The sequence below is a fragment of the Lepidochelys olivacea genome (assembly GCF_965140295.1).
Source record: "Lepidochelys olivacea isolate rLepOli2 genome assembly, chromosome: 1".
Taxonomy (NCBI): domain Eukaryota; kingdom Metazoa; phylum Chordata; order Testudines; family Cheloniidae; genus Lepidochelys; species Lepidochelys olivacea.
In genome coordinates this window covers 348,418,831-348,689,942 of record NC_140411.1, presented here as the reverse complement: position 1 = coordinate 348,689,942, position 271,112 = coordinate 348,418,831, and the positions used below count along the sequence as shown (strand labels likewise).

General features: G+C 46.0%; 5 protein-coding genes and 1 long non-coding RNA gene across 14 annotated transcripts; 4 read left to right on the top strand and 2 right to left on the bottom strand.

The window, feature by feature from the left end:
* Window positions 1–17,573: 17,573 nt before the first annotated feature.
* On the bottom strand, window positions 17,574–65,695 carry FBH1 (F-box DNA helicase 1). Of its 6 annotated transcripts, none has more exons than XM_084617858.1 (21): window positions 65,616–65,695; window positions 62,935–63,099; window positions 60,122–60,657; window positions 58,829–58,959; window positions 55,149–55,284; window positions 54,636–54,826; window positions 52,007–52,120; window positions 50,046–50,140; window positions 48,423–48,591; window positions 46,565–46,793; window positions 42,783–42,870; window positions 42,261–42,347; window positions 41,408–41,544; window positions 41,057–41,156; window positions 39,589–39,710; window positions 30,580–30,655; window positions 25,096–25,293; window positions 24,163–24,288; window positions 23,294–23,400; window positions 21,795–21,926; window positions 17,575–20,206 (listed from the first exon to the last, which is right to left on the bottom strand). In XM_084617858.1, coding segments are annotated over exons 1-21 (3,111 nt in total). In that variant the 5' UTR covers window positions 65,617–65,695; the 3' UTR covers window positions 17,575–20,035. The 6 variants fall into 6 exon arrangements, with proteins under 6 accessions (XP_084473985.1, XP_084473984.1, XP_084473982.1 ...); XM_084617856.1 differs by lacking the exon at window positions 65,616–65,695 and adding an exon at window positions 64,123–64,391; XM_084617857.1 differs by lacking the exon at window positions 65,616–65,695 and adding an exon at window positions 64,135–64,391.
* A 1,343-nt stretch (window positions 65,696–67,038) lies between these two features.
* ANKRD16 (ankyrin repeat domain 16) lies at window positions 67,039–88,589 on the top strand. 3 transcript variants are annotated; one of them, XM_084625619.1, is made up of 8 exons: window positions 67,039–67,298; window positions 67,873–68,227; window positions 73,482–73,702; window positions 78,537–78,579; window positions 79,836–79,944; window positions 82,414–82,575; window positions 86,179–86,257; window positions 88,392–88,589. In XM_084625619.1, the coding sequence occupies exons 2-8, from the start codon at window positions 67,890–67,892 to the stop codon at window positions 88,550–88,552; spliced, it is 1,113 nt and encodes a 370-aa protein (XP_084481745.1). In that variant the 5' UTR covers window positions 67,039–67,298; window positions 67,873–67,889; the 3' UTR covers window positions 88,553–88,589. The 3 variants fall into 3 exon arrangements, with proteins under 3 accessions (XP_084481745.1, XP_084481743.1, XP_084481744.1); XM_084625617.1 differs by having other exon boundaries at window positions 67,039–67,309; XM_084625618.1 differs by lacking the exon at window positions 67,039–67,298 and adding an exon at window positions 67,330–67,522.
* A 30,776-nt stretch (window positions 88,590–119,365) lies between these two features.
* Window positions 119,366–152,058, top strand: GDI2 (GDP dissociation inhibitor 2). The gene is made up of 11 exons (XM_084651863.1): window positions 119,366–119,528; window positions 136,536–136,643; window positions 137,820–137,919; window positions 140,647–140,781; window positions 144,669–144,867; window positions 145,352–145,483; window positions 147,062–147,161; window positions 148,644–148,815; window positions 150,369–150,513; window positions 150,936–150,990; window positions 151,078–152,058. Exons 1-11 carry the CDS (start codon window positions 119,484–119,486, stop codon window positions 151,231–151,233), a joined length of 1,347 nt encoding a protein of 448 aa, XP_084507989.1. The 5' UTR covers window positions 119,366–119,483; the 3' UTR covers window positions 151,234–152,058.
* Window positions 152,059–155,186: 3,128 nt separating this feature from the next.
* On the bottom strand, window positions 155,187–231,985 carry TASOR2 (transcription activation suppressor family member 2). The gene is made up of 24 exons (XM_084617227.1): window positions 231,424–231,985; window positions 214,458–214,603; window positions 209,521–209,616; window positions 208,640–208,712; window positions 205,981–206,072; window positions 203,437–203,574; window positions 203,168–203,292; window positions 203,040–203,059; window positions 202,837–202,936; window positions 200,937–201,037; window positions 199,233–199,336; window positions 196,920–196,992; window positions 196,728–196,802; window positions 190,171–190,959; window positions 188,906–189,142; window positions 186,165–187,077; window positions 183,235–183,769; window positions 174,205–178,464; window positions 171,175–171,300; window positions 169,468–169,621; window positions 167,895–168,000; window positions 163,364–163,545; window positions 161,739–161,853; window positions 155,187–155,997 (listed from the first exon to the last, which is right to left on the bottom strand). Exons 1-24 carry the CDS (start codon window positions 231,452–231,454, stop codon window positions 155,994–155,996), a joined length of 8,595 nt encoding a protein of 2,864 aa, XP_084473353.1. The 5' UTR covers window positions 231,455–231,985; the 3' UTR covers window positions 155,187–155,993.
* On the top strand, window positions 212,773–222,339 carry LOC311514646. Its single transcript, XR_014709904.1, has 3 exons — window positions 212,773–212,909; window positions 215,290–215,379; window positions 221,927–222,339. It is a non-coding gene; the product is annotated as an uncharacterized lncRNA (long non-coding RNA).
* A 19,386-nt stretch (window positions 231,986–251,371) lies between the features above and the next one.
* Window positions 251,372–266,719, top strand: ASB13 (ankyrin repeat and SOCS box containing 13). Of its 2 annotated transcripts, none has more exons than XR_014711129.1 (7): window positions 251,372–251,542; window positions 253,625–253,812; window positions 254,340–254,490; window positions 255,727–255,861; window positions 258,750–258,941; window positions 261,226–261,404; window positions 265,344–266,719. XR_014711129.1 is itself a non-coding variant. In XM_084624905.1 (7 exons), exons 1-6 carry the CDS (start codon window positions 251,500–251,502, stop codon window positions 261,351–261,353), a joined length of 837 nt encoding a protein of 278 aa, XP_084481031.1. In that variant the 5' UTR covers window positions 251,372–251,499; the 3' UTR covers window positions 261,354–261,363; window positions 265,344–266,719. The 2 variants fall into 2 exon arrangements, 1 of the variants encoding a protein (XP_084481031.1); XM_084624905.1 differs by having other exon boundaries at window positions 261,226–261,363.
* The last annotated feature ends 4,393 nt before the right edge of the window (window positions 266,720–271,112 follow it).

Below are 271,112 nucleotides of genomic sequence, written 5' to 3'. Positions count from 1 at the left end.
AGAAATTATTAATCCAGCTCAACGAGTATCTAAGGAAGACAGTCTCCAGGAACAGCTAAAAGCAAGAGAGTTCCAATACACCAGCCTATATCTGCACCGCTGTAACTTCCTCCCCATCCACCCTCATCACATTGGCTCTGTCTGTGTCAGAGACATTTGCACCAGCGTAACCATATCAATGTAGTTACACTAGCACAAGCCCCTGATGTGCTGCACCAGTGTAAAGCAGGATTTAGACCAACACATTACTGTGGTAAGCTCTACGGCACAGCGTGTAGCTTGTCTTCACTAGGGGTTTGCATTGGTGTAACTCCAGCTGTACCTATGCCAGCCCTCATTGATTTCTCGAGAGCAGTGTTTCCCAAACTTGGGATGCCGCTTGCCAGGGAAAGCCCCTGCCGGGCCAGGCCAGTGTGTTTACCTGCCGCATCCGCAGGTTTGGCCAATCGTGGCTCCCACTGGAAATGTAGAGTGGGAGTCAGGACTCGGGCTCCATGTCATCAGAGAGCAGCTGCAGGCGAAGCTCTTGTCTACAGGAGCCTCTGTGCCCCTGTTTACGTCTTCATGTTGAATAAAGAGGCCCTGAAAGGTTTGGGGTTTTTTTTCCCCCCCTTGCTTCTTTCTTTAAACTTACAGATGCCTATGGTGGTGTTTTCTGATTTTGCTGGATGGGGGGGGTCTCAGGGTACAGCTCTGCCAACTGAAGAGTTTTTAACATAGACAACTTTTCTCCCAAATCTTACTCAAACATTGCATTGCAGTCAAGTAGAACTACAGAACAACACTAAGAACGTTAAACACTCTGAATAACGATCCCCTCCCCTCTCAATAGCTCAGTTTTCACTCTTGGTTCTTGTGCTGTCACCATTTCACTAGAGCTCCACTAGTCTTCCAGCCTAGACAGGACTTGAATGCATTGAGTCGGTGGGTCTTGAACGTCACTGCACTGCAACCCACTTCTAACAGCAAAAATTACTACCTGACCAGCCTGAGGCAGCGGACCTCAGGCTTCAGCTTCAGCCCCAGGCCCCAGCAAGTCTAACGCTGGCCTTGGCAACCCCATTAAAATGGGGTCACGACCCACAGTTTGAGAACCGCTGTCCTACGTAAACGGCAATTTTTCGGTGGGACGAGGAGAAATGAACAAAAGAAAATTTTCAGCCTCTTTTATACACCACAAAGTAGCAAAATAAGCACAATTTCTGGGTTTTTTTTTTTAAACCCTTTATCCAGTAGCTGAGGTGGGAATGACTTGAGAACTAAGAGCTTTGAACTGAAGAGATTCCAAAGTGGGTTGGGAAGGGACGGACTCTGTAATTCTGAGAGGATTTTGCTGTATGAATATTTTTGAGCTTCGATACAGTACCAAGGCCAAAAATGCCTTACGAATACAATAACACAGATTATTATTATCAATTTGTATTGCTGTAGTACCTAGGAGCTCCAGTCATGGACCAGGGTCCCATTGTGCAAGGTGCCATACGAACACACAAAGGTACCGGCCACAAGCCATGTCTGTCCCATAGGACTGTTTTAGGCACAGTTATTAATCACCAGCGCTAGGGGGTTAGAGCGCATTGCCTATAAACCACAGCAAGGCTGCCATTTTGGCTTAGCTTTAAGATCGAATTAATTATTCTAACCAGAGATGGGTTCACAGTTTTGGTTGGGGCCCATCTGTAACTGAAGACACGGAAAGAGACACACGGGGGGGGTATGTCTACACTGCATTTGGGAGTGAGCCCCACCCAGCCTGGGTTCACGGATGGCTCATGCTAGTGTGTGGACATTTGCTTTGACATTGCAGCTCAAGCTGAAGCTCGGACTCTCAATTCCCATCCCTCCCCACCCCGGCTTGAGAACCTGAGCTCCAGACCAAGGGACAACACCCACACAGCTCTTTTTAGCATGCTAGCGCAAGTCCCATTAGCACCAGCCTTTGAACCCGGGCTGGGAGGTTCACTCCAAGCTGCACTGTAGACATGCCCTAAGAGGTTTGAGCCTACAATGTGCCAAGAGCCTCACGAAGAGCTGTAGGTACTCAGCACCTCGCAGGACAGAGCCCCTGGTGGGATCGGAACCTAAACCAGCTAGACCAGGCGTGGGCAAGCTTTTTAGCCCGAGGGCCACATCGGCGTTGTGAAACTCTATGGAGGGCCGGGTAGCAAAGGCTGTGCCTCCCCAAACAGCCTGGCCCCCACCCCCTAACTGCCCCCTCCCATTTCCCGCCCCCTGACTGCCCCCCTCAGAACCCCCGACCCATCCAACCCCTCTGCTCCATGTCCCCTGACCGCCCCCTCCTGGGATCCCCTGCCCCTAACCACCTCCCCCCGGGACCCCACCCCCTATCAAACCCTCCCTGCTCCCTGTCCCCTGACTGCCCCGCCCCCTATCCACACCCCCACCCCCTGACAGGCCCCCCCTGGGATTCCCATGCCTATCCAACCCCCCCTGTTCCCCATCCCCTGACTGTCCCCCCCCAGAACTTCCTCCCCATCCAACTGCTCCCTGGGACCTCCTGCCCCTTATCCAACCCCCCCTGCTCCCTGCCCCCTTACCATGCCGCTCAGAGTGGCCGGAGCTCGCAGCCACACGGCCCAGCCCGAGCCAGCCATGCCGCCCAGAGTGCTGGCGGCCCAGCGAGCTGAGGCTGCAGGGGAAGGGGGACAGCAGGGGTGGGGCTGGGGGCTAGCCTCCCCCAGCCAGGAGCTCAAGGGCCGGGCAGGACGGTCCTGCAGGCCGGATGTGGCTCACGGGCTGTAGTTTGCCCAACTCTGAGCTAGACACATGCAATTACTTACCGTCTTTCTTTTGATTCGCCACAACATGCCTCACCTAAAGCACTATGGTCTTCCTATATTAACATGCACACACATGACTATACAAGACAGTAAAAAATAGGAAAGCCTGCCAGAAGCAATCCCTACATGACAAACTCACCGAGCAGACACCCTGCGTCTCATGCTGGCCCTTACAGTATGGAGGTGTGTGGAAAAGGTTAACTCCAAGGTTGAGAAGTCTATTGGCTATTTCAAACCAAGGGTTACGTCCAAACTGAGCAACAGATGTTGGCAGCTGCAGCAGTATGGCACAGAGGGAGAGAGACATTTTCCACCTAGGCAGGTCCCAGGCTGTCTAGAGCTTGTTACACGTAATGCCTTGTTAATCCATTTTTATGGCATTAACCCTGTGAATCCTGATGGTCTAAGAGTTCTCAAATTAAAAGCCTTTAGCTCTTTCCTGGTAGCCTGAGCTACTTAAAAGAAAAAAAATAGAAGCCACCCCCTGGTTTAGTAACAATTCTTGGAGTGATAACTGCATGAAATGCTGAAATCACATTAAAAGTTAAGGAAAAGGGAGAAGTTGGGTTTAGTGATTAATAATAGGATAGAATAAATTCTATTGTTCCTGGGAACGGCCTGCAGTCGTGTCAAAATGAGCTTTTGCACGCGTTTCAATTGCTCAAGTTACTGGAGATCTAACATCGCGCCACAGAGACAGCGCCTGCCCTGTCTGTTTATCCGTTTCAAAGGGCTGGTTTATTTTGTGGGGTTACAAGCCCCCCCCCCCCCCCCCCCACACACACTATGAGTTCCGAGGCAACAAAACTGCACAGGAATGCGAGTGGCTGGGGGTGAAACGCTAAGTCCTCTGCTGACACCTAAGCTGATCCCTTGAGAAAGTTGGTGACATTTTCACCCAGCCAGGTTTCCAGCTGCAGCTAGCCTTTCCTTGGTAGCCCAACCTGATGCAAGTCCCGCTACACAACAGAAACTGTCTCGGCCAGTATAAATAAAACACATCCCTTTACTCCAGCAGGCTTTCCTAGTCCTCTGAACATTATTAGCTTCCTGTGTGCTGATGGCAACGTCCTCCTAAGCATTTATTTGGATTGCTTTCAGGGGCTTGGGGGGATGACAGGGGAGAATGCTAGCAGTTTAAGGATTCAGTTCTGTGAGGTTATCCATGGTGCAATGGCTGCTTCTCTTGTTGGCTGCTAGCGTGCTACATGCCTCCTTCACAAGCTTCCAGGGCAGGGAAAGCATATTACCCTGGGTGAACTGCTGGGTAAAGTGATTCTGGTGAAAAACAGACTTAATGACAGAGGCTATTGGTATGGCAAACAGAGCATGATTCACTCTGATGGGCAACAGGGTGCGTCACAGCAAGTGCCAATGCCGAAAAACAAGACCTTTCCTTTCACGCAAACACTCCATGCTGCCAAACTAATTACTCTTTGCCCCGTATGGCACCCGAGGGGATCCACATCAGAACTATCTCGGTTTTAATCTCGAATGCATCACCCCTCCCATAGATAAAGCTTTGTGCAATCCTCCAGCTTGTTAAACCACAAGAAGCCTTTTCTCAGAAGATGCCCCCAGCCTCGCTTCCCTGCCAGCCTTCTAGCACCTTGCCAGACTTCAAGCAAAGTCACCTCGTCTTGCAGTTAACTCTGTTGTCGCTCCAAAAGGAGTTAGAAGGGCCCGAAAGGGTCATCTCATCTACCCCCTGCCAAGATTCAGGGTTTTCCTCATTACTGCTGCCACTGTGGCTCATCTGAGAGTACTTGACGAACTACATACCTACCAGCATAGGCATGTGCAGCACGTTTCATTAGGGTGTACACCCAGGGAATTTTTTTTTTAAAGGCGAACATTTATTGAATAGCCAATCATAAAGGACATTATTTTTATTCATCAAACAAACTTGAACTTGAATGAATTTAGTTCATGGCCCCTGGCTTTTATTTTAGCATCAGCAAGGCGAGTTGTTTCGATAATCTCTTGTAAAGCTTGTAAAATGATGGAGTAGTTTTGTTTTACAGCAGCCACTGCTTCTGCTCTGCATGCCAATCTTGTGTTTGACAGGGACTTCAAAGTCTTCAACTAGGATCTACTTCTTGTGAAATCTTCTCCATTACTGCATGTCGCACAGGACTCCCCTCCATGAAGGCATAAAGAGTCTGAATAACATGAAAAAAATCAAAGACAGTTCTGTTTTGTTTACTTGCAGTGCATGCATCTTCTAGGATGGGGTTCAAACAACGTGCATAGCAGTGTACATAGAGTATTTCACTGTTTCTTTCTCTACATTTCATTTGAACTCATGGAGTACATCCAAACATAGTAGATGCACCATCAAAACAGACAGACATCAGTGATGACCCGTCAATTTTAAGAATGCCAAGGACGTCATTTAACTGGTCAAAAATAGACTGAGCATCAACTGTTAATAGTCTCTGAACAGACACAAAATGTTCAACTGGACTATGTTTTTCATTGTCAAAATACCGCACTGCAATGGACGTCTGCTCATGGTGTCCACAGTCAGGAGCGTCGTCAGCAATTATTGAGACCATTTTTCCATTTAGTGAAGACACAATCTTTTGTTGCACAACGTTGTGCAAGGCTACAATTCAATCATTTGGGATGCGATTACTCAGATAGGTAGCGATTAGAGGAGATTGTTGCACGTGCTTTGCCATTTCGGGATCATATTTTTGGAGCATATTGACAAGATTTAGAAATAAACCTTTCTCAAAACTGTCAGCTTTTTCATTGTGACCCCTGAATGGTCTCCCACCTTTCGCCAAACACAGAACAATGTCAATCAGTCGCTCCATTACACTTCGGTTATGGCACCGTTCTTCTTCTTGTTTAGACAGATAAGCCTGCTTGGCCTCATCCAATGAAGGTTTCCCTTCATTAAAACTTGACCATGAAGAACAGCTCAACACATGAGATTTTGACAGTTGGTGGTTTTTAAAACATTCGTTAGCCCTGTGCCAGTTTCTGAATCCCTTATCAATAAATGCTGGATCAGTGTGACCTTTGTTTGCTGCATCATTAGAGGAGACGAAACGGCAGTAAAAGCAAAATGCTGTGTCCTTTGATGGGCTATATTCTAATCACCTAGACTTTTCATACCAATCGGACGGAAAACTTCTTTGTTTATTCCCTATTTTACGTCTAGGAAACATACTCAATCTAGGCCGATAAAGACCTCTAGGTAACCGAGACTGGGGTTCTAATCTATTTTTTGGAATATCACAGACCGGGTCATCAGATGGAATGTTTGATGGCTTTGAATAGGAACTACTGACTTGAACTAAGAGACGAAGTCTGTTTCTGTTGGTCATTACTCAGTTTATTGCATGCACTGGAACTGGTGGCGGCATTATCTTCATGTAAGTTCTTAACCGAGGAGTCTGAGGTATTTGTTATAATTCAGTTTGCTCCTTTTCTTATATTAACAACGAACCGATCCATATTTTAAAATTAAAAGGGGGTATCGTACGATTGAATTGAAACGTAAAGCCACGGGCTTGTTATGCTATTTCAGTAGAGTACACACGACAAAGATTACAAACACTGTAGACACTGCGCTGGGCACGCCTGATGCGGCCACTTATAGAGGTCAAAGAATCTTCTAGAATAGTAGTCGGAGCAGGAGGGGAGGACCAATGGGAATGCGGCGCTGCAGTAGTGGGGACGCATGCTGCGAGGGAACGTGGGCTTTCTATACACTTCTACATCATCTATATTACGCAATTCGGCGCTTATTGCATAATACAACATAATACAACTGCAAAACGAAGCATTTCTGATGGTATCTTCTAGACTGAGCACTGAGTCCCATTGGGAAGATAGAAAGATTAACCTAAATAATCTATACAGAAGCCCGTGGACCCCCACAACATTGGGTCCCTAATCCATGAACTATTGGAAATCATTTACAAAACTTTTCTTAAACATGACATTAATAAATTGTCTCCCACTATAGAATTAGAATTTATCATCCCTATTCCATGATGAGATATAATGTATCTTAATTACAACTATCTTCAGATATGTTTTTTCCTCAAAATCCAATTTAAATTTAAAAAATCCAATATTTTTGATTTGTTTTTTAAGTCATATGATTTTTATCCACCCTAACAGCTGGGCATGGTGAGGACGGCGGGGTGGGGCGGAAGGATTGGTCCCCAGCTGGAGTGAGGCAGGGACCAGGGGCAAGAGCACAGCGGGGTATGGGGGGGATTGGTCACCAGCTGGAGTGAGGTAGGGGCCAAGGGCAAGAGGAGCACAGTGGGGCATGGGGGGAGGATTAGTTCCTGCTGCCTGGAGCAAGGCAGGGGCCAGGGGCAAAAGCACAGTGGGGCGGGAGCTAGGGTTGGTCCCTGGAGCGAGGGGGGGGCTGTGGGTAAACTGCAAGTGCAGCAGTGCTGGGGAGGGGGTAAACAGGATACCTCCCACTCCTGCCCACATAGAGTGGGTACCTACCTTCTCCCTGGTTCTAGCCATTCTCTTTGTCTCTCTTTGCACCGAGCTGAGGGTGGGGGTGCACTGAGCACAGGGCTGGGGATGCAGGGTCTGGGAGGGAGTTAGGGTGCAGGAGCAGGCTGGGGGTTGGGGTGCAGGGTCTGGCCAGGAGCAAGAGTGAGGGAGGGGGCTCAGGGTTCAGGCAGGAGGTTGGGGTGTGGAGCGCTCACCTGGGGCAGCTTCCATTTGGTGCAAGGGGTGCAGGTGGATATGTGGGCAGGAGGGCGCAAGAGCTCCCCGTTTGGGTCTCAGGATGGGGGTGGGGATGTGGGGGGGTGCAGGAGTCAGGACATGTTGTGTGGAGGGCTGAGTATGTCTGGAGGTGCAGGAGTCAGGGCAGGGTGTGTGTGTGGGTTGCAGGAGTCAGGCCAGGAGGCTGGGGTGTGGGAGGGGGGTGCAGGAGTCAGGGCTGGGGTTGGGAAGTGCAGGGGTCAGGGCAGAGGGCTGGGGTGTGGGAGGGGATGCAGGAGTCAGGGCAGAGGGCTGGGGTTTGGGAGGGGTGCAGGAGTCAGGGCTGGGTCGCGGGGGGTGCAGGAGTCAGGGCAGAGGGCTGGGGTGTGGGAGGGAGGTGCAGGAGCCAGGGCTGGGTCGTGGGGGTGCAGGGGTCAGGGCTAGGGTTGGGAGGTGCAGGGGTCAGGGCAGAGGGGTGGGTGTGTGGGAGGGGGGTGCAGGGGTCAGGGCTGGGGTCATGGAGGTGCTCCCAGCCCCCTGCCCTGAGTGGTTCACAGCAGGGGGCTGGAGGGGGATACCCCAATTCCACCCACTTTCCCAAGGCCCTGCCCCCGCCTCTTCTTCACGTCCCCCTCTCTCTGCCCGGCACACCGCTGACCGGGGGCAGGGGGAGAGGGAGCGGAGGTGGGGCGAGTCTGCAGCGCACTGTGGGAAGAGGCGGGAGCTTGGCTGCCAGCGGCCGCGGAGCAGCAGGACCGAGCCCGGGGCGCGCAGCCCCACCAAGCTTCTGCCCCCACAGGGGAGAGCGGGGGTGGAGAAGAGAGGCCGGGCCAGGCCCCCCTCCCACCCTGGACTCCCCCACCCCCATCTCCAGCAGTCCGGCGGCCCCCTTTTTTTTTGGTGCTTGGGGTGGCCCTGATTAGGGTGTGCCTGGGCACACCTGGCACACCCCGTGTACACACCTACGTTTGGGGAGCAACTGGCGCACCATGTGGCAAGGCAGAGTGAAGTTTTGGCCAAGGATATCAGTGCAAACCCTTATCTCTTATACAGGGAGAGTCGTGGGACCTTTCATGTCAATTCACAGGGGCTCACAACTCTGTTTTCAGGGAATCAGCCGAAATGACCACAACAGGATATGCAGCAGGGGCTCAGCTGATCTGCGAGAGTCAGGGCTAGGGGCTAACATGTGTAAGCCTGGGTGGCTGGCTGTGTTTACACACGTATGTGGCCTGATTTTTAGAGGTGAGGCCCAGTCACTCACAAGTCCCGCTGAAGCCAATGGGAAGTTCAGTCAGCTCAGGCAGCCCTACTGAAAATTGGGCTATTTATTTAGGCGTGTAAATATGGATTTAAGTGACTAACGTTAGGCTGCCACCTTTGAAAATTTTGGGACCCAGCATCTGCTTAGAGATCTGGCAGGTCCCAGGCCTTAAAATCACCACCTTTCCTCCCGCTAGCTGTAAGCTATTTTACATATTGTTGGCGGCTGTAAGATATGGGTTATAGGCAGGGCTGGCTCCGGACCCCAGCTTTCCAAGCAGGTGTTTGGGGCGGCGTTCAGAATGCGGGGGGGGCAGTCCATGTCCCACGCCGGCAATTCAGCGGCAGCTCCGTCGCTCTTCCCGCTGCGGCAGCTTTTGGGCAGCAGCTCCGCCGGTCTTCCGGGCGCTCTAGAGAATATGGTGGCGGCGGTGGAGAAATGTAAGAGAGTGGGTCTTTGACTGGCATAACTCCCTCGACACCCCAGCACACATTTACACGTGCTGAGAGCATGAAGGCATGAGTCACCCAATGCAAGGAATGAAGAGCATTCTGCAAAAGATAATAAACGTACTAGGACAAGAAGTGTAAGCCCTGGGACGTGTGGCAGCAGATATGAAGACGTTGCAGGCAGAGCGGCACACACGCCAATTTTTCCTGCCCTACAGACAGCTCCTGAAATATTCACTGTCTTTGCAATGCACATTTTGGAACTGGTTCTGCTCAAGTCAGCACACCTCCTGCAGGGAGTTGACAGTGCACAGAACTGGAATTTGATTTCTTCCCCTTCATCTAGATCAGTGGTTTTCAATCTGTGATCCACAGACCCCTTAGGGTCCACAGACTATGTCTAACATTTCCAAAAGGGTCCACACCTCCATTCAAAATTTGTTAGGAGTCCACAAACGAAAAATGGTTAAAACCCCTGATCTAAATACACATCCAGCTACTTCACTATGTTCATTACGTTTCCCCAGGGTAAATGAAGTCACTCACCCCTGATAAAAGAGGGATACCCTAGACACATTAAATTCTGAGTCCCCTAAATCCATAGGGTTAATAATGGATATATTATACAAGGTGCTACCTGAAATCCTATAGACAAATAAGATGCATGACTGTCCCTTATAAAACGGTGCAGTGGTGGGCCGAGCTGGAACATGATTTGTTGTCCACAAATTGCTATAACTACCTCTTTTCTCTTTATCAAAGGTTCCTGCGTAAATTGCTGCTATGTTGCACGCCCACTAACGAGTTAAAAATCAGCTTATTCTTTTATTATTTATTTTGCGGTTGGACCTAGAAGCTCCAGTCACAGACCTGGGACTCACTGTGCGAGGCAAAATACGGATTCAGATCTCACCTTAGAGATCCCACTGGAAGACTATTCAGAGAAAACACTACTTGTTCTCCAGTTTCTCTTAGATGTTAACTTTGCCACTTGCGTTCCATTTGGACAGATTTGTCTCTGCCACTTAAGAATTCTTTTCAGTTTCTGTGGGCCCTCGCGCCAGGATGTTGGGTTTATGAAGCAATACAACAGTGAGGGATTCAATTCATGCCCTTCCTCCCACCCCCCAAAAAAAGAGTTCTTTAAACTAATAAAATGAACAATTGCTCTTCACAGGGAGTTACACAAACCCCCTTTCTTAACTCAAACCTTCACTTAGGGCCCAGAGAAATTGACTGTGCCCAATGACAGGATCGCGTCTAGGTTCGTGGCCAACCACAGCCGACTCCTTGGTCAGGCACGCAGGACTAATGGGTTTTATTTGGCTATCGCCCCCTTCAGGCACAGCACCACCTTCAGCAGTAGTGTTCACCATCAACACCAACGAGCAAGGCACTGAGAGCACGGCACAACCGCCGGCCCACCTCAGGCCCACCTTCCCTCAGGTAGGCTGCAATGCCTCAAGCAGTTTTTGGCCCCAGCCAGGCTCCTCTCACAGGATGAGGTCTGCTCCCCCACTCCACACACTCGCAATCACCTTTACTTGTTACAGATTCCTCCCCTCGCCCCCGCACCCCGGAATGTCTACGTGGCTTCAGCTTAAGCCAAAGAACGAGCCCGCTGGTCATTCCCCTTCTTCTACATCTGCAGCAGTGGGATAGATATTTGAGTATTTATGTACTTTTAACATTCCAGGGGCCAGCTGCTCAGGTGGTGTGAATTGGTGACACTCCATTGTCGTCACAAGGTCATGAAGCTGAGAGTCTGGCCCCTGATTTAAAAAAAAAAAAAATTATTCATTGGTCAGGCTACACTTACGACTTTACATGTGTTGTATCATAATCCCCCTCTTGTCCACACCTAAACCCCAGCAGCATGTGTCTGAAAGTGAATAGTGGGCGAGTAAGCTACCATGTCTGAGGGGTGTGGGTAAATACATACCTCTGGCTGTGGCATGGCCCTGTACCCACGCCAGTGTGCAAGGCAGATAGGAGTAAGGAGCATGTACTAGGTCTCAAGTTTCTTCCAGCCCCATTCCTATAATGCACTGCACCCTTTTCTGCCTGACCCTTACCCAGTCGATAGAGGTCCCTGTCCCCCCGTTGTCATCGGTAGCAGTGTGATGTTCAAATTGCATCAGAACTACTTTCCAGTGCAGTCTTGACTAATCAACACAGGTGAAAATGGATCCTGCTCCACGAGCAGCTGGTTGGCCCACCAAGCACACTCGGGTGCTGATCAGTGTGCGGTAAGAGTACCGACCTCCACAACTTTGCCCAAAGAGAAAGGAACATTCATCTGCACCAGGAAATTTCATGGAGCAGGTGGGCATTCAGTGGACTCCAGCCCACTGCCTGGACCATATCACGTGGTTGAGATTCCTGTACAGCAAGCAGGGCTGGCCTTACCATGAGGGGAACTGAGGCAGCCACCTCAGTGCCAGACTGTGGGGGGGCGCCGCTAGGACCCAGAGTGTAGAAAATTGTGTCTGCTGCTGGTGCATATGCATTCTCCCTGCTCTAGACGCACAGAGACGGGGGAGTGCTGTGCTGGAGGAAGGAGGGCACAAGAGACATAACAGGCAGGCAGGAGAAAAGGTGAGAGGGAATAACAGAAAGCAGCAGGAGCTGCAGGGAGATAGAGGAGGAGGAGCCTCTTATGGACCTCTCTAGCACCCCTGGGAGCCTGGACTGATTAACACCGGCTTCTCAGGGAGCTTCCTGTTTCCTGCTACTTCCCTGAACCCACTTGAGGAGAACAGGCTGTCAACTGACATAGTAGGAGCCAGATAGGCCCTTAAGACGCTGATATCTTCCCTCTCCCAGGTCCTGCTACCAGCCTCCTTATTTGTCCCCTTCAATCAGGGCCAGCTCTAGGTTTTTCCCGCCCGAAGCAAAAAAATTTTTGGTCACCACCCCCCCCCCCAACTTTTTTTTGGCTTTTACACACGTTTGCCCTTTGTTTTGTTTTTGACTGTTTAAAATTTAAAGAAAATGAAAACAGAGAATGTGGAGTTACTGAAATAAAACAATTTCCTACTAGTGTACTCATTTAATTTTAACAAAATCACAATTACAAACAATTTGGGTTCAACTACACACTGTAATGAGAAACACTAGTGTCTTTTGGTGCACCCAGTTTCTCACAAATTAAAAGCATTTATATGAACTGAATGTTTCTGGTTTTCCTACTTGCGTAATCTTTTAATAATTCAGTGAAATCTAAATTTTTTGCAATGGTACTTTCAATTGAAATTAATGCAAGTCCTGACAAAAGATTTTGAGACACGGTGGACCTCAAATAATTTTTTAGTAATTTCAGTTTTGAGAAACTGCGCTCACCAGAAGCCACGGACACTGGGAACGTTAAAAGAATGTGTTTCAGAGTAACAGCCGTGTTAGTCTGTATTCGCAAAAAGAAAAGGAGTACTTGTGGCACCGTAGAAACTAACCAAAAGTGAGCTGTAGCTCACGAAAGCTTAGTCTCTAAGGTGCCACAAGTACTCCTTTCCTTTTTTAAAAGAATGTGTAATGCTATAGCAGTGTTTGGAGTGAGGTGCTCGGGGCTGTACATCTCGCCTGTGGGCCCCCAGCCCGATCTCAGACCCGGCCCCACCCCTGCAGAGGGGACATTAACCAACAGAACGGCTGGGGGGTGAGTCAGCCATGGGGAGGGGGGCGGATCAGGGGCGCCCGTCCAGCACCGAGCCGCCAGGGGCAGCGGGTCCCTTATTGCCCACAGGTCCTGCCCTGATCCCAGGCTCCGCTTGGCTCCTCCGCTGCTTGTGACACGTGCGGCAGGGGCGGGCAGGGCGGGGAGGAGCTGCATCGCCCCGCTCCCCCGGCGGCGGGGGGCCAGGGCAGGGACCACCCCTGGGCCGGGACCCCCATGCTGAGCCCTCCGCCCCACCCCACCCCAGGCTCATTGGTTGACTGAGCGGGGCCGGGGGGAAAAAAGGATGGTGGGAACGCCGCCCCCTGGAAACGTGCTGCCCCACGCACATGCTTGCTTTGCTGGTTCCTAGAGCCGGTCCTGCCTTCAACTGTGTGTTGAGAGCCACTATTGCTGGCACGGAACAGCAGTCATGAGTGAAAGAAGAAAACGCCCCTGTCAGGGTTCCTTCCCCACTCTGAACTCTAGGGTACAGATGTGGGGACCTGCATGAAAAACCCCCTACGCTTATTTTTACCAGCTTAGGTTAAAACTTCCCCAAGGTACGAACTATTTTACCTTTTGTCCCTGGACCTTATTACTGCCACCACCAAGCATTTAACAAATATCACCGGGAAAGAGCCCACTTGGAAACATCTTTCCCCCAAAATCCCCCCAAGCCCTACACCCCCCTTCCTGGGGAAGGCTTGATAAAAATCCTCACCAATTTGCATAGGTGAACACAAACCCAAACCCTTGGATCTTAAGAACAATGAAAAAACAATCAGGTTCTTAAAAGAAGAATTTTAATGAAAGAAAAAGTAAAAGAATCACCTCTGTAAAATCAGGATGGTAAATACCTTACAGGGTAATCAGATTCAAAACATAGAGAATCCCTCTAGGCCACTCCTTAAGTTACAAAAAGACACAAAAACAGGAATATACATTCCATTCAGCACAACTTATTTTATCAGCCATTTAAACAAAAATGAATCTAACGCATATCTAACTAGATTGCTTATTAGCTCTTTACAGGAGTTCTGACCTGCATTCCTGCTCTGGTCCCGGCAAAAGCAACACACAGACAGAGAGAACCCTTTGTCCCATCCTCCCCCCGAGCTTTGAAAGTATCTTGTCTCCTCATTGGTCATTTTGGTCAGGTGCCAGCAAGGTTATCTTAGCTTCTTAACCCTTTACAGGTGAAAGGGTTTTTCCTCTGGCCAGGAGGGATTTAAAGGTGTTTACCCTTCCCTTTATATTTATGACAGCCCCTCTGGGGCAGCATTCAGAAAAACAAAGAAAGCAAAGGAAGCTTTTCTATCTAAGCAGGAAGGAGCTCTCCTGAGATACATAGACACAAATGACAGGTTTCAGAGTAGCAGCCGTGTTAGTTTGTATTCGCAAAAAGAAAAGGAGGATGTGTGGCACCTTAGAGACTAACAAATTTATTTGAGCATAAGCTTTCGTGAGCTACAGCTCACTTCATTGGATGCATGCCGTGGAAAATACAGTGGGGAGATTTATATACATAGAAAACATGAAACAATGGGTGTTACCATACACACTGTAACGAGTGATCACTTAAAGTGAGATATTCCCAGCAGGAGAGCGGGGGGGGGGACCTTTTGAAGTGATAATCAAGGCCATTTCCAGCAGTTGACAAGAATGTCTGAGGAACTGTGGGAGGTGGAATAAACATGGGGAAATAGTTTTACTTTGTGTAATGACACATCCACTCCCAGTCTCTATTCAAGCCTAAGTTAATTGTATCCAGGTTGCAAATTAATTCCAATTCAGCAGTCTCTCGTTGGAGTCTGTTTTTGAAGGGTTTTTTTGTTGAAGAACTGCAACTTTTAGGTCTGTAATCAAGTGACCAAAGAGATTGAAGTCTTCTCCGACTGGTTTTTGAATAATTCTTGACCTCTGATTTGTGTCCATTTATTCTTTTACGTAGAGACTGTCCGGTTTGGCCAATGTACATGGCAGAGGGGCATTGCTGGCACATAACGGCATATATCACATTGGTAGATGTGCAGGTGAACGAGCCTCTGATAGTGTGGCTGATGTGATTAGGCCCTATGATGGTGTCCCCTGAATAGATATGTGGACATAATTGGCAACGGGCTGTGTTGCAAGGATAGGTTCCTGGGTTAGTGGTTCTGTTGTGTGGTGTGTGATTGCTGGTGAGTATTTGCTTCAGGCTAGGGGGCTGTGTGTAAGCAAGGACTGGCCTGTCTCCCAAGATCTGTGAGAGTGATGGGTCGTCCTTCAGGATAGATTGTAGATCCTTGATGATGCGTTGGGGAGGTTTTAGTTGGGGGCTGAAGGTGATGGCTAGTGGCGTTCTGTTATTTTCTTTGTTGGGCCTGTCCTGTAGTAGGTGACTTCTGGGTACTCTTCTAGCTCTGTCAATCTGTTTCTTCACTTCAGCAGGTGGGTATTGTAGTTGTAAGAATGCTTGATAGAGATCTTGTAGGTGTTTGTCTCTGTCTGAGGGGTTGGAGCGAATGCAGTTGTATCGTAGAGCTTGGCTGTAGACAATGGATCGTGTGGTGTGGTCTGGATGAAAGCTGGAGGCATGTAGGTAGGAATAGTGGTCAGTAGATTTCCGACATAGGGTGGTGTTTATGTGACCATCGCTTATTAGCACCATAGTGTCCAGGAAGTGGATCTCCTGTGTGGACTGGACCAGGCTGAGGTTGATGGTGGGATGGAAATTGTTGAAATCATGGTGGAATTCCTCAAGGGCTTCTTTTCCATGGATCCAGATGATGAAGATGTCATCAATATAGCGCAAGTAGAGTAGGGGCATTAGGGGACGAGAGCTGAGGAAGTGTTGTTCTAAGTCAGCCATAAAAATGTTGGCATACTGTGGAGCCATACGGGTACTCATAGCAGTGCCGCTGATTTGAAGGTATACATTGTCCCCAAATGTGAAATAGTTATGGGTGAGGACAAAGTCACAAAGTTCAGCCACCAGGTTTGCCGTGACATTATCGGGGATACTGTTCCTGACGGCTTGTAGTCCATCTTTGTGTGGAATGTTGGTGTAGAGGGCTTCTACATCCATAGTGGCCAGGATGGTGTTATCAGGAAGATCACCGATGGATTGTAGTTTCCTCAGGAAGTCAGTGGTGTCTCGAAGGTAGCTGGGAGTGCTGGTAGCGTAGGGCCTGAGGAGGGAGTCTACATAGCCAGACAATCCTGCTGTCAGGGTGCCAATGCCTGAGATGATGGGGCGCCCAGGATTTCCAGGTTTATGGATCTTGGGTAGTAGATAGAATATCCCAGGTCGGGGTTCCAGGGGTGTGTCTGTGTGGATTTGTTCTTGTGCTTTTTCAGGGAGTTTCTTGAGCAAATGGTGTAGTTTCTTTTGGTAACCCTCAGAGGGATCAGAGGGTAACGTCTTGTAGAAAGTGGTGCTGGAGAACTGCCTAGCAGCCTCTTGTTCATATTCCGACCTATTCATGATGGTGACAGCACCTCCTTTGTCAGCCTTTTTGATTATGATGTCAGAGTTGTTTCTGAGGCTGTGGATGGCATTGTGTTCCGCACAACTGAGTTTATGGGGCAAGTGATGCTGCGTTTCCACAATTTCATCCCATGCATGTCGGTGGAAGCACTCTGTGTAGAAGTCCAGTCTGTTGTTTCGACCTTCAGGAGGAGTCCACCCAGAGTCCTTCTTTTTGTAGTCTTGGTAGGAAGGTCTCGGTGGGTTAGTATGTTGTTCAGAGGTGTGTTGGAAATATTCCTTGAGTTGGAGACGTCGAAAATAGGATTCTAGGTCACCACAGAACTGTATCATGTTCGTGGGGGTGGAGGGGCAGAAGGAGAGGCCCCAAGATAGCCCAGCAGAAGAATCTGTCCTAAGAGTATAGTTGGATAGATTAACAATATTGCTGGGTGGGTTAAGGGAACCACTGTTGTGGCCTCTTGTGGCATGTAGTAGTTTAGATAGTTTAGTGTCCTTTTTCTGTGTCCACATATCTATTCAGGGGATACCATCATAGGGCCTAATCACATCAGCCACACTATCAGAGGCCCGTTCACCTGCACATCTACCAATGTGATATATGCCATCATGTGCCAGCAATGCCCCCTGCCATGTACATTGGCCAAACCGGACAGTCTCTACCTAAAAGAATAAATGGACACAAATCAGACGTCAAGAATTATAACATTCAAAAACCAGTCGGAGAACACTTCAATCTCTTTGGTCACTCGATTACAGACCTAAAAGTGGCAATTCTTCAACAACAAACCTTCAAAAACAGACTCCAACGAGAGACTGCTGAATTGGAATTAATTTGCAACCTGGATACAATTAACTTAGGCTTGAATAAAGACTGGGAGTGGATGTGTCATTACACAAAGTAAAACTATTTTCCCATGTTTATTCCCCCCCTCCACCCCCCACTGTTCCTCAGACGTTCTTGTCAACTGCTGGAAATGGCCCACCTTGATTATCACTACAAAAGGTTATGTTGTTTTTTTCTTTCCTGCTGGTAATAGCTCACCTTACCTGATCACTCTTGTTACAGTCTGTATGGTAACACCCATTGTTTCATGTTCTCTGTGTATATAAAATCTCCCCACTGTATTTTCCACTGAATGCATCCGATGAAGTGAGCTGTAGCTCACGAAAGCTTATGCTCAAATAAATTGGTTAGTCTCTAAGGTGCCACAAGTCCTCCTGTTCTTTTTACGTATACAGACTAACACGGCTGCTACTCTGAAATCTAGTGATGGGTTATCTATGCACCGCAGTCAAGAGTTCCTTTATAAGCTCATCTAGAAATTAACATGCACTTAAATTACTTCAAGATGCCACTGGATGGGGCCTCACAGCTCATCACATAGAAAACTGGGCTGGAAACCAGGTTGGTCAGGCAGGCGTTCCCTTGTTGAAAACGACAGATGTGGTCACATACATGCTAATGACCCTGTGCTTCCCTAGGGCCTTTCACTCTGAAGGGGCCCCTGGTGTTTTACAAATGTAGCTGACCGAGATACCAGCTAGATACAGGGCTGGTCAACACCACTGCTTAAATTGCTGTAACTTACGTCACTCAGGGGTGTGAAAAAGACCCCCCCCCCAGCAACGTAAGTTACATCGTCTTAAAAGCGCTGTCCACTACGTCAGTGGGAGACGCTCTCCTGTGGACCTAACTCGGAAGTGGAGTAATTATGCCAGTGGGAGACCACTCTCCCGTTGGCATAGCACGTCTTCACCAGACGCGCTATAGCTGTGCTGATGTAGCATGGTAGTGTAGACTGGCCCAGAGATCACTTCATCCCTTGCTGGGACAGAGCTGCTGGAAGCAGCAGCTGTTTGATCAATACACAGCACTGTTACACGGCCGTACAGACCTGGGAGCAAGGGATACTTTTTGTAAACTGAAGCTGCAGGGGGAATTTAAAGGTGGCAGGATGTAATCACCCCATTAGAGATCTGCCCTCTTATGAAAGGCAAAGGATTTTTACAGATAATTCCTAAAAGCAACTGGGGGTGGGGAAAGTATGTTGCAAAATGGCAATGACAATGCACCTGTGTGTTGTCCGGTGGTTCCTTGCATGCCCTCCCCTGTTCCACTCCTCTCTACCTCCAGCTGCATCTGAAGAAGTGGGTATTCACCCACGAAAGCTCACGCTCCAGTACGTCTGTTAGTCTATAAGGTGCCACAGGACTCTTTGCCGCTACCTCCAGTCTGTCATTCTAGCACTTAAATGACTTCTCTGCTTCTCTCTGGGATGTCAGAATGGGGGGAAAGCAGTGTGTTGCCATAAGGAACATTGTATTCCAGAAACAAAGGCAAACCTGCTATAATGGTATCAATTGGAACCAGATCAAATGCTCTCAGAGACCGGACATGGAAAAGTTTCAGACAATCTCTGCTCAAGTTAGGACCAGATGAAAACAAGAAGTTAATCTAGAATCATCCACGTTTGTCCTGGTTAGGTGGAGAGCAACTACATGACTTCACGGGGCTCGCATAAGAAATTGCTTTGGCTCACACTGAATTGACCGGAAACTGTGTCCCATGAAATGCATATACCCTGTAAGGTACATGAACAAATAAGACAGGGTGCCCAAGATCAGGCTCCTTCTGAGGTATGTTTCTCCTTTGATCATTGTCATAAATATTCAACAGTCAAGTCAGATGCTTTGGTGCTGTAACAATTGTAGAGTAAAAGCCCAGAAGTAAGTATGTTCCTAGGAGGGATAACCTTGTGTTTTGCTTCCCCAGATACAGGGCTACAACCATCATTAAAGCAATGCATATTGTGGTTTCATCTCTAATGAGATCTTCAGTAAATAAATACAATCAAAAACAGCTTTTTCTCCAATTAAAAAACCCACTGTTTAATACAAAAAGGCTTCTGTTTTTATTACATACTTGATCATAGCACAAGACACTCTGGTTCTCTACGATCACCATCCTGAGGTTTAACTGAAGAGCTGATTTTGTTTTGTTGAAGAGATTGATGCACAGGGAAGAGAGAACCAAGGATGAGAGATAGAGGCAGTGATGGAGAGACTGGGGAACACCCACAGATTACATTACAGACGTTCTTGACGTGATGCATGGGAAGTCAGCTATTCTTCCCCGGAGATGAGATTAGCCCTATGAAAATTAACTCCAAGAATGAGTTCTTTCATTAGTGTAAAAGCATTTTATATCATCTCCTTTAGTTTTGCATGTTCGTCTCAGTTTGACCAATGACCAGAATGCATTGGGATGGGGCTTAAATATTGCAAAAAGGCGAGGCAATCATAAAAGCCAGCCACCTGAATGCACACCACTGGTAGAAACTAGCCACCCTGAGGGGCAACATGTGGGACAAGTGTGCAAATGTTCAGAAAGAAAATCTGTCAAGTCCAAGTGCATCCAGTATTGTACAAGATACGCAGTCCGGGTTTCGTACAGTGAAACGGAACAGACAGGCACTTGGAACACACATCGCCCAAGGAACCCTCTTGTAATAGAGGGATAACCCCAGGCCTTATTCACAGCATCCTCATGAACAGCTCTCGTCCTGTCCTTCTCTTGGTGAGCTCGTCCATGGACCATCTACCTCATTTCTCCAAGGACATCAGAGACGCTATCTACAGACCTCCTCACTTCCAACACTTCAGAGCCAGATCTAGGACATAAAAAACAGCCCCTTCCTGTTTTCAAAACAGGTCATGCAGGACAGCAAGGTGCCTTGGAATTTCTAACACTTCATCGACGACATCCATGGTCAGGACCAGCTCAGGGGAAATGGTTAGCTGTGTCAAGGGTCCGAGACGCTGCTGCGCGCAAGCATGGCACAGGTAGCCACCTTGGTCTTTGGTGCCATTGCTCTGTGGGAAAAGGACCAGTAGGAAATTGTAAAAGGAGAAGGGAAGGATTGGGAAATCCAGAGTTTCTGCCTCCTCTCCCTCAGACATACTGGGCCAATGTATACATTGAACTCAGACACAGGATGAAATAGGAGTTGGGGACATTGCTGTTGATTCAGACCCAGTGTATTTTGTATCTGTCACCTATTTCTCACTAAAGAAACCCCTTATAAAGCAGCCTGCAATAAAATTTATACATGCAATTTCATTATACTGGGGCCTGATCCAGTGGAGTAAGGACTGGAAGGCTCAAGGGTCAGGTATATAACTATGTACTTATATGGCTCCGATCACAGGAGTATCATGCACCTCTCAAACATGGTCAGTGAATGTTTTTCCTTCCTCACCTTCCTGAGGAGGGAAGTCAAATTATCTGTTTTACAGAAGGCGAGCTGAGGCACAGAGAAGTCACAAGCCAGTTCCTCAGCTGGTGTTAAGTTGGCGCTGCTCTATGGACGTCAACATAAGGATCTGTCCCGCAGTGACTTCATGCACTAAGTCTTTGGCAGAGCTGGGAACTGAGCCAAGATCTCTGGAGCACCTTAACTCCAAGGCCATGCTACTGAGATAACAAATGTCTCCTCCAGGTTCAAACCCAGCCCTGTTTGGTAGGGGTCAAGATTATTCTGTTTATCAACCATAGTCTATGTGAAAGGAAGTCATGGGTCCAAGTCTAGAAGGTAGGTGTCTACATCACACACAACGAAAAACACCCCAGAATTACAACTGGCACAAACTGAGCCCATTTTAATTTTAGGGTATGTCGACGCTGCAGTTTAAAACCTGCAGCTGGCCCATGCCAGCTGACTCGGGTTCGCAGGGCTCAGGCTAAGGGGCTGTTTAATTGCAGTGTAGACATTCAGGATCGGGCTGCACAGGTAGATCTCATCTGCTACTTCTATGATCATGGCTAACAGCATGGGCGGCGGGTATTGTAGGCACAGGAAGGTGTTGCCTTCCCAAACAGCCTGATGTCCCCCTGCCCATGTTCCATCCCCGTCCCCATCCTGCTTGCTGTTCCCTGGGGCAGGCAGGCTGTGGGCAGCGGTGCATCCTCAAGGCCGCGCCACGCTGCCCATCCTCCTGGCGCTGGGCCGCACCACCTGCCCAGCACTGGGGCTGGGTCCACTCTGGCTATGCCGCCTGCTCAGAGCTAGGGCAGGCAGCTTGGCCGGGGGGCATCTTCAGAGATGGGGGGGCCAGCTGGCCGGGAGTTGCAATGGGTGGTGCCACCCAGAGAGGCTGGGGCCAAGCTGTCCAGCTCTCCGGGGACGGGGAGCAGGGGCTAGGTTGCCTGGCTCTCCGGTGCTCCAGGGCTGGGGGCACTAGCCTGGGGCAGGGGTCAGCGACCACAGTGGGGGCTGGGCTCCAGTGGGCGCAGAAGGGGTGGGGCTGGGGGGCTAGCCTCCCCAAGCCAGGGGTTCACCCACCACCCATGGCTAAAAGGCTGGTAAGTGACATCTCCAGGGCTATCAACCTGGCACATTTCATTGGCTCCAAGGTCACAAAACACAACTGACAAGTAGAAAGGAGAGGAGAGGAGACTCACGTAAGCGAGGGGCACTTTCTTCATGGTTAGAATCGAGTCGGCAGGCACAGCGTTGTGGCACTGTGACACGGAGCAACGAATGGACCCTTCCTTTAAGGCCTCACTAGTCAACTCTGGCCGCAAGAAATACTCCTGACAAGAGAAAGAACAAGGCTTGCTGTGAACTCAGGGCATTGGAACATGTATATTGGAACATACCCTATAATTCTCTCTTTATACTACTGGCTCTAGACTGTTCTCAGTGGTAGCAGATGACAGAACGAGGAGTAATGGTCTCAAGCTGCAGTGGGGAAGGTTTAGATTGGATATTAGGAAAAACTTTTTCACTAAGAGGGTGGTGAAACACTGGAATGCGTTACCTAGGGAGGTGGTAGAATCTCCTTCCTTAGAGGTTTTTAAGGTCAGGCTTGACAAAGCCCTGGCTGGGATGATTTAACTGGGAATTGGTCCTGCTTCGAGCAGGGGGTTGGACTAGATGACCTTCTGGGGTCCCTTCCAACCCTGATATTCTATGATTCTATGTTGTGAGCAGTGGGGATGATCTGCAACGTTAGGGCTTAAAATAATCCAACCACAGAAAAACACTTCAAAGGAAGGAACTGCACCAAGACTATGAGGGCTGGATGTGCAGGAAAGGGAACACGCACACTTGTGGTAATGGAGAGAGGCAGAATCAATGCTGTATTACAGTCAGATACGAGTCTAAAAGCAATCGTCATTGAACACTGAGGCTGCACTTAAAACCACAAGGTCAGGAAATGGGAAGGGTAAGAACCAAATATCTCCTCAGATACTCTGGACCTAAACTGGTGTCACTCAGAGGAGAATTCAGCCCATTGTTCAGGGAACAATATGAATCTCAGTTTCCCTCCTTACGATTTAAGGACCATCCTTTACTCTGCTCCTATCCCATCACCAGACCTCCTACACCCCTCAAGCACGAGAGACTTTAGCACAGATGTTATGGGGAGCAAGCACTCAAAAAGTTACATGCATCGTTTTCTTGTTAACTTGCCAACGACCCATTGTAACTTCCATAGGCGCCGACTCTGTGGGTGCTCCAGCCCTGGAGCACCTGTGGGGGGAAAATGGTGAGTGCTGAGCACCCACCGGCATCCTCCCTATCAGCTCCCCTACCCCACCCCCAGTGCCTCCTGACTGCCGGTGGACCCCAGAGATCAGCACCTCCCCCTCCATCCCAGTGCATCCCACCCACCGCAATCAGCTGTTTCGCAGCGTGCAGGGAAGCTGGGAGGGAGGGGGGAGGAGCAAGGACGAGGTGCACTCGGGGGAGATGGGGGTGGGTGTGGGAAGAGGTGGGGCAGGAGTGGGGCCTTGGGGAAGGGGTGGAGTGGGGGCAGGGCCTGGGGTAGAGCCAGGGGTCAGGCACCCCCCGGCACTTTGAAAAGTCGGCGCCTATGGTAACATCCCACTCCCCATGCTCACAGATCCAAATTACAGTACCCACTGGTCACTTTGTCATGGCATCTTTAACTTACCCCAGCCAAAGTCAAAAGGTATTCTAGGGACTTTGTCATTAACAGATACTTTTTGGCACGTGTCACTGCAACATACAGCAAGTTCCATTCATCTTCAGAAGACATGTCTAGGCAGAGATTAGAGAGAAGAAGTCAGAAAAAAAATAAGTGCTACAAGATAACTGATTGATAAAACTTTGGAATTTGTTCTGGTATTTCAGCTAGTTCTAATTCACTGCTGAATCAGGATGAAAATTTAAGACAAGAGCTGGATATGTCACAGAAACATGGTTGGTGTCTCTGTTACGAAGGAGATAACGGTTAGGGGGGAGGGATAGCTCAGTGGTTTGAGTATTGGCCTGTTAAACACAAGGTTGTGAGGTCAATCCTTGAGGGGGCCATTTAGGGATCTGGGACAAAAACTGGGGATTAGTCCTGCTTTGAGCAGGGGGTTGGACTAGATGACCTCCTGAGGTCCCTTCCAACCCTGATATTCTATGATTCTATGGTACCCTGCCGTGTGTTTGTTACACAACCACGACAGGACTTGTGTGAGACATCAGAGACAGCAAACAGAACCAAAATTCTCTCCCCTTGGAGCATACACATTCGTTGCTGATCAAAGCAGGAACAACGCGTGTTCCTTGAGCGATGAACCTGCCCTTAAGTGCCATGCCCATCTCCCAGGCACAGACTTACACAAAGGAACTGCATTCCAAGTGAGAAGTCAGTAAATGACAGCAAGCTTGAGAGAGGACATTGCTAGGTACAGCCAGAGACAAACTACCTCCAAAGAGTGCTGACTGATAGGGTAGTGCCAATGGCCCATCCTGTGCATCACCTTTCCCTTTAGGGAAAAGAATGGTTCCAGTCTAAAGGATCGCCCTTACCGGTGATAAAGTGAGGCAGCCTCTGGAGATTATGCCTGGCACAAGGGACTTTCACAAAATCATCTGCAACCAGCACAGTATCAAACTCCAGGCCTTTGGCTTTGTGCACGGTGCCTATCACGTAATCTAGAACCACCAGATTGCAGGGGGGGAAGAGAGAGAGGGAGGGAAGATATCAGCCAATATATCTGTATTGCTGTTTTTATATCTTGTTATTTACTGAACACTATGTACAGATTAATTTACAATGTTCTGCATTTATAGTTTCACTTGCTTTTAAGTGTGAACTGGAAGCCAGACAGGGTGGGGGAAGTAATATCTCTTACTGGACCAACTGCTGTTAGTCTAATAAAATATATTACCTCACTTACCTTGTCTTGCTAATATCCTGGGACCAAGACAGCTACAACAACACTGCAAACTGGAAGCAAAGCAAAGCAGAGAGAGAAAGAAACACCCAGACCAGAGCTCCTGTCCTGCACTAATCCACTAGCCCATTAACCAGGACTGGCCCCCCAAGAAAATGCCCAGTTACCTCGCACCCCAGTACAGACATGAACTTAAACAAGAATGGCTTGTTGTTTTTTGATAGTCCACCATTATTCTGCCAGAAATCACTGCAAACTTAAGCCAGTATCCAGGAGATGTATTGAATGTGAATTTTAATAGGCAGGATAAGATAAGGCATTGGGTCAGACGGCTAGATGCCAGGAAATACTGACTGAATCCTCATTCAGCTCCAGCAAAACCTCACTTATCAGTGCTCCAGTGGAAAAATCATTCTGCTACAACCCCAGGAATGTCCCAGAAGGAGTTGTCTCATTCCTTCCTGGGCGCAAGACCATCTTGGACCAAGTGCACTATTTCTGAGGGGCAGGGGGAAGTGAGGTTGGATGGAAAAAGGAGAACGAAAGGAGGTGCGTTTTGCTTTACCTGCAAATGCTATAGTTGATACATGACTGTTCTTTATCCTCGCCACCAGCTCGGGAATACGGACATTGTATTTCTCCACTATTGCGATCTTCACCTCCAGCTCCCTGTCTTCAGTTTTGGCTGCATAGTTCTTTAAACCCTGGAAGCCATCCTTCTCAACCCACTTCTTGATAAAGTGGTCGTCAATTTGAAGTTTCACTAGCGAGAAGTGCATTGGATAATGTCAATACACAAGAAAGGCACCAATGGTCACATTTTTAACTTCAAATGAAATGGAGCTAGAGAGTAGCGGAGGTAACATGGTCTAGTGGGGTGAGCACTGGACTAGGACTCAGGAGTCTTGGGTTCTATTCCCAGCTCCAACCCTGGCCTGCTAGGTGAGTTTGGGCAAGTCACTTCACCTCTCTGTGCCTCAGCTTCTCCATCTGTAAAATGGGGATGATGATACTGACCTCCTTTGTAAAGCACTTGAGTTGTACCGATGCAAAGCTCTATATAAGAGGTAGGTATGATTAGCAATAGCAAGTGTCCCAAAAAGCCTAAGTTTATTATTTTTCTAAATGGTAAATGCCCTTTTGGAGATACTGGGATACTTTTGGTTTAGCAGAACAGTTTATGGGGTGGATTCTTAAAGAAGTCAAGATATTCTTACAACTATGAAGATGACCAGCGATGGAACAGTGGTCATAGAATATCAGGTTTGGAAGGGACCTCAAGAGGTCATCTAGTCCAACCCCCTGCTCAAAGCAGGACCAATCCCCAATTTTTGTCCCATATCCCTAAATGGCCCCCTCAAGGATTGACCTCACAACCCTGGGTTTAGCAGGCCATTGCTCAAACCACTGAGCTATCTCTCCCCCCCCCGATGAGCTGCAATGGATATGCCATGTTCTCTTTCCTGACAGAAGGGATTTCCTGCTCACGAAGTACAAGTTGGTGGCTGTACTGGAGGAAAATATTCTTGGATTAAAGGGACAAGTAGAGACGCTACTGAAAAATCAGAGAAAATGAGGCATTCCTAGACAGCCAGGTTTGGGAAACAACAGGTTCAAGGGAGCATGACGCTTGCCACCCAGGAATCCGAGAGAGAGGAAGTCAGAGAGGAGGCCTGGGGTTCACAACCATGGGACACAGGAGATCATGGCAGCATTCTACACGGCTGGAGAAAGAGGAGAAAAGAAGGACTGGGATGAATTCCACACAGCTAGTAGCTTTAAATCGATACCAGGTCCTCAACGTAGAAACTTTGAAAAATACCTCTCGAGATCCAGCAGCTCCAAGGAAACAGAGAGATGTACAGGATGCGGATGGCAGCTCAGCCTAACATGTAAGAAAATCAAGCTAACCCTCAAAGAGTTCTCCAACTACCCAAGGAAAACAGACAATCCTTACTGTAGATTCAATACTAAGAAGAATCGAAAGAAAATTCTGCCAGGGACAGGATGACAACAGGATAGTGGGCTGCCTTCTCAAAGCTGAGACACAAGACCCCACTCTAAAACTGGATAAGGTGCTGAAGTCAACAGGCAAGGATCTATTGGAGATAGTCCATATAGGCACTAATGACACTGTGTCGTGGAATATCGTGCAGATAGCAGATGACGTCAGGGAACTTGAAAGCATGCAGAAGAAGAATGTCCACGCAATCTTCTGTGAAATCCTCTCTGTCCCACATGCGAAGGAAGACCAAAGGCAGAAGATTCTGGAAGTGAACCCCTGGCTAGGTAAGCCATGGAGGGTGGAGGGTTTGGGTTTCATGGAACACTAGTACACCTTCTATGGAGAACGGGGGTTGTATAGTATGGATGTATAGTACGGAAGGCCTCCATCTCAGTAGAAGGGGGACCAATTTTCTCTAACCAGCCTGTCCCCAGGTAGTCAGGAGAGGATTAAACTAATAGCAAAAGGGTCAGAAGATCTGAGTGCTCAGCACAAAAATCGAGATGTTGAGAACAAAATTAATCAATGAACCAAAGGGCATGAAACGAAGAAATTCCTGAATTCCCTGCCCACCAATGCTGGGAGGCTGGGTAACAAACAAGAGGAGTTGGAATTGCTCATTTAGAAGCATAAATTTTTATCTAGTTGGTATTCCTGAAACTTGGTGGGATGATTCGCAGGACTGGAATGTTAAAACAATGATTATAACCTACTTAGGAAGGACTGAGTGGGCAAAAGGGAAGAGGAGTGGTCCTCTATGTCAAAAATGGCATTAACTGTTCCCAATTCACTGATTACCTAGAAGAAATTATCTTGAATGCTTACGGATCAATGTCCTAACAGATAAAGCACAAGATGTGGTATTAGTTGGTGTCAGCTACAGACCACCAGATCACTCCAGGAAATAGGATGACCACCTCCTAGCGCACCTGTCTATAAAGAATAGGAAAAAAAGCTGAGTGATCATGGGAGATTTAAATTTGAGTGACATATACTGGAGGTCTCATGCTGCCAGTGCTAAAACATTCTTGGAATTTCTAAACATTATAGATTACAATTTCCTAACTCAAAAAGCACTGCCAACACGAGGGAAATCTTTATTTAGACCTTGTCCTAACACATAAATCACAGAACTAAAAGTTAATGGTAGCATAGGTACAACTGATACGAGTTGATCATATTTATAATGTGCAAACTATTTTGAACCAGAGTAGCAGCCGTGTTAGTCTGTATTCGCAAAAAGAAAAGGAGTACTTGTGGCACCTTAGAGACTAACAAATTTATTTGAGCATAAGCTTTCGTGAGCTACAGCTCACTTGCATCCGATGAAGTGAGCTGTAGCTCACGAAAGCTTATGCTCAAATAAATTTGTTAGTCTCTAAGGTGCCACAAGTACTCCTTTTCTTATTTTGAACCAGATCAGCTGGAAGGAAGAATTCAATCAGAAAAATATGAATGATAATTGGGACTCGTTTAAGAACACCTTATTAGATGCCAAATAAGACACAAGGCTGTGCCATTTAAAAAAAACAACAACCTGGTTTAGAGGGGAAAGCAGTTTATAAAAATAAATAAATAACATAACTTAAAGGAAGAAAGAGAAAGTTGATATTAATGAACATAAATCAGAAGTTAGGAATTGCAGAAAATTGATAAGGGAAGCAAAGGAACATAAGTAATAGTCGATGGCCAGCAGAGTTAAAAAAAACCCGTCTTCTTACTGTCCTTAACTATATTATGAAAAAATAGAACAACAGTCCTGGTCTATTACTAAATGGAAATGATAGAATTATCAATAAGAATGCAGGAAAGGCAGAAGGGTTCAATAAATATTTCTGTTCTGTATTTGGGGATAAAACTGATTAGATAGTTTTATCATATGGTGATAACACTCTTTCCATTCCATTAGTATCTCAGTAGGATGTTAAACAGCAACTATTAAAGTCAGATATTTTAATATCAGCAGGACCAGGCAACATGCATCTGTGAGTTTCAAAAGAGCTGGCTGAGGAGCTCATTAGACTGCTAATCTTCATTTTCAATAAATCTTGGAGCACTGGGGAAGTTCTAGAAGGCTGGTAGAAAGCGAATATTGTGCCAATTTTTAAAAAATGTAAACAGGATGACCCTGGTAATTATAGGCCTGTCAGCCTGACATCTATCCCAAACCAGATATGGAGCAGCTGATTTGGGACTCCATTAATAAAGAATTAAAGGAGGGCAATGTAATTAACGCAACTCAACATGGGTTTATAGAAAACAGATCCTGTCAAAGTAACTTGATATCTTATTTTTATGAGACTACAAGTTTGGTTGATAAAGGTAACAGTGTTGATGTAACACTTTGACTTGACTTTTTGATTAAAAAATTAGAAGGATATAAAATTAACATGACACACATTAAATGGATTAAAAACCGGCTAGCTGATAGGTCTCAAAATGTAATGTTAAATGGGGAATCATCAGTGTTTCCAGAGTGGGTTCCCAGAGGGATCAGTTTTTGGCCCTACGCTTTTAACAATATGCATTTTAATATGGCTAAACGTATTCATCTAGGAACAAAAAATGTCAGCCATAATTACAGGATTGGGAATTCTATCTGGGGAAGCAATGACTCCAAAAAAAGATTTGGGGGTTGTGGTGGATAATCATTGAACATGAGATCCCAGTGTGATGCTGTGTCCAAAAGAGCTAATGCAATCCTGAGATGCATAAACAGGGGAATCTCAACTAGGAGTAGAGAGGTTATTTTATCTCTGAATTTGGCACTGATACAACCGCTGCTGGAATACAGTGTCCAGTTCCAGTGTCCACAATTCTAGAAGGATGCTGATAAATTGGAGAGGGCTCAAAGAAGAGCCATGAGAATGATTAAAGGAATAGAAAATGTGTGTTATATAGAGACAGATTGAGCTCCTTGAGTCTATTTAGCTTAACAAAAAGAAGGGTAAGGGGTGACTTGATTACAGTGTAAGCATCTACATGGGGAACAAATATTTAATAATGGGCTCTTCAATCTAGCAGAGAAAGGTATAACAAGATCCAATGGCTGGAAGTTGATGCTACACAAATTGAGACTGGAAATAAGGCATGAATTTTTAACAATGAGGGTAAATAACCAGTGGAGCAATCTACCAAGGGATATGGTGGATTCTCCAACACTGCCAATTTTTAAAATCAATATTGGATGTTCTTCTACACAAGATCTGCTGTAGGAACTCTTCTGGGGAAGTTCTATGGCTTGCGTTACACAGGAGGTCAGAGTAGCTGATCACGATGGTCCCTTCTGCCCTTGGACTCAATGACTGAATTTATGAATGAATTTAGAGTGGGACAAATCACATTTTTAACTGACAGACAGCCAAGATCCATGCAGTTTAACCCAATCACATAGAGGTTATGTTCTTACTCGAAGGCACTTCTCCTAATGGCTCATATTCTAAAGTCACTCCCATGTTGAAAGCTGCAACTAAGTTTTCATTACAACCCCGGATTTGCTCCCGGGCTCCACCTAACATCAACAAACAGAGCTTCAACACTGTAGCTTAGGTCCAAGGTACAGGTAGTTTGTTGTGCTTTTTTTTTTTTTTTTTAAGTGAATTGGACAATGTTCCTCTAAATGACACCCTAACACTAAATAAAAGGTGTTCACCAGCGTGCAAAATGTCTAATACCTACCTCCATTTTATGTCAAAGAAATGGAAAGGACAGAGATAAAACATAGTTTACTGGACTTTTCTAGATGAGACCAAGAATCTCAGAGGACAGGATCTGGAAGCGTAAGCTGTTCTTATGACGTCAGAGTCCATACTTCCAATGCACCAGTAGAAACACAGAAATAACCATCACCGATAGCCGTTCCCGTCACACAATCAGCAAGGCACAAATCACCCAGAAGATGAACAAACAACATGATCCCCACTCACACTGAAGTGAAAGAGGTTTACATGTACCAACTGGGGCAGTTGGAGATATGGTAGAAGCTAGAAAAGTTAACATCATGGTACATAACTTCTGGGGAAGAAGACAGGAGAACATACTCACATCTCACACGAGCCTCTTCAGGTTGAAGGAGTTTCCAAATATCATGAATTTTGTCTAGTCCAAAATTTTTAGGCCCCTAAACAGATAAAGATTTTCTTAAAATTGACCTAATTGAAGGTTATACTTAAAGTTTACAAATGAGCTAGTTTCCTGCCAAAATGTATCAGATTCACTAGCATGCAAATAGGAAAAACAACTCAAAAGACTCAAAGGTGAAGCTATATTCCTAAAATGCACACTATAGTATGCATGATCAATATGAAGCTAGAAATAAATAATCTAGCCTAAAACTAGTGGATGATCCCAGATGACACATAGCAACCAACCAAAAACACACAGAATGAGCAATGGAAAACAAAATCCCAGCTGGTCATCATGTTTTGTGGCCAGGAATGTATTTTGTGGATTAGTCTGCATTAGAACTGGCTGGGAATTTTTTAATCGAAATGATTTTTCAAGAAAATGCAATTTCAATTAAAAAAAACAAAATAAAAAACTTTCCTTGGGAAAATGTCAATTTTGCAGTAAAATTTTCATTTTCCAACAATTTTCAGTTCAAATAGAAATATTTCTGTTTGTTGAACTGAACCAAAATGTTTCATTTCAAGTCAGTTTGACATTAAATTGCATTTCCCCTATTTTACTCCATGGAAGTTGTAGTTCTGGGTGCTTCATGACTCTATTCTCCCATATAGCCTTGGCTCCATGGCTGGACTTCATCTCCCATGATGCACCACATGCTGTCCCCTCTGAGCTGTGGGATGCATCATGACATCATGAGGGAAGGGAGCAGAAGGAGACTCAGCCGATTGGAAGGCATGGGATGCACTGTCATAGGGTTGGGGGTTCCACGACCACCGCTCCCAAGAGAAGGAGGCGGGTGGTGGTGGTCGGGGACTCTCTCCTCAGGGGGACTGAGTCATCTATCTGCCGCCCTGACTGGGAAAATCGAGATGTCTGCTCCTTGCCAGGAGCTAAGATTCGCGATGTGACAGAGACTGCCGAGACTCATCAAGCCCTCGGATCGCTACTCCTTCCCGCTTCTTCACGTGGGCACCAATGATACTGCCAAGAATGACCTTGAGCGGATCACTGCGGAGTACGTGGCTCTGGAAAGAAGGATAAAGGAGTTTGAGGTGCAAGTGGTGTTCTCGTCTATCCTCCCCGTGGAAGGAAAAGGCCTGGGTAGAGACCGTCGAATCGTGGAAGTCAACGAATGGCTACGCAGGTGGTGTCGGAGAGAAGGCTTTGGATTCTTTGACCATGGGATGGTGTTCCAAGAAGGAGTGCTAGGCAGAGTCGGGCTCCACCTAACGAAGAGAGGGAAGAGCATCTTCGCAAGCAGGCTGGCTAACCTAGTGAGGAGGGCTTTAAACTAGGTTCACCGGGGGAAGAAGACCAAAGCCCTGAGGTAAGTGGGGAAGTGGGATACCAGGAGGAGGCACGAGCAGGAGCGCGTGAGGGGGGAGGGCTCCTGCCTCATACTGAGAAAGAGTGGTGATCAGCAGGTTACCTCAAGTGCCTATATACAAATGCACGAAGCCTGGGAAACAAGCAGGGAGAACTGGAAGTCCTGGCACAGTCAAGGAATTATGATGTGATTGGAATAACAGAGACTTGGTGGGATAACTCACATGACTGGAGTACTGTCATGGATGGATATAAGCTGTTCAGGAAGGACAGGCAGGGCAGAAAAGGTGGGGGAGTTGCACTGTATGTAAGAGAGCAGTATGACTGCTCAGAGCTTAAGTATGAAACTGCAGAAAAACCTGAGAGTCTCTGGATTAAGTTTAGAAGTGTGAGCAACAAGGGTGATGTCGTGGTGGGAGTCTACTATAGACCACACGACCAGGGGGATGAGGTGGACGAGGCTTTCTTCTGGCAACTCTAAGAAGTTACAAGATCGCAGGCCCTGGTTCTCATGGGAGACTTCAATCATCTTGATATCTGCTGGGAGAGCAATACAGCGGTGCACAGGCAATCCAGGAAGTTTTTGGAAAATGTAGGGGACAATTTCGTGGTGCAAGTGCTGGAGGAACCAACTAGGGGCAGAGCTCTTTTTGACCTGCTGCTCACAAACCGGGAAGAATTAGTAGGGGAAGCAAAAGTGGATGGGAACCTGGGAGGCAGTGACCATGAGATGGTCGAGTTCAGGATCCTGACACAAGGAAGAAAGGAAAGCAGCAAAATACAGACCCTGGACTTCAGAAAAGCAGACTTTGACTCCCTCAGGGAACTGATGGGCAAGATCCCCCGGGAGAATTACATGAGGGGGAAAGGAGTCCAGGAGAGCTGGCTGTATTTTAAAGAATCCTTATTGAGGTTACAGGGACAAACCATCCCGATGTGTAAAAAGAATAGTAAATATGGCAGGCAACCAGCTTGGCTTAACAGTGAAATCCTTAAAGAGAAGGAGTACTTGTGGCACCTTAGAGACTAACCAATTTATTTGGGCATAAGCTTTCGTGAGCTACAGCTCACTTCATCGGATGCATAATGTGGAAACTGCAGAAGACATTATATACACAGAGACCATGAAACAATACCTCCTCCCACCCCACTCTCCTGCTGGTAATAGCTTATCTAAAGTGACCACTCTCCTTACAATGTGTATGATAATCAAGGTGGGCCATATCCAACACAAATCCAGGGTTTAACAAGAACATCTGGGAGGGGGGGTAGGAAAAAACAAGGGGAAATAGGCTTGAATAGAGACTGGGAGTGGCTTAGTCATTATGCAAGGTAGCCTAAGTTAATTGTATCCAATTTGCAAATGAATTCCAATTTAGCAGTTTCTCGCTGGAGTCTGGATTTGAAGTTTTTTGTTGTAAAATAGCAACTTTCAAGTCTGTAATCGCGTGACCAGAGAGATTGAAGTGTTCTCCGACTGGTTTATGAATGTTACAATTCTTGACATCTGATTTGTGTCCATTTACTCTTTTACGTAGAGACTGTCCAGTTTGACCAATGTACATGGCAGAGGGGCATTGCTGGCACATGATGGCATATATCACATTGGTGGATGTGCAGGTGAACGAGCCTCTGATAGTGTGGCTGATGTTATCAGGCCCTGTGATGGTGTCCCCTGAATAGATATGTGGGCACAGTTGGCAACGGGCTTTGTTGGAAGAATAGGTTCCTGGGTTAGTGGTTCTGTTGTGTGGTATGTGGTTGCTAGTGAGTATTTGCTTCAGGTTGGGGGGCTGTCTGTAGGCAAGGACTGGCCTGTCTCCCAAGATTTGTGAGTGTGTTGGGTCATCCTTTAGGATAGGTTGTAGATCCTTAATACTGCGTTGGAGGGGTTTTAGTTGGGGGCTGAAGGTGACGGCTAGTGGCGTTCTGTTATTTTCTTTGTTAGGCCTGTCCTGTAGTAGGTGACTTCTGGGAACTCTTCTGGCTCTATCAATCTATCTGTTTCTTCACTTCCGCAGGTGGGTATTGTAGTTGTAAGAATGCTTGATAGAGATCTTGTAGGTGTCTGTCTCTGTCTGAGGGGTTGGAGCAAATGCGATTGTATCGCAGAGCTTGGCTGTAGATGATGGATCGTGTGGTGGGTCAGGGTGAAAGCTGGGAGGCATGTAGGTAGGAATAGCGGTCAGTAGTTTTCCGGTATAGGGTGGTGTTTATGTGACCATCGTTTATTAGTAGTGTCCAGGAAGTAGATCTCTTGTGTGGACTGGACCAGGCTGAGGTTGATGGTGGGATGGAAATTGTTGAAATCATGGTGGAATTCCTCAAGGGCTTCTTTTCCATGGGTCCAGATGATGAAGATGTCATCAATATAGCGCAAGTAGAGTACGGGTGTTAGGGGACGAGAGCTGAGGAAGCGTTGTTCTAAATCAGCCATAAAAATGTTGGCATACTGTGGGGCCATGCGGGTACCCATAGCAGTGCCGCTGATCTGAAGGTATACATTGTCCCCAAATGTGAAGTAGTTATGGGTAAGGACAAAGTCACAAAGTTCAGCTACCAGGTTAGCCGTGACATTATCGGGGATAGTGTTCTTGACGGCTTGTAGTCCATCTTTGTGTGGAATGTTGGTGTAGAGGGCTTCTACATCCATAGTGGCCAGGATGGTGTTATCAGGAAGATCACTGATGGATTGTAGTTTCCTCAGGAAGTCAGTGGTGTCTCGAAGGTAGCTGGGAGTGCTGGTAGCGTAGGGCCTGAGGAGGGAGTCTACATAGCCAGACAATCCTGCTGTCAGGGTGCCAATGCCTGAGATGATGGGGCGCCCAGGATTTCCAGGTTTATGGATCTTGGGTAGTAGATAGAATATCCCAGGTCGGGGTTCCAGGGGTGTGTCTGTGCGGATTTGATCTTGTGCTTTTTCAGGGAGTTTCTTGAGCAAATGCTGTAGTTTCTTTTGGTAACTCTCAGTGGGATCAGAGGGTAATGGCTTGTAGAAAGTGGTGTTGGAGAGCTGCTGAGCAGCCTCTTGTTCATATTCTGACCTGTTCATGATGACAACAGCACCTCCTTTGTCAGCCTTTTTGATTATGATGTCAGAGTTGTTTCTGAGGCTGTGGATGGCATTGTGTTCCGCACGGCTGAGGTTATGGGGCAAGTGATGCTGCTTTTCCACAATTTCAGCCCGTGCACGTCGGCGGAAGCACTCTATGTAGAAGTCCAGTCTGCTGTTTCGACCTTCAGGAGGAGTCCACCTAGAATCCTTCTTTTTGTAGTGTTGGTAGGGAGGTCTCTGTGGATTAGTATGTTGTTCAGAGGTATGTTGGAAATGTTCCTTGAGTCGGAGACGTCGAAAATAGGATTCCAGGTCACCACAGAACTGTATCATGTTTGTGGGGGTGGAGGGGCAGAAGGAGAGGCCCCGAGATAGGACAGCTGCTTCTGCTGGGCTGAGAGTATAGTTGGATAGGTTAACAATATTGCTGGGAGGGTTGAGGGAACCATTGCTGTAGCCCCTTGTGGCATGTAGTAGTTTAGAAAGTTTAGTGTCCTTTTTGTTTTGTAGAGAAGCAAAGTGTGTGTTGTAAATGGCTTGTCTAGTTTTAGTAAAGTCCAGCCACGAGGAAGTTTGTGTGGAAGGAAGGTTTTTTATGAGAGTATCCATTTTTGAGAGCTCATTCTTAATCTTTCCCTGTTTGCTGTAGAGGATGTTGATCAGGTGATTCCGCAGTTTCTTTGAGAGCGTGTGGCACAAGCGGTCAGCATAGTCTGTGTGGTATGTAGATTGTAATGGATTTTTTACCTTCAGTCCTTTTGGTACGATGTCCATCTGTTTGCATTTGGAAAGGAAGATGATGTCTGTCTGTATCTGTACAAGTTTTTTCATGCTAAATACAAAAAAGAAGCTTACAAGAAGCGGAAGACTGGACAAATGACCAGGGATGAGTATAAAAATATTGCTTGGGCTTGCAGGAGTGAAATCAGGAAGGCCAAATCACACCTGGAGTTGCAGCTAGCAAGAGATGTTAAGAGTAACAAGAAGGGTTTCTTCAGGTATGTTAGCAACAAGAAGAAAGTCAAGGAAAGTGTGGGCCCCTTACTGAATGGGGGAGGCAACCTAGTGATAGAGGAAGTGGAAAAAGCTAATGTACTAAATGCTTTTTCTGCCTCTGTCTTCACAAACAAGGTCAGCTCCCAGACTACTGCACTGGGCAGCACAGCATGGGGAGGAGGTGACCAGCCCTCTGTGGAGAAAGAAGTGGTTCGGGGCTATTTAGAAAAGCTGGATGAGCACAAGTCCATGGGGCCGGATGCGCTGCATCCGAGAGTGCTTAAGAAGTTGGCGGATGTGATTGCAGAGCCATTGGCCATTATCTTTGAAAACTCATGGCAATCGGGAGAGGTCCCAGATGACTGGAAAAAGGCTAACGTAGTGCCCATCTTTAAAAAAAGGGAAGAAGTAGGATCCTGGGAACTACAGGCCAGTCAGCCTCACCTCAGTCCTTGGAAAAATCATGGAGCAGGTCCTCAAGGAATCAATTCTGAAGCACTTAGAGGAGAGGAAAGTGATCAGGAACAGTCAGCATGGATTCACCAAGGGCAAGTCATGCCTGACTAATCTAACTGCCTTCTATGACGAGATAACTGGCTCTGTGGATGAAGGGAAAGCAGTGGACGTGTTGTTCCTTGACTTTAGCAAAGCTTTTGACACGGTCTCCCACAGTATTCTTGCCAGCAAGTTAAAGAAGTATGGGCTGGATGAATGGACTATAAGGTGGATAGAAAGCTGGCTAGATTGTCGGGCTCAACGGGTAGTGATCAATGGCTCCATGTCTAGTTGGCAGCCGGTATCAAGTGGAGTGCCCCAGGGGTCGGTCCTGGGGCCGGTTTTGTTCAATATCTTCATAAATGATCTGGAGGATGGGGTGGATTGCACCCTCAGCAAGTTTGCAGATGACACTAAACTGGGAGGAGTGGTAGATAAGCTGGAGGGAAGAGATAGGATACAGAGGGACCTAGACAAATTGGAGGATTGGGCCAAAAGAAATCTGATGAGGTTCAACAAGGACAAGTGCAGAGTCCTGCACTTAGGACGGAAGAATCCAATGCACCGCTACAGACTAGGGACCGAATGGCTAGGCAGCAGTTCTGCAGAAAAGGACCGAGGGGGTTACAGTGGATGAGAAGTTGGATATGAGTCAACAGTGTGCCCTTGTTGCCAAGAAGGCCAATGGCATTTTGGGATGTATATGTAGGGGCATTGCCAGCAGATCGAGGGACGTGATCGTTCCTCTCTATTCGACATTGGTGAGGCCTCATCTGGAGTACTGTGTCCAGTTTTGGGCCCCACACTACAAGAAGGATGTGGAAAAATTGGAAAGAGTCCAGCGGAGGGCAACAAAAATGATTAGGGGACTGGAACACATGACTTATGAGGAGAGGCTGAGGGAACTGGGATTGTTTAGTCTGCTGAAGAGAAGAATGAGGGGGGATTTGATAGCTGCTTTCAACTACCTGAAAGGGGGTTCCAAAGAGGATGGATCTAGACTGTTCTCAGTGGTAGCAGATGACAGAACAAGGAGTAATGGTCTCCAGTTGCAGTGGGGGAGATTTAGGTTGGATATTAGGAAAAAACTTTTTCACTATGAGGGTGGTGAAACACTGGAATGCGTTACCTAGGGAGGTGGTGGAATCTCCTTCCTTAGAAGTTTTTAAGGTCAGGCTTGACAAAGCCCTGGCTGGGATGATTTAGTCGGGGATCGGTCCTGCTTTGAGCAGGGGGTTGGACTAGATGACCTCCCGAGGTCCGTTCCAACCCTGATATTCTATGATTCTATGACAGTCACAGGACCATGGGGCATCATGGGAGATGTAGTCTAGCCAGGGAGCCCAGCTAATAGGGAAGAACGAGGCCATGAGACACTGGAACTACAATTCCCATGAGACAGCGGGGCACTAAAGGGAACTGCAGTTTGATGTTGCAATTTGGTTCAACAAACCAAAATGAAACATTAGTTTTGATAATGATGAAACGTTTCATTTAAAATTCAAAAGTGTCAAAACAAAACATTTCCTCATTTCCAAATCAAGATTATTTTATTTTAGTTGTTTTAGTTTTTCATTTCAGGAAATTTTGGGGCTTTTCAGTCACTTTTCAGCAACTCAGGATGCAAAAATAGTGACACATCAGAATTTCCCACAGCCTGGAGATTCCAATTTTTCTTCAGCTTTAGTTTACAGCTTCATGACTAAAGGGAGGGCAAAATGGTCTAGTGCTTACAGCACAGGATTGAAATTCAAAAGATCAGAGTCCTATTCCTGGTTCTTCCACAGACTTGTTGAGTAACCTGGGCAGGTGACTTAACCTCTTTGTGCCTCCAGTTCCCCACTGGTACAACACGAATAACTCCCCCATTTTGCACAGGGATTGGAGGGCCTTAATTCATAACTCTTTGTAAAACACTTTGAGCACTTCAGAAGGATTGTGCTATTCAAGTGTGAAGTATTATTCTTAAAGTGCATCTGCAAAATTTGAGCATGCAGAAACATGAATAAATGTTTATGCTTGTACTAGAAGTGCACACTCATTTTTTGCAGATGCAATTTGGTATGAATTTGGAAACCATGACTCCCAAAACTTTCTAGTCCTCTTTATCTGCAGACCTGAAAAAAATTCTAGAGAGAGATAAAATGCCAAAAATCAAACACCTTGTCGATACTACTAGCACCTGTTCAGTTGGGTTATGATGATGAACATTTTTTCCAGGTTTTACAAAATGCTCAACAGATGAAAGCCACTAGGCTCCTGTGTCGACAATTTGACTATTAAGAAAGTTAACTGAAACCACAAGAACTAAGTCAAAGCATTTGGTGCTGGCTTAACTCTGCTTTCACGGAAGTCAATCGGAGCTTTACCACGGACATCAATAGCAGCGGAGTTAGGCCAATGCTGAGTGCACTGATATGCACCAATAACTTTTAAAGACCAACGTACACCTAGAGAAGCTTGGGAATTAAGAATTACATTTGATACTACCTCCTTCACAGAAGTATAACTGAAAATTAGGTGTCACTACAGAAGGGAATATTCACTGATTCACCTTAATCCACTATAATACCCTTTTCCCATTAGCGAGTGAGCAGCTGCTCTCACCATGAATTACTTTGCTTCGTGACTTAACAAGATCATATGCTATGTTCAAAAAAGAATTAGATATGTTCATGGAGGATAGGTGCATGAATGGCTCTTACCCAGGATCAGCAGGGACGGTGTCCCTAGCCTCTGTTTGCCAGAAGCTGAGAATGGGCGACAGGGGATGGATCACTTGATGATTCCCTGTTCTGTTCATTCCCTCTGGGGCACCTGGTATTGGCCACTGTCGGAAGACAGGATACTGGGCTAGATGGACCTTTGGTCTGACCCAATATGGCCGTTCTTACGGACTCTTGAGGATCTAGGACACTTACTTCAAGACAAGCGTTTATACTTGTGACTGAAACTGCTTAGAGAGAGGAGGACCCCCAATTAGAGTCATTTCAATGCCCCCTCCCCCAGAAGCTTTCACAGCTTCCACGTACAATATAAGAAATCTGCCCTACCCCAAGCAAGTGTATTTTTGTTGGTCTCTCTCCTCCAGTAATTGTCACTGCGTTCTCAAACACATTCAAATTGCCCCGTGATAAGAAAGCAGTGTTCCCAGTCATGCTGCCTCTGACATCACCTGGGAGATGGAGAAAAGGCCCAGTAAGCCAGTGCATGAAGAAAAGCAAGTATGACTGTGACGGTGGCCCCCATAAGGCTTTATGGAAACATGCTTATGAATATATATGACATCACTGGAATATGTTCTATGCTACATATGCCATGTAACATACCCATCTAAAGGTTATGACCTACTGAATCTATTAATACTATTTGTATGCATGTATCATTTTTGTATTTGAAGTTATGAATATTGGCCGTGTACTGGCTTGATTTCTAAATAACCTTAGTAGAGCATTTGGTCAGTTTCTGGAGAAAGGAATTTGCGAAGTTAAGTACCCAATCAACAAGCACTTAAGGAACAATGCATCTTGGAATGCTCCAATCCACATAAGAAGTATTCCTGGAGACATTCAAGATACCATGTGGGCAATGGCTTCTGCCTGTAAAAACTGTGAATCACGCATGGACATGTGACTTGCCCAGGTGACTCTAGAACTCCATCTTGGAGCTGGACTTTGCATAGGAGAGAGGAGGGGGTTGGGAGACCCCTCCATTTTGTCTTCAGCTGGCTAAGGAGATAGGCTCTCCATCCCCAAGGATCCCTGAAAGAAACTGGAATAAAAGACAGTAACTACAGGGGGTGTGAGTGATTGCTGGACCCGGACTAGAAGGAGATTAGTCTGTAAAAGGAAGCTTACTGGAACTGGTGAGGTTTTGTCTGTATTCAGTTTTATTAGACATAGACTTGCGGGTTTTATTTTATTTTGCTTGGTAATTCACTTTGTTCTGTCTGTTATTACTTGGAACCATTTAAATCCTACTTTCTGTATTTAATAAAATCACTTTTTACTTATTAACCCAGAGTATTTATTAATACTTGGGGGGGGGGCAAACAGCTGTGTATCTCTCTCTATCAGTATTATAGGGGGCGAACAATTTATGAGTTTACCCTGTATAACCTTTATATAGGGTAAAACGGATTTATTTAGGGTTTAGACCCCATTGGGAGTTGGGCATCTGAGTGTTAAAGACAGGCACACTTCTGTAAACTGTTTTCAGTGAAGCCTACAGCTGTTAGGGGACGTGGTTCAGACCTGGGTCTGGGTTTGCAGCAGGCTAGCGGGTCTGGCTCAAACCAGGCAGGGCACTGAAATCCTAAGCTGACAGGGCAGGAAAGCAGGAGCAGAAGTAGTCTTGGCACATTGTGTGGCAGCTTCCAGGGGGTTTCTGTGATCCAAAGTCACAATGACTTTTTTTAAAAAGCATGTATTGTTATTATTTGTATTGCAGTAGTGCCTAGGAGCTCCAGTCCTGGATCGGGACCTGTGCTAGGCGCTGTACAAACACAATTTAATTTCTTACCCTCTTGATTTCCACCCACTAACATCTTATTCCGGATTTTCTTGCAGACATCCAAGATAGTAGATCCAACGTAAGCTATTTCAGGGCCAAATCTGAAACTCTACAAGACGGAGCAAAGGAAGCAGAGATCAGGCAAAAAGGTAAATCCCACACCAATAGTACACGGGAAATTACAGCACCTTATGAAACAAAGATGACCCACTTTGATTAGCAGACATGTTTTCTCGCTGCTAGCTCTTGGAAGAGGCAAGGTCATTCCTCTTTAAATTTTAAACTGAAGTAAGCGTACTACTGAAGAGAACGATGGGTCTTCAGCACTGGAATACACATGCACACACTGCCCAGTCTTACCTGTGTGAGATAGAAGATGTGGGTGTGTGGCACCGCAAAGAGTGCATTGACAGCACCTCGGAAGGTATAGATCTGTTGGTGTGGGTCTCCTACAAAGATTATTCCACAGGTCTGGGACAGCACAATGTCCATGATGGCTGCAGCAAAAAGTGAAGCATGAACGAAACTCAAAAGGGACCTGCTCGCCAAACCAAAACAAACTTCATGTGATTGAGAAAATGGCTCCAGCCCAAACAAGCAACTGGGAAATAAACAAGCCCTTTAACCACATAAGTGACAAGAAATTATTAGAACATATTGATGGTTTTGTGGATAAACTGAACTGGGACATAGGACGCCTGGGTTCAATTCCCTTCTCCACCATGGACTCCCTGTATGACAACCTTAGGCAAAAAATCACAATCTGTGTTTTAGTTCTCCAACTGTAAACCCAGGAGAACAATCCTTCCATTTCCCCGCACTTTGTCTGTCTTGTTTATGGACACCACGAACTCTTCAGAACAAGGATTGTCCCCTTACTACGTGTTTCTACAGAGCCTACCACAACAGAGCCCTAATCTTGGTTGGGGCCTCAAGGCACCACTTATAATAATAATGACGCTGCTGCACAGAAATTGAAGGCACTTGTGAAAAACATAAAACCCCTCTCTCCCTCCTCCTAATGCTCCCCGCCTACCCCCAAACCACCAGGTCCGTATGTGTGGGTTAGTGATCTGAGCACAGGCATAGAAACCAAGTTCCCCTCCTAGCTCAGTTACCAATTCCCTCAGTGTCTTTATTTCCTATCGGTGGCACAGGAATAATGGGGTTAATTAGGTAATTATTTGTTCAGATGGTCTCCTGCCTTACTCACCTGGCGTGCAGTCTTGTGCTTCATCCACAAATATGGCATCATATGTATAAAGCCGCGGCTTCTCAAGTTGCCAAAGCTTCAAATACCCTGGAAGAAGGATCGGACGATCAGGTATTTCAGATGGAAAAGTCACAACTAAGGGCAAGTTACTGTCAGATTAATGAGACACTATCAATCTGAAACCCAGCCAGTTTTTAAAGACTGTTTTAAAAGCAGTTTCTGACCACCGATTTTGTGGGTTTATACATATTATTTATTTGCTCCTGTACGATGCCTTCTCCCTAGCTGCTCGTGGAACACAAAACCACCAAAGGGGAAAATAATTACACAGGTTTTGTGATTCTGACCATACTCCAGGAACTGCTGAAGGCACACAAGAGCTGTTTGCACAAAGCAAACTGGGAAAAGAGTGGTTTCTTCTCCCTCTGATTGCGGTCAGTAAAAGCCATCGCAGGTGCTACTATTTTTGCTGTTTAAACTGAGGATGTCCCTTTTAACGTCTGCATCTTTATGACAACATACCATCCGATGTCATTTTGCAATTCAGTTCTGTATTTCCATTTAGAATTTTCATATTGTCCCATATCCGTCTTGCTTCTTCAACAATGATCTGGAAAGCAACATCAGAAGAATCCAGGTAGATTTTCATGCACAAAACTTCATTTTCTGCTGCCTCAACTACTTCAGCATAACTGAGATGACAAACCTACGGTCTATGTCGTGCCTAATCACATTGTCCCTCCTCTGGTATCCCAATGACTCACCTATCAAGCTTCAGTTTCTCTTATAGCCCTGAAAGATCATAGCCATTCTTCCCCTGGCTTTCATCTCTGACCTCATCTCCTGATATATTTCCCTCCTGTGTGGACCCTCCACATGGCAATAACACTGAGCTCCCCCTGCACGGGGAACTCCCTCCCCAAAACTTATTTGTTAAATCTGTCCACTCCTAACTGAAATCCCTCCTGAAAATCGCATGTCTGCCATGCCACAAAATGAATTTTTTTTTAAATAGCCCAAAACAACAGTTCTATGGAGCAGAAACTCAGGAGATGCATGTGTCAATCAAGAGTAACCATGTGACCATTTTGCTGTAACACTGTTTCTTCCTCACCCCAATCCTCTTGTTTGTCACCCATCATATCTAAAATTTAGGCCCCAATTCTTCAAAACCTTGTGGATGGGAATAGTCCCACTGGCTTCTAAGGATGAATGGGAAGTTCAGACTTCATGCCTATTCATCCCTTGGTCTCTCTGGTAAGTTTGCCCATTAGTCCCAGCTGAACAGGTTGGTTGGTTTCCTTGCTTGTTGTGTGGTATAGGGCAGGAAACGTTGGAATAACTGGGCCCACAAATTTACCCTAATTGTAAGCTCAATTGTAAAAAGTGAGTGAAAGTTCATAGAAGGTCACAATAACCAATTACAAATGTTGATGAGAAAAGGTACAAAAGAGAGAGACACTAAATTAATCCAAACAGAAAGGCCTACTGATATAACTCAAGGACTGTGTTAAGATTGTGCCTGGTAAACAAGAATGGTGTGGGACTGAAAATCAATGGACTACGCTTGGCACGTCAGAAGTTAGGCCTCATGGGTGAGCAAAATGGGAAAGGGTGGGAAAAATGGGCAGATGGACTACTCCACTCATCACCCCTCTTTCAGGACCCTTAATAAAAGATTTTTGGGGGTAGGGACTGGCAAATCAATTAGCGGAATTCCTGCAAGAGGGGGAAGGCCCTCAGGCCTCTGTCCCACTCCACTCCAAGGACATTGTTCTTCACCTGTGGATCCCAAAGGTCACTACATCAATGTGATGTCCAGACCCTTATGTACCAACAGGAACACCTGGTCCTCACTGCTGAACCAGCAGAGATACGCGAGATCCTGCTTTGCCTCTCCTTCCCTTGTATGTTCCTCTCTGCCCCACTATTTTTCCTCTTGTTCTCTCTCTCTTGGCTTTCCACCTGATCTGATCCTGAAATCAATTGTATCGCATGGCACCAACACAATGAGATGAGACAGCCCATCCCTCCAAGCCTGAGAGAGAATGGTAGCCTCTGTGAAATGAATTCCAGTCAGCCAATTCTGAACTGAGGTGGATTTGAAATGGTGATCTAGAACTAGAAGACTCATTATCTCATTTCCAGACCCCATTTCTTGAGGGTTAAAAATAGTGCTTTGCAGGAAACAACTTGAAGAACTTAAGTCCTTGTGAAAATTCATTTTATCAACTGACAGAGTTTTGGCCTCTAGAAATGAATCTCCATTATGATACTTGGATGACTAAATCAAAAATTACATATTTGACGAAATTAACCTGTTAAGTGATCATTACAGGCATTCAAAATATTAAAAAAACAAAAATAAAAACCAAAACCCTGGTTAAAAATAAACCTGTTCTAGACTCTTCCTAAAATGTTAACATGACGTGATTTTAACAACAATGTATGGATGGGTTAAGACACAAAACTCAAATAAAAAATCCCAGCCAAACTGCTAGCTACTGCCAAAGTTTTGTTCAGCCATATAGCTACTTGTTAGACACAGGAAATGAACTGTTTCAGAGTAGCAGCCGTGTTAGTTTGTATCCGCAAAAAGAAAAGGAGTACTTGTGGCACCTTAGAGACTAACCAATTTATTTGAGCATAAGCTTTCGTGAGCTACAGCTCACTTCAATTGGATGCATGTAGTGGAAAATACAGTAGGGGGATTTTATATACACAGAGAACATGAAACAATGGGTGTTACAATACACACTGTAACAAGAGTGATCAGGTAAAGTGAGCTATTACCAGCAAGAGAGAAAAAAAACCCTTTTGTAGTGATAATCAAGGTGGGCCATTTCCAGCCGTTGATAAGAACGTGTGAGGAACAATGGGGGGGGGAAGGGCGGGAAAACTACGGGGAAATAGTTTTACTTTGTGTAATGACACATCCACTCCCAGTCACCTTCAGCCCCCAACTAAAACCTCTCCAGCGCATCATCAAGGATTTACAACCTATCCTGAAGGACGACCCATCACTCTCACAGATCTTGGGAGGCAGGCCGGCCAGTCCTTGCTTACAGACAGGCCCCCAGCCTGAAACAAATCCTCACCAGCAACCACACAACAAAAACACTAACCCAGGAACCTATCCTTGCAACAAAGCCCGTTGCCAATTGTGTCCACATATCTATTCAGGGGACACCATCATAGGGCCTAATCACATCAGCCACACTATCAGAGGCTCGTTCACCTGCACATCTACCAATGTGATATATGCCATCGTGTGCCAGCAATGCCCCTCTGCCATGTACATTGGCCAAACTGGACAGGCTCTACGTAAAAGAATAAATGGACACAAATCAGATGTCAAGAATTATAACATTCAAAAACCAGTCGGAGAACACTTCAATCCCTCTGGTCACTCTATTACAGACCTAAAAGTGGCAATATTACAACAAAAAAACTTCAGAAACAGACTCCAACAAGAGACTGCTGAATTGGAATTAATTTGCAAACTGGACACCATTAAATTAGGCTTGAATAAAGACTGGGAGTGTATGTGTCATTACACAAAGTAGAACTATTTCCCCGTGTTCCCCCCCTGTTCCTCATACGTTCTTGTCAACTGCTGGAAATGGCTCACCTTGATCATCACTACAAAAGTTTTTTTTTCTCTCTTGCTGGTAATAGCTCACCTTACCTGATCACTCTTGTTACAGTGTGTATGGTAACACCCATTGTTTCATGTTCTTTGTGTATATAAAATCCCCCTACTGTATTTTCCACTGCATGCATCCGATGAAGTGAGCTGTAGCCAACGAAAGCTTATGCTCAAATAAATTTGTTAGTCTCTAAGGTGCCACAAGTCCTCCTTTTCTTTTTGAGGAAATGAACTGTATTCTTAAGCCAGAACTGGCCCTCTTAAATCTATCTAGTTATTTTTATACCACTGTCAACACTGTAGTACTGGAATGCCTTCCAAATATTAGCAGAAATACATGGGATCTCAAGTTTCTCTCTCTGTTCCTCATACGTATATTGAGTCTGGTCTAAACCCACTGGAAAAGTGTCCCAATGACTTCAAAAGACATTGGATCAGAGCTACGATGAGTTTCTTGTGTCATCTGCTTCTAGAGGATCACACACGGAGGACATATTCCTTTTCCATAGACCAACCCACGGGAAACAAGAAAAATGCATTTGATTGGTAATTTCCGACTGTTGAATCATAAGGACCACTGTATCACTGGAATCTGCTTCGATGCACATGTTCTACTCCTTCCCCGCTGGACTCTTGCCTCTCCATCAATACTCACTTGCTTCTCTTCTTCACAGACTAGGACCCTCGCTCCGTGCGTATTTTTGCACCATATGGGGGTGTGCTCCACCGATATGAATTCATCTGAAGAAGCAAAAAAACTTCCAAGCGTCTGAGTTACTGTCTTTGCTCTTACGAAGACAGATTGTCCCGCACGGTGTTTGAGGATGAAGCTGATCGTGTAGGGTGACAGGTTGGAAAAATTTAGTTTGCCTTTTTCTTTATAGCTGTGCCACAGACAAAAAAACCCAACATATTATTAGTTTGCAAGAAAACTTATCAGAGAAGTGACGTAGCCTTTCCTTCTATTACTAATACTGAAAGGAGCAAAGAGGAGCTACCTAAGGTATTTATATGGCCCTCCCACACTACCACAGATCTGGGAACCTCACAATTCTTAATGTATCTACCCGCACTACAGCCCTATGACATAGGGAAGTTCTGTTATCCGCATTTTACAGATGGGGAAAACTGAGGCGCACAGAGAAGCTAAGTGACTTGCCCACAGTCACATAGGGAATTTAGCTCATGTCTCCGGAATCCCAGCCCAGCATCACCACCACTGGGCCATCCTATATGAATGAATTCAAAAACTACTGGTTGCAAACTGGTTTAAAGGTGACATGTAAGGGGTTGAAAATTGCATGCCAGCCCTTGTTTGCTTCTTCCTGATATCTAAGAAGTCCTGAAAGGCTATTTCAAAAGAAGGGCTCTTTTTCTTCCACACCTTTTACCTTAAAAATACCAGGGCTGTCAATTCTGGTCTTCCATGTTTTTCTGGAGGTCTTTATGGAGGACCTGGATATGTTGATTTGGCACCCACACAGCCCTTTAGCGAAGGAGTGGAAGATACTGAATTTTTATCAAAAGAGGTTTTCTTTCCAATTGTTTATTGAGGCCTTTGGGTTAAACAGGTTTTAACAAACAGCAAAAAGACTTTAAACAGTCTCAACAAAAGAAAAAATCCTCTCCCCACTCACGCCTTGTCTATATTCCAAGTTGCCCTCGTTTATCTTTAAACCAGTTTAAAACTGATTTAGTTAAACCTGTGCAAAACTGTGTGGGCTAAAGCTAACTCAATGTATGCCAGGTTTAAACAGCATTAAGAGTGTGTCCACACAGGACTTTGCATTGGTTTAACTAAATCAGTTTAAAATAGCGGTGTGATTTTAAACTGGCGCGACTTTTAATATAGACAAGGCATCAAAAGCCAATTCAGGAAAGCACATGTTTAATTTTGAGGATGTGGCCAAAGGGACATAAGGAAGTCTGATTATTGGTTTCTCTAGTGTTTTAATCCTACCAGCAATCCAGTCATTCATAGGCTCATCCAAGAAGAGACAGGAAAGACTATACACAAATTTCTAGCGTAAAAAAAACAAGGAAAAACAAAAAACAAAAAATCTCTCACAGGTCTTCTTTAAATCTCATAAGGGAGCAACGAAAGAGACATTTTTTTTTCCTTTTACCACCACAAAACAATGAAAAAGAAATAAAAAAAGTCATGCCCATAAACAGAAAGGCAATTCAAATAGGATGTTTTGCAAAATTCCCTGCAAGATGCCCACGGCCATTTCTTTTATTCACTCTTTTAAAATACCTTAAAGGTTTCTATGCCAATTAAGTGCCCTTCGAAGTGTGGCACTATCAAGGAGGCAGCAGTGCAAACTTCCCCCACGCACTGCCCTCTACTGATGTAGAAGAACCATCCGACAGCTCCGAGGCTGATGCATCCTTAGTTTCTCTGCTGACCACAGAGGTAAAGCGCTGGCTGGGGCCTACACACTGACATTCTGAACAGCACACTTTGCCCCACCCTGCTCTATGAACAGGAAAATGAGAAGATCGCTACTTACTTTTTGCCGACACTCGCGTACGCTAACGAATGGAAAGTCTTGCACATAACGTTAGGGGGGAAGACACTCTTTCCGTTCTCCACGATGGCCTTGTTAAATGCCACATACAGAAAGCTGAGATGGGGAAACTTCTCTGCATATTTGATCAAAGTCGAGGTCTTTCCCGTACCTGAAGAACAAAAGAAGGAAAGGTGTCCTTGTGTCAGAATCCTACTTGTATTCCCAGCACTTCTCGCCCATCAGACTCTTCATCACCCCTATATCATTAGCCTAGTCTGCACAATGTGGTTGAGATTTTCAAAGTCAACTAAAGCATTTAGCCAACCAACCTCCACTGCAATTAATGGGAGGTGCATGGCTAAGTCCCCTTTGGAAATCTCAACCTGTAGCCACAAGTGTTATGAACAGTTATAAAATCACGCAATACTTTTAAAACACTCCAGCCAACCTAACTGACATGAGAACATTCTGGGAAAATGAATTGCACCAGTTGTCTAGACAGGTGGCAAGCTGAGTTTACTGTCTTGTGTGGGTATGGTGGAACAGATGATACCCCACCAGCCAGTCAGGGGCTAAGGAACTCCTGTGGTCACTATCAGACCAAACTCACATGGCAAGTCAGGCTTGGAGGCAGGTGCTCAAAAGGGAGGACCTCATGCAGTTGAGGCGACACTCAGAAGCAAGTAGAGCCAAGGGCCCCAGACTGGGATCCGGTATCTTGCAAACGCTGCCTGCCTTGGCCCTCAAAGGAAGAAGACGGGCCAATCTGTTTTTCTGTTTTGAAGCCCTGCTCCGAGATTAAGCCCCAGCCTTTACTTGCACTGAAGAGCGGGAACCTCGACTGCCTGTGGGGCCTGACAGATTACTTCCCTCTCCTTTGCTCAAGAAAAAGGGCTATGGAACTATTTTCCTGTTGTTGGGACTGCTTTCTATCCCCCAAAAGGGGATGGATTCGCTAAAAGGCACAGCTGAAGGACTGTCCCCCAGACCCAGATCAGAGGTTCGCAGCTACTTAGAGAACTATGCATGATGCAAGCAAAGTGCCCACTCTCACCCCAAGGGGGCGACCTCAGGACGTAACATTTCACAATGTGTAATGTGTTCATCACTCTCCCCCAGCCCTTTTCTATTATTTCTACCTGTTGCACCATATTATCCTGGTCTGTGTACTCTCCAGGACAGGGGCTGCCTTATTTACCTGTTTCTATAGTGCCTAGCACCAGGGAGCCCTAATCCAAAGCTGCCACTACCGCAATACTGCTACTAAGAGTGAGGTCAAAAATTTATTTCCTTTTAAAATTTACTGCACTTAATTTCTTTTTTGTGTTATTACAAGACACCTTCTTTTACTCCACTTGTATGAGGAGCGAGAGTTGTGTACGAGTATTCTAAAAAGCTGCTTATTTCCTGCCTACATGGTTATATAGGTATTTGATTTCTACACAAAAATCTACCTCTTGATTCATTTTTGTTAGCTGTAAGCAGTGTTTGCCATGTGTACCTCCTCAGCTCCAATAAAGGAAAAAACACATCAGAACTGGAGTTTGCTTAATTGTCTAATAAGCCAATTTCTTTTTTTGGATAAAGCGTCCCTGCAGCTTGTTTCGCAGTCAGCTTTCTTACCTGCAAATGCCATAATTTTCACTACTTGACCAGGCAAGATTGTGTGGTTTAGGATCCTTTGCTGTTCATGGGTTAGTTTTATGTCAAGTTTATTACTAAGAAATAAAATAAGAACAAAACAATTATTTTTCTGTGTTAAAATACACAACCGACGAGGAACTTATAGCAACGACATGCCTGAGCATGGAATTACAACACCCTCCTACTGGAGAGGCTGGACTGGGGAGAGACAAGGGGCAGTCAAGTCAGACAGGAAAAGGCTACAGCCATATAAGGCCAGAGATAACAAGGGCCAGAAGGAGGGTTGTAGCAGTGGGGACCATGTAGAATGGGAAGATATTGGAGAGAAAAAAAGCAACATGACTGCAGATGGGAGAAAGAACGGGCGTGACCTTGCATAAGGTCACTTGGGAGCCTTTAAACCTAAGTCATTCAGGTGCTAAGTCCCATTTCCAGAAATGACTTCAGCTCCTAAATCTCACTGAAAAAATTCAGTGGGACTTAGTCTTCTGAGTCGCGTCTGAAAATAGAACTTGGGCTCTTTCAACATTTGACCTTTAAGTAGTGTGACCAGATGTCCCGATTTTAAAGGGACAGTCCGTTTTTTGGAATTTTTTCTTATATAGGCGCCTATTACCCGCCACTCCCTGTCCCATTTTTTCACAGTTGCTATCTGGTCACCCTACCTTTAACCTCTCTGTGCTTCATCTCAGTTCCCCAGCTGTAGCATGGGGGATCGTTATCCTTTATCTCACAGAGGAGCTGTGAGGTTTAATTAACATTTATAAAGCAATTCAGTATTTCAGTGTTGTTTTTATAAATAAAAATATAATTAATTGTAATAAACCTACAGAGCAAACTACCTTTTTCCAGAAAGTTGGCGTGAGATACCAAGAGAAAATTCCTCCATCTAGGAATATCCTCCTGATTCTGCCAAAGCCCTTTGTTAACAAATGACTATTCTCAGAAAACTCCCTTTCTACTGACTACAACTGTGAAAGAACCATAGTTAAATTAAGATTTCTGGGTGAGGGACTGGAACTAAGGGCTGGGAAACAAAAGGGTCGAATCCCACATGTTCAAAGTATCTAAGGAATTCCCATCACCTCACCTGTGAGGTAGGGCAGTGCCACTATCCCCATTTTACAGATGAGGAACTGAGGAACAGAGAGGCTAAGTGGCTTGCCCAGGGTCACAAAGGATGTTTGTGGCAGAACAGGAATTGAATCTGAATTTCAAAAGGCCCAGGCTAGCGCTCTAACCACTGGACAATCTCTCCTTCAAGTAGCAAGCTTTCAGCAACTTGTATCAATACAGATGACAGGATGGAGTTTGTGTGGACAAGAGATATGCCAGCAAACGTCTGATGGCTGGTTTGCCTCACTGCCTCTCTTGAATAAGCAGGCAATGATAATAAGCATGCATTTATTAAAATTATTTCCTTTGTGGTAGCAACATGGGGGGTTAAGGCCCCATTGTGCTAGGCGCCACACACACAAAACAAACAAGCTTTTCTAAAAGGGACCATCAAGCTTAAATTTGACCAGCCACACTCCCTTCATCCCCCAAAACATCCCCATGGACAGGGAGGGGGCAGGAGTCTTCCCTAGGAACTTGGAGTGATAACAGTCATTTTAGCCAGCAGTAGTCATGTTATAGGCAGATAACTGTGTTTAACAGATGCTTCTTACCAACTGCGGTCATTGTAATGAGTAAAAACCCCTCATTTTAGTAAGAAAATAAAATACGTTGAATTTTTATAGCTTATGGGTCTGATTCTGCTTTCCCTCTGTGGCAGAGTAATGACACTCCAATGAGACAAAGAAGCTACTCGGACGGATGCCAGTGAGAATGAGACTCTGTAAACTAGCCCTTTCTGAGAAGTGTTTGCTCAGTCTCCAGGACTTTACAGGGATCTGTGTATTTGGCCCTCCCATTTAGATTAAATACATGAGCAGTACCTGGGCCAACCGCTTCTTCCACAGTCTGAACTGGGTGTTTCCAGCTTTGTTGTCTTAGTAACAGGGCAAGAGTTCTCCATCAAATACAAGCAGTAGAAAATACTGTAGTGAAACCTAACAGAAAACATAAAGACAGATAACAAATCTAATGTAAGAGGATCTTTAACAATGCTCAACTAAACGTCAGTTACCTCCCTCTGCCCCCACAAAAGACCCGAGAAGCCGTTTATGCTGCCCATAAAGCAATATTTGGAGAGCTCACTAGCTGACTTATCCAATAAGGTGCCAGACTGGACCAAAGGACTTCAAATTCGTTTCTGAGATGAGTAAAACTGCATGTGGAAAGATAACATAGTGCCCCCGGCAATAAAGAGCTGAAGGTGCTGAGGAAAACAGCCAATCAAGATCCTTCCTGTTTCAGTGGACGGATCAGAGATTTCCCATCACTATAGAAGTGTCCTAAGTGGGCAGCATTTGGGATATTAGCGTACCCAAGATTTTCATCAGATGTGTAGACAGCCATTGCTTACACAAATAGAAAAACAAGACAGGCCACAAACATTCAATGAGTCTAAACAGGGATACAACATCATCATTTAAAGTGCTGTTATAGTCTGAAAAGTGACTGTAAAAGTGGCATGGAGGCGCTCCTTATTTACTGCCTCTCATGGACCCAAGAGCAAGTTGGCCCACCTTGTAAAAAGATTATCTTTATAACCATCCACTCCACAAACATAACCGAGGATCGGAGAATCAAGCTGGGTCCTTTCCTTCTCATGCGTCAACACCTGTAATAAATATTTTGCAACTGAAACCTAATCAATCACCCTGTTGCTGATATCGGATTTATAAGAGAATCCAGATCACTCGGAATAATAATCACAGATAGCATTTTACATTATGTCTACACAGTGCTTTGATTAACAAATTAATCCTCGTGAAACCCGCAGAAGTGCATTAGAAAATGCAAAAAGAACAGGAATACTTGTGGCACCTTAGAGACTAACAAATTTATTTGAGTATAAGCTTTCATGAGCTACAGCTCACTTCATCAGATGCATGCAGCGGAAAATACAGTAGGTGGATTTTATATACACAGAGAACATGAAACAATGGGTGTTACAATACACACTGTAACAAGAGTGATCAGGTAAGGTGAGCTATTACCAGCAGGAGAGAAAAAAAACCTTTTGTAGTGATAATCAAGGTGGGCCATTTCCAGCAGTTGACAAGAACGTGTGAGGAACAGTAGGCTGGAGAGGTTTTAGTTGGGGGCATCATCAAGGATCTACAACCTATCCTGAAGGACAACCCATCACTCTCACAGATCTTGGGAGACAGGCCAGTCCTTGCTTACCCACAGCCCCCCAACCTGAAGCAAATACTCTCCAGCAACCACACAACAAAAACACTAACCTAGGAACCTATCCTTGCGACAAAGTCCATTGCCAATTGTGTCCACATATCTATTCAGGGGACACCATCATAGGACCTAATCACATCAGTCACACTATCAGAGGCTCGTTCACCTGCACATCTACCAATGTGATATATTCCATCACGTGCCAGCAATGCCCCTCTGCCATGTACGTTGGTCATACTGGACAGTCTCTACGTAAAAGAATAAATGGACACAAATCAGACGTCAAGAATTATAACATTCAAAAACCAGTCGGAGAACACTTCAATCTCTCTGGTCACTCGATTACAGACCTAAAAGTCACAATATTACAACAAAAAAACCCTTCAAAAGCAGAGTCTAACGAGAGACTGCTGAACTGGAATTAATTTGCAAACTGGACACCATTAAATTAGGCTTGAATAAAGATTGAGAGTGGATGGGTCATGACACAAAGTAAAACTATTTCCCCGTGGTTCCCCTCCCCCCTCCCCCCCCCCCATTGTTCCTCACACGTTCTTGTCAACTGCTGGAAATGGCCCATCTTGATTATCACTACAAAAGGTTTTTTTTCTCTCCTGCTGGTAATAGCTCACCTTACCTGATCACTCTCGCTATAGTGTGTATGGTAACACCCACTGTTTCATGTTCTCTGTGTATATAGAATCGTCCTACTTTTTTTTCCACTGCATGCATCCAATGAAGTGGGCTCTGGCCCACGAAAGCTTATACTCAAATAAATTTGTTAGTCTCTAAGGTGCCACAAGGACTCCTGTTCTTTTTGCGGATACAGACTAACATGGCTGCTACTCTGAAACCTGTCATTAGAAAATGCAGGTAGAGATGTGAAGTGACTTGCCCGAGGCTACACGGTGAGTCAATGATAGCTGATTGAAACTCATAACTTCCCTTAGAAACTCACTACTTCTCATAGCTGGGTTAACTCTGTTGTGCTAACAGGAGTAGAAACAACAACTTGCTTTCACAACTGGGACAAGCAATGAAGACTCCAAATACACATAGGTGGTTGATCTGCTGTGTATGGAAGTATTTGTTGTATACAGTCACTTTTCTGAAAATAACAGCACTTAAAAACCACCCTGAACTATTAATATACTGGACTCTTAGCTGCTGTGAACTAAGTTCAATGGAGCAAGGATGTGCTCACAATAAATAAGCATTCCAGCTGCAGATTTTTATTTTAAGATATGAGAATCTCCCCCTCCTCACCTGTTACTTATATTGATGCCCTTCTCCCTCATTGCATTCAGCAGTGTGGCCATACAGTACAATGTCTCAGTGATGTCCAGAACTGAAAGGGTAGAGCTGGGTCTCCTAAGACACGCCATCAGCTTCTGGATGTCACGAACGCCATCAGAGAAGAGCACAATAGCTGCTATCACAGCCCACACGTTCACAGCCTAGAGAGGGTGATGGCAAAAAGAAGAATGGAGAGAACCAAGAGGACTACAGAGTTTGTCTACTCAGGGCATTGGGGTCGGCGAGAGTGAGAGAGAGGCTGGCATTGTGAAAAGATCCCTGTGAGTATTAATAGCATCAGTAACAAATTTCCTCAGCCAATCCCCTTCCTCCCTGCGACTATTTAACATTTCCTATTTACACTAACAATTTATCACAGGCAAATGCTTTTCTTTAGGAAAACCCTTTATGCCCATTGCTCCAGATATGACCCACAAAGTAAAATGTAAGACCAAAAAACCCATCAAGGAATGTTTAACCTACCCCCGCAGTGCCCGCTAAATCAGGCAGTCTCTGAATGATGCATATCTCTGCCTTGGTAAAGAGATGGTGCTGCTTCAAGCACCTGAGAACTGCATCAGGGTCCATTCTCCGGTCAGCGTTGGAGGCGGCCATATACCTGTGCAGAAAGTGCCCAAAGTCAAGGAATGAAAGTTAGGTCATTTGCCGTACCATTAAGCCTGCCCTCCGGTATGCATGTAGCCAGATGGGCTTGATCCTGCCAGGCGTTGAGCACTCTGGCTCCGATCCAGAAAGGCACCTAAGCATGTGACCAGTTCCTAATCTCACTGACTTCCAGGGATTAAAAGTTAAGTGAAGCACGTGCTTAAGTACTTTGCTGGATGAGGGCCCTGGATTGTAAACTCTTCAAGGCAGGGATCATGTCTTCGTGCATGTGTAAACAGCACGTAGCATACTGTGGGTGCTACAGGAGTATAAATGATAATGCATACGGCAAGGAGATGAGAGGGGACTGCAAGGATCACAGCTATTACTGCTAGTAATGAGGAAGGCCTGTGGAAATCCAGTGTGCACTGGTCAGAGAAAAGATATACTTTTTTTACGCATTGGGTTTTCCAATCTCTCACATCTTAAAAAAAATCGGACTACTTTTGATCCCATTTGCCTCTCCAACTTCCATCTCATCTTCCTTCTCCCTTTCATATCTAACCTTACTGAATACACAGTTTGCAATCACAGTCTGGAGTCTCCTCTACCCTCTCCAATCTGGCTTCAGGCCCAGGTGCTCCACGGAAACCACTTGCCAAAGTCTCTTAAGACCTCTTCCTAGACAAACCTCAAAACCAGTACTTCAGCCTCAGCCTCTCTGCTTGTCAGCTGCTTTGGATACCATTGACCATGCTCTTCATCTTGCAATCATGTCTTCCCTTGACTTCCGTGACTGTCCTCTCCTGGTTCTCTTCCTTCTCCTCCAATTGTTCCTTCAGTGTGTCCTTCAGAGGATTCTCCTCATCTTATCTCCAACTTCCTGTGGATGTTCCACAGCAGTCTGTCTCTCCCTACACTTTATTTCTGGGTAATCTCATCCACAAATGCAAATTCAGACACCATCTCTATACTGATGACTCTCCGATCTACCTCTCCACTCCAGTCCTGCCTCCTTTTGTCCACATTAAAACCGTGGCCTCTCTCTTTGACATCTCCTTGTGGATGTCTAGACATCAGCTAAAGCTCAGCACAGCTAAAACAGAGCTTTTACTCTTCCTACCACTCCCTTCCTGGTACCTCTTTTCTCAATCACTAGGGACAACACAGAGTGGATAAAAATTGATGATTTATTAAAAAACAATTTAAAAAGTCAGATTTATTTATTTAAATTAAACACTGGTTGGTTTGTTTTTTAAATTAAAAAATGTAAAATTAAATTTGAAATTGACAACCTATTTAAGGCCTACATTTATTATAATCTATTAAAATCATTTAAAATAAATACAAAATATAATATTAAGCAGAAAATGTTCACTGCCAAGTGTTAAAGTCAAACCACTGAACTGGTGGAAGTCATCAGCCAAGCACCTGGAACCAGAGTTTGTTGAAATGCTAAACCAGCAGTAGCCTCTTCTACAGGTGCAAAGAGAGAATATTTTCTTCGTATCTGTTTATTCAACTAGTGCAGTTCACTGACTGGTTGATTCAAAGTTAAGAAACCAGTGGGTGTTAAAAAAGCAGGAAAGCTTGTTTTCCTCTTCCAACCTATTAATGAGAAGAGTGTGTGAGAGGATGAGATCTACTAGTTTCAAAATCTTGAAGGACATGGTGACCAGAAACAATCAATTCAATTAGCTAATTACAGTTCATACTTCCTTTGTTGAATAAATCAGTTAGTTTTAAATGCAAAACATGTTTTGATGGACTTTTTTCTTATGTACCCAGAACATTTAAAGGTTAAAAAATTAAATTGCTGTTTTAATTGAATTTGGGTTTCCATCCAGCGAGAGATGCAAATCAAAAGTAAAATATTAATCTAATAAATAAGAGATGCATCATTCACCATTTACTAACACAATAAAAAATTTAAAATTAAGAATGAATATATATTAAGGTAAGCTATGTAATTGTTTAAATAAATGTGTATAAGATATAGTGTATCAAGACTAGCAAAAAAAAGCACCAAATTTAGTGTGAAGGCTATATTTAGTTGCCAATCAACATGTTTTAATGGTTACCATTTGTTAACTAAGTATTGGGCGCTTAATAATTTTAACTCTTAGGATTCTGGACTAGCCCTAAATAGTAACATCCAATTGGTTGGCATGTCTGTCCAGTTGGCTATTTAGTGGTTTAATGATTATCAGCCAAGGAAAATAAAGTACAAATGCAAAACAGGGTTAAAATCGATTTAAAAATCAGTGTGTGCTGCTTGCTGGTTTAAATCATGATGAAAACTGGGGACTTAAATCGTTCTGATTTAAAATCAGCCCTCGCTGGTGCAACACCACCATTGTGCCTATCACCCAGACCTGTCTCTAGATCCTCAGACCCAGGCTGTATTTAATTCTTACAAACTCTTTCGGGATAACATCTCTTACGCACGGCCTTATACATCCACACAGCTCAAATTCTCAGCCAGGCTCTCTTTATCTCACGTCTCAATTACTGCAACATCCTCCCCTCTGGCCTTGACAAATGCCGTCTTGCTCTGCTCACACCCATTCAGAATGGTGCCGCAAAGATCATTTTCTTAGTTAGTTGCTTTGACCACATCGTCCCGCTCTTTGCGGTCCTTCACAGGCTCCCCCTTCTCGATGGCATCAAGCACAAGCAATCAGTCTTCGCTTTCAAGGGCCCTCATGACCTATCCCCCACCCTACGTATCATCTCTCATTTGCTATCTAGATGTGACTTTCACCTCCGATCGGCCTTGTTGCCAGCCTCCATTGCCCACTTGTTAATATTTTCCCATGTTGCTCCTCACACTTGGGAGGATCTCCCAGCAAACACCTGCAAAGCGAACACATTATCTTCCTTAAAACTCTCCTTTGCCACGTTGCATACAAAACACTTGACAATGGTTCGGTCCCTGGTGTGCTGAGGCCACTACCTACCATGCTGAGCTACCCTGTCTCATTGTTTCCTTGGCTTCGCCGTCTGTCTGTATCCATCTGTTATCTCATACTTAGATTGCAAGCTCTTTGGGGCAGGAACTGTCTTTTTGTTCTGCGTTTGTATAGCGCCCAGCACAATGGGGTTCTGGGCCGTGACTAGGGTTCCTATGCACTACTGTAATACACATAATAAATAATAGTAGCCAGAAAATGGAATGATTTGGAAATTTAGAGCATCACCTCTAGGTTATATTTTTATGGCATAAATACTTGAGCGGTTAAGGCATCTGATTAAGGGAAAATGGAAACAGGAGATTTTTGGGTGGAGTGGGGAGAGCGAAGATGGCATTTTTTGCCTAGCCCAGAAGGTCCATTGATCAGTTTTACTTCTCATAACTAATTCCTCCTCTCCCCTGCACACCCCAATCATGTGAAGCAAGATGTGTGAGAGGAAGTTAATCACCTTTCTTGGCAAAGCACAGCATAAAATGGAGGCAAACCTACAGCAACAGACTGGAAACAGGGCAAAGCACTGCGGGGCTGCTTCCCCCATCTGCTGACGTACAGCTGTAAAATCACACGATGAAACAGACTCACCTTATAAACCCCAGCATGCACTGATCCTGCTCTTGGGTTATACCGTAACGATCCAGAATCCATTCAACTGTGAGCAGAGCCTGGGCCTCCTTCATGAGGTACTGACGGTACAGCTTTTTCCACAGGATAAACTAAAATGCAAATCAATGTCCCTATCTGAACAGCACCTTTCAACCCAAAACACTTTATAAATAGGCTTCTTCTGACAAGCACCAAGAAGCAGCATTGCTCCTGGGGGAGACATGTAATTTCAGTATAGCAAAACCCAACAGCTCGATAAAAAACAAGCAAGTGGCTCATGATGGGGCAAAAAGAAGATGGAGAAAAAGGAGGGATGGAGGAGGAAAGAGTGAAAATTCTTGCTCCTTGTAGTCTAAGGACTTGTCTACAAAAGGCTTGTTTCTCTAGAATTTCTCACTATAGGTACCCCTGGCTTAACCACCCAATGCTGGCAAGGTACCATCGGCCATCAGCATTTTTAACACGGTCACTCAGACCTACTTTGAATAGGATTAGAAAACATAGTGCTTCTGACATCCTGTGGCTCTCTGGAGCCTGTCCCCACGAGCCCTCCCACCTACCCCTTTGGGACTGTCTTGGTAGACACTGCTAAGGGCTCATCATCTTTTACGGTCTCCAAATCTAAAACAACTCCCAACAAGTTCATCATTATTTATTATTTGTACTGTGCATAGGAGCCGCAGTCATGGATCAGGGCACCAGTGTGCTTGATGCTATACAAACAAAGAACTAGAAGATGGTCCCCTGTCTCCAAAAACAAACGGCCGACCTGTAAGCGAGGACAGGTGGATGCAGGCAGATGGGGTGGTTCCTAGTAACAGTGAGACAATACTGCTCAGCAAGATAGACAGTGGTCACAGTGCATGAGCTAACAACAGAGAATTTTTTGTAGGGATCACTGCAGAGGGCAGTGGGATGGCCTTGCAGACATTTACAGGCAGCTCCTCCAAAGTAGGTGGAACCCACATAAGAGAAAGCACAAAGGTAATGGTTCAAAAATGTAACTGGTGGCCGATGAAGGTGGGGGAGGAGTGTCACCTCCTAGCAGACACTCGGCACCTCACAGACAAGACTTCACAAAAGAGCAAAGTAAGGGAGGTTATGGTGATTACTGATGGGACAGATAAGTGGAAGAAGTGGATTCAAAGGAAGAAAGAGAGAGGTCACTTAGCTAAGCAGACCAGGGCAAATGTTCCTGGTGCATAAGCAGGAATGTGACATGATATAGGCAGCAAAAGAATCTGAATTAAATCAGTAAGACAACACCCTCACCAATGGATCACTGACAATCTCTCTCCAGCGATGACACACCAAGCTCAGGTTCAGATAGAGATCAGTCACAGGGAGGAAAGAAAAAATAATTCTCAGGACTTCATTGGGCAGCTGGTCAATGTGTCCTTGGGGTTCTTTACCGCATGAAGTCCCTAGAAGCCCAAAATATGAATCAGGAATTGGATCAATTTCTATGACATCAGGGTCTTGTCTGATTTCTGTGTGTCCTGGAGAATACTTGAGGGAACTGTCCATCGTGGGCTTTTTATCAGTCCCACCACATTTACTGTATTCTGTATAATTACTGCCAGCTCCTTCTGAGCAGAGAGGCCGTTTTCTAGAGGCCGCAAGACCCCCGGAAGCTGGTTTAGCATCCCCATCATATCCAAGCAGGGCACAGTAATCCTCCAACCCATCGTCCATGAAGGAGTCCAACGACTCTTCCTTAACTTCATTGCTTTTTGCCACTTTGTTACTGGTAGTTTGCGTCTGAATGACTTTGAAGTAATCAGTGATGCTCCTCTGATGATCCTGTCCTATAGCCAAGACAAGAAGAAAGAACACAAGCAAAATGTGTTTCTCTGTGTGTGTCCAATGCCTGAAAGCCTCTAGGAGACTTTAAAACAAAAGGGCAAAATGCTAACACCTCACTGCTCCCCTCCTCATGATCTTTACACACAAATAAATACATAGAAAGAAAGCTGTAATTTCTACTTCACATTAATTATTTCCTCTGAACGGACAAACACGGTGACAAAGGAAGGAAGCAGAGAGATAGGAGGATAAATAAAACCTCTGAGATCAGCATAAAGCTCTTCCTGCTACAGTTTACTTTTCAGAATCCAGTAAACATGAAAACAAGTTGAAACAACAGTGAAGCCGCAAACTGTTTCAAGCTTAATGTGAAAATCGCAGCTTAAACCCCTAAATCAACATTACTCAAATGCAGCCACCGGAGGATTTTTTTTGCAGCCACAACAGCCTACTAGGCAGAGACTGGGGGGACAAAGCGGCAGTCCCACCCTGCAGCACCCAGCTTTTGCTCCTGGATGTGCTCCCTTGGCGTTTGCTGGCACCGCCAGCAGGGTTCAGTGCCCTGCAGCCTCCTTAGGGGCTCCAGGCAGCGCCTCTGGAGACACATGGCGCTGGTGTGCACAGCACCAGAGGAACCTGGGGCTCCGCCAGCGGCTGATGAGTTCCTGACCTTCCTTCTCAGGGGTGACGGGGATCGGGCTTCAACCCCGGGGCTCCCACTTCAGGCTTCAGCCCGAGGCGGCAGGGCTCCGGCTTGGAAAAATTGTCAGAGCAGCCACCAGCAAGAGTTGGTAGCCACACTCTGAGGCCACCAAAAAACTTGTTGCGAGAACCCTGACCCTAAATGGAACAGGCCTTAAATACTTATTGAAATTTTAAGAAAAGAGATCAACATTTTTTTAAAGTAATAAAGCTAATTTATTACCAGCCACCCATTGATTTGACCGCAAAAAGATTGTAGCACAGAAGTGAAACTGAAAGTCTACGATGAACTCTACTCTCAGCAGCCTGTCTTTTCACTAATACAGCAACCCACACTAGCCAAACCCCTGGAGATGCACTTCACCTAAGCAATCATATTATTGGTTTGGATATTAACGCGTACCTATGCCGACATTAAACATCATTACTGGTCCATACAAGTTTCATGCTCTTCCTAGTCTGCAACTCACAGCCATTATTTTGTGCTTCCTAATGTTTAACCAAGAGGCAGTGCTGGAAAAACAAGTGGGGCCAAGATTTTCAAAAGCAATTAGTGATTTTGAAAGCCCAAGTTGGCATGCCTTAAAGGGCCTGAGCTGAGCACCCAAAAAGTAAAGCATCCAAAAATTACTAATTTTCAAAAATGACTTGGCGGAAGACACGTATTCAGAGTCTACAATGGAAATGAAACATGATCCAGCAGTGAAGGCATAGAACAGAGAATCAGGAGCCCTGAGTTCTAGTCCTGACTCAGCCACAGACTCTCTCTTTGACGCTGAGCAAGTCAATTCACCTCAGTTCCCCCGAGGAAAATTTCCAAAAATGTTTAAGTGACTTAGGAATCTAAGTGTCACTTTCAAACACAACTTAGCCACTACTCAGGCTCCCAAGCACCTAAATAACTTTTGAAAATGAGACTTGGGCGCTTTTGAAAATTGTACCCCATGTATGGAAAATGGGTATCATAATAGTTCCCTGCCTCACAGAGAGGTTGTGAGGATTTGTTAGTTAATGCTGTGAAGTGCACGGAGATCCCTGAATGGAAGGTGCTATAGAACATTAGACAACCAACACTTAGAGAACTAACTAAATGAGAATGCATATTAAATAATGAATATCCAAGAGTATCTCCATAACTGCAGATGCTGCACTGTATCTCAATTAGGGCTGCCATTTGCAGCAAGCAGGCTGGTCTAATGAGGCTGGTGAGTGCAGCTCAGCTTTTCAAAGCAAGAGAAAGGCAGAAGACATTTGGAGTTGGTGTAAACCAAGACTTAACCCAGCCCGGGTGTGGGACTTGCCCTCCTTGGGAGGAGAAGGGACTCATGACTCTAAAGGTAGCTCTCTCCTAAGTTGCTCTCCATTGCTTAGTTAGGCCGCTGCTTAAGTACAGTTATACCAAAGGGTGATTACAGTATGGATCAATCAACTTCTTTCATTGTGGACATTCAATTAGACCTCCTCCACTGCTCTTCCATCAGTAACTGCTCACAGTAATTGGGGTTAAATTCCACTGTTGCACAGAGTCAATATTAACAGTACACTCTCAGCTCTTAACCTGTTTGGAAACACTGTACCTTCTTGTTGTCTCTTGGTCCTGTATGTAGGGTAGAGGCCCCTGTTTAGATCTCCGCTTGCCTGTCTTTGACTGAAAGGCTGTGTCAGGGAAGACGAGCCTTCTCTGCTCTGGCTGAAGGCTTCACAGTCACTGGCTGTAAGGTGCTTTCGTTTAAATGGTCTCACTGTCACCAACACGAAAAGAAAATTGCATGGCTGTTAATTTAATTAAGTTTATGTTTATTTTCAAGTGACAAAGGCTGTGCCTTTGGTAGACTTCGACAATCAGTTCATTAGGGATCAGTTATTTTATAAAAGCCCCATGGGATGATCCCCACATCTTAGCCAATGTACTCTCTTTCAGTAGTTTATGCAGAAATTTATACAGAGCTTTGAAGATATACTGTACAGTAAAATACATCATCATCAAGACACTTTGCAATGTTCAAAGCTATGTGGTAATTATAAAGTTTACACAATAACTTCACTCCTGGTGTCTCATTCATCACTGTACAGGACTTTGGGATATCCTCCGGTATGAAATGGCTACGCCACTGCTATAGCGACAGAAGGAGTTTTGCCAACGCTGTAGTAAATCTGCCCCCTGGATCAACAGAAGAATTCTTCCATTGACTTCGCGGCATCCACATCTGGGCTTAGGTTCACTCCATTTCTCAGGGCTGTGAATTTTCCACACCTCTGAGCAACATACCTAGGTCAACCTAAGTTTACAGTGTAGACCAGGCCTAAGTCTAGGGATCTGGTTACAACAGAAAAAAACCTGTAATGCAGATGAGCCTTCAAGCCTTTTGCACAAGTGGGCTAAAGCTTTGGATATGTCCAGGACATTAGGCCTGTTAAACTTCTATCTAGACTCAAAATTGCAAACTGTTAACTGGGCCCCTCACTCAGATATATTTGCAGTGTAGCTCTTACCCTTACCGTTGGCAGTAAACTAGAAAACCTTGTGAGCAATTTTAAAATGTTGGACTGTAAATAGAAATTCACAAGAACACATCTATTTCGATAACAGTGACTGGCAAGGATAGATGACCTAACTTCCAGTCACAGAATTATGAGTTAAAATCTAAAATGACCATGTGCAATAGTGCTTCCAGCTGCAGTAAAAGCATCCAAGCCACACGGCTCACTTGGCTTCAGTTTTTAGTTCTTTTTTATATCACACAGTAGAGAATGAGATCCCATACCATAAACCATACCCAGCATATCTATGAAGCCAGTAAGTGCTTTTGGTTTACATTAGCATCAAAAGGTCAAGTCATTTTCCTTCACTTCTTCCTCCCCCTCAGAGCTATTACACACCACTAAGAGCTTTAGCAAAGACCCCTGTGGTTTCTGATGCCTTATACAACCAACACTTCGCTGCCCCAAAACATACCAGAAGCAAATATCTAAGGAAGAACAAATTATTTGCTCTTCAAGATCAGATGCTTTTGAAAAATATTCCAATTAAAAAAAATTGTTTCTCTCTTAAAAGGAGAGTGGACAGAGAAGTCAAAGTGGGGAATGCAAATACTTCATTGACAGGAATACTAATTTTAATTATTTTATTATTTTAATCAAATCATAGCATTTTTGCTTTAATGGTTGAAAATCTTAAAAATCCCAATGAACAATGAATAAAGCCCCCCACCTCCTCCCCAGCCATGACCTCAGAAACCCCGGGCATTAATTCTCCAATGCAACACCAAGGCTCTTATAAGCATTATCTATTCTACATGCCTACTGCCCCCAACACCTGTCCCCAAAGCAGACCCCACCACCAGATCCTATCCCTGCCCTCAATGCAGACCCCCCTCAACCCGATCCCAGCCCCCAATGCAGCCCCTCCCATTCCAGGCCCAATCCCAATGCAGACCCCTCCACCTCAATCCCTTGCCCCCCAGTGCATACTCCTCCCATTCCAGCTCCTATCCCTGCCCCCCGCCCGATCCCTGCCCCCCCAGTGCATACTCCTCCCATTCCAGCTCCTATCCCTGTCCCCCAGTGCATACCCCTCCCATTCCAGGCCCTATCCCTGCCCCCCAGTGCAGACCCCTCCCATTCCAGATCCTATCCCTGCCCCCCCGTCCCTGCCCCCCCAGTGCAGACCCCTCCCATTCCAGCTCTGATCCCTGCCCCCCCGATCCCTGCCCCCCAGTGCATACCCCTCCCATTCCAGCTCCTATCCCTGCCCCCCTGATCCCTGCCCCCCCAGTGCAGACCCCTCCCATTCCAGCTCCTATCCCTGCCCCCCCGATCCCTGCCCCCCCAGTGCAGACCCCTCCCATTCCAACTCCTATCCCTGCCCCCCAGTGCAGACCCCTCCCATTCCAGCTCCTATCCCTGCCCCCCCGATCCCTGCCCCCCCAGTGCAGACCCCTCCCATTCCAACTCCTATCCCTGCCCCCCAGTGCAGACCCCTCCCATTCCAGCTCCTATCCCTGCCCCCCCAGTGCAGACCCCTCCCATTCCAGCTCCTATCCCTGCCCCCCCAGTGCAGACCCCTCCCATTCCAGCTCCGATCCCTGCCCCCCAGTGCAGACCCCTCCCATTCCAGGCCCGATCCCTGCCCCCCAGTGCAGACCTGACCCCAGGCCCTAGCCCCACCCCCACTCTAGACCCTCAACCCAGGCCCTAGCCCCGCCCACAATGGGGACCCTTCCAGGCCCGAGCCCCGCCCGAGCCGAACCAGCCTCACTCTGGTCCCGCCGGCGTTCGGAGCCTGCCGGAGCAGCTCGGCTTCCTGAGTCCAAACTCCTGCGCCCGTGACGCCCGGGATCCCGCTCCCCGCCTCCGCCTGACTGACTCCGCCGCGCGCCAATCAGAGAGCGCGCGGTCTCAGCCCCCTCCAATGAGACTCGTCCTGGCTCACGGAGGGGCGGGACGCGGCCAAGGGACGAGCGAAAACGTGCCCGGAGTTTGTTTACTTCTCCCGCTGCCGCCGCCGCCGCCACGTATTCAGTTCAGCCCTTCGCGGGGGCAGTAACCCTAGGGCGGCGGGTGCCCCGCCCGCAGGTCACACGCCGTGATGTCATCGCGACGTCGCGCTGGCGTCACCCGGAGTTGTGATGTCATGCTGACGTCATGGCGACCTCGCGCTGGGGTGACGTCACCCTGCAGCAGAGTGGGGAGCGTCGCAGTGGCAAGGCCCCCCCGGGCTCTACGTCACCGCGGGGCTGACTGGAGGAGGGGCGATCGTGGCCCCAAAACCTCTGTGTAAATTACGCCCCTCAGGCTGGGGGGGCCCGGGTCACACCGCGTGCCAGGGCCCCAACGCCTCTCGAGGGGCTGGCTGCCCCGCATGCGGGGGCAGCCTGGTCAGAAGGGGCCGTGCAGGGCCATGGGCTGACGGTGCGGGCGCCGGGAAGAGATGGCCCCTCTCCCCCGCCAGCGCCGTACCTTGCTGGGGAGCGGTAGGCTTTCAGCGGAAGCGGCCAGCGGTGGCCGTCGGGGGAAGCCCGGTGCCAGACTAGTCCAGCCGGTAATAATAATACCGCGCTCTTGTCCCGCGCCTCCCATCAGCAGATCTCCCAGCACTTTACAGAAGAGGTTGGTATCCCCATTTTACAGATGCGGAAACCGAGGGACAGATTAGTAAAGTGACTTGCCCAACATCACCCGTCTGGCTACCAGCCACGCAGGGACTTGAACTAAGGTCTCCAAAGTCCCCACTCGCTAGGGTGACCATATTTCCCAAAGAGAAAACGGGACACTCTGAGCTGCTCGCCCAGGGGCCTACCCAACCCCCATGCGATGCTCTGGCTGGTCACTGGAACCCTGCGGCCTCCCCCCCTCGGTTGTTGTCTGTCACTGGAACCCTGCAGGGCCCCCCTCAGGAGGCTGTTGCCCGTTGCTGAAACCGTGCCAGCCCCCTCCTCCATATGCTGGAACTCTCTGCACCCACCCACCCCCCGCCTCCTCTTCTGGCAGGGGGCTGGCATCTCTGCTCGCCCACCCCGCACTTCCCGCCGCACTGGATTTGTCCTCTTTTGCCCTTGCCAACTGATCAAGTTGGCAAGAACAAGAGGAGACAAATGCCTCCATTTGAAAAAAAAAAGTCGGGAGGACCAGGACAGGGCTTAAAAAAAGGGACTGTGCTGGCCAAAATGGGACATATGGTCCCCCTACCAGTTGCAGCTCTACCCACTAGCCTAATCTGATCCATTTGCTAAGGCAGATTTAAATCATCCAGCCCTGCGGTAGGGATGCAGGTCTCTTCCCATAGCTCTGTTACAAAGCAGCGATCATAGTGTTCCTAAAATAAAGTGTCAGGGCAAACACTATTTGTCCACAAGAAGAAGACAGCTCGTGTAAGGGGAAGGAGTTCAGTGCAGCACAGCCCAGCAGCAGCAGCAGCTATAGAAGCCGTCAGTGGACTCTGGTGTGCCTGGTGTGAGCCTTTAACCATTTTAATGTGACACATGCAAGTGGCTTGGGTCTTTTTCATTTTGTGTAGCTGATCCCACCAGCTTTTTTAGCTTTGTTAAGATGATAATTTTATGGCTGACTGTTGAAAAGCCTAGTATTAAATAATAACTGCTGTCTTTATGCATATGATCCAAAACTGATTTATTTACTGACTTATTTACTACATCTTCAGTTCAGGTATGCGGGGGGAGCATTTTTATTTATAAAAGCTATTTTTATGACACTGATTGTAAGAATTTCTTATCCACTTAAGTTTCCCTGCCCACTTAGGAACCTCCACTTGCTCACAAACATACACCGTCTCTCTATATTTTCCTGTGGACATTTTAACACAGTGATGTCAGATATCACAGACTTGCCACCTTTGATTCATTTGGTGGGAGACACCTTTGCTTTGGATTTATATTAAGACTGTTTTTATGATAATAGATTTTCCAATTAGCCTTTAAAATCTCATCACTAATTTTATTTTGTAATCTCCCTGTCCCTAACTTACTTGCTTGTTGTTGTTTGTTTTAATGTCTTAGGAGCCACATGTTTCTCTATGGCTGAAGCAGAAAATCAGAAACAACTTCTCAGGCTGATTCAAGAAGGCAGGCTAGACCTTTTCAAAGAGGAGTTGCAGAGAGATGAGGAAATGAGCAAGGAAGTGCGGCGGAAACACTATGGGAAATCTGGGGATACTCTACTGCACTATGCAGCCAGGCACGGTCACCTGAATGTTCTGACCCATTTAGTTGAAGCCTTGGAAATGGACATTGAGATGTTTAATAATGACTACAAAAGGCCCCTCCACGAAGCAGCTTCCATGGGTCATAGGGATTGTGTGTTGTATCTGCTGGATAAAGGTGCAAGGATAGACTGCTTGAAAAAGGCAGACTGGTAAGTCACAGGCTTGTTTCACTGTAGGATCTGGCTAGTGTTATGTGTTTGGGGGATGTGGGGGAGCATTGTCTAATAGTTGGCGCATAGGTCCAGGAATCATAATCTAATCCAGATCTCCCACTGACTCACTGATTGACCCCAGTCAAATTGCTAACCCTTTTTTGGCTTGTTTTTCCACCTTTAAAATCTAGGGTGCCCAGATGAAAGGATGAGTGAATGAGAAATTCATGGGCAGATAATAATACCTTCTTCTGAGTGGTATAGTAAGCCTTAATAAACTGATATTTGGAAAGCACTTAAAATGGCTAGCACAGTGGGGACCTGATAACACAAATAACGATATGGGAATACAAATAATAATATTATCAGATTAAAATTGCTATATAAATGTAAAGTATTACTGCAAGGGAAGGAAGCTGCATTATTCATCAAGGTGGTGGTGGGACAGGATTTCCATCACGTGAGGCAGCAAAGAATTCTCAGTTAATATTTAAAGTTGAAATTAGAGCATGAATAGGAGGCACTGACCTAATTCTTATCATTACAAATCAGTAGTCTGTTTAGTACTCCTGACATTGACATAATAAGCATGAGCAGGGGAAGATACCTGTCTCACATAGCAAATCTAGATATGTTGATACCTTTATATTCCCATGGCACCTTTCATTCCTACAAATTCCAAAAGCAACAATACATACTTGTTTGCCCAGCTTCTGGCCCTGGAATCCAGTTGCATTGGGATTGATGCATACGAATCTGTGGCCTTACATATACTATGCATAGTTTAGCAAAGAGAAGATTAAATCTCTGCCTACTTGAGAATACATTGTGCTTTCTGTCAATGTCAAAGAGTTTTGTCCCGTCTATGCTAGCAGTTGAATTGTTAAATCATTACTAATATCAGGTTAGTGCGGTAAAAAGATAAATGTAAGAAGTAGTATGGGAAAACTTCCTGAAAGTGAGATCTAGTATTCACTTTACTTATTTACCCAATTACTAAACTCTCTGGGCACACAGATACTATTCATGCAACGCATGACAAAATTTGGCAACAGGGAAAAGATTTAAATAGAAATATACATCCACTCACCCCATGCCCCAGTTTAAAACCTGAGGCCTGGTCTACACTTAAAACTTATACTGGGTAGCTGTGTTGGTCATGGGTGTGGAAAAACCACACCCCTAGTGACATAGCTGTGCAAACCAAACAGTCAGTGTAGACGCAGCTATGCCAAAAGAAGAGTGCTTCTGTCAGCATTGTTAATGTTATTTGGGGAGGGGCTGTTCGTACACCAGCAGATTTCCTGGTTTGGTCGGGGTACATTGCGTCTGCAACAGGGGCAATGCCAGCATAGGCTCTGTAGTGTAGATACAACCTGAGAAAAGAGCTTAGACTCTTTATGCTGTGAAAATGGTGGAGGCCTCTTTGTTTGGGACATTGAAAACAAGGCTAGACCAAGTTCTTCAGTTTGTATCGTGAGGAACAATACAGTACTGCCAGGAAGATGGAGCAGGTGATGTCTTTTCCATCTCTAACTTGTGTGGTTCTTTACCTATCACTGGACACCACATGCAGCATGGGGTATGGAAATCAGTGGAGAACTTTCTAGAGTTTACTTTAAGGGATTTGTTTCCCTCCCACCCTTTTGTAATACATTATGATTTATTATGCACCCATTCTTGGCCTGTATTTAGTCAAAAGTTACGTACTTCAATCAAGCCGATGTCCCGTTATCGTCCCTTAAACTGGCATGTAGGCTGACAAAATCAAGCCAGGGAAGGAGCAGTTAAGGGTGACTGTGTGGCAGCAGCCCAGCCAGCCAAGTGGCAGTTTTCTGCTGCAAATTGCGTGCAATCTGCAGTAACCAACCTTCCGTGGAAGGCGCTGGGTAATGCAATGGTCTTGTCAGGACTAAGGCACAGACCGTATATGAGTATGCAGCATGCCCTCTGAGATACCAGACTGCGTGTAGCAGCTGTTTTAAAAAAAAGACACTATGTGTCGCTCCCTCATGGCATCAAAGAGGAGGTGAGATTGTAAAACGAAAGAGAAACATTCTAAGGGCGAAGGGAGAGAGACAGCCTCGGGGGTGTCTCTGCCCTAGATTGAATTGAAGAAATCTCCCAAGAATCAGTAGGCTATAATCCCATCCTGGGAATAAAAGGGAGAGGATTTAGTGGAGTGTTGTTGAGACTTGTCAGTTCTTCATTATGTTAGTGTTTCTATGGGCCAGCTAGACTGAATTTAACACCTCATTGCGTTGAATGTGGTGCTGGCTGGTAGGCTTGGCACCTTTGTTGCTGCTGTTTGTCTAGAGACACGTTTGTGCAGCAGAGGATTAGTTTAGGTTGTAAACTACTTGGAGACAGGGACAGTCTCTTCTGATCTGCTTGGAGTACACGAGAATGCTCAGAAAGTACCCACTGCAAGCACTGCCGGGTTTACAATGGTGCCCCTGGCACCATTGTGGCCAGGCCCATGCTCAGAAGGGGCCCGGGCCTGCTCCGCTTGCACTGCGCCCCGAGACCCCGCTGGCTCCGCCGCCCACCACTTGCTCCCCTCAGCCTGCCCGCTGGCCGGCCGAGGGCTCCTCTCCATCCTTGTCCCCACCCCCCTGCTTCTCTCTGTCCCCTGGCTGGCCTCCAGTGCATCTCTGGCACCGGGCAGTCTCTGCTTCCCACTACCTTTGGGGCCCTGCCTGTCTCCCCAGAGCTGAGCCGCCTAGGACTGGTGCAGAAGCCTGGTCTCAGCCGGTGCGGGGGACGACAGTGGGGGGGAATGGGGGTTTGGCTGGGCCTCTCCAGGCCCTGGCTCAGCTGATCGCTCCACTCGCAAGGGGCTAGAGCGATTCGCTGCCCCGGGACCAGCCCTGGCTGCGTTGCCAGCTCAGCCTGGCAGACAGTCGCCTCCCAGCAGGGCCGGTGAGGCCAGGAGGCAGGGCGTGGGGGAGCGGGTCTCTTAGGGGTCTGGGGAGGTGCTGGGCTGTGAGGGGGCAGGGAAGATGTGTGTGTTGGGGCACTAGGGAACGGGGGTTCTACAGGGGGTGCTGGGTGGTTGTGGGCAGGAGGGCACTGGGCAGGGTGGTGTTGTGCAGGGCGCTGTGCGTTTGTGGAGGGGTCGGGCAGGAGGGGTGCTGGACATAGGGAGTTGGGGAGTGTTGGTTGGGGGGGGCTGTGTGGCGCAGCATGGGCCCGCCCCCTGAGGGGAAGGGGCATGCTGGCAGCACAGGACCAGGTGGGCCACTGTGCATCTGGCAACTGCCGGTTTGTAAACAGTGCCCTCGCACTGGGCTGGGCGGAGTGGGGCCGCTGCTGCCATGCCATGCCCCATTGCCCCTGGCTGGCCTTGCTCTGGGGACTGACCTCCCTGCGCCATGCTCCATTGCCTCCGTGGGGGCCCACAAATATGTTTGGTGCTGGGCCCACAAAAGATTAATCTGGCCCTGACTGCAAGGATGAAAGAAATACTAGGAGACTGTAAATGTAGGTCCTGACCCTGTAATCACTAGGCACGCTTGCATGTGAATAGTGCCATTGAAGTCAATGGGATTACTCACATGTGTAAAGTTAAGCATGTGCATAAGTGACTGCAAGAATCAGATGCGAGTCAGGTGGTGCCCAAATCAGTGTCCTGATACTCAAATGTGGACTGTGGCACTGGGGTGAAGCCTCAGCTGATCAAATGTAGTTTATTGCAGTTAAATTAAAAAGGGGGCAATACCATCAAATCAAATATTATTACACTTGTATGCGCTTATTTTACCTACATATAAAAGGAGGGTCTTGCGGTTAGGATGTCAGACTGGGTGTCAAGCTATGTGGGTTCTGTTCTTGATTCTGCCACTGACTTGCTATGGGCTTCAGCAAGTCACACTGTATCACAGTTACCCCATCTGTAAAATGAGAATGAGAATTCTTTACTTCTCTGCTGGACATAAGTGTGGTTGTTAATGCTTATGAGAGACACTGAGATTCTCAGATGGAGGGGTCACTATATTAAGTACAGGTAGTCATTACTTTTATTATATAGACCAATTGGGGTGGTCCTCAAGGCCTTAGGAAGATGTCTGTGCAATCCACAGTCTTATCAAGTTTTCACACCACAATGTAGTGAGGACAGTCTTTAATGTTAAAAAAAAAATGTATGAAGAATCACACTTGTGCTGATTGCCCCGCATGAGTATCTCACTGTGAGGCTAGTGCATATTGCCTTGGAAGAGGGGTTTGTCCAATTTGTGATTTGTTATCTACAGTCACACCTATCGATGCTGATGAAGGGAATGGGACAGTAGGGGGTAAAAAGTACTGATCTGACCAGCTGCAGCTACAACAGAAAATCTCAAACTGCCTTTGTTTTCTCTCTTATTTTAGTGGGAAACAAGAGCATGTTGGTATGCCAGTGTGCCCATAAAATTGATTGGTTCCTTGTGATGAGAAGATTTTCCAGTGTCAGCCCTTTGGCTCTTTCTCCAGTTATTCTGCTGTAGCAATGTTTCAACTGGTTGAAACTCACTTGGGCCCAAGTGGCACAGCCAGACAGGGTGCTCAGTGAACAAACTAACTGTGAGAAAATGGTGCTCTAGAATCTGTCATGAGTTCATATGCTGCACCTGTCCAGGCATGCTGATGATCAGCCAGACCATCCACATGTAGCATTGGGGATAGAATCTTGGACTTTGATTTCAAAAGCACCTTGATCACTTGAACTAAAGGAGATCTCCCCTAGATTGTAGTGGCTTTAGTAGATCATCTATCCTGTCGTTAGGCCGGCTGCAAGAGGTTAAGATGATAACACCGCGTTCACTAGGTCCATAGTCCTAGTCCACACTGGCTGGCCAAACTGTCATAGAATCACAGGCCAGAAGGAAACACTAGATCAGCCAGTCTGACCTGCTGTATGTCACAGGCCACCAACACCATCCAGCATCCTCAAACTAAACCCAACAACCAAAATATTGCAGCCCACAAGAGACTAGACTGTTTCGTGCCATAGGCAGAGAACAGGAGGGACCTGCTGGAGGTCCCTGCAAATGCCAGGGAAATGATTAAATGAGGTATACCCAGATAATCCTGGCAAGTGACCTGCACCCACACACTGTGCTAGAACCCTCTTTGGCCACAACCAACCTTAAATCTTGGTTCAAACTCAGTTGTTACAGCAGTGGAGTCTGGATCTTAATGGGCTGGCTGTGGAGCAGTTGGTGGTATAATGAGGATGCATTGTGTTTTTATTCTCCCTTCTCTTTTCAAGGACTCCTCTCATGATGGCTTGCACCAGGAAGAACGTGGAGGTGATTAAAGATCTCATTGAGCATGGAGCAAACCCATTGTTAAAGAACAAAGATGGCTGGAATTGCTTCCATATAGCAAGTCGAGAGGGTGATCCACAAATCATCCAGTACTTGCTTACTGTATCTCCAAGCAGCTGGAACACAGAAAGCAAAATAAAGAGAACTCCTCTGCACACGGCAGGTATGGACCCTACTTCTAATGGCCTCAGAAGAGTTTGTGTCATTCAGGGATTAGAAGAGCATAAGGCTATAATTTTTATCACTTGCAGTTGATAAAACGGCAAGTTTTGATCTGTGCCTGTGTGAAGGGTGATAATGTATTCCTTCTAGGGGTATGAATAATCAGTGCTGGATGTTGGAGCTGTTACTAGACTGGGAGCATACCTGGATTAGCATGCAGGCCTGATTCTCCACTGCCTTGCATGTTATATAGTCCTTTTACACCTGTGCAAATTGTATCTTATATTCTAATAACATTAATCATGTGCATGGTAGGGAGTGGGGGCTAGTGATCAGATCCTCATTCCCTCACTCACTGTCCCTTAACAGCTTGGTGCCTCAGTTTAACAATCTGTGAGTGGGAATAATACTTACCAGGCCTCACATGAGTACTTTCAGGATGGATTAACTAAATGCCCCAAAATTTTACTAATGCAGAGTTAAGGTTGCCTGGCTGTGTCTTGTGCCCTTCCAGAACGTTGAGTTCAGCTACGCCCAAACCTCTGAAAATCAAAAAATGAACATTTAAGATTCACGTCACCCCCACAACAAAACCTTAATTCTGCCCCTCTGGAGCTGGCAATATCCCTTGGGAATGGGTCAGTAAGGATGATGCAAAACTTAACAAACAGCGAAGGGAAATGGTGGATTCTCCATCTCTTGGAGTCTTCAAGTCAAGCCTTTCTGGAAGCTGCTAGAATCAAACACAAGGTATTAGGTGCAACAACCAGTAACTGTATCCAATTCTCTGACCTATGTTATATAGGAGATAAGACTAGTTAATAGTCCCTCTGGCCTTAAAATGTATGAGTCTAGAATAAGTAGATATGAGGAAGGATTAGGAGAATGTGCCATTGTTGTGTTGTGTTCCATAGATTTGAATTCCAGCATTTAATGTGTAAGTGCTGGAGCTCCATTCACTGTGTGGGGTGTAAGCGTACAGAATGGTAGAGGGACCAGTTAGAACAGCTCAGCAGAGCTGTGACTGCAATGTGAGAAAAGGCCATGTGTACCTTCCGGTATCAAGCATAGCTTATTTCAGTGCTGAGCTCTGTCGTCTGTGTCCGTAGCAGTGCAGGGGTATTCTTGCCGTGGGGACTGTCAGCAGTGTGGTGGTCTCTGGGGCTTAGTGAGGGGCGCGTGAAGGCCATGTATCAGAAGGAATCCTCAAGGCAAGGGTGAAGGGATGGTAACATTTATCAAGGCTAGAGTGGTTTGTGGGGAGTGGGCTCAATGTTTGAGTGTAGGCCCAGGTGTAGTGTAGGTAGCTCCAGTTTGCGACACCTGATCTAAACCTGAGTTTTGCTTTAGCGAAGAGAAAGTGTTAGACTTTGTTCAACAGTGCTCACGTGCTCTGTTCTCAGAGTGTTCTGCAGAATGCTGGTGTGTACTCTGGGTGTACTGGATCATCACTCAAAGAGGGCAGAGAGAGCTAAGGTTGCTTTGCGGGGGTGGCATCCACCTTCTGTACTTCCCGGATTTCTGAAGTTTATTTGCTTTACTTTAACTCTTGGTTTCCTGGCTTTCAGAGGTTTGAATGCAGCTGAACTAAATATTCCTGAAGCCCATGAGGCACCACTGGGTGTCCATAACTCTGCTCCTTGCCACTCCATGCCCCTGGTAAGCTTGGAGGGGGCATGGGGAGGTGGGAAGATGGTGTGGCTGTCAAAAGTCCACATACCAGCTGCAGGCAGGAGAGCGGGGCAGGAGAATGGAAATGCAGATCTGGGCCTGGTGTATGGGGAATGAGCTCTCATGTCCTTCTGCAGCATAACAGACTCAGGTGTGAAATGGCTCATTCATCTCAGTGAGATGTTGTCAGCTGAATGAGACCACCCCATAGGAGATGAATTCAGCCTGTTACAATAGCTCCTTACCCGAGTCTCAGCAATGTGTTTGAGGCATGCTTTGAGCCCGCCTGTTCTCAGTTCCCAACCACAATCTTAGTGCTGTGTGTAGTGCCATGTAGAGTACACCTGTTCTCAGCTTTGCATGCCAGTTTCTGCATTATGTGCCTGTTCCATGCACCGAACATGCTTGTTCCCAGCTCCCCATCCCAGTCTCAGCACTGTGGGGACTTGTTTTGAATGGAGGACAGAAACAGAGTGTGTGGATGTGGGGAAGTTGGGGAGGGGGTGGAGCTGAAGGCCCCACATCCCCTATTGTATAGCTCTGGCCCCTCCTCCTTTCCTCCCTACACTCCCCTGCACTGCTCTGACCTCCCTTTACCCCTAGAAGTAGCAGTGCTGGGGGAAGGGTGAGCCTCCAGCCCCTTCCCCGCTGCTGGAGGCAGCATGGGAAACGGGATGCTCTGCCCCCTCTAGATCTCAGCTCACATTGGGGGGCAGAGAGAGCGGCTCCGTGCTCCCCTGCCCCCCCCCAAAGTAGCAGGGCCCTGTAGATGCTGGTTCACACATGGGGGTGCCCAGCTCTCCCCGGGGCTGGGGGATTGCTGCTGCCCCAAGCCCCCCTCCCATTTGTGTGAGGTGCATTCCCATTTGGCACCCAGCTGTCACCCTGAGAGATGTGGGTGTGAATGGGAGACATCTCCTACCTACCCCTCCACCACCCTGCTCAGCAAGGACAAGAGTAATGCCTAGATACCCAAATTAGCGATCAGGGCTCTATTACGCTGGGCCCTCAAGACACACGTAACAAAAAGATAGTCACTGCCCCAAAGAGTTTGCAGTCTGAGTATAAGACAAGACAATGGGTGGGTACAACAAAAGACGGGGAATTCATTGTGACTGATCAGTGCTATAAACCATGACCACAACACACCAGCTACATTGTTCGACTGTTGCTATTACAGTGTTGCCAACTTCCACAATTTTATCATGACCCTAGTGATTTTAGGGGTGAAAACACGGCAAAAGGCACCAACTCGTGAATTATTCAAAATGTCCGCCATCTCCTATAATTGTCAGTGGGGCTGAGCTTTGAAGCCAGCAAGACGGCCACTATTTCCCTACAGTCTATCTGCCTGTGGAACGAGGCTACCCTTAATAAAGATGGCTGCCACCTCCCTCTGTTTGCAATGAGAGAGAAGCCGTGTCCACAGGCAGAACGGCCCAGAGGGCTGGATAGAACACAGGGACTGTGAGGCGCAGCAGAGACACTGTGAAGGGTGGGCGAGGAGAACGATGGGTAGCAGGGGGCAGATTTAGGGGTTGCAGATGAATGGGATGCAGGGGAAGGCTGAGAAGGGAGTTGCAGAGAAGTGGTGAGGGGCAGGAGGAAGGCTGCAGGGAGTGCAGAGGAGTGGGAGGAGCAAAGGAGTATGGGGGGCAGAAGGGAGGCTGAGGGGGGTGGAGAGAACAGTGATGGGGCAGGAGATGGAGGGGATTTAGTGGCAGCTCCCCAGCTTGGGGATGATGATGGAGATGGAGAAGGGGAGTCCTGTTCTAGCAGCCAGGGGAAGGCAGCGTTGCCACCTCTCACAAACTGATCATGTCACAGGATTTTGGTGCCTGCAGGAGAGACTGTTGCAGTGACATGAGAAACTCCACCGATCTCATGATTTTCAGGGCTGGGCACGGGGGCAGAGCTCTGTGAAGAGGCCTTGGGGCTAAGGACACAGATGTGCCCTGCCACTGAGCCTTGCGTTCACATATGGCCCTACAGCAGAGATAGAGTCCTAGGGCAGCTGGAGGCTGGGAGAGGGGAAGTCAGGGAAGTAACGCTGCTGGGTCTCAGGTGGAGAAGTCCCAAGCTAGCGGGAGGCAGAGAAGTGCTGTTGCTGTACCTGGACAGAAGACAGTAATAGGAAATGGGATGACAGTTCCCCTGTCCTAGGGATGAGGCAGAAGTCTCCATCTGAGCAGCCAGGGAGAGGCATGCATTTTTGGGAGCGTTAGAGGTTGACTTTTCAGCCCAAAATTGTCACACACGTGGTGGCAAAGGAATTGAGGGGAGTTACAAAGTTAAAAGACAGACTAAAAATCTCATGATTTTTTCAATTTTGTGATTTTTGGGGGTCTGCCCATGATTGTTTGATCTCTTGAGGTTGGCAATGCTGCTGTTAAAGCTCAGACTGTCACTTGTGTGCAACATATGCTGAGAGCTCTTCTTCAGCTGCAGTTCTGTGGTTGGCTGTGGGGACCAGAACATTTACTGTGTTGTCCTCCTTATTCAAAATGAGTAAATAACCTGATATTAGCAGCTGTGAGTTTGGTTTTATTATATGAAGGCGGCCTACAAAGGAAGAAAATAGGGTTCGTTTTCCATTTTGCTGCAGTATCATGGATTAAGAAGGCCAGAGAGGATTTTACATTTGCAATTCAGATCCTTTTGACCCTGGGATTTTCCCCCAGGAGACTTGATGACTGGAGATGTGCTAAGTGCATGTTCTTAGCATCTCTGTTCTCAGCTCCCAATGGTCAGTGTGTTGTACTGTGCTATGCACCAAACATGTCCAGCTGAATTATCAAGGAAGCAAAACCTGAGCAATTGAGAGTGGAAGGGAATATTTTTCAGACTGTTTTAAAACTCTTTGTTCTGTACACTCGCGCGCTCTCTCTCTCTCTCTCTCTTCAGTTCAGGGCAAACAGAGCTTCCACTTCACTTCTCTCTCCTGTTTTGTGTGGAGAGTCCTTGGAGGACATAGAGATGGTTGGATATTCCTGATAAGTCTAGTGTAAAAATAACAAGCAGCAAAAGGTTTCAATTAAAAATCTTTCAGGGCTTCTTTATACATCACAAATAAGCCCAAAGGGGGACAGACCCACTTATTTTTCCTTTGTAGGTGGCAGGAAACATGAAAACATAAATTACCATCCACTTCCTCTCTCTCGCAGCAATGCACGGCTGTTTTGACGTAGTGAAAGCACTTCTTGAGCGGTAAGTAGGCTTCCTGACCCAATTTTTTTGTGAAATTTAACCACCCACACACACCCACTCTTTCTCCCTTCCCTCCTCCCAGCCCATTCCCCCCTTTCATTTACAGCACATGGCCTGCTTGACTAAACAGACACCGAGAACATTGATGCCATTGAGAAATCCCAGCTGCACAATTGTGAGCCTGAGAACCTATCAATTTCCTCTCACTTTTCACAGCTGATTATGGTGATTTCAGATGTATTTACTCCCTGGATTGCCTCAGAATTCACTGTGACATAGAATTACATAACCAGCCTGGGTCCTTACAACAAGGAGAGAACCATCTGGGCCTAGTTTATCCCTGCTGTAATTCCTCTGGGCTTGACTGAGCCCAGCTACTGCATTTGCCTGCACCAGGGAGACCCACTGTGCCACGATACAGGGGTTCACCCTGAGATGAGGGCACCACCTTCTTTCTTGCTTTCTAGCTGTATTTTCTGCCTGAGGCTCCAGAGTCCTGGCATTGGAGAGTCTTCTGGGAAACTGCATTGAATCATTCTGGCCACACTTCCTTCCTAACCAGTGTTGAAGCTGCACTTGGAAGAAGGGAGGCTCTAGCCATCTCCATCCACACCCTCCCCAATATCAGACTTCACACCCCTCCCAGCCCCACTAAACTCTGGTTTACAATTGGCATGGGGTGGATTTGATCCACTGTGTTGTCACTGAGCCAGATTCTCAGTTTTGACTCAGTCTTTACTCAGGTTGAATTCCCATTCGTTCTAATGAGATTTCTGCCTGAGTCCCGTCCTTGGGATTTGGCTCACAATAATAATAATGTATGTAGTGCCGTGTTTGTACACTGTACAATAAGGATGCAATTAATTGCTGTGCCAACCCAGGGCCTGTGCGCCACTTATCTCCCACACAAGTTCTATTCGGAGACTGTAAGTGTGATGTAAGTGGCGTATAGACCTTCTGCCCCTCTTATGCATGGGGGAGAAATTCACCCTGCAGGAATTGAGCCAAGCAAATCACAGCTCTCTGCCCCAAAGAGATCAGGGTCACTCTAAAGGCACATGCCAACACCCAATACGATACAACACAGGACAAAGAGAGAGGGGCATGTGATCATTTTAGCTGGAATGCCTCACGTACATGTCTAAAGCCTTCTGGACAAATACAATGAGACAGTCCAGCTACTATGACCTGCTCCAACAACACAAAGCAGCCCTGAGTGCACCAGTTTCAAGCATGTGTTTTATGATCTTTCCAAGGTGCCCATATGAACCTGACAGCAGGGACAAATGCGGAGTGACTCCCTTTATGGACGCGATACAGAATGGTCACATTGACATAGCCCAGCTACTTCTAGAAAAGCATAAGGTATGGTGTCAAGAGACCCACGCTGCCTTTTCTACAGGTTCCGGTTACAAAACGCCACCCTCCAAAGAGAACGATGTTAGCTCTTGTACTTGAATGGGGCCATATCTGGAGGACTTTACTCAGGCAAACTCCCCCTGAAGCTAATGGAAGGACTGAGTAAAAAGTGAGTGGTGTGGCTGATGGTGGTGATTCCACTGGAGACCAGAATGTGTGCCCATGACTCCCACTGATGAGCTGTTACCAAGTTATCATTGGCTCAGGGGGCTACTCATGAGCAGCAAGAAGGCCTTCACAGTCTGACCCTAATGATCAATACTTAGGCCCAGATTCCCCAAGGTATGTAAGCACCTAAAGACCAGTGATTTCAATGGAAGCTAGGTGCCTAAGTACCTTTGTGAATCTGGGCCTTAGAGCTTTACCTCTTCGGAATCATAGAATATCAGGGTTGGAAGGGACCTCAGGAGGTCATCTAGTCCAACCCCCTGCTCAAAGCAGGGCCAATCCCCAATTTTTGCCCCAGATCCCTAAATGGCCTGTTCAAGGATTGAACTCACAACCCTGGGTTTAGCAGGCTAATGCTCAAACCACTGAGCTATCCACCTGCCCCATAATGATTTGTATAAATACTAGCTAGGTAACAGATCATCACTAACACTCCTGTGACATAGGGATGCAAGTCTCATCCCCATTTTACAGATGGGGAAACTGAGGCACAGGGTGGGTAAAGTGACTTACTTGCCCACAGCTACAGAAGGAGCTGGTGTCAAAGCTGAGATTAAAACCCGGGCATTTCTGGCTCTCTAGCCTATGCTTAAACCATACTTGCAGAGTTTCTTCTGGCAGTAGATTTACAAGGACCAGTAGATTTCCTGCTGTGGTTGTGTTGGAAGTGAACTTTCTCTGTCTATAACAGATGTAGCTCCCAGTATTTTTTCCTAGTGACCTCTGATTTCCTTCTAAAAGGCTCAAAGGGCTGTTGTTAGATCCAGTTGTATATTCAAAATAACAAACACTTCATTACTTATGTACTGTTGTCAACTTGGACTATGAAACCCTCAAAGTATTAAAAAAATCTAATTTATTTCTCACTGTTTGTGAAGTTGGTTTACATTTGCATTTCTCACCGCATGGACAATGGGAAGAGACGGTTCATTTCCTAGACAGTTTCATTTCTGGTCCTCATGCACTAGCTTGGTGTTGCAATGTTTGGATGGCAAATGCTAAACAGGCAGTACTGCCAACTTCAGGTTTTCAAAAATCAAGCATCAGCCCCTCAAAATCACGAAATTGGCTTAAGAATCATCAGATTTTTTTAAAAAAAATTGTCAGAAATTAGGGTTTGTGGCTGAGCCTGGGACCAGCTGACTCTGCCTCCCTAGTGAGCAACAGAGGACTCTCAGTCGAAGCACAGGTGGCTTGCAGCAGAATCACTTGATTAGCCAGACAGCCTAATTGGCTGGAGGAACCAACAGATGTGCTCTTAAGCCCAGCAGCATCGTTCGGCCAATGCTGCTCAGCACGTATGCCTGCAAGCTGTGATCGCTCCTCTGCCAGCCCTGCTCTAGTCCTTGACTCTGACTTCTGGTTCTTGACCGCCACTGCTCGCAACACTAGGCCTAACCACACACGTCCTGGTCCGTGACAGTATTAATGCATTTTACATTCTTTTTATTTGCCTTCTGGTCTTCAAAATTTTCTGTGCTAGCCATCAAAGCTAAAAACATACTTGTGTTTTAAATGAAAGCTGTTCACATGACTCCAGAAGCTGGGGTTTTAAGAAAAATATTAAATATAGGCACAAGACTTACTATAAAATTGTGAGACCTGGCAGCACTTAAAAGGGGAATGTTTGCTTGTCTTAAACTCTTTCAACTGAAATTTAATTAAAAGAAATAATGGAACTGTATGATTATGATTAAGTATAACACACATTATGATAGTGCCTGAAGGCCCTCATGAGAATTGGGGCTGTACAAACACATTTGCAAATCCAAATTTGACCTGATAGCGTCCCTTTACATGTTGGGACTAGATTCCTTTGATTTACTAGATGTTAATATCTAGCATACTGTGAAATGATGACCTTGTTGTAACTAGACTACTGTGTTGCATGCATTTGGAAAGACAATGGTTTTATAAAGGTGTAGCTTCACTGATGTCAATAAAGTTTCTCCTGATTTACACCAGTGGAAAGGAAAGGAGAACTGGGCCCAGAAGCCTTTGCTAATCATTTCCAAAGCTTGGTAAATGAGCTGATGCAAATGTACACACACACAGGTTTTATCCCAGCATTACATAATCCTGCTGGAGTAAGGTGAGTAATTTTTTTGATGGATGAGTAAAATATCATGTGTTTTCATTATTGTCATTGTCATGGCAATGGCCGGACCCATTGTGGGTACACAAGTTGGCGATCATTCGTGGCAATTTGGCACAGCTGTTCATGGGTCCTTATTTCCCACCCGCTAGGTGTGTTATACCGCTGCAGATGCTGTAGGTGCTCGGCCTTTGCACCAGGCAGCAGTCACGGCCCAGGACAAAGCCATCCGGTTCCTTGTCTCTGATCTCGGTGCCGATGTCAATGAGAGAGCAACGTCAATCCAACTCACGGCGCTACATTATGCAGCCAAGGTTTGCCTCCTTTTGATTGCTCCCTGTGCAATGCAGCTGTCAGCTGACATGCCATAAGAGAGATGATGGGATATGTCAGCATAGTCTTTGCCCTGAGTGCCATCTGAAGACTGGCTCAATTAGCACCTTGCAGAATGGTACAACTTCTGCCATGGGCAGCGGGTGAACCCCCCCTTTGGGGAGGCTAGCCCCCTGAGCCCACCCCTTCTACCTGAGTCTGCCCGCCGGAGCCCCAAGCGCCCTCCCTTTCTTTCCTCCTGCCCCCTGTGGCTGGAGGAGCCCCAGCTGGCCTACCTCAGCTGCTACCTCGGCTGCACTGGTTGAAAGTCCTCTTGGTTGCCAGGGGTGCATTTTATAGCTTGGGGGGAGGGTGTGTGACTGTAAATGTGCTTTGGAAAAGATCCCAGCTCTGCCATGGCAAATAACTACACCGTTTGATTTGCAAAAATGTTTCATGGTTTTTTGTTCCTCTCTGAGAATCAGTGTCACTTGCACTGTGCAGCCTAATTTGTTTTGAGGTTTTTGTCCATTTATAAATACATTAAAATCAAATTATGCTTTCAACTCAATTTGCTGCTAAGGCTGTTTTAGCTGAGCCATCTGCTAGCTCACGATTTTTATTGCTGTCGGTGTGTGCGTGCAGTAGTGTACTGGGTGCTGTGAACAGAGGAATATGCAGCTTTTACGGTAAAGGGGAGGGGAGGTAAAAATAAGGGCTATCCACATTCATGCTGCAGAACAAAGCCTAATTAGCGCAGATGAGGAAGAAACAGCCAAATCAGATGCATTATTTAGGGGAAATGGGAGGGTTAAATTTTCCTCTGAAGCATCCAAAATTGGCTACAGCCAGGGAGAAGATCCAGGACTCGATGGATCATTAGTCCATGTCACTGAGGCAATCTCTGGGTTCTTCTAAGATTCTACAAATATCATAGAAATCCTTTGGAAAATGCCAGTGCCCTCGGGGCTAATGCAAATAGATAGCAAATCCAGCTCAGTTGGAAGCTATTAATAAGACAAAGGTCTCTCATCTAAAACACACACTCACTAGTGGCAATCCTAGACTTCTGTAGTAATCAGACCAGATTTCCAGTATGGGAGAAAACACAGTTTCCTAATGAAGCCTAATCCTTTTAACAAATCATCAGCTGCCAGTATTTGTATTGTTAACAGTAAATCAAGGATTCTAGGGCTGACTGGCCAGCAGAGGATAAAAGCAATTGGATTCAGGCCTGGTCTATAGTTCAAATGTAGGTTGACATAGCTATGGCACTAAGGCGTATGAAAGCTCCATAGACCTGAGCACTGTAGCAATGCCTCCCTGAGCCCCAGTGTAAACACAGCTAGGCTGATGAAAGAATGCTACCGTATAGCTAGCTGCCATTGCTCAGGGCTGTAGTGTTCCTGCAGTGATGGAAAAGCCCCTTCTCTCACTGTAGGCTGTCTGTGCTATGGGGCTGTGCTGCTGTAGACCCCGTAGTGTAGACATGGCCTTAGACATTTGATCATAGTGATGGTTGGAGGGGAAAGGCAAGATCAGCTGACACCTTTAATCAGTGGTCCCCAACGTGGTGCCCGTGGGCGCCATGGCATTTATGTGCGCCCGCCTACTGACAAGGGAGCGCTTCCGCCGGACAACCAGCCACCGAAATGCCACCCAGAAGCGGCAACGCCAAGAAGCATCGCCGCTGAAATGCTGCAGCTTCTCGGCGGCATTTCGGTGGTGACGCTTCTCGATGACACGGCTTCTCGGCGGCATTTCGGCGGCTGGTCAGCCGGCGCCCGCCACACTCTTCTGGAAACATATATATGCTATAGCAACAGAAAGGTTGGGGGCCACTGCCTTAAATGGACTAACTAACATGCTAACAAGAAGCGTCTTTAGGCCTTGTCACTAGGGGTCATTCTACATGAGCTCTCCTGCCTTTGCTAGCCTGGGTGGAGCTGTACTGGTGATAAAGCAACAGTGGGAAAATTCTTTAAAATCCTCGAGCAGACACAGACTTTGAGTCCTGGGGCCTTTGAATTCCACTTGTCATGCCAGTTGAACTCTACTGAATAACAGGACTCGTGGCATTCAGAGGCTCCAGGATTCTGGTGTATTTTGCAGGAGGATCTTGCAGGATTCAGCATTGCTGTAAAAGCAAAGCATGGTCCAAGCTGAACTCTCTCAAGCTTGGATCCTAATTCAGCTGCGTATCTGAACTTTGCAGCCTGGGCCTGTCTCTGTTTCAGAGGCTGTGCATCTTAGTGACATACCATCCCTCTGCTCAGAGTGGTGCATTCCCAGAATGGAGCAGAAAGGATGGCCGGAGAGCGCCATTCCCTTCCCTTACGGGGCTGCATGTTTTTCCTCTGCTGGCTTAGTGAAGAAGGGATATGCTGACTCTAAATTCCTTGTGTGGCAGCAACAACTTGGTTCTACTAGACCCCTGGGCTGGCCTGCATGCTTTCTGTTGTTACATACCTGACTGGGGTGGCCAATAAGTGAATTGGTGGGACCCTTGATACAGGAGACAGGGATCCACATCAAAAAACCCACCACCACAGTTAGCAATAATGGGCTTCTTTGTTGGCAGTTTCAGCTGAGCGGGTAAGGATCAAAAATAATCCTTTCACCCCTAGAGGTGATTCCCACTCAGAGTTCAGGTTAACTAGCAGGGTGTGTGGGACAAACTGCCCATACTATATCTGTTCAGTGGATAGGTTGAGGATTTCAGTCTCCAGCATTTGAAAAGGGATCTTTCACTGGTACTCACAGTAAGGTGATGAGCATTCCCAAGTGGGAGCTGAGAGCGCTCAGCACCTGACCGGATTGGGTCCTACACTCTCTCTCTCACTTTCTAAACATGGCTGTGCAATTTAGTGTGGGTTACGGCAGGAGCCTGCTCTACAGGTTTTAAGGACAATAATCTTGATTGACAGAAGCAATTAAATCATAGGGGAACCCGTGCAATTCTGCTTACCGCTGTTACGCCAAAAGAGCTCTAATAGGCATGCGAGGCCATCACAAATGTCACTCACAAGTGCTGGTCGATGGCCAGAGTCTCAGCCCTGCTCTGGTGTCTCGGCACGGCTGTGGCAGCACAAAGGGACAGTGAATATAGTTTATCTACTAGTGGAGAATTCCCTCTGCATAGGGAGAATTGCTGAGCGGCATAGACCGGTCCGAGTAGCTCTGTCTCTGTGCGGGAGATGTTCCTGGGGAAGAGGCGATGTGGCAGGAACACAGGTATGCTTTGGTGATCTCCAGCTGCTGGAGTAGCCCCTTGGGGATATTGGCAGCCAAGTACAGCACTAAGATATGCCAGGGGCTGAGGCAGACCCTGGTTGGCCCCAGGGTCAGGGAGCCGCAGCCCCCACCTCTCTGCTCCTTGACTGGACACAAGAATCTGCACCTTTATCTATAGCTCTCCGAAGGTTTGCCAGTTTGCTTATGGTGCTGCTCATTGGCCATATAGAGAGCTCTTCTAAATATTGCTTTACAGAGGAATTTTTCTATTCCCACTCCTGTAGGTTAGATTAGGCTCACAAATGAAAGATTTAAAGGACTGGTTCTGCTTAACAATCATGCAGCATATGTGTTTGTGCTTAAAACTGCAGGAAGGGCATACAAGTACCGTCCAAATGCTCTTGTCCCTCGGCGCTGATCTGCATGCTAAAGATGGGAAAAGTCGATCTGGTAAGGCCCTTTGGTTGGTTGTTGTTTCTAGAGCATCAGTGCTGCAGAGGGCACTTTAAAAACAGGTAAGAAGACAGGATCCCTGCCCCAGAAAGATCACAGCACAGTGTGTTCAGTGCCTAATCTTCAGCCAGTGCCAGGTGTATGACTTGTAAATGAATAGAAAGTGGAATTTGGATGCAGAGCTTGTCACCATAGTAATTGCATTGAATTGGCAATGTCATCTGTGCACAAAAATAAATGAGTCACCCTTCGGATTATTGTTTCTAAAAATGAAATGGTTCTCAATGCAGCCAAAACTGGCAACTCATGGCTTCTCCAGAGTGATCAGGTTGGTCTCAATACTTGTTTTCAGAATCATCATGAACAGTTCCCTCATCAGCCAGTCAATCAGTCAGTTTCTTTCTCTCTCCCACAGACGCTCTCTCTCCCAGTCTACATATAGATCAGGTGTGTTCAGGCTCTGTTACACTCACCTGCCCCGGTTACAATGCAAGTGGTTCAGGTCACCTGTACAGCTGCATTTTTTCCTCCATGACCTTGAGTCAGCCACTCTTGCTTATTCACTCCTTGACGCCCTACTGTGTTCTGGCTTAGTCTGGCCCTCTATCCCACACTGCCTCAGCTGTTCGTGCTAGTGACAGGGGATTGTGGGTGTCTGTCATGTACTTTGGGGTATCCTCCTGTACAGAGAGCTGTGAGGTGCTGAGTGTCTCTTGCAAGATGCTAAACATCCTCAGCTCCCAGTTGATTTGAGAGCAAGTGGAAGGCTCTCGGCGGTCTGCAGAAGGCCCTTGGCGCCTAGCAGGATTAGACCAAGAAAGAAGGCAGGTGGACTGGCTAACCTAGCTATCAGGACAAAGTGCAGACAGGACTTCCTACCAGTACAACAGCCATGCTAGAACCCACTTACAGCCTGGTCAACATGCTGCAGCCTTGCTACTCTGCATGACTGACACATGGTCAGAGCCGTCCCTTGAGTATGGCGAATCGGGTTGACTGCTCTGGGCCCTGCGCTTTGGGGGGCCCCGCACTTCAGTGTGTGTGTGTTGTGTGGGGGGCACTAGGCTGGCCCGGGGCGGGGGGTGTTGGGGTGCCTGGTTGGCCAGGCCGGCCCGGGGGCGTTAACGGGGGGCCTGGTGCTGGCAGCAGGGGTTGGGTCTACACTCACCAGCAGGAAGTGTGTGTTGTATTTATTTTTCTTGCTCGGCCACTGTTGCACCGGCCGCCAGCTTCCCAGCGCCGCCAGAACACGCCAGCGCCAGGCTGACCCCATCCATTGCCCTTCCACCCTGGACCCCTCCCTTCTCCGGGACCCCCAGCACAGGGGGCCCCCTCACCCCAGCTCAGGTGCCATCCTGTGACTCTCCATCGTCCCCCACCCCCCTACACTGGTGTTTCCTCCCCACACCAGATTTCACCTGTATAACAAATGTTAACGGGGGGCCATGCAGGCTGATTTGTCCTGGGCCTCCACCCCCCACTCCCCAGGGATGTCCCTGCACATGGTACATTGTATGGTTAGGGACCGTGTGCCAGATCTGCAACTGATCCTACCTCTGCATAACTCCACTGAAATCAATGGAGCATCTACCCATCAATGTACACCAGAGCTGATCCTGTGTGTTCCATGGATTCTGTGGATGGAATCAGCCGTTACACAGCTTAGCCACACACACAGTACAGATCTTTTCTTTCCTTACCAAGACTCTCAGGGCCAGATTCTGTAGGTTGCTGGGGCCGGTCTCCTGTGAAAGTGGCACCCATGGATTGAAGGATCTTGGATTGTCATTCTTGCTAGTGATATTGTACAGGATTAGGCGGCTAGTGCTTTATTTGAACGTGGCAGCTCCTTGCTGCGCAAAACAAACCGAAACATTCTTATTTAATTTCCCACTCCTGTTGTCTGCATCCATAATGGACACAGCAGTGCAGTTTCAAGGCCCAGGACTGCAGAATGCAGGGCACTGATTGCATGTGATAATTGAAAAAAGAATTAAAGTCATTACTCATCCGTGGCCAGTTTTTCCTGGATTAATTCCCTTTGCTGGGAGTCTGACATTTGCGTTGCATATGAAATACAAATCCCTGTTTGCGGATTTCATTTCCATGTCAATGTCCTGTCTCCTTACAGCCCTGCACATGGCCTGTGCAGGCCAGCACGCAGCCTGTGTGTGGCTTCTCCTGCAGGCTGGATTGCAGGACTCTCTGGACGACACTGGAACATTTGCACGGCAGCTTGCCAAGAAACCGGACGTCCTACAGCTTTTCAAGGGAATAAATGTTAGTGCATGAAACTGACAGAGGAGAGAATAAAAGTTTGTTTTCAGCATCACTGTTTTGTGTTGTGCCTGATAGAACTATTAACAAAGGCCCAAATCCTGAGGGCCTGACTCAGGCAAACTCCTATTTAAGACAATGGAAGTTGTGCTGAGTAAGGACTGAGTAAAATTGCTCATTGGAAATATATTGGGAATAAAGCTACATAAGAATGTCTCCTATTACATAGATTTTGACCCAAGGGTATAATGGGGTTAATACACTCCATAGGACGGGACTTACAGACGCTTGTCTAGTGCCCCATCATCCTAGGATTTCTACCAGTTCCCGCCCCAGCTATTTGGTTGCTGGGTTGGTTCGCACACACTTAGGCCTGGTCTAGACTAGGAAATTAGGTCAGGATAACTGTCGAAAAATCCGCATCCCTGAGCAAAGCTGTTAAACTGACCTAACCCCTGGTGTAGACAGTGCTCCCACTGACCTAGCTACTGTCTCTCGGGGAGGTGGAGTACCTGCACTGACAGAAGAACCTGTGCCTTTGGTGTTGGTAGCAGCTTCAGGGAAGCGCTACAGCGGCCCCACTGCAGTGTTTTAAGTGTAGACAAGTCCTACATATCTCTTTATCTGTGTCTGTACTGCATCAAGTGCAGGGCAGTTCAAGCCTTAATTGGGGCCTTTGGTCAGCACTGTAATATAAATGTTTAATAAAAATAGTGCTACAATTGGATGGCTGTTCGATGGCCTGTATGAAATGAGCTGGTGGGACCAGGCCAATTTCTGGTGGGACAGCACAAAACCACTGCCATAATTGGCAGCTGTTACAGAGAGGCCAAGGGTGACAGAGAACCAATTACCCTTTCCCCTAAGAAGTGATTCCCCCTCAACCATCTAGCTCAGGGTTGAAGAATATTGGTGGGTAGCATGGGGAAGCTTGCACAGCCTCTGCCCATGCCATATGCTTTCTGTGGAGCAGGGACCTGAGCCGAAACCCACTGAAGTCAACAGAAACATTGAAGACTTCCACTGGCCTCTGCATCAGGCCCAAAGAGAGAAATGTATTATCCAAGACATGCATTCATCGATTCCAAGGCCAGAAGGGACCACTGTGATCATCTGATCTGACCTCCTGTATAACACAGGCCCTACAGCATTTGCAAAATAATTCCTAGAGCAAATGTTTTAGAAAAACATCCAATCCCGATGTAAAAATTGTCAGGAATGGAGAATCCACCACAACCCTTGGAGTCAATCTGACACTTCTCACCATCATTAAAAAATCTTCCTCTTTGAAGTATTCAGGAAATAAGCTGTATGCTTAACACTCTGCTTGTAAGCGTCTGACAGTTTGGGATAGTCATAAATGCTAGAGCTACAGTCACTGTTTGTTTTATATTTTTTGTTTTTAAAGACAGTAAAACGCGCTCATTCTGGAATTAGATTGGAAGCATCACAGCAGATGCTGTTCAATTTCATGGCGAGGGGGTTGTAAATGCACATCCCAGTTTCATGTGTAACCCTTCTGCCAGGAGGAGTTGGTGCCAACAGGGGCCGATTTCAATGTCTAAGGGATTCTCTTAACAGAAAATAGAACCGGCTTGAACCCCACCCAGTAATCTGGGAAAACCAAACACCACCCTTGGGCACCCCTAAGAAGCACTGAGTCTTTGTGCAACAAACTAAAACTTTTATTACAAGGGAAAAAGGACCCCAGTGTTAATTTGGCAAAACAGCACAACCATAGGCAAACACCCACCCCCACAGAGCATTGGGCACTGTCCTTTGCCTCAGCTTCTCACCTTGCAGCGTGAAAGTCCAACACTCAACACACCACTCCCCTGTCCCTCTGAGGTACCTCACAGTTAACAAAGACCCAGGTAGTGGGGAACCTCACTGTCAGTGCAGTTTCTATGTAACCTTTCACTGTTTCCACATGAGCTAACGCTAAGCTCCTAAACTCATATAGGAATTACCAACAAGGACTCTTAATTGAGCCTAATCAGCTCTGTCATTAAATGCTGGAGTGGAACAGGTCAAATGGTATCTAGGTTTCCTTGGGTAGAGTCCACAACAGCATGTATAAATATCTACCACCCCCCCAATCTCCTCTTTGCTAAGTTTTGGCATCCCTACCCCCTACTTAGCAAGTGAGGTTCAGGACATGTTAATCAGGGCATGTTAAGCACAGGTCTGCTGTCCTTTACTAGTACATAAGAATAACAATATTTCTATCACCCCTGTATTTGAATGCTAGAGTGATTTGTGTAGTAAGAGGCCCTGAAACATAAACCCTTGTATCAGAGGCCTGGTCTGAGGCCTAAAGCCTGAACCAAAGTACTTCCAGGCAGTGTTAAGTGAAGCTGGGCTGTGAGCCAGAGGCAGGTCCCACTCACAGAAGTTGGCAAGAAAAGGTTGTTAGAAGCACGTACACACATAAGTGCTAATGAGAGGAACTTGTGCCAAGAAGGCGTCAGAAAACTCCACAGAGATAACAAGGAACAGGCAGGTGCATCTTAAAGACAGGGTCAAAAGGACAACATGATGGATAGATTCGTTTGAACTATGATGAGTAATCTATCCTGCAACTGTATAAAAGTAGGTCCGGGAGCACACATCTTTGTCCAGCCTAGGGGGCAGTGGAATGTCCTGCAACTGACTGAGCTGTATCCATTGCCAGGGAGCACAAATTCGTAGTATGCTCTGTAGAGTCTATAAGGAACTATTCCTGTGTTTCGTTTGACAATAAACCTGGCTCGGGTTCCTTCGTACCTTACTAGAGTCTGTGGTTTTTGGGGGATCTCTCGGGGTCTGCTGTGTTAACGATCTGTGCAGAGCTGGGGCAGCACACAGAGCGAACACGCACGCAGCTGACTGTTATCATCATCGAACAAGAGCAGAGCACCACACCGGTAGCTACCGACAATAATTTGTAACTCAAACCAGCCAAAATTGATCATTTTTGGCAGAGCAGCTCCATCATGCTGCGCACTGAGGCAGAGTAGGCATGTCTATGCAAACATGGCCTGCTCCTGAAGTCACTGAAGTTGTCAGAGGCGATCTCATTCAGGTCCTGCTTACCCATGTAAGGGCATAAAGAGCAGGATTCTGCAACTTGTTTAGAGCAGATGCTAAAAGTCATAACTGTAGCCATATGTGTTTGTTCTGCTTTACTTTCAGCACCAAAGCTCTGCACCTGTTGGAGTTAATCGGGCCACAGTTTGTCCTGCAGTATGTGCCACAGAAAGTGTGTGAGTCGAATTCTGAGCTTGGATGTAGGTGTGGAATTCTCAGACGAGCCATCGCGGTCCCTGTTGGCAGAACTTGGCCCAGAAAGCCTGATTGAACTCCCACTGAAGTCAATGGAAAGTCTCCGATTGTCTTCAATAGAAGTTGTCAGGTCCTAAATTAGCAGCAGCTTCAGTGTGGGATCTCATTCTTCATTAAATCATGGATTACTGATCACACAGTGCCAGCCCAGTAATAATAAATTTGGAATATTTCTTACAGTGAAAAGTGTGCTTATATATATGAGAGAGAGAAGGTGGGTGAGGTAGTATCTTTTACTGGACCAACTTCTGTTGGTGGAAGGTAAGAGCTTTCCAGCTACACAGAAACAAGGAATCCGGTGGCACCTTAAAGACTAACAGATTTATTTGGGCATAAGCTTTACATGGGTAAAAAACCCACTTCTTCAGATGCATGGAGTGAAAATTACAGATTTTCACTCCATGCATCTGACGAAGTGGGTTTTTTACCCACGAAAGCTTATGCCCAAATAAATCTGTTAGTCTTTAGGGTGCCACCGGATTCCTTGATGTTTTTGTGGGTACAGACTAACACGGCTACCCCTCTGATACTAGCTCCACAGAGCTCTTCTTAAGGACTGAGGAAGGAAGCAGAGTGTCTGAGCTAAATATAGGTTGGGACAGATTGTTAAACAGCAGGGGTAACACATATTGGAGGTGGTCACTTGAAATGAAGTGAGCAATTAGGGGTTAGATTGTTATGCATAAAGGGTTTGAAGTGGGCCATTAAGGGTAGCAGGCAGGGTGGTTTGTTACAAATCTTGTTGTAATGAGCCGTAAAAAACAGTGTCCTTGTTAAGGCCAGGGCTTTTAGTGTCTAGCAGATTGACACATGTAAGTTCTCCAGGGTTGCCTTTTGGAGGTATTGTGCGGGTTTCCTTAGAGGACAAGTATCGAAAGATCAGATATGGAGGGATTGTTTGTGAAAAGTGTTTGCCGCAGGTGGTGTGGTGTTTTTGTCTTTTATCATTATATATCCTTACATATATTTCCTTCCTTAGGAATAGAGATGAAATTGACATGTCTGTATTTGTTTTATGACAATAGAACCGTATCATTCCCAAACTTTGTGGACTAGAATCCTTGGATGATGCCACTGCTGTTCTGGAATAGCCTCTGTAAACTAGCTGCTGCAACTGCTACCAAGTCAGTGGAGACAGCACAATGCATTCTGGGTTTCTCTTTTGTAAGCTCCATCAAAATAATGGCTCCTAGGTGTCTTGAGGGTTTTTTTTTTAGCATATTTAAAATTAGGGTTACCAGATAGCAACTGTGAAAAAACAGGACAGGGGGTGGGGGGTAATAGGCATCTATATAAGAAAAAGTCCCCAAAAACGGGACTGTCCCTTTAAAAACGGGACATCTGGTCACCCTATTTAAAATGCAAACACCTGGGATGGGCCCCCAAAGAGAGTAAGGGGAAGTCCCCCTGCCCACATTACCTCCCGTTAATTAATTATACAACCTGCACGCTCTACCATAATCTGCCTGGCAACAGGAGAGAGGCATTATGAAGAAGAAACTTTAAAATCTCTCTTCTGTGAAGGCTTTTGTAATCTAGGTGGCTCTGTAACATTTCAGCCCAATGACATGGCTCTGTATGAGAAGAATGCGTGTGTATGCAAATGGGGAGGTGGGCACCGATTCCGCAACCTTTACTTGGGCTGGGTAGCACTTGACTCCACACAGTCCCATTGATTTCAGCTGGAACGACTCCAGCTGTGTGACTAAGGGTTTACACTTCCGGGGCCAGATGAAATAAGCAATATTTAGGTGCCCAAAAATGCAGGTAGGTGCCTACGGCGGTTTACACTATACTAGATGCCAAGTTGCCTCCTTTGGCACCTAAATACCTGTGTACTGAACCCTGCAAGCTGCTCCATGGGAGTGGAAGGGTCTGCAGAATTGCCAGCTCTCCCGATTTTATCATGAGTCTTGCAGTAGTTGGGGGGCGGGTGGGAATTTAAGCCCTGGCTGCTGGAGTTAAGAAATTACTTGAGAATCTCTGCTTTTATTTAAACCAGGACATTTCTAGCCCTCCTGGCTGCAGAGAAGAGCTTGGATACGTGAAGTAAGTGCATCCTGAAGGCTCAGAAACTGGAAGGCAAAGAGCCCCCCCATCTATGATTTTAAAAGTTTCATGTTTTAGAGCTGATCTTGTGCTTTTGGGGCCTGACTTGTGATTTTTGAACACTTGACATTGGTAATACTGGTTCTGCACCTCTGGAATGGCTTACAGGTTCGGGGTCTAAGGAGTTAAACTCCTTGTATAAAGAAAAGATAGAATCACTTGTCTCAGGCAATATTTATCATTGATCCTTCTTTTGACGCTTTGTATTGATATTTCATTCAATAAAAAGATGCACAAACTAACTTGTCATAATTTGTACAGGGTCCAATATATGCAATAGAAAGCAAGTAACCAAGGTACAGCTGCACACCTGGAAAATTAGACAGGGGAAAACCCACCTGGGATGCTTTAGTATTACTTATATTGCTGTAGTTTGTAGGAGCCCTACTCATGGATCAGGACTCCATTGTGCATGGGAGGGCTGGACAAACCCAGAACAAAAAGATGGTCTCTGCCCCAAAGGGTTTACAATCTAAGGTATATTTTTGTTTTACAACCCAATATGGTCTTGAAAGACCCAAATCCTGGGCCCACAAAGTGGGGACCGTAGACTCAAAAGGAGTTTAAAGGCCAAGAATTTGCAGCTCAGCAGGGATTAAAGGAGTGACAACCCGGTGAAGGGAGATTGATGCTTTGTGAAGAAACCACTGTGTTGGGTTTCTGTCTGTGGATCACTATTTAGGACAATGACAAGCAGACAGGAGCAGGGCCAGTGGGCTGATGTACGGTGTGGTTCTGCTGGCACATGACCACATGGTCGGGCAGGGAACATGGCAGGCTGCATTTTATATTGCATCAATCAGCTGTAGTCGTGACCATGGCTCTGCTTTGCTGCTGCCTTGAGATCAGAGGGGTCAGGATTCCATCTCCCTTCTTCTACAGCTCCTGCGTAGTTCTGCCCCCCGCAAAATTTTCCTCTGGTTTTGCTGGCGGCGTGATCAGGATTTGAGCCACAGTGCATCTTTACATAAAGCCCTGGGCAAGGCTGTTGTGTATAGCATGGCCTGCCATTGTTTGATGGCTCCTTAAAATACATAGAGCTTGAAGGACAAATCTAGAGCATTCACTTGGCTTTATGGGAACCATACACTTATGATAAGCTTTCATACTGTGACAGATTCGTCCCTGTTATTTATAGAGACTCAGCTGCACGCTGAAATCCAGCGTTCCCAGCTCTCGTGATTTTGTCATAAGTCTCATGATAATTATTGTTTCCCTTAAAGCCCCAGCTCCTGGAGTCATGTGGATCTGTGATGATTTCAGCCTTCGGTCTTAAAGAAAAAATAAGTTTCTAGCCCTCATGGCTGTGGAGGAAGCTTCCAAATGTGACCCCGGTGCACCCTAAAGGCTCAAAAAGCAGAAGGCAAATCAAAAGAACCCCACATCTATTATTTTTACATAATCTCATGATTTTAAAGCCAATCGCGGGATTTTTGGTGAGCCTGACTCATGATTTTTGAGCACTTGTGCTTGTCAATCCTGGAAACCCTTTTGCTTTTTGCATGGTCTCATTTATGGTGTTTGGCCAATGGCATGGTGGAAAGGTGGCTTCAGACCCTGGCTCTGCTGCTGACTTCCTGCGAAACCTTGGGCAAATTGCTGTACATCTCTGGGCCTGCTTCCTCCTCTGTAAAACAAGGATAATATTTTCTTACCTCACAGGGTCGTTGTGAGGATAAACTCATGGAAGTGTGAGGTGCCAGAGAGAATCCTGGAAATGCAGGGATTTTCCAGTATTACAGACAGAACTGTATTATTAATCATGTTTATTACACTAGTGCCTAGCCCAATCTGTTCCACCTAGTATTTAGCTGTGACCCTCTGAGTACATTTCCCAGGCCTGAAGAGGAGCTCTTAAAGCTTGTCTCGCTCATCAACAGAAGTTGGTCCAATAAAAGATATTACCTCACCCACCTTGCATCTCTAATGCTCAAGGACACACAGCCAGTCAGTGACAGAACTGGAAACCCAACCCAGGCCTCCTAAGTAACAGTCTGGTGCCCTACCCAGCGGAACATGTGGCCTCTCAGGGCATGTCTACACGTACAGCACTGCAGTGGCGCAGCTGGGCCGAGTCTGGTGAAGACGCTGTATGCGGACAGGAGAGAGCTCTCCCGTCGGCATGATGAAATCACCTCCGTGAGCAGCAGAAGCTGTCGGCGGGAGAAGCTCTCCCACTGACATAGCGCTGTGCACACCGATGCTTATGTCGGTGTAACTTACGTCGCTCAGGGGCTGGTTTTATCACACCCCTGAGCAGCAAAAATTATGCTGACATAAGCTGTAGTGTGCACATAAGAACGGCCAGACTGGGTCAGACCAAAGGTCCATCTAGCCCAGTGTCCTGTCTTCCTTCAGTGGCCAGTGCCACGTGGCCCAAAGGGAATGAACAGAACAGGTAGTCATCAAGTGATGCATCCCCTGTGGCCCATTCCCAGCAAACAGAGGCTAGGGACACCATCCCTGCCCATCCTGGCTAATAGCCGTTAATGGACCTATCCTCCATGAACTTATCTAGTTCTTTTTTGAACCCTGTTATAGTCTCAGAGACATAGCCTCCTAATGGTGGAAATGCATCCTGTAATCTGATTAGAAAGTCTTAAACATTGACAGTAGAAATTGGCTCAGGATATCTAGTCAAGGCCTATCACTGGGTATTTGCAGGCACTTCTCCAGACCCCTTTAACCTTCCCTTAGGTTTTGTCTACACTACGAAATTAGGTCGAATTTATAGAAGTCGGTTTTGTAGAAAGCGTTTTTATACAGTCGATTGTGAGTGTCCCCACACAAATGCTCTAAGTGCATGTAGTCGGCGGAGTGTGTCCACAGGACCGAGGCAACTGTCGACTTCTGGAGCATGGCACTGTGGGTAGCTATCCCACAATTCCCGCAGTCGCCGCCCATTTGAATTCTGGGTAGCAGCACCCAGTGATACCATATGACTTCTATGGGCTATTTTAGACCCAATCTGACTCTCATTAAAGACACTGGGAATCTTTCCATTGACTTTAACATGGGTTGGATCAGGTGCTCACTCAGGAAAACACTTAAGCCCATACATACAGCTAAGCACCTACTTAAATCCCAAGGACAGAAATAAGATTTCAGCACATGCTTAAAATTAAGCATGTACTTAAGAGCATTATTGAACTGGGACCTTAGGTAAAATAAAAATGAAGCCAGGATACTTGGGATTATATCCGTGCTCTTGAAAATCGTGTATTGTGATGTATCATCATTACAGTAGCCCCTAGAGCCCCTGATCAAATTGGGTCCCACTTTGCCAGTTATCTTAATTATGCATCTGATCAGAGAGATGGCACCTCCGTTAGCACCTCACTGGATTTTGGTTTGGGACACACTCAGAGAGAACAGTGGATCACCACCACAGGATCCAGAACTCTGCATCTTCTTGTGACGTCTCTTATCCCACGGGGCCCATCTCATATAACTCGATAGCTATCAACCAGTACTCCTCTTGAGGGTATAATGCTTGCAGATAGATGTAAGCATGTGAAGGGACAAGACAAGGGTTCTCCCCTTGTTGCTGCTACATGTCTTTATTTTCTTGGCTCAAATAAAAGTCAAGATATAGAGAATCTTGGGGCTGTTCAGTCTGGAAATGCTCATCCCCATAAATACTGATCGTCGCTTTGCGGACAATATAGTGTGGGCAGTTATCAAACTGATAATCTCATTGCAGGGTATTCAGGGATGGAACGCTGGAGTCTGCCAAAAGACCTTCCCTGTGAGATCTTCCAGAGAATTTGTTACCTTTTCTGATGGCTGCGCGCATACAGCTTGGAACATATGTCAGAGCAGTGGTTGGGAGACTTGTGGGGAATCTGACACAGGCAAGAAAACAAAGGTTGGAGAATTATACAGTTTGGCTCACATTCATAGGCTGTGAAGCTAGAACAACGGACACCTTCTTTTATTTGCTCTGGGTCCAAATCTGTCACTCTTACTCTGATTAGTAACGTACTACACAAATGGTCCCACTGAAGACAATACCTAGCCCTCGTCTAGGCTTTTCATCTGTCATTCTCAAAGCACTTTCCAAGGGAAGGCAGTATCATTATCCCCATTTTACAGATGGAGAAATGGAGGCAGTGAGGGGACATGATACGCCCAGGGTCACTGTGACAGGATTTGCCATCTTAGAGCGCCCTCTCACAGAAAGACTCAGCCCTGCAGCACTTCCACCTCAGCTTCCTCACAACCATAGGTGCTGAGTTTTTCTTTTCCCCGGGAGGTGCTTCACCCTGCTCTGCCCTGAGGCCCTGCCCCGACTCTGCCCCCTACCCTGGGGCCCCCGCCTGCTTGCTGCTCTCTGCCCTCCCCCAACCCCCTCCTTCAGTCGCCAAACAGCTATTTGGCGACGCCACCAATCAGCTAATCGGAGGTGCTGCCAAACAGTTGTGGCTGGGGGGTGCTGAGCACCCACTATTATTTTTCCGTGGGTGCTCCAGGGTTGGGGGCACCTCTGCTCACAATGATCTTCAGCCTCTTCCTGCAATAGATGGGACTTGGCCCTCTGGCCAAGCCACTTTACAACATTCAGCCCCTTTTAGAGCACAGGGGTCCTGTAGTCCAAGCCCAAAAATAGTCTCACAAGGAAGATCTCCAACCTCACTGGGCTCAACCTTCAGTCCCCTTCTCGCAGCCCGGCTCGCTCACACTCTAACCAGCAGCGCCTGGCCTCCAATCAGCCCAATGATCCGTGTCAGATCTACCCTCCTACCAAGGGTGTCTGGCCAGCCGTAGCAGTCAGCCAGCTCCTCACTCAAGCCCAACTTCTTGCCTCACATCAGAGCTCCTGTCTGCTCTCACCCCAGCTAGTACTTAATAGCCAGGCTTTCTTCCTCAGTCCCCCAGTGCTAGTCCAGTCCACAAGCCTCTGGCTCTTCTTGGGCTCAGTCTTTACATACCACCCCAGCTTCCTCCTGACCCAGGCATCCCCAGCTCTCATGTCCCAACCTCCCAACTCAAACCCAACATCCTGTCCACTCTGCTCCCCAGCCAGTACTTGACTGGGGTTCTTCCCTCCTTGTAACTTCCACACTTTGCACAGGCTAGGCAGGCTAGCCAGGCTAGGCAAACTGAACAGGGCTGACCTGCCCCAGGCCTCCTGGCTTCAAAGTTAGTCACCCAGCAAACCAGTAGCAGAACGCAGGTCTGTCGAATCCCAGTCTGCTGCTCTATTCACTAGGCCACACTGCCTGGAGACAGTTAGGTGCTTCTCGACACAAGTAACAGGATCAGAAACCGGCTGAGAGCAAAGTACTGCTCAGTGCAAATGTGGGTGGCAGAAGTGAGGACTAAATGAACACAGCACAAACATTAACTCTTAAAACACCATTGAAACTGAAGTGACTGGCACCATGGGAAGATATATTTGTAGTCGTATGCACACAGATCACTGACCCCATGTTTTAAAAAAATCCCCAGTCAGGCCTCCCAAAATGATGAGATTGGTTTTACCATCATGAGCTTTCCAACCATAATAATAAATTTGGGGTACTTTTTATCTGCCTTCTGTTTTTTGAGCCTTTAAGGTTCATGTTTTCAAACTTTTCTCAGTAGCCATGAGCACTAGAAAGTTCCTTTAATAAATGCTGAGATTCTCCCATAATCACATGACTCCAGGAATTCAGTCTTTAGGAGACTGTCATATGTTGAGACTCATGATAAAATCGTGAGAGTGATCACCAGGGCAAATGAAAGGTGGGCTGGATAGCTCAGGGCCTTGGTCCTGGGTTAACTAGCCCTTTTGGGTCTGCATTGCCTGTTTGAATCTAACCCACATTAGTGGTCATTAGTAACAGTTACCTTCTCCAGCAGGGCCAGGACCAAAGCAGCTGGAGTGAAGGTTTACCAGGTGATCACCAGACCATAACTTTTTTACTCATTTTATATCTAAAATATAGATTGTGCCTCATTGAAAGGAAGGGACGGAGCTTCCGGCATGAACAGGAACAGAAATGCCATCCTTACATTTTGATTCACGTTCGTTGCAGACTTGTATGTTTATTTTTGTATGTAAGCATTCCTCTCCATGGCTGCAAAGCCAAACCCGGTGGGCCTACTCCTTAGCTCCTTACTCAGTGAAACGCTGCCAGTTTCCACCAGCTAGGGATCTGGTCCCTGGTGTAGTGCATGAGAAAGTGAAATTGACTAAAACAGAAAGTGAAAGTGGTTCCACTATTCAAACTGAGTGAAATACAGGAAGTAAAGAAACAGATGAATGTTGAAAAAGTACATTTATTATTTATATTAAAGAAGCACCCAGTGGCCCCAACTGAAATTAGAGCACCATTGTACTAGCCACCGAACAGACACATAGAAAGAGACAGTCCTGCCTCAAAAGCTTACAGTACAAATAGACAAAGGATGGGAGGGGAAACTGAGGCACAGAGGGCTGGCATGATTTGCCCAGGGTCACCCAGCAGGCTCGTGGCAATGCTGGGAATAGAACCCAGGTGTCCTCAGTCCCAGTCCAGTGCTCTCTCCAAGAGATCACACAATGTTGCTGAATTTTAAAATATCTTTTCACTTTCAATCACCCTGTGGCTTCTTTGTAACACACGCCCACCACTTAAACACACACACATGGGCCATGACTTTCAAAGAGGAGTGCCTGAAATTAAGCACCTGTCTCCATAGTTAGATATCTAAATCATCATCTACAGTACTTAACTCTCCCCACTTACTGTTGTACCTGAGCGCTTCACAATGTTTAATATATTCACCCTCATAACCCCAGTGGGAGGGAGGGCATTGCTGTCAGCCCCATTGTACTATTCGGGAACTGAGACACAAAGGGGGTGTCTTCACTGTACACTGAGCCTGGGCTCTGACTCGGGTTTGAGCCTGAGCCACGCCCTGCCTTCTGTCAGACATAAATCAGTCTGACTCAGGTAAGCAAGGCCTAGGTAGTGGCATGAGTCAGAGCCCAAGTCCTGTCATTTTGCAATGTGAACAAGCCGCAGGCCCAAGTCAGAAGGCCCGTGTAGTGCAGTATGGAGACATTAGCCAAGCTGCGAGACCCAGGGCCAGCAACTGCAAGCCCAGTTTATTATGTAGTGTGGACACTCAAGGGTGAGCTTGGAAACACTAGGTATGTCTGCACTGCAATTAGACACCTGCAGCTGGCCTGTGCCAGCTGCCTCAAGCTCGCAGGGTTTGGGCTTAGGGGCTGTTTCATTGCTGTGTAGACTTCCGGGCTCAGACTGGAGCCCAGGCTCTAGGACCCTGCAATTAAACAGCCCCTTAGCCCGAGCCCCGCGAGCCCGAGTTAGCTGCCACAGGCCAGCTGCAGGTGTCTAATTGCAGTGTAGATCTATCCACTGAGTCCACACGCCCAGGTCCCACAGACCCACGTCCACAATGCAGTGTAGACATACCCAGAGAGACTAGCCCCAGGTCACAGAGAGCAAGACACTGAACCCAGGTCTCCCAAGTCCAAGACTCGTACCCTAACCACTGGGCCACCCTCCCTCTCCACTCATTTTAAAAAAAGCGGTCGGCACCTTCAATCAGACCAAATATTTAGCTATCTCAGTATGGACGTAGGCACCTCATTTTAGGCCTCTGTTTTTGAAAATCATGGCTCGCTCCTTCATGCTGATGTTGCCTTTCTAACCACATCCTGGCTGTCATGCACAGAGCTGAACGGAAGAGCACAGTTTGCTGCTTTTATGTGGGGTTTATTGGATCAGAGGTTCCCTGGAGTAAAACAAATTGAAAAGCAGCTCAAAGGCTATATCAGCACATGCATTTAGGCCCACGCGGAAACAATCCTCAGCATTACAAGAAAGGGACCGAGGGGATGCTCAAGTTTGGGTGGCTTTAACCGTGTCTGAAAGCATGGGTGGGTTTCTTGGCGTTGAGAATTTTTCTGTGTGACCCGTAATCCTTTATTCAGCTTTCAGACGGCTGTGGCCAAGGGGAGGGAAACACTACACTGACCTTTTCTCTTGCATTTGTCCTCGGCTCAGCCTCTCCGTGCCTGCTGGGCAAACGCCCCCACAGTCCTTTCTCCCCAGCTCAGGCACACAGCTGCACGCATTTCTGACCACACTTGCCAGTCAGATGTGCCCGATCCCCGAACTTGTTGAAACCAATAACACATAATCAAATAAGCTGAGCCACATTTTCCGTTGCTTTGTCTTTTGTCTTAGCACTGACAGGCCATGGGAGCCTGCTCTTGACATCAGAATCCCGACATCAGAATCCCAACGGTTATGATGGCATGGTGATGGAGTGTCACGTTTTATTCAGATCAATTTATCTTCATTGTTTCTCTGCTGTCGGCAGAGAAAGCTGCTCCTGGGACTGGAAAGTGCAATTCATTCAGCTGTGACTGCTACAGCCTTCCTGGCTCTCCTGGCCCTTGCATTTATGATCGAACATACAGCTGAGGATCTCAAAGCACTTCACAAATACGCAAGCCTCGATTACCCCCTCCCCTGAGGGTGGAGCCTCCCAGGATGGGGTTTAGGGGTGTGGAATCTCCATCCCCTCAGGATCTCTGCAGGTACTAGGGGATCCACTTGTAGCAAAGACCTTCCATGTGGAGGTCCTGTGCCTCCATACAAGCTCTGGGCTCCCCTGAACCTCCCTCAGCTCCCTGACAGTGTGGCTGCTTGGCATCTTCAAAGCAGTGCATCCAACTCCCCCAAGAGGCAGAACAGGGCTATGGAAAAGTGACTGCAGCCTCAAGTCTCCTGCATCAGCCGCAGGCATTTGCTGGGCTTTGCTCTTGGTCCAACCAGCAGTAACCTCCAGGTGAATGTCCCCTGGGGACTCCTTTTGGACATGTGGTAGCATGCCTCACCGCATAGCATGCTCCTTACTCCTCCCACTCTAATCTTGCACCCCAGGGCCACTGAGCCCCAACTCCATGGAGCGCCTGCAGAGAGGCCTCCACAAGGTCCAAGGAAGTGAGGAGAAAAATACTGGGGAGCCAGTCCACCCCTCTTATTTGGCACCACCAGCCTCTGCCCAAGCTGGGCCCCCTCCATATTCCCAGAAGCAGAGAGGGTCACAGTTCAGAGCACCTGCACCTGTATTCCCCCTCTGTGGTCCAGCCAGGGCACGCACTCTTAGGTTTCGGCTCCCCAGCTGTCACCCCTTTTGGGGAGAGCCCCACATCTCTCCCTTTCTGACTGGGGACTTTCCAGGCTGCACAGTTCCCTGCCTACATGATATTATTCCCAGCAAGCCAGACTGGTGCAGATGCTTACTCTTCGAAAGCTATGAACAACGTAATGCCCACAGCTGCAAGCTGCCACAGAGCCTTTTCTAAGCAAGCACATTTATTCTTAAAGTGAAAGCATTACAGAGAAAACATATTAAAAACAATAAGAAAACCTACCTGGATGATAAGATGCTTACCAGAAATCTCCCCCAACTCCAACAAGGGCTTTGAGAAGATCCAGTCCTTCAAAACCCACAAAGGGTTTTCATGTGGTTACAAGTTCATAACAGCTTTTAGCTCAGAACATGCACCCCAGTGCATAGGTTAGCCTTCTCTTTCTACAACTTAGGTCGTTGATCTCCTGAGACCGTGAACAGGTAATCAGCAGAAAATGGTTCTCTCCTCAGGGCATAGCTTCAAAAGGTTGGGTCTGGAGGTGGGAATTTGCATTTACCTCCCCCCAGGTATTTACTAGGAAACCCTCTTAACTTTGTTTCTCCCAGAAGTTCCTTCTTGTCTGGCGTATCATCCTCTGAAGCTTGTAACACTTCCCAGTGTTTACATAGACCATGTCTCTCCCCTCGAGAAGTTACACACAATCCCACAATAAAGCATAACCTTTGCATTTATAATACAACGGACTCCAAAGCTATTTAAACTTAATTCAATAAGATCTCCGAGAGATATTCCCGAAAACTCATGTTTCGAGAAAGAACAATCAGGCTCTTGGCACAGAATTAATGTAATTCTGGGGCTGAGTAATGAGAGACCCACCACTTCTCTGAGACTACTTAGATTATGACCTTTCTGGGCCAGGGACTGTCTTCTCTATGACTTGTTGGTCGCACCATGAAGCCCTGATAATTGACTGGAGTGCCTTGGGCAGCAGTCCCCATACTTTTGAGGGTCACCCCCCCAGAGCCGGAGCTGGGAGTCGAGACGCAGCTCCGGGGAGAACGTGGACAAGGGTAAGGGGGCCGAGGCTGGGGCTGCAACTGGGGGTGAATCTGGGGCCAGGAGCGGGGCAGCGGCCAAGGGTCGAGGCTGGGGGAGGGGACGGGAGCGGAGCCACAACCCGGCAGCCATGGGGCCAGCAGCCAGGCCTGTGGCCAGGTGTGGCTCTGCTCCTGGCCTCGCCCCCAGCCTCGGTCCTCGGCCAGGAACAGAGCCGTGGCCAACAGCTGAGGCTGGGGGCTGGTGTGCAGCTGGGAGCGGAGCCACTCCGGGGCTCGAGACAGGGCCAGGCGTGGGGCTGAGAGCTGGGGGCGTGGCTGGGGGCGGGACCAGAGCAGAGCTGGGGGTGGGGCAGGGCTGGGTAGCACTCCCTCCCTGCCCCCCATGGGGGCTTTCCTGTGCCCTGCCGCGACCTCCCCCATGGATGTTCCTCCAGGCCCCCCTAGAGGGGCATGCCCCACAGTTTGGGGACCTCTGGCCTAGGCACTAACCTAGTAGAAATCAATAATTGTGATACACTTTTTCTGTTAGTCACCATCTTAGTGCATTCTCTGTTTATCCCCAATGGACTGGAAATGCCATCCTCATCCTAGGAATTGGTGGTGGAAACTCCTCCACACAAAAATACGTTGCCTGACCCAAAAAACTCCCCCTCTTCTATCTCAAGGGCCAAATCTTGGTTTTATTGGCATCAGGGGGATTTTTGCCATCGGCTACAATGGGATCTGCATTTGGCTCCAAACTATTAGACATGTTTTGTACAAAAAAACCCCAACACTGAAAAATATTTTCTAGATGCGTTTGACAAGGTTCAGTGTAAACGGGAGACGAGTGGAGGTGACAACCGAGAAAGTAGACGTGAGTGGGAAGTGAAAGCGGCACTTGAAAAGGGAAGTACAAATAATCTATTATTATAATAGCCGCATTGCTCTGATTAAGACTGAGCTGCTGTGCTGTTTCCATTATAAATCTCTCTTTTCAAGGCTTGGAAACCCAGCTCGTCAGAGTTTGAGCTGAGCTGAAATGTGGCAGGAAAAAAAAAATCTCACTCCAGGAATAAATCTGTCATTTGGTGTGCTGATCTTTCAAGGCGTTATTTAAGGGCAAACAAAGGAAATTAACATTTTTATATCTTTTATATGGTAGGAAGGGCAACTTAGTGGATAAGGTCCTGGATTCAGACACAGTTTTACAGTGTGACCTTGCGCAAGTCATTTACTCTACCTGTGCCTGTGTTCCCCATCTGTAAAATGGGGATAATACTTCTCTATCTCTCAAGGCTGTTGTAAGGATAAAATCCATGGTTGACTGAGAGGCGCTCAGGTACTCCAGGGATGAGGGCCACATGTGCAAACAGAGCCAACCTGCTAGTCCACGTCTTAATACTCAAGAGATGTGTTTGGCATATGTGTTCTACTGCCAATCTATCATAAAAGAGAGTGTTGTCCTGTGGTTTGAGCAGGGGTCTTGGTGTCTGGATTCCTTCATTCGAGTTCTAGCTCTGCCATTGGCTCACATCTAGCTAAGGTACTTATATGACTCCACCACCATAGGATATGATCGCTGTCTTTAATGTATTTATCCTCACAATTCCTCTGGGAACTAAGGAAGTGCTATTATCTGCATTTTACAGATGGGGATCAGAGGCATAAGGAGACAAAGGCCCAGATCCACAGAGCTGCATAATAACTTCTATTGAGTTCCATGGGAGTTAAGTGCCTAACAACTTTTGAGGATCTGGGCCTAAGTGAGCTAGCCAAGATTACATAGGAAAGCTGTGGCAGAGGAGGGATTTGAATCCAGATCTCCTAAGTCTTAGGCTACTGTTCTAAACCAATGAACCATCTACCTCAGTTTTCCCATTTCTAAAATGTGTATAAATGTTATCTACTTCACAGGAGGTTTGTGAAGGGTAATTTAGCAATATGGGAAGGGCTGGGTGGTTATGACTTCCAGGCTGAGACACTTGTTCGAAAGTTTTCTCTGTTCTCATTTTATATGGTAACCATCTGTGGCCACCTAGAAACTTCAAAGTTGTCACTATTCTGCACACATTATGGTCATCGTGAACTTCATGATAGCAGTGGAGAGCTAACGGAGATGCTCCTACTCCATACACAGGACCCTCTCTTGGGATAAATGCCAGCACTATAGGGCAGATGACACAATGGAGCAGTTAGGTTCCACTCCATAGTGGGCATACACACACATTCAGTATACTGTAGTCTGGGATGCAAACAGACCTTTAGTATTGGAGAAAAACTGATTAATCTTTTATGCATGTCACAGGATCCAAAGAGTTAATTTTTTCTTCTTCAGATTAATTCCTCAGACAATAAAAATCTCACAGCAGCGTCACCTGACAATACCTCACTCAACACCTGACTGGATTTAAACATGGCCAGTGAAATGCAAGGATTAACAGACAAAGAGACAGACTGCATGGCAGGGTGATATTTACCTCCTTTGAATACAAGTGACTTTTAAATCATGTGTGTTTTTCCATCCAGTTCTTGCTAGACAAGGTTTATTTGTGGATTGTTGTTATAGGAAACAGGTCTGGATATTGGTGTTTTTAAGAACTATTTCAATATCGTTTGAAGGTTTAAATGTCTCCCCCAATATAAAAGACACTATTCAATTGCTGATCTTCCAGTATAACTGACACTGTTATATAACTGATCCTCCAGTGTAACCAACATCACCATACAGTTGATATCTTGTTCCACTATCCTGAGAATCCCCTCATTGGCTGTTGGGTAAATCATAACAAGGCTGCTGCTGTCCTGTGCTGTCACTTCCCCCGGAAATAAAACTGCTTCATACACCAGCAATTTAACTTCCTCAGGGACCTAGCTTCTTTTTCTGTTCTCCGTCTGCCATGGCTGAAGCCCAGATAGAGAAGTCAGCTGCATTTGTAAGCAGAAAGGAAAAAGGGAACCTAACGTTGCTTCCGCAGAGACAGGAGGGGAAGCTGTTTGATATTCTGAAGTCACCATGGGACATAAGGTTAAACACAATTCAGACACTTATGGAATATTGAAGTGTCCTGACATTCTGTGGGAATCAAGATCTCCGCTCTGGTCTCAGGAACCTTTAAGCATGTGAATGGTCTCACTGACTGCAAGGGAATTGTGCCTGTGCCAAAAATGTGGTATTAGCACTGGGAAAACATGCCAATTACTTTTCTTTTTTATTCAAAATTTCCTTCCAAAATGCTTCAGGCAGCTTTTTGGAAGAAGGGGGCGGGGGGAAAAACAACCACCACCACCAACTCCTCGCCACCCCCGCGCCCCAAACACACACACACTTTCAGTTTCTGAAAGCCACTTTTGGTCAAAGAAAAGTTGGCTTTTGGTTAAAAAACAAAGTTTACGAAACCAGAAACTGAATATTTTTGCGCCCCCCGCCCCCAATTCCGTTTCTTTTTTCATTGAAAAGCCCGAAAAATCCAACCACAATGAAAATTGTCTTTCCAGAAAAGCCATTTTTCATAGCAAAATCGGTTGAACAAAAAATATATTCAACTGGCTCGATCCAGTAAAAGTCTGCTCCTGCTCCCACGCAATTCAATGGGGGAACCTCCACTGACTTCGAAGGGGCAGGAGTGACTTCTGTTTTCTTAAGTGCTGGTTAAGGGACTTCAAACAGAAGGCAGACGGGGCTCCTTGGTTCTGTTCGCAGCTCTGCACAGAACTGCTGTGTGACCTCGACTATAAGTAAGGCCATGATTTAGTCACGGGTATTTTTAGTAAAAGTCACAGACAGGTCACAGGCAATAACCAAAAAATCAGGGCCAGTGACCTGTCCGTGACTTTTACTAAAAATACCCGTAACTAAATCTTACCTGCTGGGGGAGGCGGTGGGGGGGCGGTGCTCCAGGGGACGCTGTGTGTGGGGGGGTGGCCTGGGGCCCTGCTGCCGCTGCTGCTTTGGGGGAGGGGGAGCAGCCTGGGGATCCCACCACTGCTGCTCCGGGGGTGGAAGGGTGGCCTGGGGCTCCACCACCGCTGCTCTTCCGGGCAGGGGGTGGCCCCACTGCCACCACTCCAAGCCGGGGGGGCAGCCCAGGACCCCCCTGCCGCCACTACTCTGGGCGGAGGGCAGCCCGGGGCCCCACTACACCTGCTGCTCCTCCGGGTGGGGGCGGCCTGTGGTGCTGCTTCTTCTCCCAGACTGCTGCTGTGGGGCAGCGCCTGGGACCAGTTGCATGGGGCCGCTGGAGCAGCGGCCGGTGCGGCCGGCCCCAAGGCCGCCCCAGCTGCTCAGGCGGGCAGCCCTGGGGTCAGCTGCACCAGCCGCTGCAGTTGCGGAAGTCACGGAGGCCTGGAAAGTCATGGAGTCCGTGACTTACGTGACGTCCGTGAAAGATTTGCAGCCTTAACTATAAGCATGCAAGTACTCCCATTGACTTAACTGCTATTCACACATGCGTAAAGTTAAGCACGTTTAGGTGCTTTTCTGGATGTTTCAGAGTAACAGCCGTGTTAGTCTGTATTCACAAAAAGAAAAGGAGGACTTGTGGCACCTTAGAGACTAACCAATTTATTTGAGCATAAGCTTTCGTGAGCTACAGCTCACTTCATCGGATGCCTACTGTGGAAAGTGTGCATCCGATGAAGTGAGCTGTAGCTCACGAAAGCTTATGCTCAAATAAATTGGTTAGTCTCTAAGGTGCCACAAGTACTCCTTTTCTTTCTGGATGTTGGCCACCATGAGATCATATACTACTAAGAGTTCCCTTTTTTTTTTAACTTTGTTGCAATGCATTTGTTGGGTGAGTGTAGAAATACATATAAGTAAACTAAAGATGTTGTGATGCCATATCCTTGACACTAATTTGCAAATCACTGTAACCTGCAATGAGTTCCCCCAGCGGTCAGTGTCAACTGATGAGGTTCTGTTCCATTATTTTATAGGTGTGTAAATTCCCATAGGAGAACAGAATATGGAAAACAAACGAAGTTGTTGTTTTTTACATATGGGCTTGCTTCGTTTTGCACTTCGGCCCATACCCAGAAATGCAGATCTTTGAAAACTTGGCTTGGAGAGTGTGCGTTGAACCTTGCGTGTCCTTCTCTGAGACCAGTGTTACTGACTGCGTAGAAATAACCTTGTGAACTGGGTGAGCAGGATTAGCCCCATGTTTGATGTTAATGAAGAATAAAGAGGAATGAGTCTTTCTCTGACTCACACTTCCAGCTGCTATACATTTCCTCATGTTTCCTCCTTAATCTCTTGATTCAGTGTCTCTCACCTGTTACTGAATTTTAACTATTCTTACTCGTTTATCCAAACAATACAAGAGGCAGTACAGCAACATCCGATCATAACAGGCTGATACCTGAACATGCAGGAAAAAAGCCAACAAGGCAATGAGACTGGGCTGGGAGTCTGGATCCAGTTCCCACCTCTGTCACGGTCTTCCCATGTGATGCTGGGTATGTCACTTCATGTCTTTGTGCCTTAATTCCCCATCTGCCAAATGTGGTTAGAAATAACAATGCTTCCTTTCTTCTAGCCCTTTATCTGGGTTGGGTATTTAGATTGTAAATTCTTAGAGGCAGAGACTGTCTTTTGTTAAGGCCTGCTCTACACTAGAAAATTAGGTCAGTTTACCTACATAGGACGGGGCTGTGAAAAATCCACAGCCTGGAACAGCATAGTTAAGCCAACCTAAGGGCTTGTCTACACTACAAAATTAAGTTGACTTTATCTCATTCGACTTCGAGCATCCAAATTAATTGATTCGATTGTGTGTGGCCACTCCATGCTCATTGGATGGTGTGCGTCCTCACTAGCAGTGCCTGCATTGATGCACAAAGCAGTGCATCGTGGGTAGCTATCTCAAAGTGAAGCTTGCCACCGTGTGTTTTGGGAAGTTTGTGCAATGCCTCATGGGACCAAAACATTGTCGCAGGGGAGAATGGGAGCATTGCGTCAGCATCCCATGATGCACTGTGTTCAACGGCAAACAACCCAGTGGTTTTTCTGCTTAAAACTGCTGCGTGTACATAACCCCAGAAGCATGGAGCCTGCTCAGTTGTGCACTCTTGCTGTGAGCATCTCAAACACCTCGCGTCTTCTCCTGCAGTATTTCCAGAGCCGAAGTAGGGCCCGCCGCGAGGAACACAGTGATGTCCTGCAAGCAGCCTGGCTGCAAGCCATTGAAAAAAACAATTCACAGTTGCTGCTGGCAGTCACAGAGCAGCTGCACTCTGTTGAGCGCTGTTTCTGGTCCCGGGAAACAAGCACTGACTGGTGGGACTGCATCGTTTTGCAGGTGTGGGATGACGAGCAGTGGCTGCAGAACCTTTGAATGCGGAAGCCACCTTCCGGGAACGTTGTGCAGTGCTTTCCCCTGCACTGCAGTTCAGCAACGCAAAAAGAAGAGCTGCTCTGACAGCGGAGAAGCGAGTGGCGATCGCTATTTGGAAGCTTGCAATGCCAGACAGTTACCGGTCAGTGGGAAATCAATTTGGAGTAGGTAAATAAACCGCTGGAGCTGCTGTGCTCTGAGTGTGCAGGGCCATTAATCGACTTCCGCTATGAAGGGAAGTGAGTCTGGGAAATGTGCAGGACATAGTGGATGGTTTTGCCGCAATAGGGGTTCCTAATTGCAGTAAGGCAATAGATGGCATGCATATCCCCATCTTGGCACCAGACCACCTTGCCAAAGAGTACATAACCAAAAGGGATACTTTTCAATGGTGTTGCAAGTGCTGGTGGATCACAGGGGGCGTTTCACCGACATCAATGTAGGATGGCTGGGAAAGGTTCATGACACGCGCATCTTTAGGAACTCAGGTCTGTTCAAAAAGCTGCAATACAGGACTTTCTTTCCAAACCACAGAATGAACATTGAGGACATTAAGAGGCCTATCGTTATCCTGGGGGACTCAGCCTACCCCTTGCTCCCATAGCTCATGAAGCCATATACCGACCATCTGGATAGCAGTATGGAACAGTTCAACTATAGGCTCAGCAAGTGCAGAATGGTGGTTGAATGTGCCTTTGGCTGTTTGAAAGGGCGCTGGAGAAGTTTACTAACAAGGTTGGACCTTAGTGAAGAGAACATCCCCATGGTTATAGCAGCCTGCTGTGTGCTCCATAATATCTGTGAAAAAAGGGGGGAAATTTTCCGCAAGGCTGGGCAGTTGAGACAGATCACATGGCAGCCATTTTTGAGCAGCCAGAACCAGGGCAATAAGAAGAGCACAGCCAGGGGTGCTGCTTATCTGTGAGGCTTTGAAAAGCTGTTTCAATATTGAGTCACAGTAATGTGAGCTGCTTGTCTACTTTGTGTTTTCCCAAACCTTCACCTGCCCTGTATCACTGTCCCTGTAAAGCCAAGCCCACTGCTTCTACTCAATAAAGAACATTTATTTCTCAAATCCATTTACTTTATTTAACAAACATAAGTAAAGAGGGAGAACAGAAAAAAAAGGTAACCTTAGGGAAAAGGGGCTGTAAAGTTGGAACAGGAGAAACATTTTCAGCTCTGTAACATAATACCGCACTCCAGACCATCAAAGGTCCATGAATAGGCTCCTTCTGTTCCTTATACCCTCCCCCCAAGTTAAGTGAAAGGGATAATGGACTTCTTACCCATGCCTCAGGGAATGCTTGGGGGAGGGTGATTCTGTGCCAGCGATGCTAGATGTCTGTCCTCCAGGGTTTGCATAGGGATTCTACCCTCCTGCTTCTGTTCCTGCAGTTCAACCAGACGCCTCAACATGTCTGTTTGGTCCCTCATAATCTGAAGCATCTCATCCTGCACTGCATGCTCTTGCTCATTGGAAGCTTTCCTGCTCTCCATGTCCATGTCTAACTTCTTGGACAGTAAAATCCTCCACACTCTCCGCTCTGTGTCAGCTGTCCTGGAGCCGTTCATTCTCTCGGTGAACATGTCCTCCCATATTCTCTTTCTCTTCCTTCTAATCAGCGAAAGTCTGCTTTCAGGTGTTGATGACCCACCGAAGGACACATTTCCCGCTGTCAGTCATGGGAAAAAATAAAGGAGCCATTTTACATGAATAAAATGTTTCCATAGCAAGGCCATTTTCATTAAAAAAAAAAACCCTTATTACACTAGGTGCAGCCATAACATCATCAGAATCCATAACTGTTCACTGTGCCATTTTGTTGCTCCAGCCATAGTGAGTAGGCCCCTCCGGGTCACGGGTGACTACACTTCTAATGAAGTTTATGGCCCATGTCAGAAGCAGAGGTAGCTAGTTGAACAATGGCCCTTCCCCATAGCACCATGGGAAGTTGAATTACACAACACTGCACCTGCACTTCCTCACAGCCGACCCATGAAAATCGAATTAAGCGCTATGCCTCTCGCAGAGGTGGATTACAGAAGTCGACATTAGTGGTGACTTAGGTTGGCGTAAAGGACCCGGTAGCGTAGACACGTACATTAACAGGTTGACTTAAGGCGGCTTCCTTCGACCTAACTTTTTAGTGTAGACCAGGCCTAAGTCCCTGTGTAAACTGTGCTAGGTCAATGGAAGAATTCTTCCATCACCCTAGCTGCCGTCTCTTGGGGAGGTGGATTACCTATGCCAATGGGAGAATCCCTCCCGTTGATGTCAGCAGTGTCTATGCTGAAGCATACAGTAGCACAGCGGAGCCGCTGCAGCATGTTAAGTGCAGAAAAGCCCTAAGAGGTTGGAGGGAGAGAGAGTATAGCCTAGTGGTTAAAGTACGTTGGTGAAAATCAAGTGATCTGGATTCTATTTCCAGCTTGCCTCAGCCTCCCTACGTGACTTTAGGCAAATCACTTAGCACCAATTTTTCTAGAGTTTAGGGTCTAATTGTCAGTTTTGCTGAGCAGCTGCATCTCCCGTTGATTTCTACAGGAGTCGGTGGTATGTGGCAGTTGTGAAAAATCAAGCCTTGTCTCGTATTGGACACCCAAAAGGAGTGGGCACTTTGGAAAATGTGGCCATTAACCTCTCCGCGTCTGAGTTCCCCATTGGTCAAATGGGGATAACAACACTTATTAAATACCAGGGACGTTGTGCAGATAAGAGTCACCATTCAACAAAGCCCTGGCACACATGCTGAGCTTTAACTTTTAATTCAGTGGGTCTTCCGCACATGCTTAAAATTAAGCACATGCCACAGTGCTCAAGGAATCCTAGCAAGTGGCTCACAGAAATAGTCTTTTGGGAACAAAGCTTCTTGTAGATCTGTTGGTTTCCAGGCATGGGTATTTTCCATAAATAGCCTTAGCAGATACTTCAGGTTGTTTCATTAGCATAATAACACTAATAGTGGGGTTTTAAAAAACACTCAGCTTTGGCCTCACTCTGTTCCCGTTGAAGTCAGTAAGGCCCGTTGACTTCGGGGGGAGGAGAGTCAGGCCGAAAGCTGAGCACTTTTGAAAAATCCCACCCGTGGCTCTTGTTTATTGCTTTGCATCCACTCTGAAAAAGGATTCCAAAGTGGTTTGCAAAAGCGGGTAAGTGTCATTATCTCCCATTGAGCAGAATGAGAAATTGAGGCACTTGGGAGGAATTAAACTAATAACACAAAGCCAGCCTGTTGCAGAGCCAGAAGTAGAAGTCAGGTCTCCTGCCATATGCTCCTATACTCTATGCATGGGACTTTGTCATTGCATCTAAAGCTGAAAGGTTCTGGTGCTTTTATATAAAGGTAAAACTGTCCGCAAGCCTCTTTAATGGCGGGGAAAGGCTGGGCTTGCCATGGAGGCTACATGCCTAACCCCTAGGGATGTCGGGGGAGACCACGCATTCCCTTGGATGACTGTGGGTATCAGAGGGACTCTGATCTAATCTCTCAGCTGGAAGAATAGCATCTATGACTTGGGGGACCAGTCAGGCTAGGGGAAGGGTTCTTAGAGGTCTGACAGGGATGTGAAAGACTCTTGCTGGGGAAAAGAATTTGAGGCAGTTGCTAAAAGTGGGAATAAAATGTGTACTGGGATGTGCATAGGGACCATTTCCTGATCAGGGCTACCATGCACATATATATGCACTACGTACCCTTTATCTATGGGCCATACCCTGTTATACCCCATCCGTGACTCATGTGGCTTGGAGGTGTAGGCTCCCCACAACTTGTCTAGGAAGCCTGGAGAGGGGTATCTTGCTTCCATCATGCAACTGAATAGTTATCCCGTGGGTTTCCTGGTCCTCTCATCCAAAACGGCTCCAGGAAAATACAAATCTTACAGGGTGTGCAGTTTATCCTCCTCCTCCTCCTTTTTCTTCTATTGTGGTAACACCTAAAGGCCAATTAGGTTAGGCCCCATTATGCTCAGCGTTGTATAAAATATCGAAAATGACAGTCCCTGCCCCAAAGAGCTGACAATCTCAAAGACAAGGTGGATGAGACAAACAAGGGCGTGAGAAGGAGAGCAGGGACAAAAATAATCGAAGGTGCTCAAGTCTTAGCCAGTCAGGAGCTGTAATGGCCACAGAGAGAGAGGTTTAAACTCATTTAATAAAGCAAGGGGGGAGGGAAATTTACATTGCACTATAGTATTATTAGGTAACAATACACCTAGAGGCTCTAACCAAGATCAGATTCCATCATGCTAGGCACTGTACACACATAGTAAGAGACAGCCCCTGCCCTGAAAAGCTTACCAGCTAAATAGACAAAGGAAGCATTTATTACCCCCCTTTAACAGACAGGGAACTCAGAGTGAATAACTTACTGAGAGTCACACTGTGTGATCGACCCTATATCTTCTGAGGGCCAGTCAAGTGCCTTTCACCACAAGACCTTACTGTTGCATGTCTTATAGCAGAAACCTTCTTTTTATTTTAGTGCCAACCTCAACCAATCATCAGAACATTCTCAGAATGATTCCCTAAGAACATATATCACTTTGAAGTGAAAATCCTCTTTGGCTTATTCTGTGGAGAGATCAGTTAATACATCAAACAAAATCCAGGTCCAATATTCCCATTCATTTTCTTTGGTCCAGAATTTGCTTCTCCACTATCCCCGCCTCAGTGAGACATAAAGCAGTGATGAGCCTTGCTGCCATTTTTCATTCTTCTAGGATATTGATTGTTGAATTTATATGGGCTGCCTTTCTGTTGTATTTTCTAGTGTCCGGGTTTGCCACTGTTTATACTGTAAAGTTAAAAAAACGGGGAGTCTTAAATTACAAAAAAACATAAGACTTTCCTGGATCTGCATGGGATGACTCATGATAGTAGAAAGTATTTCTCTAATTTAAGGTCAGTCTTTAGAGGAAACTGTTGCAACAGCTTCTCACAACTGGCTAACTTTTGCAGAACAAAAAGGAAAGAAGGACTTGTGGACCTTACAGACTAACAAATTTATTTGAGCATAAGCTTTTGTAAGCTACAGCTCACTTCATCGGATGCATTCAGTGGAAAATACAGTGGGGAGATTTATAGATAGAGAGACCATGAAACAATGGATGTTACCATACACACTGTAACGAGAGTGATCACTTAAGGTAGATATTACCAGCAGGAGAGCGGGGGGGGGGGGGTGCTGGGTGCTGTCAGGGTGCCAATGCCTGAGATGATGGGGCGTCCAGGATTTCCAGGTTTATGGATCTTGGGTAGCAAAGAATACCCCAGGTCGGGGTTCCAGGGGCGTGTCTGTGCGGATTTGTTCTTGTGCTTTTTCAGGGAGTTTCTTGAGCAAATGGTGTAGTTTCTTTTGATAACTCTCAGTGGGATCAGAGGGTAATGGCTTGTAGAAAGTGGTGCTGGAGAGCTGGCGAGCAGCCTCTTGTTCATATTCTGACCTATTCACGATGACAACAGCACCTCCTTTGTCAGCCTTTTTGATTATGATGTCAGAGTTGTTTCTGAGGCTGTGGATGGCATTGTGTTCCGCACGGCGGAGGTTATGGGGCAAGTGATGCTGCTTTTCCACAATTTCAGCCCGTGCCCGTCGGCAGAACTATAAGCACAATAAACTAACTTTTGCATCATCAATTTTGCAACAGCTAAACCTCTGCTACCTCTGTTTATGCTGCACAGCACAGCCACTCATAACTGCATTGTGACCGTGGGATTGAACCCAGATCCTCTTGCACCAAAGGTTTGAGCCGCTAAAGGAATACCTTTAGCAGGTATTAGTAGTAGAGGGTCTATAACACACACTTAAGTAGATGACTCCATCCAGCAGTGACTAGTGGTGTACACGTACACGACATACTTTCTTTTGAGGACTCCAACATGCTTTACGAACACTAATTAATAAGTTAAGCCCCACAGTACTCCTGTGCGGGAGGTAAGTGTCACTGTTTTCAACCAGGACTTTGTCTACTCTTTTGATCTGAGTATTTTGTATTTCAGAGCTCCCTGTATCTCTGCCATGCCTGATAAATAGTAACCATTATACAGATTAGTATACTGAGGCACCATTGGTAAGACTAACATTTTCTAAAATTGTTAACTGGAGACACCCTGTTTTTTAGCAGTAATGAAAACCCAAAGCTTGTGTTATTGTCATTTGGAGTTGTGAGTGGTCAGCACCCATGACTATCTGGCCCAAGGTGCCTCACTGGACACAGAAACAGAGGCACCAACATTTTGAAAAATTGGGGCTAAGTAACTCCCCCAGAGTCACCCAGAAAACAGGTAATACAAACAGGGGTCTGGATTCCCAGTCGTGTGCTCTAAACAGTTCTACTCAGTATTAATCACACAGGAAATAAATGTTTGTGCTGTTGACCATGCCAGGAGCTGGAAGCAAGATTTATGATAAGGGAAGTTCTCGGCCAGAGATTTTCATGCCGTGATACAGGCTAGACTTTCTGAGGTGCTGATCTCTTCAACTAAGCACAAGGGGTTGGTTTTTTTGCCTTCTCATACTATAACTTAACACAAGGATAGGCAAATTTGCAAAACTAACTCTCTGACTATTCACCATATGGTTATACTTTTGCCATGTCCTCAGCAGAAATACCCTGACATTGGTCCACCTGCAGCTGCTTCCTGTAGAAAAAAACCCCACTCCACGCAGCACATCTATGTATGCAGAAAACAGACAAAAAAACAAAACCCTGAGCAGATGGGTTCAGACCCAGCAAAACCATGCCGGCTGATAGGAACACAGTCAGATATCAGTCAAGTCTTGCAGTTACCAGTGATGTAAAAATGTGTGAATGGCTAGATAGACTGGTTTGATCTAGATCTGGGCCCTGAATCAGCAAAGGACTTAAGCATGCATTTAATTTTAAGTGCATGCGAAAGTCATATCCAGTTCAATGGAACTTAAGCACATGCTTAAAGTTAAGTATGTGCGAGTGTTTTGTTGATTTGGACCGTAGTTCTGTCTGTCTATCCAACTGTAGAACAAGTGCGAGTAAAACAAAGATGTCAATCACATTGTAATTACTTAACAAATCATAAATAATATCTAGCTAAATAGATCTGTCCGTGTAGCTGTCCGTTTGTGAAATAGAAAATGTGTCTGTCTTTTTAGATCTGTGTGCCTGTCCATCTCAACAAGAGGGATTGTCCCATCTTTTTCTCTTAGAATAGCTGATGGTTGGGGGTATCTCTGAAGCTACAGAAAATATTTTGCAGTATGCACTTAATCTATAATCTGCAGAACTGGTTGACATTTTTTTCTGGTCCAAAATTTCTGAAAATTTCAACCGCTGGTCAAAAACACATATGTTTTTGCAAAAAAATTTCTTTGCAATTTTGAAAAATGTTGACCAACTCTAAGTATCAGCCTTTACGCTACAGCCAACGCCGACCATACGCACAAACAAGTGCCTGCATGGGGAGCTGCAGTCAAGAATTGTCTATTATTCCACTTTAATTTCACCAGGTGATGAGTGTTCCTATACTGTACACTCGAAATATACACGTTTTGAGTCCTGATTTCATATTGATTTTAAAAGTCTCAGGATTTAGCTTCCATCATCTCCTTTCGACTTTCAAATACCCAGCCTGTGTTCTTTCAAATACCCAACCCCAGAGGTTGCCCAGTAAAAATTATATAAAGAAAAAATTAAAATGAAATTCTCTGAATTGACTCTTGCACTTTCATTTCCCATTTTTTAAATTTAATTGTATGTGTTTGAGACTTTTTTAAAATGGCTCTTTTCACCATCTTTAGTCTTGATAAAAGAAGCCTGAGGGAAGACCGGATAACAGTCTTCAAATATGTTAAGGGCTGTTATAAAGAGGACTGTGATCGATTGTTCTCCATGTCCACTGAAGGTAGGACCAGAGGTAATGGGCTTAATCTGCAACAAGGGAGATTTAGATTAAATATTAAATAAAACTTTTGAACTATAAGGATAGGTAAGATCTGGAATAGGCTACCAAGGGAGACTGGGGAATCTCCATCACCTGAGGTTTTTAAGAACCGGTTGGACAAACAGGTCAGGGAAGGTCTGAGTTTGCTTGGTTAGGCTTTGTCTACACTATCGCTTTTGTCGGTCAAACTTTTGTCAGTCAGGGGTGTGAAAAAGCCCGCCCCTGTGACCAAGGTAAGTTTCACCAGCAAAAGTGCTGGTGTGGACAGCTACGTCGGCAGGAGAGGCTTTCCTGCCGGCAAAGAGCGGCCACATGGGAGCCCGGCCAGCGGCACGGCTGTAGCGGCGCAGCTGCAAGGTCGGCAGAGAGAGCCCCAGCGCAGGGGGCTGGACCGGACGGCTGCTTGCGGGTTGCGGTCCCTCCCAGCCCGCCGCCCCAGGCTCTGGCAATGCCAGCCCCTCCGTGGGCCGCGAGCTCCGCGCCCCAGCCGGTATTTCACCCCCATGGAGGGCGTTTGCCGGGCAGGAGATTGCTGCCGCGGGGCCTCGGGAGGGCGACACGCCGTGCAGTGCGTATGCATCGCCAGGCCTCGCTGAAAATGCATTGTGCCCCCCCACCCCCACCCCCACCCCCACCCCCACCATGCCCCCGGTGAGCGCGGCTCTGCCAGGCGGCGGCTCAGCCAGTGCAACCGCCTCCTTGCACCAGCGGCGCCCAGGGCGGCTCGCGCGGCAGCACTCGCGGCGCCCCGGGCTCAGCGCAGCCCCCGCCGCCCTCCGCGCAGGCGCGGCCCCCGCCCCCCGCCCCAGCACCACGGTGGCATTCCCGTTGGCAAGGCCGGCGTCCCGCCCCTTAGCGACGGGCGGGGGCGGAGCCGCCCGACTGACAGCCGAGCGGCCCAACGGGGGGGAGCCGATCGGGCGCGATTGACAGGGGCTGGTGCTCGGCCCCGCCCCCTCGGTTCGTTGCGGCGGCCCCGCCCACCCCCCTGGCGCGGTCTCTTCACGGCGGCGGCGGCGGCGGCGTCTCCATTTTGCCCTGCTTCTGTCGCCGCGGCCTGCAGCGCCCGACCCGCCCGCGCCCGCGCCCCGGACCCGCCCGCGACCCCGCCGCCATGAACGAGGAGTACGACGTGATCGTGCTGGGCACCGGCCTCACGGTGAGGAGGGGGCGCCCGGCCGGGCCTCGTCCCCGCTTCCCCCGGGGCGGGCAGGGCCGGGCTCCCGCCCCGTCTCCTCTCACCTCCGCAGCCCCGCCCCGCCCCTCACCCCGTTTCCCCCTGCCCCCCCCCCCCCGCCGCCCGCCCTCCCTCCCCCTCACCGCTGTCCCCGCCCCTTGCTTCTCCCGTCTCTGCCTCTCCCCCTGCCTCTTGCCCCCCCCCAGCCCTGCCCCTCGGCCCCCCCCCACAGCCCTGCCCCTCGGCCCCCGCCCCCCCCCCACAGCCCTGCCCTGCCCCCACTCCTGCGCCCGTTCTCCCACCCCAGGCGTCTCCTCCTGCCCCCTGGCTCCCGACCCTGCTCCCCCACTTTGCCCCCTTCCTGTCGCCTCTCTCATCTCCCCCCCCCCCCCGGTCTCCGAGGCCGGCTGGGTCCCAACGGGGCCTGAGCCGCTCGCTGTTCTCCCGGCTCCGCTTGCGGAAGAGGAGCCCGGCCCGGCCTGTTGGTGCGGGGGGGGGGGGGGATCTCCCGTGTGACTGCGGGGCTAGGGATCGGTAGGGGTGTCTCCCTTCCTTGAGGCGGCTGGAATATTTAGCTGTAAAATCCTGTTTCCTGAAGCTGCCTCTAGGAGGCCTCAGGAAATGCAGTTCTTAGAAAAACAATAAAAACCCCAGTAGGGCTTTTATTGCCTGGTTTGCTGGTGGGTTCTCCTCTTTCCCCCCCCCCACCCCGAAAAAATGCACGCGCTGGGGTTTAAGCCGTTTCAACTGGGACTCCGATCTTCGTGGGTGAGAGCTGGAAAGGCACAAGCCTAGCTTTAGGGTGGAGGCAGGCCGTCTTTCTCCCCCTCCCTTCCTCAATGCAGCGTTCATGCTCTGTCAATCCCTGACTGCAGTAGGAGGGGGTGGGGAAAAGAACAAGCAATTGCGTGACTGAGTTGTAAACAGGCAGCCAGTCCCTTCAAGGGATTTTCTTCTGCCTGCAAATTGTCCCTCTTTTCTCCACTGCTGAAATTTGACTATTAGTAATACTTCTGGTGGTCCAGATGCAACATCCTTTAGTGGTCATCTTATGAACACAAATCTTAAAAAGATCACATTGATCGTAACCTGTTTAAGAGCTACAGGTCCTCAACAGTTTTATTTGAATGGGTATACTTGAGTAAATGGCTGTATTGTTATAAAGTGCTTGCAGTGAAACTTAAAGATAGCTTGTGGTAAAAGGTAGGATTTGACTATTGTTTCTTTGTACTGTAGTGCCTAGGAGCTCCAGTCACGATAGGCATTGGATTTAATTGTGGAAGTTCTTCTAAAAGACTTTCCTCTTCAAAAGAATACTATGAGGAGATAAAATTGAGGTTTTTTTGTAAGGATAGTGGGGAAGTGAATGCATGGGAACAAGAGGAGGAATGGGATAGCTAAGGGATTGGAATCAATAAACATAAACTGCAACTTTGAGAGGGAAATAGGTTACCAGCCAAAAGTAGGGGATAAACGTCAAACCTGGAATCTCATTCAAACTTGACTACAGGATTTCTGCCCCCGCAAATAAATGAGGTGACACACAAGAAGCTTTCAGAGTAACAGCCGTGTTAGTCTGTATTCGCAAAAAGAAAAGGAGGACTTGTGGCACCTTAGAGACTAACCAATTTATATGAGCATAAGCTTTCGTGAGCTACAGCTCACTTCATTGAATACATACTGTGGAAAGTGTAGAAGATCTTTTTATACACACAAAGCATGAAAAAGATCTTTTTATACATGCAAGAAGCTTGAAATTGTTATGCTGTGGTCAATGTGGCAGCATTATCTCTGATAACAGATGCTTTGAGTCCAGTGACGACTATGGGTAGAGGCTTAGGGCCTGTCTACCCTGGCAATTTACAGCACTGCAACTTTCTTGCTCAGGGGTGTGAAAAAATACTCCCCTGTGTGCAGCAAGTTTGTGCTGTAAAGCGCCAGTGTAGACAGTGCACAAGCACTGGGAGCCACACTCCTTGTGGAGGTGGGTTTTTTTTAGAGCTCTGCCATGACCACACCTGCCAGGTTAAAGCACTGCTACGGCAGGCTAGCCCTTAGAGAGTAAAGCTACAGCAGAATGACATGAATAACCTCTTTGCCCTGTTGATCCCCAAACCCCTGTTGAAACTTCACATGTCGGCTGGCCACACCCCCTTAGCCTCAAGGAGTCTTCATCTGAGAGAAGCTGGATAGGGTTCCCTTCAGAGGTCCAGGTAGGAAGATGAGTAAGGCATGTTTTCTAAACTTTCTTGAGGGGGGTGCTTTATGGGATGGTTGTGAAGCTCTGTAAGAGTCTCTGGGGGTTCACATTTGGTATGTGTTTTGAGGGGGAATGGAGAGATGTCAAGCTCCTAGAGATGAGGAACCTTAATATATTATACATGGAAATACCCTTAACCTGCTTGTCAGAAGTAAACTGTAGAATAACTTGTATCCCTAGGCACTAGTGAAGAGTGTCAGCATTCAAATGTCTGACTGTACAGTACAGTGTTGCTATGCTGCACCTGTCCTTCGAATTACCATCATATCAGCACAACTTTTGGTGGACATGCCAAATGTTGCTGAACTCTCAACACAGTGATGTCAAGAACTTTGGAATTCCAGTCTATATAAAACACAATATATGAAATCTTCTTCCTTGCGTTAATCCCATCAAATGGGATCTGTGTAATGAGTCCTCCCTCCAAAGTACTCTGTTCAATGTCATATCCTCCATCACGCTACATGCTAGCATGTCTTCCTTTATTACATCCCACCACCTCTTTTTTCTTTTTACTAATTTAAAATAAAAAATTGTTCTAAAAGCACCTGTTGCTTCCCCCTTTTTGTCACTCCCATCAAATGTGAAATAAAATCAATAAGTTGTCAGTGTTAAAATCTCCCAAGCCTTTGTACTGGGGCATAAAAACATGCATTGTCTATTGATCATTCTAGATCCATAGGTTCACTGTTATATAAATGTTGTGGAGAATTAGTAACCTACTGTATTGTCAAATAGTTAGTTTTGATACTTACTCAATTGAGGTCTCATGTCAAATGGGGGAAAACTTGCAGTACAAATTTAAATAAGCCCCTCTCATGAATATCCAAAGGCATCACATCACGAACAACTGAAACATTTAGAAACAGATTAGATCTGCTAGTGAATTAAAACAAGCTAATTCTAGAGTTTGCTTTCCCAAGGAGCCTGGTGGATGTGGTAGCCTACAAAAAGTAAACCAACCCTTATACACTTTTGTAAGTCAAATTGGTAGTTCTTTTATTGTTACTTTGTACCTTTAGTGGGAGATGGATCAATTGCAATGCTAATTAGTCATGGTATCAATTGTTAAAGAGGTGTTGGGATGTTTGTGCAACTTTAAATTACTAGGAAACTTGGTTTTCCTAGAGTTAAAAGTACAGCTGAACACGTGAACTCCTCATTCATGACAGGTTTCACAATCTTTTGTCTGTAGGAATTCAAACTTTGATGCTACTTGTGACCTATCAAATTAAACCTGTATGAGGATGGTGGGGGAGCAATTTTGATCCATCTTAAGAGATGGTGCCTGTCTGCTTACATGTCTACCAAAAGGACAGTTTGTATTTTCAGAGCTGACTGCTGCAAACTATGATTGCAGTACAACACCAAAGCTAACACAGGCCCTGCAGTTTTCTTACTATGTCCTAGAAATCCTGGGGGTGAATGGCATTTCAAAGTTGCATTTCAGTAGACTCCTAATGAAGTCTTAACCTTCATTGTAGTTAGAAGTTATGTGCTTAAGGTGCATCTTCAGTTGAACCTATGTCTTGGTTACAGCCTGGTGTTGGCTGGCATCAAAGGGACAGATAGCAGTGTCATTCATTCCATGAAATGATTCGGTGATAAATCTTCAGTGTGTGAGAGCATTGGTTGAAGTAGAAGAGAGACTAAAGAATGAGTTTTTGCTGGCCAGGGATCACTGTCAAAAATATTTCCATAGCATGCTTGGTTGAAAAGGCCTAGATAGGCTTACTCTAAACACTGCAAAGAAACATGTGTCAGTAATACCTTTCAAGTATCTGGAAAATATTATTTTAAACAAAATCTCTTGTTACTAATGTGTTTTTCTCATTTTCTTAGTTTAATCAGAAATGAAACTGATTAAAGTAATGGCTTGAGCTCACGTAAGAAAGTGACATGTACTTGTGGCTGGAGGAGTCTGGTTTGACTGCCTGTCAAATCAGTATACATTCAAACAAAGCAATAGTCATAACAGTATCTCTGTAGGAGTCTTCACTTTGTCAAATAGTAATACACTGAATTAGATTTTGTCACCTTGGCAAAAATTATAGAACTAAACTGTATCCACAGATTAAATTGCTATACAAACACATCAGTAGATACTGGTCCTATACAAAACAATTGAGGTAATTCAACTTTTCAGCCTGTCAGCTGATATGCAACTTGGGGTTGATTTGCGCTCCATAGGTAACAACTTTGGTTTAGATTCCTTGTCCAACCTAAATCTACCTCTGGGGGAATGTAATTTCCAAAATGGATGGCACGCTGTTTTGTGCACATCATCTCTTCTGGTAGCTGATTATGGAGATGGGATATCCCATTAATCGGAGCTTTAAAATTAGCTGACTAAATTCTCTTCTACCTTGATACCCATTGGTTGGAATATATTAATGATGGTGCTGTGAGTCTCCTAGAGATTTTTTTTGTGGGGGGGGGGGGAGAGTGGGGGAGCTTTGAATAACATACACTGTATGTAAACTTAAAGATGAGGAGTATTTCCTCTAGTAAGTAAGGATCTCCACCTACTGACATACTACCTGTCAGGTTCTTCTTCGAGTGATTGCTCATGTACATGCTAATAGCCGTATGCACATATGGGCCACATGCACGATCGCTGGAAGCTTTTCCTTGTGGTACCCATCGGGTCAGCAGTGGCGACCCCTAGAGTGGCACCCTCATGGCGAAGTATATATGACCTGCTGCCCGTTCAGTCCCTTCTTAGCGCCCTTGTTGGAACAGCTTAGTGCTTGCTTGCAAGTTACTTAGCCTAGTGGTTTCCTTTGTCTTCAGTGTAGATAGTTATTCAAGTTGTTAATAGTTGTAGTTATTGTTCTCCCAGGGGGTTCCCCCCCTTAGTTCTACTCTTCCCCAGTGTTGGGGAATGCCTTGGCCGCAGGGGTTTAAACCGTGCAAGAGGTGTGGGAGGCCTATGCCCACAAGTGATCCGCATGCTGATTGTCTCAAGTGTCTCTGCAGGGGCCATCAAACAGATAAGTGCCCTATTTGCAGGGGCTTTAAACCCAGATCAAAGAAAGAGCAGGACTACCTAGGTCCGAAATTCCTTTTGATGGAGTCTGCCCTTCAGCCGCAGATGGAACCAGCGCTGGTCTCCTCTGTACAACATGCGCCGGTCTTGGTACGGGATGTCCCGGCACCGAGGAAGGACCCGGCAAGGAGCCCCTGGCACGCAAGGCCAGTGCCTTGTGTCCACACCGATACCAGTCTCCGGTGCCACATAAGAAAAATAAGCTGGACAGAGGTCGTTCCCCTGTCAGGAAGCCGAAGGGCAATCACAGTGGGGCGCATCCTCCAGTTGGACACCCCTGGCAAGGCCCTCAAGAGCCAATATCATCTTCCTCGGCCCTGGCTGCAGAGCCCTTGAGTCCGGTGGGAACGGAGTCTCCTACCTGTAGGGAATTGGAGGAAGAGCTCAACCTCCCCTCCACTCCAGACACCTCATTGATATGATGTCGCAGTACCCGGCTCCGTACGTGCGAGATCCGGGCCTGCAGTCTCAGCTACCAGCTTAGGTACCGACTGTAGCACCTTGCCTGGCACCGAGGGGCGCCGCTATACCACCAACAACTTCAGCACCAATGATGTGGGGTTCTGATGGCTACGGCACCATTGGGGACAGCAATGCCAGCACCGATGACAGCATCACCACTAATCCAGCACCGTGCTAAACCCATGATGCTACGGCGCTGGTCTCCGTCCACGCACTACCGTTCTCCGGCACCGTTGGGCTCTGCTCTACCGTGGTCGGCGTCGGAGGCCGAATGTTCATGGTCCCGATGCAGTCATTACCGATCTTGGTCCCGACATTGGTCCCGGCACCAATGGCTGGCGGACCAAGCAGCACCCATAACCACTTGGCCACCCCAGTGGCAGGACCCAGTACAATGGCCCTTTTGGACCCCCGGGCCTACCATCAGGCATAAGGCCAAGGGTGTAGACCTGTGTTGGTGGTATCGGGACCCTGTGCCACTCCATCAGCGTCATTGATGGCAGTCCGTTCCCCTAGGGCACCGGAGGACCCTACACAGGATGTGACTGTTGATCAGCCGCAGTCGGCCACAGCTCCCGCTCCACCGACAGTAGCGGCCACTCAGCTGGTCGTTGTCAGGCCTCCTGAGTTACCATGTCCAGCCTCTAGACAACTGGAGGGGCAGGTTCCGGGAATGTCTTCCTCCTCTTTGCCTGATGAGGCTTTGGCGGGCACATCCACCGCTTTGTCACCAATGAATGTCAAGGGCCACCAGGACCTACTTAGGAGGGTGGCAATTAACCTTAACCTCCAGGCGGAGGAAGTTGCCGAGGATTTAGACCCCACAATAGATATCCTCGCCCTGGAGGGTTCCTCCAGGGTTGCATTGCCCCTCATAAAGTCTTTACAGACCACCACCAATGTGCTTTGGCAGACTCCAGCTTCTATACCACCGACGGCTAAGGGTGTGGAGAGACGCTACTTTGTGCCACAAAAGGGCTGTAAGCACCTTTTCGCACACCCCCAACCGGGTATGTTGGTTGTAGACCATAAGGAAATCATAAGGAGTGGCAGGGTCAACTGGGTTCCGCTCCTAAGTCATGTGACGCAAAGAAGCTGGACCTCTTCGGCCATAAAGTCTGTTCAACTGGGGGTCTCCAGCTTCTAATAGCCAATCAACAGGCAGTGCTAGGCTGATATGCCTTTAATTCCTGGTCAGCATTGGCCAAGTTTCAGGAGTTTATCCCAACTGATTCACTTAGGGAGTTCGGAGTCCTCCTGTAGGAAGGCTGGGTGGTCTCTAGAACTGCTCTTCAAGCAGCCCTTGATGTGACGGATTCAGCAGCTAGAACTGTGGCCACTGCCATCACTGAGACATAGTGCATGGCTCCAGGTCTCTGGTATCTCTCCCGAGGTCCAAAATACAATACAGGACCTTCCCTTTGACCGTGAGGGCCTGTTTGCCCAAAATACGGACTAATGTTTACACAGCCTCAAGGACTGATGGGCTACGCTGAGATCTCTTGGGCTGCACACCCCTGCACCTCAGAGAAGACCTTTCAGGCCTCAGACCCCATCTCGCTTCTACCAAGGACCCCCTAGCTGGGACCCACCTAGAAGGAGGGGCAGAAACAATAGGAGGCACCCACAGTCCTCTTCGGGCCAAGGCCAGGGTTGGACTAAACAGCCCCCTGGCCCTAAGCCTAAGTTTTGAAGTTACGCACGAGTACGGTGCACCAGTTGCCTTACCGGACCCTTCCCGTCCCTTTATGAACTGACTGCAGCTTCTACTGAGCTTGGGCTCAGATCATGTCAGGGTTCTCAGCACAGTAGGGGCAGGATATTCTATCCAATTCTGCTCCCTACCACCTTCTTTCCCTCCCCGCCCCTCTTCAGGGACCCTTCTCATGAGCAACTTCTTTTACAGGAGGTTCAGTCGTTCCTAGCGCTAGGGGCAATAGAGGAAGTCCCTCAGGAATTCAGGGGCAAGGGGTTCTACTCCCGTTCTTTCCTTATCGCCGGGGGGGGGGGCCCTTTGGCCTATCCTGGACCTGCGAGACCTCAATTCATACATAAAAAGTGACGTTTTGCATGGTCTCTCTGGCCACCATCATTCCCTCAATGGAACTGGGAGACTGGTATGCTGCCCTCAACTTGAAGGAAGCGTATTGCCATATTTCAATTATCCCTTCCCACAGGCGTTTTCTCAGGTTCGTAGTCGGTGGCCATCACTACCAGTTCAGGGTGCTTCCGTTCAGCCTTTCTGCGGCCCCTCAGGTATTCACCAAGTGTATGGCAGTAGTGGCAGCGTTCCTCCGCAGGTGCCAGGTCCAGGTTTTCCCATACCTGGACGACTGGCTTCAAGGCAGAATCTCAAACAAGGGTAGCGCAGCATGTATCCCTGGTCAGGGACACGTTCCTCAGGCTGGGCCTTATATTGAATGAATCCAAGTCTATCCTGACCCCCACTCAAAGGATAGAGTTCATTGGAGTCCTCCTGGACTCTACGGTCGCGAGGGTGTTCCTCCCAGACCTACGTTCAAAACAATCTCGGACATTATTCATACCCTCCTTTGTTTTCCAACTGCCACAGCCAGAAATTGTATGGGGCTTCTGGGACATGGCGGCCTGCACATACGTGGTGCAACACGCCAGGCTCCGCCTTCGACCTCTACAAGCGTGTCTAGTACAGGTGCACAAGCAGGGCAGGGATCCACTGGACTCAATAGTGACCCTCCCTCCACGAATACTCAGCTCCTCCACTGGTGGCTCTAACCTCAGATGGTCTGTGTGGGAGTACCTTTCGCAAAGCCCCAACTGACTATTGTCCTGGTTACAGACGCTTCGGCACTTGGTTGGGGAGCTCATCTGGGCAGTGTCAGAACCCAAGGACTCTGGTCCCAGGCAGAGCTGTCGCTGCACATCAGTGTCCAAGAGTTGAGAGCAGTTCTCCTGGCATGCCAGACCTTCCAGAGTGGTCTCTGAGATAGATGCGTATCAGTACTCACAGACATTGCAGCAGTGTGTTATATAAACAAACAGGGTGGTGCTCGCTCCTCTTCCCTCTGTCGGGAAACCCTTGCCCTGTGGGATTTTTGCATCATGCACTCCATACACCTGCAGGCGTCCTTAGCTTCCTGGGGTGCAGAATGAGCTGGCAGACCGCCTCAGCCGCTTGTTCCAGGGACACGAGTGGTCCCTCAGATTGGATACCGCCCACTCAATTTTCCAGAAGTGGGGCTTTCCCCACACCGATCTGTTTGTCACACGGGGCAACAGGAAGTGCCAGAGGTTCTGCTCCTTCCTGAACTGCAGCCCGGGCGCTGTTGTGGACGCCTTTCACCTATCTTGGGCAGGGCACCTGATGTATGCATTCCCACCGTTTCCCCCTTATACACAGAGTGCTCCTTAAGGTTTGCCAGGACAGGGCCTCGTTGATCCTGATAGCACCAGTGTGTCCCCACCAGTACCTGATTCACTTAGGGCAGGTCACTTGGTGTCCTTGCTTGTGAAAAGCTGTTACTAGGAAGCTTAACTTAAGCCCCAGTGCCTCTGAGCTATCTTTTTCTGTCCCTGTGTTGATATGGGTTCATATCTTTCCTTACCTGTTACTGTATCAGACTATGCTGAATCACAAACTGGACTCTTGGATGCATCCTTAAGGATGCATCCAAAAGGGAATCTGCTTTCAGCTACCTGACAGCTAGTGAAAGGCCCTCAACCTGTTTTGAAGCCGTGCCCTGGACAAACAGTCTATGCCCTCAAGGAGCTTGTAGTCTAAAAGGACCTATCACTGACTGACTGCATATGCTACAATGGCACATTGTTCACCGTATTGCTGAACCTTTCAGTGATCACATCAATAGCACTGCCCATCCTTAATTTCGTAAGACCACGGCCGGCTGCAGCACCCCAACCTGGAGTCCCTCCACCTCACAGCGTGGAAACTCCATGGTTGAACCCTTTGGAACTTCAGTGCTCAAAGTCGGTCAGGGAAGTCCTGTTGGGATGCAGAGATTCCACGTACCTGGCCAAGTGGAAGCGTTTCTCCGTTTGGTCTCGACAAAGAGGATCTGAACCACAATCGGCCCCAGTTCCCCTTGTCCTAGACTACCTCTTGGACCTCAGTGCCAAGGGTTGGTGATATCCTCCCTAAGGGTACACCTAGCGGCCATTTCAGCCTTCCACCCGGAAACGCTGCAGGGATCAGCATTCAGTAACCCTGTGGTGGGCAGGTTACTTAAGGGCCTTGACAGACTTTACCCACCTGTAAGTTGGCCTGTTCCCCCCGGGACATAAACCTGGTCCTAGCCCCTCTCCCCCGATTTGAGCCTATGGCTACCTGCCCTCTCTCCTATCTGTCCTGGAAGGTGGCCTTTCTTGTAGCTATAACATCTGCGAGGAGGGTGTCCGAGCTCAGAGCCCTGACCTTTGAATCCCTGTACACAGTGTTTTATAAAGACGAGGTGCAGCTACGCCCCCACCCTCCATTTTTTCCCAAAGTGGTCTCCCAGTTTCATGTGAACCAGGATATATTCTTGCCTGTGTCCTTCCCTAAACCCCACGTCACCAGCAGGGAGTGCATGTTTCACACCTTAGATGTTAGGTGGGCCTTAGCCTTTTACATACAAAGCCGTTCCGTAAATTACCACAGCTTTTTATTGCAATTGCAGAAAGGATGGGGGGGGTTCCTATCATCACAGAGAATGTCATCATGGATCACGTCCCGCATCAGGATGTGCTATGACCCGGCTAAAATTCTAGCTCCACCTATTACAGTGCATTCCACCAGAGTGCGAATGACGTCCGCAGCTTTCCTGGCGCGGGTCCCTATCCTGGACATCTGCAAGGCAGCAACGTGGTCTTCAGTCCACACCTTCACTTCCCATTACCCAGCAGGCGAGAGATGCTGCTGCTTTTGGTTTGGCAGTCCTCCAGTTGACAGTCAGGTGAACTCCAACCCCTCCTCTGGGGTAACCGCTTGGAAGTCACCTATTGGAATGCACATGAGCAATCGCTTGAAGAAGAAAAAAGTTACACACCTCTTGTAACTGTTGTTCTTTGAGATGTGTTGCTCGCGTCCATTCCAAATCCCGCCCACCTCCCCACTGTCGGAGTCTTCCGGCAAGAAGGAACTGAACGGGAGGTGGGTCGGCAGGGTCATATATATGTTGCCATGAGGGCCCCATTCTAGAGGTCTCCACTGCCGACCCGATGGGTACTGCTAGGGAAAAGCTTCCGGCGATCGTGCATGGAGCGTGCGCACACCTCTATTGGAATGGACATGAGCAACAGATCTGGAAGAACAACAGTTACGAGAGGTGAGTAACTGTTTTATCACCTGGGCTTCCAACTTGTTAGGTTAGAACACTTATGCCTCAACGTGTGCTTAGAGGGCCTTAAAATCAATACTTAATCTTCTAAACTAGAGGCTGTGTCACAAGATCACTTGAATACAGAATCTTTTCAGCCAATTGTGTCATTGTGGGGGAGTTTCTAGGATTCTGGCAGTTTGTGGCTGTTTCTGAATTTGTCATACTTGGCATTGAGCTCTAGGAGAAAATCCATACAAACTGAGACTTTTTTTTTCTCGAAGGTTTTCTGTTTGAGAGTGAGACTTCTGCCATATTGGCACCAGCAGAGAGAAGCAAATCCTGTTCATGTAAACAGGGCAGGTCACTTGGTGTCCTTGCTTGTGAAAAGCTGTTACTAGGAAGCTTAACTTAAGCCCCAGTGCCTCTGAGCTATCTTTTTCTGTCCCTGTGTTGATATGGGTTCATATCTTTCCTTACCTGTTACTGTATCAGACTATGCTGAATCACAAACTGGACTCTTGGATGCATCCTTAAGGATGCATCCAAAAGGGAATCTGCTTTCAGCTACCTGACAGCTAGTGAAAGGCCCTCAACCTGTTTTGAAGCCGTGCCCTGGACAAACAGTCTATGCCCTCAAGGAGCTTGTAGTCTAAAAGGACCTATCACTGACTGACTGCATATGCTACAATGGCACATTGCTGCATGAGTATGGTTAACACGAACTTTCACTTTTCTGATAGTTTGAAAAATCTCTGGGTGTTCATCATGATTTATATGCAAAATGAGCGTGCTAAGCCTCTTATTACTACTTCATTCTTTTCTTACACTTTAAGATTCCCTGGGTTATCTGGGTCCCTTTCCCTTGTAGAAGCTTTGATGCATTTTCAGCAATATTTTGTGTTCCAACAGCCACTCTAACTTATTTTAAAAACTACTTGTGGCAGGCTGAAGGGCCTGATTTGGTTCCACCAATAAAATGGGTGGAGGTCCACAAACTGCTACTGAAAGGGAAGTTTGGCATTAAAAACTATCACTTTCTCCACCTCTTCCTCCCTCCCCAGAGGCTGTTCTTATTCTGTTCTCTGACTAACTTCCCCATCCCAATTTAACATATGGGCATAAAGTTTCAGCAGTGGGGTCCCAGGTGTGAACTGCTGCACCTGGGGCCTGGATGTGACCTCAAAAGCCTGATGAGCCAACAAGTTTGGCTTTGGACAGTCTATATCTGCAACTATCTTATCAGATTTCAGAGTAGCAGTCGTGTTAGTCTGTATTCGCAAAAAGAAAAGGAGGACTTGTGGCACCTTAGAGACTAACAAATTTATTTGAACATAAGCTTTCGTGAGCTACAGCTCACTTCATCGGATGCAACAGACTCCATCAGAGAAAAAGATGACATATCAGCCTGATACAGGACATGACATAAGGCTTGATACAGTTTGTTGCTGCCTCTTTCACATTCTCCATCTGACATAGGCTTGTGGTATTTGGGTACAAACTGCTTAAGTTGAACTCCAGTGCTGTGTGCTAGAACCTGCTTTTGGAGTTCAGTAGCAGGCCATTAGTTGGATGGATTTTAATCTATTACAAATGGATCTTAGATAAAATTGTACTAGTTCTTAAGTCCTGAACTATAAGAAGAACTGAAGGAATGAGGCAACTAGAACACTTCCTATGACTTTTACCAAGCTCCAAATTCATCTTTTGCTGCTTCCTCTTAAGATTGTCCTGATGGAAGTAGCATACACCTGTGAACAGAGAGAGATGAGGCAAAAGATACCCAAAATGTCTATTTGTGTCACTACTGGGGAGAGGAAGTCCGCTGACATCCGGCTTCAGGAATTTAGTTATTGAAGGCATTAGAGTAACTCAGATATGTTAAGTTGACTTTTTCCTTTTGTTTTGCAATCCTAGTCAGCTTTCTCATGGCTGAACTCAGGCATAGAAGTTATCAGTGCTGTACCACCATCTGCCAGACCTGACAAGCCAGTGTTTTGGCAGATTTTAATTTTTCAAATAAGTCACTGGAGGCACTTGGCTGTTGAAGAGCAGCTGTAAAGACAAGCCATTCAGTTAATGAGGACCTGTCAAGCCAAATCCACAAAACTACAAATGAAGACTTTGCAGGTTAATTTAGTGAACTGAGTCCAGGGTTTCAAATTAGCCAGAGCAGTAATTGCACGTGGTAAAAATCCTGTTGTTCGCTGTCAGAATACAGCTTAGTGGCACCCTCTCTCAGGTAGGGATCGCTCTAATCTTTGCCAGCTCTGCTTCTCGATCAGTGTGACTTTTTTCTTTCTGGATTGAGCAGTAGGTAGGCTAACCCTCGTTCAGGACAAAGGCAATCTAGACATGTAGTTATGCATTCCATTTGGGCGGTATGTAACCAACAAGCAATAACCTCACTTTACTCGAAAGAGATTCACGTCTTCCTGAATTCTGGCAATGGTAAGGAATGTTGCTGCTGCTGCAGTGTTCCTGCTCTTGGAGCTCTGATGTTAGCCACATTTGCGGATAGCGCGACATATGAATTGAGCAGACCTTGATCTTACTATAAAGAGAGGCCACAGGCTTGGTTCGGTGACGAAGGCACTCAGCTGGGTTTACTGTTGACAAAGCACGGTACTAGTGCCCTGGCTCCATGGTTACAGATGCAGAAACATGTATGGCCACAACAATGGGACCAGCTCAGTGAGCGTACCAAGATGCTGCCCCCTTGGCTGGCCAGAGATGCCCCTTCTATGACTTCTCCTTTTTATACACTAATACAAACAAATTACTTTTACTCCAGATATTGCTAGTTACCACCTTCTCCTTGTACCTGCTAGTTTGAACAGAACATCCTTATCCCGTATCCTGTCATCCCATCCCTATTTTATAAGGCATTGGTGTGTTCCTGTACCATCTCTTAAGAATGTTTATGTAGGTACTTGAGAACTCTGGGTGTTCTTGTACCTTCCTCTCCTGTCAGGAATATGCTTACTTGGTTAGCCAAAAATTAGTGCATTTTGCCAAGGCTGGGGGGGGGGGGGGGAACCCAACCCTGCCCCAAACCAACCAACACAAGCACCACTTAACTTGAACTTGAGACTCTGTATGGGTGGGAGTCAGGTTAGAGGCAACACTCCAGTTACAGCTTGAGCTAAAAATGCAGTGAAGACAAGCCCTTAATGTATTCTTGTTAAACATATCAGTGTTCTGTCTAAAAGGTTTAAGAGCAAACAAGTGTTGACTGTAGCAGAATATTCTAGTTCTGTAACTTATTTTTTTGAGATCCATACATTAAAATGTAGACCCACAAGGGCAGATGTTTGGACTGTTAACCCATATTGGTTAACAGGTTCACTTAGCATTGTGGTAGACCAGACTCTGTGGGGAAAAAAGAGAGAGCAGTGGACAATGCTGAGAATAGCAAACTAACCACAACATGTGGTGAATGTTGGTGAAAGAGCATGGCTAGATATGATGGCTTTTCGCCAACAGCTGCATGCTGCAGATTTTCAGGAAGTTGGTAGAAGAAGCATTAGTTTCACTAAAGAAGTAAACTAAACCCTTGGCCATTCTAGAGGGCAACTTTTGACATCTGAATGTCTTAAGGATGGATGTTAGCATATCCAGCTCCAGGTCAGATAGGGTGGCAGAGGAACGCTAACAGCTGGTAGCTATTAGGCATGGCCAAAAGACTTACCATCACTATTGATGCCTTTGACAGTGGATGTAGAAGTCAAGGACTGAATGTAGAGAACTACCACCTCACTCTGCAAGCTGTCCTGGGATAAGAGGGAAGGTCCTCTCATGGATTGGTAACTGGTTAAAAGATAGGAAACAAAGGGTAGGAATAAATGGTCAGTCTTCACAACGGAGAGAGGTAAATAGTGGTGTCCCCCAGGGATCTGTACTGGGCCCAGTCCTATTTAACATATTCATAAATTAACTGGAAAAATGGGTAAATGGTGAGGTGGCAAAATTTGCAGATGGTACAAAACTAGATAGTTAAGACGCAGCAAGGCTGCAAAGAGCTACAAAAGGATCTCTTAAAACTGGGTGACTGGGAAACGGATGAAATTCAATGTTGATAAATGCAAAGTAGTGCATGTTGGAAAACATAATCCCAACTATACATATAAAATAATGGGGTCTAAATTAGCTCTTACCACTCAAGAATGAGATCTTGGAGTCATTGTGGATAGTTTTTTGAAAACATCCACTCAATGTGCAGTGGCAGTCAAAAAAGCAAAACAATGTTGGGCCTCATTAAGAAAGGGATAGATAATAAGACACAAAGTATCCTATTGCCTCTGCATAAATCCATGGTACGCCCACATCTTGAATACTTCATGCAAATGTCGTCGCCCATCTCAAAGATATATTGGAATTAGAAAAGGTATGGAAAAGGGCAACAAAAATGATTAGGGGTGTGGAACAGCTTCCATATGAGGAGAGTTTAAGAAGACTGGGACTTTTCAGCTTGGAAAAGAATCCAGTTTCATTTATGTGCTCGGGCTATCACTTCAGCTGTTTCTCTACAGGGCCAATGTAAATGTGTTCTAACTTCAAACATGTGAATGGGGAAAAAGGGCCACAACTGGGTCAGTGTTAAATGACTAGTGGATTCCTAGGTCTAATGTTCAATAACATCTCTATTCTTAAAGGGCGCCAGCAGCAGCAGTATAAAAATTGTGTCAAGTCAAATTCAGAAGAACCTTGGTGTGTGTTCATATGCTCTTCTGCACATCACTCCACTTGAACAGAAACATGGCAAAATAAACCTTCAGTTTTAACTTTTCCACAGTATGCATCCGATGAAGTGAGCTGTAGTTCACGAAAGCTTATGCTCAAATAAATTGGTTAGTCTCTAAGGTGCCACAAGTACTCCTTTTCTTTTTGCGAATATAGACTAACACGGCTGTTACTCTGAAACCAGTTTTAACTGAAGCTTACTAAGGAAATATCAAGGCCTTGAGTCCTTCAAGGCTTGGCTAGCACTTCTAGTGCTGATATAACAGCAGCTGCATCTCCCCATAAGATGGGCATCTTTAAACTGGTTGTAACCTGTAGCCCCACAACAGGCAGCTTTCCTGTCTTGACACACATGCACTTCCCAAAGCTTAATGTGAGAGCCACCATAGCTTCCGTTTTGAACAAAGCTCAGCAAAACGGTAACACAGCTTGGGTCTTCTACAGTCCATGCCAACACTGATGCCAGGCACTGCTTTCCTTCTAACTTGATGGGGAGAGTGGAGACGACTACTACTTGTTCTACCTTCAGTGGATATGCTAATCTGCAGCAGGGAAAATTTGTGTTAGATATTAGGAAAAGATTTCTAACTATAAGGATAGCTAAACTCTGGAATAGACTTCACTGCAGATTTTTAGGAGCCAGTTTAACATCTGTCAGGGATGGTCTAGTAACATTACTTAATCCTGCCTCAGTGCAGAGAACTGGACGAGATCTATTGAGCGCCCTTTCAGCCCTACATTTCTGTGTATGCTTCTAGTCTGCCAAAAGTTACTTGTGTATAACAGGCTGACGAGCTTCACTCTGAAAAAGAAATGTTCACAACGTGGGGTGATACCTCAGACAGAATATCTAGAACCGCTGTTTTGAAACACTTGACATCAATGGCTTTTATCACAAACAAAACTGCTAAAGACTAGCAGGCTTGTATTGACTTGTTAAATCAACATTGGATTTTGAGTTGCTTGCATCTATTCAATTTTTGCTGCTTATAAGTTGTCTTGCAATTAAAAAGTAGTAAAATAACTACTTCAAGCATATCCTCTTTGTAACAGCGTCTTAAAAAGATGCCTATTCCTCATGTCTGCCTGGTGGTCACATTGTCAAAAACTACAGCTTCCTGGCATGTAGTGGCTATATACTCCAAGGACTCTTTCCCTGCATTTAAAACCTCTTATTTGTACAGGAATGCATCCTTTCTGGCATCATGTCAGTGAATGGAAAGAAGGTCCTTCACATGGATCGCAACTCGTACTATGGAGGTGAAAGTGCGTCCATAACACCACTGGAGGATGTAAGTACCTAGAATAATACACTGTATTGTACTCACTCCTGTACCTACATGATCTTGCTTCTAACTCTTTAAGTATCCTCATCCTGAGTGAAGACTGAATCTTGCCCCTGTTCCTAAAGGGAGGATTAACTGCACATCTTACCAGGAGTGCAGCTAGTACAAGCATGGAAGAGACCAAAAATGTAGCTAACACCTAAAACAAAGAAATGCTGTCTTAGAGCCTTTGGTCCTTATTCCTACACCACTTGGGGAGCTTAACAATAAGGACAGCTCATTCAATGTCATGTGTAATCTTTGTGTTCATGCTCATAGCTAGTATTTTTAAACATGTCTCTAGAAACAAGTTGATCCAAAATAGCTTAGTTTCGACTGTCGTGGATATGACATGGCTGTCTTCTGTATTGCTGTCCTGCTCGCTGAGTGACATGACTGTTGTATTTTTATGCCAATGTGTCAAGGCGTCTAGCACTCAAATAGGATCAAAAGTAAAAGCGCTAATGCATTTTAATCCAAAAGTCACTGATTGGAATAGACTTAATTGCTTACCTCACTTACGCATGATGATTGCAAAGCTCTCTGAACATCCTAGCCTCAAAGCTGCAGTTGCTGCAAATCACTTATTAATATTCTAGTAGGAATCGATCTCAGTAATCTCAACGCATAAATCCTACAATACAAGATGGACAAAACACTAATTCACATGGAAACTTTTGCTTTAAAAATCAGTCTCACAAATATGGATATTTGCTTTTCTGCTCAGTGAGGCAACAGACTTGATCAGTGGAGTGAAATTACTCTTGCAGTATTATACAACTGCAACTTCAGTTCGGCAGGTCACAAACCTGACAAGCTTGTCTCCAGTTTAAGAGCTCTGTATTAGAGGAAAATCAGACACTGAGGAAAGCAGGCCTACCTGATGCTATACCTAAAGTAGCAATAGCTTGACGTGATTTGCACATGTCATCAATTAGTCCAGTTTCCACCAAACTAAATTCTGGCTGGCCACAGGCTTGCAGCGGGAGGGCGGGCTATAGACTAATGCACAAGAAGTTTTGGCATGTTGTGGGAGCATAAGCATGTATTGTGATGACATTATTTGTAACCGTGCAGATTCATTAATGTAATGAATAGTGCATGTTTTCTCCACTGTATAAGAGTATTTATCCTTTTCTAAAGCTTTACAAAAGGTTTAACATACCAGGATCTCCACCAGAATCAATGGGCCGAGGAAGAGACTGGAATGTGGACCTAATTCCAAAATTCCTTATGGCTAATGGTAAGTAACTTAACTTAAATCAAACCAAAGATCCCAAGCTAGTAAACTTTCTATGAATCAGTCACTCTAACAGCTACAATTAAGGACTGGTTTATTGCAGTATCTACTCCAAGGCTTGAAATACTGCTCATCCAAACCAGCCAGATACAAGAGCATGCTCTCATTACTTGTAATACACATCTACCCTCCGATGGCAAGTCACACAGGTGCACAGTTCTAGCTGTCTTTCCAAATGAGATCTTGCACATGAAGATCTGTCTCATAGTAGATGCACTGTAGCGTGCTGGGCTACTCTAAAGGAAGCCTAAAAACACAACTGGAAAATTCTTGTCCTACTGTGTAAGAGAGGAAAGTCTGTAGATGACAAATTAACACCTGTTTTGCACACTAATTAATCAGGGAAAGTTGAGCCATGACTTGTGAGGACTTTATGGAAAAACACACTCTAAAACCCCTGTGCTTACTAAAGCAAGGTTTCTGAATTTTTAGCTAGAGTGGATGCCATTTGGCTGCAGTACTCCTCAAAAAATGTAGGAAGAAACAGTGACTGCAATTGTGTTGGGTGGGAAAATTGAGTTCACTGACACAAGCTGTTAGTCTATGGCTTGCATACTTCTCGACTCCAGTGATCCCTTCCTAACTTTTCCAAAAACTAATTTCTTTATAACCACTGGCAACTTCAGTAGTACTGAGGTTTCCTGCTTCTCAGTGCTTATTGGTGCTGATAAGTGTTCTGGGATGGCTTCCTCTCTTTCATTGGCAGCTGCAGAATTTTTAGGGTGCGGTTGCCTTGTTGACTAGTCAACAACTTGTCCTGTGGTGTGTCCCTGAGAACTTATACTTTCAATCTGACAGTGTATTACTTCTGGTGACTTTGTCACTGAAATGTATGTAAGGGATAAGACACTACTAAGCATAAAACTTGTCTTTGCATAGTGACAATAACTACATAAAACTAGCTGAAGCTTGAATGTAATAGCTCTGGAACAGCTCATTATGTTGAGACTACTTCGTGTGCAGAACTCTAAACTCAACTAACCCACATGAAAACAATTAGGGATGTGACTTTTTCTGTCAGTAGGCTAGGTCAGGGGTCGGCAACCTTTCAGAAATGGTGTGCTGAGTCTTTATTTATTCACTCTAATTTAAGGTTTCGTGTGCCAGTAATACATTTTAACATTTTTGGAAGATATCTTTCTAGAGATCTATAATATTTTCTTTAAATACAACAATAGTTTAGTTTTATATAAGGTTTTTAAAATGTTTAAGAAGCTTCATTTAAAATTAAATTAAAATGCAGATCATATCAGTTTAGTGTGATCCTTGCCCTTGCTTTTCCTTGTTGAGTTTTCCAATGTCTGGCACATGTTTGGATACTTTAAGCTGCACAGGCTTCTGAGTGATCAGTTGTTAACTGGCTCTGAGAGGGACAGATTTCATATGTGAAAATACCTGTTCACACAGGCACGTGGATCCAAATGCTGAAAGCATTGCAAACACAATTTTCTTCAAACTGTTAAATTTCACTGGCAGGGATGTCCAGCAGGTCAGAATAGAGGCCCTGTGATCTCTCTTGGTAGCTTCAAGTGCACTCCGCAGATCTCCAAACTTTGATGCCCACAATTCTGACCTTTTTAACTGAATGAGCTGCATTTCGGAATCTTCAACACCCATCCACTGAAATACAGACAAATCCAAGTCACTTTAATTGAACTTTTCAGGTTTAATTAGAAAAGAAAGCATTGGGCCAAATTGCTGGAAATCTTGAAATCGGTCAGAAAATTCTGATTCCAGTTCTTGCATGTACATTCTAGTCTCAACATCAAACACAGTGCGCTGTTCCATGTGGCACGATAGTGATGTCAAAGCAACAGACCAGGACTTAAAAATATCCCAGTACAATGGTGCTAGAACAATTTTTAAGGGTGGGGGTGCTGAGCTGTGCCCCCTCGTGCCCTTGTCTGCCCCCCTCACTGCCCCAGGCTGGGGCCAGTGGGCCGGGGGCTGGTATGCCAGCCGGCTGGGGTCCAGGATGTGCCACTGAAAATCAGCTTGTGTTCCGCATTCGGCACACGTGCCATAGGCTGCCTACCACTGAGCTAGATAGTAGTATGTTCTTTCCTGCCAGGGATGTATTCATGGGGTCTGAAGCAGGAGGGACAGGGGCAGGGGACCACCCTACAACTGCATACAACAGCTTCTTTGTTTAACTTGTTTGTATACTTGACTAATACTCTGCTCTTATGGACAAGAGCTCCTGTCCCTGCTACTACAGTCTATTCTATGTAACATTATTTACAAAGTTGAAACTTAAGTCTAAATGTTGCTACGTGTAGCAGGCTCCATGATAAATGACAGGGATACTAATACAGTGGGGACAGTGGTTGTAATATTCTTGTATACTTACCAATGCTTTAGTGTGCGTAATTTGTATCCAAGGAAGTTGTTAAACAGCTGTAAGCTGGCTAAAACTAATAGAATGTCAACATTTTCATAAATCTCTATAATTTGTGCAACCTCTACCTTGTGTGTGCTAATCTGTGGGAATGCTATGGCAGAGCAGTGCTCCTAGCATTGCAGGAGCTCATCCTAAACTGCAAAAGCACACTTCAGTCATAATGGGGGCCCTGCAAAAAGACACAGTCATCTGTCCTTCATACACAGAGTAAATGATCACCTGGCTGCAGACTGCAGGCTGACTTTTCTGTTGAAACTTCTTAATTGCAGGTCAGTTGGTAAAGATGCTGCTTTACACAGAAGTCACTCGCTACCTAGACTTCAAAGTGACTGAAGGAAGCTTTGTCTACAGGGGAGGAAAAATCTACAAAGTTCCTTCCACTGAGTCAGAAGCCCTGGCATCCAGTAAGCTGTTATACTTTGCTGTACTATTGCTTGTGTCCTTCTGAGAGGTCATAGCTGTAAGCTTAATTATTTGACATTTCCTGTGACTTGAGTTGTACCAAGGTCATCGTGGGTCTCGGATGAACTGGGACTCGTTCCTGGATGTGTTCATCTGCAACCACACTATAGAAAAGGGTAACAAGATTTGATTAATGTGTCAAGGTAATGATATGCATTAGTAATGGTGTTTATAATGTGATCTGTTCCAGTAGCGCATTCTATGCCTGAGTACAGTAATCATCCTCAGCTGCTCACTTTGCAGCAAGAAATAGATTTCTCATTTGGAAACACCAGATGTGGTCAGTGTGGCTGACAGATTCTCAACCTTCTTTGAATTGCACCCCACCTTAGTACTCTTTTTTTTTTTTGCTTGGAGCTCCTCCCCCTTATAGTAGCTATAAGGATGCTGTCTAGTATGTGGGGTTGCAGTGCCATTCAGATTTGATCCACAGCCCCTCCATGATAGGCAAATGCAGGTGTGTGTAGAAGTGCCTTTCAGCCAGAGGTGGCTGCAGGCAGGTGCAGGACCTAAATTTGAGTTTTGTAACTCATTAACTGTTGAGTTGGCAGTAGGGCCTGTTACCCTCCATCAGGGGCTGCATACCCCCATTCTGCCATAACTGGGGTGGGGGAGGCAAAGCCCCTCTGGGGGGCTGGCACTGCCAGGATCACTGTCCTAGCCCTGCTCCCTGCAGAAAGCACAAGACCTGGCCTCACTGAGCCTATCCCTTGGCACAGCTGGGTAGCTATAGAAGGGGCAGCCCTCAGGGTGCACAAGAGCTGCTGCTGCTCAGCAGGCCTGGCTCACATCCTCTGACAGAGGCAGAAATACATCTGGGGTGAAGTGTGAGGCCAGTGTCAGTAGGGCTAAATGCAGGGGGCGATGCTTTGCACAGAACCCGAGCAAGGTGAGCCTCCTGGGGAACTAGGACCCATGCTCATCTTGTTCTGATCCCTTCTCCCCACCTGATCCTGACTGAAGACTCTCTGGAACAAATTTGAGTGGTGGTGTAATGCACCAAGTCATAATGCCACATATTCAGTCTGGGTCTGCCCCCTATTGGGTCTCTGAGGGATGGTCTCTCTAGAAGGTCTCCTGTAGTACAAGACTAGCAGACCAAACTCTGCCATAGACTTATTACCTTGTAGCTGTAATCTTTCCATCTCCAAGTTTCTTCACAGTGAACAAAGATGCTTGCTTATCTTGTATTGTAGGCAAACTGTTAAAATTCTCCTCCTCGTATGAATGTGTTAAATAACTTTTCACCTGGCAAACCTGAACTTTCTCATTCCTTTACTACAAACTAGGAATCCGCTAGCAACAGTTAAGGCTAATGACTGCACAGTTTTGTCTCCAAGTAGTATGCTGGTGATTATTCACAGTCCAGTGCAGCTTTTTAGGATGGCCTAAGACAAAGTCAGGCACTCCCAACACTGCTCCAAATATTAAAATTGGGGTACTAGATAATACCTAGAGCCTGGAAAATCCAAAGATATCCACAGACCATTTTTGCTGACCACAGCTCCAATGCAGATACAAATTTTGTATCCGCGCAGGGCTCTGCAGCACACTCACCAGAACAGAGTGACGGTCACCCAGCCCTGGGGCTGCAGCTCCACTCTCTGAATCACACTGCAGCAATTGCCTGCTGGGCATTCTGGGAGTTGTAGTCTCTCCAGTTTGTTCAGACGGAGGTGATAAAATACTACTCCCAGAAGGGAGTGTGACCATGCGCTCCTGTGCAGTGAGTCAAGCACACTATGTGTTAGAGCTGCTGCTGCCGCATGGCGGTGTCCAAACCCCTCATTGGGAGGGTGGCGCTGCATGTGAGGGCCCAGGATGTAGGCTCCCCCCCCCCAGTAGCGGAGAAGGAAGCATGAGTGTGCTGTGGGAGGTCTCTAGGGAGAAGTGGGCGGTGGTTGGGAGTTTGGCAAAGCCCTGTGTCACTGTTGTGTGGTGACCTGTGGAGCTGTCAGTAGAGCCCTGCAAATCTGCAATATCTGTAGACAATTTATGTGGATCGGATGTGGATACAAATTTTTGTATCCATGCAGGGCTCTAGTAATACCCTCTCCAGAGGAACAAGACAGCCCAGAATCTTTCACAGGTGCAGAAATACCCTTCCTGACGACAAGCTGGGGGAGGCTCTGAATGTGCCACGGAGGACGCTGCATGTGCGCTCCAGATGCACATATCATGCATGATACAGGGGAGACCTCTTTGTCAGTAGCAGACCTGGCTGTTGGGAAACCAGAGAGAACAGGTCCAGAGGCAAAACTGTATCCCTTAGTGACCCTGTCAAATCAGCCCTTTGTGGCTAGTCTCTTGTTCTGATTAATTGGCCTTCTATAAGTTTTCTGTGGCATTCCCCTGCTTCAAGTTCCTATTTAACTTTTTCAGGTTCACTGACATGTAAAATCCTGAGACTCCAGGAAATTGGTGTATTTGACTTCTTGCTCATAGCAATGCCATCTCTCGGCACTTTGGAGTCTTTAGGTGTGTGTACACTAGAAATGGCATAGCTGGAGCACTTTAGTGTAGACACTACAGCACTGGGAGTGGTCTTGCACTGCTGTAGTACATGCATCTCTCCAAGAGGCAGTAGCTAGGTCCAGGGAAGAACTCTTCTGTTGACCTGACAGAGTGAACACTGGGGCTTAGGTGGCTTAACTTCATCTCTGAGGAGTGTTTTCTCACCCCCAAGCGAGGTAGCTGGGTTGACCTAACTTTGTAATGTAGACCTGCACTCAGACTCTTAAATGACATTAAGCAGGCAAGATGCATAAACTGAGGAAGAGTTATTTAGGTAGCCCTTTTAGTTCCTTTTGTACCCATTGCAAAAAAAGTGACCGTCTAGTAACTTGTAATCATATACAGGGTCCTTGTGCATTTCTGTTGTGGAACATACCTGAATAATATATCATGGGGCAAGACTCTCCCACTTGCTGTCCTATCCATGTAGTTGCTACAGTTGTTTACACGGACCAGCATTACATAGCCAACTCTGGCAAGTATGGGGAACTAAGCCATTAAGTTCCTTAAAGTTGTTGTAAAGAATTCTCAAACGTGAACTGAAAGCAACCAATGAAATGTCTGCCTAAATCTGCAGCTGCTCAGTCTAGTTCAGCATTGCTATCTGTTGACAGTGATTACCTTTTGCTTTTGCTTAGAACAGCAGTGGAATGATCATGTCTGCTTCATGTCTTCAATTTGAGGAAAGCTGGCAATGACATAGGCAGTTGCTAGCCTTTTGGGGAGGAGCCAAATGCTGTGGAAGAGGGTGCCTGGTTCCCAATGAATTGGATAGGGGGGAGAGCTCCTTCTCCCTTAGCTAGAGTGTAATAGAGCTTAACACAGACTTCTGCTAGTCTGAGGCTGATCCAAAAAAGCTCACTGACCATGGTCAGGGTCAGTTCCCTCCCCTCTTCCAGTGACTGGAAGTAGTGGAAGCCAGGCCACATGTAGGTTGTCTCTGAACTCTCTGGGTGTGGCTGTCATTCTACCTGCCTCTGGGTAGTGTCTGGCACATCTTCCAAGCTCTTAATAGTCAGTTACTATGGCAGCTGCCAGTATTAAGCAAACTGGTTTTCCATGCTTAGCTGGATTTTTGGCCTCTGTAGCCTGAATGGTTACTTCATACTCGGGCACAGTTAACTTAGGGGTATCTTAGGGAAAGATTAAAGTGTAAACTTTTGCTGTCTAGGGTTAAACAAAGCCTTTCATCTCTGTTGTAATACTTCATGGTCTTTGCCATGGAACTGGAGGAAAGCTTACTTTGAAAGGACTTTCAAAGTAACTCATTCCTCACTTCTGACCTCTGATCTGACCCATTCTTTTGGTGTTGTAGGTTTAATGGGCTTGTTTGAGAAACGCCGATTCAGGAAATTCTTAGTGTGTGTTGCCAACTTTGATGAAAATGACCCCCGGACTTTTGAAGGTGTTGATCCCAAGAAGACCACCATGAGAGAGGTGTATAAAAAGTTTGACCTGGGCCAAGATGTCATAGACTTCACAGGCCATGCCCTTGCACTCTACAGAACTGATGAGTAAGTGTTTGCTATTCACTGGCTTTTCCCAAAGTAAGCTAGTGGCCAGTGAGTTGGGAGATAATCCTTCAGAGTAATGGACCATGTCCATTAGCCACAAATGTACCTTTCTTGAAGTAAATCTCATGCAGCATCCTTGAGTGCTGCTTGTTGGAATGGAGCCTTTAAACGCTGGGTCTTCAGTACTGATTGGGTTTCTTTCACAAGCAGAAATATCCTCCAGAGGTACTTAGAGCCTAAATGAGTTCTCCAATTGTACACTGAATAAAGTGTTCTCTTCCCTTTCAGCCTGACTGAGAGCTCTTCTGAAGGATAAGCCTTTAAGGGGAAGCAGTGGAGTCGGGGGAAGCATGGGGAGCATATCTTCATGGGGGGGTGAATGTGAATTCTTAAAGCACAACCTAATCCAAGGCCATCTTGGGTCTGAGTAAATCGCAACTCATTTCACCACATGCATTTTACAGTCTTGATTCTCTTTTTGCAGCTACCTAGATCAGCCATGCCAAGAAACAATCAACAGGATTAAACTTTACAGCGAGTCTCTGGCTAGATATGGTAAAAGCCCATATCTTTATCCCCTCTATGGCCTTGGAGAGCTGCCCCAGGGATTTGCAAGGTGAGGACTGGGTTGTGGTGGTGTGAATAACTTGTCTCAAATGCGTCAAGTGTATTTGAGGATTCTGTTAGAATCTAATGCACAGACTCTGCTGAGAACCTTTTAACTATTAAACAGCATTTTCTTTAGCTTCCCTCTTGTCTCTAGGTAAATCCCACTGTGTGGGATGGGCAGCATCAGCGAAGGAGCTGGGAAGGGCAGTGCTTCTGCAGGAGGGCAGGATGGTACTTGAATAAGCAGTGTGGATGGGGGCCAGGTGTTTCTCAGGGGGTGAAGTGTCTAGTGGGTCACATATTAGTTCTCTGGCCCCAGGTTAACTAAACTGACTTGAAAGGGGAAGGTCTTTCAAACTAAACTTTTCTGTAGAGTTGAGCCATGGTCTGTGCTAATTGTTTAGTGTCAGAGGTGAGCTAAAGCAGAGGTTGTTGATATTGGCTTAACTTAGCAGTTAGCAGGGCATCTGAAATACTACAGAAACTGACTAAGCTGCCTTTGGGAGGTGTGGGTCTTGGTTTTTTTTTCTTTTTTAAAAAAAAACAAACTGGAAACTACAGTAAAATGCAGTGACTAGCATTTCTACTTTAAATGTGCCAGTGTTTTATGTGGAATCACACTCCAGCTTCTTCATAACTGAGGCCTGCTGGCTGGTTTTCAGAATTACTAAACCTTTCTCTGACACAGGGAAATCTGTATAAGCCGAGTAGAATTTGTTCAAAGTCCAAATCTTAAAGCTGAAACAGTATCCAGCTTTTTTTAATAGACTTGGCTTTTCCACCACAGAACAGTTGCCTGAATGCTGCAGATCTTGGAGTTATTAGTGGCTTGAAGCCTATTTGAGTTACTTGGCCATCAAGTAACTAATTTACACCAGTCAGCAGATGTAAATAACGGCTTTGACTAGTCCCAAGTATTGGCTGGTGTCTTGATAGTTCACTCCAGCCTCCTCCTTTGGCCTTAAGCTGACAGTCCTTGACTCTTAATCAAAGTAGTAAGTAGTGACTGGACGTGTTGAGTCTCTGCTTTCAGTAATTCCCATGCAATTTCAAAACTTGTTGCTTAAGTTACCACATATTGGCCTCTCCTCTTAATATTTGAAATGAGCAGTTGCTACAATAAGATGCCTGTCTTGGCTAGAACTGCAACTGCTCTTAAAAGTTAATTGTAAAATGGATATTTGGGAGCAAGTATCTAAGTTACTGAACTATATTCTTAGTGGTATCCTAGGCAGTAAAACTATGACCCCAGATTCTTGAGTTACAGGAATAAGACACTTCTGACTCCAAACTGACTCTAAAGGTTCACGGACCATTTAAATGGCCTACTGAGGAATAGTCCAAGTTACCTAGACTTGGGCAGGGCATGTGTTCACTGGGCGAAGTGGGGTGGGGGTGAAGGGGATTTTTCTTCAAACCCTCCTGGCTCTGACTCTTTCCGGAGACCAGGAAACTGTTACCAGAAGCTCAGTCGCCTCCAGTGTATGCAGCTGCCTGCTAAGGCAGAGTAAATGAACAATGTGCTATAAGAAGGCTGTAGCAAACATGAGGCTTCATTATGCTAAAGCGTCCTTACTCTTTGTAGGCTAAGTGCTATTTACGGAGGCACCTACATGCTGAACAAGCCAATTGAAGAGATTGTGATAGAAAATGGCAAAGTCATTGGTGTGAAATCTGAAGGAGAGGTACAGTAATGCTTTGGATTATTTTCTCAGATATTTGCTGTTCAAGACCTCCTCCTCAATCGGCATTAACACAAAAGCAAGTGTAGAGTCTGAGTAACTCAGGCTTGGTTTGGTACATGCACAAACTAGGTTGAGCCATCAGATTGTAAACTCATTGGGATTTTTGATTCAATCTTAAAATTGCTTTTAAGCTCCCAAAACTGTGCCACCAGAGTGATGTGGTAAAAAGACAGTAAGAAAATCTAAACGGGTGAATGGCCTATGTTTCTTGAAGTAGACTTAGAAAATAACTTCAGAGGGATTTTATCCTAAACCTTAACTCTGGATGTATGTCAGGATTGTTGTTTTCCTTGAAAGCTGAGGAGACCGTTCAATCAAAACGAGACACCTTTCCTTGCAGCTGTCAGTGCATCTAACCTAAACATACAATTGACTCTGCCTGTCCTTGACTTGTCCTTAAGATGCATTAGTTGCTTGTATATTTCTGGCACTGAATTTTCTTACTGTTTCACCAGATACACAATTAAATCAGCCTTGCACAACTATCAGAATTTGCCAGCCCAAGCAGAAAATCTACTTGCCCATATCTGATGGAAGCTCTAAATACACTTTACTCATCTGCCAGTTTGCTTGCAGTTTTACAGGGCGAGTTGAATTTCTCACTTGCTAACCAGCTCTATAATACAGATGCCTCTTCATCTTCAAATCATGAAAAAAAGGCACAGTTGTTCATACCAGGATGAATCCAAATAAAACTCTACAAATGATGGATGCTGTATATAGCAAATATCTAACTTGTGCTCACATTCTGTTTCCAAATCTCCAGATGGCCTCACTGACTGGACACATGCATTTATAACCTTAATCCCTCTGATGCTGATGGGGCAATTCTTGTTCAATGTCCCTACATTCTTACTATTGTTACATCCATAAGATTGCACAATATAAATGCAAAGTTACACTTAATAAACGTCTGGATTAAGGAAACCAAACTTTGCAGCATGTATTAACGTCTAACCTTTCAATAGTTCATGCATATAGCTCAAAAGTGTAGAAAAATATAAGTGTCTGCTTGTAAAGTTGCAGATAATGACTTGTATTGATGACGACATGTACAAAACTATGGTCTTGAGCTGATGGTGGAAAATCCAGATCTGCTGAAGGTGGAATACAAACCTATGACACAAGGAAAATAGCTCCTAAATGGAATGTTTCATAATACTGGAGGCTTCATTGCTCTAAGCATTTACTTCTCTGCTGTGAAAATCTGATACTGCACTAAACTGTCAGGCTAATCTACTAGAAACAACCACCTCACGGAACTAAATCTAAAATAGCTTTGTTTTTGTTGCTGGTCAGCAGCAGTGCATCTCATCAATTCTGACTAGAGATGCTAAGAGGCTACTCTGTGCTTGAGAACATCTGGGAAAACTTTTCTTCCAGTTGAGGAATTTAAGTTTGTACTTTGTCCATCCTTGGCAGGTTGCTCGCTGCAAACAACTCATCTGTGATCCCAGTTACGTCCCAGATCGTGTAACAAAAGTTGGCCTAGTGATTCGAGTAATCTGTATGTTAAACCACCCAATCAAGAACACAAATGATGCCAATTCCTGCCAGATCATCATTCCACAGAATCAGGTCAACCGGAAATCAGGTGTGTGGGCAATAGTGGCTGTTAAATGCTTAGCATGTCAGTGCATAAGTGGGTGTTGCTATAGACTGTCTGCACTTAAGTTGGCATGCTCATTAAATCCATACTAAGTGGACTTGCCTCCACTGGGCCAAATGAAAGTCTTAGGCTTCTGTGAAGTAAAGAACTTTATCAATCATCAAGGAAAACATTTAAACAATTCATAATAAAAACCACTTCAGGAAGCCAGCCTCCCAAAGAATATGCTCACCTTCCTTTTTAATGGCTTGCACATGTGCTGCTTCTTGGGGTCCTCAGTGTCTTGGTATAGCTCCCTTCCTGATCCCACACTTGTCAAATATGGTATTTTTTACTGGGGGGAAAAGAATACTAACATGACTGCACATGTTCAGCTTTAATGAAGTGGGTACATTATGCAGTTGAGATCCCTAACTCGTGTTCAGTTCAGCTTACTCTCTAATTTTGCACTGCTTTGCTGTCTGAGGCAATGTGCACTCTCCACGCTTGTTCCGTGTTGTCTCAGCATCATGTGGCAGTAATTCCTGGACTCCTTCTCCCACACACTAGTTTCTAGTCCTTTCCATTGTGGAAGCAGGATTGGTTCCTGAAGAAAACAGCTGTTGGCTGTTTCTGCAGGTAATGGTATCATTTAGGCATGCAAAGCCCATCACTCTCCCCAGCATGCATAAGATGTCGAAGTGCTTTATGGACCCAAGTTTGAGCTGCTTGCTGCCCTCCCATAATCTAGGCAGGGACCTCTGTATCTGAAGCACCAAGTGCCAGTAGAGCTACATGAGAAACTAAAAGGTTTAGGTGAAGTTTGTATTTCAGACTGATTTAGGCCCCAAACCTAGGGGGCCTTTCGTACTCAAATCCCTTGTCTGAATCCAAAGCATCCAAGTGGTTGCAGTCCAATACTGGGCATGGGCATGAGCCAGAATGTGAAACTTGCTGCTTCTAATTCAGCTTGGATCTGGAAACGCTCTTTTATGCCTGACACTTTCTTGAAGGGTTGTGATGTACTGGCTTATAAATAGCTGCCCGGTACTGGAAGTGGTTGGATCTGCCCAGTTTGCAACTCCGTTGATTGGCCTGATGAGAAGGGCCACCTCTTCTCTTACTGCTGTCAGTTACTGTCTGTCTTTACTCAAACAGTGGAGGCAGAGGGCTGAATTCTGTTCCTAGTGCAATCAGCTGATGGGGGTTTGTGTGGCCAGAGATCTCAATACTGGGTGTGTAAACTCCTTGAAATTAGGGGTTTTCATATAAAATCCCACTGTATGCTGAGGCCAAGGGCTTGATGTACGTAGAGGTCTGAATTACATGTAAATCCTTGTCCCAACAAACTAAAACTAGATCTCAGGCAAGGTTCAAATGCAACAAGTTCTAGGAGGAAAAAGAGGGAAACAGAAATGTGAATGCACATCCCCATGGCCCAGTTATGTGTGCAGCTGGAAGGGTGAGTCAGCTCACATCCAAAGTCACTGCCAGCATCTCCCTAGCTCTTCTCAATTGGCATGTGTAGATGAAATCTCATTCCTGTAATGTTTTTCTAGATATCTACGTTTGCATGATCTCTTCTGCACACAACGTGGCAGCGCAAGGGAAGTACATAGCCATTGTTAGCACTACTGTGGAAACAGGAGATCCAGAGAGAGAAATCAAACCTGCCTTAGATCTCTTGGAGCCCATTGAACAGAAGTAAGCTTTCCACCTTGCATCAGCAGTCTAGCGGCTCATATGCATTCGTGATTACTAAACTAGCCCGGGGACTAGTTAACGATTACTTGCCACACACACAGACAGATCTGGGTGTCTTTTGGTTGTATTCTGATCTTGAGAGGTCATGGGGCAGATGAGGGAGGCTGGAAGGCCCGTAGATACATCCACTCCCATGGGAGTGGATGGATCTGTCATTGGAATACCTACTCGGCCTACTCCTTCACCCCCAAGACAACTGCTCCAATGCTCTGTCCTAGCACCAAAACCTCCTCACGTGTGCTTCTTGCCCTAGGGCTTTGGCATTTGATCATATTGCAAATTACCTGGCTCCTGTATTCGTTCACCTTTCATTGAGGCGCTGGGGAACATTTAAGCATTCTGAAAAATGTCTTCTCTCATAGGTTTGTTAGCATCAGTGATCTGTTTGCACCAACTGACTTGGGAACCGAAAGCCAGGTTAGTATGAAATGGCAAACAATCAAACTGGTGTGCCCATGTAAGGGGAGAATCTCCAAACACTAAGCCTGAAAACTTATTTTCCAGATCTTTATTTCTCGTACCTACGATGCTACCACTCACTTTGAGACGACGTGTGATGACATCAAAGATATTTATAAGAGGATGATGGGATCAGAGTTCGATTTTGAAGAGATGAAACGCAAGAAAAATGATATCTATGGGGAGCAGGAGCAGCAGTAATGAAGTAATGTCTAATTAGGAGAAATTAAATCGGCTAATATGAATATAAGGAACTTTAATGAACACTGTATGAAACTCAATATTGTAAGGCCTGCTTTTGTAATCACATCTCTGAGAGACTGAAGAGTACTGCACTGGTAAATGCTCCCCTTTTGGGTATCATGTGTTAATTTCATTCTAGCAGGGCTGCTGTCCAGAATCTGGCTAATTACTGACACTGATTTAACTGTTCACTAACCTTATAAGCAAACAGCAGACTACTGAACTTTTTTTTGCAGACCTAGACTTTGGTGCAAACTGAAATAACTCATTGACCGGTTACCTTTGTGTTTTTAATCATTTGTAAACCCATTTCCCAATTATGTGCTTCTGGTGCATCCGTGAATTTGACAGATGCCATTCAGACCTGATACCAAGAAAACGCTAAACTGAGCACTCCATTATTGTGGACAGCATCCCTAAAGTCTTTCCCATCAATCTTAACTTTGTGGCAAGTTGTATTATGGACAAAGCCCACATCTATTGTAGCAGCAAATGTTGGCATAGTTTTAGGCACAGAACCTAACCCACCCTTAAGCTTCTAAAACTGTTTACATCAGTTGGGACAACTGTGCCTAAGGTTCCTTTGTGTGTCAATCTAATAAAATTGAGAGAACAAATTACAAAGCAGGCATGATGTGAAAGTATTTTCTGTACCCCATGTGGCTTTTTGGATGGACCAAACTGCACTGCAGTATTGATATGACAGAGCCTCTGCTTCTGATGTCTCTTGAAAAGGCTCAAATGATTTCTGTACTGCAAAGTAAAGCCAAATTCTGGAAACCAGTCCTTTGCTCTGGTCTGATTCACTCCACTTAGTACAAATAGCGTCTGCTTAAGATCTTAAAAGATGCGTGCCTGCCAGAGTGAAGCTTCTGTGCCTTGGAATTCAACCATCCAAATACAAGGAAAAACCATGGATTTAAACATCCTTGGCTTGACTTTCAAAGCAGCTGTGCACTTACTTTCAGAGCAGTTGATGACCATGTAAGCTGTAAGCCCATCTCATGGACACTCAGTCTGTCCCCGCTAACCAGCAGTAAGGGCATAGCCCAGATGAATCACTATACAAGGAGTGCACTGCAGCACCTGGGCTAAACACTTGAGCCCTTACTTCTAGCATTACTTGGCCCTATCCTCACTCTCTCAGCAGGAAGTTTGACAGCTTGGTGTGCAGCCAAATTCCTAGACTCTATTCAATCTCATCAGAGCTACTTTCATTTGCCCCTCAAGTGCCACTGTTGCGGTTGAAAATAGCACAGCATCACCTTGGTTCTGGACCTCAAACTCCTGTCTAACTTGATGCCCATTAACAAGTCTAACTGTGGCTGTTTTAAAGATTCATGGGTGTCTCCTTTTTGATGGGGGTACTTCAGACTTTAACCAGATCTGTTAGTACTTCTCATTTCAGTGTTCACACAAAGTAATCCTGCATTTACCAGAACAAGCTTTGCAGGGTACAGCTCAACGTGTTGGACTAAAGCTATGCTGCTACTCAACCTGTATGGGAGGTAGTAAAGCAATTGCTGACCTAGGTTTGGTAAATTGCCTCTGAACCATAACACTCAGTGGATGTGTAAGTTAGGAAGTGATAGCTAGCACCACTGTCTCAGTGAAAAGCCTCCTATCAGCCCTAAATGTGAGCCAACATGCTTGTGGGGGTGACACATGGCATTAGTGACTGGCCAACTGAACAACAGAACCAGAAGTACAAGGATGTTACCTTGCTACCCTACTGTTGCGTGCTAAATTTGAATAAAATACTCAGTTTTACCAGTACCCCTCAAACGCCTCAGCAGTGCTTTTGGAAAAGCAGAAATGATGATGGTTCCTGACACCACCACCACAATAAAACTGTGTTCAGTTGTAAACCAAGGGACCAGGCTGTCTGTTCCATTCCCAATCTGTTTCCAAGTATTCCAGTAATGTGCTAAAAGTGGGCGTTACTCCATTGATGTGGTGGAGGTGAACGAGGAATAGAATGACTTGCCTTGTTCTTTGAAGACAGGGCTTCTCTGAAGATCTATGTATAGTTGGAAGCCTCTGGTACCTAATAGGTAGTAAGAGTTGTGCTTGGTAGAGCAAGAGCCATGTCCAGATGTACACTCGCAGGAAGTGTCTCTAACTTGAACTAATGCACCTTGAGAACTTGCATGACTGGTTAGTTCTTACTATCCCTTTCATAACTCTCCCGTCAGTTAGTGGTTGCTATCTCCAATAGGCTGGTTTTAGTCTCAGTAGACTGATTTCTTTTTGGATGCATCTGCTAATTGCTGTCAGTACTGGCCACGCTCTTCACCTTTCAGCAGCCAGTGTCTCATCTCTTGTCTGATTCAACTACTTTTGGAGCCAGGTCTTACTCTTGGGTGACAATCAAGCTATGGAAGGAGTAAATCTTGCCTTTCCCTAAATTTGGCCACCTATGCAATAGCAGAGGAGCGTGTAAAGGTAAGCTAACAGAACTAACTTGTCTTCCACTCAAAGCTCATGGTGTAGGTGGTGGAAAAGGAATGTTACTGTAGTAAACTCTTTCCTGTGCTGTTGCTATCCATCCATTGAGTTTGCAGCTTCAAACAGTGAACTGTAGTCTGTTTTCAGAGTTGTTAGAACCCTGAACTCCCTGCTCATGCCTAAGAAGCTTGTTTCCTTCATGCTGTCAGCTAGTGGTTTTGGCATGAAACCTATTTCATAAGTGCTGTCTGGCTGCAGGCTCCTCCTTGGAAGCTTTAAGTGAAGAGGCTTATTTCTTAAACTATATCTGGTTAGCGCGCTCCTCTTCCTCCCTCCCCCCCCCCCCCCAAATGGGGAAGGAGTAGGGGATGTCTCTGGAAGCCTACATCAGTAGTATCCGAGTGTAGTGTTTGCTTTCTCTTCTCCCTACCCTACAATACCATGAATATCTTCCTCTTTTAAGGTATGAAGTGGGGTACCTACCTGGCCAACTACTAGAATGATGTAGGCTTTGGATTCTATCTGAACTTAGTCTCCCTTGCTTCTAGCACCCTTTTTAATCATGAAATGTGAGAGGTTCATGGACTTCTGCAAACTCTTTGAGCTGTCCAAAACCATAGCCATGTAGGCAGTCACACCCTGACATGACAAAGGACTAGAGGAGTGAACTTGCATTGAAGATGCTAAATACCCCAGGAAGGGTAGGATCACTCCATTGCCCAGTGTAGGGGGAAAAGTCAAGTCTTGCCTAGAATTATTGCCAAACTTTAAGCACTGCTATTTCCGTACAAGCCCACTGAGGGGTGGGGTGGTGGAGGAATCTTTAACCAACCACCAGCCATGGCTTTTAGCTTGTGGCAACCAGTAATGCCCTATTACTGTTATCTCTTCAGCAGCCCCTTGAAACACAGGCCCTGACTACATGCCAGAGAGGTTACTGCTGGTGTACAGTAACTGAGCTTGAAGATGTGGTTTCCCCCATGCTTGTGGCACTATGTGCAGTAGTGCTCCCTGCAGCTGGGATCGGAGATCTTTAGCCAGTGCCTGCTGGATGCACATGTGCTCTCCCTCACTTGTGCTGTGAGTGGCAGCTCTAGGTAGAGGGCCGGGGGTCCTGTTTTTGTAGACTTAAACTCCCTCTCAAGGAAGTAAAAGCAACAGCACAAGCTGCTTCGTATCCTGCATACCTCTACGACCGCAGAACCTTCCCTATCACCAAGGCCCTTCTAGACCCAGCCAAGGTTCTTTAGCCCACCCCAGCGTTGATCCTGCCGACCTACAAGCCAGCAGATAAACATTACAGCCCTGCTAAGGATGTGGAATTTCTCTTTTCCTGCCCAACTCCCTGTTTGTCAATGCAGTTCACCAGAAGGATTTGTATTCGGGGGTAAGCTACACTAGTTTACAGGGGAGGAAGGTTGAGTGCTTTGGTAAAGTCCTAAACCAACAGCAATGCACGAGACTTTGAATCGTCTTGTTTTATTTGTCAAACATTATACAAAGTCATCTTGTACACGACAGCTTTGTTTTAGTCTGCTTTATTTTAAAAAAATGATTAGTTATAAAACACTTCCCACTAGATACTGTAAGTATCTTACAAATGTCACGTGACTGCTGCAGTTTCCTTTCAAAGTCTATTTTTTTTAGAATACCATAAATATGATTTTTGTTCCAGAAGCCTGACGTTCTGCTATTTACAAGAGTTCCATCTAGTGGAAAACAGAAGTCCCACAAGTCAAATGGAAATGGTACCATCAGAAAACCAGTGAGAACTTAATGTAGTGTTGATTAACCAATTGCAGACTTAGTGAGTTGGAGTAATCTTGAACACGCTGAAAATGTACAAAACTCCTGCTGCTCATAAACCACATGCATGTTGTGGATGTTATTTACATAAACATGCATTTATAAAAAGCACTTCCTAAAATGGACTAACATCTCTCCTAAGCTTCAAGTAAACTGCACTTCCCCTAGTTTCCATATGTAGCTGTACTAACTTCAGAAAACAAATAATTTAAAATACTGTATACATTAAAATAGTTCTCTTCCTATGCAGCTGGAGTAGGGTGCATCTGTTCCTCTAAGACTCATTGGCTATCCTTAAATAATTAACATTCTACTAAAAAAGGGAAATCTACTACCACTGCCTTCTGTGCCTAGAGCTTTAGGCTGTAACAGCAGAACCCGAACAAGTTACCTTTTATCTAAACTATTTTAACAAAAGCTTCATTCTTTGTTACTGGAACCACCGCTGCTGTCCTTGAATTTCATCACCTGTAACACATGAAGTTTCCCAGATTGTTTTTAGTAGCTGTTTAAATGGCACTGGCTACCCATGCTATGCTGTATGACAGGCAGGATGTTCTGTACATTCACAGGGGATTGCCATGCTGTCAAAATAGGGGCCGAGTCACTGGAAGAACATCCAGGCATCTGGTCGAATGACCGACTACCAGCTGGTGTTACCTCCAGCAGAGTCTCACTAGGGGAAACATTTTCAGGAAGTCTGCTCAATTCTCCCCCCTGCCCAAGGCTCCCTCCTTTCCAACAACAGGCTCTGAGCCCATCCCTTCTTCCCCTTGTGAGCGCAGGAGAAAGGAGAGTGCAGCTTGTGTGTCTGCTTGGCCACCGTAGAGCTGGCTTCATCAACCCCCGCTCCCTCCCTCTCCTTCCACTGCTCAGGGGAGGGGGGCGAGGGTGAGCTGGATTGCAGGTCTTCATTCAGTGCAGCACAGCCCCCTCTCACTCAATTCCTGCCAACCTGAAAACATCACAGCCAGCAAAACGAGACCTGGGCTCAGCCGAGGCTGCTGCCTGCTGTCAAGGGAGAGGCTGTTCCTATTCCACACATGCTGTCCCAGCTGAGCTAGAGGGGAGTAGGCTGCTGACCCCCCACTGCATAATTACCATAACAACCCTTCATCCCTGGAAAGTCTGTGCCAGCAGTTCTCAACCCACAGACTGCATATGGCCCAAATAGGGCCCAGCTGTGTGCTAAAAAAAATTCAAAAATTTGCTGCTCTGGTCTGATAAGGGGAGGGCTCCTGCCAGCAGGGGGCTGGTGACTGGTCTATGGGCAGGGGCTTTGGGCTGTGAGGGGGCAGAGGGTGCTGGGAACCAGAGGTTTGCAGGGTGCCAGCTTTTAGGTGGGGCTCTGTGCCTAGGGACTTGGCTGCTGGCCCTCCTCTGGCACTCCTGGCTTGGCGCAGGAGTCCCAGCTGCCTGGCCCCATGTGGTGGGATCCTGGGGTCTAGCTGCCTGGCCCCACACCACAGGGTCCTGGGGTCTGGGTTTGGCTGCTTGCCTCAGTGCAACGGGGTCTGGCTGCCAGCTGCCCGGTCCTGCATGGCATGGTCTCGGTCCCGCTGCCTGGCTCCCCGCAGCGGGGTCTAGCTGCCAGGTGCCTGGCTTCACACTACAGGGCCCCAGTCCAGGTACCTGGCTCCCCACGGCAGGGTTCCAGCTGTCCAGTCCCCCCTCTCAGGGCTCCCCTTCGGGTCCCCTCTGTGGAGGGTTCTCTGGGGGCTGGGCATAGGGGACTGTAGCTATGGTTCTCACTGATAAACAACTTGAGAATCACTGCTCTGTGCACGAGCAACCTGCATGTTAACACAAGGTGGGCTGTAAGGGCTTATCTATGCTGCAGTGTTAGCTTGAGTTGTTGCCCCTAATCTGCCTCCTGTCCACGCCAATCTCTAGCTCATGCTAAACGGTGCTTTATGCGGGAGCTGGTTGGTCTGTCCAAGGGCAGTGGGCCTTAGTTTAAAGCTCGACTGCTGCTCCTGCCGGAGCAAGTAAGACAGCTGCTCTGCAGAAGGAGCAGGCTCAGCAGAGCTACACGAACTCCAGGAGTTCATTTGCTAGCACAGCAGGGAAGCTAAGCCCTGAGGAGTTACGTGCACACCGAAATCCTCAGGAACTGCAGGGTGAAAGCTAACACATGCCTGCCTTTTGGCTGCATGGTCTTTCAGACTTCTTTCATCATTAACCCCTTCTGACAGATAGAAAAGGAGGACTTGGGGCACCTTAGAGACTAACCAATTTATTTGAGCATGAGCTTTCGTGAGCTACAGCTCACTTCATCGGATGCATACCGTGGAAACTGCAGAAGACATTATATACACAGAGACCATGAAACAAAACCTCCTCCCACCCCACTGTCCTGCTGGTAAGAGCTTATCTAAAGTGATCACTCTCCTTACAATGACAGGTTTCAGAGTAGCAGCCGTGTTAGTCTGTATTCGCAAAAAGAAAAGGAGTACTTGTGGCACCTTAGAGACTAACCAGTTTATTTGAGCATAAGCTTATAATCAAGTTGGGCCATTTCCAGCACAAATCCAGGTTTTCTCACCCTCCGCCCCCACACAAACTCACTCTCCTGCTGGTAATAGTCCATCCAAAGTGACCACTCTCCTTACAATGTGTATGATAATCAAGGTGGGCCATTTCCAGCATAAATCCAAGTTTAACCAGAATGTCGGGGGGGGGGGGGAGGAGGGTAGGAAAAACAAGGGGAAATAGGCTACCTTGCATAATGACTTAGCCACTCCCAGTCTCTATTTAAGCCTAAATTAATAGTATCCAATTTGCAAATGAATTCCAATTCAGCAGTTTCTCGCTGGAGTCTGGATTTGAAGTTTTTTTGTTGTAAGATAGCGACCTTCATGTCTGTGATTGCGTGACCAGAGAGATTGAAGTGTTCTCCGACTGGTTTATGAATGTTATAATTCTTGACATCTGATTTGTGTCCATTTATTCTTTTATGTAGAGACTGTCCAGTCTGACCAATGTACATGGCAGAGGGGCATTGCTGGCACATGATGGCATAGATCACATTGGTGGATGTGCAGGTGAACGAGCCTCTGATAGTGTGGCTGATGTTATTAGGCCCTGTGATGGTGTCCCCTGAATAGATATGTGGGCACAGTTGGCAATGGGTTTTGTTGCAAGGATAGGTTCCTGGGTTAGTGGTTGTGTTGTGTGGTATGTGGTTGTTGGTGAGTATTTGCTTCAGGTTGGGGGACTGTCTGTAGGCAAGGACTGGCCTGTCTCCCAAGATTTGTGAGTGTGTTGGGTCATCCTTCAGGATAGGTTGTAGATCCTTAATAATGCGTTGGAGGGGTTTTAGTTGGGGGCTGAAGGGGACGGCTAGTGGCGTTCTGTTATTTTTCTTTGTTAGAGCCAGAAGAGTTCCCAGAAGTCACCTATTACAGGACAGGCCTATCAATCTGTTTCTTCACTTCCGCAGGTGGGTGTTGTAGTTGTAAGAATGCTTGATAGAGATCTTGTAGGTGTTTGTCTCTGTCTGAGGGGTTGGAGCAAATGCGGTTGTATCGCAGAGCTTGGCTGTAGACGATGGATCGTGTGGTGTGGTCAGGGTGAAAGCTGGAGGCATGTGGGTAGGAATAGCGGTCAGTAGGTTTCCGGTATAGGGTGGTGTTTATGTGACCATTGTTTATTAGTACTGTAGTGTCCAGGAAGTGGATCTCTTGTGTGGACTGGACCAGGCTGAGGTTGATGGTGGGATGGAAATTGTTGAAATCATGGTGGAATTCCTCAAGGGCTTCTTTTCCATGGGTCCAGATGATGAAGATGTCATCAATATAGCGCAAGTAGAGTAGGGGCGTTAGGGGACGAGAGCTGAGGAAGCGTTGTTCTAAATCAGCCATAAAAATGTTGGCATACTGTGGGGCCATGCTTGTACCCATAGCAGTGCCGCTGATCTGAAGGTATACATTGTCCCCAAATGTGAAATAGTTATGGGTAAGGACAAAGTCACAAAGTTCAGCCACCAGGTTAGCAGTGACATTATCGGGGACAGTGTTCTTGACGGCTTGTAGTCCATCTTTGTGTGGAATGTTGGTGTAGAGGGCTTCTACATCCATAGTGGCCAGGATGGTGTTTTCAGGAAGATCACCGATGGATTGTAGTTTCCTCAGGAAGTCCATGGTGTCTCGAAGGTAGCTGGGAGTGCTGGTAGCGTAGGGCCTGAGGAGGGAGTCTACATAGCCAGACAATCCTGCTGTCAGGGTGCCAATGCCTGAGATGATGGGGAGCCCAGGATGTCCAGGTTTATGGATCTTGGGTAGTAGATAGAATATCCCAGGTCGGGGTTCCAGGGGTGTGTCTGTGCGGATTTGTTCTTGTGCTTTTTCACGGAGTTTCTTAAGCAAATGCTGGAGTTGCTTTTGGTAACTCTCAGTGGGATCAGAGGGTAATGGCTTGTAGAAAGTGGTGTTGGAGAGCTGCCGAGCAGCCTCTTGTTCATATTCTGACCTATTCATGATGACAACATCACCTCCTTTGTCAGCCTTTTTGATTATGATGTCAGAGTTGTTTCTGAGGCTGTGGATGGCATTGTGTTCTGCACGGCTGAGGTTATGGGGCAAGTGATGCTGCTTTTCCACAATTTAAGCCCGTGCAGAAGTACTCTATGTAGAAGTCCAGTCTGCTGTTTCGACCTTAAGGAGGAGTCCACCTAGAATCCTTCTTTTTGTAATGTTAGCTGTAGCTCACGAAAGCTTATGCTCAAATAAATTGGTTAGTCTCTAAGGTGCCACAAGTCCTCCTTTTCTTTTTACCAGCAGGAGAGTGAGTTTATGTGTGTGGGTTTTTTTGGGTGGGGGGGGTGAGAAAACCTGGATTTGTGCTGGAAATGGCCCACCTTGATTATCATACACATTGTAAAGAGAGTGGTCACTTTGGATGGGCTATTACCAGCAGGAGGGGTGGGAGGAGGTATTGTTTCATATTCTCTGTGTATATATAAAGTCTGCTGCAGTTTCCACAGTATGCATCCGATGAAGTGAGCTGTAGCTCACTAGCTTATACTCAGATAAATTGGTTAGTCTCTAAGGTGCCACAAGTCCTCCTTTTCTTTTTGCGAATACAGACTAACATGGCTGTTACTCTGAAACCCTTCTGACAGCTTTTCTTAAACTGGGGGAGGAGTCGGGGGCAATCAGGTGGACAGCGGCCGCAAGACAATTAGGCAGGGAATGCCCTGGTGGTGGGCCGGGGGGGGAGGGGAGGGAGCTGGAGTGGTGGCAAGGGGAGGAACAGATGCAGGAGCAGGAGAGCAGCGGGGTGCAGAAGAGGTGGGAGGCCAGGTGGCTGGTGTGGCAAAGTGTTGCAGAACAAGGGGCGCAGGCTGGGATTCTCAGGAAGACGACAAGAGCGTAGCAGAAGTGTGTGCGGACACAGCTCCACTGTACCCATTTTACTTGTGCGCCGTCCAAGAGACGGCACGGCCCTTTGACATGCTCAACTGTCTGACGGAGGGAAGTAGTTTGAGAGAAGGAAGGCACAGATACCCGGGCGCTGCTGACCACTGGAAACATGCAGGCTGGGTAGGAGGGGCGCTGCTTCTCTGCCTTGACCTCAACGCTTTAAAAAACTGCAATGGATTTAATAGGGAGCACATGCCAAGGCAGGTACGTGAGCGTGTTCCATGTCCTAAAGAGTTCTATTCCGGAGCGCTAGGATTCCTTTATTCGCGTTCTGGACCCTGCTGTTCCCTTTTTCAGCTGCTGGAAGGCAGCTACCACTCTAGGAATACCTGGCGGGTGTCAATTTAATGTATTGGTGGCTGTGGGTCCCTAGCCCTTGATGCAAAGCACTAGTGCAAAAGACAGCAGCACTCAGGAATCCCAGCTCCTGGGTCTTAGACACAACACACACAGGATTTAGCTACAAAGGTAACTCCCTCTCCCAAAAGCACCAGAGGGAGCCATTGAGTAGTCAAGCTCCTGAAGTGACTGGGAGGAAAAGAACAGTGATAAGCTATAATGTTATATAGCCCCCCTGTGGAACAGGCTAGATCAGCCTCATCTGAGTAATTCTAAACTCCAGGACTCCACTCTCTCCCCACAGAGCACTGATAAATTCCCTCTATTATTGAGAAGTCTGTTACTAGATTTGCTGCTTCTGCATTTCTACAATTCCCAGCATGGGCATTAGTGCACTTTCTGATAGAGGGATTCGCATTCGCATCGTAAGCCCTCGTTTGCTCTTACCAATAGCTGCTTTGAAATGGGACAACCACGTTTTGCACAGTTCCAGTGAAGTTATTTACATCAGTGACTAGGATCCCTTTGCTTTCAAAGACCTCTCTGCTGACACTGGGCTTATCTGCAAATGGAAAAGCAGCAAGAAGAAGAATACCCTTGATGAAATGAAACAGTCCTTTTTGCTTATGGAAACCCTAAAGTAACTGTCAAACTGACACATCTAACCAGCATTTATTCTCTTCCTCGTGTCAGAGTGGAGTGGGTTCATCTCCCTGGGTGAAATGACTGATTCCAATTATTATTTGCTGTTTTGCAAATTTCAGCAGATTAATGGAAAGTGCCTTATAAATATCTATTGAGCAGCCAATAATAAAATGATCAAATATAAAAAAAACAGGAGTGCATTAAATAGCCTTGAAAAATTGGCACAAAAAATTTACTAACGCAGGCAGAAAATTCTCTTGCCCTTTACTGTGGCGAATGATAACGAAACAATCTTTTATTTGCCTGATAAAAAAAATATTACTTGCACTGAGCAACTGGAAGTTTGCAATCCAGTACAATAGTACCGAGGATAGCACTGGAATGGGAGACCCGGATCATATTTCTGCTCTCCTTGTGTGACACTCGTCTGTGCATCAGCTCCCCCAGCTCTAAAGAGCAATTAACACAGTCACTTCACAAGGCTATTCTACGCTTTAATTCCTTAACTGCTTGTAAAGCACTGAGAGATTATCCGAGGGAAGGAACTCTAGAGCATGCAACACCGAGTTATTAGCTATGCCTGTTCCATGGACCCATCTGTTTTCTACCCTCCTAGACTGATGGGTCCATGGAACCACAATGCTCTGTGCTGACAAGTAAACTCTCATCTATGCAAAGCTCACAGAGCACACAGTGAGCCTGCGGGCATGTCGGCAAGGCAGGTAAGCATCTTCACATCAAGCAGCTCCTTTTGAAGAAGGGTGAAGGGAAGCCCAGAGTTCAGGTGCATCCTTCCAGTGAAAAAGCCAGATAGTAACAAAGCTGGGAAGACAACAAGGTGCCTGTGCTTCTAATCCCCTATGCTATAGACACCACCCCTTTATCAGGATCAGAGGACACTGCAGGTGCTTGCCTCACAGCTTTGAGTTAATTAGCATTCAGCTCCCAAAGGAATCTTTTCTTTATTTTCACCAATTATAATTCATGTCAAAATCCGTTTGTCATCAAAAGGGAATGTTTAATAGAATCCATAAGAACGGCCAGACTGGGTCAGACCAAAGGTCCATCTAGCCCAGTGTCCTGTCTTCCAACAGTGGCCAGTGCCAGGTGCCCCCAAGGGAATGAACAGAACAGGGACTCATCAAGTGATCCATCCCCTGTCGCCCATTCCCAGCTTCTGGCAAACAGGCTAGGGACACCAGAACTACGTGCAACCGGATGTCCCTGTTTTGTTACCCTGGCCTCATGCTGCGTTTCACACCCACCTACCGTGTCTGTTTATGTTCTAACGAAGGACAATTTGGGGGCAGACACTGTCTATTTTACGATTGTAAAGCACCCAGCACAATGAAGCCCCAATGCCGACTAGGGCTAAAGGGTGCTACTGTATGACAAATCATTAGTGGTGTCCTGAGCTCAGTTCTCACCTGTGAGATACACAGCAAACCTAGCACTGATGTGCTGAACCTGCAAGTTTAATAAGCACTTCAGATGCTCGGATTTTGTGCATGATTTGGAGTCGCACTGATGGTAATGAAGAACTTCAACAGTATTAGCTTCTTGGCATGATTTCAGTATCCAGTTCTTTTTGTGCACAGTAGAATCCACCCTGTTGGAACAGAAACAAGTTTTACCCCGTGAATCATGGGGCTGGTTTACGTTCAGACAGAACAATCATGGATAATATTTAAAGCCTTTGTTCTACACACTTGTTTCTTTCCCCTTGACTTTCCTCCCTACATGTGTTTGCTTTTTAACCTGTGCCAATGCAATTACATTAGTAATTATCACTACGGCTCACCCCCACCCCGCCACCTTGCAAGAAAGTTTGCCAAGGGAGCTCCCAACGCTGACCACTGCTTAGGTGGTCTCAGGGTGGCTTGTTACCAGCACCAGAACAGGGCTTGAGAAGGGCTGCTTGAGTCTAACTGAAGTAATGGTTCCATCTATGTCGCTAACAGATGTTACGCACTGCAGGAGACTCGTCTGGTAGATTCTGAAGAGCGAGCCGTCGAGGGTACGTCCGCAGTGCAAATAAAATGCTGCAACAGTGAGTCTCCTGCTCCGGCACTCAAAATAGTAGCACAGATGCTCCCACTAGGGCAAGAGCCCAGGCTCTGAAAGCCACCTGGGCCCGAGCAGGAACGTCTACGTGGCTACGGTTAGCACTGGAGCGCAAGCTTGAGTCCGTAAACCCGGACTCGCTGCCCCGGCTTTTGGTTTGGTTTTTTTGCAGTGCAGGTGTCAGAGGCCCAAAGTTTCTGAGACACCAGAGGCCATTCAAAGGGACATACTGTCCGATGACAAATCGCATTTCCTGACTTGCATCCACGCGTTAGGTTGCTGAAGGTGAAGGAATTTTAAAACTATATTTACTTTTCACCAATTTTCCTTTCAGTACTTCTCTCTGCTCGGGCAGTGAAAACAGACTGCTCAGTTTTCACCTTTGATTCTAGTAAGTTTCACTTTCTGTCTCACTTGCTAGCTGGGGAATGTTCAAACAAATGGTTTTCATTTAAAAAAAACATGGAAACAATACTATTAAATGGACATTGTTAGCTTTAAAAAAAAAAATCACTTTTTTTTAAACTTAGGGGTCTTACAAGTAGCACTTAAAATGACTGACTGACAGAGATGTTTTTTCCAGCATATATAACTTTGTCCATTTGACAGTACTTCCTAATAGTTGGTTTCACGGTTTTCCTGGCACGGTCATTGTTCGTGTGAGTCTTTCACACAGCAACCAGCGGGAAAATGTTTCAAAAAACACAAAGCCACAAACATTATTCTGGAAACTTAGTGGCTGATGTAGGACCACAAAATACTTGGAACTATTTTTCTTTGAAAATTGACTAGAGTTCAGGTTGACAATGTCCCTTTAGCTTTCGCAAAGCTCTGCCTTTACAAAGCTTACACTGAGCCTAATCTGATCTGACAGTTTAATAATAGTACAGCCAAACCCACTTTACCTGAAACTGCTTAATGGAAATTTGTAAAATTAATAATTTCCTTTTTAATATCAATTGGAAAACCCACAACCCACTCCAAACAGCCCTCAATAAACCAAATGTTAAAGTCCTTACACAGATACCACTCCCAATGATTTCAATGGGAGTTTTGCACAGTAAGGACTTCAGGATCTGGCCCCATGCCAACAAGTCCAGTACAACATGAGTAGCTTTTTAATTGCCTATACAACACACCTTTGTTTTCAGTGTAGCTGCACAGTTCGTATATGCACTGAATGAGGCAGGTGTCTGGTGGAAAGATAGTATGTGATCATTTAATTAAAGACTATCATGAATATGCACAAACAACCTTAATTCTGGCATTTTCTAACTCCAGAGGGCTTGACTTGGCAAGCATAATCTCTTTCACCACCGTTGTGTGTGTGGTTTCACTGATTGAGGCCTTTTTTCACACTCCCCAAGGTTAACAGATTAAAGAAGCTTTTTTGCTGACCTGGATCAGATGATTTTTTGTAACTTTTACTTGATTTATAGATCGTCTGGATTTCAGATTTTAATTATAACCTTGCTGGAACTGGTCCTTGTCTAACAAAAAATTGCTCAGGTAAACAAAAAGTAACATGAGCAGAACTTAAAACCCTCTAATCAGTCCAATAAGGGACCAAGACAAAGTTTCAGATGCTTAACTAGCCCGATCAGTCCATACTGGACTTTCTGAAGATTGTGATGTCAGGATGTATTACTCATGCAACTGATGAAGGGCTGGAAGCTAAATGAATCTGATGGGGCCTGGTCTACAAGGGGGTGTGATTTCTGGAGCACTCTAACATATTGTGCTCAGACTTCTCCATAGACCCTGCTGGCGTGGTCTTAAAGGTACTTAATGTGCATTAATGTAGTCCTGTTTGAAACACAAATGAGAGATCTTGTAGTTCGTGCCAGCAGAGGCTACATAGGGCAGAATGCTCTAGAAATCACACCTCTGTAGTCCACACTGCAGCACTGTGTGGACAAGCCCTGGGAAACCAGCCAGCCAATGCTGTCATTACTTTAGAATCACAGAATCGCAGGACTGGAAGGGACCTCGAGAGCTCCAGTCCCCTGAATGCAAGGCAGGACTAAGTATTATCTAGACCATCCCTGGCAGGTGTTTGTCTAACCTGCTCTTAAAAATCTCCAATGATGGAGATTCCACAACCTCCCTGGGCAATTTGTTCCAGTGCTTAACCACCCTGACAGTTAGAAAACCGAGGAGTACCAATTCATTAAGGTGAGCTATTCTTTATTCTTTTGTGTAGAGACTGTCCAGTTTGGCCAATGTACCAAGGTTGCCAACAATGCTTCTCTGCCATGTACATGGGCCAAATTGGACAATCTCTACGCAAAAGAATAAACACAAATCAGACGTCAAGAATTATAACATTCAAAAACCAGTTGGAGAACACTTCAACCTCCCCAGTCACTCAATTTCAGATCTAAAAGTTGCAATTCTCCAGCAAAAAAAACTTCAAAAACAGACTCTAACAAGAGACTGCAGAATTGGAATTAATTTGCAAACTGGACACCATTCAATTAGGCTTGAAGAAAGACTGTGTCAGTACGCAAAGTAAAACTATTTCTCCGTGATAATTTTTCCCCCCTACTGTTACTCACACCTTCTTGTCAACAGTTGGAAATGGGCCATCCTGATTATCACTACAAAAGGCTTTTTTTCTCCTGCTGATAATAGCCCACCTTAATTAATTGGTCTCCTTACAGTTGGTATGGCAACACCCATTTTTTCACGTTCTGTGTGTGTGTGTGTGTATATATATATATATATATATCTTCCTACTGTATTTTCCACTGCATGCATCCAATGAAGTGGGTTTGGGCCCACGAAAGCTTATGCTCAAATAAATTTGTTAGTCTCTAAGGTGCCACAAGTCCTCCTCGGTTTTTTTGCTGATACAGACTAACATGGCTACCACTCTGAAATCTGACAGGAAGTTTTTCCTAATGTCCAACCTAAACCTCCCTTGCTGCAATTTAAGCCCATTGCTTCTTGTTCTATTCGCAGAGGTTAACAAGAACCATTTACTTCCCTCCTTCTTGTAACAGTCTTCTCTTCTCCAGACTAAACAAACCCAGTTTTTTCAATCTTCCCTCATATGTCATGTTTTCTAGACCTTTAATCATTTGTGTCGCTCTTCTCTGGACTCTCTCCAATTTCTCCACATCTTTCCTGAAATGTGGTGCCCAGAACCGGACACAATACTCCAGCTGAGGCCTAAGCAGTGCAGTGTAGAGCAGAAGAATTACTTCTCGTGTCTTGCTTACAACACTCTTGCTAATACAGCCCAGAATTATGTTTGCTTTTTTTGCAACAGTGTTACACTGTTGACGCATATTTAGCTTGTGATCCACTATGACCCCCAGATCCCTTTCCACAGTCCTCCTTCCTAGGCAGTCATTGCCCATTTTGTATGTGTGCAACTGATTGTTCCTTCCTTAATGGAGTACTGTTCATTTCTCCTTATTGCATTTCATCTTATTTACTTCAGACCATTTCTCCAGATCATTCTGAATTTTAATCCTATCCTCCAAAGCACTTGCAACCCCTCCCAGCTTGGTATTGTCTGCCAACTTTATAAGTGTACTCTCTGTGCCATTATCTAAATCACTGATGAAAAATACTGAACAGAATTGGACCCAGAACTGATCCCTTGCTGCGGGACCCCACTCATTATGACCTTCCAGCTTGACTGTGAACCACACTCTGGGAATGGTTTTCCAACCAGTTTTGCACCCATCTTATAGTAGCTCCATCTAGGTTGTATTTCCCTAGTTTGTTTATGAAAAGGTCATGTAAGACAGTATCAAAACGCTTACTAAAATCAAGATATACCACATCTACCGCTTCCCCCCATCTACAAGGTTTTGTTACCCTGTGAAAGAAAGCTGGTGGTTTGGCACAATTTGTTCTTGACAGATCCGTGCTGACAGTTACCTAATGTCTTCTTTTAGTTTTTTACTTTCTTTGTAGTGAAGCAGCCATTTCCACTTTCCATGACTATTCAGCTTTTCCAGTGTTTTAACTATTTCCTTCAGCTGACCTGTGGGAATAAAATATTTCAGTATCGAGTCTGAGAATCAGGTGGTGTCAGAAAACCAGATGTCCAGGCATTACTACATATAAAAAGCACATCATCATGTTCTTAAAGAGCAATCTGAAGGCCAAAAAGTCAAAGAGTTTTGTATTATTTTCAGTGAGAGTTCAAGGGGTTATTAGAACAGAGGCATCTTTCATCTCCAACTTGCCAGTGGATCCAGAGAAGTTTGATATTGGCCAAAAGATGTTACCCACTAACTACTGTCCTTTGGCCTATGTAAAATCAATTAGTGGGAATCTCTACCTAGTTTCTAGTGTACAGATGTTCATACCACAAAACACTCCCATTCTCACTGGGATGAACTGACACCACAACTGTCATAAGAACGGCCATACTGGGTCAGACCAAAGGTCCACCTAGCCCAGTATCCTGTCTTCCGACAGTGGCCAGTGCCGAGTGCCCCAGAGGAAATGAACAGAACAGGTCATCATCAAGTGATTCATCTCCTGTCGCCCTTTCCCAGCTTCTGGCAAACAGAGGATAGGGACACCATCCCTGTCCATCCTGGCAAATAGCCATTGATGGACTTATCCTCCATGAACTTATCTAGTTCTTTTTTGAACCCTGTTCTAGTCTTGGCCTTCACAACATCCTCTGGCAAAGAGTTCCACAGGTTGACTGAGCATTGTGTGAAGAAACACTTCCTTTTGTTTTAAGCCCGCTGCCTATTAATTTCATTTGGTGACCCCTAGTTCTTGTATTATGAGAAGGAGTAAATAACGTTTCCTTATTTACTTTCTCCGCAGCAGTCATAATTTTAAAGACCTCTATCATATCCAAGCTGAAAAGTCCCAGTCTTATTAATCTCCCCTCATATGGAAGCTGTTCCATACCCCTAATCATTTTTGTTGCCCTTTTCTGAACCTTTTCCAATTCCAGTATATCTTTTTTGAGATGGGGCGACCACATCTTCACGCAGTATTCAAGAGGTGGGCGTATCATGGATTTATATAGAGGCAACATGATATTTTCTGTTTTATTATCTATCCCTTTCTTAATGCCCATGAAGGGCCATGGACACTGAACTACGCTCTCAGCCCTAGAGATGATCTCGCATTGTTAGGGTTCAGGAAAGCTGGTGATGGTGCCCATTTTGTGGACAGAGGGAAGCCAATCCAATGCCTTTCACAAGCATTATATTCAATACACAGAAAGAAAAAAGTTCTCTCTTCTGGGGGGAAATGCTCCCTCCTGAATGGCTTTGGGAATACTGGCATCTGCTACCAACCAACATCTCTCGAGAGGCTCCTGACAATGCCACAGCCTTCTAGAGCCACGTGTTTCCCTAGATCCATCCTAAACCTGCGCTGTATTTAAGTCACAGTTATTACAGTACTGCAATATCATCCTCTTGCAACAAAGACCAATGATTTTCATGGGTATAAAGAGGGAGGGGGTAATTAGACTCACCTAAAGTTACAGTTTCTAACACTTCATCATCAGAGACCACAAACCCCCCCATGTGAAACAGCTCCTGATAAGTGTGATCAGTTACGTCCTCTGGGCTGTCCACTCCAGCAAAGGTTACATTTGGGCAATGCTTTAATCTCAGCAAGGAAGGGATCTGTTAAAGGCAAAAACATTCTTCATGTACAATATGTACCTTTTAATGGGTCAGACTTCACACACCTAACCAGGAACCTCTCTCATTCTTTCTTCTTCCAGTAGACGGGCGTCCCTGCTGGAGTCCTGAGGATGTTGCCCATTTCCTCCTGTTTTACGCACTCCATCCTCAAGTCTCCACAGCACAGCCCCGCCAAGCTGTAGATGACTCAGTGGGACTCTGCAGGAGCCTCTGAGCCCTCTTTTTATGAATCCAGTGGTGATCGCTGTGAGGCTGTGAGGTACTTCTCTCTCACGCTGAGCCACGGGGCTGAACACATCACACTGCTCCCAGCACACTGGCAGCAATTCAAGGACTATGGGTACGTCTACACTGCATGCTCAGCCCAGGGTCTGACTGGAGCCCGAGACCTCCTTCTGTCCACAGACAAGACACAAAGCCATCTGACTCAGGTCAGCAAGCACTCAGAACCGAGGTCCAAAGAGCCTGCTTAGGGGATGTGTCAGAGCCCAAGTCTTGCTGCGACTCAGGTCCAAGTTGTATTGTCTTGCAGAGCGGACACAGTCCAAGCCACAGATCGGAGTCAGAAAGTCTGCATAGTGCAGTACGGACACGTTAGCTCGGCCATGAGACCCGGGTCCAGCCATTTTAAACCCAGGTTTACAGTGCAGTGTAGCGGCGTAAGCATGGGCTTGAGAACAGTGAGTCCAAAGACCTGGGCTTAGTGTGTAGTGTAGACATGAGACCAGGTAGAGAAATCAAAACTGGGTCACAGGGTACAGTGAACTCTAGTACGTCTTAAAACACGCAAGTTAAAAAAAAGACAAAGCTGGAGCTGGGGACAGAAAGGGGTACTTTGATAAATAGTCTCTGGTCACATCTTAGAATTAGCAACTACTGGGATAGGCTCACAGGTAAAACTGAAGAAATGCAGGATTTACAATTACCACACAGGCTCCAGAGAATTATTCTAAATGACACTCTGCCATAGTGTAATTATAGCATAATTTCAGAAAGTGGCAATTCCTGTGTCTATTCAGTGCCAAGTGAGTTCAATGAAAGCCTCGCCTGGGTTTTATACCTTGTGGACAGCACTTAGACACTGCAGTGATTGGTGCTGCTGGAATGCTGCTGGGGATCTCAACAGGGGCATACGAGCCAGAAATTCCTGCGTTCTAACCCTGGCTCAAACTAGTTTACTGTGCAGACTTGGAAAAGCTAAACCAGACAACCCAGACTGGTGCCTTGCCTGGTTTGTACGGACTTCTGAGGTCGCTAGCTATTTTGTGATCTGAACTGGAGCAACAGCAGTGAAAGAAATGGGCCCTCTGTTCTTGTGGTTTTTACAACTCCTTAGCCATGGACCCTGCGTATGTATTAGGTTAGCTTTAAACTGCGACATCTTTAGGACCTCACCAATAGGTATGCAGATGTGAACACTTAAAGATAAAACTCTGGATAGGTGCAAAATTAGAAACCTGTTTAAAAATGGACTGTCGTATTTAGAAAGGGCATTTCCAGTTTTGACACAAGAAAGATACTTCTGAACCTACTTTATGAATATGCAAAGATATGTCCTCATTTCTAATAATGACAATCAGTCTGTCTGTCTCCAGGTGTTGTGCTTTACAGAAATTCAGAGGTTCAATTTCAGCGTGGCCACCTTTCTTCAATAAGCTCTGAAACACAAATAAATCATCGCAACAAAGTAAGAATGTTTGTATGGCCAACATTTTTACACCTTACCAAAAACAGATAACCAAAAACATTTAATATGATTTCCAGTTGAGTATGAAAGCTATGATTTATCTGCAAATAACCTGGATATTCAGACTCTGGTTATGCTAAAGCCCAACATGAAAAATAAATCTTGTCGTGTTTAGATGGGTTTTTTCCCCAATTCTGCAAACAAATTTATATAAAGTTTGACCTTATATAGTTCAGGCTTGTTTGATGAGAGTACCACTCAGGACTGGAAAGAGTAAGCTATTTTATCAATATGCCTAAGGCAGGGGTTCTGAAACTGGGGGTTGGGACCCCTTCAGGAGGTTGCAAGGTTATTATATGGGTGTCGCGAGCTGTCTGCCTCCACCCCGAACCCCGCTTTGCACTCAGCATTTATAGTGGTGTTAAATATATAAAAAAGTGTTTTTAATTTATAAGGGGGGGGTGTCACACTCAGAGGCTTGCTATGTGAAAGGGGTCACCAGTACAAAAGTCTGAGAACCACTGGCCAAAGGTGTATTTCTGTTATTATTTGGTTTCTAAAATAATCTAATTATCTGAAAATTCAACTTACTCTAAATATCAAACACAAAACTTTAAAAATAAATTGACCACTTACTCAACCACCACACAGGAAAAGAAAGAAGAAAAAAAAATGGCAAGCATTTTGAAATGGACTCTCCCGTGCCAACCAGTTTGCAGTGAGGAGAGATTCAGAATGGCCAGCACCTCTCTCATCTCAACTCATCAGCACAGCAAAGTCTATTTTCGTACTCTAATATACTCTTGGTTAGATAAACATCTCGATCTATGTATTACATGTGCTCTCGGGAAAGTCCGCTGCAGCCAAAATGCAGAGAGTAGATGACCCAGTACTGAGACAGCATGCTAGCTCATTTAATTTTACATTTTTTAAAGTTCCCTTTACAGACAAACTCTACCGCAGAATTAAGTTGCTGAGGTTAAAAAAAAAAAAAAAATGCACCCAGTCAATCAGCTACATAGAAAAGCATGAGTAAGCAGATGGGCTTTCCACCACGCTCTGGAAGTCAGGCTGGAGTTCAGTTAGACTAAGGCTGTGTCTACTAGAGTTGGCCGGAAAACAGATATACCTTCCTGCATAAAATGTTGCATGTTTGAAATTTTTCTTTTGTCCCACACTGGGACAAAAGGCCAAAAATGCAAAAATTTTCACGGGAAGGGTTTTCAGGAAATCTTTTGTTTCGGGAGCACTGTTTGGCTTCCTGTCTGCCTGCTTGCAAGACACTTGTCAACTACACTTTTGAAATTCACAAGAGCCTTCCAACCTGCCTGCAGGAGCTGGAGAGAGTCTCCAAGTGACACAGCCTGGCAGCCCTCCAGGAAAGCTTTTGTCGATTTCACAGGCAGAAAGTGCGCTTGACCAGAGCCTTGCTGCCAGGCAGCTGGGGAGCCCTTATTTTGATCTTCCCAATGGGAAAAAAAGTCTCCTTTTTTCCCCTGCAAAACTGAAATTTTCTTGTGGAAAACTGTGTTTTTCTGCCCCCCCCCCCCTTTTTTTTGTGTGTGTCAGAAAAGGCACAACTGGGAGCACAGAGAAGGCATTGACACACACCATTGTTTTTACCACCCTGTTTTCTAGACCAGTTCAGAGCCGGTATAGACAACAACAGTGGTAAAGATGCCAGTGACTGTCTATACTAGCTCTCCAACGCTGCTACTTCCAATGCAGCTGAAACTGAGAGATTTCCCCAAAAAACTCTAGTATAGATATAGCCTAATTGGGGAAACAAATTCCAGTGTCAAAGACCCCCGCTGAAAACCACCTTTCAGTAGCATGCAGATGTTCAAAACACTCGGGACTCTCGGCTAAACTCGGCTGTCACAATCAGGCACGGTGAGAGAGGCCGGTTTCCCAGGTTAAACAGGAATCAAACCATGTACTGTAAGGTTTTTTTAAAAAGCACCATCATCAATGTCTTGAAGTGTGATCAAAAGCAAACAGAAGACACCAGTACAGTCTATGGAACACTGGCACAAGGTGCTCTCGATGGCTAACTGCCCCAAATAGTTGGCAACCATAATTTACACCACCTGAAATGTGTGTGGGGTCTCCAAGAGTGGCCCCATTTGGATGAACTACGTCACCGGAGCAAGTAGGCAAGACCTAAATCAGAAACAGTCATAGTTGTGCCAAATGCAAATGAAAAAAGGCATTTCAAGCCAGAGAAGCCACCTGGGACTCCGGGACAATCCAGGAGCCAGGACTATTCCTAAACTGTGCAAAACCATGACAAAGGCAGAGCAAAGGCTGCCTCACATTCTTCCCAGTATAAACATTTTTAAAAAATTATGAAGCATACACAAACTGCGGCCATGATACAGGCCTGGCAAATGCAAATCGTAGTCATCTGGCACGTGGTTTTGTGTGGTTTGCCAATTTTCTTTGCTATTATGAGCAGAAAAAAATCTGAGGTGCTGGATTAGCCTTTAATGCCTGCAGTCCACCTCTTTTCTTTGCTCACCAGTGAAAATTAATCAGTGATCGCTGATCCTAGTTCCCTCTGTTTATGCATCACTAAACTACCACACACTTTGGCATAATTTGGTTTGAATTATGGCTCCAGAGAGCCAAGATGAAGTAGCAGAGGGTGTTACTGATCAGGACTGAAATCCCCTAGGACCAACACAGCAGGAAGATACTGCCGGTCAGCATTAAGAAGCATTGGCCAAATCGTGTGAGGAAGCCTGCATAGAGACACCCCCCACCCAGTGCCATACCTGACTCAAGCCACTGGTACCAGTTCAACCTTATAAGCAGCACTAAGTTCACTCACAATTTTAAACAAACTAGGAAGATTTAGAAATTGCCACATTACCTTCATTCTCACAAAGAAAGGGTCATCTTCTGTTTCAACTAGGTAGAACATACACGCATTTTTGCAAGCCTCTTTAACAACACTTTTCAGTCTGTAGTGCAGAGTGTTGCATAAGTCACTAATCATGTTCTCATAGGAGGCTGTTCTTTTGGGGAAATGTGTGCATTTTTTCCTTTTGCCTGCACACTCTTCTGAGGTAGTGCTCTGACCTCTTCCTTTGTTACCCGCATGTATATTGTTCAAGATCACCCTGTTGAACTCAGCATATTCATTTAGAATGACCGAAATATCCCCCCGGGATTCTTTTAGTTTATCATCGTATTTTAACTTGCTGAGATGTAAAGGAATACCATAGTCACGGCCCTGGCTTTTGACTTTTGCCGCATTTCTTTCACTGCTAAATTTATCCTGCCATGGGACAAAGAGAGGTGGTTCAGCAAAATCTGTGTATATATCGTTTCTTGGGTGCCAACTTGAACTACGCTGCCTTGTATCTGAACGCACAACCGTTACCAGAAGGGGGCTCCTACTCCTGCATGGTGAATTTAGACTAGGGGCTTCAGGAGCCTCTCTCAGGGGCAAAGTCTCAGCCATTACCTGGGCAGAAATCTCTTTTGGAAAGATACAATTGGAGGTAGAAAGTCGTGATTTCTGGCTCTTTATTACTTGTTTTAGCTTATAACTGAAACGCAGACATTCCATATCTAAAGTGTTCTGGGTAAGATCATCAATAACCTTCCAGGTCCTAGTCAATGAGCTTATTAAGTCAGATCGTTCCACAAAATGGTCATGTCTCTTTGAAGGCTGTACAGGTCTAGTTTTGTCTTTGTGTTTTTTGGTAACAATAAAGTTTGTATAATCCCTCACGGTGCCCTGATCATCTTTAATATTGACAAAAGGGGGCACATACCTAGCATCTTCCCTAAACCCAACGGGCCAGCCTGACTCAACCACTGAAAATCTTTTGCCTGCTTCCAAGGAGTCCCAGTCATCCCTCTTCCAATTTTCATTCGCTGACCTTATACATGAACAATCATAATTAGTCCTTGTAACGGTTGTTGCGCGGATAGTATCAACGGGGCTTGTGCCACAAGAACCCCTAAATTTAGCTGTGGGGTGTACAGTACCTCCAAAGTCCTCCTGGTCAGAGTCTCCAGAAAAAGACTCATACGATAAACTTTCAAAGGTCAAATGCACACCTCTACCTTTGTTAGGGAATTTTGCACCTTGGTTGGCCAAATGTTTCTCCAAAATATCCTCAGTATCACTAACTTCTAGAGTCTCTCTAGAGTCTGTGTGTGCATATAATGTTGTAGGCATTTGAACAGAGGAAACAGGGATTTCTTCCCTAGTGTCATCTAAGTTGGTTTGATGTAAATCAGCAAACATATTAGATTCTTCCATCATACAATCACTCTGCAGTTCTGTTATTTCACAAACAGAGCTCTGGTCACATGCTTCTGCGAACTGTTCCTCCTCCTCTTCTAAAATAGATGGAGTGCTCGCAGCACGGCTAGTCCTTCCTAGATCAAATTCCTCATGTGATGTGGGTTCTTCTTTGTCATCATTCTCTAGTAAGTCTGCTACTTTGCGGACAGGGATTTTATGGTCTAAAAACATGTCTTTTTTTGCCCATTCTGTGTAACAGGAACCTGAGAAAGCTTCTTCTGCTGTAGAAGACATCTCCATCACATCTATTTGATCAGTGTGGTCAGAATTCATACTTTTGGAAAATACTGGATTCTTCTCACTTTGCTTTAATAAATTAGTGTGCACATCTGTCTCTCGGCTGATGGGGATACTATGCTGCTGAAAAGCAACACCAGTCAACAATTCTGGGTTAGTACAAGTGGGCTTGTCAGCTGGAGAAATCTCTTCCTCACTCCTCAGAAAGTCTGCTATTTTAACTACAGGCGTTTCATGTTCTAGAAATTTGTCTTTCTTTGGTCGTTCAGTATAACAAGAACTTGAGGAGTCATCCGCAGCAGACAAGGGTGTTAGACTGTCAGAGATGGAGCATATTTTCGTAACATCTATTTGATCAGTGTGGTCAGAATTCATATTTTTGCAAAGCACTGGATCATGCTCACTTGGCTCTAATATACTTTTGTGCAGTTCAGTCTCTCTACTAATAGGGCTGCTATGCTGCTGAAAAGGAGTGCCAATCATCAATTCTGGGTCAGTGCGAGTGGACTTGTCAGTTGGACTTGTCTCTTCTTCACTCAAAATAAGACTGTGCGTATACTGATGGTTTACAAAATTAATTTGTTTCAAGTCCAAATGTTCTTTAGCAAAAGATTTTTCGTTATCCACTGATAAGATACAAGCCGATTCTACCAATTTGCAAAGAGAGGTCTCATGTTCTCCATGTGTAATAACCATAGTTACCTGGTTTAATTCATCATTACATGGTGACTTTTTAGTAACAGAACAGACTTCAGTATTCTTAAATTTGTCACAGCTTTTCTTGGCTTCAGAGTCAGCTTCCAAGTGTGTATTTTCAAAGACTAAGCATGGGCTTTCACTTGCTTCTGAAGATTTGTTCAGCAGTTCTGTTGTGTCAGTAGAAGGGCTCTTTTGCTCTCCTTGAGTTGCTGTATTGCTTTGTACTTGATTGGATTCTTTAATACTCAGAGAAGTGTAATCGGCAGAACCAGTTCCGCTGTCTTCCTGAGAAATGCAGCTGTCCTCTACTGAATCACTTTGTGCTGATGACTTGATTTCTTCAGCTGGTTTGACAGTGACCTCTTGGTTCTCAGGAAGTGCATCTGCAGATTGTGTTATTTCATCAGAAGGTACGTCCTGGACAGGACTTGCACCAGGTGATAATGTTAGAGTTAATTCACTATCAAAGGGTTCTTCCAAGTCAACTGGACTGATTGCTTTGCTCTCTTCAGGTATGCAAATTTCTTTAGGAAGTACTACATTGATTGGATCCTGGTCCATATCTTCATGTTCCATATCTGCATCATTAATTTCTTCAGCTGGTTTGACAGTGACCTCTTGGTTCTCTGGAAGTGCATCTTCAGATTGTGTTATTTCATCAGAAGGTACGTCCTGGACAGGACTTGCACCAGGTGATAATGTTAGAGTTAATTCACTATCAAAGGGTTCTTCCAAGTCAACTGGACTGATTGCTTTGCTCTCTTCAGGTATGCAAATTTCTTTAGGAAGTACTACATTGATTGGATCCTGGTCCATATCTTCATGTTCCATATCTGCATCATTAATTTCTTCAGCTGGTTTGACAGTGACCTCTTGGTTCTCAGGAAGTGCATCTTCAGATTGTGTTATTTCATCAGAAGGTACGTCCTGGACAGGACTTGCACCAGGTGATAATGTTAGAGTTAATTCACTATCAAAGGGTTCTTCCAAGTCAACTGGACTGATTGCTTTGCTCTCTTCAGGTATGCAAATTTCTTTAGGAAGTACTACATTGATTGGATCCTGGTCCATATCTTCATGTTCCATATCTGCATCATTAATTTCTTCAGCTGGTTTGACAGTGACCTCTTGGTTCTCTGGAAGTGCATCTTCAGATTGTGTTATTTCATCAGAAGGTACGTCCTGGACAGGACTTGCACCAGGTGATAATGTTAGAGTTAATTCACTATCAAAGGGTTCTTCCAAGTCAACTGGACTGATTGCTTTGCTCTCTTCAGGTATGCAAATTTCTTTAGGAAGTACTACATTGATTGGATCCTGGTCCATATCTTCATGTTCCAGATCAGCATCATTACTTTCAGAAAGTGCTAAATCAATTGGTTCTACATTTATACTTTCATAGTCAAAATCTTCCTCCTCCTCCTCTTCTCCCTGGTTTTCTAATAGATCATACGATTCTCTCCCTTTTCCACATGGGCTATCATGTTTTGTGCTCTTCATATTCACTTCTAACTCTATTGCTTCACAGAGACGTAGTGATCCATCACCACCAGCCTGGCAATTGTCATTGTCCTCTGCAGAGAGAGTGATGTTGTCCAGTGTCTGTCTTTCCTCAGAAATGACAGTATCATCACTAATAATCGCTGGCTGTTTATTTTCCTGCTTCTCTGGAAATTCAGTCTGCGAAAATGCAGAGTCACTCTGTGAAACTTTACTTAAATCAAGGGCTTGATGTGCTTCATCTGAGTCATCAGTGGAAAATTCTTCAGGTCTTATGCTTATATTGCTGGGTTTACCAGAAGGGCTGCAGGTAGAGTTACTGATAGAAATTACAGGGTCCAGCAATTCCTCTCTTTCATTCTTCTCTTCATCAACCTGAAATTTCAAAGTTTGAAATTTAACTACCGAGAAAGACAAATGTAGGAAGAGAAAGATCTCTGCAACTGGAGAATGTATCTTTTTAACTCCTCAAGCTTTCATAAGACAATCTTTTTTAAAAAACCCTAGAGAAATGAATTTCAATTCACATCCCAAATATTTTACTGCCAAATTCTGTACTCAAAATGGACAAGTGAGCCCATTCATGTCCCCTATCCTTCCAATTCCTCCTCAAGATCTTCTTCTTCTGTGATACTTATAGGGTATTGGCAGCTAACAACAGCTAGGGAGATGGCAAGTAGGAATTCCTGATTTGCTATTTTGTTTATTTGTATCTTAATATTTATTTTTTTAAACTGCCTTGAAATCATCTCATAGTGCACAGAGCTAATCAAAAAAAAGAAAAGGAGTACTTGTGGCACCTTAGAGACTAACCAATTTATCTGAAGCAAATACTCACCAACAACCACACAACAGAACCACTAACCCAGGAACCTATCCTTGCAACAAAGCCCGTTGCCAACTGTGCCCACATATCTATTCAGGGGACACCATCACAGGGCCTAATAACATCAGCCACACTATCAGAGGCTCGTTCACCTGCACATCCACCAATGTGATCTATGCCATCATGTGCCAGCAATGCCCCTCTGCCATTTACATTGGTCAAACTGGACAGTCTCTACGTAAAAGAATAAATGGACACAAATCAGATGTCAAGAATTATAACATTCATAAACCAGTCGGAGAACACTTCAATCTCTCTGGTCACGCAATCACAGACATGAAGGTCGCTATCTTACAACAAAAAAACTTCAAATCCAGACTCCAGAGAGAAACTGCTGAATTGGAATTCATTTGCAAATTGGATACTATTAATTTAGGCTTAAATAGAGACTGGGAGTGGCTAAGTCATTATGCAAGGTAGCCTATTTCCCCTTGTTTTTTCCTCCCCCCCCCCATCCAGACGTTCTGGTTAAACTTGGATTTAAACTTGGAGAGTGGTCAGTTTGGATGAGCTACTGCCAGCAGGAGAGTGAGTTTGTGTGTGTGTGTGTTTCGGGGTGGGGGTGAGAAAGCCTGGATTTGTGCTGGAAATGGCCCACCTTGATTACCATGCACATTGTAGGGAGAGTGGTCACTTTGGATGAGCTATTACCAGCAGGAGAGTGAGTTTGTGTGTGTATGGGGGTGAGAGAACCTGGATTTGTGCAGGAAATGGCCCACCTTGATTACCATGCACATTGTAAAGAGAGTGGTCACTTTGGATGGGCTATTACCAGCAGGAGAGTGAGTTTGTGTGTGTGTGGGGGGAGGGGGGGGGGGCGGAGGGTTTGAAAACCTGGATTTGTGCTGGAAATGGCCCAACTTGATGATCACTTTAGATAAGCTATTACCAGCAGGAGAGTGAGTTTGTGTGTGTGTGTGGGGGGGGGGGGTGAGAAAACCTGGATTTGTGCTGGAAATGGCCCACCTTGATTATCATGCACATTGTAGGGAGAGTGGTCACTTTGGATAAGCTATTACCAGCAGGAGAGTGAGTTTGTGTGTGGGGGGGGTGGGCGGAGGGTGAGAAAACCTGGATTTGTGCTGGAAATGGCCCAACTTGATGATCACTTTAGATAAGCTATTACCAGCAGGACAGTGGGGTGGGAGGAGGTATTGTTTCATGGTCTCTGTGTGTATATAATGTCTTCTGCAGTTTCCACGGTATGCATCCGATGAAGTGAGCTGTAGCTCACGAAAGCTTTTGCTCAAATAAATTGGTTAGTTTCTAAGGTGCCACAAGTCCTCCTTTTCTTTTTGCGAAGACAGACTAACACGGCTGCTACTCTGAAACAGAGCTAATCAGACCTCACGCTTTCCAACTTTACTCTCGCTTATTGCGTCTTGTCTTGAATTAGATTGTAAGTTCTTTGGAGCCTGGAACTGCCTCTTACATTTGTACAACACCTAACATAATGGTTTCCCAATGATCCCAATTATGGCCGCTGGGTGCTACTGTAGTACAAGAAATAGTGAAATCAACAGACACTGTTCACACTAATCTGAGGGCTGAATTTGGCTGTAAAAGCTGACTTTTGTCCACATGGGGCTTGTTCACCTGGTGGGCTAGTGGGCTCTCCAGGGGAGTGATTTCTAAAGCACACTAATGTGTGTACATTAATTGGTCTGGGTAGACCCTGCTGGTGCACTTTAATGCAGTACTGTTTCAAACAGCACTATGTTAAAGCACACCAGCAGGGTCTACATGGACCAGTCAATATGCAACATGTTCGTGCTTTAGAAATCACTCCCCTGGAGAGCCTATTACCTTACCATGTAAACAAGCCCAAGTGGACAAAAGTAGTATTATGTAGACTCAGCAGGGTATGTATGGACCAATTACTGTGCAAGACGTTCGTGAGCTGTAGAAATCACACCCCCATAGAACACATTATCCCACCATGTAGACAAGCCCTTGGGTTCCTCTCAAAGTACTTCTAAATTTACAGTACAATACTAAACGTATGTTAAAAACCTTTGGCACATCCTTTAAAATGCAAAACGGGATCCCACTCTATAGTCTTGCAATTTGTTCAAGATGCTCCAGGAGACCCAGTCTAGGGGCTGAGTGCTCTATCCCAAAGCCGAAAAGACTATCAAAAGGTGGCCCAGAAACGGGTTGGGAACAGGGCCCAGAGGGTGGGCTGAAGAGAAGCCCTGGAAGGCATAAGAATCCTTTGGTTTGTTTGGACCTTTGTAGTTTGGACTTTTGCTACCACAGAACAGGTTATGTTTATTAGTGACTTGCCCAGAGGGCTAAGCCACATCTCCAGCACAGACTGGTGTCTGGAAGGCCGAGGATACCAACCCTGGGGAAGGAAACTGAGGCTGGGAGTGCCATGCTCGGCCAGTAGGGGACATTATAGGGCAGCCATACCCCATGACACACACCCTATAGAGAAAAAAAACCCCAAACATAACAAGCTATCCCAACCTCAACAGTTAAACCACCCTCCCCACCCCCACTCCCCAGCCCAAAATACCCCTGCAAACAGACAGCCTTTGTGGTGGGCCATAAAGGCCAACAAATTCTGGCTATTTTGGACTGAGGGTGAGTGAATTCCAAACACAAAGGACCTTCATGAATGGAGAATGTCTGGCCAGAGTACTTATAAACAGAAGGGGACTCCATTTCAAACCCCTTGGCTGAGCAGAATGTGGCTGCATCCCATGGGGAGATAGGGAGCCTCTCAAGTAGGAAAGTCTCAAGCCACTCACCATTTTGTTTCAGCAACGAATGAATGAATGACTGAAACGCTGGTCAGCTTAAAAGAGGCACTGTAAAGCTTTTTATTTTATTTTTTTTGAAAAGGATGATTTATGATCCTGAAATCAGCATCTATAGACTTAAAAGGGTACAAAAACGTCACCAACACCCCTTCTGCCAATCAGTTCCTTCCTCATTTGTCAGCCAGAGCATGAGTTCATCAGGGTCCACAGTGCTTCGTGTGCAATAACAACTTTATTAGGGTCTTAGCAATGAAAATAGGGGCGAACACGCTCCCAGCCTCTGCCTAGGTGTCTGTGATGTCAGGAGACGCTCTAAGAGACACTGAAGCCTGAACGTGGGACTCAACTGTCTGTCAGGTGCTAAGTCCAGCGGATTCCACTTAATCGAATCCTGGCATTAGCAACTTCTGCTTAATGGCAACATATTGCTGGGAACCATGCCCATCCCATGAACATCAATGATAAGGGAGTTTGGATATTGGCAAATATTGGATATTGGATATTTTTTTTTAAAAAAAAAAGGAGCTTAAGAATGGCCCCACTGCAGGCAGGCTTGTGCAGCTGCAGCCAGGGAAGGAAGTTCTGGAACGTGCCTGCCCTGGTCGCCCCTCCCCCCCAAGCAAACCTGCCTGCAGCTGCTGCTTAGCCTGTCACAGCACTTCCTTGTGGGCTGCAACCCGGCAAACCTGCTGGCACGCAGGGACCACACTGGAGGTAAGGGGCCCTGGGCAGGGCTGCAGGCTGGGAGGGGAAACAGTGGGCAGGGCAGTAGTAAGGGGAAGAGTGGAGGGTGCAGCCTGGATACCAGAGTATCTCTCCTTGCACTCTCCAGGCTGCACCCTGCTGGGGGGACTGCACGAAGCGCTGGGAAGGGCTGGGCCCTGAATGCTGAAGAATACAGGAGAGGTAGGGTACAGGCTCCTATCACCCCTGCTCTCCGAGGAAAGCCCCAGCATCCAGCCTGCAGCTCCCCTCCTTGCTGCTGCCCTGCCTGTAAGCAGGTTTGCAGGGCTGCAGCCAGGGAAGGCACATCCCTATGCTTCCTTCCCTGCCTGCTGCTGTACAAACCTGCCTGCCACTTATTAGCAACTGCTGGACAATGGCAACTTTTTGCTGGCAACTGAGGGGTTACTAATCAGTGGCATCTACCCTATGATTAGCTCCCACCTGCAGGGCATGGTCAGAGCCTTCAGGACTCCTCACATTCCTCCCCATTCTGTTACCTTCTTCTCCATCAAGAGAGTCACTGTTGTGGCAACATTCCCCTAACAGGGATGGATACAGCTCCTTCCAGCTCCCATGCACACTGGTAGTTATGAACCCAGCAGAAGGAGCAAGTGTCACTGGAGTGGGAAACAAGGCCCTCTTGTGCCCCCTTTTTACATTACTTAGTATGGGTCTTTGAGGCAGGTGTTTGTTACAAACACTCCCTATGTCTTCCCTGTGTTGTATTTCTTACATAACTGTAGCAACTGAAATCCATGATCTTACCTTATTGAATGCATGGACAATATCTACGCATCCATCAATAATCACCTCTTGTGGTCCATCTTTCAAAGGTGGGCTGCTAGGATCACTGCAGTCATTGTTTGAAAAGGTCTTTATACAACTCGTGGATGATGGTTCATCACAAGAAAGCAATTGCTCAGAGGAATAGGATACTGTGCTATGGACAGTGCTGGAAACTTGATTGACCTCAGACTGAGAATCTGCAGGACATTTTTCCAAGCCGAAAGCTCCTTCACAGTCATCACTTAATTCCAGAGTAGTGCTGGAAGTCTGATTGGCCTCAGATTGAGAGTCTGCAGGGCACTTTTCTAGATTAAAAGCGCCTTCACAGTCATCACTTAATTCAAAAGCATCCAGGCTACTGTTTATGGATACATATTTTTCAGGGTTACTGTGTTCTACCACCTTCCTTGTACTGCTTAGGAATTTGTTTGGTTTGCTATAAAACAGAGCTACCCACATGTGAAGTATAAGCTTCATTTCTTCCACATCATCGGGCATACCAGGGTCCCAGGGCCTGGAGGGAAAAACAAATAAACTTAATTTCTCTAGCTAGTTGTGCAAAACTAATTCACATCAGCTTAATGGATTCAGAAGTCTCAAATGCAGGGAGCTCTTAGCAGAGGTCTAAATTATAAACTAGGCGGTTGTTTTTGTTTTTCCTTGTCTGAAAAAGGGTGAAATTTGTAGCCATAAATCAGTGGCTACAGTTTTGGATTTGCAATTTACTGGATGGGGACACCAGCCAGGAGCAGGGGGGAATCTGCCCAGAGTCTGGTTGGCTGCCGTGCTCCCTGTGGGGAGCCCGGGTGCCAGCCCGGGCCAGGAGCCTGGATAGCAGCCTGGCTTGGAGCGGAGACCTACCAGCAGCCCCCCCTCGGGGAACTGGCTTTCTTGTCAATTTCACAGCCCCATCAGAGCCATGAAATTTACAAGATAGCCAGCAGCCAGTGTAAGGAATGCAGTGTCTACAGGACACTGCCTCGCCCTAAGTACACTGACATAAGCCCAAAGCCTCTCGTAGAGGTGGAGTTATTATTAGGGCTGTCAAGCAATTAAAAAACTTAATCATGATTAATCGCACTGTTCAACAATAATAGAATACCATTTATTTAAATATTTTGGATGTTTTCTACATTTTCAAATATATTGTTTTCAATTATAACACAGAATACAAAGTGTACAGTGCTCACTTTATTTTTTATTACCAATATTTGTGCTGTAAAAAACAAAAGAAATAGTATTTTTCAATTCACCTCATACAAGTACTGTAGTGCAATCTCTTTATCATGGAAGTTGAACTTACAAATGTAGAATTATGTACACAAAAAACTGCATTCAAAAATAAAACAAAATGTAAAACTTTAGAGCCTACAAGTCCACTCAGTCCTACTTCTTGTTCAGCCAGTCATTCACACAAACAAATTTGTTTACATTTGCAGGAGATAATACTGCCCGCTTCTTGTTTACACTGTCACCTGAAAGTGAGAACAGGTGTTCTCATGGCACTGTTGTAGCCGGCGTTGCAAGATATTTACATGCCAGATGCACTAAAGATGTCCCTTCATCTTCAACTACCTTTCCAGAGGACACGCTTCCAGGCTGATGAGGGGTTCTGCTCAATAACGGTCCAAAGCAGTGCAGACAAATGCATGTTCATTTTCATCATCTGAGTCAGATGCCACCAGCAGAAGGTTGATTTTCTTTTTTGATGGTTCAGGTTCTGTAGTTTCTGCGTCCAAGTGTTGCTCTTTTAAGACTTCTGAAAGCATGCCCCACACCTTGTCCCTCTCAGATTTTGGAAGGCACGTCATATTCTTAAACCTTGGGTTCAGTGCTGTAGCTCTCTTTTGAAATCTCACATTGGTACCTTCTTTGCGTTTTGTGAAATCTGCAGTGAAAGTGTTCTTAAAATGAACAACATGTGCTGGGTCATCATCCAAGGCAGAAATACATGTCAGAAAGTGCGTAAAACAGAGCAGGAGACATACTATTCTCCCACAAGGAGTTCTGTCAAAATTTAATTAACACATTTTTTTAACGAGCGTCGTCAGCATGGAAGCATGTCCCCTGGAATGGTAGCCGAAGCATGAAGGGGCATACGAATGTTTAGCATATCTGGCACCTAAATACTTTGCAATGCCAGCTACAAAAGTGCCATGCGAACACCTGTTCTCACTTTCAGGTAACATCGTAAATAAGAAGCGGGCAGCATTATATCCCAAAAATGTGAACAAACTTGTTTGTCTTAGCGATTGGCTGAACAAGAAGTAGGACTGAGTGGACTTGTAGGCTCTAAAGTTTTACATTGTTTTGTTTTTGAGTGCAGTTATGTAGCAAAAAAAAAAATCTACATTTGTAAGTTGCACTTTCTCGATAAAGAGATTGCATTATGGTACGTGTATGAGATGAACTGAAAATACTATTTCTTTTGTTTATCATTTTTACAGTGCAAATATTCATAATAAAAATAATAATATAAAGTGAGCACTGTACAATTTGTATTCTGTGTTGTAATTTAAATCAATATATTTGAAAATATAGAAAAACACCCAAAAACAGTTAATAAATTTCAATTGATATTCTATTGTTTAACAGTGCAATTAAAACTGCGATTAATTGCGATTAATTTTTTAAATCGCGATTAATATTATTGAGTTAATCGCGTGAGTTAACTGCAATTAATCGACAGCCCTAGTTATTATATTGGTGTAGTAGGGCCCTTACATTGGCAGGAGCAAGGCTGTAGCGTAGACACTGACATAGTTAGGTCGACATAAGCTGCCTTTTGTCAACCTACCTCTGTAGCGTAGACCAGGCCAAAGAAACCCCTTTTCAACAGTGCTCCAGAAGTACTGTAGAGAAGATAGGGCAAGAAATATCTATAATTTACCCACCACTGAGCCACTTACCCATGCAGAGCACGAATTACAGTTTTCTCTAAAGAATTGTTGGTGTATTTGCTATCTAAATTGAAGAGGTATTCAGCTTCCCATTGACATGTCACCTTAACAGATCCATCACAGCTCTTCACTGTGTGAGACTTGGAGAAGTCTTCCTTCAACCTGGAAGAAAGGGCACCTCTTCTGCGTTTTACCACCAAGTCGTCAAATGGCTTCTGCGCATGAGTATTGTTCTGCTGATGCCGGAAAGGCAGAACTTTCCCAACTAGAGGACCCGATTTAGCACTTTTAGCTCCATTTCTGAAGGCAGCAGGGCCCTGTGCTCCTTTTGGGAGGGCGTTTTTTTTAGAATGTTCTGATATCTGTGAGGCATAAGAGTGCTCAGAGGCAATAGAAGAATGCTTGTTCACATCTGAAGTATCTAGCACCTCCTTGGAAAGCAATGGCCGGGCTTTGGCAGAGTTAGGGCTTGTGCAGTTCTTCTTGCTGGAAATTACAGGGCTTTTATCTCTTGGGATAGCAGCTAAGTCTTTTCTTAAATCAGATTTTGCAGGAGAAGAAAGTTTCTGATTCTCTGTTTGGCTAGAAGAGGATCCTCCCTTTAGATGTTTATCCACCCTGTGGTATTCATGATCTGAAGCAATTCGCGAAGGCTTCCTTTTCCGAAGAGAGCGTCGCTCTTTTGACAGGTCATAAGGAGAGGCAGCTCTACTATCTTTATGATCAAGTGGAGGAATGCAAGAGCTCAGAGCTAGATCAGCCAACAAATTCAACCCATGTGATTCACAGTTACTTCCTTTCAGAGTCAGGTTGACATCTTGAGCAGTAACACTGTGTGTGTAAGTCTCATTTACGCCACTGACTGTCCCTTGACTTTCTGATGGAACTTCATTTGATGACAGTGACAAAGTCTCTTTCTTTACTGCATAAGAAAAACAAAATCAGATAATAAATACTGAACCACATATTTCTATCATGAGAAATACTTAAAGTAGAGTTCTGCTCTTAAAAGTGACGGTCCAAATGGCATCATGGCATTTATTACTTCTCAATTATTTCCACCTCAAATATACCCAGTTTGCAAGTAAAAAGATGGTAAATTTGCAAATTTAAAATAAAGTTCAAGAAATACAAAAGTTAATTTTGCTATTGTTGTTACAGTAGCATTTTAGGATTCGCTTTGTTGTGCAAGGAGCTGTACAGAGAGAGGCTGAGAGTTTACGGTGTAATAGAATCTTAACTTGAACACACTGCACATACTGAATATATTCAAGTATACATTTAAACAATACAGCCAGTAAGGAAAAATACTACATATATACAGTGTAACTGCTCTTTAACCTTACTTTTACATTTCCTCTCTTTTTTCATTTTAATTTGCAATCTTCATGTTGCATGAACAGTGGTTTGCTTTTAGTTCTCCACATAGTTTCTGAAGTCTTTAAAAAGAGGAAATGAACCCCAGTGATGCATGCTTCCAAGTAGTGCATAATCAGTTCTTCCAAGTGCATAATACAGATACATGCATCTCAAAGACTGTGCACTTTATACAGATCCAGGCACGATTATGGTGCCTCCTGGAAGTCATCGAGTGACACAAAACTCCAGAGCGTCAGGAATATTTATTTATTTATCCAATGTTTAAAATGCACCCACCACCATGTCTCTGGGCATGTGCATATAAAAACAATACAAAAATTATATAACATTACATAAAGTAGACTCATAATAAAAAACAGTACAAAAATATCCCTTCCCACTCTTCATGCAAAGCCCTGAAAAGATACGCTCTGTATAGTGTCCTGAGGGCTAAACTCTGGCTCTGTAGCAAGGCATTTAAGTTGTGTTTTTCTTCTTCCTAAAAATTTTCCCTTTTTTGGCACATGCTGGGACTCTGCTCCCAGTTTCTTTCCCTAAAATATTATACATCTACGTACGTGTGTAACCAAACCAAAACAGGACGTGCCCTCTGAGGGTATAAACAAGACAATGGAGGGGCTTGGTGCTCAACTTTGAGATTCCACCTCACCTCGGCCACAGCCAGTGCACAGATGGGAGACGAGTGCTAATCTAACAAACGCTGAATGAAGTATACACCACAGACAGCACTGCTTATTTTTTATGGTCTGTAGTAAAAGAATAACGATTCATAATTTGAGTCCAGGGAGTGAGATTACTCTCCAAAACCTTCTCTCCAGTTGGCAAAGGGGCCAGAGAGAAAGAAAGACTGGAGACAGAGAGATCTAGAGAAGGATGTTGTAAAACATGCTGAGTTTAAAAAATGTAAGGGCTTTCCTGTTCCATCGTTTATTCTGGCACTTTAATACTAGTTCTCAGTTGTAGACAGAGAGTCTTTGCAAGCCAACATTTGCACATACTGTATAAACAGGCTTTCCACACTGCTTTTGAAACTCTCTCTAGTTTATTCTTTTGAGTTGTGGCAATTTCACTATTTTTAAAAGCACTGGATTTACAGTATAATAAGCTAAAAACCTGGTCAGATGCCAAATATAAATTGGGCTTATAAGACACGTTACACAATTTGCCTTAAAGCAGTTTAAAAGCATGAGCCATTCTCAGATGTGAAAAGAGCAGTTTGAATGATCAGAGAACTGCACATTTTCCAAGCTTACTATCTGAGTGATTAGGAAGTGTCTCAAAGAGGCTGGAACAATTTACAAATCAAATTGGATATTCATGATATCCCTAATATTTTAGATGAAAAGTTACACAAAGAACAACATTCTTACCAGGTTCCAATTGTTGTATGGCTTTAGGCTTACAGCTCCCTTTAGGTATGGTTTTTATGGTCTTACTTTTTGTTTGCTTTGCAACTTGCTCAGAAATCTGATTATTTTTTGCATCTGGTTGCTTAAGTTTCCTTGGTTTCTTGGCAGCCAAGCTAGTATCTTCAGGCGAAGACGTTCCTTTAGTTGTAGGCTCAGATTGTGTTCTGTGTACAAATTCTGCAGATAGTACCTCAGCACCTTGGATGAAAAAAGGTCTTTTTAAAGGGGGGTTAGTTAAAAAAAAAACTTTAAAAAGAAACACTAGTTTCAATAGACATAGGAATGTACGAGTTACTGCTGACAAGTAAGCACTGGTGACAACACAGTCCAGATGACAACTGGTTTAAAATATTTGATTTTAGAAAGAGGGGTATATGACTGAAAGTAACCAGCAAGTGCTTATTAAAATTTAAGCTTCAACACACAAGCTTATATTAGTGCACTATTTCTCAACACTTTCACTGTCCAAGAATCAACACTTGATCAGTGTGAACTCGTTTGACAAGTTACTGTACTCCTCTTGCTTGGCACATCTAGATGTAAAGCCTAGATGTATTTATTTAGCATTCCAAGTGGCTTCTGAGCCCTTGTCTCATATTGCTCAGAACTGTAGCCAGGAGCAGAAGCTTTTGGGTAATTTCCAAATGGAAGGCAGCGCAGTGCAGGATGGAGTTTGGCATGTTGGTTGAACAGGTGCAGCCATACTCATAGCTTCCAATCCACATGGAGGAGAAACCATTGTAGACTCCACAAATTCAGCCTAACCTGAACTAAAGACCAGCTCCTGATGTTGCAGCTACTGATACAAACACACACTTCTAAAATGTCTGGAACGACTGCTGTGTGTGGACATATACGACAACAGCTTTGCATGCCCAAGGCATTTTAGCTGCAAGCTTAACACCATGTTTTTTCACCTAGTGTCATCTGGGTCATAGTGAGAAGGAGAGTCCCCTGTAAGGAAGCCAGAAGGAAAACCATGAAAGGAAGTCTTTCAATCAACTAGCAACAAGTGATGACTCAGCAACTGATCTACCTGCCCGAGATATTGGAAACCTGTTTATTATTATTGTTAACATTCTCACCCAAGGCAGGAATTGAGTGGTGTTCCTTAAGTATATCAACACACAAACAAGGTAAGACAATTGTGATCGAGTTTTAAACTTCAGACATGGATTATATATACGATGAGTTTTTTTGAGCGAGTTGGTTTATATGGTGCTTACCTCTTTTCCTTTTATGTGGAAACTGCAAATTTGCTAATTTAAGTGTGGGTTCATTAGAATTTGTTGTGAGTCCTTGTTTTTTGGGAAAAGGAAAAGAAACATTCATCCTTTTCTTTTTGGTCCCTTTTCTGTTGCTGTCCACCACAGAAAGAATTTTCAAAGGGGCCCATTTCTTCTTTGTGCTGCTCACAATGGCTCTGTTGGATTTCCTCTTATTCTGCTGCATCTTCAGATTACCTGCTGGGTTCATTTCCACCTTGGTATCTTCCTGGAACTGGTTCAATTCTGGAATATTCTTAGGTTTTTCAGTTTCAACTCTGATCTCTGCTGCTATGTCAGGAAGCACAGAGTCCGGTGGCAAAACGAAAGCCAAGTCAGCCTCACAGGTTCTGTAAGAAATGCCGCACAGGGACTGAGGATTGCCCGCCAAACAGTCTAAGGCCACGGACATTTCCAAAGAATAGCTGCCGGGGTCAGAAAGGTAAGACTGCAATTGGGAAAATGACTGTTTCGGGCATTTTTCAGAAGGACAAACACTTTCAGACTTATTTGGTGATGGATCACAAGAAAGGGGCAAATTGTCATTTGTGCCAGAAGCTGCAAGTGAATTTTTAGCAAGTTTTGCAAATTTCTGGAAGTACCGCTTCACCAAAATGCTGGAATGGAGTCCCGCCTCAGGTGGACATGCTGTCGCTTCCTGTATGGCATAGTGAAGGCCAGGCAAAACAGAGGTTACTTTTAAAGAGATCTCGTTGAGTTTGTTTTCACAGTTCAATTCCTGTTTTTTTACTGGGGGGGAAAAAAATAGTACTTCAATAATATAACAATATGATCACGCAAACACACAAACATATCAAAGCTAAAGTAACGTTAAAGGTCTGAAAAACCCACAAAAAGTTATCCCAAAAACAGTCTCCTCACTTTCATGGATGCTTTTAACTCCTGCTAAAGATAAGGAGAGTTCCACATGGATAACAAACATAGACTAGACCCCTCAGAGTCAAGAAAGAAATTCTAAGCTAATTCTCTTTCATTAGCTTGCCCCGTTGTGCAAGTTATTACAGAGGCTTTAGAGAAAAGTGTAACATTACATATCGTACACAGATCAAGTTCAGTTATCTGAATTTCCAAGGAAATCTGAAATGCTGGGATAAACAGTTTTGAATAAATGAATTTTTGGTTCCATACCAATTTAAAATTTGAGATACCTCAAAATTCAGGTAACTGGGGTTGGCGTGTGCTGTTTATCTCCCTGTTTAGATGCTACCTTCAATAGTATTTGCATCTTTACTATGCCGACCGCTGGAGAAAGTAATTGGCTTGGAAACTACTGTTCTACTAAACAAAAGACGTATAGTACGTTGTGCAGAATAGGGAAAAGAGGGTATAAACAGGAGGTGCTAAGGTAATACAAATAAATAATGCCAGAATGCTACTCTCAGCTGGACACATTGCCTTTAATGGGGCCAGGATTTCACCCACTGCGAGTTTTACCATTGACTTCAATGCGGCCAGAATTTTACCACCCATTGTCTTCAACAGACTAGGGACCAAATGGCTAGGCAGCAGTTCTGCGGAAAAGGACCTAGGGGTGACAGTGGACGAGAAGCTGGATACGAGTCAGCAGTGTGCCCTTGTTGCCAAGAAGGCCAATGGCATTTTGGGATGTATAAGTAGGGGCATAGCGAGCAGATCGAGGGACGTGATCGTTCCCCTCTATTCGACATTGGTGAGGCCTCATCTGGAGTACTGTGTCCAGTTTTGGGCCCCACACTACAAGAAGGATGTGGATAAATTGGAGAGAGTCCAGCGAAGGGCAACAAAAATTATTAGGGGACTGGAACACATGAGTTATGAGGAGAGGCTGAGGGAGCTGGGATTGTTTAGCCTGCAGAAGAGAAGAATGAGGGGGGATTTGATAGCTGCTTTCAACTACCTGAAAGGGGGTTCCAAAGAGGATGGCTCTAGACTGTTCTCAATGGTAGCAGATGACAGAACGAGGAGTAATGGTCTCAAGTTGCAGTGGGAGAGGTTTAGATTGGATATTAGGAAAAACTTTTTCACTAAGAGGGTGGTGAAACACTGGAATGCGTTACCTAGGGAGGTGGTAGAATCTCCTTCCTTAGAGGTTTTTAAGGTCAGGCTTGACAAAGCCCTGGCTGGGATGATTTAACTGGGAATTGGTCCTGCTTCGAGCAGGGGGTTGGACTAGATGACCTTCTGGGGTCCCTTCCAACCCTGATATTCTATGATTCTATGAACATTAGGGAAACAGCCGACTTGCTGAAGGTACGGATCTCCATTTGTTAAATGTCCCTGCTGTTTGAGGGAATTCTTTGAAGGTAGAGTCAGATGCTTTTCAACCACCCATTTCATGAATAACCAATGTGAGACATGGCTTGCTGGGTTTCGCCAGATGCCCAATTTGTGCAACCTGCTTCATTATTTAGCCTACTGCAATCTCACAATTGCAACACAAGCCCTGGTGAGCCCAAGACTTGATTGACATATGTCACTCTTAGCAAGGCTCCCAGCAGTGCTGCTCCGCTGCCCGTTGCTTGTTCAAGAATGCAGCAGCTCATTTGTTCACTGGGTTGAGCAACCCCCATCGTATTACACGTATCCTACACTCTTCACATCGGGTGGGCTTCAGAGCCCAGGCTCCAACCTGAGCTGAAACTTCAAAGTGCTGTTTACACAGCTATTTTTAGAGCACCAGCCCTGCGAGCCCAAGTCTGTTGACCAGGGGTGGGAGGCTTGCTGCCAAATGTTGTGCAGATATACCACGGGTGGGCAAACTTTTTGGCCTGAGGGCTGCACTGGATTTCCGAAATTGTACAGAGAGCTGCTTAGGGGAGGCTGTGCTTCCCCAAACAGCCAGGCGTGGCCCGGCCCCCGCCCCCCATCCAACCCCCCCTGCTTCTCACCCCCTCCCCCGGACTCCTGCCCCATCCAACCCGCCCTGTTCCCTGACAGTCCCCCCAGGACTCCTGCCCCATCCACCCCCCCTGCTCCCTGTCCCCTGACTGCCCCCCGCCACTCCATCCAACCCCTCCTCTCATTCCTGACTGCCACCCTGGGACCCCTGCCCCATCCAAGCACCCCTTCTCCCTGTCCCCTGACTGCCCCTGGAACCCCTGCCCCCCGCCGCCCCATCCAACCTCCCCCTCCTTCCAGACTGCCCCCTGGGGACCCCTGTTCCCCGCCCTCTGACCGCCCCGACCCCCATCCACACCCCCGCCCCTGACCACCCTCCCCAAACTCTCCTGCCCCTTTACTGCGCTGCCTGGAGCACCGGTGCTGGGGCACCAGAGCGCCAGGACAGACAGAGCATTGTGCCGGTGGCACAGTGAGCTGAGGCTGAGGGGGAGGGGCTGGGGGCTAGTCTCCCGGACCAGGAGCTCAGGGGCCGGGCAGGAGGGTCCCACGGGCCACAGTTTGCCCACCTCTGAGATATACCCTAAGGTAGGCTCACAACAGACACTTAATTTTCAAAGCTTCAAATCTCCAACAGCATAAGAATGGCCATACTGGGTCAGACCAAAGGTCCATCTAGCCCAGTATCCTGTCTACCGACAGTGGTGAATACCAGGTTCCCCAAAAGGAATGAACAGAACAGGGAATCATCAAGTGATCCATCCTCGGTCACCCATTCCCAGCTTCTGGGAGACTAGAAACACCATCCCTGCCAATCCTGGCTAACAGCCATTGATGGACCTATCCTCCATGAACTTATCTAGTTCTTTTTTGAACTCTGTTATAGTCTTGGCCTTCACGACATCCTCTGGCAAAGAATTCCATGGGTTGACTGTGCATTGGGGGAAGAAATACTTCCTTTTGTTTGTTTTAAACCAGCTGCCTATTAATTTCATTGGGTGACTCCTAGTTCTTGTGTTATGAGAAGGAGTAAGTAACACTTCCTTATTTACTTTCTCCACACCAGTCATGATTTTATAGACCTCAATCATATCCCCCCTTAGTCATCTCTTTTCCAAGCTGAAAATGTCCTAGTCTTATTAATCTCTCCTGATATGGAAACCATTTGATACCCCTAACCATTTTTGTTGCCCTTCTCTGCACCTTTTCCAATTCCAATATATCTTTTTTGACATGGGGCAACCACATCTGCATGCAGTATTCAAGAGGTGGGCGTACCATAGATTTATAGAGAGGCAACATGATATTTTCCATCTTATTATCTCTCCCTTTCTTAATGATTCCCAACATTCTGTTCGCTGTTTTGACTGTGGCTGCCCATAGAGTGGCTGTTTTCAGAGAATTATCCACAATGACTCCAAGATGTCTTTCTTGAAGGGTAACAGCTAATTTAGCCCCCGTCGCTGTATGTGCAGAGTTGGCATGACTATTAATTCTTAGAATTCTAAAGTGAAAAACAGCAACTGAGTAAATTCAGCGCCACCTCTCTTCTCCTCTCCCTTTGCCCTCCCTTTTCCATCTTGCCATCTTCACTAATTACTAAGTACTAATTACTATACATTATCCTCTCCTCTTCCCTCTTTTCCTGGCTTGGAACCAAGAAGTAATGGCAAACTCCTTCCCACATCCACACTGTGCTCAAACCTGCCACTTCATTCTCCACAACACATCAAAGCTCTGTCCTTTCTGTCCCATTCACCTGGGCAGCGCTGGGCTCCAATAATTTCCTGCCTTGACTACAGCAAAATCCTCCCCTCTGGCCTCAGTGACACCCACATCATACCCATTCCAGTCTGTCCAAAATGTGGCCATCAAAATTATCTTCCTTCACAGACTGACCATCTCACCCCGCGTTCTGAATCCCCTCCAGTAGCTTCCCTTTGGAGACACATCAAGTTTAAAATTCTCACATTCATCTTCAAAGCTATCCATAACTCTATCCCAGCCTACATCTTGGATCTTGTCTGCTATCACATTTTCCCCTTCTTGCTCTGCCATTTTCTGTGATTTCCTTCTCTCACATTAGTCTCCTTATGTCTCCTCCCACCCCAAGCATGGAATGCCATTCCCAAAGCAGTGTGCCAAGCTACAGTCATCTTTTCATCCAAATTACGTTTAAAAGCCTATTTCTGCCACAGCTGCCTGAAGGAAGAGAGTTTATAGCTTAGTTCAAATTATGAATACAAGCTAAACTCCCCCCACCTCTGGATTTCCAATTGGATCCTGTCTGCTTTCTAAATCGTGAGCTCTTTAAGGCCTGGTTTGTTTTTATTTGTGTGCTGTACGGCACCGAAGCACATTGTCAGCACAGTAATCACTAAAACAAGAACAGAATAAAATACATGATAGTGTGTGTTGATGTAATGTTTTACTGGCTTGAGTTTAGGATGAATCACCAAAAACAAAGCCAAAAGTTACACAGGTCATTTAAAAGGAGAAGCAAATACAACTTTTCTACCAGCATCACGTATTATATTTCATATGTTTAAAATGAAAAGTTGTTTCAGAAACTATTTTAGAATTGTAACATTTTGAGTGCTACAATTTTTTGTATCCTTCCACCTGTACAGTCTAGTTAGTTGCATTACAGTACATCCTCACAGCAAGAAAAAAGCCTATGGCAGCAAGTCTGAGAGCCTGGGTCACCTGACTTGGGCTCACACTGCAATGCTAAAAATAGCAGCTTAAATGCTTGGCCCTGGGCTGGAGTCTGGGCTCTGGAACCCAGGGACAGGGGAGGGTCTTGCAGCCTGGGATCTAGCCCAAGCATCTACCTGGCTATTTTTAGCCCCGCAGAAGGAGTCCTGAGAGCCAGAGTCTTTTTTTGCTCTGTAGACGTACCCTTCGTTACTATGCGATGAATTCTACAGGTCTCAGGAGGAAAAGAAAAGTTATAATACATGTTTAAACACATGACTTTAAATAGCTTTACTGTTCACTGGGATTACACAGATCTATAGTCCAGTATCTTATGATCCACCAGAGATGATACGGGGTGTGTGTGCGTGTGTCTGTGAGTGATGTGGGGTAATGTGCCCCCCCATTTGCTGCTTGCCTTGTACTGTTCAGAGGTTTGCAATATTAGAAGTATTCCCTGCTGAGGTGAATTAGTGAAAAGTCTGCAGGCAGGGCAGTAAAAAGTGAATAACCATTTTTTCACATGATTAAATAAATAAACTTTACACATTAATACCATCACCCTCTATAAGGCATGGTATAAAATTAATATACAGATATAAAATGTTATGTGACTATAACACTGAAGTTGAAATTGTATTATATTTCGAGATTTGTATGTTTAAATTTGCAACCTTCATTTTCCATTCATTCAATTTTTTTTTACATAAAACAGAGGCAAATCTTAGAGACCACAAACAGCAGTGAACGTAAGTAGTGCTTTACTCAACAAAGCTCCTACACTTAACTTCTAGTTCTTACTGAAAATATCATTCCAAGATTTATAATAGGTAAACCACTGTTTATAATTCCATCAGTATTAGAGTTTTAAAATCTGCTGACCAAGAGGCCTAAAGGGAATCATGTAATCAAAATACAAATGCTGTGTTTTATACCAGTTCAATATTTTCACACACATAATAGATGCAAACAGAACACCCTACCTGTCAAACATACTGATCTAGAGGAAGTGAATAAAAACAACGCTTGGAGACTGATGGGCTCATCTAGGTCAAAACCTGTAAAAAAAAAAAAAAAAAAGAAAATGCAGTTTATTTATAAAAAAGAGAGGGTTCTACAATTTAAAAAAAGGCATACAATGTGAAATATTTATTTAGACCTTAGTAAATTCTTACCTTTGTCACCTGTTAACGCAGAGGATGTAAGTAAAATAAGAAATCCTTGATCTTGTAAATATTTGATGATTGCCTAGAATAAGTGCATATGAAACTATAGTGAGTTTTTTCTTTTCTTTTAAAGCAAATTCATTACTCACTAAAGACACACAGCATAGTCACCAGCACTGCAGGTTTTCTCACCAATGTGTCTCAACAAAATCTTAGCAGCGAAACCTCTAGAGATAAGGCAGCAGTTCAGCCTCTAGACCTCTCGGCCTGTGCTGAGACCATCAACAAGAGTGCCAGCTGGGATGATTTTCTAATGTAACTGTTCTCTAAGAAATAGACCAGCATGATCAACTCACTCATTTCTTATATATGAGGTCAATGAACCACAGTCAGATGGTAAAAAACGTTTCAGTCAGTACCAGCCTGTACCAATTTGAGCTAGTGACCCATAGATGAAATGTTCCATATAGTCTATTATCAATCCCGCAAATTATCCACTCCCCCCTTATTTCTTAATAATTATATACAGATACACACGCAAAACTAAGAAAATTTGTCCAAATAAATCCAAGAGTACGAGCAAAATAAAACTCCAGTATCCTACCAGCATACAATAAACATTTACACCCACATCACCAAACTAAAGTGAAAATAAAATGTTACATGTGTTTGACTTATGAATATCAGCAATATAAAATGGGAAAAGTAAAAAAAACAAAAACACACATTCACAGTGAAAATACAGTAATTTAGAAACATTAAATATTTTCACTATTTAATATTTAAACAAATAAATGTTAAAACATTTTATAGTTGTTTTGAACCAGTACGTGAAAAGAATAAAAGCCAAGTTCATCACAAAGTTATTACAATGCGCATCCAAATAAATAAAACAATGACATTTCTTATCAGTATGAAGGCTGCAAGCAGGAAGGATGAGGAGAGCCAAACGCTAATTAAACATCAGAGTTTAAAATACAGTTCAAAAATTTATCCTGAACAAAATAGGTGCAGTTTGATTTCAAGCAGCACAACTTACCCCAATATCACTTTCATTTTTAGACTGCAAGAAGAGTATGTATGTAGGCACACACAATTGAAAGTGAAACTATGATGCTAGTAATTTTAGTTTCACTTTCAATTAGGTGCCAATGAAGTAAAATTACCAGCAATTAACTAACATAAATAAATGGTAAATAATAATAATATAATAAAAAGCCACAAAACAGAATGGGGCAATGCTTGCTGCCTCCTCCTTGAAACACAGAAGAGGCTTTTCAGCCCAATTTGACTATTTTTTGATACTTTAAATACAACTATGAAATGTTCTTATTTGCACTCAATTCCCAATTCCCATTCACCACCACTGTGAAACCTTGACTTCATAGGCTCCTCTGAGATTCCATTCCACCAGTGCTTAATTTATAATGAAAGAGGTGCCGGGGCTCAAGCAATTTTTTTACATTCAAAACTCACGCAGCAAGCCCAGAGGTGCCAGGGCTCAGCCCTGAGGCAAGCCCTGGCACAAATTAAGCACTGATTCTGCCCATGTCACACAAGATCGAAATCCAGCCATCAACCTCTTCAGCCTTTCTGAACAATGAGAAGCTGTAGAAGGCTGCAGACCTTGGGCCAGTCCTCAGCTGGTATACATCAGCATACCATACCTGAAGTCAACAGAACCTTGCCAGTTTACATCAGGTGAGGGTTTGGCCCCCTAGCTCTGAGTCAGGAGGAGAAATTCTTTTTCAGATCACAGCATAGCGTCCACAATTTCAGAACTCAGGAAGCCTATGAAGCTTCTAGGGGACAGCTGCCAAATATCTGGTTGGATTGGGGCTCCTTATCAGCCATAAAGGAGAACTCTGAGAGTGGGGCACCTGGTATCCTTTGCTCAGTAACTGGTCATTCTGCATGCACTGCAGCAATCAGTCTCCACCAGCTTAACAGATATAATGCACTAAGAGCCCTTTAACTATATGATTTAGTGTGCAATAGTAAAAAAAACCAACCCATCTTGGCAAGACATAAAGGAAGACTCAAAGGCCTTGAAAAATGCATTGTATTCAGTGCTGTGTTTAATTCATGCTCGAAATCAGGTCACAAACTTGTACCCTGTGATCTTCTGTCAACACTCCATAAATTACAGTCCCCCACCTAAAAATATACAACATGCCACTTTTCAAAGTTAAGTAACTCAGATGCCAATTTGCATTATTTAGGAAAAGGCCTGTACACCCCTTTTAATGGCTAAGAATCTTCACATAAAAATTAAATATGACCATTTTCCCCTTGACTACAATCACTTAAAATAATTCTTACCAACTCCTTTTCCTTTAGGTTTTCTAATAATGGATCCATTTTATGTTGGTCTTTATTTGAAATTTCCACTTCATACAAACTGAAGTAAATATCTTGATAACAGACTGGGAAGAAAACAAAGAGCACTTTATATTTAAATAACTGACTTAAATGAACCTCTGACATACAAAACAGAAAAAAAAAAACAAAAATGTTTTTGACCAGCATGATTAGACCAGCATGATTAGTTTTCAGAGAATGAAAATCCTGGGTTTTAAAAGAGTAAATACTGCAGAGATTTTCTAAACAGTTGCATGAATTCACATCACAGGAACAATCTACTGCAATGGTTCCCAAACTTGTTCCGCCACTTATGCAGGGAAAGCCCCTGGCAGGCCGGGCGGTTTGTTTACCTGCTGCATCTGCAGGTTCGGCCGATCGCGACTCCCAGTGGCTGTGGTTTGCTGCTCCAGGCCCATGGGAGCTGCTGGAAGCGGTGTGGGCCGAAGGACGTACTGGCCGCCGCTTCCAGCAGCTCCCATGGGCCTGCAGCAGCGAACCGTGGCCACTGGGAGCCACGATCGGCCGAACCTGCGGACGTGGCAGGTAAACAAACCGGCCCAGCCCGCCCGGGGCTTTCCCTGCACAAGTGGCAGAACAAGTTTGGGAACCACTGATCTACTGCTATCACCAGTTTAAGAGGAAGTTCACAGCTGAAACACTGCAGCAGACAAAAGCAACTTAATGTATTTTCACTGATTTTGCAGAGCTTTGTGGCGTTGTCCAGAGGAATGTACCATGCAATATAAAATACAACAAGTTGTCATAAAATGCTCGTGAATGCTATCCACACCACCTATTTTATATCCTGGATTCTACAGGCGGTGTAGTGGAACACAGACACTGGGCCCTATCTAACAGCTACTGAGGTCAATAGCCGAATTCTCCGTTACAAATTAATGTTTAAATCCATCATTCGGCATGGTAAAAATTGGTTGTAAGAGTCCATAAACCATATCCTAATGGTCAAAATCCCATGCCAAAAGAAATATAAACTGACAGACCCAAACTTGAAAACAGGAATACATTTCTTCTTCATATTTGTTCTCCCTCCACCCACCCCATTGACTAGGGCAGAGGGAGAGAGAAAAGAAGAAATCCCTATGTGAATACTTTATACCACAGTGACAAGGGCAGTATAAAATTACTAACTTAGTAAATCTCTTTTCTCTCCCCTCCCTAAATTTGCTCCGATATGAGAATTTCTCACACTTGACTTCAAATGGTATCTTCCGAGCCTCTCCCAGAGCCCTGTGGATCTTCCCATTTAATTTCTCCCACTCACAGACACTCAAAGTCACAGTAGCTCTCCCTCTAGTAGACAGCTGGATGCTGCTCCCTGCAGACTCTGTTCTTTGGGCTTATCAAAGGTTGCTAGATAGCGCCATGAGGCCTACACATTGGCTGCTGAATGCCTCCTGCTGGCTTAGGAGTGAGTGACTATGGGTTTGATCAGGCAGGATGTAAAGTACCCCGAGATCAATGATAGATGAGGATACCCAACACCGTGCAGATTCAGGCTCCGAGTGTGGATAGGCAACAGCAAAAGTATCTTGCGCTACCCTCTGTCACCTTATAAAAAGGGCTGCTTTAAAAGCAAACAAGCCACATATGAAAAATTATGAAATAAATACTCATTCATACTGTGAGTGATTTCACACATACCTTCATTTTCAGTGTAATTACTTTTTCCAAATGCAGCTTCCGGCAGCTTTTTTTTCAAATCAGACACGCCTATGATATATTTCACTTCCAGTTTGGCTGGCCTATCAAAAGAAGAGCAAAAGTGGTCAAGGTATAGTTCTAACTCAAATGATGAATCTAAGGTTATTATACTATTGAAAAGCGGACAACTTCTCATTCCACTGAGCAGAGCTCTGACATGTGGCTTATTGTTTGCAGCGTTGTAGCTGTACTGGTCCCAGGATTCGAGAGAGACAAGGTGGATGAGGTAGTATCGTTTACTGGACCGACTTCTCTCTCTTTCACCAACAGAAGCTGGTCCAATAAAACAATATTACATCACCCACTTTGTCTCTCTCATACTGATTACAGGCTTCCAGAGAAAGGATTCTGAAGTGGACCTAACAGACTTAATTAGTTTCAGTTGACAAAATAGAATAGTCTTCCCAAAAATTACTTCTTAAAAATAATACCAATTTATGGCTTCTTTGACTAGCTTCACAATGACGCCAAATGGGTAATAGTCACCACAGACCAAAGCAGACATCAGAAAGAATTATCAATCATAGATATAGGTGATGCCACCTAATAGTGAAGTGTCCAATCAGATGTCTCAAAAATAAAAGCATGGTCCCGCATGAGGTAGAAATGGTTAGGATACAAAGCCACGTGGATACCTACTGCAGCAACAGAAAGGTGGCATTGTGTATTCTGTACCAGACTTTGGCCTAGACCAGCATCAAGTGGTCTTTACTTAAACAGTGGCATGTTACTGAAAGTCAGACGGCATATGTTGAAGAAAACAGCTTTTGACCTGAAGAGTTATAACCAGTATCCTTCCTGTCTGACACTACTTGCTAAGAACCTACGTAAAGCAGAAGACAATATATTCTACTCTCTCCCACTTTAAAACTTTTTATAAATATGTTTTTAGCTTCGATGCCAACACACACTCCCTGTGAAATTTTATAAAAACCACAGCAAACCTGGGAGGAAAGCATGATCAGAAGAAAATGAGTGACTAACAAATCCCTAGCACCAAACAGACTACAAACCCTTTAACTTGTTAAATTCTTCACTGTTATCTAATTCTGACTAAATATTTTAAACACTTACTTTAATATCTTATTCACCATTTCCCCAAGCTACAGTTCAGCAGTTTGACTTTATTAGTATAACAACAAAGTCTATTTGCCATAGAAAAAAGAAAAGGAAAAACTGGGAATAATGTATTAGACTCAATACTCAGCACTAGACACCTCATGTAGCACAAGGAAAATATGCCCTTTCTTGGTGCAGCTCACTTTCCTCTCGGTGCCAGCTCATCTGGCAGCATGGGGGTGGGGGAGGGGGCAGCAGAGCCAGGGGAGGGGAAGGGAGAGGCAAGAGCAGCCACTGCTACCTCTGTGCCTGGGAAGGAAGGAGGAGGAGCGGGAGCTCAGAAATGCTAGTGGCTGGCCTCCCCTAACACACCCCCTGTGAAAGTTCAAAGAGATAAGGGTAGCCCATGTAGGGTGACCAGATAGCAAGTGTGAAAAATCAGGACACTTTTTTGGGGTGGGGGTTTATAGTTGCCAAAATAAACAAAGCCCCTAATATTGGGATGATTCCAATAATATCAGGACGTCTGGTCACCCTAAGCCGATGTAAGGGAGTAAGGGGGCTCCTTACCCCACTAAGCAGGGGTGCAGCTGAGCTTATGACTGAGCCTTTAGCTTTTAGATCTGCCTGAAGCTGGAAACTGCCTTTCTAGCTAAGGTGCCAAAGGATACATCTGTGATTCCCAGCATCAGTGTCAATAAAGCCTCAAATTGTGGTTTTTTCCATTTCACTCTGCGGCTACCCAAGCATACAGAAAAAGGGAAAAAATACTTATACTTACAGTTGTGCTGGAATCACAGCACTATATGGGGACCTAAGGGCTATATCACACAATAGGTGCCCCTGGATAGAAAGCTGCCCTCTCCACGGGCAATAATATACTAAAAATAAAATTAGAAAAATAATTGTTATGTGTAAATGAAAACAGTGCCAATAAAGCTACATTTAAATACCACATATCAAACCAACAAGAGGCTCTCTTACCTTTATTTTCAAGTTCAATTCTAGAGAAAAAAGGGCGGGGGAGGGAGGGAGAAAAGAAGAATGCTTAAAAATGGTCAAGGAAAAGCGGCACATGACTGAATGTTGTATAATAATGTAAAGTTGCTTACATTCTTTTATGATTTAATGTTGACATTATTTTAGGTTCAGTGTACTGAAAGGCTATTATTACATAGGGACAGATCTGTCTAGGGCGTTCAACAACAGTGTCACTGGAAAATTCATACACGTAATACTGGAAAGAAAAAAAAAGGAAAAACAGATGAAAGAGAATGACTTCATTCAGCAGTGCCTTAATGCAGTCCTTCATCCCACACCCATCTCACATTCAGTTCAGAAATATTTCTTCAAGCCGTCTGTTTGTTGCTAGCCACTGTACCTGACTCAATTCGAAGGCCCGAAAATGACTAGTCTCCAAGGAAATATTGTTTATATTCACAGAGATGTGGCAGTCATAGCCAGGAGTCGGATTGGTGTAATTTGCCGTGTAATTCTCTGGCACGAACTTGACCTTTCCCTGTGACAAACACATTTGCAAAAAAACAACGCTGGTAAAAATGCTTTAAACAGCAGCAAACCACCCTTGAATTTGAAGATAACTTTGCCATCCCTCCCAGAATCTCAAAGCTCTCTATAAAAGGGGCTGCTCGCACATCCTCCACAACTCCCTAAAAGAGGGAAGGAGACAGATCGATCTCTCCATCGGGGTCCCGCTGAGCAAGGGAAGCCGGTGGCGGGGAGACAGGGAGCCTATGTCCCCCACCGCACACTCCTTGCGGGGAGTGCAGGGGAGAAGACCCAGAACCAGAGCCCTGATGGGAGTCTGGGGCTGTGAGGGGTGAAGAGGGGCTGGGGGGTGGGGGGGGGAGCCTGGCACAAAGCTTGGGTGGGTTGCTGGGAGCCTGGGGAGTGGCAAGGAACGTGGAGATGCCTTTCCCACTCTGCTCTCCCATTTCCGCCCCCGCTTCACTGCTCTGCCCCCACCACCCGCCTCCCTGCTGCCAGGAGGGCTCAGAGAACGCTGGCCAAGCACCACCTGGAGACCCACAGAGAGGGGAGGCAAGAGAGGATGCCTGAAATCCAGCACCACAGCAGCGCCCAGGGGCCAGGAGGACAAACTTGCAGATGAATATGGGACACCGTAACAGGGCTGTGGGATGGATCGGCGTCACGCCAGATACGTAACACTTGGAAGTGCTGTAATTCTGCCTTTGGATAGGAGTATGTGCGCCGCTCCAATCAGCTTCCATGGGAGCCCCATCTTTGCACGCAAAAGCTGAGTTTCTCATTTAAGTCTAGCAGGGTAGTGAATAGGGTGACCAGGTGTCCGGTTTTCGACCAGAACACCCGGTTGAAAAGGGACCCTGGCGGCTCCAGTCAGCACTGCTGACCAGGGCCATTAAAAGTCCGGTCGGCGGTGATGCAGAGCCAAGGCAGGCTAGGCCCTTCCTGTCCTGGGGCACCGCGCTGTGCCCTGGAAGTGGCCAGCAGGTCCAGCTCCTAGGCGGGGGGGGGGGGGGGCACGGGGCTCTGCATGCTGCCCCCACCCTGAGCATTGGCTCCACACTCCCACTGGCTGGGAACCAGCCAATGGGAATTGGCGGGGGCGGTGCTTACGGGCGAGAGCAGCACGCCCCACGGAGCCTCCTGCCCCCCACTCCCCACCTAGGAGCAGGACCTGCTGGCCGCTTCCGGGGTGCAGCACAGTGCCCCAGGACAGGCAGGCAGCCTGGCTTAGTTCCGCTGCACCGCTGACCTGGAGCTGCCCGAGGTAAGCTCGCACCCCAACCCCGAACTCCCTGCCCCAGCCCTGAGCCCCCCCAAAGCCCCCTCCTGCATCCAAAACCCCTCATCCCCGGCCCCATCCCAAAGACTGCACCCCCACCCTGAGCTCCTCCCCAAACCCGGAGCCTCCTCTTGCACCCCAGACCCCTCATCCCTGGGCCCACCCCAGAGCCCGCACCCCCAGCCCAGAGCCCTCACCCCCCTTCACCTCAACCCCCTACCCCAGCCCAGAGCCCCCTCCCACACCCTGAACCCCTCATCCCTGGCCCCGCCTCAGAGCCCTCACCCACTCCTGTATCCCAGCCCCCTGCCTCAACCTGCAGCCTCCTCCCACACTCCGAATCCCTCAGCCCCAGCCTGGAGCCCCCTCCTGCACCGAAACCCCTAATCCCTGGCCGCATCCCAGAGCCCACACCCCCAGCTGGAGCCCTCACCCCCTCCTGCACCCCAACTCCCTGCCTCAACCTGCAGCCCCCTCCCACATTCCAAATCCCTTGGCCCCAAACCCCAGCCTGGAGCCCCCTCCTACACTCCAAATCCCTCATCCCCAGCCCAAGCCCTCACCACCCCCACACCCCAGCTACCTGCCCCAGCCTGGAGCCCGCTCCCACACCCTGAACCCCTCATTTCTGGCCCCACCCCGAAGCCCACACCTGCATTTAGAGCCCTCATCCCCTCCCGCACCTCAACCCCTACCCCAGCCCAGTGAAAGTGAGTGAGGGTGGGGGAAAGCAAGCCACCAAGGGAGGGGGAAATGTAGTGAGTGGGGGCGGGACCTTGGGGAACGGGCAGGGCTACGGTGTTCAATTTTGTGCCAACAGAAAGTTGACAAGCCTAGTAGTAAATAATGCATCGTGGAACAAATACTGAAAGACTTTCTCAGATGAAACTCTCAGAGATATCCACGCTTCTGGAGTAATACCAAGGCACCCTTTGATCTCATACTTCACGGTGCACCGTGCCCCTAATCAATATGTACTAAATACCCCAGATTCCAAAAAAGGTATCAATATAGTATTGATTTTATAGCATATCAATATTAGGACAACACACCAACATTAACATTTTTGTCTTGCCTGCTGCTCTATGGGAACTTTCATTAACCAGTCTGTGGGGGGACAAAAAGATTGAGTTTTACCTTAATTAGTTTAAAAATTACAATACAGCCAGATTTTCCATGATACCAGGGCCTTGGATGAAGGTAGTCTGAGTACTTGGAAACATAAGCCCCTTTAAAAAAAAATAAAATATAAATATATTTAATACTCTTTTTGGAATTCTGGATTATAAATAATGACTAAATAAGAAAACCCCAATGAAAAATATTTTAGCTATTATACTGTATGATTTGTTCTTTGAGTAAAACCTTAATTTTGAGCCCAAGCTACCTGAAAGTGTCCCTTTGTACCCTGAAAAGGGTTCTTAAAGAACTGAAACTGTGACAGCTCAGTGTTGTTCGCTATTGTAGATTGTGGGCCCCGCATTATATTGTTTGTATGATACCCAAGCATATCATGTAAGACCGCACAATTACTTCGCACCCCTCCCGAGACCCTCAAGTCTCACAGGAGATGTGTATGTTATAAGATTTTCCCAGTCAGAAGTGTTTAAATACATTTCAAAGTTAAAACTAGGGCTATGGATTTATTTTAGATATGACTGGCTACAATACATCTCATTCACTGCCAAACTTAGGGACTACTCCTGTGAGTAGTCCTACTGATTTAGTAGGAGTACTTACAGTATGCGTTTGCAGGATCAAGGCCCTCTATGGTGAAACCTGATGAAAGGTCATAAAGAGCTGTGTATGTTGGCCTAGCATTGAGGGGGTTAATACATGCTGAGGTTATCAATTTGGAATTTACATAAGTAGGAGAGCTCAGACCAGATGTAGTACTGTGGTGTTTGCTGAGGGCTTGTTTTTATTCAGCTTTCACCTGGGTTAATTAAAGATGGATAGTCTGTGGTTCAGGCCAGATGACAACCACGCCTTCCGACTCCTTCTCTGTAACCTCTACATGCCCCTCAACTTCCAGATAAAATAACTCTAAACTATTTCATGACACAAGGGAGCTTTATGTGAAAGTCAGCATCTCCTATCCCCTTTCTCTGTGGGGAAAATCCAACAGTGCTTACAACCAAAAATACAGATAGCTACCAGCAACAGTCAAAAACAATAACTTCCAGTTCATTGGCTGCATTTATCCCTTGATTTCCATATACAAAAGGGTGGCAAGGGAAGGGAGTGAGATTATGTGTTTGAATTCATAGAGGCAACAATTTCTTGGCAGCTGCTAGTGTACAAAACATCAGGAAAAAATGAAACCGCAACAGATCTTGAATTACTTTCAAAAGAAGGAGCTATGTACAAAAATATTAGGTCAAGCAGGAGAAAAAACCCTAAGAAATTAAAATATTTCAAACACTTTCTGTTTTAGCATTGCTTTCATGTAGCCCCCTTCCCCAAAAAAACACAAATGCATGTCTAAATTCTCAGAAATGTAGTGTGTGATTCACTGCCACACTACTTCAGTTTTACTCCTGTTTGATTCCACTGATTCCAGAATGTACGATTCCTGAGCAAGGAGGTGTAGTTACAATATTACTTTCAGTGGAACCAAAAACCTATTTCAGCTTCCTGATACCAATAATAAAATAGTTTAAAAGAAAAGATATAATGCTGACAAACATGTCGCCTTAGTTTCAAATCTTAAGTCAACTTCACAGGGTGGTTTTTTTGTTTGTTTGAACTTTAAAATGTAAAATTGATGTAAACCTCTGAATTATGCATTGATCAGCTATATGTTGGGTGTGTAAATCAAGTTACGAATATCAGTGGCCCTAATCATCTAGATTTGCTTGTACTATTTTAATTTATATTGAACAAAATGTGCCAAAGTGTCAGGTTATAACATTTGGGGCATTCAATTAAATATCTAAAACAAAAACGACAAACAAACGTCTGTTTGTTTTTTTAATACGAAAATCCACCCTCAAGAACATTAAATTAAAAGAGTGAAAATCCACAGGGCCTTTTCATCAGCTTCCTGAAATGAATACGACTTTATGTAATTTATTTAAAAGTTCTTGTTGTCATAGTACTCTTCATAATCCAGTGGGATTAAGATGCAGACATAGATGAAGCAATTCTAACCTTCCCCGTCTGTTATTGTCTAAATTGTTTCTAAATTTGGGGCTCAATCCTGCAAACATTTCTCTGAGCCTAGCATTTACTATCATGAGTGGTCCTACTGATTATCAATGGGATTACTCATGATGGTTAACCCTATACCAAGTATCTTTTACAGGATCAGGTCCTTAGACTTTTGGGTCAGGGAACGGGTCTTTTCTATGTTTTGTAAAGTGTGCAGCACTGTATTATTTTGGCACGATATTATTATTAAAAGTAGTAATAACAAGAACTGGCAAAATGCAATGGATCAGCAAGAGGCTCTGGACAAGTATGATGGTCAATGTAGAGGAAGATGTTTTAAATTTTGGCATCTTTGCTAAATTGTGACTCTGACTGAAAAAACTGAGATGGAGAAGAAAGGTGGTAAAGCCATCATCATTTCAATAGCTAACTACATTACAGGAGGAAAACAACACTGATTGCTTGATCCATTGAACAACTGAATCTAATTTTAAAAAAATAAGAAATAACAGATTGTTAATTTTATTTATTTGAAAGATTAAAAAAGTAAGTCATAAAAGTTCATTTGTATGTTCTTTTCAAGAAACTGCTTGCAGTTTATTATAACAAATCAGATTTTTTCCCCTCTGTACTTAAACCTTACCTTTTGCTGGATCACCTAGCGTGGTAAGGGATCGGGTGTTTATACGAAGTCCACTCTGACACACCGCTTTTGCCTTCAAAATAAGTTATAGCCTCATTTATTTATTTTAAAGATAAGATGTTTAGCTATCCTGTCACTATTACAACACTTAGCAAACATACTTTCAGTTAATAAATGTATTTAAGTATTGCCAAAAAGTTAATTATTTTCACATTCACAAAACACTTATGATCTGAATATAATTACGGACAGATCCAATGTTCATTGAAGTCAGTGGAAAGATGGCCCTAAATGTTGAGAGCCATTTATCAGGTCTGGCTATGACATTGAATGAACATTTTATATTCATTCAACACACAGTGCTTTGGAAGTTTTTGGAAAATTCCACCCCCTCAGAAAAGTCTTGGCAGACAGAAGGCTGATGTCTTGCACTTCCTTAATATTCTAGCACTTTACTTCCACAACCTACAGAGTTTCTTCAAAAGGATGCTTGTAAACTGCTGTCTTCTGTCACAGAGGTTCTTTTTCATTATAAATATATCTGAGCTGTTTTGCTCATGTCTGCACTGGACTGTAAATTCACTAGGGGAGGGAAAATGCCTTTCCCTCTGTTTGCACAGTCTGTCAGCACTCAGACAACAACAATAGACTTTTTAAAAAAGATCAGAGTCACTGTCAGATCCTTTTTATCAGATAAATTCTCCTCTGGCTTATTTATACAGCAATGATCACAATGAAGAGGCAGTGCAGATTACAAAGAGAAACTAAACCATTTAAGAATAATTCTGATGGACTTCCTTGGGGAGGAGCCTCATTGAAAATGAAAGTATTCAAAGATGCAGCATCTCAATATCTTATGCTGAACAACTTTTCCACTTTACCTCGCTTTCACTATCAAACAGAAGAAATGCATAGGTCTCATCAAGTTCCTCCTTGGTATAGCCACTCGCTTCCTTTTCCTGGGTAAAAGTTTTGTACTGCAGAAGACACAAAAAGGCTGCTTCTTTTATATATTCCAAGTACTAGACCCACATTAATATTGTGATACAGGGATTATTATGCAATTATATAGCACACTTCATTTAAAGATCTTAAAGTGCTCTACAAACATTAACTAAAGGTAACTAAAATGCTTTTTTCTTCATTTCAAAAAGCATTTAAGGTCTTACGGTCTTGAATACATACATACTTAATATGTATTAATAATTATATTTTATAAATCAAAATATGGTAGTTAATAATTAGTTCCTCCTTTATTTATGTGGCAAGACCCAAGTTCAGGGTCTGTGATTTCCCTACAAATATCAGTGACCTTACTAACTCCCAAAGCAACCTAAGGAAACATCTACCTGCACTGTTTAGATGCTAGTAAGATAAACAACTGCTGGTGCAGGAGAAACACGGATCATGGAATGCCTAAAAAGCCTTTCAACACAAGTATTTATAGAATCATAGACTTTAAAGCCGGAAGGGCCCATCATGATCATCTAGTCTGACCTCCTGTTCTTGCACACTGAAGGCCACAGAACTTTTCCCACCATCCCTTTAATAGACCCATAACCTCTGGCTGAGTTACTGAAGTCATCAAATCATGATTTAAAGACATAAAGTTAAAGAGAATCCACCATTTACACTAGTTTAAACCTGCAAGTGACCCGAGCCCCATGCTGCAGAGGAAGGCAAAAAGCCCCCTCGGTTTCTGCCAATCTGACCTAGGGGAAAATTCCTTCCCAACCCCAAATATGATGATCAGTTAGACGCTGAGCATGTGAGCAAGACCCAGCAGCAGTGTATTTGTATTATTTGTTCATCTGTTCACCATAGTCTGTTAATTGCTTGAGGCCATTTTTATTATTATTAAAAGAATTGCAGCAGTACACTTTTTACCCTCGCAACTTCCATGTGATGTCGGCATATGTTATATCCATTTCACGGAAGGGGAAACCGATGCACAGGGAAGTTGGAATTCTGTATAGCCTAGGAGTTTTGGTTCCAGTCCTCTGCTCTAAACACACTCCCTTTCTAGGGCATAAAATATATTTAAAATGGTGACAGAATTCAAACTGACCTGCTTAAACTAAAACATTTACCGGGTCTAAACAAACCACACACAAAAAGAATTCTTCATTCTTGCCCCTCTTTACAGAAACGATGTGAAGGTTTTGTATCCAGTATTAAAATTTCTTTCATGACTTGCTCCCTGGACATGCAATCATTGACGAATCGTGCAGCAGGCCAGCTGATCTATCCCACTTGTTAGTGCTCGAAGTGTGCACAGGGTTTGAAGGGAAATCCAGGGGATTGTTGAAGTGCCCCTGATGTTCCAGGCTGACAGTGCTTTGAAAGGGTGAAACTATGAGACAGTGGCTTTGACAGACAAGCATGACTGTGCCTACTTCAGCAATTTTCTCCCAATCTCCTGCGGGTGCACTACCATTGATGGTATCAGTAGGAGGAGGAAAGGAACAGTTGTTTTTACCACTGTCTCATCTGTTTACATTTGGAAGGATTTCTTCACTGGCGTATGAGCTAAAACTTCATTTGAAAGCGTAGTTTGACTCCCCCACTAGAAAGCAGGGGAGTGTGTTTGTCAAGGCTTGCGAGAACCTCGGTCCAGATGCACAAAGGGACTTGCTCGGCATTCCATTCTGCCGGCCAAATGCAGTTATGGGGGTTTATAGTTTGATTCTTTTAAAACTTTTTTCCAGGGATTTAGTACTTGTATAACTCCAGCATGGGATGCTTTTAACTGAGCTCCATGCTACAGAAAATGTAACAAGAGCCTAAGTGAGCAGGCAGGGAGCTAATTTTTTCAAATTGCTTTTCTTATCTCATGGAATTGATTTATGAAATCTCCTTAAAAATTGTGGGAGGACAGAAAAGATTTAAGATGAGACTGCAAGTTAGAAAAGCAGTAGGCTGAATATCACACTTTCGTTTTTTGTACTTACGCCCAAGTGTGACTGCAGCATTGAAGACGGTCTGATCGGATTTTAAAACAAACGTAGATGTTTGCTAAACTATTGTTAAATAGCAAATGAACTGATTTCTAGTTTAGGAGTCCATGACTGGGATTCCTGGGCTACAATAATATAAATAATAATATTAATCTAAAAAAATAAACCGTTATTAGGTTGACAAAAGAATTCTGCCGGCGACCTACCTGCGCCTACAGTGGGGGTTAGGTTGATCTAACTATCTCACAGAGGGCATAAGAACATAAGAATGGCCCTACTGGGTCAGTCCAAAGGTCCATCTAGCCCAGTATCCTGTCTTCCGTCAGTGGCCAATGCCAGGTGCCCCAGAATAGAACAGGTAATCATCAAGTGATCCATCCCCTGTCGCTCATTCCCAGCTTCTGGCAAACAGAAATTTTTCACAACCCTGAGCCATGTGGCCAGGTTGACCTAAGATTTAGGTGTAGAGCAGGCCTCTCAGAGCCTTGGATTACCTACATCAATGGAAAACCCCTTCCACAGATATAGGAAATCTCTACACTCTACAGTTTTCAGAGTAACAGCCGTGTTAGTCTGTATTCGCAAAAAGAAAAGGAGTACTTGTGGCACCTTAGAGACTAACCAATTTATTAGAGCATGAGCTTTCGTGAGCTACAGCTCACTTCATCAGATGCAAGTGAGCTGTAGCTCACGAAAGCTTATGCTCTAATAAATTGGTTAGTCTCTAAGGTGCCACAAGTACTCCTTTTCTCTACAGTGTAACTGTGCCACTGTAATGCAGTGTGAAAGAGTCAGAGTGGCCTAAGGCTGATTTGGCAATCGTCCCCATGCAAGTCCAATTGAGGAGATAATTGGCTAAGGACTGGATGTTTAACCAGTTAACAAGGCGAGTCAGCTCCTCAGCTGAGGACCCTTAAAAGAGAGACAGGAAGAGGAAAGAGCAGGGAGGGATACACAGGAAGGAAGGGCCAGTGAAGCCCAGGATCTCAGGGAGGTGAGATCTCTTCCCTCCCCTCTTCCCCTCCACCTCCCACCCCCCTGCCTAAAGGAAATGTAAAAGTTTTATGTTGTTGGAGGGACAAGGACTTGTCTACTGTAAATAAAGCACTGGGTGTTGAACTTGCCACTGGCATACATGAGGATTGCTTGCAGAGAGGAATCCAGGGTGAGGTGAACCCTGCCCTGTGACATGTTGACTACGATTTCAGCTCTATTTTTAGTTAATGACAACAGAAGCGCTGGTTCCTGGGGGCTTGAAGAGTCATTTGCAATCTTCAAAGAATACAGCCTCGAGCACAATACAAATGAAGAAGGTACTGGAAAGCCCTCTTTAAATAAGTATTTTTAAAATGGTTTCACCCCTGCTGTAGAAAGGGCATGATGTGGTTCAGTCTTGTGCATGTGTAACCCACACACCTCCTGGGTGTGGTGTTCTGTCCCATCTAGTGGCACCAAGACCACTTAGAGAGAAAGTTAAATGAGTCTGCTCTACAGCCTTCAGCCGTGTTAGTCTGTATTCGCAAAAAGAAAAGGAGTACTTGTGGCACCTTAGAGACTAACCAATTTATTTGAGCATGAGCTTTCGTGAGCTACAGCTCACTTCATCGGATGCATGCCGTGGAAACTGCAGCAGACTTTATTTATTTATGAGCTATTACCAGCAGGAGAGTGAGTTTGTGTGTGTATGGGGGTGGGGGGGATGTGAGAAAACCTGGATTTGTGCTGGAAATGGCCCACCTTAATTATGCACATTGTAGGGAGAATGGTCACTTTGGATGAGCTATTACCAGCAGGATAGTGAGTTTGTGTGTGCGGTTTTTGGGAGGGGGGTGAGGGGGTGAGAGAACCTGGATTTGTGCAGGAAATGGCCCAACTTTATTATCATGCACATTGTGTAAAGAGTTGTCACTTTGGATGGGCTATTACCAGCAGGAGAGTGAATTTGTGGGGGGGGGGTGGAGGGTGAGAAAACCTGGATTTGTGCTGGAAATGGCCCACCTGATGATCACTTTAGATAAGCTATGATTACCAGCAGGACAGTGGGGTGGGAGGAGGTATTTTTTCATATTCTCTGTGTATAAATAAAGTCTGCTGCAGTTTCCACGGCATGCATCTGATGAAGTGAGCTGTAGCTCACGAAAGCTCATGCTCAAATAAATTGGTTAGTCTCTAAGGTGCCACAAGTACTCCTTTTCTTTTTGCTCTACAGCCTTAGCTAAGAAGTCAGTTGGCTTTTAGCTCATGCGGTAGAAGCTCATGCACTAAGCTCCAGAGATCCCCTGGTTTGATCCCGCCCGCTGACAACTGGGGTCTGTCGGCATTACACATGAATGTTTGCAAGAGGAGTTAAGGGAAGAGCATAGGGAGCTATCCTGGTCACAGGTAGATGGAGGACCTGACATATCCCAGCCAGGGCCACGATAAAAGGAGAGACATCCTGATTTAACTTGGGGCTCAAGTCAGCATGAAGCAGCTCATGCTCCACGCGAAAAGCCCTCGAGCATAAGCATCGCATTAGCATTTCAACCGGGCCTGAGGGCCCCCCATGACTTGAAGAGGAGGCCCTGCAGCTGCAGATTTTGCAGCCTTTATTCCACAGTCAAAGGAAGGAGTGGGGTAGGGAGCAGAAGGGTCAAGAAGAGAAAAGAAAGAAAATGCTCGACTCATTCAGGAATTATAAATTGGGCAAAGGTCACAATGGGACGTATAAATTAACTGAACTCTGGAAACGAAAGAATCAAAACATCTGCCACAAATGGCAGGCAAAAAAAACAATGGAACATAACAGAACCCTGGAAGACACGGAAGAAATTCCCTCCTTTGCAAAACCTTTAACTAAACCCCTCGCCCACGAAACATACCTCCTTTAAAAATACATCATTATTCACCAAAGTCACTCGACTGTACTGAAAGCCAATCCGAGATGTGGAATCCAAATATGAGTTATGCAGCACCGAAACTGCTGACTGGTAAAGGGAACTTGAATCCACTGGCATTTGGTGAAAAGCTGTAAGTAAAACAATAAAGAAGTGAAAATATTCAAGAAGACAGTGTGTGTACACAGATCACCACGAGAGTCTCTTCTGATTTTGGTAGCAGCTGAGCAAAAACAACAACAAAAATTGCTAAACTTATTGTTAATTCAACAAACCCTGACATTAAATTACAATTAAAAATGTAAAATAAAATTGAGGACATAGGGAAGGGAGGTCTCACCTCATTTCCCTGGTGCCTGTAACTCAGTTCTACGTAGGACTTGTATATCAATCTCTCTGTTTGAATTGGGAAGGCTCTTGGTAGCAACTACCCTCAAATTCATGTAACCTACAATACTTTATAGCTGCAGTTTAAACTACTATCAAACAGGAAGAATAAGCGTTCACTGTTCTCCTCTAGCTTCATTAATAACCTCTAACAACTACTGAGTTCAGTCCCCACACTTTTCTCACAGGACCCCTTCTCTCAACCCCCTCTAAAGAGACATGATGCTGAGGAAGCCTTATTTTATTCCGAGCAAGCACACCTTCAAATTCCTTTTCACAGCCCTGTTTTGGTTTGTTTGCAAATGATATAAATGTAATACCAAAGAGAATAACATTTAAATAATAGGGACAAATGAGACCCTACAGCAAATTATGTTTGTGATTCCTAATAATGCCAGATTTGATCATAATATTACAAATATCATTTTAGATCTGTTGTCTCTCTGCTGAGCAGTAGCAGAGGTTGGGACCTTGGGAGTTGGCTTTGTCTTGGAGGAGAAATCAATGATGTGGAGTCAAGGTATTTTCTCTGTGTAACTTGTTTATTTACACTATATACACCAGTCATTGAACAAAGGTCACTAACCACATGCAGGCAATCCCAATCCCTTGTTAAGAAATGTCAGGCCAAACACCAATGCCCATTCCCAGGAAGCCACTCTTCAGCAGTAAGAATAGTTAGAGAGAATGATTAAAGCAGAAAAACTCATGGTTTACCACAGCTCCCTCAAAAGAGCGGTGGTAAACAGCCAGTCAGTCACAAAACTAACACAAATACAGACTAACACGGCTGCTACTCTGAAACCTGACATCAATACAGTGTTCAGACCGCATACTGCTCACATGCTAAGAAAAGGCATTTGCAAACCCCCGTGTAACAGTAGCAACTGGTGATTCATGCCATAACAGATCCCAAACTATATGTAAATATATTTGACTAGGGAAAAACAAACAGTGTGTTACTATAGAGCTATAGTTGCTAAAATCCATTCAGAGAAAACACAAACACTTAAAATACAGGAAATCCTGAATTAAGGTTCTTAGACTTCACAAATCTTTACTACAGGTGAGGGTGCACAAGCCGGAAGCTTCAGTTCACAGGTTTAGTTTTCAGTACAGACAAATTACAAAAGACATTTTTGTAACTTGTGAACTTAAAATAGAACATGAGCCTGAAGTCACTGAAAGACAATAAATATGGAAGCTCACAATGCCATTTAGAGAGTAATTTTTCAGTGGATAGTGGTGCTTTAAGAAAGATACCAGGAGACCTGTAAAGGCAAGGGGTTAGATCTCACGTCAAAAGTATTATCTTCATCATAGCTATGACTAAGTAAGAGATCATTAATCTCTCTCACACCACATTTTTCACTTTTATGATCTCAGGTTTTTTTAAAGTGAGTTTGAAGGTTTTTCTTTTTTGCTTCTTTACAATAAAAAACGTCCCTAGTCCTCAAATCCCATTATCCCTGTCAATTACTCAGATCCAAAAAGATCTAACATAAGGAAAATAATAGGCCAACACTCCCAAACTTGCAAGCTTTTAATTTATTTAACATAGGCAATGTTGCCTATAACCTCAGAGTTATCTGATTTTGCATTTCTGCAGCATATGATTTGCAACAATAAAGGGAGATAAATTCTAGTTTTATATGGGTCAAATGAAACATATGAAGAAAGGCAATTATATCAGTGGAAAAACAGATTTAAATAATTGTTGTAATAAATGCATTTAGAGGACAGACAAGAATGGATATCAAGTTATAATTATGGAAATTAATTATTCGAAAGTGCCTTTTTCTCTTTTAACCTTCCTGTGGAAAAGTTACCTCTTTTTTCCCTGTTCACATTTGCCCTTTATCTATCCTGTATTGTACTAATCACTCTGTTGGGATTATTATTTAAAAAGCAGAAGTAAAAAAGTAAGAAGCAGAACTATTTTTCCTAAACACACAAAGATGAAAAATATAAACAGCTTAAAGAAAAACATCTGAAAGATATTAATCTATTTTCTCTTATTGAACCTAATGATGATTAAACGGAATATATTAGTTTGCTTTTTTCTGACCCCTCTTTTGTTTTTCTTTGTCTATAACTTTCCCGCTCACATCTTGAAGATATTAAAAAGATAACATGGGAGGTCAGACTTGTTCCTGTAAATCAGATGAGGAATTTTATAAAGGTAGAATAAAATTACCTCAACGGTTTCAATTGAAATACACTAGCTTTCTTCCCTTCCTGTCACAAATTTTATGAGAGTGCTGCTGTACGCTTTTACATTCCACCTCAGTGATGGCTGAATTTCATTGGTGAAGGAAGTAATAAAGGCCCGGTTCTTCAAATACGTAAGCTCATAAATCACTTTACTCACACAGGTAGTCCCTGTGATTTGAATGGGGCCAAGGCACAAAAGAAGATTAAACCAGCTAGAGACACAAAGAGTAACAAGAAAACATTCTACAAATACATTACAAGCAAGAGGAAGACCAAGGACAGGGTAGGCCCATTACTCAATGAGAGGGGGGAAACAATAACAGAAAATGTAGAAATGGCAGAAGTGCTAAATTACGTTTTTGTTTCAATTTTCACCAACAAATTTAGTAGCAATTGAACATCTAGCTTAATGAATGCCAGTGAACAGAAGATAGGATCAGAGGCTAAAATATGGAAAGAACAAGTTAAAAATTACTTAGACAAGTTAGATGTTTTCAAACCACCAGGGCCTGATGAAATACATTCTAGAATACTCAAGGAGGTGACTGAGGAGACATCTGAGCCATTAGCGATTATCTTCAAAAAGTCATGGAAGATAGGTGAGATTCCAGAGGATGGGAAAAGGGCAAATATAGTGCCTATCTATAAAAATGGGAATAAAGACAACCTGGGGAATTACAGATCAGTCATCTTAACTTCAGTGCCTGAAAGATAATGGAGCAAATAATTAAGCAATCAATGTGAAGAAACCTAGAAGATAATAATGTGATAAGTAACAGTTAGCACGGATTTGTCAAGAGCAAATCATGTCAGACCAACCTAATAGCTTTCTTTGACAGGGTAACAAGCCTGGGGCGAGGGGAAGTGGTAGATGTGGTATATCTTGAGTTTAGTAAGGGTTTTGATACTGTCTGACAGTTTATGACTGTCTCATAAACTAGGGAAATACAGCCTAGATGGAGCTACTGTAAGATGGGTATGTAACTGGTTGGAAAACCATTCCCAGAGAATAGTTATCAGTGATTCACAGTCAACCTGGAAAGGCATAATGAGTGGGGTCCTGTAGGGATCAGTTCTGGGTCCGGTTCTGTTCAATATCTTCATCAATGATTTAGATCAGAGGTCAGCAACCTTTGGCACCCAGACAGTCAAGATAAAGCCACTGACTAAAGCAGTGGCTAGCACTTCCTTCGGCCCGTGCCGCTTCCCGCAGCTCCCATTGGCCAGGAATGGCGAACTGCAGCCAGTGGGAGCTGCGGGGCTCCATGCCTCTGGACCCTCCAGATAAACAAACTGGCCTGGCCTACCAGTGGCTTTACCCTGACAGGCTGCGTGCCAAAGGTTGCCAACCGCTGATTTAGATAATGGCATAGGAAGTACACTTATAAAGTATGCTGGGAGGGGTTGCAAGCGCTTTGAAGAACAGAATTAAAATTCAAAATGATCTGGTCAAACTGAAGAAATGGTCTGAAGTAAACAGGAAGAAATTCAATTAGGACAAATGCAAAGAACTCCACTTAGGAAAGAACAATCAATTCTACTCACGCAAAACGGGAAATGACTGCCTAAGAGGGAGAACTGAGGAAAGGGATTGGGGGGTCATAGAATAGAATCATAGAATCATAGAATATCAGGGTTGGAAGGGACCCCAGAAGGTCATCTAGTCCAACCCCCTGCTCAAAGCAGGACCACCTCCCAGTCATAGTAGATCACAAGCTAAATATGCGTCAATAGTGTAACACTGTTGCAAAAAAAAAGCAAACATCTTTCTGGGATGTATGAGCAAGAGTATTGTAAGCAAGACATGAGAAGTAATTCTTCTGCTCTACTCCGCGCTGATTAAGCCTCAACCGGAGTATTGTGTCCAGTTCTGGGCACCACATTTGAGGAAAGATGTGGACAAATTGGAGAAAGTCCAGAGGAGAGCAACGCAAATGATTCAAGTTCTAGAGAACATGGCCTATGAGGGAAGATTAAACAAACCCAGTTTTTTCAGTCTGGAGAAGAGAAGACTGAGGGGGGACATGATAACAGTTTTCAAGTCCATAAAAAGTTGTTACAAGGAGGAGGGAGACAAATTGTTCTCCTTAACCTCTGAGGATAGGATAAGAAGCAGTGGGCTTAACTTGCAGCAAGGGCAGTTCAGGTTGGACATTAGGGAAAGCTTCCTAACTGTCAGGGTGGTTAAGCACTGGAATAAATTGCCCAGGGAGATTGTGGAATCTCTGTCACTGGAGATTTTTAAGAGCAGGTTAGACAAACACCTGTCAGGGATAGTCCAGTTAATATTTAGTCCAGCCACAAGTGCGGGGACTGGCCTAGATGACCTCTCGAGGTCCCTTCCAGTCCTACGATTCTTACAAACACATAGGTGAGTAAGATTGGGGTGTTGGAGCGCTTCAGTGAGACTCCACACGCGTCTAAGAGTCTGCTTGCATGGATCCAATTACAGTATTGGGACCTGTGTTTGTCTAATGCCTTGGGATCCTTTGGAATAGAAAGCACTGTTAAAGTGTCAGATACTCATGTATTATTGGCTGAGGGAAGGTAGGCCTTACACTCAACTCAATGGCATTTCTCTGTCTGCCTGTAAAGCAATCACTTTTGAATGCCACATTTGTAGTTATATTTCTCGCTTTTTCTCTAATTCTCATTTAAACACTTCTGATTTACACCTGGTTTCAGGACCAGCGGTAGCCACTTACAGGAAGCTCCTATAATTCTCAGAACCTAATCAACAGAGGTGGTGGGCATGAAAGAGGGGGTTGTTGGCATAAGCCTACGGGACTCAATACTGAAATTCACAGGGGGAAATGCAGCCATTTGTATTTCACCACAAGTCTAGTGAAGATAAGCCCATTGGGGTGAGAAGTCCTGGGGCTCAACTGGGCCCAGAGACCCCATAAAGAGCTTGGGGGGCGGTGGAAGAGAATCTGAGGGGCAACAATCAACTGAGGGGTTAATCTCCAGGAATGTAGCTTACTAAATGGTCTCCCACAATGCTCAACCCCAGACTCCCCTGGGACTCTGTGCTTCCCCGTGTTGGATCTGTGGGGTAGGAGTGTGTGTGCACTCTCTGCTACTCCCGACTGGACTTTCTCTCTGGTGTGTGCGTGTGTGAATCCTGAAAGAGCGGTGGGCAAATGGCAAGAGGAGAAGGGGGCAAGTGGGGGAGGTTTAGCTCTATTCTCTGAGCACCTGCATAGGTCCAGCTCTCTCAAACTAAACAAGGCACAGAAATGCCACAAAGCCATAAAAGTTCTAGCTGCAGAGAACATTTGTGCTCTTCCTTCTGATAGGAAGGTCCCCAGCTCTGCCACAACCTTCCGGAGTGACATTGGCCAAGCAAAAGTCAACCTGGGCCTCAGTTTCCCATCTGTAAAATGGGGCAGAGGCGGGATTGGGACTGTGTGTGAAAGAAGACTGGGAAGATGGCTTCCAATGCCAATGAATTGGGATCTGTTTGGGGCTGGGGACTGGACGTAGGGGTTCATTGGACGAGGTGGGGACGGGGGAAAGAAATTGAGGGAACGAGGTCTGAAAGAGGGTTGGGAAGATAGGTATGTGGGGCTGGGTGGGCAAAAGAAGAAGGGTGTGAGAGGTAGTTGGGGTGTGGGGGGGGGAGATGGGGTCCTTGGGCGGGGGAGGCTATGGTTGCGGGGGGCCTGGAGACTGGGAGTGGGGCACATGGGGGGGCTAAGTGGTTTGGGTGTGGAGGCATGGGGACTAAGGGGGTTGGGGTAGGGTTGAAAGGTGTGGGTGAGGGAAGATAGGATGGATAAGGTAGGGTTGGGGGCACAAGGGGGCTGAGTTTGGGGGAGATGGGAGCCAGGGGGGTTGGGAGTAGGGCCGAGGGGCTCAGGACTGAGAGTGTGGGTGGAGCCTGGGATTTGGGGGTAGGGCTGAGGGGGCAGGGGACATTGAGGGAGGCTGGTTGTGAGAGCACTGAAGGAAGGAGAAGGGTGAGACTGGAGGAGATGAGGCAGCATTGGGGGGCTTCCCCTTCCCCTCAACTGCGGGCCTGGCTCACTCCCCGGAGGCCGCTCCCCCTCCCACTCAAGCCCACCCGAGGGTGGTTACCTCTCTCCAAGTAGCCTGGCCTGTCTGTGGGCAGCAATCCCGGGTGAGCAGCTGACACCGGCGAAGCTAAGCACTGGGAGAGGGGCCAGCGGCGCATGCCCCTAGTGACAGAGACTGGCGGGAGTGGGGCCACTTGCAGGGGGGAGGGTGATCTGGGGAGCAGTTTGGGGAGGAAGGGGGAACATTTTACAGGGGGGCAGGATTCGGGGGCAGTTTTCAGGAGGTGGAGGCAGTTTTCAAAGGGAAGGGATCTGGGGGGCTGGGAGCCATGCCAGCATCACCCCACAACCTACACCAATGGAAGAGGTTTTCCGTTGCTATAGGAACACCCTCTCCCTGAGTGACGGTACCGTTCTTCTGTTGACGTAGCTGCATCTACTGGAGGGCGGGTCAGGTCAGCTCAGTTACAGCCCTCACACCCCTGACCGACGTACCTATGTCAATCTAAATATTAAGCGAAGACCAGAGCGAATAGTGTAAAACCCACTTATATATAACTGCAGCCACACTGAGCGGTTGTACTGCTTTAACTGTACCAGCAAACAAGATTCACCCTGCTAACTGACAGTGATGATGATACAAAAGCAGTCCTCAGACTCCTAGCAATGACAGCAGGAGACTATTGAGCGTGCCCAGCAAGTCCTTCAGTGCCCTACGGTCTGCGCCAACTCCCACTGAAATCAGTGGCCGTCTTTCTACTTCTTTCAAAGGGGGCTGGATTGGGCCCTGCAAGTGGCTACAGCCTGATGTTTTGGCTTTTCTTTGCATAACAGATCTTCTCCGAAGGTTCACCAGAGAGCAACTGGGCCTTGTGTACGGTCATGTCTTCGGTTGGAGAAGGGGCTGATGGTAAGAGGATGGAACTGCAGGCTTTACCCATGTCTGGCCTCGCCGCATTACACGACTGATGACAGCATCTGCCATGAATGACTTTTCCCGGCTAACTTCAGAAATGTAATTGGGTTAATCTGCTAAAAAACATCATGGGCCCCTTCATGGCTTGAAGATTCAATCCCCTCTTTCTTGCCCTACTTCCAAATAAAACCCCACACAATTATTGGGACCCTCCCACCATTCCTCTGCAACATGATCTGTCTTTTAAGTAAAATAAGAGCCAGAGGAATGCTGAACTTCAGCCCAGGGGTGGGCAAGTTTTTTGGCCCGAGGGCCACATCTGGGTATGGAAATTGTATGGTGGCCCATGAACGTTCACGAAATTGGGGGTTGGGGTGCGGGAGGGGGTGAGGGCTCTGGGGTGGGGCCAGAAATGAGGAGCTCAGGGTGCAGGAGGGGGCTCCGGACTGAGGCAGGGAGTTGGGGTACAGAGGGGGTGAGGGCTCCGGCTGGGGCTGAGGGCTCTGGGGTGGGGCTGGGGATGAGGGGTTGTAGGTGCAGGAGGGGGCTCCGGGCTGGGACTGAGGGGTTTGGAGGACGGGAGGGGGATCAGGGCTGGGGCATGGGGTTGGAGTGTGGGAGGGGGATCAGGGGTGCAGGCTCAGGGCGGCGCTTACCTCAAGCAGCTTGCCGAAGCACTGGCATGTCACCCCTCCAGCTCCTACACGGAGGTGCAGCCAGGTGGCTCTGCACACAGCTCTGTCCATAGGCACCGCCCCGCAGCTCCCACTGGCCGCAGTTCCTGGCCAATGGGAGCTGCAGGGGCAGCGCTTGGGGCGGGGGCAAGGGGGACATGCTGCTGCTTCCAGGAGCTGCGCAGAGTGGGGCAAGCCCCTGGCTGGAGCACCAGAGCTGGGCAAGCCCCGGACCCTGCTCCCTGGTGGGAGCTCAAGGGACGGATTAAAACATCTGGATGGCTGTAGTTTGTCCACCCCTGCCTCATCCTTTGTCTCTCATCACCCAGGTTTGCAGAATTATTAACATATTCCGTCAGTAGTACGTTTTTCCTGGTGTCCAAAACTAGCTCCACAGTCTGCCTGGGGGAAAGGCAGCAGCATGCAGCTAATTCTAGCCATTTAGTTACTTTTCCTTTTTGTGGCCAAATGCCACATCCAGTGTGGACTATTTGTGACTTGGAACACACAATTTGGCAGACAGCAGAACTCAAGTGAACAGTGAAGACTCTGATTTCAGACTCCTCTGGCTTGTTTGAGCTGCAGAGTTAGCTCAGGTGATCAGCACCCAGGTTAGCTTAGCCCTGGTGTGAGCAGCCGCCCTGTAATGCCCTACCCGAGTGACTGTGTCCGCACTGGTGCTGCGCTCCCCTAGCCTTCTGGGGGCACATCCCACGGTTCTTTGTGCAACAGTACGCTGAGCTGCTGTTTCCCAGTGAATTGTGGGAGAACACGTCCGTCCCTCTGGGCACACGGGGGGGAATTATGGGATGGCACTGGAGGACTGAGAACTCAAGTGGTTTAACTTGTGTCCATACTGCAAAGTGGGCGGGTTACCTGCCTAAGTGAAAGCAGAATTCAGGCTCTAATCCACCCCCTCTCTGAACAAGCTAGCCCTGGCTGAAAGCACCACTAAACTCAGGTGAGAGGCTTTTATGGGTTGAGAGGGAGGTGGCAACACCCAGGTAAATGCCTCATGTGGCCTAATGAACCACAAAAACCAGAGTGAAACGGATGGCAGATCTTGTCCTTAAACACAAGAATGTTTAAATGATATGCTGCAATCACTACAAGCCTGTTGGTGGATTTACTCTTGAGTCACTATTGCTTTGATAATTGTTTAAGGAATTTTGAATGATAATTTTCATTATTAAAAACCCTACGCTACAAGTTTGCCACTGGGCCTTGTGCGTCCTTCTTATAAGTCTCAGTCCTGCAAATATTACCAGGCATGGTGCTTACTACTGAGAGTAGCACCACTGAATTTGACCACACTGGCTGCATTAGTAAAGTTACTTGTATGTGTTAGTATTTGCAGCATTGAGAACCTTAGACCACATCTAGCTGGTTGTCCTTCTATATTAGCTAAGCTGCAGGTGAACACCACACTGAGCCTAAAGAAAGAGAATATAGGGTCATAAACCTGTACAAGCAGGAGAATGCATTTTAAGGGCCCGATGGACTGAAATCAATGAGAATTTTAAGTGCTTGGCATCTTTCAGGATCAGGTTCAACAAGGTGACCTCACAAGAGCCTGGGAAGCTTTCTGAAATGTGACAGAAACAGAACATTTATAGTTAACTAGAAACAAGGAGTTGTGCTACCTAAGGCATACGCTATTCAGTAAAAACTGGAGAAAATTTTAAAAGTTAGTATGTAGATATGTATCAGAGGAAACAATTACAGAAAATGCAACAAATCTGGAAATTCAGTAAAATTCTCAGGTTCTCTTTAAGGCTAAAGGGGCCCTTTCAACTATATTTAGGCCCAAATTTAGATTCTGCATTGAAAAAAAGTTGCAAAACTTTAAAAAATTGAAAGCTTTTTTAATTTTAATGGAAACAGCCGTTTCCGTTTTAAACATTCTCCTGTTGTGTCTGCACTGTACTGAGAAGCTGAAAGTGAAACATAGAAGAACAGAAACAAAAGTGAAACTGCCTATTTCCCCCACTATCTTAGCTGAGTATCATAAGAGAAAGAAAAGTAATAGCTTAAATGGTGAAAAGGAAATTAGATTTGTAATGCTGATTTAATAATCCCAGGCATTCAGTTATTATACAAGTTGTACTGAGAGTCCCTTGAATTCTGCAGCGTAAAATGAGTAGTCTTACATACTTGATTAAATCTTTTTAACTTTGAGTCTTTAACTATATTCTGTAATCATTCTTTGCTATTTAAGTGCCAATCCTGGAAACACCTATGCAGGTGAGTAACTTTACTCACCCACCTACTCCTCTGGATATCTGTGGGGTTATTCACATGTGTAAAGTTACTCTTAGGCATCAAAGTTTGCAGGACCAGCGCCTCCATTTATAAATATATTAAGTCTGTAAGGCATTGAGACATGTTAATATGAAATATACTTTTTTATCATCTGACTACGACAAACTATTCCTAATTAGTAAGATAATGTAAAATTCATTTAGGTCATTGCTCCAAGAGTAACAATACACATAGAATTAACAGACTGTTCCACGGTTAAGTATTATTATGGGTACTTGGAAACTGGCCACCAGAGGCCAACCCAGGACGTAGTCTACCAATCATTTCATGGATCAAGTGACTATATAAAGCATATAGTGCAGTGTTTCGGAACAAACACATACTGCATTGCAATGAACAGATGCTTAGAAGTTAATTCCTTTGCTGTATGTCAGAATCTTTACCTGTAGAACAAAACACTATAATTACAGGGAAGGCAAATGATTTCAGCCTAGATTCATATCAATATTGACTGTCTACTTCTAAGTACAGTTCTGCACGGTTAGATTCTTGCCAGGGAATCGGCAAATCATAGTATAGGAAAGATAATTAGAATTTTCTTTGACAAATCTCTATATGCAGCTAGGTGGCACCAGAATGTTTCAGAGAGCAAGATGGATAAAGCTGCAAGCATCTCTGATAGTTAGGGGACTTGCCATGCCATATTCAGTCCCCCTTTTTTTTTTTTTACTTAATGTTTTCTTTTATTTAAAAGATCACCACAAAATATCATATTCATAAATTTACTTTCTGGAATGAAGCAGAATGTGTTAAGTGTTCGGAATTCCTTTTTTACATTTAAAAGTCAATTTTATGGAGTAGAAGTGAGTTTATATGGGAGTTTTTTGTTCTTAAAATCTTTTCCACATTGAAGATGCAAATAAGTCGTGGGCTATTATTGGTTTGGAATACACCCACACAAATGCATGTCTTTATCTTAAATTAAGTATTAGTGTTAGACAAATGGTTCTTATCTCAGAAGCAGATTAGGCAGGCAGGATTCATTTCAAGAAATTTGCTTGAATAGTACAGAGTGAGACCCTTACAAGAGCGAGACAGATTTTTGCGAGCAAAACTATTACAACCTTGTTCCTTCCTACAAATTGGACAATCCCACTGTCTCTCTTCTTTTCTCTACTGTTCCCCTTCATCATCTCCTCCATTGTTCCCTGACCTATTCTCTCTCCCTTGGCCATTACCCCTTCCCCCCCTTTCTCTCCATGAGCTCGCCACTATGAGACACTGGCAACAGTTATAGTATTGTATCAGAGGCACAGGTAGCATTGAGAAGGGTTTAAAGTACCACGTGCTTCTAGTGATCCGAGTTGTAGGGCCAGGGGGATAAACATGACATAATAGATCAAGGGTATGCCTAGGAGACAGTCATGCAGCTTGAGGTGAATCCTGGGGATGGGAGTACTTGCAAGGCTGTATGTTCAGATCCCGGAGCAAGGGAGTGCCTGAGTAATCACCTTTGCCCGTGAGATCAGCATTAATAATTTCTGGAAAAAGCCAGGCTAGTTGCAGCCACCTGGATGTTCTGAAGAAAAAGAAGAGGATTCCAACGTCTTTTTGTATTTCACATTTTCCTAGGCCTATGTGGCCTGATCCAACCTCCATTAAAGCAACAGGAGTCTTTCTATTTACCTCAGTGTACCCTGAGTCAGGCCCCTGGGAGGCGAATTTTAAAAGAATATGTAATTATCACATTGGAGTGATTGTGGCATGAAGGCATCTCCTATGCTACGATGGAAAAAAGCCTTAACGAGTCGGACCACTGGTCCAGTATCCCATCTGACGACAGCTGATAGCATTAGCGATTTCCTATAACTGACAATTACAGACTAACCTGTCCATAGGGGAAGTTTCTTTATAACCCCAGGAAGCTATTTTTACCGAGATGTATGAGCACTCATAGTGCCCAAATCGAGGGGAGCTGCAGGTCTTTACCACTTGGGAAGATCAGACAGAAAGGTGTTTCAAGTTAGGCACCCAAAATCAGTAAACATTCCTGGAAAATTTTAGTTTCTTATTCTCAAATACCTCCCTGGGTGGCTTCACTTATTCTTTTGTAGTTGGAATAGGGAGATCATCTCCTTTGATGGTCCAGTAATTGGTTGCCATCCTGTTGTGGATTCACTTAACTGCAAATACTTATCCGATTGAGTATTCCCAAACCTACCACACTTTCACTATGACTTAAAGACCTTTTAGCACTTAGGAAATTAGTGATACTTTTCCTTGCAGCCTACACACCTAGAAGAGTATGCTCACAATCTTCTGATCCTCAAACAACATGCCACATTTCTTATTTCTATCTTTTTTCAGGCCTCGGTTTTCTCTTTTGCTCTGGTTCACCTGATTCACTTTAAATGTTTCCCTGTTCCTTGCTCTCTGTATTGGATGTCTTTGGGCATGATTTAGCTTTCTCCCTTCTGGTTCCTCTACGATCTTCCTCCAACAAAACTGATTCATATCGCTCTCCTGATTTTTCTGAATCACACCAATGTAGATTTAGGTTAGATATTAGGAAAAACTTTCTAAATATAAGGATAGTTAAGCACTGGAACAAGTTGGAGGTTTTTAAGAACAGGTTAGATAAACATCTGTCAGGGATGGTCTAGGTATACTTGGTCCTGTCTCAGGGAAGGCGGATGTACTAGCCCTACATTTCTAAGATTATGGCTCACCAAAATCCACTCACCACTTTTAACAACCTTCAGTTTTCTGTCCCCCAAAGCATGCATGTACAGTGTTAAACAAGTTAGAGTGCAGTAGAACCTCAGAGTTACGAACATCTAGGAAATGGAGGTTGTGCGTAACTCTGAAACGTTCGTAACACTGAACAAAAACATGATGGTGGTTCTTTCAAAAGTTGACAACTGAACATTGACTTAACACAGCTTTGAAACTTTACTATGCAGAAGACAAATGCTGCTTTTAACCATTTTAATTTAAATGAAACAAGCACAGAAACAGGTTCCTTACCTTGTCAAGTATTTTTTGTAACTTCCCCTTTATTTTTTTTAGTAGTTTTATATTTAAACACAGCACTATCCTGTATTTGCTTTTTTTTTTTTTTTTTGGTCTGTGCTGCGGCCTGATTGCGTACTTCCGGTTCCAAATGAGATGTGCGGTTAACCGGTCAGTTCATAACTCCAGTGTTCATAACTCTGAGGTTCTATTGTATTCCCTTTCATTTTTGTGTCTAATCAGTTTCACTTTCTGATTCACCGGTAGAAGCACAATGATGACAAATTTGGGTATCCAGGGAAGCCTGGGGAAGTTTAAATCCACTAGAAGGATATTTTAAAGAAATATTTTGAATAGGTTTTGCATTAAAAAAAAAAAAACAACACAACAAAACCCAAACTTGGATTTTGGGCCTATATTTCCTATTAATGTAAGAGGGGCATTGATACTATGGAAAAAATGCAATATTTATACCTGAATTAAACATAAAACAGCATTTTCTTGTGGTAAGAGCAGAGGATAGGGAGTCAAAAGTCCTGGATTCTAGTCCAGGCTCAGAAACTGACATCTTTTGTGACCTTAGGCAAGTCTTTACACCAGATTTTTCAAACTTGGATGCCTAAAGTTAGGCATTGACATACGGGCGGATACTCAGGCATTCCGAGTACCCAGGCTGCCCTATCAATTTAAATAGGAGCTAGGGTGCTTAGCACCCCCAAAGATCAGTCCACTGATTTAGGCACCCACATTTGAACATGTTGAGTGAGGCTCACAAAGAACCTTAGGTGTCTCAGTCTGCGGTTTAGGCACCTAAGCCCAGTTTTAGGCCTCACTGCGACGCATAAAATTCCTGCCGAACCCCGTAGGCGCCTAAATGCACTTGCTCCCTAAATTTTCAGAATAGCAGTTGCCTCAGTGTCTGGTTTCTGCCTCTGGGCATGTGCACTCCTGCCTCCTTCTGGACACCTATTTCCCTCCTAAGCCCTAGTGATTCACGAACCAGGGGATGAGAGGTCTAGCTCACCTGTGAGGCCCAATCCAGCCTAGGGGCCACCTATTAGAACGGGTCCCGTTTATAATCTGGCAGAGGGAGGTTGCAGTGGAGGTGCCCACCTTATAGCTTTTATCTCAGTGGTTAGAGCACTCACCAGGGATGTGAGAGACCGAGGTTCAGTTCCCCTGAGGGGCGGGTGGAGGAAAGGATTCGCACAGAAATCTCCCACTTCTCAGGACAGTGCTCTAATCACCGAGCTGTGGGATATTCTGGTGTGTGGGCTCCCCGACTCTCTCCTCTTGAAGCTGTTCCACTGTGAGCACCATGGATTAGGCTGACCTAACTATGGAGCTCAGGGTGTGAAATTTTTCACAGGGCTGAGCGATGACGCGGCTGGCTTGATCTAATTTTTAAGCATAGACCAGGCCAAGTGTTTCTCCCACACAGCCCAGCGTCTCCTCCTACTTGACTCAACCGTGAAGATATAATCATGTGCTTAAGTCCTCAGAGGAAATTACGTTGCTATCGTTGAGTCATGCTTACAGCTTCAAGTAGGCAGAAAAACAAAGCTGTGAAGTAGCAGAAAACCCTGCCTAAGTGCAGTGTCCTGACCAAATTGCAGTGGAGGTAATTTATTCCACCGATCACATACAGTGTATATTGGATAAAATATTCTTCACCTTCCCGCCAAATCTGCTGTTAGCTGACCAATCAGTTGCTGTGTTTCAACCCAGATGTGGTATTCCGGTGGTAGCGGAAGTAATCCTTATGTGTTGTGCCTACCTGCAGAAAACCATACCCTTTGGATGTGTGAGGAACTCTGTTTCCTCTTTAATTTTTTTTTTCCAATTGAATATATTAGATGTGCCTGAGCATTGAGAGAAGTCCTAAGGGTAATGGGAATCTCATGCCTAACTGAAGAGCAAAACAGACCAAACATTACATAACATTGCAGGATCAGGGTCAGAGAATGTGGACTCTAAAAAGATACGTCTACCCAGGAGCTGGGCGGTGCATTTCCCAAATTGGGTAGGTGTACAAGGTGTTAGGGCTGTTTGAGCTAGCACACTAAAATAGGGAGTACGGCCACGGTGGCAAGGACTAGCCCCCCGAGTACAAACTCGCTTAACCCCTGTATAACAAATTACACACTCTTTAGGGCCGCAACAGTCGCCTTTGACTGTCCTGTACCTTTACAGCACTAAACAAATAATCTATCGCTAAGCAGAACACGGAAGCGACAAATGATAAATAAAGAACGGATTTTTCAGTCTTCAGTTGTGTGTAAATTGGACCCTTTACCATTTTTTCTGTCAATTTATAAGCACCTCTTATGAAATGCTGGCCGATTTTTACTGCCTCTGCTGATTTTCACTGCACTGGCAATAATAAAAGAATCTGAAGCATTGTGCAAAATTAATAAATAACTCAGGCCTTTGTCCTGCAACATGATCCACACAAGCAGGCCTCTCCAGGCGGAGAATCAGTGCAGGAGGGTCAGCTAATGCACATTGCAGACCCGGGACCTAAATAATAAGGGTCCAATACATAAATAAGCTGACCTCCTAGCTCTCTCCCCAAAACCCACTCACTTATCGCAACCAGGTAATTTTCTTCACACAAAAACCTTCCTGAGGCAGCAAGGCGATACAGAGATTTTGCTGTTCATCTCCAGATGCAGAAACATTTGTTTGGAAATGCTACACATTACAATATTTCACGTACGGTCGCAATTCATCCATGGAAAAAGCGAAGAGACACTGTTTCTTTCTCGCCTGTGTATTTTTCAAGAGATCGCACCGACATGCAGGGTTTGCACAGATTTTTCTGTGGTGTTTATATTTGCCCTTTTCTTGCATTGCATTATCAACAGGTAAACTCTTTCTTTCTTCAGTGACCGGGTTGTTTGCCTGTTTAAATGATAACCCCCCCCCTGGGAGCAGGCTCCATGTCTCCCTTGGCCTGGTTAGTACAGCATCAACGCCCACAGCCCTCGCCTTATATAGATACACACCTATAAAAATCATCTCTTCCCTCGCCCACCACTGGACAAGCCACAACTCTGCACCTGGGGCAGGCTCCTCAATACCCCCACGCACAAGGAAGGCTGAAACCACCACTGCAAGGAGGACGGCGCGTCCCCAGGGCTGAGGCTGCCCGCGACCCGCACAAACTCTCCCCGCAGCAGGAGAATCGCCTCTGGAGGGAAACGCACATCGACGTGCCCACCCGACTGCCCCTCCTGGGCGCCCCCATAAGGGTTAAACATTCAAGCCGAGCTGGGGACGGGGGGGGGGGGGAGACACGGTGTCGTCGGATATTTTTAAAAAAAACCCCACAAAATCGCCCCCCCACCCACACTTTGACCCCCCCCCCCAGTCTGAGCCCCTTTGCAGAGACGTGCCCTGCCCTGCGAAGAGCAAACGCTGCCCAGAAGCCGCCCCCCCCCCCGGAGCCATCAGCCCCCGCTCACCTGCGGCTGCGGCGTCCTGCGGCTCCCCCATGGCGGCGGGCGTCTCCTCTCTGCCCCGCCGCCCCCCACCCGCTCCCTCAGCGGGGCAGCGCCGGACCCCGCCGCCCGTCCCCGCAGCCCCGCATGGCCGCGGCTGGCCTCCGCGTCCTCCCTGGGGGGGGGGGCTTTCCCGGCGCCTCCCCCGCCAGTCACAGACCCAGGGGGGCCTTTGCTGCCCCTGGGGCTCCGATCCAGGGGGGCAGAGAGGACGATGCTGCGGGGGGGCGGGCCGGGCAACCGCTCATTCAACTGCGGGGCAGCGGGGCGTTTGGGATCGTCCCCTCTCTCAAGCTCGCTCTAGGACGGCAACCCGCGGCCGGAGCAAAGGGGGGAGAAATGGCCAGGGATGCCGGGGAGGGTTTTTTTCCGCCCCCTCCTCTCTGGCAAGGCGGCCCGGTCTTCTCTCCCCTCTGCTCCCCTGGCCAGGGAAAGCGACATGGCTAAGCCAAGGGAAACATGTCCGACGCGGGCTCCGCTTTCGCAGGGGAGGCTGCACCCACCATCCGCCAGCCCCAGGAAGTAAAAAGGGAGCTGGGGAGGAAAAGGAGGGAGGAAAAAGGAGAGAAAGAAAGTGAAAACTGAACCGGAAAGCTAACGCGTTGTACTTCCCGCAAGGTCACCGTGCAGTCAACCCAGCAGCGGCGTTTGCAAACCAGCCACTGCCCTGCCAGAGAGGGAGTTGAGTCCCCTGAGTGCCACGAAGCTTTTAGTTTATTCCCGTGGCCATCGCCTATGCTGAGGGATTGTTGCCTCCACCCCCCGCAGGGCTGAGCTGAAAAACAATTGCGCCACAAAAGCTGATCCTCCGAAAGGGGTGTTACCGTGTGAACGGGGGTTTCAATGGCGCACGCTCCGAATACACACTCGAATCCCCACTTCTCCTTCCCACCACGGCTTGGCAGCCTGGAGGGGATTTGGAAGGAAGAGCGAGATCTTGCATGTGTCAGTGAGACGTTTCCGTAAAAGCCTTCCTCCTTAGAGGGGGAGGCTTTAAACATGGGGCATCCAGCTCTGTAAACCCACACAGCCCGTGGCATGGGTGAGCACAGGGAATCTAATCCAGTAAAATTAATCCGAAATCTAGGAGTCCCCTCTCTAAAAGAAAGTCACAGCCTGTCGGCCTGCGCGCCAGGATTAACATTTAAAGAGAACAGGAGAGTTTAAAGGGGAAAGGCAGGAAACATGCCTGTTAAAAAGGTGTATTTTGAAAATCAGTGCTGTAGATTTGGTCAAGGTATAGTAGGGAATCACTTAACTTTACATGTCCCTGTTGAAAACATGCATATATGTAGGCATGGACAGATTAGATTTGTATAAATGTCAGTAAACATGGATTTCAGTGCACGCCCACCAACCAACCAAAATATATTTCCACTGATAATCATTGAAATTACAAATAGGCAAACTAAGAAAACCGCTGTTGGAGAACTTACTAGACTTTTGAATTAGGCTTGTTACAAATAGTCTAGTGAATGGATACCAAAACCAGGTCTGATTTGTTAATTTAAGCATATTTACTTTGTATATTTTGCCCTGTGGTGTTGATACGTTGTGCTTGAACGGTTTATAAAGCTTTATCTTGTTTGAATCTCAGCGTCTCCTGTAGTTAAATAATTGTCCGACCCCCCACAACTTCCTGCAAGTGTGAACATTTAAATAGATAAAAATTTAAAAAAAAATACGTACAAATAAACATTGATATTATCAGTCTAAATCATAAAAAAATAAAAATCAAATTCTGCCAACCCTACATATACTGCTATTAAATGTTAGGATCAAAGGCCCGGATCCTCAAAGGTATATAGATGCCTAACTCCCTTGAAATCAATGGAAGTTACGATCTTTGAAGATCTAGGCCGAATTGAAGACTGAAATCAAGCACACAATGGCTCACAATTATTTTTTCCCCTGGTTCAAAAGAAAATTATTATCAACCCCTCACCCCGGCTTTCAGCTCCCCTTCTTCAAGGAAAGTATATTTAAGTGAAGAACTATAGATAAATAATGTCATTCACCTCTCTCAAACCAAATTCTATCCCAGTAAAACTGCTGAGTGAAAATGAAAAAACAGTAAATAAATAATACGTGTATTTCCCTCAACCACCAAAGAGCTGGCTTGTATCAGTCCACGTTGTAGCCCAGTGGTTACTTTTGTAGCTTGCTTATCTTATAAAAAGTGAGTGGAGTGAAGTAGGACCTGTTACCGATTCTTTTGTGCCTGACCCCTGCTTTCTCCACCCCTTTAAATTTAATTAGCTGATTTCGTTGCTTTTCTGTGCCTGGAATGGGCCTGGCAAAATACACTGGGCCGGGAGGTCTTGCTTTACTGAGCCGTTCATGGTACCTGTGGATGCCTACCTTGTGTTTGCTCCAGTGAATGACTGCAGTTGGGGTAGGGTTCATTATTACTTACTGAAATGCTATCTATCTGGGGAGTACATTTGAAGACTGAGGTAACACAGCCCCTTTACGGTGTTGCAATAGATAGCCTAATCTAGACGGTACTGATATAGGACTTGCTGTACCTGTAATGGACTTCATTATCATTCACCACATTATTATTGCCTGGAATCTTCAAATTCATGGCCTCTTTGTGCTGGGCACCATACAAACATGTAGTAAACACAATCTCATTGATTTGAATTACAGCAGTGTGTAGAGACCCCAGCTGAGAGCAGGGCCCTAATGTGCGTGGCGCTATATACAGTCATAGTAAGAGAGCTAACAAGAATAGACAAGACATACAAAGGGTGGGAGAGGAAACACGGGCATGGACAGATGAAATGACTTGCCTGAGATCACACACAGGTCAATGGCAGAGTCAAAGACGCAAGAGTACAAATAATTCTTTCATCTAAGGATCTCAAAGCAGCTTACAATTAATTAAACCACATGGCCTCTGAGAGGTAGATAAGTGTTATATTATCCCCATATCATTACAGAAAGCAAAACGAAGGCACATAGGGGCTAAGTGACTTGCCTAGGGTCACTTGATGAGTCAGTTGCAGAGTTGGGAGTATGACAGAGGAGTTGTGACTTCTAGTATGTTGCTTTCTCCACTGAACAACACAGCTCAGGCTTGTCAGCCTTTCTAGATCCCATTGCTTTACTAGAAATCTACCCATTGGCATTCATGGCCCTAAATCCACCAAGAAAGATTAATTCTAGAAATCTTTTCACATCCTAGATTGCTTGGGGGTAAAAATAGTTTTCCAGGTTCCATTGTTCTCATTCTAGGGTCAGATGATTTAAAAAAAAACCTTCTCCAGGCCAGAGTGCCAACCTGCCCCTTCAAGGGCATATAAAGTAAAGTCCATGTCTGTGGACCCTGCCACTGGGACACATCAAAAGGGCCAGGAACTTCACTGCTTTTATTATAAAATGTAGAATCATAGACTATCAGGGTTGTAAGGGACCTTAGGAGGTCATCTAGTCCAACCCCCTGCTCAAAGCAGGACCAATCCCTAACTAAATCATCCGAGCCAGGGCTTTGTCAAGCCTGACCTTAAACACCTCTAAGGATGGAGATTCCACCACCTTTAGGTTTAGGTTGGATATTAGGAAAAACTTTTTCACTAGGCGAGTGGTGAAACACTGGAATGCATTACCTAGGGTGGTGGTGGAATCTCCTTCCTTAGAAGTTTTTAAGGTCAGGCTTGACAAAGCCCTGGCTGGGATGATTTAGTTGGGGATTGGTCCTGCTTTGAGTAGGGGGTTGGACTAGATGACCTCCTGAGGTCCCTTCCAACCCTGATATTCTATTCTATGACCTCCCTAGGTAACACATTCCAGTGCTTCACCACCCTCCTAGTGAAAAAGTTTTTCCTAATATCCAACCTAAACCTCCCCCACAGCAACTTGAGACCATTAGAACTTGAGAACGAAATTGCGAGTCCATGTGTTTCTTTCGCAAGCTGTAAAGTACTCAGGCATTACAGCAGGGAGTGTGCTAAAAACACAGGTCGTATTAGAATCAATTGTGGATTTCTAATGCCAGCTTCTGTTCTCAGTGCTCTGTTACAGTTTCTCTCGGTGGGAAGGGCATTAGCAACTCCTCCAGCTTATTGTTTTCTGTAATTTTATGTAGAGATGGCACCCTGATTAGAGCGACTGTAGCTTTTCTATAGGTTTGTTCGTGCCCTTTTGTAGGTGCATTTGTGCGACTTGAAATAACAGAAGTGGCTATCATCTAACTTTGACGAGGTCCTTATTACTGGCAGTACTATATTTTTGGCTTCCCTGAAGCCGTGACTCATCTTGGGTTTTGGCGTTAAGTACAGCGAGCAAACCTAAAATAAAGACTTCGTCATTTGTAGACCTAGTTCCTCTTTTGTTTAGCCAGAAAACCTGAATGACAGAATCAGACACTTTCAGCCATTCTGGAAAAAAAAAAAAGGTTATGTTAAAATGTTCTGAACTGGAGGGGGAAAAGGGGATATCTTGAAATCTGAAACTGACTTTGCTGAAAGGTGACAAGCAAGGATAAAAAAAATCGGGATGGCAATAGTATTGTGGTAGTGTACAGTCATGGACCAGCATCCCATTGCTCTAGGTGCTGTGCAAACACAGAAGAAAAATACAGTCCCTGTCCCAAAGAACTCTCTAATATCAGGCTTGGTCCTTGGACCTAAAAATTAGGTCAAATAGAGCTACGTTAGTTAGTTAGTGTGAAAAATCCACCTCCCTCAATGGCATAGCTACACTGGCCTACCCCCTAGTTTGGAAGCAGCTAGGTCAACGGAAGAATGCTTCCATTGATGGAGATACTGTCGTTCAGGGAGCTGTTGTTCCTCGACTGGCCTGGTCTACACTACAGAGTTAGATCGACCTGTTTGTGCATGTGTCTGTGCTCAAATTTGTCTCTGGCCCATGTAAGCACCCAGTTCCGGTGACTCAGTAAAACCACCTCTCTGAACAACGCTGGGCCCTGGTTGACCTCCTGAGGTCGACGCAGCGCTAATGTAGAGACTGTGTGACTTAGCCGTGCCAACCCTAGCAGTCCTCTGGTGGCTGTCCCACAATGCCGCACGCCCTGCGACAGTGACTGCTCTGATCTCAGTTGTGAACTCCACTGCCCAGGGATCATGGAGACTGGAAGCCACGTCCCCCTCCTTAATACCCCCTACGTATTCTTGAAACGCTTTTTCCAGATTTCCCACATTGGCAAGCAGCGCGGGCAGCTCTCCCTGCTTCCATGCAGCTGCCCAGCTGACCATGCTGGTTTCATGCACTACATGCTATTCCTGGCTGGAGAAGACAGGACGTTTTGGATCTCCTGGGCCTATGAGGAGGCTGCACACGCACAGCTAAGGACCAGCCACAGAAACATGGACGTCCATGAAAAGTTTGCACAGGGGATGCAGGCAATGGGGTAGGACAGGGACCAGCACCAGTGCTGTGTGAAAGTGACCGCACTCTGGAAGGCAGCCACAGGGCCAGGGAGGCCGACAATCAATCATGGATACCTTCGAGGTTCCTGAGACACAGAACTTTGTTGTGAACAGTGAGGCGAGGAAGAGAAGGGGTGGGGGGAGATGTGGCAGGGTGGCGGGGTCCAGCTATGTCACAAGCCTGTTCAATAAATGATTTTGGATCTGTTCAATAAATGATTTAGATAATGGCATGGAGAGTACACTTATAAAGTTGGCAGGCGTTACCAAGCTGGGAGGGGTTGCAAGTGCTTTGAAGGATAGGATTAAAATTCAGAATGATCTGGACAAGCTGGAGAAATGGTCTGAAGTAAATAAGATGAAACTCAATAAGGACAAATGAAAAGTACTCCATTAAGGAAGGAACAATCAGTTGCATGCATACAAAAGGGGAAATGACTGCCTAGGAAGGAGTACTGCGGAAAGGGATCTGGGGGTCATAGTGCATCATAAGCTAAATATGGGTCAACAGTGTAACATTGTTGCAAAAAAAGCAAACATCATCCTGGAATGTATTAGCAGGATTGTTGTAAGCAAGACACAAGAAGTAATTCTTCCGCTCATACTGCACTGATAAGGCCTCAGCTGGAGTATTGTGTCCAGTTCTGGGTGCCACATTTGAGAAAAAATGTGGACAAATTGGAGAAAGTTTAGAGGAGAGCAACACAAATGATTAAAGATCTAGAAAACATGACCTATGAGGAACGGTTGAAAAAAAAAAAGTTTGTTCAGTCCAGAGAAGGGAAGACCGAGAGGGGACATGATAACAATTTTCAAGTATATAAAAGGTTGTTACAAGGAGGAGGGAGAAAAATTGTTCTCCTTAATCTCTGAGGATAGGACAAGAAGCCATGGGCTTAAATTGCAGCACTAAAGGTGTAGGTTGGACATTATGAAAAACTTCCTGTCAGAGTAGTTAAGCACTGGAATAAATTGCTTAGAGAGGTTGTGGAATCTCTGTCATTGGAGGTTTTTAAGAACAGGTTGGAGAAACACCTGTTCAGGAATGGTCTAGACAACACCTAGTCCTGCCATGAGTGCAGGGGACTGGACTTGATGACCTCTTGAGATCCCTTCCAGTCCTTCGATTCTGTGATTCTAAGACTCCACCACAGTGTAGCCAGCGAGTACAGATGAGCCTGAAGAAGGGGAAGAGACCTCAGGTAAGAGTATGCATGCATTTTTCCTTACAATGTTTAAATGTAAAGATGGTTCCCAGCCCAGCCCCAAGTTAAAAGACCCAGGTCTCGACTTTCAGTTGTTTTACTCATATGAGAAGTACTATTGGTACAACAAGCCGTGGTAGAGTTGACATCTGCTGTTCATTTTTCTGAGGGTCAGGCTGGGGGTTGGGGGCATGCAGGACAGTTTGTTTAGGTCACTCCTGAGGGCATTCTGCACCAAAAAAATACAAATGCTGAGCACAACATTTTAAAATTCTGCAAAATTCTGTGACCTTTGTCAAATAAATGCGGAGGCTCCAGCATGGCAGTGGGGAGCACAGGCCCCTGGCTGCACAGATGTAGGAGATCACTGTGCAGCTCCCCCCGGGACATGGACTCAGCAGTGAGGCTGTCCCAGCCCTGACACCGCGCAAGGACCAGGCCTGCCCCAGAAACACCCCAGGGCCCTGCCCCTCCTTGCCAGGTGCACCAGGTGTGGGCAGGCAGGCTCAGGCAGGCAGGATCCAAGTGTGGAGGGGCTTAGTGTGTGGGGATCCAGGTGTGGATTGAGAGGGTTCTTTGTGGGGCAATCTGGGTGTGAGTGGCTCAGTGGGGGATCCGGGTGTGGAGGGGATGCACAGGTGCTTGTTGGGGGGTTCTGGGTGCAACGGTAATGGGACTCTGCAGGGGGATCCAAGTGAAGGTGGTTGGAGCTTAGCGGGGGGAGGGTCTGGGTGTGTAAGGGACAGAGCTTGGGAGGGGGGCATGGATGTGGGGGCTCAGTGGGGGGATCCAGATGCAGCTGGTTGGGGCTCAGTGGGGTGGGGATCCAAGTTCAGGTGGCTCACTGGAGTGGTTCAGGTGTAGGGGGAGTGGGGCTCATCGGAGGGGGAGGTTCTGAGTGTGTGTGGGGGTGATGCTTGGTGGAAGGGTTTGGGTATGAGGGGGTCTGGATGCCCAGGGGTTGGGCGGATGGGGGAGAAGCTCCCTGTAAAGGGATCCTTCCCCCTTCAGCTGAGGAGTGATGGGTGCAGGAAGTGTGTGTGTGTGTGTGCGTGGGGGGGGGAAGAGGGGAGTTTGCAGAGCTTCATTCAGCTAGGGGAGAAAGCTGAGGGTGGGTCTGATCTGGCCCCAGATGCATGCAGGGGAAGAGGAAGTCCTGTCCTCCCCAGCCCAGCTGGGACTAGCAGCTGAGCCTGGCACAGGATAGAAGCCACCAGCTGGGTCTTCCTCAGTCCCACCTCCTGCCCCACAGTGATTTACCTCTCTGCCAGCTGCCCTAGGCCCCCGAAACATACTTCTGGGGTGGGTTGCATGGCTGCACTTGTGGATTGCCTTTGCTTCCCCGTCAGAAAGTCATTTTTCTGTGGGGAAGCAAAGAAATCTGCTGGGGACATAAATTCTGCACATGCGCAGTGGTGCAGAATTCCCCCTTGAGTAATATTATGTACATAGGGATGTCTCTTATATCCTGAGAGATCTCAATGAAACTTTCTTGGTGATACTCTGCAATCCTCTCCTGAAGGTTTCTAGGGATGGCTGCCTTATTTCTTCCTCTGCGGAAGGACACTTTCCCATGCCAATCCACAATGACTTTGGCTGGTGCCATTGCAGTCAACAGGCTAGTGGCATATGGGTCTTTGCAGCTTCGGGACACCAGCAGAAGCTGTGCTGTCTGTGCCTTTGTTACCCTCACAAGTGTGATATCCGCTACAGTCACCCCCACCAGTCAAGAATAGCGCCAGTATTTGGTGCCATAGCCCTATACTCGTGCCCCTGGAAATAGAAGATGAAATCTTATTGTTTCATGCAGACGAGAATCTTAATGTCTTCCTCCTTTCCCCCTCACTTGCCCCTGGTGGGCCACTCTCACCCTGGCTGGGACACAGTGGTGCTGTGCGGAGGCACTCCAATGCTGAAGTGTCAATAAGCAAGTCTTACTAAAACATTTTCGGGAATAGGGGAAGGGACTTATCTTTCCCTTTCCATTGTGGCTGCAAATCCAATGATACATCTTCCTGTTTTATCTGTAGCTGCTGCCGTTGTGGCCTTGAGAGCCCCTTCACAGCCCTAGAGTTGCCTGGCCCTGATAAGGCGGAGAAAGACGAGAACTAGGGAGGATATGTTCACCAAGATCTTGCAAGTCAGTCCAACAATCAGTGGTCTCATTTCCCTATGCTGTTTCTGAAGAACTCCACTGTAGTAGCCAACATTCCACATTGCATCATGGGTCATGTCCCTTCCCTACCACTCTGTGTCGGGGGACAGTGAGGACAACCACGGCTTCACATACACTGAGCCATGATAGCCACGGTTCGTGTACGTGCAGCCAAAATGGGCTGCATTTGTGCACTGAAATGGACAGAAATATTTGCTTCCTTTTTAATTTTAAAGTTCTGTTAACTTATGTTAGAAGTTTGTATTGTCTTATCTTTTTTATTTGCACACTGTTTCTTTGCATTGTTTTTGCCATTCAATAAATTTCTCTCTTTTTTTAAATAAATTCCTCTTTATTAGTTCTCAACACATATCGCAGGATGCATAGCAGTTACTCAAAGCACCCAGTACTTGTAAGTGTCCAGCACCACCAAACTCATGGGTTCAAGAAAACACCCAGGCATATGTGCACAGGTACAGCCCGCACTGCAGAATCCATAGGTTCTGTGCAACACACAGTGTAACATTTATGAATGTATACTGAGCACTACACATCTTAACAACCCAAACACCTTCAAGGCCTGTGCGCAGTCCAACACAGCGCATTAATGTGACTGACTGTTAAAGAGCTCTGTCAAAGACTCCCGCAACTGCATGGCTCCACGATGAACTCTTGTAACGGCTCCTGTGCCTGGCTGCTCAAACGTAGCAGACAGCTGCTCCACCTCCACTCTGGCAGCAACTTTTCCCTCTTTGCCTCACAGATATTACAAAGCAAGCAGCTATAACCATTGGGATATTTTTCTGACTGCAATCCAGTCTTGTGAGTAAACATCGCCAGTGACCCTTCAATCTTCCAAAAGCACATTCAACTGTCATTCTGCACCTGCTGGGTTGGTTGTTGAATCTTTCCTTGGTGCTGTCGAGGTGGCCAGTGTACGGCTTCATGAGCCAGGAGTCCCAGAATCACTATGGGCATTTCAATGTCACCAGTGGTAATCCACTGGTCAGGACACAACGTCCTTGCTTGCAGCTTTCAGAACAGTCCTGTATTCTTAAACACATGAGCATAATGCACTTTCCTTGACCAGCCCATGCTCATATCAGTGAAGTGTCCCCAGTCATCCACCAATGTTTGTGTAACCCTAGAAAAGCAGCCCTTTCTGTTGATGTACGGCATAGCAGGAGACAATTAATGGCCCTGCGCACTTGCATGGCCCCCACTGTGGATTTTCCAACTCCAGAATGATTCCCATTGACTGGTAGCCATTTAGCGTTGCCAGCTTGCAGAGAGCAATCACCACTAGATTCTCAACTGTCAGTGCAGTTCTCATCCTGGTCTCCCTGCGCTGGAGGGCTGGGGTGAGCTCAGCACACAGATCCAGCAATGTCCCCTTTCACATCCAAAAGTTATACATCCACTGCTCATCGTCCAAAACCTGCATCACAATGTGATCTCACCAGTCAGCGTTTGTTTCTTCAGCCCACAAGTGGCTCATCACCATCTGCAGCTGCTCCATGAATGCCACCAATAACTGTGAATGGTTTTTCACGATGTCTGTCTCCATGAAGAAATCAACATGTCCTCCATTGTTGGGGTACTTCCTGTGGATCTACGGATACCAGGAGAGCATGCCTGCCGTATTAACAATGCTCACGAGAACAGTGCAGAACTCTGTGAGCTCCAGGCTTCGGTCCAAGATGGCAGACAGCGAAGAGTGCCAAGCGGATTTGCGCTGCTTGAAAATGATGGGATATGGATGGCATTATGGGATGGAGAAAATTCAACAATGGGAACTTGGCCCTCCAGCTCCCAGGGATCCCTGCGTGACTCATTTCTACCTCAGAACACATTGTGAAAATTTCCGAAAAGGCCTTGTGCCGGACGGTGGCACGTGGCACTTGTGGTGCACCTCACTTTGCACTGATGCACGCAGTCCAGGTAAGTCAGGGCAGAGCCAACGCCAGCAGCTAAGTATACATGCGCACGAGCGATCTAATCTTTGGCAGCTGCACACTGACATAACTTGAATCAACCAATGTTTGTAGTGTAGACACGGCCAGAGATGGAAAAACCCTTCTGTCGGGTGTAGGCTTTGCCTATGTTATCGGGTTATGCCAGCGTACCTACGGGGACATCGCTAGGCTGGTATAGTCCCCTAAGACAAAAAACACCAGATGATACAGACAGATGGGCGAGCATAAAGTTTGTACCTCTCTTCCCCTTTTCCTTTGTGCTGTATGAACATGGCCTGAAAGATTTTGTGGGTGTTTTTAAAAGGTTCTCTCTGCTCTTTTTTTAAATTAGAAATTCAGGTTCTGTCTCACCTGGGAGTGCCTGTGGGTAGGTCTACACTGCAGCTGGGAGGTGTGATTCTCAGCCCGGGTAGACAGATGGGCTAGTTAGCATGCTAAAAATCACAGTCTGGATGTTGTGGCACAGGCTGCAGAAACATCCACCCTCCTGGATTGACCCTTTAGTGTGACCCTTTCTACGCATGCTGGGGCCATGTCTACTCTACAAAATTGCATCGACTTAGTTTACATCGCCATGCAGACACCGCAGTTATGAAATCGCTTTTCTGTGTGCCCACTTGGATCCTCATGTCGGCGATGCATATCCTCGCCAGGAGCACTTGTCTCAGTTGCATTGTCAGTGTGGGGCATTGTGGGACGGCTCCTGAAATCCAGTAACAGTCGATGTAAGTAACGCAGTGTCTACACGGACACTGCGACAACCTCACCACGTGGACCGTGACTCTGCACCGCACAGGGAGACAGTGTTATTAAGTCAGCACAGAGAGGCACTTATGCCGGCAGGATTCAAATTTAAGTGAAGACACTTCCACAGCTCGGGTGACGCAGTGTAGACATAACCTGTAAGTATTCCAGGAGTGAAAGTTGAGCAATTTAGAGAGGAAGGAATTTTTAGTCAGCCTGTTTGAAACTTTGTCTTTTGTTTGTTTAACTCATATTTAGCTTTAATAAGGGGAGAAAGGAAACCTTTGATAACCATTCGTCTTACCCCCGCCCCCTTTCAGTTAAGGTGAGAGAACTAAAAAGGAGCAGCCTCTGAGTCATCCACAGATCCTTCTGCAACAGCTGGGATAGCCAGATCTTTCCAAGTTACAAGAACAAGCAGAGGAAATCACACCTCTTTCAGGCCCACTTTGCACAATCCTAATGACGCAAGAAAGATCACAAGCCCTAGTACAGCCATTCTCAAATAGTGGGTTGGGACCCCAAAGTGGGTCGTGACCAATGTTCCCTCTAATTTTTTCCCATGCCTGTGCAGAATGAATTTTGTTATGTGCATGAATACGGAGGTGATGTGTGGCAGGGTTGGGGTCAAGAGGTTTGGAGTGTGGGAGGGGGCTCAAAGCTGGGGCAGAGGGTTGGAGTGCAGGGGTGAGGGCTCCGGCTGCATGTGCAGGCTCTGGGGTGGAGCCGAGGATGAGGGGTTTGGGGTGTGGGCTCTGGGGTGAGGCCGGGGCTGGGGGGAGAGGCGCCTCTCCCAGCCACAGCAGTTATGGGACTGGGAGAGTTCTCCTCTCTCCCTGTCGCAGCCCCAGAGCTGGGAGGGAGAGGTGTCTCTCCCCGTCGTAGCCCCGGGGCTGGGGGGGTTAAGTGTGTGGCCTTTGGTGGTGTCCTGCACGGCGTGCAGGCCCAGACCTTAGCGGGAACTTAGGTTGCGACCCTGTTTTAATGGTTTAAATGGTTTTAAAGGGCTGGCATTAGACTGGCTAGGGTCCAGAGCCAAAGCCAAATCCTGAAGCCCATCACCTGGATCTCAGGCTTCAGCTTTAGCCCTGGGCAGTTGGGTTCAGGTCATAGGCCCCCTGCCCAGGGATGAAACCCTTGAGCTTTGGCTTTGGCCTCCCCACTGGGGGTGGTGGGGCTAGGGCTTTGGCTTTGGCCATCCCCTCCCGTGGCGGCAGGGCTCAGGGGGCCTCAGGCTTCAGTCCCCCACTCCTGGACTCATGTAGTACTTTTTGTTGTCAGAAGGTGGCGATGCAATGAAATTTGAGAATCCCTGCCCTAGTATTTTAAAATACACTGCTGGACACCTTTGTGGAGCATTGTCAGCTTAGAACAGATAGGATTTCCCTGTGGACAGGGTTTGGCCTATGATCCTTGAAGACAATGGCCACAAAAGAAAATCCTCATTGGTGGGTCATTGTAATCTGACAGTCTCCAGATGACAAAGAGACCCATCAAAGCAACTGGCAGATGGGGAACCATGAGGAATTGAGATGCACATTTCCAACAGCCTTTGAAAAATACACCTGTCATGTCTGTGAAAAATTCACCTGTTTGCATAGAATCATAGAATCGTAGGACGGGAAGGGACCTCAAGAGGTCATCTAGTCCAGTCCCCTGCACTCATGGCAGGACTAAATATTACCTAGACCATCCCTGACAGGTGTCTGTCTAACCTGCTCTTAAAAATCTCCAATGATGGAGATTCCACAACCTGCCTGGGGAATTTATCGTGTGTGTGTGTAACCCACGTCAGTTGGGTGTGGTGCTCCGTCCCCTCCGATGAAGTGAGCTGTAGCTCACGAAAGCTGATGCTCAAATAAATTGGTTAGTCTCTAAGGTGCCACAAGTCCTCCTTTTCCTTTAGACCACCTAGAGATTGATGAATCTGCTACAGCCTTAGCTAAGAGCCACATGGCTTTTAGCTCATGCAGTAGAGGCTCATAACACTGAGCTTTAGAGGTCCCAGGTTTGATGCTGACGAATGTACACAAAGGGCATTTCATTCCCCTAATCAACTGACTGTGTATCTCTAGCATGTACTCATTTGTGGGCAAAGTTATCTGGACTGCATATGAGTTTATTAGAAAGAAAACCCCATGTGCCTGGAAATGCTGTGGACTTGTTTGTAGGAGCCTCTAGCAATGGGATTGTGGCCCCAGGTCTGCTATGCACACCTGTTACACCTAATTGTCCTTCCCACCTGGAAGTTTGATCATCTGCTTCCAGGCCCCCTCAGAGGCCCAGAGAGACCCGGGCCACTTCCAGCTTTTGAGGCCCCTAGCCATAATAAAAATAAAAAATGACGACACATGAAAACAAAATAAGGCACTAAAATGTAACAATTCTCTACCTTTCAACACACACTTGATCCAGCACCAGCCACTAGTAGTGGTTTGTTTATAGAATCCGCTGATCTGAGAGGACACGTTTATCACGGTCTAATCTTGTGCCATCAGAACCGATATATTTTTATTAATATTTATGAATATTTTAAACTCTTTAATATGACAAAATCTATATCAGTTAACAAAAAAATTATGTCTTTTACCAAACCACATCTCTTATTTGCTTAAATTTGCAGCTCTAAACTGAGTGTGTCACATTTTGGTCCGATAGGGATGAGCATAAAAACAAGTTGCAAAACTTATCAAATGCCAAAAAATTAACAAGTGTTTAAATCTGAGGCCCCCTTTGAGCTTGAGACCCAGGCCAAATGGCCCTCCTGGCCCCCCCTCTGATTGGCCCTGTCTGCTTCCTAGTCCATGGGGGGTAGTGGTGGGATGGTCTTTAGAGGCTGCAGAGCCTCACAAAGAAGTGGGGGGATTGGAAAAGAGGAGAGGCATTTGCAGATAAGAGGCAGCAGCCAGGAGAGAAAGGTAGATGGGAGTTGTGAGACCCTGTTATAGCTGGAAAAGAGTTGGAGGGAACCGATCACATTTTATTTCACAAAGGGCTCCATTAAACCTCGGGCCAGCCCTAGCTAGCGTATTTCTATAGCGTCCATCACTGAAGCTTGTGAGCCCTGCCTAGAAATGCTTCTCATGCAGGGTGTGGTCTTCCTTATTGGTTCAGCATAGTGCTAGGTTTTGAGCAGAGATGGGCTGACTCAATCAAATCCCCAGATCCAGCCTTCCAACACCAGATCTAGGTTTCCAGGCTAAACCTATCTCTATAATCTCAGATCCAAACACCGAATGAACCAAAACACCTCCTCAGGTGGGGAAGTTCAGAATTGCATTTACAAAGCCCCCAGGTCAGGACTGTTTGGATCTGGGGTTTTAGTTCAGGCTCCATCACTCATTTAAAAAAAAAAAAAAAGCAAAATAATATAGAGCTCATTTGCATTTCTCATTCAGCCACTCACAACCGGTCCTGTTCTAATGCAGCGCACGGATCCCTTGATACTGTTCCCCCAGTGTTTCAAATGAGGCGTAGATTCCTGAGGTTCTTTATAGGAGTCACTGTGAGAACCAACAAGTGGCTTGTATGGAGCTTCTGGGCATCAGACGAGGATCGGGAGCTGGTAGCTAACTCAGAACTGATGCTACAGTTGCTGGTGATCACTTTGTGGGTAGCGACCTACGGACTGAGACCCTCTGGTTTAGTACAAGACAGAGCTGTGTATAAAGAGTGACATTCCCACTCACCTCTAGCTTATTGTTATGTGCATAGGGAAAGAAACAAGTCCTCTACCCAAGACACACAATGAAAAGCAGAGGACTTAGTTTGTCTAGCATGTCCCCTTCCCCAAAGATCCACTATCTATCTCGTGGACAGGAAATACCAACTGGCCACTGCTACCTCTCCCCACTTTCTCCATAAAGCCATCCAATTTCCCTGTACGATTCTGATCCTGCAGGCCTCAGAATTCACTTGGAATTTTGCCAGACTACAATCTAAATTTGGCCCAAGTAAGACCTGTAGGTTTATTGGTGTGGGAGGGTGGGGAGAGGTTGGGGCGGGGCGGGGGGTACTGTTTTGTTTTTACCTATTCAGAGCAAGCCCCTCTGAAATAAAGCTGGTAAATAAAACATTCAAGAATCTTCTCCAGCAAGGGTTGTGAGCAGGCAGTTTCATTTAGACCAGTGGTTCTCAAACTTTTGCACTGGTGATCACTTTCACATAGCAAGCCTTTGAGTGCGACCCCCCCCACCTTATAAATTAAAAACACTTTTTTACATATTTAACACCAAGATAAATGCTGGAGGCAAGCGGGGTTTCGGGTGGAGGCTGACAGCTCGCGACCCCCCATGTAATAACCTCACGACCCCCTCAGGGGTCCCAACCCGCAGTTTGAGAACCTCTGATTTAGCCTGTGCTGAGTGTTTACCACCTGTTTTCTGAGTATCCAGATCAGCTACAGATTTATTGCAAAGGACGGAGTCCAGATGAGTATTCCTTCTTGAGGAATAGTTTATTCCTTCCTCCCCCAAGCATCCTGCTTATCACATGCTCACTGTGCGCCTAGCTAGTTATGCACACCATATTTTAAATGCATAAATACTTGTTTGTCAAGATTCCTTCTTTCCTCTGCTCCTTGAGAAAGGCCCTGAAGCCCTGCCTGTTCCATGCAGTATCCATTACAGCTGCCTGGAACACACCTCACTTCGGGTTTGCTGTAAATAGTATTGTACTTTGATTGCCATTTTGCCGTTTGCTCCACTCAAAGTGCCACATATGTGTCCAATGCTATATAACAGTTAAGACTTCCAGTTCTCAGTTTCTAGTCTTATTCATTTCTAGCGTCTATTTCTGGCTGCTTGGTCACTTCCTTGGCAAATCAGCTTTTTGTTTGTTGTGAAAACACAGATTTCAACAGAAATCATTTGTTTCAGCAGCAGAGAAATAAGCCCCAAAGTTAAAAAAAAACTCGTAAGAGCTCTTTTAAAACAGTGTTGTTATCTGGGTTCTCACACTGCCAAAAATCACGCACCACTTCTTGTTGCCACCAAGAAGTGAGCCAAAGAGGACATGAATATGATGTGACACAGGTTGCCTTTTACAGTGGCCAGCATGTGAATTCTGCTTTGCCGTTTTCTGTGTTTTTTTAAGTACTTATTGTTTAAAAGTAGATTCTTGAAAAGTTTCAATCTGGGTTGGTTAACCAATTGTTTTCAGTTTGAAGCAAAACCCAGCGTCTCTAACAACACAGTATGTAGTGTTTACTTAACACTTTCTAAACATTAACTTAGCACTCCTTCTCAGGCATGAGATCAGAATAAGAGGTGACTCAAATTCCTTCCAAAACACAAGCCCCATCCACTGATGAAGCCACAATGAAATGCTGCCCAAATTAGATTGTTCAAATGTTAATTTGCTTGTCCCACTTCTTTCTTGTGTACTTTGATCAACAGTGAAATAGTTAATAAAGTTAACATTTAAATTGCCATCATAAGCTTCAGTGTTAATGTAAAATTGAGGTAAATGAGAGCAATTCACACTCCCCTCTGAGCTCATTCAGGCTGCCTGCAGACTCAGGCAGACAATGCTGCACCAGTGTCTATTATGAAAGGCTAGAGCAGTGGTTCTCAACCTTTACCATTGTGGGCCACATATGCGTTATCTGGGCCCCATCCACACAATATATATACTACAGTAACTCCCCACTTAACTTCCTCTCGCTTAACGTTGTTTCGATTTTACGTCCCTGCTCCATTACAGAACATGCTTGTTTAAAGTTGTGCAACACTCCCTTACAACGCTGTTTGGCCGCCTGCTTTGTCCACGGCTGGCAGCCCCCCTATCAGCTCCCCTACGCCCCCCCCCCCAGTGCCTCCCGCCCACTAGCAGACCCCGTGGCAATCAGCTGTCTTGCGGCGATCAGGAGGGGGGGGGAGGAGCGAGGACAAGGTGTGTGGAGCCACGGGGGAGGAGGTGGAGTGGGGGGGGAGAAGAGGTGGGTTAAAGGTGGGGGCTTGGGGGAAAGGGTGGAGTGGGCGGGCCGAGGGTTGACCCCTCCGCCCCCAGCAAAGTCGGTGCCTGTGCTTGCAAGAACAGCAAGAGGAGCAGGGGGACAATACACCCTCTTCCACTCTCTGACTCCACCACCTCAGCCAAGCTTCATAGTCAGCGTTGATGACTGTAGTGTTAAATTGTTTCTTTAAAATTGTTTAAAACTTATACCTTATCAACTTGCTTGTTTAAAATTGTTTAAAATGTACCTAATGCCTTTTGTCTGGCAAAAAAAAAATTTTCCCTGGAACCTAAACTCTCCCCCCTCCACCCATTTACATTAATTCTTATGGGGAAATTGGATTCGCTTCACATCGTTTCACTTACAGTTGATTTTTCAGGAACAGAACGACCACGTTAAATGAGGAGTTACTGTACCTGTATGGCCCTGAGGATGTCACATGGGCCGCAGCTGTGGGTTGATTGGGCCACAGGTGGCCTGCGGGCCATGGGTTGAGAACCACTGGGCTAGAGATTATTTTTTTTAAATGAAAGTTTCGACTGTGGCCCACAACATGGAAGCCTTCAATGAGAAATGCTTGTGCTTGAAGGACTCAATCCAAAGCTGCTCAGCACCTTGGAGGATCTAGTCCCCAGTTGCCATGAAGGAACCCAACCCGTCCACTGATTTTCAAATACCTCCATGAGGAAGGTACCATAAGTAGGTAATATCCTCATTTTACTGAGGAGGCCCCCATGGGGTCAGACTAATGGTCCATCTAGTCCAGTACCCTGGCTTTGGACCATTGGTCTGACCCATTTTGATGGATAATACTGATGTTTATTTTTAAGTTATTGGGGTTTTTTTAAAGATTTTTATTTCTTTAAATTTTCATAATTGTGGGAACTTATGGGAGGGCCAGAAAATAGAGGGGGTGGGGTTTAGACACTATCTATTTAATGACAGTAGATGTTGATGTCCAAAAAGTTAAAGTTTTATAACTGTGAAACCATAAACTGTGAATTTCACAGGTCAAAAATATACCAAGTAAATATCCTTAAATCAAACTAGGCTTGAATAAAGACTGGGAGTGGATGTGTCATTACACAAAGTAAAACTATTTCCCCATGTTTATTCCCCCTCTCCTCCCTCCCCCGTTCCTCACACGTTCTTGTCTACTGCTGGAAATGGCCCACCTTGACTATCACTACAAAAGGTTTTTTTTCTTTCCTGCTGGTAACAGCCTTACCTGATCACTCTCGTTACGTGGTATGGTGTGTATGGTAACCACCCATTGTTTCATGTTCTCTGTGTATATAAAATCTCCCCACTGTATTTTCCACTGCATGCATCCGATGAAGTGGGCTGTAGCTCATGAAAGCTTATGCTCAAATAAATTGGTTAGTCTCTATTGGAGCCACTCACTCTCCTGCTGAAAATTGAGAGTGAGTTTGTGTGTGTGTGTGGGGGGGGGGGGGGCGGAGGGTGAGAAAACCTGGATTTGTGCTGGAAATGGCCCAACTTGATTATCATACACATTGTAAGGAGAGTGACCACTTTAGATAAGCTATTACCAGCAGGAGAGTGGGGTGGGAGGAGGTATTGTTTCATGGTCTCTGTGTATATAATGTCTTCTGCAGTTTCCACTGCATGCATCCGATGAAGTGAGCTGTAGCTCACGAAAGCTTATGCTCAAATAAATTGGTTAGTCTCTAAGGTGCCACAAGTCCTCCTTTTCTTCATGTTCCTATAGAGACACCAACCAACCATGGGCCTGATTTGCCACTGCCAGCCACGTAGTGTACTGTATTCAGAGTAGCAGCCGTGTTAGTCTGTATTGGCAAAAAGAAAAGGAGGACTTGTGGCACCTTAGAGACTAACCAATTTATTTGAGCATGAGCTTTCGTGAGCTACAGCTCACTTCATCGGATGCATGCCGTGGAAAATACAGTGGGGAGATTTATATACACAGAGAACATGAAACAATCATGCCAGTGCAAATTGAGTATCAAACAGGGAGCTCTTCGAAGAGATTTAGGCATGTAACTCCCATTGGTTTCAGTGGGAAGTAGGGCCTGTGGCTGTCTCTAACTCTGGGCCCGCAGCACCTTCCATGCTGGGACCCTGACTGCAGCTGGGGCTTCCCGCTGTCACCCTGACACAAATCAGGGATAAGGACAATAATGATTTAAATAATAATAATAATTAAAGAGAACCCAGGAGTCCTGGCTTCCGGCTCTGTGCTGCAGGCAGGGCTCGGTGAGTGTTTTGGATTGGTTCCCCGGCAGGGACCTATGCCCTCACGCCCGTGCATGGTGCATTACTCCGAAAGCCGCCGCAGGGAGGGTTGCAGCTGGGCCCGGGGCCGGCACCGCATCCCGTGCAAAGCGCCCGGCCGGCGGCAGGGGGCAGCACCAGAAAACTACAAGTCCCAGAGGCCTTTGCGCCGGCCCTTTGGCCCCGCCCCCGGCTCTGACGCAGCTCGGCTGAGCGGTGGTCACCCAGCGCCGGAGCCGCACGCGCGGTGGTCGGGGTCCGGGTCCGCGAGCCGTGGGGGGAGGGATCAGCCCCCGCCCCTCAGTGAGCAGGGGCTGCTGGGACTTGTAGTTCGGGGCCGGGCCAGCCGCGGGCCATGGAAGGGTCGCTAGCCAGCGGCTCCAGGCTGGGGGAGGTCGGTGAGTGAGTCCTGCACCCTGCGAGGGGGGAGATTCTGGGGGGGCTCTTCTCCCAGTGGAGGGGAAAAGGGTGATTTGGGGGGCAGGGGGCTTGTCCCCCAGGAGGATGGGGGGAGCGCCTGTTTCCATTCGGGGTGGCCCCTGCTACCTAGGAGTGGGGGTGCCAGCTTCTGGGGGGGAAGGGGGGAGTGATGTGGGGAGGCCCTGCTCCCTGGGGAAGGAGGGAGGGGAGCCATTGGGGGCCAGGGGCTCTGCTCCCTAGGGAGGGCCGGGGGTGCCTCGGGAGGAATTTGCAGAGCCCCAAGAAGACCTGTGGGGGTAGGGGGGAGAGCCCCTGCCCCCGTGACACGCTCTCCTGCAGGGCAGGACGATTCCGAGCAGAATGAGGGACGTTGTACGCCCGGGTGCTGGGGCGTGTCCCCACGCTGCAGCGGACGCAATGCACCTGCTCCGGGGTGCCATGGTGGGTTAGGAGCAGCGATCTGCAGGGACTCGGGTGGGCTGGCAGCCACAGGTCGGGTCCCGCTGGTGCCAGATGCCTTGAGTGGCTGCACCGCACCATTCGGAGCGTCCGCGCTGCCGTGTAGTTGTGCACACAAGGCTACAATGAGCAGGCTCGGTTTTCCGGGAGCTGAACGGCCCTATCTGTGTCGCGAGAATAATGGCCTTCAGCCACGGGCAGCGTGCTTTTCTTCTTTGGCTCCGGAATGGCCCATCTCACCTCCAGCCCTGCTGCTAGCCGGGGAGGGCTGCTCCTTAGCAAACAGCCTGCCCTCTCCTGGGCCAGGTTCCCCTCTCGCTTACAGCGATGTAAATCAGGATTATTGCCATTAAACACAAAATAACTTTCCTCCGAGTGGGGTGAGGAAATGGAGGTCCCAAAAGACTACAGCGTATAGGTGTGCTGTGAAAACACCAAAACCCTTAATAACAGAAAAGAAGAACTAAGGATTAGGGCAACAATGCACCCACGGTGTAAATGCATCATATTTGCTGCTTTTTGCGGCAACGTTCATGACTCTGCAGCTTTGCATTGAGCAGCGGAGCTTCAATCCAGTAGCAGATACAGCTGGACAGTTTATAGGGAGGGTCCAGCCTTTTCCATGATGTGGGCACCTCCATGGGCAACATGCAGACCAGACATCATCTGTGTGGCATGACCTCACGTGTACGGGGTGTGCAAGGTCAGGCTGCGCGGTGGGTGCTGTTTTGTGGCCGGCCGAGGTGCCGTGCAACTGTGCTCGAGGCCCATGTCCCTGAAAAGGTTGGAGCACCCTGATACACGCTCATTAAAACCCCCTGCGAGGCAGGCTTGTCACCACCTCACCTTAAATCTCTTCACCCTGCCTGCCCACCCCTGGCACCTTGGAGTGCTTGCTTCTCAGGGGCTGTGTGGAAGGGCATTTCAGCATGGGGCTTATGGCATGTTGTTCTTCTTGGTGCCCTGGTAGTGGCTTTTATGCACACAGCTCCACCACGCAGGTTACTTCTGCCCTTAGCACCAGTAATCTGTGGAGGGGCCATATGTGGCGATGCTTGGAGAGGAGGAAGAATTGCATGAAAACACAGCAGCAGCTGACTGAAGACAAAATGCAAATTAATGCTACTGGCTTCTTTTCCGAGGATTTGGGGTGTGTCGTCCCCATTCGAATAGAGGCAGAATGCATCCTGTTAAAAGGCATCACATCTAGATTGAAAGAGCCCAGGGCTGTTCTGCGTTTGTCACTAACTCTATAAGCAAAATACACTTAGGCAGAGACACTGCTGCCTTTGTTTCATACAGCAACCATTTTAATAACCGTAATAGTCAGAGAGCACATTCACACAAGGATTGCAACACATTTGACAAATAGTAATGAAACCCCCCAGTATTCCAGCTTTTATACATGGGGTCCTGGTAGCACACAGAAGTGAAAGTGACTTACCCAGGGCTATGCACTGAGTCATTAGCAGAGGTGGGACTAGAACCCCCAAACGCTTAGTTTCTTATTCAAGCCACTGGCCCATGCTCATTCTCCTCCCAATAAAGTGAGTTGTCTCCAGCCCACAGTCTATCATTCACATTCTCTCCTTTCTCCCCAGGCTTCTGGGCTGATAGGACACCTGTTCATGAAGCGGCCAGGAGGGGAGAGATCCTGCAGCTGCAGCAGCTGATAGCAAATGGTGCCTGCGTAAACCTGGTCACTTACGACTCTATCACCCCCTTGCATGAGGCGAGCCTGCGTGGTCAGACGCAGTGTGTGAAACTCTTGCTTGCTGCAGGGGCCCAGGTTTGTAATAAATTCGAGGGTTCCTTCCCTGTCCCCCCGGCCTTTTGCTCTTGATTACCCTTCTACAAATCCAATTCAATAAGTGACATTATGTCCCCTGAAGGGGAAAATTTTTAGCTGTGCTGTCCTTGCTATGGGCCAAGCCTTCACTGAAATCAGTGGGACATGAGGTTCTTATAGAGTCACAGTTGAGTCTTGCCCTTCTGGATCAGTGCACGTCAGCCGTGCTATCCAAAGTGATCACTAAGTGACCTAGGGAGCAGCAGGAAAAGCAACTGGAGTGGATTCTCTGGCAAGTTTTGCATTTTATTGCTATGTTCCTTTTAGTACTTCCCTTAGCTCTGTTCTAGGAACAAAAGACCTGGCTCACTTTAGAGTGACGGGACCATACTCAAGCTAGGTTGGTGACAATATCCACCGGCTGGTTCCTGCCTTTTCCAGGGTTAGAGAGTGTGTGTTAAAGACCTAGGCAAGCGAGCAATGGCATACAGCTGCCTCTGAGTCAATACTATCTTTCGGCCTTCTAGGTAGATGCCAGGAACATAGATGGCAGCACTCCGCTCTGTGACGCTTGTGCGTCGGGCAGTATTGAATGTGTGAAAGTGCTCCTGTCCCATGGAGCGAAGGTGAATCCTCCGCTCTACACGGCGTCCCCTCTCCATGAAGCCTGCATGAATGGTGAGCCCGCAAGATCCACACTCACACCCATGGCAGCCGCAAAGGGCCTGAAATAACCGTAAGATTCTGTTGTTCATCAGACTGTAACAGCTGGAAAGTATCTCCTGTCGTCTCTTTTTGTTAAGATTAGTTGTGTGGCTTTAAGGCCCATTGTGTCAGGAGAGATCCTGCTGAAGTCGGAATGAAAAACTCTGCGGGACTGGGCAAATAAAGAAATTGTAGGTATAAGGCAGTTGGACACCATGTGATGGACACAATAGAAAATCCTAGCTAGGTAGGACAACAACTTCCATTATTTGTTAATGTAGCCCGGAAGAAGTCCCTACGTTGGGCCCACCCCATGACCTCTCCGTTTGTTACACACCCATCAAAATCAGATTTGAGTCGAGGGAAGGTTGATCTTCCAGTGAAGGTACTGGACTGGAACTCAAGACCAGCGATCAGTTCCCAGATCTGGCATAGACTCCCTGTGTGACCTTGGCCAAGTCTCTTATTTCCTCTGTGCTTCACTTTCCCCCTCTGTACATTGGGTGTGATAACACTTCCTTCACCCACCCTTTGCCTGTCCCGTTGGATTGTATGATGTTAGAGGCAGGGGTTGTCTCCCACTGTGAGGTCACTGGAAGCTGTCAGGTGCTTAGCACTTTTGAAAGTCTGACATGTGCTTAAATAGCTAATGTTAGGCTCCTAATTTTTGAAATCCTTGGCATGAGCACTCTTATGAAGGTTCAGCCCGGTTAGATGACTCAGTCCATCCCCCTTGGAGCATAGTCTGCCCAAGTTTAGCTGAGTCTAGCTTCAAAGGACTCGAGCAACAGGGCTTCTACCTCTTCCTGTGGATGACCGTGTCACTGTCCGTTAGATTTAGCCCAACAGGGAAAAATACACCCAAGCCTTTGCGCTTAATGTCCCAAATGTTAATGGCACTCTTAGGGTAGGTCTACACAGCATGGGCTAGCCTGCCCGGGTTAGCTTAGATCCAGCCAGCATGGATAACAGTACCAGTGAAGACAGCGCAACGCGGGCTTCAGCACCAGTAGTACAAGCTTGGTGTAGACCCTGGGTACATACTTGGGTTACAATCCACTGCGGGGTCTTCAGTGCTGTTACTGTGCTAGCTGGATTCAAGCGCGCTTCTGCAGCATACAACATACTCTTAGGCCAAGCTGATACAAAGCACGTGGAAGTTCCCCTCAAAGCCAGGCTGTTTCCCACTGATCAGTTCTTTTTTCAAAGGGAGTTCGGCCTGCGTGCAGCTCCTGATAGACGTCGGTGCGAACCTGGAGGCCCACGATTGCCACTTCGGAACCCCTCTGCATGTAGCCTGTGCCCGGGAGCATCTGGATTGTGTGAAGTTACTGCTCAATGCCGGTACGGCACACCGGAGGTGTTGGTTTCAGTGTACGCAGTACCTAGTCCCTGGAAAAATCATGGAGCAGGTCCTCAGAGAATCAATCCTGAAGCACTTGCATGAGAGGAAAGTGATCAGGAACAGCCAGCGTGGATTCACCAAGGGAAGGTCATGCCTGACTAATCTAATCGCCTTTTATGATGAGATTATTGGTTCTGTGGATGAAGGGAAAGCAGTGGATGTATTGTTTCTTGACTTTAGCAAAGCTTTTGACACGGTCTCCCACAGTATTCTTGTCAGCAAGTTAAGGAAGTATGGGCTGGATGAATGCACTATAAGGTGGGTAGAAAGCTGGCTAGATTGTCGGGCTCAACGGGTAGTGATCAATGGCTCCATGTCTAGTTGGCAGCCGGTATCAAGTGGAGTGCCCCACGGGTCGATCCTGGGGCCGGTTTTGTTCAATATCTTCATAAATGATCTGGAGGATGGTGTGGATTGCACTCTCAGCAAATTTGCGGATGATACTAAACTGGGAGGAGTGGTAGATACGCTGGAGGGGAGGGATAGGATACAGAAGGACCTAGACAAATTGGAGGATTGGGCCAAAAGAAATCTGATGAGGTTCAATAAGGATAAGTGCAGGGTCCTGCACTTAGGATGGAAGAACCCAATGCACAGCTACAGACTAGGGACCGAATGGCTAGGCAGCAGTTCTGCGGAAAAGGACCTAGGGGTGACAGTGGACGAGAAGCTGGATATGAGTCAGCAGTGTGCCCTTGTTGCCAAGAAGGCCAATGGCATTTTGGGATGTATAAGTAGGGGCATAGCGAGCAGATCGAGGGACGTGATCGTTCCCCTCTATTCGACATTGGTGAGGCCTCATCTGGAGTACTGTGTCCAGTTTTGGGCCCCACACTACAAGAAGGATGTGGATAAATTGGAGAGAGTCCAGCGAAGGGCAACAAAAATGATTAGGGGTCTGGAACACATGACTTATGAGGAGAGGCTGAGGGAGCTGGGATTGTTTAGCCTGCAGAAGAGAAGAATGAGGGGGGATTTGATAGCTGCTTTCAACTACCTGAAAGGGGGTTCCAAAGAGGATGGCTCTAGACTGTTCTCAATGGTAGCAGATGACAGAACGAGGAGTAATGGTCTCAAGTTGCAGTGGGGGAGGTTTAGATTGGATATTAGGAAAAACTTTTTCACTAAGAGGGTGGTGAAACACTGGAATGCGTTACCTAGGGAGGTGGTAGAATCTCCTTCCTTAGAGGTTTTTAAGGTCAGGCTTGACAAAGCCCTGGCTGGGATGATTTAACTGGGAATTGGTCCTGCTTCGAGCAGGGGGTTGGACTAGATGACCTTCAGGGGTCCCTTCCAACCCTGATATTCTATGATTCTATGATTCTATAGTGGCGATGTTTGTGCAATGCTCACCTCTTGTATCTGTTCTTGGGCTCAGAAGAGAAAAGTTATTTTAGAAGTTTATTAATTCACGGAGCCCTTGAAATGGACATGATTATGTCCTCAGAGTGTCTGCCAGACAAAATAAATATATACAGAATGGCTTTTCTTCTGGGCAAAGCAATGCACCTATTTAGCCATTTTTGGAAGGCTTCCAGCTTAGGCAGATTAATATCCGTGTCATAAGCTCTCCTGTTTAGTTCAGTGGCATTTAGCTGTTCCTATTTTGTTAATAACCAAACCATTCCAGCATCCTAGAATAATGTCTCAACGCAACTCTTAATAATGGTGTTGGATCAATATTGGTAATTTTTTTTTTAAGGTTGAAGATAGAGGAGAGCTGGAAAGAGAGACATATTGGGGTTTGATGTACAACAAAACATTAGGTCCCTGGTGTGATTTGATTGGAGTTACACCAGAGATGGATTCGGCCAGGGGATATTCAAGTAACATTGCATGCTCCAAGTTTCACATCCAGGGTCCCTGCCCATAGGAACCAGAGCTAGTTCTGAGTCAAATCACCAGAGCCAAGCACCTCCGAACTTTGTTGACGTTTTGGTATGGATTTGGACTTTGTGTCTTGGGTCCGTCCTTGTCAGGAACTCATGTGACCCACAGTATCCACCTATCAGTTCAACAGAAAGGGTAGCAGGAAGAGATGGGGGAGTGAGGATACCCTTCTGGCTTGAGTTTACCTGTTCACACTTTCTTAGCAGAAATGAGAACAAACAAGATTTGGTAAACGGTTGATGCATGCTGAAGGGCATCTAGATCTCCAGATCTCAAAATCCCAGCGTAACGAGATGTTTCTGTTAAAATGACCAGCACTTAAATAGTTAACAACGCTGACATCAGTAAGTTTCAGATTGAACAACCCATTGAGAAGAACTGGGCAGTTCCTAGCTGGTTTCAGACTGTGTAGACTCAGGACAGCAGCACTGCATAGGTTATATTCTGAAGCTTGTTTTCATAGCTATATCAGCTAACAATCTCAATGTAAGGAAAACATACGCCTGCTAAAATACATGAGGTGCTAACTCTAACTACTGGCTCAAGCCTGGTCTATACTTAAATGTAGGTCAAAATAGCTACGGTGCTCAGAGGTGTGAAAAATCCATGTCCCTGAGTGCCGTAGCTATCTCTGACCTAACCCCCAGCTAGGTTGACAGATCTACCATCACTTGGGGAAATGGAATTCCTACAGCGATGGAAAAATCCCTTCTGTCACCACAGGACATACACTGCAGGGTTATGCCACTGTAGCTTCGGCGCCGTAGCTATGCCGCTATAGTGTAGACAGTCCCTTGGTCTTTCAACTGATTGGTGGAACCTCATTTAGAGGCTTTACACCAATTGAGTGGTAATTTGGTCAGGTAAGAGACGACTTAACCAGAGTAAAGGTGGCTATATCGGGGCCTTAATAAACTCATTTTGTTTATGCTCCCAGGGGCAAATGTGAATGCAGCTAAACTTCACGAGACAGCCCTTCACCATGCAGCCAAGGTGAAAAATGTGGATCTGGTACAGATGCTGGTTGAATTTGGAGGAAACATTTATGCCCAGGACAACCGAGGGAAGAAACCATCCGACTACACGTGTAGGAGCAGCCAGACTGCTAAGTGCTTGGAATACTATGAAAGTAAGTGGGGCTTGGTCCCATCTCCCACAGCTGTGCTAGAATTCATTTCCTCTTCCGCAGGCTGGGTCATCATAATGGTCCTTTCCTGCCTTAAAATCTATACATCTTAGGGCTGCCATTTTCTCCCCATCTCATAATCTGCTTGTTCCTCATGGAACTGGAAAAGGTTAAGAAAAGGGCAACAAAAATGACTAGGGGTATGGAACAGTTTCCGTATGAGGAGAGATTACTAAGACTGGGACTTTTCAGCTTGGAAAAGAGACGACTAAGGGGGGATATGATTGAGGTCTATAAAATCATGACTGCTGTGGAGAAAGTAAATAAGGAAGTGTTATTGACTCCTTCTCATAACACAAGAACTAGGGGTCACCAAATGAAATGAATAGGCAGCAGGCTTAAAACAAGCAAAAGGAAGTATTTCTTCACACAGTGCACAGTCAACCTGTGGAACTCCTTGCCAGAGGATGTTGTGAAGGCGAAGCCTATAACAGGGTTAAAAAAAGAACTAAATAAGTTCATGGAGGATAGGTCCATCAATGGCTATTAGCCAGGATGGGCAGGGAGGGTGTCCCTAGCCTCTGTTTGCCAGAAGCTGGGAATGGGCGACAGGGGATGGATCACTTGATGATGATCTGTTCTGTTCATTCCCTCTGGGACACCCGGCACTGGCCTCTGTCGGAAGACAGGATACTGGGCTAGGTGGACCTTTGGTCTGACCCAGTATGGCTGTTCCTATGTTCTTATTCTGTTCTCCTGCGTAATAGTCTTTCCTCTAGCTGGGAGACAAGGTGGGTGAGGTAATATCTTTTATTGGACCAATTTCTGTTGGTGGAAGGGAGACACTTTTGAGCTTTGCTTAGCTCTTCCTCTGGCCTGTGAACCTACTGCGTTCCTTTGGTGCTCAGCTCACACTAAGTGGGGGAGTTCACACCTCTTCATTGCTGTGGCCGTCACATGTCAATTCCGTGACCCCTCTGGACCAGGAGTCTGGTGACCCGTCTCAAACTGTTCATCTCTGCATGGGAACCTGGTGCTGTCCCACACTGAGCTTCCCATAAGAATAGGTTAAAGCGTGTAAGAGTGTGCACCATGAAGGGTGGAAGAAGAGGAAGTGTGTGCGTTTGTGTTTGTTTCAGTTTGAAACACCTGGATTGGGGCCTGGGAGGCACCTCCTCTAACATCAAAAATTAGAGACCTAAATGGAAAAATTGTGATTTATTTAAAATCCAGCATCTGATTCTTTGTTTGTTTGAATTCTCTCTCCACATGCAATTCTCTCATGCCCACCTTTAAAGGGAACAGATTAGCCTCTCTCTCATTAATATTATTCTCTCTCTTGCTTGTGACCCTAAGCAAGAGGGAATCGGCATTTTGCCGATTATCCCCAACCTTCCCACAAGATTACAAAGAAGTGGTACGGCCTGCTAGGGAGCGAGCACCTCAAGGTTCTTTCCCTGGAATCCAGTCTCAAAGAACAGGGTAAAGGTTCCTCCCACTTCTCCCGGCTGAGCTGTGCCTCTGAGAGCCAGCCCCACGCAGTACTGTCTTGCAGTCAACGAAGAGAAGAGCCTCTGGTCTGGTACCCGCCCGCTGAATGGTCCCAGAGTGCTGCAGTAGGGAATGATGTTGCATTGTTTGTGGGTGCGGTGAGCAGGAACTGCTGGCTGGGAGTGTGGGCGTGGTAGTGAGATTTGAAATTGAGCTGTTACCACCGCTTTTCCGTGCACTGCAAAGCCCATCTGGAATCCTGTGAACTCTGCGGATCCCGTCGAGGCCTGGTGTAAGCGGAAACAGCCTCGTGACTTTGATGGGAGCTGTGCCGGCTGAGTTTGGCCTCCATCCATAGGCACCGACTTTTACTTTTCCCCAGGGGTGCTGTGCCCTGAGGCCCCGCCCTCACCCCGCCCCTTCTCCCAGGCCCCGCCCTCACCCCGCCCCCTCACACAATGCTCCACCCTCACTCCGCCACTTCCCACTCCCCCCTCCCCCCAAGACCCCCTCCCACCCGCTGCTCACTGGTTTCCACTCTCCCGCAAGCCGCTCCCTGAGCCACCAAACAACTATTTGGCAGTGCAGCCTATCAGGTGATCGGCAGCACCGCCAAACAGCTGTGGCTGGTGGATGCTGAGTGTCTGCTATTTTTTTTCCCATGGGTGCTCCAGCCCCAGAGCACCCACACAATCGGCACCTTTGTCGGTCTGTGAAGAGTTCTGCGCTTGGCAGAATTAAGAGCCTTCTGCCAAGCTGGCACAGTGACGCTGCTGATCTTTTTTTATCGTTTCAGAAATGCCCCTGAGTTTGTCGCAGCTCTGCAGAGTTAGCCTGCGGAAAGCCACCGGCCAGCAAGGGCTGGCGAAGATTGCCAAGTTAAATATTCCTCTGCCATTAATGAAATACCTCTCGTACAACTGACCGAAAGAAGGTGACCTTGCAGGACGATATCGTTAGACCCCACAAGATGAAGTATCTTGAATCTTTCTCTCTCTCTCTCTCTCTCTCTGTCTCCCTCCCTTCCCCTCCCCATAAGAAGTCCCTTTAATTTAAGTTAATTTATGTAAATACTGTTTCTGAGGCAGCACATCCCCCGGCATCCCATCATGTGACTGAGAGTTTTGACAAAGACAATAACTTAGATCTTGTGTAGATCCAGGCTTTTAGCTAGTAATTAGGGCTGTCAAGCGTTTAAAAAAAATTAATTGCGATTAATCGTGCGATTATTTTTTTTAATTAATCGCGCTGTTAAACAGTAATAGAATACTATTTATTTAAATATTTTTGGATGTTTTCTACATTTTCAAATATATTGATTTCAGTTACAACACAGAATACAAAGTGTACAGCGCTCACTTTATATTTATTTTTGATTACAAATATTTGCACTGTAAAAAACAAAATAAATAGTATTTTTTCAATTCACCTCATACAGGTACTGTAGGTGCAGTCTCTTTATCATGAAAGTTGAACTTACAAATGTAGAATTATGTACAAAAAACCTCTGCATTCAAAAATAAAACAACATCAAACTTTAGAGCCTACAAGTCCACTCAGTCCTACTTCACCCAATCGCTCAGACAAACAACTTTGGTTCCAATTTGCAGGATATAATGCTGCCCTCTTCTTATTTACAAGATCACCTGAAAGTGAGAACAGGCATTCGCATGGCACTGTTGTAGCCGTCGTCGCAAGATATTTATATGCCAGATACGCTAAAGATTCGTATGTTCCTTAATGCTTCAACCACCATTCCAGAAGACGTGTCCATGCTGATGACGGGTTCTGCTCGATAACGATCCAAAGCAGAACAGTCTGACGCATGTTCATTTTCATCATCTGAGTCAGATGCCACCAGCAGAAGGTTGATTTTCTTTTTTGGTGGTTCTTGTTCTGTAGTTTCCGCATCGGAGTGTTGCTCTTTAAGACTTTTGAAAGCATGCTCTACACCCTGTCCCTCTCAGATTTTGGACGGTACTTCAGATTCTTAAACCTTAGGTCGAGTGCTGTACCTATCCTTAGAAATCTCACATTGGTACCTTCTTTACGTTTTGTCAGATCTGCAGCGAAAGTGTTCTTAAAACAAACGTGCTGGGTCATCATCTGAGACTGCTATGACATGAAACATAGAGCAGAATGTGAGTAAAACAGAGCAGGAGATATACAATTTTCCCCCAAGGAGTTCAGTCACAAATTTAATTAACACGTTTTTTTTAACGAGCGTCATCAGCAGGGAAGCATGTCCTCTGGAATGGTGGCCGAAGCATGAAGGGGCATACGAATGTTTAGCATATCTGGCAAGTAAATACCTTGCAACGCCGGCTACAAAAGTGCCATGCAAATGCCTGTTCTCACTTTCAGGTGACATTGTAAATAAAAAGCAGGCGCCATTATCTCCTGTAAATGTAAACAAACTTGTTTGTCTTAGCAATTGATTGAACAAGAAGTAGGACTGAGTGGACTTGTAGGCTCTAAAGTGTTACATTGTTTTATTTTTGAGTGTAGTTATGTAACAAAAAACATCTACATTTGGAAATTACACTTTCATGATAGAGATTGCACTACAGTACTTGTATGGGGTGAATTGAAAAATGCTATTTATTTTTTATAGTGCAAATATTTGTAATAAAAAATAAATATAAAGTGAGCACTCTACACTTTGTAATCTGTTGTAGTAGAAATCAATATATTTGAAAATGTAGAAAAACATCCAAAATATTTAATAAACTTCAGTTTGTATTCTATTGTTTTAACAGTGCGATTAATCACGATTAATTTTTTTAATCACAGTTAATTTTTTTGAGTTAACTGTGTGAGTTAACTGCGATTAATCGACAGCCCTACTAGTAATCTTTTTACACTAGAGATTCTGCCAGACCGCTACCCCCATTGGAGTCTACTCTACAATGCCTTTTGTTTCTGAAGGGGTAATGGCTAATCACAAAGGTAGTAGGGGATAATTATCTGGGTGCCCTAATTAGATACAAATTCCACTTTTAGGCCAGAGGCTGTCAGCAGGCCTCCCAAGTCATGCAATGCAACTCTCGGCAGGCCTCATCCAGAGCCCATCACCATCTCTGGGTGTCTTTCCAGTGACTTCATTGTATCTGCCTTCATAGTTTTGGAGGTGCGGCCTACTGAGATAACAACCAATCCCAGCATGCAGTGCTCCATCTGGATCTGAGCGACCAGCCTGATGGCAGCTGCAGCCATTTCAATTTGATGTAAAAGTAGTTTCAGCTCACCGATTCTGGCAGGTGACCAGTGCAGCAACGGTCTTGGGCAATATTTGGGCACCCCGTCTACAGGCCAGATTTTATCCTCCAAGGAACGATTTGCAGCACAGCTATACAATCTGATAACAAATCCATTCATGCACCAGTGACCAGAGGCACCGACTTTGAGAGGTCCTGGGGGGTGCTTGACCCCCAGGCCTTGCCCCCACTCCACCCCTTCCTCCAAGCCCCCACCCCCACCCTGTCTCTTCCCACCCTGTTTTCCTCCTTCTCCACCCCTGCTCCTCCCCTTCCCCCCCCAGCGCCCCCTGTACGCCACTGAACAGCTGATCACCGGCAGGCAGGAGGTGCTGGGGGGAGGGGGGGTAGGTGGCTGCCAGTGGGTGCTGAGCACCCATTAATTTTTTCCATGGGTGCTCCAGCCCCGGAGCACCCACGGAGTCGGCACCTATGCCAGAGACAGGGATGTACCCGATGAGCTCTGACTAGGCTTTTAAGATTTTTCACTCTGAGGTTGCCTCTTGTTTCAGCTACTCCTTTAGATGTTTGCCCTGGCACAGGGTCTGGTCCCCTGCCATATAGCTGCATATTGTCAATGTTGATTTCCTCTGTTCTTTACAAACTGTCACAGCGTCCTTTTGATATTTAATCCTTCTGGGTGAGGTTAGATTAGAAGCAGAGCAAAAGTCTTAGTCTCCCTTAACATGTGCGATTTCATTGACCTGAAATCTGAAGGCAGCTGGTCACTTTAGTGAGCACCGCATTAGCAGGGTCTAGTCTTCTTGATGCATGTCTGGTAAGTGTTAGCACATTGAGATGAGAATAAAACCCATCCTCTTAATGATCCTGGGCTCGTGGAACCCTCTAAGGGTGTCTAACATGGCATAAAACTAGATCAGTTTTCAGAGTTGCAGCTGTGTTAGTCTGTATCCACAAGAAGAACAGTACTCCTGTTCTTTTAACTAGACCAGTGGTTCTCAAACGCTGTCACATGGTGGACTGCTACTTAAAATCTTATAGCTTACTCCTCCCCCCCGGCCATCAATCTTAATCTTACACTTTCCCTGTTGCAACTGCAGTGCTATGCTACATGGGGAAAATAGTATGAGGGCAGTATTAGGAAGATGAGATGAAAATATTTTCAATTTAAAGGTGACCTGCAAGTGATTTTTTAAACTTTGGCTTCATGCCCCCCCACCCCCTACACACACTTTTCTTTTTTCTGCTGCATGGTATATAAAGAAAACCTGAAGGGTTTTTCATAGCTATATAAAATTCTGCTTGGATTTTTACATGGGAAATATCAAGTTTGCCGGGTTTTGCTGGAGAAGCTCTGGGAGGTCTTAGAGATGTGTAGTGTGGGCTCTTTTGCCTTAACTGGAGGGACAAGGCAGTTGAATCTTTAACAAAAGCTTCCTGTATCCAAAATGTGAATTAGTCATTGGAATCGGACAGGTGTCCAGAACGCTAAACGAGAACCAAACTGCTTTCATCAGTCTGGCTCAGAATCCCTCCCCATCTCAGCAGCTCAGTCTTCACTATCTTGTCCCATTTCACTAGGTCTCCAGTCACCACAGGGTCTTCCAGCTCCGACAGGACCTGAGTTTCCGATATAAAAAAATCAAGCAGAAACAAACAAATCCCTTTCATGTCATCTTTATTTTCCCCTTTGCAGATCACCTCCAGTGTGAGCGCCACTGTTTGGTTATGTCTCTCTTCCATTTTATCTGCGCTGTTCATTTCCTCTCCCTGGGCTTCTGGGAATTTATCCTCGGCCTCTCTCACCCCATGTGATCATAGTTGAATGTATGCCAAAAAGGAGCCAATAAAGACTTGTCAGTAGACCCAAGCTCCTTTGCAGAAACCCAGCTGGGCACAGGGCACCAAAGGAGATCTGGCAGGGATTTCCAAGCGTGCACAAAACACACTTCTTAGGGGAAGATGGGACTGCTGCTTGTTCCAGCCGTGCATGCTGCAGCACTGTGATGCAAAGCAGCTCCCTGGACTGTCTGGAAGTGCTTTGAGAACCAGGGAGCTAGGAGACAATCTGTAGTTGTTGACCTGTTTGTAATGGGGCTGAGTCAGGCAAGATGGGCTCAGGGCGATAACCGGTGATGACCTAGCTGTTTGAGATAGCATTGACCTGAAGAGGAAGGTGATTGTACTCAGGAATTGCTGGGCGAGATTCTCTGGCCTGGGGTATGCAGAGGTCAGACTAGAGATGGTCATAATAATGGTTCCTTCTGGCCTTGGAATCTATAAATCTACCTCCAGTTAGCAAGTGGCAGTAGGGCAAGCTAATTGACCCAATCCCAGGTAAACAAGAAGTTGCAGAGGATGTCTTTTTATTCCCCCCGCTCAAGATGGCCCTAAAACAAGGGGAAGTGGACTCAGTACTCCATCGTCTGTCACAGTCCGGTCCCTTCGCTAACTATCCGCTAGCAAGAGCACCCTTGTCAGCTGTCTAAGCAGAGGCAGCACCAGGCGTAAAGAACAAGATAGAGACTACCCGACAGGTGTCTGAGCTGGTCACCCTGAGCTTGGAAGCTCTCGCTCATTGCCTGATACCTAGCCTGGCTGCCTGCATGTGATGGCAGCCTGCGATAATAGTACCTAGCTCTTTATATAGGGCTTTTCAGCAGTAGGTCTCAAAGTGCTTTAGCATTATCCCCATTTTACAGATGGGGAAACTGAGGTACAGAGGGGTGAAGGGACTTGCCCGACATCACCCAGCAGCCTAGTGGCAGTGCCAGGAACACAACCCAAGTCTTCTGCATATTCTACTTGTTCTTCTGCATGTTCTACCTATTTCAACAATGGGTGAAGTGACTCCTGATTTGTAAAGAGCTTTAGGGCAAAAGACGCAACCTAAATCTCCAATATTAAGTCTTTTCCGAGTCTCCTGGGCTGGGTCTGTTTAGGTTACACCCGTAGCTTTGTCTTCATGCAGGGTTTGATCATTTACCTTCCTTTGCTTTTGTTTGTGATTAGGAATGTGTAATCAAAGCGCACATCCAGTGCAAATAAAATCAACCCCCCCCCCCCCACACACACACCAGCTCGTGCTCCCTATGTTCCTTTCAACCCGTGCCAGGGAAGGAAGAGATGAATCTGCAAATGCAGCTCGGCTTTCCACTCCTCCTCCTCCCTACTTCCATGCCCCCCTCCACTCCACACTGCCTTGCAGAGCCGTCTTCGCAGGGAGAGGCCTGAAGAAAACCCCTCCAATCCAGCCACAGCTTGCGGTTTGGGGAAAGTCCAGCTCCAGATGTGGCTCGGCTCTGTCTCGTCTCTTTTACAGTTAGCACCGCTCGAGAATCCTCAGGATTGTGTTGCTGGCTGCTGCCAGCAGAGTGCATTTGCGTTGGCTTGCAGGGCAGGCATTTGATCACAGCAGCTTCATTCTAACTATGTCAAGTTGATCCAATGAAAACAAGGTGTTGCTAGAATTTTGTGCCTGTAAAAACCTTGCAGGACTGAGGGATTAACTGTTTGTAGCCCAGCCCTGTTGTTTTTCCAGCCTTGGGGGCTTGCATGGGAAGGAGACTCAATCCCTGAATCTCATTGCTAGTTGTATTAAGACACGGAGAGCTTGGGTGGGAGAGGAGGTGTCAAATACAAACAAGAATAATTGACACCTTAGAATTCAGATTGCTGTGTACAGCCAGCTTCAACCAGCATGTCCCCTTGCAGGCTTTGGGTGAGCATTGGATCTTAAAATCTGCCCTTGCCTAGAAGTGCAAGATAAAGATGGAGGAGCCTTTCTGAGGGAGGGACAGTTACTCATGGGAGCATGATGGGGGATGGTGTTGGGCGAGGGGGGGTGGGGAAGGTGTTGGGCGGGGGGGGGGACCGAAGGAACAGCCTCGTGGCCAGGGAAGTGTGGTTTGCACGTTCCTTCTCTATGGTAGCGAGCCAAGGTGTGTGTGGGGTGTAATATCTTCTATTGAACCAATTTCTGTGGGTGAGAGAGAGACGCATTCGAGCCACACGCAGCTCTTCTTCAGGTCTCTGCTGTAGTGAATAGGGCCCTTAAATAAGCCTGAAGGGACGCAGCAGTGCTAACCACTGCAGGACCGGGTGGCTGCCGGAGGACAGGGAGAATGTGATTGGAGCATACTTTGCTCTTAGACCCACAGGAACCATGGGGGCTTGGCCCGCTGCCCCAAACCTGCTGCAGAGGCGTATGAGCACCCGCCCTGCTGGAACACACTGCTCAGCGTTCAGCGAGGGGGGTGTGTATTGACAGAGACAAGCCAGGGCCCGATCAAAGCCAGCTGGCGTCAATGGGAGTGTTGCTGGCACTTGCAGTGGGCTTTGGAAAACCTCCGTGACGCGTACAGCGGGGGGGACCCATGGCAGAATGGAACCTTCCCCTCTCGCGGGCTGCTCCGGTAACCCTCAGCGTCTCAAAGCATGAATGGACTCGGCCCTTGCGACCCCCCTGGGAAGCATTCTCCCCATTTTAGCTGGGGAGCTGAGGCACAATGAGACTAAGGCTCAGCTCCTCAGAGGCATTTCGGCTCCTGCCTCAGTGTCAGTGAGAGCTAGGTGCCTGGGTACCTTTGAGGCGCAGGGCCCACGTGACTCGTCCAAGGTCACAGAGTGGCTGAGGCAGGAATCGAACTCGAGCCCCAGTCTAGTGGCCCGCCCGCTAGGCCACCCTTCCTGCCTCCCAGCCCTCTAGGATGCTGAGCCTACCCGGGGCTCGGTATTCTGGGGATCGAGGGTGCTCGTCATGTTGCAGAATTGAACTCACAGCCTTTTACATGTGGGTTTCACCGTAGCTTGAATTGTCTTGGAACAAGGCGGGACGCCTCCCCCGATCCCCTGACGCCTCCCCCCATCCCCGCCCCTGTCGGTGGAGTTTGGCCGTCTCTCCCCCAAGGGGCTGGGGTGTAGGCTCCGCTCTCCCACCGGTATTTGTGGCACATACTCCCAGGGGAAACACGCGACCCTGTCCCGTCTGTCCGGTGCCTCCTCGAGGGCCTGGTTCTGGAGCTTACACCAAATGTCCCCGTCAGACAGGCTCCGAAGCAGTAACGAGTCTGCCCCACAGCCAGACCTACTGGGCAAAGATGATTCCCAGCGGGTGCCGGGCTTGGATCAGACGTGTGCAGGCCCTTATGTTCTTAACCCTTTGCATGCCCCTGCAGTAACCAAGGCAGCATAATGCTCCCACTACAAGGCTGCCTTTCCCGTGGCAGAGCTTGCTCGGCTCTGCAGCGCTGCTTCCTTTCCCCGGCCTCTCCTCCTTCCCCCCCCCCCCCCGCCTCTTTTCGCCTCCTCGCCCCCGGCCCCCCCAGATGGTCTGAGAGCTCCTTGCTGCACAGGGCAGGAATGTTGCCAAGACTCCCCTCGTTGCCCCTCCTCCCACCAGCCTGTCCAAAACTCTCCCACCCCCCGCTTCCCAAATTTCCTGTGCCCCTGCTCTGGGCCTCACGGGCCTCTTGCTCAGTAGGCCCCTGCCAGGCACACAAGCAATGAGTGTTTGCTGGGTCTGTGGCAGCACCTCCTCGGTGGGATTTGGGGCGGGGGGGGTTGTAACTTCCAGCCCAGCAGTTTGCCGATGGCCGCGGTCTCTCTGGCAGGGGGTCTCTGTGTAGCCCCCAGCCTGGGTTCAGTAAGTCGTGTGTGGCACATCTCAGGCTCTGCGTTATTATTTTGTTGCCTTGGTCCGTGGGGAATCTCCCGTCCCTCACTGCCCCATGTCACCGAGTGATAATCAAACAGAATCAACACACGTTAACAAATGCTAGCTCTCTGGACCGACTCAGCAGCCATTTCCAAAGCCTCGGCTAATTGGTTCCAGGGCTCCGTCTGTCCTGTGGATTGGCCCCTTGGCTCAAGGAGCTTTTATTTTTCCGGCGCTCGCCCTTAACTCAATCCAGCTGTCAAAGCTTTTCTTTCTGAGTGTGTCCTGACGTTTGCTGCTTCACCCCCTTAAACCAGTCTTCCGGTAAAAGAAATGTAGCTGTACCCTGACTGGGCTGGGTTATACACCTCATATGAGTTGCTGGGAGCTGCTTGATAGCAGTGATGCATGCTCCTGAAATGTCCTGGCTGTTCATAGGTGAGCAATTTGTGCAGTACCCCATAGCACTCTTCCAACTTGTCTTTAAAGCTTCCCTTCTGTTTGAGGTGCTCATTAATAGCACAGTGTACACAGAGTGGCCACTGCGACTGAAACATGTTCCTACAACTCTGGCACTGTATCCTGCAGGAGAGGAAATCTTCACCTTTGCCACTGGCTTGCTGGGTTATTTTACTGCTCTGTGCCTCAGTTTCCCCAGCTGAGGAAGGATGTTATGATGCCTTGTTACTGCAGTGGCATCCCATTGGGGATAATTCTGAATTTCTTTGTAAAGTGCTTTGAGATCTATGGAGAAAAGTGCTGCGTAAGAGCTAGGTATTATCATGCAGAGTCAAGAAAGCTGGAGAATGGAGACAGACAGTATCTAGCCAACATGAGGGTGGGACACCTGGGTGTACTGGGCCTCTCCCTCGGCAGGTTAAAACCAGAAACACTTCCACGGATGCTTTTAACTGTTTGCGCTTTGCACCTGATTTGTTTCAATCAAATATACAAAATAAAGAAGAAAAAAGGCCACCTGACCTGGACAAACTTTCCTAGCTCCAGGCTGAGCAATCTCCGTTGAAGGAAGCTTTTCAAGTTGTCGAGATAGGTATGTAATAAAACATCCTCTGATGTCAGGGCCGAAGAAGAAGGTGTGGTGTGTTTTTCTGTAGAAAAGTGAATTCATGATCTGCACGTTCAGGCAATGCGTGCACGGAGAGACATACGTTAGTCTGGGCAAACAGCTGGAGGAAAATGTGTAACAATGCTACTCCCAGCTGGCTAGGCTTGGAGCTTTCAATGTATCTCGCTGTAACAGAGCGGGGTCTAAACTAAACTCCCGAACTCAAATGCTCCCCAAAACTTCGGGGAAGTTTGGACACAGTTGCCTAGGAGCAACCTCTGCTCACAACGAATGGGGCTTGACTACATGGGAGTCCCATTGAGGTCGATGCATGAGAGTCAGTTTTTCTCAGTATGAGGTGGGATGGTTGACTATGACCCTGATGTTGGACCAGGCTGTATTAAATAGACATCTGGAAAGGTGGTTTTTAAGAGCCGCTGCCAGGTTTTGTAGACATCACAGTGGAAAAAACGTGTGGTTCTCAAAAGCCCCGGTGTCCTGTTTCCTAGACCCTTGCGGGTGCTTTATTATCGGAACAAAGAGACAGTCTGCAGCCCGTGGCACGAGGTTACGAGGGACCACTCCCCTAAGTGCTGCGCATTGTACAGCTGCCGGCCCTCTTAGTGCCAAGGCCACCCCTTGAGCAAAGCAGAGACAGACACAGCTCCTGAAACAAGAGATTTGGGGGCTTGGGCTCTGCGGTTTTAACTCTTAGCAGAAAAGCCTGTGTGTGTGTGTGTGTA

Bases quoted from the DNA above. Each gene is read 5' to 3' on its own strand.
- FBH1 (XM_084617855.1), bottom strand. From the start codon at position 63,420: ATGAATGAGACACCAGGAGTGAAGTTATTGT. The intron at 60,658-62,934 runs GTACAGTGTTTC...TCTTGGCTATAG, and splicing joins GACCAAGAGACAACAAGAAG to GACAGGATCATCAGAGGAGC. The intron at 25,294-30,579 runs GTGAGTATGTTC...ACTTCTCGCTAG, and splicing joins TGAAGAGGCTCGTGTGAGAT to TGAAACTTCAAATTGACGAC.
- ANKRD16 (XM_084625619.1), top strand. From the start codon at position 67,890: ATGGCTGAAGCAGAAAATCAGAAACAACTTCTCAGGCTGATTCAAGAA. The intron at 73,703-78,536 runs GTATGGACCCTA...TCTCTCTCGCAG, and splicing joins AACTCCTCTGCACACGGCAG to CAATGCACGGCTGTTTTGAC. The intron at 82,576-86,178 runs GTTTGCCTCCTT...TTAAAACTGCAG, and splicing joins CGCTACATTATGCAGCCAAG to GAAGGGCATACAAGTACCGT.
- GDI2 (XM_084651863.1), top strand. From the start codon at position 119,484: ATGAACGAGGAGTACGACGTGATCGTGCTGGGCACCGGCCTCACG. The intron at 136,644-137,819 runs GTAAGTACCTAG...CCTTTTCTAAAG, and splicing joins CCATAACACCACTGGAGGAT to CTTTACAAAAGGTTTAACAT. The intron at 145,484-147,061 runs GTGAGGACTGGG...TACTCTTTGTAG, and splicing joins CTGCCCCAGGGATTTGCAAG to GCTAAGTGCTATTTACGGAG.
- TASOR2 (XM_084617227.1), bottom strand. From the start codon at position 231,454: ATGGGGGAGCCGCAGGACGCCGCAGCCGCAG. The intron at 201,038-202,836 runs GTAAGTATAAGT...TTCTTTTGATAG, and splicing joins GCTGTGATTCCAGCACAACT to GCCAGCCAAACTGGAAGTGA. The intron at 190,960-196,727 runs GTAGGGTGTTCT...TTTCCCCCCCAG, and splicing joins TAGATCAGTATGTTTGACAG to TAAAAAAACAGGAATTGAAC.
- ASB13 (XM_084624905.1), top strand. From the start codon at position 251,500: ATGGAAGGGTCGCTAGCCAGCGGCTCCAGGCTGGGGGAGGTCG. The intron at 253,813-254,339 runs GTTTGTAATAAA...TCGGCCTTCTAG, and splicing joins TGCTTGCTGCAGGGGCCCAG to GTAGATGCCAGGAACATAGA. The intron at 255,862-258,749 runs GTACGGCACACC...TTATGCTCCCAG, and splicing joins GAAGTTACTGCTCAATGCCG to GGGCAAATGTGAATGCAGCT.